Genomic DNA, 288,358 nt, shown 5'->3' with positions numbered 1-288,358 from the left:
GTTTCACATACTAACATTTAACCAAAGCCCTTGCTAAAGCCCTGTCCGTCAACTCTACCCTATTCTGTATCTGGCATCTCCAAGGTTTGAGCATCCTCAGGATTTGATGAGGAAAATTGTCCCTCTTCTGGTCTCTATCTCTTCTGTGAGCAATTTGGTCTATGGTTTTTTCCATCTTGATTAATTGATTCCCAGAATCTTCCAACTGCTTTCCTTTTTCCAAAAAATTTTTTTGAGATATATTTTTTGCTTATGTCCACGTTCTTTTTCAGCCATTTCTGTTATTCCTTTGCTAAGATATTAGAGGAATCTCATAGCTATATTATATCCTAAGTTATAATCCCATACTATGTTATTTATTTTGTTGCTCAGATTGTTCTAGCTCTGATCATTGGAAGCTCTTTCATGTTGGCTCCTGAGTCCAAGATCAGGAACTGGACATGCTAACTGCTACTGGGGTGTCATTGCTTCCAGGATCTCTCTGCAGACAGAGCTAGGTACTATATGTATGTATACTAACCCATGTATACATACATATCTATAGTTGTATTGTGTCTCTCCATTTGTATTTATATTTAGCTAAACATGAGTTCATACTGATGTCTCTGGTTCTAATCCTGTTTTACAGGGTTCATTCTAATTGGGGGCAGTTTTTAGTAGCGCTGAGTCTATTAAACCATTTTACTCAAATCACCTCTAAATTCTAAGAGAACACCAAAATTATTTCTGATTAGCAGTTTAAAATTAGTCATAAATCTATCTTATTACATTGTAGACATTTAATATATTTCCTTTTGTTCTGAGTACTTGATGAGCGCAAAAATGTATTCCTCTTTTCTGGGACCCAGGGCATGTTGACTTATTTACAATTATCATGGAAGTTTATAGTTTGTGGTTGCTTACCTTGTTAATTTAAGTGAGGCACAGATTCTTAACCTTTTTGTTTAAGCAAGGAATATTACAGGATAGTTTTTAAAATCTTCCTGCTTGGAGGAGAAGAGCTAAGTGCCAATAATCCTCTTCTGACTTTACAAAGAAAATTCACATGCGTTTATACCTTCCAGAACACAAGGATGTCGATTACAGTGACGAACTGTCTGGATTTACCTGGGACTGAGAGTTTTCCTGGGAAGTGGGAATTTCAGTGCTAAAACCAGGCAAGTCCTAGGCAAACAGGACAGAATTTGTTTAAATACTAACACCTGGAAAACAAGTTTTTTAGACAATCACAATTATAGATTTATTTTAGATTTTAGAGGTTACTTTTATGGGGCATAGCAATTATCTTCGAAGTCCAGATGTTTCACAAGATTTATTTGTTAGAAATTACATTCATAAGTTCAGTTTTATGTCACAAAACTAAATCTGCCTTTCTGCAACTGTAGAGGAAGAGAGAATAATATTTTCTTCTTCTTACCATTTGAAATTTTTTTTAATTAGAAATTCAAATGGCCTACAGTTTCAAGGCAAAGTGCTAGAATTCCATTAGTAGACATTAGGGGAGAAAAGGCTGGCCTGAGATGCTCAATCATGTGATGTAGCAAGAAATTGGGGCAGACAACACTTTGCATCAGCACCATCCCTTAGTTACCTGCAGCTGGTCATCTATGTGATGATTTCATTCTTCCTTGACAGACAGTGAACACCTAATTGTGATCTTGTTTCTGAGATTACAACTTACTTTTTACAATAATGGCAAATATTGACATGTTGTATATGAAAATAACTATTCAAATTGTATTTTAATTTAAAAATCCTTGATTTGTACCCATCTGGGACACAACAGTGAGGAAACTTGCGAATCATGGTGAAATGATTATCTATCTCTTAGAAGCATGGAGAGAAAAAAACAGGTGTAGGAGAAAGCTGAAGGAATACAGTGTGGGAATGGTGGCCCCATCTTCTCTCCAGAAGCATGTGAGGATGGCACAGTGTCACAGGGTCCTGGTGAGCTGTTGTTTATTTAGTTTTATGTGATACTGTGTTTACTTCCTTGTTTCCCAGAGTCTTTAGTAAAGCCTTGGTGGATGTTTCAGTTTTTTTTCCATTTGTGCTGTTGGTTTTTAATGGTGGTCAATGCTTAAAGCAAGAATGCTCAAAAGGGAATCTTGAGATAAGAGCTGGGACTCTCCGCCCAGGAGGAGATTGCCCCTCTATTAGGAAGCTTGCCGTTGTTGGCTGTTATGTTTTAAAGGAAATAGTAAGCCATCATTCCAGATTGATGTGGGTGAACAGCCTCAGCTTACTTATCTATATGGATGTTCATCTTTACTTCTAATACAATTTACAAATATGAACCGTTAAAAAGAAAATTTTGGTCTTCTGTTGCTATAGAACTACTGTGTTCTTTGAAAAATATTCTTTCATTTCAGCAATAATGAATGGCATATTTTGTGAAATCAGATTCATGTCAAACAGCCAAAGTTACCTTGTAATTAGAGGACAGCTTGGCAGTGATTACCTTGACCTAACTATTCCTTTTCTCCTGCCATACAGTATTTCATAATAAATGGTTCCTACCTAAATCAGAGTATTGTAGAGAACATTATGTGAATTCGTTATCAGTTTCCTTACACAAATTTTTCAAAGTCCTTGACAATAAGAATTAAATAGGAATGAAGTTAAATCAAACTATAACACAAATAGCTTATGTAAAAGATAATATTTAAAAAGAACAAGATCATTGTTATTTTTTAAAATATCTGAATTCAAAACTTGTTTCAAGTAAATATCTAAAACTATCCAAAGGACATAAAAGAAGGGTAACGATTTCAAGGACATATCTAATCTTTAAGTTCCAACTCAAATATCATCTACGTTAGGAGTCCTCTCTCAGTCCCTGTGCTTTATAAATATTTGCCCGTCTCCCAAGAACCATAGAGTACTATCTGTACCCCACATAGCACTTTTTGCTATCTACTCCCTAATGTGGATATATATATAAATGCTATTTCTTCTTAGTAAATCATAAGTTGCTTGAAGATGGGATCTATGGCTTAATCATTTTTGATTCTCCCTTCATATAGCTGGCGCTGAAAAAGAAAATTAAATGATTGATTAAAGAGACCATTCAAATTATCTATTTGGTGGAAGAGAGGTCTTCAGACTTTTCCTATAAAGGGCCAAATAGTAGATGCTTTAGGCTTTGTGAGGCATATGGTCTCCATCTCAACTACTCAACTTTGCTCTTGTAATGTGAATGCAGCCATAGGCAATATGTAAATGAGGGACATGGTGGTGTTTCTATAAAACTTTATTTATAAAAACCGTAGGTGGGTAGGCTATATTTGGCCCTGGGCTATAGTTTTCTGACCCCTGTTGTAGAACATATATCATTGGATCTCCAAATAGGGAACATGTTAACAATTTTATAAAACAGCATAAATTCTATATTTCTGTCCCCCTTAGTTGTTTATTGCAGTAACATTGGTTTATAACATTGTAAAAATTTCAGGTGTACATCATTGTACTTCTATTTCTGCACGGACTACATCATGTTCACCACCAAAACACTAATTACAACCCATCACCACACACATGTACCGAATCATCCCTTTCACCCTCCTCCCTCCCCCCTCCCCCTCTGGTAACCACCAATCCAATCTCTGTCCCTATGTATTTGTTTATTGTTGTTATCATCTACTACTTGATGAAGGAAATCATACGGTATTTGACCTTCTCCCTCTGACTTATTTCACTTTGCATTATACCCTCAATGTCCATCCATGTTGTCACAAATGGCTGGATTTCATCGTTTCTTATGGCTGAGTAGTATTGCATTGTGTATATATACCACAGCTTCTTTATCCATTCGTCCCTTGATGGGCACTTAGGTTGCTTCCAAGTCTTGGCTATTGTGAATAAGGCTGCAATGAACACAGGGGTGCATGTACCTTTGCAAATTGGTGTTTTCAAGTTCTTTGGATAAATACCCAACAGTGGAATAGCTGGATCATATGGTAGTTCTATCGTTGATTTTTTGAGGAATCTCCATACTGTTTTCCATAGTGGCTGCACCAGTTTGCACTCCCACCAGCAGTGTATGAGAGTTCCCTTCTCTCCACATCCTCTCCAACACATGTTGTTTCCTGTCTTGTTAATTATAGCCATTCTGACGTGTCCCCCTTAGTTGTAATGGCACAATTCTCCCTGCCTCTCTCGCAGCTCCCCTCCCACCACACACACACACACACACACACACACATACACACATGCACTTCTCAGATGTCTGGTGATCTTTGGCTGTCTCCTTATATTTAAAGAAGGGGATCTATATAGCTACTTGGAGGCTGGGTGCATGTGGGCAGTGCATGTTGATAGAGCACTTTACTGAGGGAAGACCTGACTGGGCCATTTCATCAGGGAATCTGGGGTGGTATCTTTAGCTTTTTCTCTTGGGCTGGTCAGATTCTCCAGAAAAGAATCTTCTAAATGCTTTCTTATGCAAGGAATAAGGAAACTGTGGTAGAATTCTCAGAATTTGGTGACTTCGTCCTCATTACATGGAGATGAAAGAGGCCATGGACTTATTTTTCTTTACTATGAGACTGTGAACATTTTGCAAACATAAACTATGTCCCCTTTACTGTTGTGACACTGTGTACATAGCATGGCGTCTAACATGGGATAAATGCTCAACAGATGTTTGTTGAATAATTGGATAATGTAAGGATGGGAAGGCTGGGAAGGATTTTTCTCTGTTCCTGATCATAGGAATCTAGACATCTGATCTTCTAATTCTATCATGTTTTCCACATCTTTATTAGTTGTAATTTGACAATAGAATGCTGATCAATCCATTCTTCTTACATGTATATCTTCTTGTGGGACTTGTCAGGAAAGATTACTAACTCGATGAGAAGGAACAGAAATAGGAAAAGAATTATATTCAAGTAAAATGCTGATTTATATTTATTCTTTCATTAATTTTTATTTCTTAAGTACTGTCTTACTTCTTAATCGACTGGTTGTATAGAACTGCTTACAATCATTACTTGGAATTAATTTAGTATATTTTAAATTTACTTAAGCAGTTTCTCTTCTATTACTGAAGATTACTTAATTCGATTAGATTTTAACTATGTGTCACACAAAATGGTAACTTGGCAACCAAATTTGGATATTTCCCAGGCTTTGGTAAGCTGTTACAGGACTAAATCTCCAACTTTCTTGAAATAATAGTAGATTAAGGACAAAAAAAAAACCCTTTTAATTTTACTTAGTACTGTTGATTATTTTATTAATTCATATGAGAGGGGCAAGATATGCTTGTAATCTGATTTTCTGTAACAAATGTTAATTACCTTATTCACTTGACGTCTGTCTAAGGTATTGACTAGATAAAGCAGAGACTGCTAAGGGTCCCCTGTATGTGGTTTCCCCTTCTTCCTTTTAATAATAGAACCCCTGAGTTTTCAACGGGCACATTGCTACCCAGCTAGAGACTATATTTCACAGACTCTTGTAGACAGATGTGGCTAGGCAATAGAGTTCTGGACAAAAAGGTGAGAGCAGCAGCAATATGTGCAACTTCTGGGTCATGGCTCTTAAAAAGGAAATTGCTTGCTTTCCATTTTTTTTTTTCTTCCCTACTTCTTGACATTAGAATGTAGACATGATGCTGGTGAGCCAGTTTTGACTGTGCTGTCAAAGAGAACGCCCTAAGGAATGATGGAGCAACAAGCTAGGAGGAATCTGAATGACTCTGTGGCACTACTATGGGAGAGAGAAATCAACAATCTCATTGAGGCACTTTTTAACAGTGGACTTTCCTATGCCATAACTAATAAACATAAGCACCAAATTTTATATACCTTTTATTTAAGGCAGTATATACGGTAGTTTCAAGCACTTTTTTTTTTTCTTAATGAGGAAGATCAGCCCTGAGCTAACATTCATGCTAATCCTCCTCTTTTTTTTTTTGCTGAGCAAGACCGGCTCTGAGCTAACATCTATTGCCAATCCTCCTCCTTTTTTTTTTTCTTTTTCCCAAAGCCCCAGTAGATAGTTGTATGTCATAGTTGCACATCCTTCTAGTTGCTGTATGTGGGACGCGGCCTCAGCACGGCCGGAGAAGCGGTGCGTCAGTGCGCGCCCGGGGATCTGAACCTCAGGCCGCCAGTAGCGGAGCACGCGCACTTAACTGCTAAGCCCCAGGGCTGGCCCTCAAGCACTTTTAAATTTATGTTACCAGTTACTTGTGTCCACAATGTGCTTTTGAGAATTGGTTTCAATCTTTTATTAAAGAATTTTAAATGTTGTCTTTGTCATTAATCCAAGTAGTTCTAATTAATTAATTCGAAATTTCTTTAAAATATATGATTTAAATTTATGATAAAGCAAGCTAACTTACTTATTCTGATTTAGTGAGATATTTAGTGTACTTACCCAATCATGCTAATATACTTAAATATATTTCTATACCATGCTCTATATCATACACACATACTGTCTTCTGCATTAGGTTAAAAGAGAATAGTATGTATGTATGTATGTATGTATAATTATGTAACTAAGAAGAATGAATGAATCAACACATATATCCATTACAAATAAATTCATCTTTACTGATCTTATATGCTAAGGACTATATAGAGAAATCTGTTCTAATTAGATATTGCTATCCTGTTAAGACTGTATTAGTCATGCCAAATCAAGAAACATCTTTTCAGGAAATACAAATAAACAGCAGATTAACACACTTGGAGACAGGGATAATAGAAAATAAACTTATGAGGTATCTAGGCAGAGTGTGTGACCTCCTGTCCAAGTGAGAATCAAGCCTGCGGCTTTGCCTTATCTTTAACATCTTAGAAAACACGCTATAAATGGATTAATATAAGTTATAAGTGACATTTGGCAGGCTAATTTTAAAATACAAACAAAATAAAAGCTGCACAGAGATACTTTTCTCCTCTAAATTTGATGAAGATCAGAAAGGTTGATAAATAACCCGCTGTTGCTAAGCAGAACAATCAACTGCTATTTTTTCACCTTAATTTTTCTGTTTTTGTTGAGGAAGATTTGCCCTGAGCTAACATCTGTTGCCAATCTTCCTCTTTTTTGCTGAGGGAGACTTGCCCTGAGCTAGCATCTGTGACCAATCTTCCTCTATTTTGTACGTGAGCTGCTGCCACAGCACGGCTGCTAACAAGTGGTGTAGGTCCGTGCCTGGGAACCGAACCTGGGCCACTGAAGCAGAGCTCACCAAACTTAGCCACTAGGCCACCAGGGCTGGCCCTTACCTTAATTTTTAACAGATAATTCTTTGACATGATACATTAGAAAGTCCAAATGGGTATTCAATAAAACATCTAACAACAGTAAAGACATTCCTGTATTAAAAATATGTCTTGTTGTGAGGGACCCAGTGGTTTGAATTAGAAAAGGATTAATTCTCTTGTATATTTGTATATTAGGCACAATTTTAATGGATGGTTTTCCATACCTTTCTGTAGCAGACATTGATAGTTATCTCTCAACATTTTCCCCCTCCTTCCATTGTTACTGATTTATCTAACTGGGCACTATGACTATAAAAATAACGACTCTATTTACCAGCTTCCTCCTCAGCATGGTGTGGCCATATGACCAAATTCTGGCCAATGAGATGTAAGCAGAAGTGTCTTGTGGTGGCTTTGGGCACCTTCTTTAAAAGACAACTACTATATGCCTTCAACCTACACGTCCCCATCCCTCTTCCATCCTGCTGACTGAAACATGGCTGCAGTGGTTGCCATTTTGGTCCTCATGAGTATGACTTCTTCTTACAAAGGCAGAGTGGTGAGCCAAAAGATCTTGGGTTCCTGAGAATTTGGGGAACATAGCCCCATGCCAATTCTTCATTCCTAACTCCACACTTTTAGGTAAGGTAGAAACAAATTTCTATTTGTGCCATTATTTGCATGTCTATAACTTGTGGACAAATCCAATTTCTACTGATAGATTGACCATGACATTTACAAAAATTGCACCTAATAACAGGATAGAGAACACCATGAATACATTAAATACAATGAAAATAGATTCTAAATACATATCTGGGTACATAATGATGACAGATGAAGAGTAATTGGAACTTCCCAGGGGGAAAATGTGACAACATGAGGTGTTAAGACTCTTTCCTCCCAGAGACTCATTATCCAGCCCAAGAAAGAAGAGAAGATCTCTGAACTGCCAAAGGAATGGCGTCCATGTGGTCATAGTGACAGCACTTGTGTGAAAATACCACACTCTAATTAGCAGAAGGTACATTCCCCAGTTCAACGCCCGGGCTACCTCTGGTTCTCCTGCCCTGGGTCCTTGCTTACTGAGGGCCTGGATTCAGAGAGCTGACACATAATCACCTCACTTGGACCTCTCCAAGTCCACTCCAGAGCCTCAGGACTAAGTTCCATTAGCTGGTTTTACTCATTTGACCAGATGCCTGCTTCGGCTCCATTTATCACATCCTTGAGCAAGTTCAGAAGAAGGAGATACAGTGTGCACCCTTTTCATTTTTTTTTTTTTTGTTTGTTTGAGGAAGATTGTCCCTTGGGCTAACATCTGTGCCAATCTTCCTCTATTTTTTGGTTGTGGGACACCACCACAGCATGGCTTGACGAGCTGTGTGTAGGTCCACTCCTGGGATCTGAACTTGTAAACCCTGGGCCGCTGAAGCGGAGAGTGCAAGCTTAACCACTATACCACTGGGCCAGCCCCGAGGTACACCCTTTTATGAGGAAAAGAAAAGCCTTCCTATAACGTCTGGAAGTCTTCCCCTTATGTTTCATTGGACAGAACATTGTGACGTGGCCACCCTTAGCTGCAAAAGGATGTTTTCAAAAGTGAGTATGTTGCTGGGAGCTGGGTTCATTGCTGCCTCAAGAAAACTGGTTTATTTGCAAGGAAGAAGTAGGGGAGGATGCCTGCCACACGGTAGGCAAGGATACAGGGAAGAGTGAGGACAGAGGTGACTGGAGGGTACATGCTCCTTCTGAAGGAAGCTGCCTTTATTCAGTGTTCCCAGATTTTCCAATCTTTTCAGAGAAGCCAGAAATCTAGATATTTATAAGAAATTTCTGATTTCTTGCAAATCAAAACTACAATGAGATATCACCTCACGCCCGTCAGAATGGCTATAATTAACAAGACAGGAAACAACATGTGTTGGAGAGGATGTGGAGAGAAGGAAACTCTCATACACTGCTGGTGGGAGTGCAAACTGGTGCAGCCACTATGGAAAACAGTCTGGAGATTCCTCGAAAAATCAAGGATAGAACTACCATATGATCCAGCTATTCCACTGCTGGGTATTTATCCAAAGAACTTGAAAACACCAATGCGTAAAGATACATGCACCCCTGTGTTCATTGCAGCGTTATTCACAATAGCCAAGACTTGAAAGCAACCTAAGTGCGCATCAAGGGACGAATAGATGAAGAAGATGTGGTATATATACACAATGGAATACTACTCAGCCATAAGAAACGACGAAATCCAGCCATTTGTGACAACATGGATGGACATTGAGGGTATTATGCAAAGTGAAATAAGTCAGAGGGAGAAGGTCAAATACCGTATGACTTCCTTCATTAAGTAGTAGATAATAACAACAATAACCAAACACAGAGGCAGAGATTGGATTGGTGGTTACCAGAGGGGAAGGGGGGAGGGAGGAGGGCGAAAGGGATAATTCGGCACATGTGTGTGGTGATGGGTTGTAATTAGTATTTGGGTGGTGAACATGATGTAAGCTATGCAGAAATAGAAGTATAATGATGTACACCTGAAATTTATACAATGTTGTAAACCAATGTTACTGCAATAAACAAACAAACAAAAAATAAATAAATCCAAAAAAAACAAAGAAATTTCTGATTTCTAAAACATTATGCAGACCGAACAAAATATTTTGCTGGTCAAATGTGACTAGCTTGTGACCTTTGACTTAGGCACTTAGGCTCAGGCGTGTGAATTCACACTGTGAATCCCAGGTCTTCACCCGCAGCACACTCTTTGTAGGACTCTGAAGTTGTCTGCGGCAGCACAGAGGTCCTGGGCATATTGGCTGCACGCATAACATCTAGTGCCCAGCCAGCCTGTCCTGCTTAGAGAGTGGTTTTTCTTTCTGATGCTTACCATCCATCTTGGTGCCATTTCTGTGGCATGCTCTAAAAATAACTGACTTCGGGGCCAACCCGGTGGCACGGTGGTTAAGTGTGCATGCTCTGCTTCGGGGGCCTGGGGTTCACAGGTTCGGATCCCAGGCGCACACTGACGCATCGCTTGTCAAGCCATGCTCTGGCGGCGTCCCATATAAAGTAGAGGAAGATGGGCACAGATGTTAGCCCAGGGCCCATCTTCCTCAGCAAAAAAGAGGAGGATTGGCATTGGATGTTAGCTCAGGGCTAGTCTTCCTTACAAGAAAAAGAAAAAAACTCACTTCTTTTTTCTCAGTCCCAGTACCTGCTAGGATGTGTGGCTACTTTTCTCATATTTCAAGCAGCATTCTTGTTTGAAGTGTGCTTCACCAGTTGTCCCATGGTGGCTGCTGAACCTCTCGAGGGTCTGATCTCTGCAGTTGGAACATGGCAAGGACCTTGAACTAGTCTCAGTTTGTTGTCCATTGAGTTCCTTCTCCTTCCAGAGACCCTAATTTCTTAAGAAATATGATGTCCATGGAAGCTGGGTTACTAATAGGTTACCAGTTTCTTCAGCTTCCTCAGTTTGGTGAACCCATCGAGCAATCTTAGGGTAGTGTCCATGACTTCCCTCCGGCTCCATGTTAATATCTAAGAATGGTCACTTTGTACTTATGTATTCTATAAGTGCAATATTCCTTCTTTCAGAGGTCAAAGATGCTCTCTTTGCACAAATGGGAGATGATAGTTTTGTCTGAGGCCACGTGAGTACTGCACTTTAGGTCCCAAATCTCTAATGGTAGCTTGCTCAATTATAACACAAATAAGGTCAAGTGTTAGACTCACATTCAAAGAAATCTGGCCTTCCATGAAAAAACCATTAAAAATTTTACTACCTCCTCTTGAGAAAACACAAAGCCATTGTTTCATATATTTTATCCATTTTTCTAGTTGTTTGGAAGAGGGATAAATCCAGTCCCAGTTACTTCATCATGGCCAGCAAGAGCGGTCAAAACACAGCCCATCTAAACCTGTTTCCTCCTTTTTAATAGTGATTCCTTTCCTTCCAGAAGTAGCCCTGCTATTTCCTCTCAAAATATCACTAACCGCTCTGCGTTTTTGAATTTTTCTTTCTGCTATGTTGCCCAGTAACTTCACCAGCATAATAAAAACCTAAATATCTGCCAAGATGACACAGGCACCTTTATCTCAGCATGTAAAGAAAGCTGGGCCTGGGGTGGGAAGAACAAGATGGCAGACACACTATTTAGTGTCTTTTTTTTAACCCTTGTTACTCCTATTTCCGTCTATATTACTTGCTTACTCTCTCTCTCCACCACTAGGAGGCTTTAATCTGTATGAGGATAGGGAACATGTCTATTTACTTCTGTGTACTTAAGGAAGGATGTATGTGCTTTGCTCATAGAAAGAATTCAACATATTATTCGAATGAATACATATGATGGGAGAAATGAATTTGTTGCACATGTGAATGGAGCTGAGGCAGAAAACTTTGAGAACCATTTGTTAACGGTTTTTATTTTAGAAGCACTAGACCCACAGACTGAAACTTGTAAGAATATTTCCTGTATTAAAAAAATGTTTGTTGATTGTTAGGGAGTCTGAGGTAATTTCTGCTCTTGTTAAAATTATACAATGCTCCCTGCGTATAGTTTTTATGTTAATCATCTTTGGTAGAAGCATTAACTTGTACCATTTATTTGCTCACTGCAGGAACGATTTTAGAAAAAAATCATAGATTTTGAGACTCTACTGGCCTATAAGGGTGTATAACTTGTAATGTTGGAGTACCTTGGACACAGGAAGAACGAGGCTTATTGTTTGATAATATTAGGAATCGTGTATTTAAACTGACTGTGGAGAAGGAAAATAGAACATATAAGGGAAGAGAATGTTGCTATTTTGATCAAGTAAATTAATCTTGGCAAGGACTTTGATAAATCATTAGCTTTGCAAAAATCTAAAAAAAACCCCTTCCTGTAATGTTTGTAAGATCCTTGGGGGTTTGTTGTTTGCTTGTTTGCTTGTCTTTTGTAGAGGAAAAGAGAAAACTAAGGTTTTTGCTCTGTGTGTGATCAGCACTTTGTGTACACTATTGATCACCACATGGTCCTTCAGATGTTGGTAGAAGAGAGATTCATTTCCAATGCCGAACAATATTTCACATGCTTGGAATATCATAATCAAGCAATCAAATTTGAGTTTCATTAAGAGTGAAGGAGGCACGGTAGAGTAGATGCCACATGCTATAGGAATTGACGTCTTTCTTAAAGAACTTACCCGATTGTTTCCTTTCATACATGAGATGGATGAATGATAAGGCCTCAAACTTGTTAAACAAGTTCGATTTTAAAGATGTTTGAGAATTTGTGACTATTAACATTAAATGCTTCTAATAGCAAGCCTGAGTGTTTTTTTGTGGGTGGTCTTTGTCCCTCCAGCCTTCTGCCCACTGGAGCTGTCCTTCTCCATCCCCAGAAGGGCTGGGTCCATAATGTCTGTCCTGGAAGGGGCTGTCCTTTGTCTCACTCCTCCTTTAAGGGATGTGGCCACCAAGGTCCACAATTCATGGCAGAGGTTGAACTGTGTTCAACCCAAGACAGGTTCCACTTGGAATCACGCTCTGCTTTTCTCTCCCTTGTCCCAGCCGCAACTCAGCATGCGCTTCCAACCAGACACCGAGATCTGTCTGTTTATATCCTACATATGCATAAATTCCATTTTTTCCTACGTTGTTGCTAGTGCCGTTTGATAAAACTGTCATTTCTTACCTGGACTAAGCAAAGAGCTCCTGACCAGCCTTCTTTATTTATTTTTTTAATTTTTTTTATTTTTTAAAGATTTTATTTATTTTATTTTTTCCCCCCAAAGCCCCAGTGGATAGTTGTGTGTCGTAGCTGCACATCCTTCTAGTTGCTGTATGTGGGACTCGGCCTCAGGATGAACGGAGAAGTGGTGCCTCGATGCGCACCCGGGATCCGAACCTGGGCCGCCAGCATCGCAGCGCGCGCACTTAACCACCAAGCCACAGGGCCGGCCCGAGCCTTCTTTATTAAAACCTTTTAGGGTCCAGCCCAGTGGGGTAGTGGTTAAGTTCGTGTGCTCAGCTTCTGTGGCCCAGGTTTCTCAGGTTCAGATCCTGGGTGCAGACCTACTCACCGCTTATCAAGCCACTCTGTGGCAGATGTCCCATATATAAAGTCGAGAAAGATGGGCACAGATGTTAGCCCAGGGCCAGTCTTCCTCAGCAAAAAGAGGAGGATTGACAACGGATGTTAGCTCAGGGCTGATCTTCCTCACAGGAAAAAAAAACCTTTTAGTAGCTCCTATCACCTACAGAACTAAACTGACGCTTCTTACGTGGCCTAAGAGGCCGTGTGTGGTCTGGCCCCACTCACTTCTTCCAGTTAATGTCCTTCACGCTCTCTGAAGCAGCAGTACTAGGCGACTTATGTTTTCTGAATCCATCATGATGCTCTGGCCTCTGAGCTGTGCATTTGCTCTTGATTCCTCCTCATTTGTTTGGCAATTCCTTGTAAATCTTGTAAAACTCCAGTCAGGGTTACTTCTGCTGGGAAGCGTGAGACCCAGGCTTAGCAGCTTTCTTCTTCTGTGAAGTTCTGTACCCACCACAGGCCTGTGATGGCAATCATGATACTGCTATGTGAGCATTTGTTTGTTTTAGGTCTAGGTTTTACCCAGCACACAATGCTGCTTTCCTCATGGTGTAGTGGCTCTTCAATGGTGCCTAGGAAAATGGAATACCACATAATCAGAGCTTTTTTGTGTTCTTTTCCTGAAACGTTGTGTCTTACATAGTGGATATATGTCTTTATATTTCCATGTAGGCCGATTAGGTAACATGAAAATCATGATATGGTCCATAAGTGAGACTTTATTCCAGCTAAGGGCAGAGTTACTTGGTGACAAAGGCTCTGACCACAATAAATTATCATGATGACTCAAGAATGTAGTTGTATTTTTTTAATTTTCTGAGAGAACTGGTGATCAAAGATTAAAATTAGTATAATTCCAAATTAGATGTTTCTGCTGGAAATAAGATATGTGGATAGTAAAGAAGATTGGCCATTAAAATCTATTTAGAAAATGTTATACTTGTTTTAACTTTGGAATTACAATTATAATATGGATGTCATTTAATATAAATGATAGAGATATTTTTGTTTAGTAAATTTGCCAGGATTATATTTAATTTATTATAGGTCACAGTAGTTTGAGCAAACTAACATTTAATTAAGTCGCATAGAGATAAAATAACAGATTTTTGATGCCATCCAATGAAAAAGAACCAGCAGAATTATCATTAGACAGTTTTACAGGCTTATAAGTATAAATTTAATAAATACTCATTTTGGAATTTGAACTAAATTATGCTATACTTCAGAGAAGGTTTTAATATATCAAATAATCCATAGCTGTTAAAAAATATGTTAAATTTTCCAGTAAAATAGTATGACAGACTATCTTTGAAATTTGAAGATATATGTCTCAATTGCTTAAGAGTATGTAAGTATGTGGAAATTCTTTAATGTGGTGTTTATACTTATAGGTAATAACACGTGCTAAATAAATGACATATACTTGAAATACAGTGAGAAAAATTTAAATATTACTCTAGAGAGAAAAAAGTTGAATGGGCTAACTGAACGGCTGAATTAGAATTCTGACAAAAATATAATGTAACATTGTAAAATTTAAAAGAAATGGCTTCCTCAAAAAAAGTTCAACATTGAATTATCATATGACCAAGCAATTCTACTCCTAGGTATATATCCCAAATAACTGAAAACAGGTACCCAAAGAAATAGATGCACATGCATGTCCATTGCAGCACTATTCTTAATAGCCACAAGGTGGAAATAGCCTGAATGTCCATGGATGAATGAATGGATAAACAAATTGTGATATATACATACAATTGAATATTATTCAGCTTTAAAAAGGAAAGAAGTGCTGGTACATGCTAAAATGTGGATGAGTCTTGAAAACATTAGCTTAAGTGAAAGAAGGCAAATGTAAAAGGTCACATATCATATGATTTCGTTTATATAAAATGTCCAAAATAGGTAAGTCCACAGAGACAACGCAGATTAGTGGTTGCCAGGGGCTGGGGGTGGGGGTGGGAGGGGAAACAACTGTTAATGGATCTGGAGTTTTCTTTGGGGATAATTAAAATGTTTTTGGAACTAGATGGACAGAGGTGGTGGTTGTACAACATGGTGAATGCACTATATGCCACTGAATTGTTCATGTTAAAATGGTTAATTTTATTTTATATGAATTTCACCTCAAAAAAAAAAGCATTTCCTAAGCAGTTCAAAAGCGTTAGTGGGAACATAGTTAAAGGACACAAGAAATGTACTTTGGGAAGAAATCTAAGTGACATTTTAAATTTGCTATGCTATTTTTGTAGCTCAACCATTTCCATTTTTTTTTTACTTGTCCTAAGATTGTGTTAGTCGACTTTTGACTAATAAAAATACGTAATTATCTTCAGGACAGTAGTATATTAGCAATCTCACTACTTTATCATGAGTGTTGAAGGGTAGAAAATTAAAAGCTTGTTCTTCTGAATGCTGTGGTCAGAGCTGGCTGTCCTTCTGAATAAGCGACAGTGGTAAATCGCACAGACCCCGGCACAGTGGGCCACCTCACGCCTCCTCTGTAGACGCAGGCTCCTTCCACCACAAGGCAGCATACGCATGTTCAGCATGTAGGAAGGTTCTCATAAAGAGAGGCAAGAGCCAAGCGTGCCTGCTCTGTCTTCAGTTAGTCACTACTCTTCCTCTTAGAATAAGGTCTGAGTGTTGGGGAGAATCCAGGAAACATGAGGATGAAAAAAAAGTGGTTTGCCATGAAGAGTACTTTTCAAGATTGTTTTTTTTTTTTCTTGTCTTTGATATTCCAAGGTTTCACTACAGCTTGTTTGGGTGTGGATTTTTTTCTCTTACTTGGGATTCATGTTTCTTCCGTCTAATGATTCATGAATTTTGTGATTTCTAGAACGTTGTCAGCCATTGTTTCTTTGAATGTTGACTTGTCCTATCTTTATAGTCTGTTCTTTAAGATCTTCTGTCTATCCTCCATGTTTTTGAACCTCTATTTTTAATTTTTCATCTCTCTGAGCCGTCTCCTTGCTATTTTTTGCCTTGTCAGTCACGTTCCTGTTCCAGGGCATTTGCACTGGTGTTTCCTCTTTCTAGAATGATGTTCTAGATATTCTCATGGATCATCATTTTCTTTATTCTCATGGATCATCATTTTCTTTAGGTATTTGCTCAAAAGTCATCTCCTCAGAAATGATTTCCCTAAATCCTATGTAAAATAACATCTACTTTAAGTCTCTAGTTAATTTCTCTTCTTTATTTTTTTTCAAAGACCTTCTATTACCTGACACGATATTGTACACTTATTTTTGTTTATTTGATTAGCTTATTTTCTTCTCTAGATCATAAGATCTACAAGGTCAGGAAAGAGACTTTTCTATTTAGCTCTGTGAGATATCACCAATGCTAAAGACAGTGCCCGGTGTACATTAGCGCTCAAAAAGTCATTGAATGAATAAATCAATGTGCTACATTATGGGGTACTTTTTAGCTCTATTTTCTGATTCACTTATTTTCTCTTCATTTGTGTCCAATATTCTATTTAAACTGTTAACTGAGGTTTTTCAGCACTTTAAAGCTGTTGCTATTTTGTCTTTCAGCTTGCATAGCTGCAGAGGAGAATTCTATCATTCTTATTTCTGTTCCTTTCTACATACTTTCATTTTTTTGTGGCTGCTTTTAAATGTTTCTCATTATTATTAGGTTTTAGCAATTGGATTTTGATGTGCTTTGGTGTAGTTTTATTTATGTTGATTCTGCTTGTAGTTCATTGATCTTCATTCTTTTTTTTTTGGTGAGGAAGATTGGCCCTGGGCTAACATCTATTGCCAATCTTCCTCTTTTTGTGTGAGGAAGATTGTCCCTGAGCTAACATTCGTGCCAATCTTCCTCTATTTTGTATGTGGGATGCCACCACAGCATGGCTGGATGAGTGGTGTGTAGGTCCATGCCTGGCATCTGAACCTGTGAACCCTGGGCTGCTGAAGTGGAGTGCACAAACTTAACCACTACACCACCAGGCTGGCCCTTGATCTTCATTCTTGGAACTGTGGGTTTATAGTTTCCATCAAATTTGAAAAACATTCAACCATTATTTCTTTAAAAATTATTTTCTCATCTCTGGGACTACAATTAGATGTAGGATAGGTCATTTGATGTTATCCCACAGGTCATTGATGCTCTATTGTTTTCAATCCCTTTTTTCTTTGTGTTTTATTCTGTATAGTTTCTATTTCCATATCTTCAGGTTCACTTATCTTTTCTTTTTCATTGTCTACTCTGCTGTTAATCTCATTCAGAATATTTTTTATTTATGACATTGTATATTTCATCTCCAGAAGTTCTAGTTGTGTCTTTTTTATACTTTCATTTTTTTCTTTTTATGCTCATGTTATTTCTCTACCTTTTTGAATATATGGAGTATGTTTATAATAACTACTTTAATGTCCTTGTTTGCTAATTCCATCATCTTTGTCATTTCTGCTTCTGTTTCTTTTGATTGATTTCTTTTTTTCTTGGTTATGGGTTATATGTTCCTACCTTGAATACTTTGCAATTTTTGATTTGGATAGTAGACATTGTAATTTTACTTTGTTAAGTATTGAATTGTGTTGTTTTCTTTCAAGGAATGTTGGGCTTTGTTCTGGCACACAGTTTAGTTACTTGGGATTAGTCTGATTCTTCCAAGGGTTGATTTTAAAATTTGTTAAGGGAGATCCAGAATAGGCTTTAGGGACTAATTTACCAAGGTGATATCCTTCTGAGGATTCTACCTAGTAGCTCATGTGTTGAAAGGTCTCTGCACCTTGGCTGGTGTTAATATGAACTATTTCCAGCCTTGCATGAGCTTTGGGAATTGCTCAGCCTTCTGTTTCCTGGAGTTTCTTTATCAGCATCATAGAGTTTCATTACATTCATGAATGGATAACAATTCAGTCAAAGGTTTGAGTGGACCCCTCTGTGAATCTCTGGAGCTCTCTCTCTGTACAGCTCCAACCTTTATGGCATTATGGCCCACAAATTGTAGCCTAAGTGGGAATGGGGTAGGGTACGTACATGGTTGCACAAAGATGTTGTAATCTTCAGGCTTCTGGCCCAGTTGTCTTTGGACAAGTGTCAAGAGGGAACTGTACTGGAGAGGGAGAGTAAGTTAAAGGGTGTGTCATAAGAGCTTCAATTTAAAACTAAGAGGCCACATAGCAGTACTGCTTTGAGATCTACCATGGACAAGAAAGGCACATGTTAAAGCAGTCCTGAGCAGTTGTTTTGGCACCAAGCTGGCATCCTCAGGGAGCTGGGATCTTATACACATTGGAAGCATCCTGTATCTCAGATACGTTGGGAAAGGTTGCACACTGAGAAACCAGGGGACACATGGAAAGGATGAAGAAGACAATAATATATGACTTCTACCAGGGATGATTCTTCTTGCTTTGAGTAGGAGAAAGGATTTATATGGGTCTGAGTTACCTGAATTCTATGCAAGGGGACTGAGTCAGAGAAATATTGCTCTGTTACTTTTTGGTATACTCTGGTGGTCTGTGAAATACAATTTGATCCATGAGATTCCCACTGGTTAGAGCATGGGCCAAAAATTAGAGACTAACAATGACTTAGATGCTACCACATTAAAAGTTGAACTCTGCTAACCATATGTCAGAAGGAAGAAGAGTTACTCCAAGGAAATATTGAATTAGCATGACTATGGAGTGTTGGGAAAGGAGTTGTAGGGTAGCCTATTTCACAATTGATGACAATTTCAATTTACTTGTAGCATCAATTGTTGCTTATGATTGTCCACAAGGGAAAAAAAAATGGAAGTCCAAAAATATGTAAAATAAATGGTTATTTTTAAAAATTACATCTACATTGGGTCCTAGCAAATGTTACTGGACTGAGTGATCTCAAGCAGCATGTTCTGATCAGGACAGACTTTTCTTTGCCATAATCTTTGGATTATGTGGTTTTATTCTATTGTTTGCATCTGAATGGTATTTCTGAGTACAAAAAATGGATTGAATTTGGAGGATTGAATGTAATCTAGAATACCTGCTTATCGTATATGTGTTTGCATAATGGCCATATAAATTACAAATATTGAGAACTAATACTGCAGAGGTAATTTAGGAAGCAACAAATTATGTTGTATAAATTATGAGGTTTTTTTCCTGGAAAGCTAAAGCTTTTATTAATTCTTTTTTTTTCTCTTTCCCCTCCATGTCTCCTTTTATAACAGAAGTAAGTGATATTTATCAATCTTACGGTTCTGTGAGGACTATAATTTTAAAGTCTGTGATTTGTGCAAATATAGTAATGTTGTTCAGGGTACTGGAGAAAGTAAATATCAAGTAAACAATTAAAATACTCAACTGATTATAAAATTGTGTTTGAAAAATAAATATTGTTCTCTGACAAGAAGAAAAGAATTGCTGATGTATAAATATAATTGCCTATAAATTTAACTTTTGGTATGAATTTAAACTGTACTTTGAATAGATACTTCTGTTTTTAAAGGTTGTTTTTTCTTTTTTTAACACTTTACTTTGAAAAATATTTGAACTTACAGAATATTTGCCGGAATAGCATAATGAACTCCTATTTTTCACACATACACATACATACATATCACTAGTATTATTTTTATTTTTGCTGAACTGTTTGAGAGTCAGCTGATTTATTGTTCTGATCCAGGATTACATATCTAGGATTGTGTATTGAGTGATATCTAGTGTTCTCCTTTATCTCATTTAATTTGGAACAGCCTTTCTGCTCTTTCATGAGACTGAGATTTTTGAATAGTTCAGGTCCGTTGTCTTATAAAATGTCAATTTAGGGGTCTGTGATGTTCTTCATGACTAGATTCAGGTTACACACGTGATTTTGTCTTTCACATGATGTCAGTTTGTCCCATTTACTGGTGATATTAACTTTATCACTGGTTAAGGTTGTGTCCACCAGGTTTCTCCTTTTTAAGTAACCATTTCTGCAACTATTAAGTAATCTGTGGGGAGAATCCCTTGAAACTGTAAATATTTTGTCCTAATCACACTTTCACCCAATGCATTTTAGCGTCCGTTCTTGGTTCACCCAAGAACCATTTTAGTGATGGTTCTTGCCTGAATCGATTATGATGATGATGATTGTATAATGGTGACTTTCTAATTCTTTCTTTTATATTTATTATAGGAAAGAGCTTTTCCTCCTGTGTTAGTTTGCTAAAGCTGCTGTAACAAAGTATCATAAACTGAGCGGCTTAAACAACAGAAATTTGTTGTCTCACGTGATGGCCAGAAGTCTGAGATCAAGGTGTCTGCAGGGTTCGTTCTTTCTGAGGGCCGTGAGGGAAGGATCTGTTCTAGGCCTCTCTCCTTGGCTTGTAGATACCTGTCTTTTCTCTACATCTCTTCACATTGTCTTCCCTCTATGCGTGTCTCTGTGTCCAAAAATCCCCTTTTTATGAGGACATCAGTTGTGTTGGATTAGGGCCTACGCTAGTGACTTCACTTTAACTTGATTACCTCTGTAAAGATCCTGTCTCCAAATTAGATCACACTTTCAGATACTGGGGGTTAGGACATATGAATTTTTTTTTTGGAGGGGGAACACAATTCGTCCCATAACACTTCCCCTTTATTGATTTAGTATTAGTACAGACTTATTGATTTTTAAAAATTCAATGGGTTATAATCCATTTCTATCATTATTAATTTTAAGGCTCAAATTATCCCAGGTTCAGCCTAGGAGAGCTTCTCCAGTCCAGCTCCTGTATCCTTTGGACACTTAGTCCCACCATTTTTTCAGTACTTCCCTGCTATCTGGTCCAATATGTTCCAGGTTCATCTTGTACTTGCCCTGCCGCAGTCCTGACATCAGCCATTTCTCCAGAAACTCTTGGTTCTTTTTAGGGGTAAGCCCCATTTTCTTTAATTCAGACTTGGTTAGAAAACAACATGGGAGTTTGAGACTATAAGCACTAACTAGCAGTTTGCTGAAGAATCTTGTTTGTTTTATAAATGTTGACTTACGACTTGGAGACTAAAGATGCTTGTTGGGGGTACCTACATTTATTAAAATGCTTGTTGTAGAAAATTTACTTGTTCACGTAAATTTCTAAACTTTATTTTTCATAATTCATTGATTTTACCCATTATGAAACTACTATGATGTCTCAATCTGTCTCTAATTAACCAGTATAAAAGTTACTGTGTAGATTCTCTTAAAACTAGGCACATAAAGTATTTATTTTTTGTAAACATTTATTTTACCAAGCATAATAAGTGACTCTAACAGATCCACCTTAAATCTCCATTTGCTATGACTCCGCACCTATATCAATCCTTATGTCCCTCCTCACTGTCTCAGAGGAACATGTGTCCTTCCTCATAAGGTAAATTCATTGACTGGTGCATTGGTTTCATTCTTTCCTATCTCCTCAAGGACCTTGTTCCATTAATTATCTCTATTGTATCTTAAATTTGTTCATCTCCATTGCATCCTCCTCGGTCTATAAGCACTATAAACACCACCTATAATTACTACTTTCTCATTATTTTTAGTCCCCCTCCTCATCCAGATTAAAGTCCCAGGACCATTGCTTGAGCCACACTTTTGCTGGAATCCTCAACTCTCCTAATTTGCTATCCTTTCATCACATCCACAAAACTCTAACCCAGACGAACACAACTGCTTGCCCTCTGCTGCCTGCATTTGGGCTGTCGGTAAAGGTTACACACATAGATTGATGCCACCGTAAATTCATGCCAACAACCTCAACAAGGATGTCGAGTTGCAGAACAACCCCACTGCATTCCCTCGTCAGCTCTCTCTCATTCTTCACACGGCTGCTTCCCACGTCTCTGCTCTTCTTAAATCTGCCCACACTTCTCTCTTCCCAGTACTCTTGGCAGGTGACCTTTCCTCCTGCTTTGTACAGAGAATCGTTACCAGTGAATCCACAAACTTATTGCTCTATCGCCACGCCCTCCCCTGACAATGCCCCTCCTCTTATCCAAGGATCTTCCATCCACCCTGCTCAGGAAAGCCTTCTCTTCTCCCTTTCCACCTCAACTCCAGCATACCACCTCTCTCCTAAATCTCAACACATTTCTCTGTGTACAGCCTTTTCCCATCATTTAAAAACTGTCCAACTCTTTCATATGTTAAAAAAAAAGTCCTCCTTGAGCCCATGTGTCCCTCTCCAGCTACTGCAGTTCTCCATATCCAAATTTCTCCTCCCTTCACCTCTCATTACTTCTCAAGTCATTGCCCTCTCAAGTCACCAAGACAGGAAAAACCTCGCGCCAACAAATACTCTGACACTCAGTCCACGTGCTTTATCCTTTTTAACTTTCCAGTTGGCAACATTCTATACCTTGCTTACTCTCTTTGTGAAGTCCTTGCTTCCCTTGCTCTCCAGAACTCCACCCCACTCCAGTTTTTTGTTAGTTTTCTTTTTTTCTTTGTGTGAGGAAGATTAGCCCTGAGCTAACATCCGATGCCAATCCCCCTCTACTTTATATGGGACGCTGCCACAGCATGGCTTGACAAGCGGTGCATCCATGTGTGCACTTAACCACTACACCACCGGGCCAGCCCCTTTTGTTAATTTTCTTTAGGGCCACGTCTCAGTCTCCTTTGTGAGCTCCTCTTTCTGACCATCCCTGTAACGCTGGTGTTCCTTTCTTAGCCCTTTACCCCCCCACTACACAGTCTCCCCCTTTCATTACACTCCCTCCACAGCTTCCACTGCTATCTCTATGCCAGAGCTCCTCCACTCCTGTTTCTGGCCTTGACCTCTCTTCTGAGCTACAGACCCACATGTAACTGGCCCAATCTCTGTGTGTCCAGATCTGAATTTGTCTTTTACTCCAAATCTCTTCTCCTTTCTTTAATTCCCCAGTTTAGTGACTTTGCTGTCCATTCCTCTGCCTACATCCAACAAATTATCAAGTCTGGGAGATTCCAACTATTACAATCTTGAGTTTTCCCACCTCTCTTTATTCTCGCTGCAAATACTATTATTTCGGCTCAACGTTGTCTTTCATCTAGAATACCTCAAGCTCCCAAGTGCTTTTCCTGCCTTACTGCCATTTAATCTATCTATTCCCTGCACTGCCACCAGAGGGAGCCTTCTACAATGGGAATCTGATCATGCAAAAAGATTAAAGCTGTTGGCTTCCATTGTCTTACTAATTGTCCTGTGGATTACAAGGTCCTTCATGACATAGTCTCTGCTAAGTAGTCCAGACTTCTCTTTACTGCTTACTCCTTTGCACTTTATATTCCTGCCAGACTAAAATTAATTCAGTTGCTTAAATAAAGTATGTGCATTCTCTTCCAAGCCTATCTAAGAATAAATGAGTGAATAAATCCCATTTTTCTCAATTGGTTGATAAATGCACTGCATTTTCTTCTCATGCGGGGAAAATTTGTTAACATTTGCTTATGATATCATGTATGTGATAAAGTAAAAGTCTTGTGCATATCTCCTTTAAAATGTACCTATGTTCAGAGTTCTAGGAACCAAAGTTTAGGTAACCTAATAACATTAAAATAAAGTAGTTTGTTTGGGTCATTCTGACTAAGGTGAGAGAACTGTCATGGCATTTATGCCGTCACTTCCCCATTCTGATAGATATTGCTAATCCACCATGGCACTCTTTTCTGAAGAGCCCAGACTTGACTTCACAAACCTCATCATAACCCTCCGGGAAGTCACTGCCAGCAGGAGTGGCTCCTAAGATGAAACCTCTTTGCCACTTGTGTGCTTGGGTATGGTAAGCAATTTTGCACTGAGAACTTGAGGATAAATGAGCCCAGGGAAGTGAATTCTGACTTGAATTTGATTTCTGTCTCATTTCTTTCAATGAGGACATCATAACTTGCTGCATATATATTTTTTTCAACCTTAGGGGACTCCCAGCCCAGATACCTTTAAATAGGGTATGCATACTCCTGAGGGGACTTGAAGACTTTCTAGGGGTACACGGCTTGGGCAGCTGTAAGGAAATTATTTTATAGATGCTTGACTTCCATTGTTTCCCTTCCCAAAACTGATCTGTCTGAGATCCAGTCCTAGAGTCAGTTTTTCTCCTTTCCTACCTCCCTTTTCGCAGTTGGCTATCTCCTACTTTACAAAAGAAATGTGCCCCTCTTGCCCATCTGAATCTTATTATGACGCATTTCCCAGGGTACAAGAAACTTAGGGGCACTAAACAAAGGGATGCTTGAAAATGTAGACCCCCTGAATGAGAGTCCCTAGATTTGGTAAAACAAACAAACAAACAAACAAAAGGGAAGATAGCAATGCTTTTTTCATTCAGGTCACAAATTCATGGAAGGACTCTATGCTCACCTTGTCTCTGTCTATGTGTGTTAGAATTAAGATTCAAGAATAAAAGTGTTGCTATGGAGCACATAGTGACATTTTTACTTAAGTTGAAAGGTGAAGTTCGAATTTTTATGGCAAAAAGAAAGTCTGATTTGACTAATTGGTTTGACCACAAGGACTGGTTTTGTCAGGGAGGTTTTATATTGCAGATACGTTTCATTTTGAATGGGCTAAATCTGCAACTCCAAGTATATTTTAAAATATATTTAAATATCACACATAATATACAATATGCTAGAAATTACATCTTTGTAACTATTACATTTGAGATAAAAATTTAGATTCAACTTAAAAATATATGAGGAAGTACATAATTTTTCAAAATTGTGGTGTCAAGTTGACAATATTTTAGATACATTGTAAAGCAAAGCTTCAAGTTTATTTTCCTATAGTAATTTAAAGACAACAAAGTTATGCATTGAACAATAGGGCTTGAACACTTTCAGAGACCATAACCACTCCTGCAACTTAATGATGAGAAAACTAGGGTACAGAAAAGTCAGTGAGCAGCCCACACCCATATTCTAAGATAAGGGCAGATCTCATCTATTTCTCTAATTTGTCAGAATATTGCCCGTTATACTCCTTATAAAAGGCTGATAAAATTGGCAGTGACATTCCACAAACTCCGATTATACAAGGAAGCATGAATGTACTAAAAAGTGCAAGAAGCACACACGCATATCATCCTACTGTGCTATAATTTTAGCCTAATAATGATATAATATGTATAACAAACATTAATTGTACGTTTAATTAACAGCCATTTTTCTTACCTTATTAATATTTAGAGGGGCTTTTAGAAGTTATTTTTATAGTACAGATCTTTTAAAATGCCATCCAGGGAGCTATGGATCGATTTTTCTTTTCCTTTCAATAACTTTCCCTTTGGCAAATAAAGGCACTCCAAGCTCTTACAAATATAATTAATTTACTAATCTGTCATCATAACACCTTGTAGAAGAAAGAGCACTAGTCTCAGGAAATGGGAGTCCTGGACTCTAGTCCCAGATCTACCACTAATTTGTTTTGTGACCTTAGACTTCTGTGTGTGTGTGTGTGTTTAATAGATTTCACTCTGAGGTGAGGACCAGCTCTAACTGATGGCAGTTTCCTGGAGTTTTGCATAAAGAATGATTCTAAGGCTTCTTCTGGCGTTTGTGGGAAAGGATGCTATGACTGGTTTAGAATATCTGTTATGGACATAGATGAAGAATGCTGTGTATTTATCAACCCATATGATAAAAAGAATTATGTTGTCAGTATCTGGTCTTCTGGTACATGGGGTGTGTGTATGTGTGTTTCCTCCTTCTAAATAGCGGTTCATTAAAGAAAATAAGTCAAGAGCAGTCGTATTCCTTTAATTAGTGTTGGAGTGGTTGCCATTTAAGAGTTTTTAAAAATAACTGGCAAGATCACCTCACCATTCCCCTAGATTTACAGCTCACAAGAGAACTACTGATGAGAATTAGAAATGCACTTATAGGAGTTTGAAGGAAGGCCATTGAGGGGACAATTCAACTGTAGGTAGAGCCTCTCAGAAAAAGCATCTAGCATGAGTCACCATTTTCTATTGTTTGTCCCATTCCCGTGCTTGGTTAAAACAGAGATTATTGTTTCTTGATGACAGACTCAGTGCTATTAAATTCACATGCATCTCAAGCAAAATAACATTATATTCAATTTATGCTGGGTGACAGACCTTTCATGAATGCCCTATCCAAGATATGCACTTCCTGGTATCAAAGAATCTGGAAAGTGAGCTTATTACTGATTAAGATGAGCATGGAATCATAGTCCTGGAAGTAGAGTGTGTTGCAGTAGCATTAAAAAGGCTCAGTGGTGTACTGGGCGCTTGGCTGAAGGGGCAATGTTCTGTAATATGTAGGGGACTTCTTTTCCATCTTATCTTAGAATGTTGTATAGCACATTTATATGACTGTGTTTTTGATTAAATCATAGTCCCATGAGTCATGATTTTGGTGTTTGTAGAAGTTAAGGAGAATAATATCTGGGCTGAAAATATTGCCAATGCCCAGATCCATCTGGAGACTGTGCCTGGAGGTAATGGGTGGGTACTTTGTGACACAGAATTCCAAGAATTTCAACATAAAGAAAAGGTAATAAGGGCAATATTCAAGTACAAACATTCCAAAATGGAAGCAATAAACTCACATGCTAGTTTGTTTCCTTCTTTCCACTTTTTATGGGATGTGAAATATTATGGTGAATGGGAGGCTGAGATGGGACTGTGTAATGAGTGAGGGTTGTAATCTATGTAAGCTCATCAAAGGTGAGTCTTTGGGTCTGTATTTGAGATGCAACATTGCATACTCTGCTCTGCAGACTCTTAGGAACCCGAGTTAAAACAAGGAATCAGAACAATGGAGTAACAGTGGGCTGGGATTCTGGAAATCCCCATGTGGCAGAGGCTACTGATTGCTCTTCACTAACCATTTTCCCCTTTCTTTTTGGTAATAGAATCCCTCTCCAGCCAGTTTTAGTGGAGCAGGGGGTTACCAGCTGGAGAACACATTTGAATCAAGGTGTGGCCATGTAAATAAGTTTAAGCCAAAGGGATTTGAACAGAAATGTGTGTAATGTCTAGGTAATCTCCTTAGAGAGCTTGTTTGCCTTGGGTTGTCTCTTCCTCCCTGTCTGCTGGCTGGAGAATGATGATGGCTAGAGCACCCTTGAAGGCCCTGTGTCACCAATGGTAGAGCCACTCTGTGAGCTCTAGACTGCCTTGTGGGAAAGTGGTGAACTTCATTCTTATGATAAGCCACTCTGTTTTGGCTTCTTTTGTTATAGCAGCTAACTAATACAGGAAGTGGTACCCAGAAGTGAGGTCTTACATAACAAGTAAAACTATGCTTAGCAGTCTGGCAGTGGGTTGCAAACAATAGATACTGCAGGTTCTCATGCTGCTGACTGTAGTTTGTTGAAAAATATTTGGTAAAATTTAGTCTTCAATAACTTAGAAGACAGACTACATGCTTACTGAGTCTGTTGGTCTAGGGTAACTACGTGGAAAAACTCAAATGTTTGATGCTTATTAGCTCCTTCTTGCTGGTTTTTATAGAAGAGAGATGAAAGCACACAAGATGAGCCTGTTTTGGAAGCAGAGATGGAAAGGAATATAGATCTGCTGAAGGAAAGTCCCTCTGTCTATGACCTGCAGGTTAAATTTGGGGAATCACAGGGTTGGAAAAGTCAACTCTTCCATAGCAAACTTCTGAAGATAAAATAGTCATTTGGAGCTTTTCTCACAAACCTGTTAAGACACCACATCCAGACCGGGAAGCAACTCATTGGCAAAGATCTGCTTAAGGGCATTGCTTTTCCTCCCAAGCTTATTGTTTTGAAAGGCCTCAGGGTAGCAGTCAAGAAATTGAGGGAATATACAGGTCAGTAAATAAAGGGAAGAGTAACTCAGCTTGAGAACTATGCCTGGAAGAGGACATTAAGAATGGTTATTTCACTTGGAACTTGGCAGAAGTGAGCCCACAAGAGCTTACCACAATTTTGAGGGAGTTGTTTTGCTGAAGAAACCACAAGTCTGGCCTACAAAAGCTTACGATTGTTCTACAGCACTCTTTCTTCCCCTGCCTGTACCAGCAGAAAGTTGAAGTATGTGTCAACAACCACTTCTTTGGTTACTGGGCCACTATGATGGTGAACAAGAGAAAACCATCCAGCGAGCAATGCCAGTGGCCACAGAGAATAATTGACAAGGAGGTTCCTCCTGGTGAGCAGAACCATGTTCCAACCAAGAGAACTCCTATACTTCCAGGACAGGAGGTCTCCGTAAAGCCTAGCAACAGGATTCATTGTTGATGCAGACCATTTATGCTGCGCCTGTGCCCTTCTTGTCTTTTATGAATAGGAGATTTTATGGCAGCTCTTCCGTTCCTTCTCTATCATTGCAAGTGTGCGTGTGTGTGTGTGAGAAAGAGAGAGAGAGAGCACTTGCATATTAATCTATAGGTCACTGAAATGTGAGGAGCCTCATTTGGACCTGATGGAAAGGAATTTGCGTCACTCAGAGACTCAGGGCTTTGAGCTGGATGAAATGCAGGGGAGGGTGTGAGTGTGTTCTATATGGGCTATGCATGAATACTTGGATGACCAGGGGATTGGACTGTGACAGAGACTCATACCTTCCTCCTAGTATCCTTTCTCCTCTTCTTTCTAGTAGGAAAACCCTCCCAGTCAGCTAGGAATGGCATTTCCTTATCTTCCTTGCAGCTAATTACTGATCAACGGGGTGCGAGCAGAAGGGATATGCGTGATTCCTGGGTCATCTCCTTCAAGATTAATTCACTTCTCCTTGACACTCTTTTTTGCCTAATACTGACTGGGGAATGGTGAGAACAGGGGCAACCCTGAGGGCCACATGTAGGGGATGGTAGAGTTGGCTCTACCAGGCCTGGGTTGTTCACATCCACGCTGCTCTGGGAGAGAGAAAGAACCTTCCATCTTAATCAGGCCACTATATTTTGGGGTTGTTTGAGATACTTTGTTGGAGTAGACTAACTTCTTTCTCTTCGTATTACTCAAGTAATCCTGGTATACTACTGGTAGTAATAACAGAATGGCTTGCTGGGATGTTTCTGCTAAGCTCTGAGAAAGTATGATAACATGTTACCAGACTCCAATGGAGAATATCTCTCTAGTGATGGAGCTGCTTTTGTCTGTCTTGAACATGCTAGATAAACAGTGACATGGTTTGTTTTTCTGAATCTGGTATTATTAGCTTGATTGCCTTTTTTTCTGCTGCCACTTTCATTAAATGTGATTATGTAAGTGATTATGTCCTTATAGGGCTAGAGGACATTCTGTGCAATCTCAATATGTATGTATGTAATTAGTCCAACCCCCAGCATTCTTGGAGAACCTTACTGTAACAAGATAAATTAATGGATTAGTACAAGATGACCTTTAATGAATAGCATCAACAAAAATGGAACGAGATCCACCAAATAATGGATGCTGTATGGATTCTACACTAATAATATCACTCAAGTAAGGTTATAGAAAGTAATTTTACATTTGGAATAAATGGAAAATGTACATTAATGCTATTCTTTAAATAAATTATAGTTTTATAATACTGGGGCTGAAAATAGAACCTAGCTCCCTTGGACACCTATAAGATGACCCATTGCCACGTTTATACTGGGAAAGGAGAGAGATAGACTCAAGAGAGTCACATTATACCATTCTAACTTAGTCAAAATTGTGGTGGTCCGACTAGGTTTTAGTGAGGCAAGGGTCTGTCATAGTTATTAATTATTAACTGATTTTGGGTTTTTTGCATTGAAATATATCACACATATAAGGAAACTTGTTTATATAAGTATGATGCACAGTGGGGGATATGCACATTCTTATACCCACAAACACATTGATATTCCCAAGACTATACTGTAGTAGGCAGTCTTCATAGGTACATTAAAAGATGGATTAATAATATTTATAAGAATGAACCCAAAAAGGTATTATAAAATTGGCACTCCAAGATGTTTTGGAATAGGTCAATAATTAATACGTGTCTGTGGGGGAGATACAATAAAATATTAAAATAAAGATATTTTTCTTGGTATTAGGACACTTTCCCAGCCTGAATAACTGATCTCCAAGAGCTCAGATTTATAATCATGATCCATACAGGAACTTTGAATATTGGTTATGACGCCATGCAATTTAAAATATCACCATGCTCTGCTTTTTATATAAAAAGAGCATGATGGTGTCTGACCCATTGCTCGTAGAGAGGGTTCGCTGAATTGTCGTTAGCAGTCATTGCAATGGTTGTGTTCCTCTGTCCAGCCCCTCTCCTCCTTATCTCTGATGATGAGGGGCGCATGTTTACAAGACAACTGATGGTAGCTAAAGGGAAATTGAGTGGTTTTAGTGTTAGATTTGAACTTCTAACGTTAGGTTTATAAATTCAGGTTCTAACCCACTGAGTTAGCGTATCAGTCTAGACACTAAATAGTTATTATTCATTTGAATCTGGCACATATTGTTTTTATGTATAAGTATCTAGTTAATCTGGCTAATCAAACACAGCAGGAATACATCACTTTGTTTATAGCTCTGCCCTGGAATCTTTCAAAGTAATTTAAAGACCCCAAAAAGTAAAGTTTTACTTAAAACATTTTCCTGCGGTGGCAGGTATATATATTATTTATTTTAATGCCCTGAAATTTAGGAAGATCATTTCAACAGTGAGAGAAGAGCCTCTCTCATTTTGTTTATTCTAGGTCATTGGCGTTTAATGGTCTCAGCGCTCCCATAAAAACAGAGAATAAACACTTCTCTTTCCTAGTCCAATTTTCTTTCCACTTCCTTGTAACTTTTGGTGAACTACTTGGCCAGTATCCAAGGCATGCTCATGTGGTTTTATGTAAAGATATTTCAAGGGGCAGAGTCAGTTAGAAGTTCTGCAATCTACAACGCTTGTCTTAGGTCACATCGTTAAATATAACTCAGCTGCAAATAAAGTTTTTTGCATGAAGTTTCTATTTTTGTTTATTTGTAGCAGATAATGGTCTTAATAAAACTTCTAGGCTTATAGTTCTACAGGCTGACATGCTGAATAACTAAACTGTGACAATTCAAGCTTTCTTTCTGCCAAAATGTGTCAGGATGAGCCAGAAAGAATGCTAGAGATGTTGAACTTGACGTTTTCTCTCCCTCGACACATTTGGTGTCAGGAATTGCCTTGGCTTCGGTAGTGAGATTATTTTATATCCCTGTATCCATGGAAATTGATGTTAGAGGAGACCTATTGTGATGGAGCGATGGGGCTATTTTGGCCAATGCTCTACTTAGGTTAATACTTATAGGGTCACAGAATTTAAAAATGCAAAGATCTTAGAGATGATTAAATCTCTCACTTTTTAGGATGGGTTAAGTTGAGCTCGCGTCTCAGCCTGCTGGTGGTGGTTTTTGTCCCAGTGTTTAAGAAAGATTGGAGCAGTGTATGGGTCAAAATCTGGTCGTGTTACCTGAGAAGTTCAGGCCCTGTTCTCTCTCCCGGTGTCTAGTTTGTCATCTCTATGTGGCCTCCTCCATCTCATCATCGATGCACACCTGTCTTCAGGCCACCCTAAGGAGAAGTCTTGCAAACAGAGTGCTTCCCTTAGGCATTCCACGTACCTAGTGTCCACACCATCAAGGCCTCATTACCATCTGCACCACCTTTTTCATTTCTGTCTTTTCTCTCTTAGAAATGTGTTAAGAATAGAGAAGAGAAGGAAAAGGAAGGGAAAGAATTATCTTGCAATGACAACTTTCCATCTCAAGGAGACACATCATTTCTCCTTCCTTTGCCCCCCTCCCATCTGAGTAAAACCTCTCCACACTCCAGCACTGTGGACACTCTGGTTTGTGTCCCTCCACTCCACAGAAACTGGCCTAGAATAGGTCACCAGTCACTCTTTGATCACCAAATGCAATGGACATGTTTCCAGGCCTTTGCTGACTTGACTTCTACACATTGACATATTTTAAAACTTTCTCCTTGAAGTTGTTCCTCCTTTGGCTTCTGTAACATGACTGACTTCCTCCTCACCTTCCTACTCCTTAAATATTTATGGTCCTGCTCCATATGCACCCCTCACAAGGCTGTACCATTAATTGGGAGGTGGGATAATGTAGTGCCTAGAAGCTTGAATTCTGGAGCCAGATCGCCTGGGCTCAATCCCTGGCTGTGCCACTTGGATCCGTTACATAATTTCTTGGTGCCTATGTTTTGTCATCTGAAAATGGGGATATCACTAGTACTATCTCATATTGTTGTTGTGAAAACTAAATTATTTAATATAGAGAAAGTGCTAAGAGTATTGTCTGGCAAAGGGTACATGTTTATAAGTCTTTGAGACTTACAAAAGAGAGAGAAAGAGAGAGAGGGAGAGAGAGAGACCATTCTTTGGTTAAGGATATTTGGTTAAGGATATTGTCTGTCATCCCCTACTGGGACTCCTGAACAAGGCCTCAAGATCCATGCTTAAGAGACACAGGAAACATAACTCACATACACATTTATTTTTCCTTTCAAATTTTGAAGTTCTGATATTGAGTCTGGCTGCTTTTTAATAACTTCCCCAGCAGAACATCTGTAATCAAATAAACCACAGAGTCTTGGTCACTGCGTTCATTATGGATCACGGGTCTGCATCAACCCTACCCTGGCTACCTGCTTACATTCCCCAACTGAGTGTCAAGCCAGCCTTTTCTGCCCTCCCCAAATTTGGAACTTCCAACTCACTATACTAAAGCTAACCTCAAATAAAAGTGATGGGATAAAAATTGTCAACATGGAGTCTACAACCTTCTCTCACCACTATAGAAATGAAGATGACGGAGGAGGTGTTTGTCACAATTATCACAAGAAAAAACATTGGGAAAAGAAGACAAATGATGCTGCCTAGAAATCTGGGTGTAGGCGGCTGTTGGTGGTGGTGGTGCAGTGGAGGATGTGTTCTCAGATGCTTAGACCTCCAACTTTGTGGTGGGAGAGAAGGGTGACATACTTAGGGGCTATTTCTAGCCAGAGTAGGTAATTCCCAGATGAACAAGAAATATTATCCAGGACCGCTGTTGATGTGGTGGAAGTGTTGGGGTAGGGAGGTGAATAGAAAGGAGAAATTTGAACAAAGTTTTTCTTTGGTCTGCATATACCCCTCATGGTGTTCAATAAATGCAAGTAAAGAATGCAAGATACTTTTGAAATGGTATTTGGCTGCTGTGCTATACTTCTTTGTTGCACCCCTGAGACCCAACCATGTTTTTCCTAGCCTCATGGGTGTTGTATAAACCAGTGTCTTCTCAAAACATGAGGCAATCTTTTCCTTCATCATTGAACCATACTCTTCTGTTTGTGTATCTCAAGATCTCCTTTCTGCTTTGCAATTTAGTTGTCAACAACCCTCCCACTCTGGCCCTTAGCACTTATTGAAGACACCCTACAGCTTCATGTTTGTGGTATGATTCTTATCACTGAGAGGAATTCACCATTCATTCATCAATATGCATTTTTAAAATCCACTTAAAAATTATAAAGTTCTTATGGATAGGGAAAATGTTTGATATATTCTTTGCCTCTCTGCACATTTTATATAATTTATTTTTGTATTTTCCTTAGTGACTTTAAGACATGTTTCACATTTATTATCTTAGTAAATCCTCAACAAATCCCTTCATGTAATAAAGAGGGATGGTCCTCACCCCATTTGATAGATGGAGAAAATGAGTCTCAATGAGATGAAGTGAGCTACCCAAGGTCATGTGGCTGAGAAGTGGCAACAATACTCTGTTTTTGAATCTAGTGACCGGCTCTACTCAGCTATATTATGAGAGGTTGGACCAGACTTTTGTGGGTTTGTCTTTTCTCATTTGATACTAAGAGGACTAAAAAAAGAAAAAAGAAAACTCTCAGTCAACACTTTACAATTCTGTGAGTGAATAGTGTCTGGATGTTATTTTAGAATCTCTGGAAACAGAACCTGATTTCTGCCCTTTCATTATGCTTCCATCTCACATCACACTGAGGATGAATCTCTAGGCAACTTCTCAGTATTTTGCAAATCTCTGTGTGTGTGTGGGGGAATTACTGCACATGACAGAGGGGAATAAATCATATGAAACTCATGGGGAAGTTTAATATTTTGGGTTTCTAAAGAGATAGACATCAAGTTGTTGGGTTTTGGGGAAACATTGACAGTAAGAAATTGATGCTGACACTTGAATTAGGAAGACTGTGATTGTAATGGGAATTTAAAAAGGAAATTTACATAGTTTCAACACAACCTGTAGTATTACAGCAAACTGGCTTTCCAGAAAAGCTGTGGCAGTTTGGCTGACACTTTGATGATCCGTTGGGCTTAATTGAACACTTCTTGTGATTAGCCTCAGAATCACAGTGTAATGAAGGACTGGGCAATTAATGATAAGTATATGGGCTGTGTCAGTTATAAATATTAGAGTCACATGACATGATAAGGACCTCAGTTCACTTGTTACTGAATGAGTCACCTAGCACTTATGCCTGCCGTAATGATTTAACTTCAGCAAAGAGCACTTACTGCTTTTAAAGCTCTTTTTCAGATGATGCGAGGGCTTACAAGTGTAAGTGACACAAAATTGCTGTCTTCTAGCACCTCACTATTTAGTGGAGGAACAGGACTCATACAAAATTCATTAAAATAGAAGGCCCTGAGTGTTGTATCAAAATAGCTATATAAGCAAAATGAATCCAGATCATGTGTTTATGCAGTCTATTCTGTTGTCTACATATTCAACTCTTTCGACAACAATTTCTGTAATGTTCAATTGGAATTTAAGAGCCTTCCTAGATTTTGGGGACTCCCGGGTGTATAAGATACACACCCTGCTTTCATGATAGGGAGAAAGAGATGCGAACAAACACAGGTAGGATGAGCTGTAATGGAGTCTGTGTAGATATAGAGGAGACACAGTGGAATGAGCGACCAGCTACTCCTGGGCTTGAGGGAGAGAAAGGAGGAAAAGAAGAGCTTTGGCTGGTGTAAGAGGAGCTCCCCGGTGGGCAAGGACTAGAGAGAATTCTGGATGGAGGGAACAGTGGTGCCTTCTAAGTTATATCCACCTTAAGCTGGAGCTTGCATGTCAATGCAATGTTAATCAATGTCATTTTACATTTAGATTTTCCTCCAAAAACATAGTTAATCAATGTCATTTTACATTTAGAGTTTCCTCCAAAAATATAGTCTTGATTCAATTACTCAGTTTTCTACAATTGTGGAAGCAAAATTATTTCACTCTCGTTCCAGTGTGAAAACAGAGTTACATAGGCACTGAATGACCATGAAAAAGAACTGAAATAATGTTTCCGGTAACATCTAGATAATACACAACTTTGGGTACCACCATTGCTTTTTCATTTCTGATGGCTTTATCAGTGCTGAAGTTTTTGATACATATGATGTACGAGGTGTGACATTAAGTTAGAGAATCAAATTTTATGAATGTTCAGAAGTCTCATTTCAGAGTCAAACCTTTATTAGAAACTGTACTTTTCCTTTCTTCTCATTGCAATCTTTTACACATTGTAAAATTTTCTGGAAATACTCATTAAATGGCACAGTAAATCACTATCACTTATTCTTATTTTTCTTCTGGAAAGATATACTCCTTTTAAAAAAGAAGAACTAAGACCTGCTAAAATATTTGTAATCTGAAAATGTGGTTGTGATATACTTTTTGAAATAGAGGATTGGTTCTGAGTTTGGAAATGTAAGCCATGGCAAGGAAAAAAACACACAAGTGATAGTATACAATATAATATTTAATTATTTTTAAAATGTTCAGCTTTACCTTCATTTCTTAAAAAAAGAGCAAGAGAGAAATCAAACGAATGTATTCATTGTGTGGCCTTTCTTATTATTTCTAAGATTATTCATAATAGATAGCATTTACTGAGTGCTTACTCTGTGCCAGCCTAAACAAATTGCTTTAGGTACTATTATTATACTCATTTTACAGTTGAGGCAACTGAGACCCAGAGATGTTAAGCCACATGCCCAAGATCACTCAGCTAGCATGTGAAAGAATTGAAATTTGAGCCCAGCTTGTCCAGGGGTGCAGGCTAATGGAGGCTCTGCCATCTTGCAGCTGCACCATCTGGAACATGCAGACTCCTCAGTCTACACAACAGGGGAGGAGAGCCAGAGGATCACATTCTAGCTCTTAAGTGCTTCCTCCTGGCAGTGACAAAAGCCACTTCTGCTTGCAGCCTATTGTCCAGAGCTAGTCGTGTGGCCCCTCTCAACTGCAAGAGGGTGGGACATATGAGAGAGCAAAGAGTACTTGATGAGTGGCCAATGTCTCTGCTGTAGCTACTCTCACTACAAACTTCTGTAAAAGTTTTAAACAACAAAAAAATTGAATAATATGAATTTTAAACATTAACCAGGAGAGAACCTGTATTAGATATTCAGAATTTCTAGGCAACCTCAGCCCACCCAACCTCTTCACCTCGCCTGCTCCCCCTGGTGGGGTGTTCCTTTCTCTGGGTGGTTGTGTAAGACTGTGGGTTATGCTTATTTCTCGATTCAGTTTTCTGGCACTTTCTGGACTCCATTGTGTATGTGGAATCGTAGGATGACTGAGATTCTCTCTCAGCTTTGCCTTCTCCAGAGGCTACTCTCTTCCCACTAGGTTTGGTCCTGCCTTGCAGAAGACTGACTCTCATGGTAAGTGCTTGCCTTTTTGCCCAATTCCCTGAATACATACAACACAAAACCATCTCCAAAACTGGCAGAGGGAATAAAGAATGCTACTTATTTCATTTATGTCCCTCGATTGCCTTCCCTACCCCCTCCCATTATGTTATATGACAATTGGTTCTCTCAGGGGTGCTTTTATACACCCATTGATCCATCCATCCATCCATCCAAAAAATATTTGTAAAGTTCTTTCCTAGTATCTTTCTGTTGATGAGTTTCCTTGGCATTGCTTTTTGAGCCTTACTTTCATTATAGACTTTTCTTCTGGAAATGAGCTTACAGCATTGTTTCAGCCCCAGCCACTTCCCGAGGGAGCAAACAGCTTGCCCTGTGGTTGATGCCAGTGTGCCCAGTCCATCGGTTCTCCCTCAGGAACTTGGCCATGGTAAATACTTGATGGACATTGAGTGCCTAGAAATGCAGAGAGAAGAAAATGTCATATGACTCCCCAGTATTATTCTTTTTTTTTTTGGCGGGGAAGATTGGCTCTGAGCTAACATCCGCTGCCATTCTTCCTCTTTTTGCTTGAGAAAGATTTTCGCTGAAATAACATCTGTGCCAATCTTCCTCTATTTTGTATGTGGGTCACCGCCACAGCATGGCTTGATGAGCAGTGTGTAGGTCTGTGCCCAGGGTCCCAATCTGCGAACTCAGGGCAGCCCTCTGAAGTGGAGCATGCAAACTTAACCACTATGCCATCGGGCTGGCCTCTCTCTGGTATTCTTTTGAGGTAGCAAATACGAAGCAGAATGCTTGATTTAAAAAATCTCATCATTATGTAACCAAAGTAGGACAAGTAAAAATCACAGTCACAAAACTCATCTCCTGAAATTTGAGAGGTACAAAGGAGGTTAGACTAGACACTTATACTGGAAAGTTTTTTATGTGAAAGTTACACACAGCTAGAATAAATGCCATGATATAAACATATCTAATGCTTCAGTTGTAGTTTTGTCGACACTGTGCTGCTCTTGTCAGCTAAAACGAGCGTTCCGACCAGAAAGGCCTTGGGCACACCTGTGATTTTTGATTCTTGGCCAGGGTTTTTAGTGTCCTCTGCAGCATCAAAATGGTATAACGGGACTTTAGGCAGCCCTCAGGGTGGGAATTATTGGTGCTCTGAACCTAACTGTGTGGGAAGGAGGATGGATTTGACAGACAGATGGAGACCTTGTGCATGAGACAGCCTTTGTGCTCTAATGTGTGTGGAGAAAATCCTCTTTCCCAAGATGCTCCCTGCCCCTCCCACACTGCCAACAGTAGACACATTCACTTGTCACAGCAATGGAAATTCCACTAATTAGGGATTCACTTATGTTAACAAGAATCTTTTTTAAGATGCAATTACTTCAGCATGGCTAATTCACAAATTCATGCAAATTTTCTTAATCAGATGGCTTTTCTGCTTAACACCTAACTGAGATTAGTGTCTCTAAAAGAAATGGAAGGAGAATTTGGAATTTGGTGGTGTTGAGGGGTGAAGGTGGGCAGACGGCAGAGACAGGAGGAGAAAAGGTAATTAAAAACGTGTTTTTCTAATCATGGAAATCCTTCGTGCAGTTCAGTGGAGTGCTTAAGAGTGTGGACTCTGGAGCCAGATTGCTCTGCCAGCCCCGTGACTGGGCAAGTGGCTCCCCTCTCACTTACCTCAGTAATAAGAGGATATACTAACACTTACATCGGAGGGTTTTGTTGTTGTTGTTGTTAGATTAAGTGAATTCATTCGTGTAAAGAGTTTCGTATATAGGAAACACTCAAGAAATATTAGCTATGTTGAATAATTTCGAAAATACAAAAGAAAATGTGTTGCCCAAAGTTCTATAGCATATCTCCAGACTGTCATACCTTAAAATGGGCACTGTTAATACTATGGCCTAATTCTTTTCAGTATGTTTATATACCATGTACAAATACACAAAGAAATTGGGATTATATTTAGTTATGTCTTCGTTCTCTGATTTTTCTTCAGGTAATATTAGCTTATGAGCACTTTCAGGATGGCTTCATGGACGGGGTGGCCAGTAAATGTATGCACATTTCCACAGTTGGAATTGAAAGGAGTTTCGAGTCTAGTGTTACAGTATAAAGCAAAGCGTAAGGCAGGAGGCCCAGGAAGAAGTGAGGACACCAGTGTGGGGCAAGAGGGCTCAGGAGGTGAGGCAGCCGAAGGGGATTATGGGGCAACAAGAGCTCTTACTCTTTAGGCACTGATAGAGGGTTGGGGTGGAGGTAGGTTTAGGGAGACTAGTTAGGAGTCACTTGTAGTAATCCAGGGCAAAAGGGGTGAAGGACTAAAATTGGGCCTGAACTATTCCTATTGGAATAAATAGAAAGCTACGGATATGAGAGGCAATGGAGAAAGAATTGAAAAATGTACTAACTGATTGGATGAGGGGCTGTTGGAGGAACAGGGAAGAGATAAAGATGTCTCTGAGAATTTGAGGAAGTATGATTAGGAGGGTGCTATATTATTCAGACCTTTGAGAGAAGGCTTTTAGAAGATTAATGAAGAGCAGTAAATAGAAACCAGATTACAGGGTTAATAGCACATGGCTAGGAAGTTCAGGAAATGTGTATAGACAAATTTTTTTTTTTTTTTTTTTGGTGAGGAAGATTAGCCCTGAGCTAACATCTGTTGCCAATCCTCCTCTTTTTGCTGATGAAGATTGGGCCTGGGCTAAGATCTGTGCCCATCTTCCTCTGCTTTATATGTGGGATGCCTGCCACAGCATGGCTTGATAAGCAGCGTGTAGGTCCGCGCCCAGGATCCAAACCCGCAAACCCTGGGCCTCCAAAGTGGAGCATGCGAATTTCACCACTATGCTACCAGGCCAGCTCTTTTAAGGGCTTGATGTCAAAGAAGAGGTAATATGGAATAGTAATGTGAAGGAGGAATAAAACAGAGATAAGTCTTTTGTTTTGTTCATTTGCTTCTGGTTTATTATTATCGTTTTTATTTCTTAGGGATAAGGAAGGCTTCCATCCCATGGGAAAGGAACAGATGAAGATGAAGCAGAAAGAGCAGACAGGGAGTATGGAAAGGAATGGAACCCCAGAAGAAAGAGTCTACCTTGGAAAGGAAGGGGTGCTTGCCCTCTTCTGAGAGGAGAGATGAAGAGAAGTTGGGGGTGGTGGTTTGGAGACGTAGTGCCATGGGGGGAACTGAAGGAGATCAGGTCATTGGCTGAGGATAGAGGCAAGTGTGGGACTGGAGATTTTCATAGAATGGAGAAGATTCTGAATAACTGTTGGGAAAAGATGGGTTGAAGTTAAGAATTAAAAAAAAAAAGATATGCAAGAGCTTTGAGGCTTATCTTATTTAATTAGAGAAGCACATATACCAATTTTGTACCAGACTTAAAATGGTAGCAATATGCTGTACAAATGCTTTAGTTATATAAACCTAATAATAGTTGAAGACGTCTTCTTTCATTGCAGCAGCAAGCAAAAATAGAAATCTTCATTAAAGTTATATGTTAATTAAGTTCTCCTTAAAATTCTTGCTTGGATGAGGGGTAAAGGAAGTAGAGTAGCTTTATGTCTCTCTTGGGAATCGATCATAATGAGTCCTTCCATTTGTCCAGTGCTTCTCAGCTTAGGAAATATGTTCACTCAAATGAGCTCACATGCTGAAAGCACTGGAAGAGATAAAACCCTTGAATGTAAATCACACGGGAAAAATATTTCCAAAGAAAGGGAAGAGTCTCTTCATGCTGAGTAACTGCCATTTCCAGAAAAGGTATGTAGAAAAGAGCATTAACACTCAAGGGAAGCCCAGAGTTCTTCCAAGACCTTGTTAAAGAAGCCTTCTCCAGGTTAGGCACACATTCTTGGGGTTTGATACTTTGCTGGTAGATATCATATTTCCTTCTCCTTAAATTTACGTAGGCTGCCCAGAAAGCTCTGAGCTTCTTGAATTTCAGTTAGGGCTTTCAGATAGTACAGCAGTAATTATTTCTTAAACAGCTTTGAGCCATTTTCCAGGAATGGCAATGAGTTTTTAATAGATTAGGCCAAATTTCTGTGTAAGCATTTTGAAACATCTGTTTGACATATAGTGTAGGCTATTGGTCCATTGGACAAGTCAGAATCACTAATCACTCATAGAGTTCCGAAGGATTGGCTTTGGCCTTGACATGATTATCAGATACTGAGTTAACATCACCATGCAAGGCTGGTTAGGGCCTTCTGCACTAGTTTCTAGTGCTACTCTTTCACATTTCAAACTTGGGAATGTGGCTTTTTGGATTTTCCATATATAAAAGTGTTGTTTATAATAATCACTTTTTGTTTTATATCATTTACAGTTTTGTACACTCCATTTGCTCCTCACAAATCCCTATGAAGTGTGTAGGGCAAGGCAGTGCTATTTTTTCAACAAGAAAATAAACCTGCAGTGAAGATGATTTGCCCAAGGTCTCACTGCTTGTCGGCATGGAAGCCAGGATTTGAACCCACATCCTGTGATATCTGTTTTTAATCCTTTAACCTGATATTTTAATGCCTATTTATCATGGGACTTGATTGAAGAATAATAATGGAAACTAATTTTATTTATATTAAGTGGAATCACATACAATTTCCATTTTTCTATGTCTAACGTGGTTGACTATTGGCAATATCATGTGGTTCCCCCAATATAGGTAGCTAAGTCCTGTGTGAGAGAGTGTAGACTTTAGGGTCAGAGTCGCCTAGGCTAGAAGCCCAGTTCTGCCCCAAGTCGGAAGTGTTACCTCTATAACATTAGTTAACCTCTCCAAGACTTAGTTTCTTCATGTTTAAAAAACATTGACAGTGCTACCTACACTAGAGGTCCTTATGAAGATCACCTAGAACAATGTTTGCAAGAACTTGTCTCAGTTCATGGTACGTCCTAAGTTCTAAATAGGTCACCACAATTGCTATTGTCAATAAGGGTTAACAAACACTGGAAAATAAAATGAGCATTTTAATTGTTTATTGTATGTTTAGCCCTGTGCTTTGAGATCAGAAATAATTCATCATTCTTCTTTTAGTACTGGTGTGCTATCTTTTAATTCATAGATTATTTGGGTGTGTGTTTGGGGAAGGAGAGCATTATTGATTATTTTACTTTTTTTCATTTACATATCTGTTTTCTTATTCTCTATAATAAGCAAATTGTGCTTTTATAGTGGGTATGAAGTTATAAAATAAAAACTGGTTTAAGCACTAAATGATAAAATGTCAAGAATATGAAAAAGGAACAGCTTCCTGAAAAATAAACAGCCTTTAGGTGGACAGAAGTGTTTGACGTTTAAAGCAAAAGTCCATCTTCCTCTTCCTTCTGCTCACTTGCACTCATTTACTCATTTATACATTTGTTCATTCATTTAACAAATACTTAAGTGCCCACCCTGTTCCGTGAACTGTAAGGAGATAAAAAGATGGAATTCTTAATGCATGACTGGTTCTTGGTGACTTATCTTTTCACCAGAATGTGGAAATACCAAGAAGACCCCTGTCTTGGGCAGATGTGTACACTCTGTATGCATATGTGAGCTCACTAGGATGGACCAGGGCATAGAAACTCAGCTTCAGGAAAAGAATCAATTATGCCTATCAATGGCAACTGGTAGACTAATTTATAGAGATAAGTAGTATATTTGCCATTGAAAATCTTACAAAAGATGCTAAGAATAGGTATTAACTATCATTAAAAGCCCTATGCAATTATTAAAGAAACTAAGAATAAAGAGAACTCACAAAAGGAAGAATAAAATAAGATTATGCATTTTTTTGAAAAGAATGTTTACCTTGGGATAGCGAAACCTATAACTGAAATTTAAGGAATCCTTTAAATGATCAACAGCTATTGCTCTGAGTTCTGCACTGTGCTTAGCAAAGGCCCCCAAAATGTTTCTCCTTCTTCCATGATGTAGGTCAAAGTAAAAACATTTTCTGGTTCAATGTTTTAAGGTTTAGTTAATTGGCATGAATAGTTATTGATTTATTTTTAATATTGTAACTAGAAAAAAAAATATATTTTCAGATGGTGCCTGCAACATAACAGGCAGCTGAGTGTGACTCTTGTTTCTGCCCTAATTAGTTGTATAATCTGAAGCAGGACACTGAACAATTCTGAGCTTCAGTTTTCTCATCTATTAATTAGACACAATGGTTTCTAAGACACAGGATGGTTGTGAGGATTAAATGAAGAAGATAAGGAACACGCCTAGGATAGTATCCAGGACGCAGAAGAGATTTAAAAATGTTAGCCCTTTCATTCAAAAAATGTTTGATGAATGGAATGTGTGATTTTCAAAGATTTGCTATGACTTGAATTCCACTTTTAATAATTTCTTAAAATAAATATTTTTTCTCCTGTGGAAATATATAACCAAGTTTATATAAAAGTCAAATGGTTAATATGATTTAATTTCTTAAATTTACTTTTTTCAGCTGGCATTTTAGGAAAATGTCTTTTATTTTAAAAAGAGGTAGTGTTGCATGTTTGTAAACATTTCCGCATGCCACAGGGAGATAGCAGGACCAACTGTTTCTTCATCTAGCAAGTATTTCTTGAGTACCTGCTACGCTCCAGGCACAATTCTGGGACCGTGTACACAGCAGTGAATAAGACAGACATGGTCTCTGCTCTAATAAAGCTCACAGAGTGATAAGTGCCATAAAATACAATGAGAAGATGCTGTGATAGAAAATAACAGGGAAGAGCATCTCTACATTGGTGGGCAGGGAAGTCCTCCCCGAGGAGGGGACATGTCAGTCAAGAGTGAAGGAAGAGAGAGAGCCAGCAGTGAGAAAAGTGAAGAACTGTAAGTCAAATGCCCTGTGGTTGGAAAGGTGTCTACAAGGAAGTGATATAGGCCAGTGTGGCTGGAGCACAGGAAATTTGGGGAGAGTGGTGTGCAATAGCAAAGGGCTGGCCATGGACCCAGCTGTGCAAGGCCTTGTAGATCATGGTAAAGTGTGTGGATTTTACTTTTAGAGTATAGGGCAGCCATTGAGGGAAACTCGAAATTGTAAAAGACCTGGGCCCTGTGTTGTAATTTAGGTTAGAGATGGTCATGGACTAGGTTGGTGGCATAAGAGGCACAGAGAAGCAAATAGATTAGTCACCTGTTCTGAAGATAGAAAGTACAGGGTTTTTGTTTGTTTGCTTGCTTTTGAATGGAATGGATGGAGAGACAAAGAAGATAGATGAATCTAAGATAATTTGCAAGATTCTGGCTGGAATAATTGGAGTTTGTGGTACCACTTACTAAAGTGGGGAAAAATGGAGAAGTAACAGGATGATTTTTTTTTTATTTTGTTGGGAGGAAGGTTAAGAGCTCTGTTTTGAACATGTTAAGTTTGAGATATTTGTGAGACATTCAAGTAGAGATATCAAGTAGACAGCTAGATCAGACCATATCATTCACTTTCTGAAAACCCTCCACTGGCTTCCCATCTTGGTTAGAATAAAGACTCAAGTTTTTGTTTTTGTTTTTTTGGTGAGGAAGATCAGCCCTGAGCTAACATCTGTTGCCAATCCTCCTCTTTTTGCTGAGGAAAATTGGCCCTGGACTAACACCCGTGCCCATCTTCCTCTATTTTACATGTGGGACGCCTTCCACAGCGTGGCTTAATGAGCAGTGTGTAGGTCTGCACCTGGGATCCAAACCTGTGAACCCTAGGGCTCCGAAGTGGAGTGTGCAAACTTAACCACTAAGCCACTGGGCTGAAAAGGTCTTGTTTTGGCTTCTGCTTACTTCTCTGATCCCATCTTCCTCCTTTCTTTCCCTTACTCACTGTTCCAGTCACTCTTGTTTTCTTGCTCTTTGTAGAAACTCCCCATGTCATTCATACCTCAGGGCACTCACCCCACTTTGTGCCTGGAAAATCTCTTGCTATACATCTTTGCCTGTCTCTTACCCCTACTCCATTCAGGTATCTGAACAAATTTCACCTCCTCATAGATTCTTCCCTGACCACACTACCTAGAATGGTATAGGACTTTAATACTGTCTCCCTGTATCCTGATTAATTTTTCTCCCTAGCAGTTATTGCTTCTAACACATAAATATTTCACTTGTCTATTGTGTTTATAACATATTTCTCCACTAGAAGATAAGCTTCATGAAAGCACAGATGTTGTTAAGTTCGCCACTGTATCCCTCAACCCATGTTAATACCTGGCACATCATGGCCACTCACTAACTCAATAAATATTTACTGAGTGAATGACTACGTGAGTCAAAGTGCAAAGGAGTGGTTGACAGTGGAATATACATTTGGGAGCTATTAGCAAATAGATGGCATGGAAAGCTCCAGGAGTGACCGAGATGATCCAGGGGAGAGTATGGAGTGTGCAAAGAAGAGGGCCAAGACTTAGTGCTGACACTAGCAACATTTAGAGGTTGGATTGAGGAGGCTGGGGGAGAGTCAAAGCCAATGGAGATGGAGTGGTAATAATCAGAGAAGACTGGAAGATCTGGAAGGAAATCAGAGGAACGTAGAGACATGATTCCAAAAAGTGAGTTAATTGGAAGGCAAAGGCAATCCCTTCTTGTTTGATCTTTTCTCCAACAAAGTGATTTTTCAGCTCTCACGTTATTGCTCAAAGTTAATTTCTCTACATAACTAAAACTTAGCCACATTGAGACTATTCATTATAAGTTGAGAGAAAGTACTTAAATAATTAATCTGCTATTGTGTATCATAATTACAATCCTTTCATCAATCTCTTTTCCCATTACTGTTTATTGAGATAGCTATTTACCAAATACTTAGAAATACCTTCATTTTTAAATTGCTCCATAAGATTATTTTTGTTCCTGCAGCCTGTTCTTTTGTCTTTGTGCAGATAGAGCCATGTAGTTGTGATCACAGCTGGGTTGGTGGTGGGGTGGGTGGATGAGTGAAATCAAGGTAGCCTCAGAAGAGCTGGGCCATTAAAGGAAATAGTATTATTTATCATTGATCACTTATATACCACTATCCTAAAAGTTACAAATATGGTACAAAGAGATTCTAAAAGTTGCTTGAAAAATAGTGGGATGGATATCAATATTTGATCTAGTCAACTAATACAGATTTAATAAATCAACTTTTCAGGCTGGGTGCTACTTAAACAAGGCTAAGTTTGATGTGATTTTCCAAAACATTATCAGAAAATTAATTTTCCCTCATTGTTGATGTTGCCAAATAATTTCCTTGGTTTTGAACTGCTTCGGGGAAGTCTTAAACAAATAGAGCCAAACATGCATTTTCATAGTTGATTTTATCTGTCCTCTAATATCCTGACTTATTTCGTTATTTAAAGATGTATTTGAAGCCACAGTCACCTTGGCCACTGGTAAAATACATGTTATTTGCTTCTTTCAGAAGAAACTGTTCTTTCAGTTTAGGTGCCACGTGTTGCAACAGTGTTCTCTTGGACCGTGGAGAAAATACTGCACTCTCTGGTATTTTGGCAAATCGTGTACAATTACAGAAGGCAGCTTTCTCTTGAAATTACTTCTTACTGGTCCAGATAGTGTTTATTGTTGCATATGGAATACTATAGTTTTAATTAAAACTATAATACCAATTTTTTATTAGCTTTAACATACAGCAAAATGGTGTCTCCTATAATTATTGCTTCTGATATAAGCAGGACAAAGTGTTCTGAATTTGTACCTTCATGTTAATTTCAGTTTGAAAATGTAAGGAATTGAGGCTTAAAAACCTGGGTCTTATCATCATACCTGGAAACTAATCTCTCTGTCTCTCTCTTGTGCCTCCCTCCCTACTTTGCCCTCTTTCCTTTGTCTCTTTCTCTTCTGTTTCACAAAGTTTTAAAGTGGCAAACAAAGATATAAAGAATAAGTTGAAACAAATATAAGACCAGCAAGAAATATGAGGCAAAAGAAAAAAAAAATGGATAGGAAAGTAAAAGGGAGTTAGGAATGAGGTTAAGTGCCCAAATTCTAGCCACAAATTCCCATGTACCTGTGAAAGGTAGGCTATGAGTGTGAGACTAAGACTTCTAACTGGCAATATGAGGAAGGGAATCCAATAAGTTTTTCCAAAAGGAAAAATAAACCAGTTACCTAGGATAATCACCATTTTTCCTGACAATAAGACCAGAAAGACATTGTTTCTACCCTTAGCTCTCACAGAGGGGACTCTATGTAGTGTAATGAACGGTCTTCAACATTCTCAAAAATTAACATGGGATCATTCTCATAGGGTGTTATGGTATTAAGCCAAAGTACAACTCAGTAAAAGCAATTCAGGTCCATGGGGGTGGGGGAGAGGGGCTTATATAATGCGGTCAAAGTGAGATACTCCCTAATGATCTACTCTCATTTGGATTATATAATATTTAGATGAATGGTAAGTTTCATGCCCTTTAGGGCATTGATTTTCAAACTAGAGTTTGCATCTGTTAGTGGGTGGTAAAATTAATTCAGTAGGTTGCAACCAACTTTTTAAAAGGAAAAGAAAAACAGTATTACAGTGAGAAATAGAAAAATCAGAGTGTCTTGAGAAACACTTCATGGTTTCTTTCAAATGCATGGACTGGGTCATGATGTAAAATGTATTTCTTACTGTAAGTCTGGCTAAAATGTTTGAAAAACTCTGCATTGAGACAATTTTCATAGACTATCTTCCTTGTCTAAATTTTGTGGAAGGTATTGCTTGGCAATAACTCTAAGATTATAGCCCTGGGCAAGCACCATGAGAGCTGCAATTCTAAGTTCAGTCATTGCAGCTGGGAGTTGGGAGTGGGGGCTCAGCGGCAGAGGGTGGAGAGAGAAGCATTGAAATATACTTGGAAAAATGGAGGTCACTGACAAGTCCTCCACACTGCTACATGATGGTGAACCAAGACAGTACATACCAGGGGGCCAAGAGTCTCTCTGGAAGCAAAAGGAAAGTCTGTATAACTAAATGCATAGCTTAGTATGGAGCCTCAGCCATAACCCAGTTAAATATTGGCAGTCACCCACCCAAAATAATAGTTTTGGTCCTTTTTGCAGGCCATAAGTATACTCCAGCTCCAATGATAATTAATGTTGACTGCATAATTGTGATACAATCACATCATTTACAACGAAAGAATAACCTATAAAAAAGTATTCTTGGTTTCCTGATGCTAAAGACTATTTCAACTCTTTAAAGTTTGATTAGATTTCACCAACTTTACACCTTAGAAAATTCAACCCATTTTACTCTCACAAACTTCAAAAGTCATTTCCTCTGTGTTGAAGTGCCACAATTAGAAATGTCTCAGAAAATATGACTTCATACATGATAATTCCTGCATTCCATTTGCCCCATAAATAAACCCAAAAAGAATCACAGAAGGGAAGGTTATAACAGAGCATGTCTTAGGAGGTCGTCTTCTACTTTTTAAAAAGGATGGACTTGGTTATTGTGAATTGTCTTTTCATAGGCCTTGCCTTATCCACCATCCCTGAGGTCAGGGACAATGTTACATACTTTTAAAAAGAGAATGGGGGGCTGGCCCCATTGCCTAGTGGTTAAATTTGGCGTGCTGTGTTTCAGCGGCCCAGGTTCGGTTCCCAGGCATGGACCTACACCACTCATTGGAGGCCATGCTGTGGAGGCGACCCACGTACAAAATAGAGGAAGATTGACACAGATGCTAGCTCAGGGCGAATCTTCCTCAAGCAAAAAGAGGAAGATTGGCAACAGATGTTAGCTCAGGGAAAACTTCCTCAGCAACAACAACAACAACAACAAGAACAACTACAACAACAAAAGAGAGTGAGTTTACTGATGTATAATTTATGTACAATAGAATTCACTCTTTTTGTGTGTACAGTTCTAATGAATTTTGACGCATGCATTCTGTGTTGTGTAACCACCATGGAAACCAAGGGTTAGAATTTTTCCATCACCACAAAAGTGTTCCTTGTGTCCCTTTCTGGTTATTCCTCTTTTTGCCGCTCCCAGACCTTGGCAATCACTGATCCATTTTGGTCCATATTATAGTTTTACCTCTTTCAAAATGTCATTTAAGTGGAATCATACAGTATGTAGTGTTTGAGTCTGTCTTCTTTTACTTAGCATAATGCTTTGAGATTCATCCATGTTGTTGTATGTATCAGCAGTTTCTTCCTTTTTAATGCTGAGTTGTATTTCATATGCAACTTATTTATTCAGTCACAAGTTGAGGACATTTGTGTTTTTTCCAGTTTTTAGTGGTAATAATGAAAGATACTCTAAATATTTATGTACAGGTGTTTGCATTAACATACATCTTCTTTTTTCTTGGGCAAGTTCCTATTTGGGGGATCGCTGGGTCATATGGTGAATGTATATTTAACTTCATAAGAGCAAGCTCTTCTTGGCTACAGTCATTCATCAATCATTTTTGGCCAAGGATGATTGCTGATATGGAAGAAATTGGGTACACGGAAATGAAAAACCACCAATCAGCCATTAAACCCAATGAAATTGTTTCCAGAAAAAGGAAAATTGACTGAATTTGCCTTCTACCTTCTTAGTTACCCTTGGTTACTCTGAATTAGCTGCTAACAAACAATGAAAGGGCTGAAAGGCAGCAGAAAACAAGGGAGAGAAGCAACTAAAAGTGTGTTAACTCCATAAACTAGAGCAAAGGGTCTAGAAAAGTTAGGATTAGCTGTACTTATAAATCATGCAGAGTGCTTGCTTTTATCGTCTTCACATTTTCAGCTAGAAATTTAATAAAATTTTTAAAGATTCTCACTTTAAGTTTAAGGAGTTGAACTTACATTCAAGTAACACAAAGGTGACCTAGATTATTTCTTTTGAAAATGTGAACTAAAAAACCAATTTTGTATTTGTTGTGCTATTTTAGCCACTTGAATGGAGACATGTCAACAAATGCTGTCAGACTGAAATGCTGCTTGATCTTCAAGTGTTTCATTGTATTGTTATAAATAAGAAAACAGCCACAATGAGAAATTCACATTTTAATCAAGGACTTTCTGTCTGAATTTCCAATATGTCTTTCCTTGTGATTTTGTATCTGTAAGATCTCAATTAATTATTTTGACTAAGGCTCAAAACTACATCAATTCAGTGAAAAGTCATTTTATGTCTTTAGTGTTTAGATGAGTTCTTCTACCTGGGCCAATTGTCAGAAGCCAGTCTGAAGAAGTATTGTTCACTGTAGGAATTAGAATTCATAAATGCAAAGATTATGTGGATGATAATTAGCTTTATTATCATTTAACAATCAATGTGTTGTGGGGATTTACTCACGTGGAAAGCTCTCCCTTTTTCTTCTTAACTTTTTGAAATGATGTGCTTTTCAAATCATGCATTAAACATGCACTGTAGACTATATACTTATTCATGGCCACTGGTGTTTGCAAGACAGATTCTGGGGTCATGGAAGAGGAAGTCAGATCACACTCGGAAGACAATACTAAATTATCATACACAGAGTCACTGAATGGTGCTTAGACGGGCCAGCACATGGATCATTAAAGCCTAACTTAGCTACACAGATGTCTTTCTCCCTCTGAAGTCATCTACATAGTAGGACCATTTGGAGCTTCAGCCAGTACTTTGGAGTGTATACCCTGACACTGCCTCTTGAAATTCTCCTGGCTGTCTGGTGCCTGAATTTTACTTTTTCATATTTCTATATTTTTGATTGAGGTTTTCATTCCTATTAAAATGTGAAAAGCAACATTGTCTCTTACATTTATCCTTTACACTATAGTATGAAAGAATGGCAGAATAGGTCCTACTAGATAGGACCCAAGGAAACTGTAAGAGGAAAGGGAAATGCCATAGGCTAGGAAAACAAAGTTCATGCTCTAGACCCGAACTGAACTAGCTTTTACCCTGGAAATATAATCACTGTGCTTGCTGACTCACAATCCCCCCTAGATTTGGCCCAGCCACACCCGGGCTCAGCACTTAACCTACACGGGACTGGAGCCCCCCAGGGAGAAATGATAGTGTCTTGGACCAGAGTTGATAGCAGTAGAGAGGAGGAGAACGACTAGGTTGATTAAAGGTCAGATTTGCTAATTGATTGTCGGGCTGTGGGTGGGGGGAGGGAAAAGGCATGAAGCAAAGATGAGGCAACAGATCCCAAAGATGAGGCAATGTGGGGCAACCTTGTTACCACACAAAATTGGGGTTCTCTTGCCCGATGTACGTAAACAGCCAATTAATTATGGCACACAGCTTTTGGGGGAGAAGGCTCGCAGCCTTATTCTGCGAGATTGATATGCAGCGAGACTGGGAGTGTGTGCCCTCAGATCTGTCTCCCTGATTCAGGATTCGGGGTGAAATTTAAGAGGTTAGAGAGAACAGGCTGGTATGCGGAAACGCTGGTGAGACAGGTTTTGATTGATGGGCTTCAAGCACTTACGGTAAGATTTTAAGCATTTATGACAGGGTTCTAAACATTTACGATGAGGTTCTAAACTTTTAAGATAGGGTTCTAAACATTTCTGATGAGGTGGGGAAGGAATTTTAACACCCTATCTTCCTGAATGAGGGATCCCTTGCTTCTGATAAGAGTCTGACTTGTAAGTTTTGGTCACGTCCCGGTCCTTTTATTCTGTGGGGAGGAGGATCTTTGGTTCCACAGTCATTTCGGATCAAGATTTCTTCTTCTGCACAAGCTCTGCCTATGTGACTTTGCACATTTTCTGAAAGAAAAATTTTAATCCCCCTGTTGATAAGAGATGGGGTCAGTTGAACTGGTCCCAGAGGGCCTGCGGTTACAAACTGAGGGAGGATCACATTTTGGGAAAAAAAGGAGAGGTGCATTTTGACCAGATTAATTCTGAGATGTCTATTAGACATCAAATAAAGATGTCAAGTGGGCAATTGATACACAAGTCAAAAGATCAGAGAATAGTTTGGGGCCAGCTGTGTAAACTTGGAAGTCATCAGCATATGAATGTTATTTATTCACCTGGGGGGTGGGGAGAGGAAGAGAGAGAGTTATGAGATGAGGAGACAGCTCTGGACAAAGCAGTGGAGAAGCCTTACATTTTGAATAGGAGAGAGAGAAGAGAAAGGACTAGAGATCAGATGGAGAATGAGGATCTGGGCAAAGAATTGATGAGGAGCTGTCAATGAGGTAAGAGGAAAACTGGGGGCGTATACTGTCACAAAGACAAGAGAGAGAGTATTTCAGGTCAGGAGGGCTTAACCATCTTAAGTGCTACTGAGAGGATGAATAGAGAATTGGCCACTAGATTTGGCAACATGGTGGTGTTGATGACTCTGACAGATCATCGTGGGTTCAGGGGGTCAGAAGACAGAATGTTTGATTTGGAGGAGTGAACAGAAGCTGAGGCAGTGGACACTTCTGAGAGGTTCAACTGTGAAGAGAAGTAGAGAAATGGAAATGAAGTGCAATGTGGGGCCAATGGAAGGAGATTTGTTTCCTTTCTTTTAAAAACAAACACTAGAGAATGTTTTTAGGCTGATGGGCACAGCCCAGTGGAAATGGAGCATTGATGATATGGGAGGGAGAGAGGATAATGCCAGAGTGAAGATCTTGAGAGGGCCAGAGAGACAGGATCCACAAAATCAAGGTTTGAACTCGAATAACAGGGAAGACATGTTTTCCATTTGAAGAAGAGGGAAGGAGTAGAAAGTGGGTGCTGAGGCAGGAAAGTTTATCTATTTGGTAATAGGAAGGAGTTTCATGGCTCTTATTTGCTCTATGAAACCTGAAGTGAGGTAACCAAACGAGGAGGATGAGAAAAAATTAAAGAGTGAGAAAAAGGCGTAAAATAATCATCTTGGAGAGTGCCAAAGCAAAGGGGAAACGCAGTCAGATTGCTGGCATTTTTAGGGCCCTTTGGGGTTTGCAGCCATGAGTGTTGTGTGAAGTCAGTCAACTTATCTGTGTTTTTCTTCATCAATCCGCAGCTATTTGGTTAACCATGTCAAATACTGGCATTAGCCAGGGATTTTATTTACCGGTACTTATATTTAGAGAGAGGGGGCAAAGAAGATGAGCTGATAGTGAGAAAATAGTGGAGGCCCTGGAATGGAGGTCTTGACAAGGTTCAACAATTTTGTCAGGGGGAGGTATTGAACAATTGAACTAGAAGGATTGGAAGTGGCGATTGCAGAATGAAATGCTTGAAGTTGAGATTTTGCAGGTGGAGCAATTTCTGCTGATAAAACAGAGGCTGTAATCACAGTGTGGGTGGCTGGGGTAGAGTGGAGGAAGGCACATTAGAGATGGCGTTCCTAAGAAAACTAGAGTCCCAGGTGGATAGTCTTGTGATTGTTGAAGTCATTATGAATGATGACAGTAGTTTCATGGAAAGAAAGACCATACATAGAGAAAGGGGGATGACAAAAGACTCTTGTAGATGACAGCAAACAGGAGAAAAATGAGGTGATATATTCAGGTGGCCTAAACATCAAAGGAGCAGGATGTGTGCTCCCCCCTCACCTTCTCTTCTCACCTCCCCCGCCCCCCCAAAAAGGACATCTGCACTACCCACTGAGAAATAAATTCAAGCTCCTTAACTCTTGTAATGGCCTACAAGGCTCTGCGTGATCTGCCCCTCCTCATCCACCTCTCCAATCGTTTCTGGTGTATTTCTGAATATTACCCACATTCCAGTCACAATGGCCTTCTTTCTGTTCCTTGAGGAGGCCAAACTCTTCTCTCTCAGGGCCTTGGCAGATGCTATCTCCTGTGCCTTGAACTCTTTTCATGTGAATGGCCCCTTTTCAGCCTCAGCTTAGATATCATTTCTCCTCCCTGATCTCACAAATTAAGTGTTCCCTCTTATAATACTTTGTTCCTTTTCTTTGTGATATTTATCAAAAGTTGAAAGTATATATTTAATAATTGGTTTACTTTTTTATTGTTTATGTTAGCTCCATGACAGTAGGATTTTGTCCCCTTGCTATTGTATTTACAGAAGCTGGCAGAGTGCTAGGTTCATGGTAGGCAGGTCGGCAGAGGAGTACAGCCTGTTGGTTAGGTGTACAGGCTCTGGGGTTGGATAGCCTGAGTTCAAATCCCAGCTCTACCAATACTATTTATGTGCAATAAATAATATGTGCAATTGGAATACCTACCACAGAGTAAGTGCTCAATAATTGTTTGCTAAAGGATGCTGTAAACAAGCATTCATTGATTCAACTTTCTGTTGTGTATAGATTTGTTATAGAAAAAGCTCTCTTAGTTGCACAACCATATTGTCTCTAACATTAAGTAATCAAACCTCTCTAATGTTCAGTTTCTTCAACTATAAGATAAGGAAGCTGGATATTTTGATCACTATGGTTTTTTCTGGTTCTAAAATCCTCAATTATGTGACTATGGAATAGGTTTTGTTTTCCTCCTTTGACTTATAAAAATAGTCATCACCAATTACTTAAAACAGTGAGGTGTTTTTTTTTGTTTGCTTGTTTGTTTTAGCAAGAGTTGGGGGCTAATGGAATCATCCAGAAAGCTTTTTCAAATTATAGACACTTCCCCTCTTCCTTTGCCTCTGATTCTGGCACAAGTGAGGAGGGAATGTTGTGCTTTCAAAACCTCCCCAGCTAAATCTATCTCCTCCTTTTGGCGTCCCCCACTGACGCTGCTCCCTGCCCTGCTGAGAACCATTGCTTCGAGAAAGATTAGGAGAGAAGAGATGCTTAGCATCACTGCATGTGTATGAGCTCAACATAACAGGTTTTCTTCTTTGGACAACGTGATGACTACAACCACGGACCATTTATTCTCCCCAATTGGAATTGCTAGGAATGTCACTGTTCTGAAAATGATTCTGTCCACAGCACTGTGCAACTACATCTCTCCAGTCCTTAGAACTTCTGTATCAGGTGGCATTTTATTATCACAAATCTCTCTAAAAAAAATTATACTGCAATAACGATCTGAAAGGATTTAGTCACTTGAATTTCCTTGTATTCTATTTCAGTGAAATTCTATTTAGATTTTAAAAGGCATGGAAATTGGAGTCAAGATGGCGGCGTAGGTAGACTCTGAACTCACCTCCTCCCGTGGACACAGCCAATTTACAACTACTCGTGGAAAAATTACCCCTGAGACAGAACTGAAAACTGGATGAGAGGAACTCCTGCAACAACGGACAATCCTAACTGGGGTAGAAGAGGCAGAGACTCCCTTCTGGAGAGGAAAAACGCCGCCTTCACAAGCCACCAGCGTCACGGCCGCCGGGAGCAGCTCACAGGTACGCAGCCTCCCTGGAGGCGCGGGGCCCTGAGCCGGGGAGCGCCCCCGCTGTGGGCATTTTGTGGACCCAGCACAATCGACACCAGTGGCATAATATCTGACTTTGCCTGCTACTAAAGCATTGGGGAGCACCCCCAGAAAACCCGGTTCACAAAGAAACTAAAACTGGCTCTTAAAGGGCCCGCACACAAACTCACCCGTTCCAGAAAGCATCCTAAAATCACCAGAAAGAAAGGTGCACACTGCTTTGGTGACAAGAGACTCACCTAATAGGCCCTGAGTGCATCTCGGTGAGGGGTGAGACCTCTCCAGGGACTGGGACATTGGCGGCGGCCATTGTTGTGGCCTGGTGTGAGCGTGCTGACACAGACGCCATTGGAGTTTTCCCTGAGACCTGCTAGCCCAGGGTCTGCTCCACCCGCTAGAGCACCGATTTAATCCAGCTCAGCCAGGGCAGGCAGCCCACCCTAGAGACTGGCCCCACCTAACAACAAGCCCTCAGGCAACTTGTGGGCCTGCATAGATTGGTGACTGGATTCTCTGCAGCCTGGCAACTGAGCTGACTTGAGCGGGGCAGGGTGTGCACAAGGAGCGGGTGGAGAGTGTGGGGTGGTGGCGGAGTGTGTGGGGCTCCCGCCGTGGAGAGACTGGGTCCGCTTGGGGAGGTCGGGGCGCTCACACGGGGCAGGACTGTGTTGACTGTGTGTGTGGACCTCTGGGCGGCAGGGCTTGTCAGCTGCAGAAGACTTGTGCTTCTCAAAGACCCACATAGGAGGTTTGCCCCACCTTCCAAAGCCTGAAACAATTGGGTGCTCCTGTGCCTGAGGCCAGCCCCACCCAGCTGCAATCCTCAGAGAGCTGACAAGAGACCTAATAGGCTAGAGGTTTACAGCAATTCTAAGGCCCTGAGCCTAACAACCTGCCACACTGGGGGCCTACTCACTTAAAAGAAATACTGCAACACAAATGTGGTATTAGAACTTACAGCCAACTGTGCTGGGGCTCCCCACACCTGATAAAGAGACTGAAGGGCCCACAACAACTACAAGCAGCTGAGCATTACAACAGCTGGCCAGGAGCGTAACTCAGCCTCCCTGGGCACCTATAGGGAGAGCTAACAGGCCGCAATAGAAGGACACACGTAGCCCACATAGGGGCCACCCCTGGAACATTGAGAACTGAGGGAAGCACACTGGAAGCCTCCTAAGGCATCACTTACATAAGGTCACCTATCCAAGAGCAGGAGACGTAGCTGACCTACCTAATACGTAGACACAAGCACAGGGAAAGAGGCAAAGAGGAGGCAAAAGAATACATTCCAAGTAAGGGAACAGGACAAAACCCCAGAAAAGGAACTAAGTGAAACAGAAATGAGCAACCTACCTGACAGAGAGTTCAAACTAAGAGTGTTAAGGATGCTCACTGATCTGGGGAGAAGAATAGATGAACTCAGTGAGAATGTCAACAAAGAAATGGAAGATATAAAAAAGAACCAATCAGAAATGAAGAATACAATACTGGAAATGAAAAACTCATTAGAGGGACTCAAAAGCAGAGTAGAGGATACAGAAGAACGGATCAGTGAGCTGGAAGAAAGACTAGAAGAAATTACCCAAGGTGAACAGGTAAAAGAGAAAAGAATTAAAAAGAGTAAGGACAGTCTAAGGGACCTCTGGGACAACATCAAGCGCACTAACATCCGTGTTATAGGTGTCCCGGAAGGAGAAGAGTGAGACAAGGGGGCAGAGAATCTATTTCAAGAAATAATAGATGAAAACTTCCCTAACCTAAGGAAGGAAACAGACATCCAGGTACAGGAGGCACAGAGAGCCCCAAACAAGATAAACCCAAAGAGGCTCACACCAAGACACATCATAATCAAAATGTCCAGAATTAAAGATAAAGAGAGAATCCTAAAAGCCGCAAGAGAATGTCAAGTTACATACAAAGGAAACCCCATAAGGCTATCAGCTGACTTCTCAGCAGAAACCTTACAGGCTAGAAGAGAATGGCACGATATATTTAAAGTGCTAAAAGGAAAAAACTTACAGCCAAGAATACTCTACCCGGCAAGGTTATCGTTCAAAATGGAAGGAGAGATCAAAATTTTCCCAGATAAGCAAAAATTAAAGGAGTTTGTCACCAAGAAACCAGTGTTACAAGAAATGTTAAAGGGACTGATTTAAGGGGAAAAGAGAAGACCACAAATAGGAAAAATTATCTATTTCCACGATTAGAACGTAATGGATACAAATGCACAAAAAAGAGGTTAGATATGATATCAAAAACATAAAAGGAGGGAGGAGGATAGTTAAAGAGTACAGCTTTCAGACAGAGGTCAAACTAAAGTGACCATCAATTCTGTATAGAAGAAGTAAGGAACAGAGAAGGACTACTTAAACATTGAGGAAAAAAAAAAAAGTTAAAAAATGGCAGTAAGTACATACTTATCAATAGCTACTTTAAACGTCAATGGACTAAATGCCCCAATTAAAAGGCATAGGGTGGCTGACTGGATAAAAAAACAAGACCCATATATATGCTGCATACAAGAGACACACTTCAGACCTAAAGACACTCACAAACTGAAAGTGAAAGGATGGAAAAAGATACTCCACGCAAATGGCAATGAAAAGAAAGCTGGGGTAGCAGTACTCATATCAGACAAAATAGACTTTAAAACAAAAACTGTAAAAAGAGACAAAGAAGGGCATTACATAATGATCAAGGGAACAATCCAACAAGAGGATATAACACTTGTAAATATCTACGCACTCCAATGTAGGTCCACCTAAATATATAAAGCAATTATTAACAGACATAAAAACAGAAATAGACAGTAACACAATAATAGTAGGGGACTTTAACACTCCACTTACACCAACAGATAGATCATCCAAACAGAAGATCAATAAGGAAACATTGGCCTTAAACGACACCTTAGGACAGATGGACCTAGTAGATATATACAGAGCATTCCATCCAAAAACCGAAGAATACACGTTCTTTTCAAATGCACATGGAACATTCTCCAAGATTGATCACATATTAGGCCACAAAACAAGTCTCCATAAATTTAAGAAGATTGAAATAATACCAAGCATCTTTTCTGACCACAACGGTATGAAACTAGAAATCAACTATAGGAAGAAAATCAGAAAAGCCACAAATACATGGAGGTTAAACAAAATGCTACTGAACAACGACTGGGTTAACGAAGAAATCAAAGAAGAAATCAAAAAATACCTGGAGACAAATGAAAATGAAAATACGACATGCCAGAATTTATGGGATACAGCAAAAGCAGTTCTAAGAGGGAAGTTTATAGCGATACAGGCCTATCTCAACAAACAAGAAAAATCTCAAATAAACAATCTAAAAATGCACCTAAAGGAACTGGAAAAAGAAGAACAAACAAAGCCCAAAATCAGTAGAAGAAGGGAAATAATAAAAATCAGAGCAGAAATTAATGAAATAGAGACCAAAAAAACAATAAAAATTAATAAAACCAAGAGCTGGTTCTTTGAAAAGATCAACAAAATAGACAAACCTTTAGCTAGACTCACCAAGAAAAAAAGAGAGAAGGCACAAATAAGTAAAATCAGAAATGAAAGAGGAGAGGTTACAACAGACACCTCAGAAATACAAAAGATTATAAGAGAATACTATGAAAAACTATATGCCAACCAATTTGACAATCTGGAAGAAATGGATAAATTCTTAGAATCATACAACCTTCCAAAACTGGATCAAGAAGAAGTGGAGAATTTGAATAGACCAATCACCAGTAAGGAGATTGAAACAGTAATCAAAAACCTCCCCAAAAATAAAAGTCCAGGACCAGACGGCTTCCCTGGTGAATTCTACCAAACATTCAAAGAAGACTTAATACCTATCCTTCTCAAACTCTTCCAAAAAATTGAGGAGTGGGGGAAGCTCCCTAACTCATTCTACGAAGCTGACATTACCCTGATACCAAAACCAGACAAGGACAACACAAAAAAAGAAAATTACAGGCCAATATCACTGATGAACATCGATGCGAAAATCCTCAACAAAATACTAGCAAATCGCATACAACAATACGTTAAAAAGATTATACACCATGATCAAGTGGGATTTATTCCAGGGATGCAGGGATGGTTTAACATTCGCAAATCAATCAACGTAATACACCACATTAATAAAATGAAGAACAAAAATCACATGATCATCTCAATAGATGCAGAGAAAGCATTTGACAAGATCCAGCATCCATTTATGATAAAAACTCTGAATAAAATGGGTATAGAAGGAAAGTACCTCAACATAATAAAGACCATATATGAGAAACCCACAGCTAATATCATCCTCAATGGTGAAAAACTGAAAGCTATCCCTCTAAGAACAGGAACCAGACAAGGATGCCCACTCTCACCACTCCTATTTAACATAGTATTGGAAGTCCTAGCCAGAGCAATCAGGCAAGAGAAAGAAATAAAAGGGATCCAAATTGGAAAGGAAGAAGTGAAACTGTCACTATTTGCAGATGACATGATTTTATATATAGAAAACCCTAAAGAATCCACCAGAAAACTTTTAGAAGTAATAAACGAATATGGTAAAGTTGCAGGATACAAAATCAACATACAAAAATCAGTTGCATTTCTGTACACTAACAACGAAGTAGCAGAAAGAGAAATTAAGAATACCATCCCATTTACAATTGCAACAAAAAGAATAAAATACCTAGGAATAAATTTAACCAAAGAGGTGAAAGATCTGTACACCGAAAACTATAAAACATTTCTGAAAGAAATTGAAGAAGACACAAAGAAATGGAAAGATATTCCGTGCTCTTGGATTGGAAGAATTAACATAGTTAAGATGTCCATACTTCCTAAAGCCATCTATAGATTCAATGCAATCCCTATCAAAGTTCCAACAACATTTTTCACAGAGATAGAACAAAGAATCCTAAAATTCATATGGAACAACAAAAGACCCCGAATAGCTAAAGGAATCCTGAGAGAAAAGAACAAAGCTGGAGGTATCACACTCCCTGATATCAAAATATACTACAAAGCTATAGTAACCAAAACAGCATGGTACTGGCACAAAAACAGACACACAGATCAATGGAATAGAATCGAAAGCCCAGAAATAAACCCACACATCTATGGACAGCTAATCTTTGACAAAGGAGCCAAGAACATACAATGGGGAAAAGAAAGTCTCTTCAACAAATGGTGTTGGGAAAACTGGATAGCCATATGCAAAAAAATGAAAGTAGATCCTTACCTACACCATACACAAAAATTAACTCCAAATGGATTAAAGACTTGAATGTAAGACCTGAAACTGTGAAAGTTCTAGAAGAAAACATAGGCAGTACGCTCTTCGACATCGGTCTTAGCAACATATTTTCAAACACCACATCTGACCGGGCAAGAGAAACAATAGAAAAAATAAACAAATGGGACTACATCAAACTAAAAAGCTTCTGCACAGCAAAGGAAACCATCAACAAAACGAAAAGACAACCTAACAATTGGGAGAAGATATTTGCAAACCATACATCTGATAAGGGCTTAATCTCCAAAATATATAAAGAACTCATGCATCTCAACAACAAAAAAACTACCAGCCCAATTAAAAAATGGGCAAAAGACCTGAACAGACATTTCTCCAAAGAAGATATACAGATGGCCAACAGACACATGAAAAGATGTTCAAAATCACTAACTATCAGGGAAATGCAAATCAAAACTACAATGAGATATCACTTCACTCCCGTCAGAATGGCTATAATTAACAAGACAGGAAACAACAAGTGTTGGAGAGGATGTGGAGAGAAGGGAACTCTCATACACTGCTGGTGGGAGTGCAAACTGGTGCAGCCACTATGGAAAACAGTATGGAGATTCCTCAAAAAATCAAGGATAGAACTACCATATGATCCAGCTATTCCACTGTTGGGTATTTATCCAAAGAACTTGAAAACACCAATTTGCAAAGGTACATGCACCCCTGTGTTCATTGCAGCCTTATTCACAATAGCCAAGACTTGGAAGCAACCTAAGTGCCCATCAAGGGACGAATGGATAAAGAAGCTGTGGTATATATACACAATGGAATACTACTCAGCCATAAGAAACGACGAAATCCAACCATTTGTGACAACATGGATGGACATTGAGGGTATAATGCAAAGTGAAATAAGTCAGAGGGAGAAGGCCAAATACCGTATGATTTCCTTCATTAAGTAGTAGATAATAACAACAATAAACAAACACATAGGGACAGAGATTGGATTGGTGGTTACCAGAGGGGAAGGGGGGAGGGTGGAGGGTGAAAGGGATAATTCGGTACATGTGTGTGGTGATGGGTTGTAATTAGTATTTTGGTGGTGAACATGATGTAGTCCATGCAGAAATAGAAGTACAATGATGTACACCTGAAATTTTTGCAATGTTATAAACCAATGTTACTGCAATAAACAAATAAGCTAAAAAGACAAAAAAAAAAAAATAAAAGGCATTATATGTTTGAAATATGTTGCAATCAAATCCCAGTGAAAAATCACAATAAATCTATTCAAAATCTAAATTTTGAATAAATGTTTTATTCTGCTTCTTGTCCTCTTTAACTCTTTTCACTCACTTTCAAACCAAATGGAGGAAAGGGGGAGGCAGATTCACAAACAACAGGGGGCATGGGTGTTGGGTCAGATGTGGGATGCTTGACCCCAGTAACCACCAAGCTTTGGTGCCTGGAAAGTCTGAGGTGGATTTTGGCTTCCCTGACCACTGACCTGGCTCACTTCATGGCACTTTGTCTGCGTTGCATAGATATCCTCTGAGGCCCTGGCTCTCTACAGTTGCAGCGAGGGAATTTTCTATGACTTGAGAAGTCTGCTCTTCCAAAACCAGCGTAAAGAGAAACATTCAGTAGAAAACTCTGAAGCCTAGTCTTACTTGTATTTCATTTTTCTTCTTGCAGTCTTAAATTTTTCAGGTATAATCAATTTTGTTGTGTGAAATTTCCATTTCAGTCAGCACCTGTCCAAAAAAGCTTTCTAAATTGTTTCTAATTCATATCTGCTAAAGCCACCTCCTGTTCTGCCAGGCATTCAGATGGGAAACTTCTTTCTAGATTGAGAATCTTTTCGCAAATTCCTGTTTACATTCGCTGTTGCAGATGTAACCGAAGCTCTAAATATCTCATTATTTCAACATTCTCTTAAAAACCTCCCAGTGTTTCTGATATTATTGAACATTTGAAATAGAAAAAAATAACTTTGAAGGGAAAAACCAGACAGTTTGTCCATTCCTTAGTGCTGAAAAAACTCGGGCAAGTTACTTGGTGCAGGCTTGGTGAGAACACTTCAGAAGAGAGCTTGTGTACCTGGGTGTATCTTGGAAAATTCTGACCCCAAGAAAGGTTTGTGTTTCACTCTGTTCTTAGGAGAGTAAAGTCAATTGCCTTTTAGTTCCAAAACATAGAAGCATGAGGGAATTGCTTCTCCATTCCAGACGTCTTTTCTGAACTTAAGAAAAAATGTTCAATACATAGCTACTTGTGAGAATACTATCAGAGCATACAAGTGTGAGAGAAAGCGTTTAACCTCCCAGAGACCCCTGAGGGAGAGCTCACTTTTGAGTATGGGTTATAAGCACACTTTGATTCAATTCCACAATATTTAATATGTGCCTACTATGTGCAAGGCATTGTGGGAGCTAAGCATGAATAAGACAAAGACCTGGTTTTCTGGGAGTTCACAGTCTAATGGGGGAGATGAGATTTGTGCACCTGACTTAGACTGGGGAGACCATGAGAAGTGATGTGTTAGGGATATGCAGGAGGGGCTTTGGTTACATGGGGAGGAACTAGGGAATCTTGGAAAGCTTTTGAGCTAGGCCTGGAAACGTGTAGCTGGCAAAGTAGTTTCTGAAATGCTTTCCATTTCCATTAAGTATCACATATCCTTAGAAATAAATTAACTCTACCATTTTTTTTTTTTTAAAGATTTTATTTATTCATTTTTTTCCCCCCAAAGCCCCAGCAGATAGTTGTATGTCATAGGTTCACATCCTTCTAGTTGCTGTACGTGGGACTCGGCCTCGCGCTGGACGGAGAAGTGGTGCCTTGGGGCACGCCCGGGATCCGAACCCGGGCCGCCAGCATCAGAGCGCGCGCACTTAACCGCTAAGCCACGGAGCCGGCCCTAACTCTACCATTTAATCATTTATTTATGCATTCAACAATGTTGAGGACTGACTGTGGGCCAGTTACTGGGCCTTCTTGGATTTATTCAATATGCATTCATTCAATATATATTATTTGAGCATTTACCACATGCCAGTCACTTTCTAGACTCCTTACCATATTCTCTCCCTAGGACTATAATTGTGGCAGGTTCTGAAGATGGTCAGCCATGGGAAACGGTTATGTCCATGGAGTCCAATTCAAACTTTTTCATTCTCCCAATAATTCACAACCAACGCAACATTGTTCACCTTACTACACACGACTGTAGTTTTTCCAAGGCAGGAGCCTTGGAATTAAATTTAATTTATGTCATAGGTCCAAAAAAAGAATGGATTAGGAGACAAAAACTTGAGTTCTACCCCTGGACTCACCACTTATCCTCTCCATCTTGAGTAAGCCAGTATCTCCCTGTCTGCTCTGCACTTTTAAGATGAGGGTCATAATCTTGACTTTTTAATATTAGAGTGGGTAGTTGTGAGGATTGAATGAGAAAGGGTACCTGAAAGCCCCTCATAAGCTATTAAGCCATAGAAAAATGGTTTATTGATTAGCAATTAGCTTAGCACAACAGGCACTAGGCATTTGCAAAATACTTGATGATGACACTGAAGTTGATGGTTGATGCCTGTTGATGTTGAATACTATCAACACACATAACAAGTGATATAGGAAATGAGTCTGTTATAACATGAATTGTGTTCCCCCAGAATTTATAAGCTGAAGCCCTAACCCTCAATGTAGCTGTATTAGGAGATAGGGCCTTTAAAGAGGTAATTAAGGTTAAATGAGTTCATAGGGATGGGGCCCTAATCCAGTACACCTGACGTCCTTATAGGAAGAGGAAGACATAGGGAGTGTGCATACAGAGGAAAGGAAGGCCATGTGAGGACACAGCAAGAAGGCAGCCACCAGCAAGGCAAGGAGAGAGGCCTCATGAAAAACCAACCCTGCCAGCATGTTGATCTTGGACTTCCAGCCTCCAGAACTTTGGGAAAATATATTTCTGGTGTTTAAGCTACCCAGTCTGTGATATGGAAGCCCTAGTAAACTAAAACAGGATCCCTATATAAACTTCAGTGATTTTTCACTTTTTTAATGTTTTATGCATGCCACAACTAAAATGATTATTAAAATAGAGAAACCATGGAATAAGTCTCACCTAGAGTTTTAGAATGGAGTCACTTAAAAGCTGTAACAACAGATTCAGAGGATTATGAGATGTTTCATTGCTACAAGTTTAATAAAGGAGTTATGATATTCTACCTGATTCAATCATTTCTTGTTGAAATTTCACCTCTAAGTTTTTGGATTATACTCAGCAAATTTTATGCCAAGTAATGTTAATATTTGTTGTTAAGACGCACAGATATGTAGTTTAATGTCCATCTTTAAATCTTTATTTAATGTCCATTGAAGAAGTGAAATGCCAGGAGTCTGCAGTTCTTCACTGGGTTCATTTTATTGCCCATTTTCATGCCTCTAAATAAGACACACTCACCAATCAGTCAATGACCAGGGTTGTGCAAACACTTCCATTTGACTGTGCAATGAATTCTTGACCATATTTGTCTTCCCCCAAATGATTTTACACAGTGGAGGAAGGTAGTGTTACAAAACCACTTACTGTTTTCTTTGTTTTGTGGTGGTTCTCCAGGAAAGGGAGAGAAGAAAAGAAGAATCCAGATGGTTAAAACACTTTCTCCCACCCTGGAGGTGAGTCAGCCTGCTTCTCTCCCACCATCTTGCCCAGCTTGTTATAAAGAACGTGGCTGCTCTAGCCTCTCTTACCATGTTTTCCTGAAGGTAGAGCTTTTCCAAGGGGCTTCAAGCCAGGCAGGCTGGCTGGAAGTGAGTCTGTCCTGTCTGGAGGCTGCTAGTTATTCTTTGGATGGCACCTACCTCTCCCAGGGCAAAGATCCGTGAGCACTGCAGACTCTCCTAAATTCTGCAGTCTTATTCATGACCAGCCCGTGGAGCCTCCAGTGCATTGCAATATATTTTGACTTAATTATTTGTGGTTATAAAGAAAATCATTTTTAGATAATTTATTGACACATCTCTTAAATGTTTTCAATCCCAAATCCACATTTGCTTATGATATTCTCTTTACTTGCAGTGGCTTTTTTCTTCCTTTACCAAAAAGTTGCACATCATTCACTGTAGACTGTCTCAATTACTCAATGAGCTTCTCTTGGATGCTCCATCTCTTATCAGTTTTCTCTTCCTTAACTCCTACAGTACTAACATTTATACACAAGGAGACATATTGGTGAGGTAGTATAACCACGGGCCCTCTAGGACCAGTTCACTGACCCCATCTTATCAAAAGAGTAAGAGTGGTTTTTCAGGAACTGAGAAAGGACTCCTTGTCCAGTTCAGGCTGGTTGAGACCACCAACCCATCAACTGGGCCTGTGCAAATGCCCTATAAGTGACCCTTTTGACGTCAAAGGGCTGAAAACTCCACCCTCAGGTCACATTAACACCACCATTTTGTGAATGTGCATCCTATGGAGAGCCATGTAGCTTGACTACTCTTGCACAGATCCTCAATTACCTCACTTCTCCCCACCTCCAATCATCTATCTCTACACTTCAGACCACCCTGCCCTTCATCCTATAAATTTTGCCCCCAGCCCTGGATCCAGGAGACAGTCTGAGAGCATATGCCTCCTGTCTCCTTGCAGTTAAATCTTGCAAATAAAGCTACTTTTCTCTTCTCAAAGGCTGATGCTGTAATAATTGGCTCTTTACGTGCATCAGGTGGTGAGCCCTTGCTCAGTAATAGTAATAAGAGAAAGAGCATCTTTTAGAGTCAAAAGATCTGGATTTTTAATTCCACTTACTAGTGACTTTGGGCAAGGTATTTAACATTGCTGAGCCTCAGTTTCCCCATATGAACAAGGGAATAATAATATCTACTAGTATTTGGAGACTCACATGAGATCACATATATAAGGAAGCTAGCACAGCATATGAAACACAGCAGGTGTCCAATAAATCATAGTTTTTGTTATTATTGCTACTATTACTACCATGTATTATAATTTAACTGTTCCATGTGTATAAGTTTCTAACTACCTTATAAACAAAGAAAGAAAGATAATATTTGACTTGTTCTTTTTACTGAGGTAACATTAGTTTATAACATTATGTAAATTTCAGGTGTACATCATTGTATTTCAACCTCTGTGCATACTACATTGTGTTCACCAACAAAAGTCTAGTTTCCATCCGTCACCATACAAATGTCCCCATTTACCCATTTCACCCTCCCACCACCCTCCTTCCTCTCTAGTAACCACCAATCTATTCTCTGTATCTATGTGTTTGTTGTTTTATCTTTTGAATATGAGTGAAATCATACAGTATTTGATTCCCTCTATCTGACTTATTTAGCTTAGCATAATACCCTCAAGTTTCAGCCATGTTGTCGCAAGCGCCAAGATTTCATCTTTTTATGGCTGAGTAGTATTTCATTACATAATATACACACAATGTATATACCACATCTTTTTTATCTATTCATCTGTTGATGGGTACTTGGGTTGTTTTCAAGTCTTGACTGTTGTAAATAATGCTGCAATGAACATAAGGGTGCATATATATTTTCCAATTAATGTTTTCATGTTCTTTGGTTAAATACCCAAAAGTGGAATAGCTGGATCATATGACAGTTTTATTTTTAATTTTTTTGAGGAATCTCCATACTGTTTTCCATAGTGGATGCATCAATTTACCTCCCATCAGCAGTGTACGAGGGTGCCCTTTTCTCCACATCCTCTCCAACACTTGTTATTTCTTGTCTTTTTAATAATAACCATTCTGATGGGCATGATACCTCATTGCAGTTTCGATATGCATTTCCCTAATAATTAGTGATGTTGAACATCTTTTCATGTGCCTGTTGGTGATCTGTATATCTTCTTTGGTAAAATGTGTGTTCATATCCTCCACCAAGTTTTTGATAGGGTTTTTCATTTTTTTTGTTGTTGAGTTGTATGAATTCTTTGTATACTTTGGATATTAGCCTCTTATTGAATATATGATTTGCAAATATTTTCTCCCAGTTGGTGGGTTGTCTTTTCATTTTGTTGATAGTTTCCTTTGCTGTGCAGAAGGTTTTCAGTTGATATAGTCCCATTTGTATATTTTTTCTTTTGTTTCCCTTGCCTGAGAGACATATTCAAAAAGATACTGCTAAGACTGATGTCATAGAACGTACTGCCTATGTTTTCTTCCGGGAGTTTTATGGTTTCATGTCTTGCATTCAAGTCTTTAATCCATTTTGAGTTAATTTTTTATGTATGTGTAAGATAGTGTTGACTCTGTTTTTGAATTCCCTTCAGTCCTTGAAATGGTGCAGGTCTTTGGACAAAGGTCTAAAAGTTCCACTTGAAGATGAAATATGAAACCCAAGAATAAGTTAAAGAAGTTCTTCCTTCAGAGTGGGGAGCTGATACAGACACAGACATGAAACTCAGGATACCAGCTGCAGCTGCATTGCCGCAATAATGCTCTATAGATTCTTGGGACATGCATAAAAGGGGGAAAGAAAGGCTTGAGTTGAAATTAGGTCAGAAAACATTGCTAGCTATAGCCTCCTCCTAACTAATGACTAACATTAAAGCCTTGCTGTAAAGAAACCTGTTTAACTTAGTTTAACCAAGTGTTTTCCAAATGTTTTGACTGAAATATGTGTTTCAACTAACATCTATGCACATTAGACTTCTGACTGGTGTAAGAACCCATTAGCATGACCTACAGAGACAGCTGATCTTTCTTCTATTTTCAGCAGCCCTGTGTTCCAGGCTGTGTTAACCTAGAGAGGGCGGGGCTGTGTCTGTATTTCTCTAGATTTTTCTATACCGTACTCTCTTCTGATATTCTGTTGTGATGAGTTGCACTTGGCTCAGATAAGGAAGTCCCCAGGACATGTCTAGACTAGTCCGTTAGCAGAACTGCTCCAGCCATATGTATATAAATATAAATATATCTATTAAAGTCTTGCATTTAAGCTTGATTAGGAGGAGGGCAATTGAGCCTCACTCACTGGATGCTCAGGCAGTGAGAATTAGGTTTCTATGAGACTATAGCTCCATCTGGCCAGGAAAATATTGCTGATGTCTTTAATGCATCTTCTTACTGACTTCCTTCTCTATCCTTTAGATAAATAAAACTCATTTGTGATGTATGTGCCTGGTCTTTCTATCAATCTAAACCTACTCTTGGCATTTTTCAATATTGGGGTCATACAATCCAGTAAACATCAGAAATATTTCCCCAGAAATAACCTAATCCTCCATTTTGATTTAGAATCCGTTTTATATCTTTCTATGTTTTCAATAGCTATCATTGTCAAATGTAGCAGATAAAAAACCACATTTTAAATTTAGAAATTATATTATAAAATTGTAGTCTTTTAACCAACTGGCATTAAACCAACTTGCCAGATTAACTGTGCTCTCCATTGAGTTGTATGCTTACCCAAAGTAGGTTGTGCTTGATGTCACACCTGTTTATGTTGGTTGTACTTTTTATTACACTTTCATAATTTAATTAGATATTACATATCCAATGACAAGAATGCAGAAAAGAAGATTGTTGTTGAATGCTTTGTATAAAAAACTAGATAAAAAGCAAGTTGTCAAAAAAAAAAAAAAAAAGTAGGCCAGCCCTGATGGCTCATTGGTTAAAGTTTGGCATGTCCACTTTGGCAGCCCAGGTTCAGTTCCTGGGTGCAGAGCCACACCACTTTTCTGTCAGTAGCCATGCTGTGGTGGTGGCTCACATAGAAGAACTAGAAAGACCTACAACAAAAATATACAACTATGCCCTGGGGCTTTGGGGAGGGACAAAAAAGAGGAAGATTGGCAACAGATGTTAGCTCAGGGAGAATCTTTCTCAGCCAAAAAAAAAAAAAAAAAAAAGAAAGAAAGAAAAAGAGAAAAAAAAAAGAAAATAAAAAGTAAGTTGTCAAAACATTATTGCTGTAAAATTAGGTATGGGCAAAACAATTTTAAAAGTTAGGGGAGAGGAAGTCATAAAAATCTGGAAGTGCCTTTAAATTCTTGGTTTATTTTATTAAAACTAGGCATCATAGATAATATATTATCAATTATGAAAAGACAATGCAGAATTCCAATCAGTGAATCCATACGATAATGAAAAGTCTGGTTCTAAAACCAAAATCTTGGTCAATTAATGTGTTCTTGTGTGTTTTAGTCAAAATGAATTATATATGGCATGTGTCATGCATCCTTTTTTATGATCTTTTGATCTATCTTTCTCAGTTAACCAACCAACTTGTAGGTCCAGTCCTGTTATACGGGATAAGAGGATTCTGTTATGTGAATGTTGTGATAAACGAATCATCAGATGGCCCCTGTAATTTCAGCTCTCCTCCCTCACCTAGCTATAATGTAGACATAACTAAAGCCACAGAACCCTGTGCTCCCTTTAACTGCAGGTGCTGCATCCACCTCTCGGTGCTTTTCTGCTCAACAGCCTGGAGGACAAGCATAAAGGATGATGATGAAGAGCTTCTCTCCCTGCTTCTGGATCTGGCTTATTCCTTCTATCAGCTATTAAACTGTTGTCTTATTCTTTTTGAATTCCTAAAGTTCAGATGTTTCCTTGCCTTAGTCCCTGAAACCTCGTTTGCCTTTCTTAACATTGCATTCACTTCTTTAAACTGGTGACTTGCTTTGATAGCTGACAGCTCAGATTCTCTGACCTTTGTTGTCACCTCCTGGCTCATGAGTCTCTCACCTGTCCTGCTCAGACTTTCTGTGGCCTCATTCATCTCTGAGTTGATCCTCTGGTTCACAGTCCCTTATCTTGGTCTTCACCTGGCGCCTTTGGTGCCTTGGGCACAGTCTTCATCTTCCAGAGTTTAACCCCCTAACTAGAGAGTAAAATGATTTTGCGCTTTTTTCTGTGTTTTGCAACAGAGGCAGAAGACTGGAACGTAACTGCAAAGGCAGCTGTACTTTGTATGTACTGCTCTCAGTTCTGCTCTTTACGCTACTTTGAACTGAATCTAGGGGCAAAGATAAAACTGGGGAGACTAATATCTTATAATTATGTAGCTTGTTCACAGGCATCTATAGTGACCATCCACCAGATCATCTCAAGATCTCAATTTAGCTCTGGATTATTAATTATACATACCTTTATCATAGATTTGGATTTTAGGAACCAAGGCTAGGAGTTCAACCCAACCACAGAAGGCTAGTGGGCTTTGCCAATAAACAGATAAAGAGGAGCAAGGTGGGGTGGTGGTGGTAGTTAATGGCTGGTCCTTATCGTAAAGATATGCTGTATTCTTGGGTCATGGTAGAGAATAAACTCAATGATGTTATTATGAATACAAAGGCTGAAAAGGAATAAGAAAATAATGTTTGTGTTTAAAATACTTTGTGGGAATTAAGTTTGGAGTTTAAAGTTTAAAGAAGGAACTAGAGTAGTTTAAAACATATTTTAGACTTAATATTATTATAGAAACAGAATGAGAATGAGAAGATGCTCCGCCCATGTAGTTCTGGTCCTCACACCACTCCCCTCAAATACCCTTGTGTGATGCCAAATCAGGGCTGTCCAGTGATATAGCAAATAACATTCCGTATGAACAACTATAAAGATCAATATGCCTATACCAATTATTAACCTGAGTCGAATCACCAATATAACCATCTATTTCCAAATAGACTTGCAGCTGTAATTATATGGTTTTACAGCTCCTTCAGAATTGAGACTTCTAATTCTTCTGTTTGGAATTTATCAATTAGATTTAGATAGCACATGCATTGGAAGTACTAATAAATGTGACTCAGTTTTAACTAAAATATATGGTCATTCTATCTCTAGTATCTTTCAGTTCCTGATTAGAAAGGCAAAAGCTTAGGGATATGATTCAGTGATACAGAAAATAAACACAGAGTATACTGTATAGTATGCTAAAAAACCAAACAAACCTTAGTTTCCTGGGCAAAGGTATAGGAGTAATTCCCACAATAGAAAAAGACACAGTGTCTTTAGGTAAAATAATAGTGGTAGTGCAGGTTTCTTATTTTGTACAGTAATGTGCAATAGCCGAACAGTGAAAATTGTGCTCTCCAGACAACTTTAGTAGAAGGACACCATCCTGTGCCATTCAGCCAATACTTACAGGCACAAGGTTTACAAACAATAAAGAATCCCATTGACATTAGTAGGCCATTTTTGGCCACTTCTACTTGATACAATGAGGGGTGATAATTCAAACAGAAGGGATTTAAATGGATTTTCATGGTGATTACTAGCAAATGCCAAGTAGCAGTAATTTAAATTACACTCATTTTTGGATACATTGTTTGGTAATATTGTGCAAAGATTTTAAAGCACACATCAAAAGTTCCTTCGCTGATATATACAAAATCCTATACATAAAAATTTCTTCCACATAATAAGCCACATTGCAAGATCAATTTGTGCTCTCTGTGCTAAAAGTATAAGATAAAAACACAATTCCAAAGATCTCAGCAGAGTGTGGATTTTTTGACAGAAAAAAATATAACAATGTTGAGGCGTATCTGGGAGTACTCATGAGGTCTGCTTCCTGCTTCCTGTTTCCTGTCCTAAACAAGGGCTTGCTCTTAGGACACCTTACGAAGGACCTTTCTGGGTTATATTAGCAGCAGGCAAAGTGCACTGACACCTAGGAAGTTACATTTATATAATCATGTCTAAGGCAGTGATTCAGCTCCGAGCAAATGCTCTAAATCTTTTATTATGTAGCATCTTTAATACTGAGCCGCCGTGCACCTGTGCCATAGCCTTGCCTCATCCTTGGATGGCAATCAGAACCAAGTTGTCTACTCTTACTAAACGTCTCCACTCCTACCACATCATTATCTCTTTCAGCAACGCACGTGTAACCAGTATACCGAACGAGCTGGGTAAAATTTTTTTTCTTTGTAATCACTCCATTTAAACTTGGTTTCTGGTTTTGTTCTTCCACACTTCTGGATAAAAAAACCCCAAGGCAAGTCCTAGAATTCTGGGGACTCTGAAACAAAGAACAAGCTCATTTCAAAAGTTAAAATGTCCAGTTGAGTGTAACAGTCAGAACTCCAAACCTCATTTGATTGGTATCTCCTCTTCTCCCCTGGCTTGGGCCTGACTCAGGCTGGTAGCAGCAATGGGGGAGGCCATGTGATTCGCTTCTCTCTCCGGTTCACTGCCTCCCTTCCTTAATTGTTAGATGAGGTTTCTGACCTCTCTGGGCTTGAGCCAAGGGGGAGAGGGAATTAACAAGAGGCATGGTTTGTACAGTTTAGGTGAGGTCGTAAGGTTCTAATGTTGCCCTGATTTCTTCTGGATGTGGTAGAGGCACTTTGGCTAGCTCTTTCTCCAGTGGTGTGTGTGTGTATGTGTGTGTCCAGAGTGGGTGCATGACATCACCTTTAAACCCAGGCATGAGGGGCCCCTGCCCTGGCCTCTGCTCTGTAGAGTGCCCTCCTGCAGCTTTGCACCTCTTCAAAGAGTGAAGACTCCACAAACCCAAGGAGACTAGAAGCCGACCCTTTCAGATCCCTTCTCAGTTCCTGGGGCCCTGGGATTCCTTTTCCAAGTGACCTGGACCTTGCTTTTCAGTTCCTGCTCAGGTCTCTTCCTCAGGTCTATCTTCCAGGAGCAAGCCATACCCGCTTTATACACTCCTAAGCCCGAGGGATGATCAAGGGTGACTTTTTGCTGGGAATGGTAAGTGGGCAGAGCTTGTTGGTTTGGGTTTGGGTGTTCATATGCATGCACACAGATCTCCTTGCACTGGGGGGAGGGGTCAGGATGAGGGATCTAGGCTGGAGACTGGGGGCTGCAACCCCCTAAGAGCCTGCCTCGTTCTGCCATGGAACTCAGAGGCGTCTAAAAATTGTAAATATGAACCTGGTCTTCCAGATCATTCTGAGTTATATTTTTAAGGTAGGCAGATGAAACATATATTATTCAACAATTTATTAGTTTCATTTAAACTTTTAAGTATTTAGATAATGGTAGCTGTGCCTCCAATACTATTCTTGCCGTAGGCCCCTCAAATGTGTGTGTGTGTATATGTGTGTGTGTGTGAGATCTACTTCCTAGGGACCTCTGATTATAGTGACATTGCTGTAGTCAATGCCTATTTTTCATACTTATATCAAAACTTTTCCTAGCTCAACCACTGGATTTCTGATGGACCATCCCAAACAAATGATCTCTGTTGGGTCCCTTCACTCCTTCAGGCAGAGGGAGGTACCTTTTAAAATAAATAAAGCCTGACTTCCTGTCACAGATCCATTTGGCCACGAGAAATCGCAGGCATCCCTTCCCATCATCAGAGGAAGTGAACTTCACTCCCAGAGAAGCTCTTTCTCCTTAGTGCTAGGCAGGTGGTTCCAGCTGCAGCCTCTCTCTTTGTTTTCTACCGGCAAGAGTCAGTCTCCATCCCCTCAAATGACAGGGAACATGTGACAAGTTCTCCCAGTGGTCCTTTTAAAGTACTCTCACTTGGTCTGAAATCATGGGGAAAGATCTCTCTTGCGTGCTCCATGGGGGTGTGAGGTTCTGTGCAGTCTACTGACAACCCTCTAGAACAGTCCTTCCTCCCTGGCATCTCTGACATCACTCCCATTATGCAGAAAGTGGGTAAGCATTAATGCTGGCAGAACTGATTCCCACTCTCTTAGCTTGCCCAGCAAAGGTACTCTAGGACCTCCCTTTAGGGAGTCGTTGACAGACATTGTTTTTATGGACCTTTGGGGTCTCTGCCAAAATTCCTCAACATCAGAAAAGCCAAATTTAACATCCTGTTACATTCACGTTTGAAGGAGGCCAAAACCCCCTGTCTTTATTTCCCCCACTATGGGCAGGAGTGGGGGTAGGGAGGACTCACAGAAAGAACCTCAAAAAGTGTGTAAGAAAGATAAATGTTTAGATCCCCAAACAAAGGGAAAATAAAAGATATGAAGATGGTAAAATTCAGCAAGTAATACTAGAATTACGTGCAGAAAAGGAAAGGGACCAATTTAAGAAGCAGGTTGGAATGTTAAAAGTCAGCTGAGCATATCTCAAAGGAGTGGGGGCACAGCAGAGGAAAACGAAACACTAGAAATAGTTTCTGCTACTGCCGAGAAAGATACAATGGCATTGATGTTCTGCAATCGTGGAAAATTCAAGAGCTAAAGATTTCAAGATTTTTGGGCAATATGTGTCAGAAAACCTATTGATTCACACTCAACCCTCAAAAGCACAGTCTTTAAAAGCGTCGGGAGGAGCTTCAGCACAGGAGACAGCCAAGGCTGATTATCCTGCTGAGACAGCTGTGGCGACGGGGGAGCAACCTGCTCTATGAAGATTTCCTAGGCCTAAGACGTTCAAGAGAAAGAGGCACTGGCAACAGCCACTGTGTCTTAGAGAAAGCACGTCTTCAGACCTTGCCATAGATGAGAAAATGCAGACGGGAGCAGGAGACAGGACTGTGGAGGACGCAACGCTGCTACCATGCAGGATGCTCCGATTTTGAAGTAAGGGAAGCAGTGTCTCTATTCCCCAGGCTCCTAGACAGATCCCATGCTCAGTACAGCATTTGGAGTACCAGGAAGGAAGGGCTTCAAGAGGAAATGAAAATTAAGAGTTTTTAAACAAATGAGATGGGGAATAAGACAGCCTTAAATAAGACATTATGGCTAGGGGTGTCACCACAGGGTAATTTTCTAAATTTTGCAGGAAGACTAGAATGTCTTAAATGCCACTATCTGAAGGAGAAGGCACTGGTGGAATTCCACCACCTCTTCTCTTCGCCATGGCCCACGCCCACAGAGGGCCATCATCAACCCCTTGAGGTGAGATTTCTCCTGACGCACTTTGGGTCACAGGTCCTGGACTTGAGATGCCTGGCAAAGATACACCACATCCCCTGAGCCTGGAAACTCTCTTCTCGTGTTTCCTCTGATGACCCTCCTTCTCTCAGATTCCATCCAGTCTCTGCTTCATGGTAACTACCTCCAGAAGCTGCTGCAGGAACCCCATTCATTCTGGGAGCAAGCCCAGGGTTCACTGCTGCAGGAACTCCAACTCTACCGATAAACTGGACCGAGCGAAGCTCTTGGCTGCAAGTGAGCTGAATGAGACATTCTGGAGGGAAGAATTTTGGACTTTTATTTCTTTGGTTTTTTTGTTTGTTTGTTTGTTTTGTGAGGAAGATCAGCCCTGAGCTAACATCCGTGCTAATCCTCCTCTTTTTGCTGAGGAAGACTGGCCCTGAGCTAACATCTATTGCCAATCCTCCTCCTTTTTCTCCCCAAAGCCCCAGTAGATAGTTGTATGTCATAGCTGCACATCCTTCTAGTTGCTGTATGTGGGACGCGACCTCAGCATGGCCAGAGAAGCAGTGCGTTGGTGCGCGCCGGGGATCCGAACCCGGGCCGCCAGTAGCGGAGCGCAAGCACTTAACCACTAAGCCACAGGGCCGGCCCCTATTTCTTTGGTTTTTAACTCACAAGGTGTGGAATTTTGGACTTTAATTTTCATCTAGAAATTTATTAATGGAAGAGGTTATATTGTTCACATTTGAGACCCTGTTTCTACTCTGTTGATTTTTTTCCCTTATTATTTGTGTTTATTGAACCTCCATGTGCTATTTAGACAGTACGGCTGGATGTAATTTGAGACGGAAGATAGAATGGAGGGTAAATTTCTAGCTTCAGGTAAAACATGGTCATGGAGTTAATTTAAAAGTCCCAACCCGTTATGGAGTTCTCTGAGGACAGAAACTTAAAATGCCGCCATCAATCCAAGAAGAATAAACAAAGAAGCAATACTAAGCGGAAGCAGCCACGTGAAGGAGGAGGTAGGACTGTTCTGGTAAACTGCTCTTCTTCCCCTGCTAGGAGTCCGCCACACCCTGGCTGACCACAGCTGGGTTGGCAAGCCAGATGGCTTAAGAGAACACATGGTTAGAAAATGTAAGGGAGGGACCATAAAATAGGAGCTTTCACCCTGTAGGAAATGTTGGGGCTTAGCCTTTGTCCCCTTTTCCATCCCTTCCAGCCACTCCTTCCTCCCGCTCTGTGAGGGTACCAGACCCAGGCTCGGCCCCAGGGCAGGGAGAGCTGCCGTTTCTCAGCGGCTCAGCCTTAGAGCGATTAGATTCATTTTGAGGGGAAGAAGAGAAGTCTGAGTTAGGCTGCTGGTCAAAGCCATGCTCTTCAACATAATTTTACCAGCAAAATATGACATTCTGCTGCCCATTTGATCCTCTGTTTATTTCTCATTTTGTCCAGAACCTGTAAGGGTGTGATCATCACTCTCAGAAACCCTAATCCTCCTGACCCTCGTCGAAGGCTGAAGCTTTAAACACAGTCTCCTGGTCGCAGATGCAGACTTCTGCCCACCTCTTGGTCATCCCAACCCTCAGCCCCTTGTTCTTCTTGGAAGCAGAATGACATGAAACACATGGGATGGTGATCTGCAGGAGGAATGTCAAAAGAACGATTGGCAATTATAACTTTGTTAGCATTTCTCCAGGAAAGGGGATGCTCTGATTCTACATGACTGGTTACATTATTGGCACTAAAATACAAAGGAGAACTTCTGAGCAAGTATAAGAATTTGACATAAGTATCCCTGGAAAGCAAAAAACTCTACTTGCTTTAGGTCTGTGTTCATTCATTCATTTCACTTTTATTCTTCTTGGGGTCTATTGACTGGAATTTATCACTATCTTTCCTTCCAGCCTTTTACGTTCATTCTGTTCAGGGGATAACTTACCGCCACTCTTAGAGACTGGTTTCTGCTACTAAAATCAATCATAAAATACTGACTGGGTAAAACACATTAACTCAACGTGTTGTTTGATCCTAATTGCTACCTAGGCTCATTGCTTCAATTCTCATGCTAATGCCTAGGGTTCTTGCCAAGGTTTTTTCTTTTGCCTGAACCATAAATCCCTTTGTCTGGGTAGCTGCCCTGAGTTCGTGCTCTGTCGGGCGCTGATCTTCAAGTACTGACTGCTCTGTCCCTTAGCTTAGTCGGATAACTGGGATCCATGACTTAATGTCTGCTTTGAATTTTGTGCTGGAGTGTGTGTGCCTTTGGGTACTAAGTTAATAAGATCGGATGGGTCAGTGGTCCACCTTTCTGTCCTCAAAATAAGGACAGTTTTGGTGTGTGTTTATAGTCGTGTGGATTTCTCATGGACAAGGCTCTGAATACTCTTAAGCCTGGATGTTAGCAGTTTTACACTGCCTTTTATTCCAAAGGGTTATGCAACAACTTACAAATATGCAAAAACAACAACAACAACAACAAAAACCCAAACAAAAAACAAAAGGAAAAAAATAGAGTAAATAGGAAAAAAAAGAAGAAAAATAGGATTGGAAAAATAAGATGAAACCAGGGATGAGGTTAGCACACAAAATGTGTGCTAAGGTCTGCCTGCCACACTTGCTACACTTGAGCCATAGATTTGCCTTTGAGTTTTCTAGTAGCCGATGCAGAGAGAGAAACATAAAAATATACAATTTTCTGTGCATATAATAAAAACACATTTTCTCAAAAGAAGGACAACTATTCTTGATGGTTATTCTTGCGGGGATGCTTTTTGTGTTTTTGTAAAGACCATTCATGAAATTTAATGAACCAGGTCATCAGTAATGTCCTCATGGTGAGACAGCAGTGACTGTCCCAGGGTTGTTTCTCTTAGCATCCTCGATGGGCATGGCTGACATAATTATTAAGCACAGTCCATTCAGTGAGAGCAGTTCTACAGGAACCAGACAATGTGGTCAAGCTACACAGCTCTCAGAGTTTCAACTAGATTCAGGACAAATTGAAATTTTTGACTTATGGACCACATATCCAAAATTTAGGCAATTCTCAAATAGGCTTTTCTCATTGGAATTTTGATAGCTACTGGGAGGCAGCGGGTATGAAGTTATGGTTACTTTATAAATTTCTAGAGTGCAGACAGTCCATATTATTGGTTAAATTCAAAATTTTATTCCTTAACTGTCAGGTGGGCTGGAAAGTAGGATTGACATTCTCTTTTCAGATTTGAAGATCCTAATAAGGATCTCATTTCTAATAGAAGTGAGCCCAGGCAATTCACAAACTCAAGATAGTATATCTGCTTTCCTCAAGCACAGTGAAAAATTAATGATGCAAGCAACAAAGTTCTATCCCTTAGAGCCTAACTGCAGTAATTTTAGCCTGGAAATTTTCTGAAGTGGGTGTTGGAAAAAAGTAACTCAACCATAAAAAAATAACTCAGTAAACATCTATGAAATATCTAGCTTTAAACATACAATTTCTTGGTGAACTTTCCAAAGAAAACACATTGCAAAATGTACCCTAAAAATCCCAAATTTTGTGAAATCTGACCTGCTCCTGTAAGGCTGTAAGACATGTCAGTTCAATTTTGGTGATGTCCACTCAAAAACAAAGAAATCGGCTTTTGCAAAATTGACATCTCACCAGTCTTCTTGGCAGTAATTAGATTGTGGCACACTTTCTCACCATATTTTACTTTCGTCTTGTAATTGATTGCACTAATTCTGTATTTTTACTGAGTTATTCTAATCAAACATCTCTACTTAACGGCATTTGTTCCTCCTACATGACTTAAAATATTATGTAAATTCTGTCTCCTCATTTCCCTACCGTTCCCATATGAGTTATTCACTTGGAGATACTTTGTGAATCCTTTTTATCAGGAAGATAAATCTTTCCTGGAGCCTCTGTGGAAGACTTTGGCTGATATTTCAACCAGAACTGTGTTATATGACCACTCTTAGCTGCAATGGAGACTGGGGAAGTGAGCATTCAGCTTTTCCAGTCTCTAGAGTGGAGGTGTTACTCCGGCCTCTGGCCCCAGAAGACATTACCCACAACCCTGCTCAGAACAAGCCTAACATGTTCTCGTTAGCTTACAGGAAACCACAACAAGAGGAAGGATGAGACAGCTGAGACATATAGTGGAAACCAGTTAAGACCAGGTGAAGGCAACATGGCAGTCTGAGTTGACCTGGCATAGTCCCTGGAGTTGATTATACGTTCATTGTAATACATTACCCTGCTATATAACACACCCACCAGTGCCATGACAGTTTACAATTGCCATGGCAATGGCAGGATATGACTAGACAAGGGAAGAAAAGAGGTGGCACCCTTGTTCCCCCAAAAAGCCTGCACTGTTCCCTGAATACTATGAATATTCCTCTCCTTCCTTACCCAGACCCCTTATAACAGCTGCCTAATCACCCCAGGAGCTGAGAAGTTGATTTGTGAACATAGTTCCCACTTCTCCATTCTTAGGCCATTGAATAATAGCTTGTGCTGTTGAATGCTCAGCTTTGGTTTCATTTCAAATATGCGACACCAAACAGGAAAGAACCCTCTGAGGAAGGGATGGATTGTGGGTATTAGGCCCACCCATGGGCTCCTCCTTGGAGCTCCTCCGAATGTGGGTTGGAGTCTCACCGGAGTGAGGTGAAATTGGTAACAGAGGCACGCCAGGAAGCCTGGGAATGGGTGTTTGGTTACCAGCTGACAATATTTTCTACAACAGCTGTCTACTGCATAATAAGAAAGGTGGTGGTGGAAGTAGGATTTAGTAGGATTAGTAGAAGTAGGACTCCCCCATACCTAAATTTAGGTATTTGCATTAGCAAATGGATGGGGGGCACACAGGCACTCATTTGACAGAGTTAAAGCGAAGTCAGGAGGTTCAAGGCAATAGTCATAACCTAGAAAGTTCTAAATCTTCTCTTTGTCTTTTAATGTAGCAAGTTGCTGTGCACTTCTTGATATCAGGCTAATATATCCTTTTGAAGAATTCTTTCATCTGGAGGCATTTCTGTGGCCCTTTTGTTTGAGAATTGAGAAGAAAGGCCTCAAATTTGGTATCCTGCCTCTGAATGAGGTATTCAATAAAAAATATTTTGGGAAATAAAAACACACTGCAAAGAAAAAGTGGTAAAACTATTATGTAAAATGGATAAATAGGTAAAATAGTCACATCTCTTCTCTTCCATTTTATATTAGAGATTTAATCAAACAATATTTTTTGAGATATTTATTGCATAAAAAGCATACTGGGAAAGAGAAAAATAGTTATATTTTCAGCATTTGAAACACAACTGTTTCTATCTTGGAAAGACATCAGGTAGAATGTTTTCAGCAGCAAACAAATGCGTCATCCCTAATGACTTAAAAAATAAGGAGATTTATTTAACTACCTTAATAAGTGCCTAGGCAGGGCAGGCAGTCATGTTACCTCTGCCCTCCTCAGAAGCCCTTGGCTCCACACTCTTCTGTGTGTTGGTGCCATCTGCAGGCTGGTAGCAAAATTACCCCAGTTCCAGACGTACAAAACAAGTTTCCTCAGAAGAGCTGACTCTCGACAGCTACGAGTTCTCCAAGCGTGGTTCCAGACTGGCTTCACTGGAATCACCTGGGAATTTGTTAGGCATGAACTTCACAGGCCCCACTCCAGGCATCCTGAATCAGAAAACCTGCGGTTTACCAAGACCTCCTGGTGACTCTTGGCTCACTAAAGTTTGAAACCACTGGCTCAGACCAGTCCTTCTAAATCCTGGCTGTACATTAGAATCACCCGTGGAGCTTTAAAGATACCAGATGCCTGAGCTCTACCCCAGAACTGTCAAAATCAGAGGGAGAGGAGTGTAGAAGGAGCAGGGAGGGAAGAGGGGGAGGGAGCTGGGCGTTGTTCTTCAAAAGCCTCCCTGGACTAAGAGCCTCTGGCTTCACCTAACGGTGACCCGTCTCCTGGCTGGGAATGGCCTGGGCCCAGACTTCCCTGAACACATGGCCTTGTGGAGAAGGTAGATATCTGCACAAGATCATGGTCTTATAGGAAGCAGGATGGCTGTTGGGAAGGGCACCTGGAGCACCTTCCTCACATGTTCCATAGTTATAATCGCAGCACAGATTCCAATTCATCCTCCTTTCCCCTCTAACATTATAAAGTATTTTCATATTGTTACATAGTTTTATTTCATAATTATTCCCTTAGTGTCTACACAATGAATTGGATCATTTTGAAGTTGAAGTGTATGTAATTTTCACTAACTTAAGAAACGTTCGTAAAGACTATGAGGAGCTGATGTTATATAAGCTTAAAATTGCCATAGAAACAGACTCTGCAAAGCTATGCTATCAGAGGTGTAGCAGATGTGTGTGTGTGTGAGGATGTGTCAAACATGAGGAAAATGCTGCTTTTGGGAGCTGGGCTGTGTGTTTTTCTACCTTCCCTGGTGACAGAACTTGTATGGAGATAATTGCAAGCAAAAAAATGTGCAAAAGATTTTCTCAGCTGTACTCTGTAATTAGTAGAATCCTAGTTCTTTTAGGTATGAGATGGAACTACCACGATTCATGCCGATAGCTCAATATTCGGGAGTGCCAGGTACTTCCTAACTTTTTCTGACAATGTTCACATAAAATGGAGAGAAGACCAATTGACAAACCAAACAAAGGATGCCTAATAGGTACCGAAACAAAGGATACCTATTAGACATCTATAAGACATATCTACAAGACAGCATGCTAGAGACTATGCAAGAGAAGGAAGAAGAGGAAAAGGTGATCCCTGCTCTTGAGGCGCTTACATTATTGCTGAGAGATGAGTCAATGCACATGAGAGGGTAGCTAATTCAAGGAGCCAAACGAATAACTAGTAAGAGACGGTGCATTTATCAAATGGCTACGATCAACCATAAGATTAATAGGTGTTTAGTGGAAGGATTTGGATTAGGATGATGTGGGACAGAAAAATAGAGGAATGATTGCAGCAGAATTCCAGAAGATGGGCAACATGTAGATCTACACAGGGAGGATAGCAGGGCAGCATAGTGAGGTGGCAGAAAGCCACGTGCACAGGTGTAGAGGCTTTGAGGGTGAAAGAGTAGCCAAATGGTGTGAAAGTTGAGATAAAGTCCATTCTTATTGTGTTTCTGGTTAAAACATCTGGTGTTTTTGCACGCTAACTATGAGCTGGAGATACAGGTGTCGGCTAGACCACGAAGGTGTTTGTGATTCATGTTATGGTCTTAAGCTTTCCTGAGCCTCAGTTTCCTCATCTATAAAATGGGACTAATAATATATACTTCAAAAGGTTTTTATGAGGACTAATGAATTAATACAAGTGCGTGGCAGACAGTAATTTCTCATGGGACTCAGTAAATGTTTTCTATTATAAGTAGTATTAGTATTATTGCCTTATTAGCAATGGCAGACCCTTAAAAAATATGAACAGAAGATACAAATTATCCAATTTGCATTTTAAAAAACTTTCCCTGGCTGTAGTGTGGAGAATGGATTGATGGCAGAGGAAAGGATAGATGGACTAGTGAAGTGAGGAGGAAATTGCAATAATCTGGTTGTGAGAGGGTGGGGACCTGATTAGCCGGGGGGAATGCGTTGGATTGGTATCTGTAGTACTTGACTGGCTATTTCTTCCAACTATCAAACTAATAATGATTGAACTCTTACCGTGTGCCAGGTACAGTCTCATTGCAGGGCAACAATGGTGAGCAGAGAGGCAAGGTTCTTTTCCATTGAGAGCTTAGATTGCAGTAGGGCAGATAGATAAACACATGCAAATTAATAGGTGAAAGACCTATCAACTGGGATAAGATTTATGAAGGGAACAAATAAACAAGGGGCTAAGAAAATAACAAGTCAAGAGTGGGGGTGGGGCTTCTTTTAGGAGAGGCTACTCCAAAGTGGCTTTGAAGCTGAAAACTAAAGAATGAGAAAAAGCTGTCCCAGGGAAGCAGGGTCCAGGCACTGGAAAGGCACTCACAGGATAGAGCCAGCGTGGCTGGAGCCCTGGGAGCAAGAGGAGGAGCCGTGTGAATGGCAGTGGGAGAGGTGGTGGATGGCAGCGGGAGAGACATGTGAATGGCAGTGGGACAGGTGTGCAGGAGCCTAGTTATGCGGCGTCTCCCCAGCTTGAACAGGAGTTTGGATCTGACTTTGTAATGGAGAGCCTTTGAAGAGTTTCAAGTAGGAGGATGAGACAGATTTATGCTTTGTGGTGATGCTGTGATGTTGAAGAGACTGAGTTGTTAAATGAAACAATAAACAAATGAGGACAAGTCATGAAAAAGTTATAAACAAAATGCTCTGTCACTCAAAGGAAGGCATTGCGGTAAATTTGTCCATTTTAGATAGAGAAGCCCGGGCGTATGGAATTATACTTGCTAATGCAGTAGGCCAGCTTCTGAGGAGATCTCTCTTCTATTTGACCAATATGCTAAAGGACCTTTAATGTTAAAAGCAATAGTTAATGTCTCTTTTTTTATACCTATAATGATAGGTTTTTCTATTCTTTTTGTTTAGGAAAAAATGGTAGATATTTTCATATGTACCTAATTTAAAAAATGCCTTTCTGAAATTTCAGCTAGTTTTAGTTTGTTTCTTCTGCTCTTAAAATATTTCTTTTATTATCATACATTTCAGAAACCGTTCTCGACAGACAAGTTCAGTAAAGTTAACAGATCACTGAATCTTAGAACCCTAGAGTCCCAGAAGTGTAAGGACAGCTGGGTGTCATCTTGCCCAAATTTCTACCTCAGGGCAGGGTTCTTTCTACAAAGCCCCCAACTCTGCACTGAGCAGCTCATCTCTGGGCTGGTCCACCACTCCGACACCCAGACTGACCCACAAGCAGGCAATACTCATTCTTCTTCCTTAAATTGAATCTTATATTGATATGATACCTGCTTTCTTTGAATTCCACACATTGGTTCTACTTTTACCTTCTGAGTTAACAGAGAAGACAGCAACATCCTCTTGTAAAATATTTCCTAATGGTGGACTGAGTTCCTACATGCCTTCACAAGTATATCTTTTTTTAAGTCAAACATGTTCTATTCCCTCAAGCATTTTTTTAATAAAAAATCTTTGTCAGATTACCTCATGAATATGGTTATCCTCTTCTACTCTAGTATTTAGTGGTCCTCTGACCTCTAAAACTTAACAAAGTAGTTATGAGTAACTGGACTTGCACTGTGGTTCATGTAGAACTGTAAGTAACTAACACCCCTAATTTTCACTTGATTTAAGGAAATTTTCTTCTAGCCTGCATTTGTGTCTGGAACTTTTTTGAACAAAAGTTTAGGATTTTGCAATTATCTTTGTTTAAATTTTATTCTTGCACTTCTAGATATCATCCAAGTATTTTGAAAAAACTGAATATTTATTCAGTCAGCCATTGTATTAAATATGTTCTAAGTTGTGTTCAAAAAACATTTAGTGACCATTATCACGCCGTCTTTGTCTTTATCCATTCGCTGGAAAAATGAAAGTCATAGGAAAGAACATAGTTCTAGGATGTAACTCATGTTACTTTTCAATAGTTTGATATCAATCCATTAATTTACACACTAAAGATAACTAATTGCATATCAAGTGCAAGATGCTTAATAATTGCATTGCATACATTATTTAATATGATACAACAATCCTATAGAGATGGTACTACATTATTATTTCATTTTTATAGTTGACAAAAATTGAAGCTTAAAAACAAAGTAACCTCCCAGGGTCACGTGCTGAAGAGCTATGGAGCTAAGATTTTATTCTGGACAACCTGGGACACAGCCCACGCTCAACCACAAAATAGTCTTCTATTTGAGCCATTTAATTATATTATCATCCAACATTTTTCATCCTGGTCTCAAGGATGTCACCAAGTATTTTGTCCAATAATACCCTAAAATCCATTTTTAAAACATTTATTTCTCTGGTTTATTAGTATTTTGCCTCAATTAAAAAAAGAAAAGAAATTAATCTATGTGGGTAACATTAGAGTTTCTTTATTTTAAGGAGTTTGCCTTTAATATGACATAAATACATTTAGAGTCCATTTGAGTCATTTATTCATCAATATGAATGAGACTGGCTTTGGAAGAAGATAAATCATCATCATACTTTATGTTCCAATCAGAAATGGTGTTGGGGCATAAAGTAAACCACACCCAAGTTAGAGTACAAACAGAAGTTATTTAAGGGATGCAATTTTAAAAAACCTCACAATATTTAAGGAACAATTAAAAAAATCCAAAACTTAATTTTTGGAGGAATATTGTCAAATGATAAGAGGGAAGAAATTAAGGCACCCATAATTCTACCATTTGGAGAAATCCCTCTTAGCACAAATGTGTATATTCTAGAACTTTTTCTATGTTTTTCTTTTTACCTTTTTTAAAATTAATAAACTTTACTTTTTAGAGTGGTTTTATGTTCTCAGCAAAATTGAGTCGAAAGCACAGAGAGGTCCCATATATCCCTTGCCCCCACACATGCCCAACCTCTCCCACTATGGATATCCTGCACCAGAGTGGTACATTTGTTACAATAGATGAACCTATATTGACTTACCCAAAGTCTGTAGTTTACATTAGGGTTCACTCTTGCTGTTGTACATTCTATGGGTTTGGATAAATGTATAGTGACATGTATCCAATTATAGTATCATACAGAGTAGTTTCACTGCCCTAAAAATCCTCGGTGCTCTGCCTATTTGTCCCTCCCCCTAACTTCTGGCAACCACTGATCTTTTTACTGTCTTCATAGTTTTGCCTTTTCCAGAAGGTCATATAGTTGGAATCATATAGTATGTAGCCTTTTCAGATTGGCTTCTTTCACTTAGTAATATGCATTTAAATTCCCTCTATATCTTTTCATGGGTTGGTAGTTCATTCCTTTTTAGCATCTAATAATGTTCCACCATCTGAATATACCACAGTTTATTTATCTGTTCAGCTAGTGAAGGACATCTTCGTTGCTTCCAAGTTTTGGCAATTATGAATAAAGCTGCTCCAAACATCCATGTGCGGGTTTTTGTGTGGACATAGGTTTCCATTCCTTTAGGTAAATACAAAGGAGCACAATTGCTGGATCATATGGTAAGAGTATATCTAGTTTCGTAATCGAGGAACACGTTTTAAGTACAACTGAGCCACATAGAGGTTTGAATTGCAAAGTTAGGTTTCTCGAGGACTCATAGTGTCTACTCCCTCTTTTTGTTTTTTTTTAATTTTTTGTTTATTGCAGTAACATTGGTTTATAACATTGTAAAAATTTCAGGTGTACATCATTATACTTCTATTTCTGCATAGATTACATCATGTTCACCACCAAAATACTAATTACAACCCATCACCACACACATGTACCGAATTATCCCCTTCACCCTCCTCCCTCCCCCCTTCCCCTCTGGTAACCACCAATCCAATCTCTGTCTCTATGTGTTTGTTTATTGTTGTTACTATCTACTACTTAATGAAGGAAATCATACCGTATTTGACCTTCTCCTTCTGACTTATTTCACTTTAATACCAATGCATAAAGATACATGCACCCCTGTGTTCATTGCAGCATTATTCACAATAGCCAAGACTTGGAAGCAACCTAAGTGCCCATCAAGGGACGAATGGATAAAGAAGATGTGGTATATATACACAATGGAATACTACTCAGCCATAAGAAACGATGAAATCCAGGCATTTGTGACAACGTGGATGGACATTGAGGGTATAATGCAAAGTGACTACTCTCTCTTTCTCTCTTATTTTTGACTTTCCTCTCCAGCCTGACTTTTTCTGTTCTGTTGCTCTCTTGTTCTTTTGGCTGGTACGTGCTGCTGATCCAGCAAGGACTCCACACATCACCTTCCTGTTCAGTGTACATCATCCTCTGGGGGTCTCTGCTCCAATTCAGGAAGGCAGGAGTCTGACTGGCTCAGCCTAGCCTGTAGGATTGATTGGTTTCCTCCAGCTTTGGTGTCCAGTCAGCTGGGGCCAAGGGACAAGACCAAAGTCCTGCCCTTCAGGAGAGGCTGTGGGTATGTGGGGGAGGGGGCTAATGTAAAATCAGGGAGTTTAAACTAGGAGGTTATGCTGGCTAGGTCTGTACCGTTAGGGACTACCAATCTCAGTTACCAGCTTCTCTGGCCTAATTATTAACAATAGTACTCCCTTTCAGTTTCAAAACTGTCTCTTTGGGATGATAAATTATGCAGACCCTAAGAACAACCTACTTAAAAGTTTGCCTGGGATTATCTGTGGTTATCAGGGACGTGGTAGGGAGGTATTCTAAAAATCCCCTCTCCTGGAGACTTCTGTGTATGTTTAGGGGGAAGCAAATTGCATAGAATGAGAAAAAAAGAAGAAAGGAAAGCAAACTAGGCCTCAAGTTATAATCTACAGGCGTTCAATTTACCTTTTGTTTCAGACTAAATAAATATTAGTTCTTAAAAAAAAAAAAGAAAACATGAGGGGCCCGCCTGGAGGTGTAGCCGTTAAGTTGGCGCGCCCTGCCTCGTTGGCCCCGGGGTTCGGACTGTTCGAATCCCTGTGGCACACCGATGCACCGCTAGTCAGGCCATGCTGTGGCAGCGTCCCATATAAAGTGGAGGAAGATGGGCACAGACGTTAGCCCAGGGCCAATCAATCTTCCTCAGCAAAAAGAGGAGGATTGGCAACGGATGTTAGCTCAGGGCTAATCTTCCTCACAAAAAAAAACAAACAAACATGAAACAGTTCAGAAATATTCTGAAGTTGACCCCCTTCTTTCATTAATTTATTTTAGTTAAATGCAAATGAACATCAAAGTAAATGTCTTGTTGGTCCAGTTTACCTGTTAATTAAATTGCTCTTATATTTTTCATCCCTCCACTATTTGAGCAAACCAGACATTTAATGACAATAGGTCTATCATATAAATTCAATTGTTCTTCCCAAAAGGTAATTAACGTAAATAATTGGCTTTCAACCCATTTAACCAAAGAGTGCTTTCTTTTTTTTTCTTTCTTAAACTTTCTTTCTCTGGCATGCTTTTCTTTTAACATCCTTTAAAGGATCCCAAGCAATCCTGGCATTAAAAACATTGTTTTAGCTTTTTAGGATTACTTTAAATTTACATTAGCTTTAAGTTTAGTAATACTGAAAAAGAGGGAAAAAAAGGAGTGGGTTCTATAAACTGTGTTTGTTCTTGTCACAGGCAACAAACATTTGTCAAGATACAACTAGAGCAGTACATGGGAGGTGATACCAGTTCTGCTGTTTTCAAGGATAAACATTTGAATGGTAAACATGAATCCTTTCCCATTATTCTTTTTTGTTTCTTTCATTGCATCTTTAAATAAGTCATAGAGGATTGTATGTAGGGAATGAAATGAAGATCAAATCAGAACTTGATTGTTAGAAGTTTGGAAGATGGTTGTTCGATTTTATCTCTGTGCTCTGGTATTATTTCAAAATCCTCTTAGGAAAAAGTCTATAAAGACAGCTCTGAGGATATGAGTATTGTAAACAATAATTTTGACAATCTGCTTGACACCAGCCAAATGATGAAAGGGACAAGTGTTCCAAAGTGGAAGGATAAAGAAAGTTCTGGAAAAGTGCTAGTTTCCAAGTGTGATCAGCCCTGCAGATAGAATCACCAATTTATCAAATACCATTATGACATCCAATTCAACATAATGGGGCTTGTTCCATAGTCTGGCCTACAGCCCATGCCAGCATTGCTTTTCTTATGTGGATACAAAGAAATCTATTACACTGAAAACTTACATAATAGAAATGGATGTTGATTGCAAATCTCTGCTGCCCAGTCAGCAGACCACTACTAAATGGAGACATGGTCGCTTTGAAAAGGAACTGGTTACAGTAACTCCTGGTATACAATGGGAGATACTCTCAATGCATTTTGACATGTTTCGTAGTTCCCGCTCTTCTTCCAGTGCTGCAAAGGCTGATGTCTAAGACAGAGCTCAGTGCCAGACCCGGTCCCACTGTGGTTGATATTGTTTATGTCTCACAGGGCAAGCACAAATTGTATCTCCTTAAGGATGATTTCTCTGACCATCCCGCCACTGCCAGCTAACTTGAGGACACCCCACCCTTTTATCACTTCTTGACTTAATGTGGGCACCGTAAGCAGCAATTCGTCAGGAATTACTCTTGAGCTGCTTCACATGTGTATATGTACCACCACCTTGTCAAGGACCATGTGTTTCCGTAATTCGTATTCTTTAAATGTCAAATATTCTATTGAACTCGTGGAAATCACTTATGGAATGCTGAATAAGGAAAGCTAGAAGCCATGTGGCCTTTAAATTTTTTTTTCCATTTTACTACTTCAATGCAGCTATTCAGAGATGGATTTAACATGAAGCCAATCAAATTTAAGCTTTAGGGCCTCTTCTTTGCAGAGTCCCTTTAAGGCACGGGAGTGGCCTCAGCATGTGTTCACATGGTCATACGATTTTGTAAAATTTGCAATTGTCATCACTCTAACCTTAATTAGTTAGCATAGTTGTCTCCTTCCACTTAGCCTTGTCAGGCTTCCTCCCATGTTGAGTGGTATTGGAGTGGCTGCAGGCATTTTGGGATCCAGCTAAGGGGAATTTGATTTAGTTTGGGGTCAGTGGGATGTATTTATATGGTTTGCAGTCATTTCTGACTCTAGATTAGCTACTGTTACCTGTTCTGGTGTAGAAAAAGCTTCCAGGAGTATGGCCACCAGTCTTTGTGGTGAATCACAAAGGGGCAGGGCTGAAGTTTGTATCATAGTGTCCTAGAGTGCCCAGCTCTGGATGTATGCTGAGAGGAGATGAGAAATAAGATTTGAAATGTATAGAATCAGAAGGTAATATATGAGAGACTCTTCCAAGTATTAGACCTTATATTTGAAGAACACATACACTTACACACACACAGAGACCACTACCACCACCACTGCCTACAACAAAAACCTTAATGGAAGTTTTCCAAATCAGACAGCATTTCTAACAAATTTGTGTGACTTGATTGATTGTGAGCTATGGAACAGATGAAATATTTTTCAAAGTACTAATAATCAAAGAATATAAAGCTACAAATTGTAGGAACCATCTCAAATAAGGGGAAGATGAAGCCTAGCTAGTCAGATAGCCACCTTCTTGAGACAAGAAAAATAAACCATTTAGGTGGGCAACCTTCAAATGTATTAAATGTACAGGATTTGCATTAAATTTAAACACTCAAAACTATTAGGGACGAAATCTTCCTTTTATTATCCTAGAATCTAACCGTATTAGCTATTACATGAAATAAATCATCCATGGTTGTGTTCTGGAAACCACTTTACTGTTCCTTTACTGGACTCAACCTGTCACCATGTGCCAAATGCCCTTCCTTCTCTGGTCAGTTGGCTTATTTGTCATTCCCCAGCATGTGTGCATCTGTCTCCCTGTAATGTGCTTGCTCAAGTTAGTGTCTTTACTCAATATATGTCTTTAAACTGTTTCCGCTTAGTCAAATTCTATCTTCCCTCAATATGCAGATGAAATTGACTCCCACCTTCTGGCAAACAGAGCAATTGCCCTCCAAATGCTACTGCACCAGCTTCTCAAAACCATCTTGTGACATCCCTTGTATTCTTATCTTTGTTGGCATTTAATTTTTTGTGTCTCAGTCTTATTTCCCCTATTAAATTCAAATGTTCTTAGGGGCTTTTGTTAGTCCTACTATATTTATTTGAGGGCCTAGAGCTGTAGGGATTCAATACATATTTTTGAATTAATACTTCATGAATGGCTACTTTTAAGACTGAGTATAAGATCTGAAGCTAGTGAGGTCAGTTTGCAAGTGTGGGGAAGGGTCGCCTTGCTGAGATTAGACCCTAAATATTTGTTTTATTTTGTTTTGATGGAAGTCTGAACAACTTAATATTTAAGTTTCTAAAGTTGTTTTTGTTTGTTTGTTTGTTTTGTTTTCTGTGTCTTTAGAGGTAGAGACTTGAGTTCACATTTAAGGGCCCTTGACCTGTTTGTTTTGGACTCTCCTCCTCCTCGTCCTTCTTCTTCTTGTGAAAAATGATGCAATAAATATTTTTATGGTTATTCATACACACAAATATCCTTTCATAAATATACTCCAGGTTATCCCATCTTAAAAAAATCCTCTCATATATCCCCATCCAACTACGGTTTCATTTCTTTGCTCTTCATTCACAGTGTAATTTCTCATAAAGTCAATATTTACAATTTCTACATTCTGTTTTCTCCTTTATCTACTCTAATTGAGCTTCTGCTCCCTTTACTCCATTACAACTACTCTTGTCAAGGTCACAAATTATTTCCATGTTGCCAAAGTCAGTGGTCATGTCTCTATCCTGGCAACACTCCCATCCATATTTATAGAATTCCACCCCAAGGAGAACCTTTCAAACGGTGTGGACATAGTCAAAATGACAATGAAGGCAGGTTGACAACAGCCCTGGAATATACAAAAAGAAAAAGGATGAATGAACCAGGATTTACTATTAAAACAGTAAAGAAACCAGTGACCATTGTGGATCATCTTCATTAGATACTTTAGACAGTGCGGTGGCCAGAGAAATTCATGTTTCTGGGCCACTCTGCAATACTATAGACAGATATAGTCTAAAATTTTTCTTCCTCTAAGGACTTATTTCTATAAATCTAGGTTTCATATACACTGTATTGAAGAAGCTGTACAAAATCCTGACAGTCTGGTTTATGAATATGGTGAAATTCTCACTTCCTCAGTTTTACGTGATGATTAGGGTCAACAGGCAGAGTCAATCACAGCCATCAAGAACTTAATGCTAAAAACACCAAAGACTATGATGAACTCCAATAATTTCATCCCTTCAGCTAATGGGGATTTTCAAAGTTAGTAACAACAGAGTATCTTAATTTCAGTAAGATGAGATCTTATTTTAAAGAAAAAATTCTAAAACTTCTGTTCATAGACACACATTTCCCTGTGTTGCAAGTCCATGGGTTGCAAGTCCATGTTTTGTCATTAGTGGTTCTGCCTTGAAGCCAGGAGTTGCTAATTCTGATTATGCCATTTACATTTGTCGTCACTCAGGATATTTTGTACTTACCTGAAGCAGACAACATCTCTGTTTGGAGTTCGACAAAACACTGGCTAATTATGTTAAGTGGTAAGAGAAATATAAAATCCAAAGTCCCAGGAAAATCTAAGCAATTCTTGGCTGTTCTCAGGGCCATTTTCCCATCCACATATAGGCCTGTGGCGAACCTCAGCACCGACTGAGTAACACAGAGTCATACACTTCAAGGGGCCAAAGGAACAAATGGAAGGAGAGGGCTTAAGAGAGGAGAAAAGACCTGGGGCAGAAAAGAAGAGAGAGCCTGAGTCTGAAATAGAGGGAAGGTAGGATGGTGCTGTGAGCTGGGGCCTTATGGCAGGGTGTCAGAGAGCTGACAGCTTGTTGAGGGCCAAGAGGAGGGGGAGGACGGGGCAGGAGTCACTCCTACTCATCATCCACTCCTCTGTGCTTTAGTTCAATGGCAAAGCTATATAGAATTCCTGGTTCAAGGGCTACTAGAAATGTCTTAGTATCTGTAGTTGTGTAAAATATTACAGCATCAAGAAAAGGGAGGCTAATTAACCTGTCTTGGTACATATTAAGTGAATTTTACATAGATGACAAATGCATACAGAAACAATAATAAATTATTCTAACGTTCATCAAGGATGTCTAAGGAACACATAAAGGTTTAACTAAAGCACAAATAAAAGAAGACTGTAGAACCACTCTTGGGGGAAATGACTGGCCAAGGGACCATAATGTTAGACACAAAGAGGGGGAAAACCTCAGCTGTGCAATTTGTTAACTGTTGCTATATGGTCTTTCTTTTTATGTTGATAGTGGCTTTGTAGGAGAATCTGAGAGCAATTTTCAAGGAAGCACTAAATGATTCCATTTTGTGTCAGCAACATGAGGGAGGAAGCAGATGAGTGGGTAAGATAAATACAATAAAACCCCGATTTCCTTTTTTGTCTCAGTCTTGGCATAGATTTGAAGTACATCTCTTCATCTTCCATGCTATGTATAGCAGTCCTCTTAAAGACAAATATGGAAAGATAGGTTTTTCTAGAGACTAGCAAAATAAGAACCAAAGACATATCACAAGCACAGCTTTATTTTGAACCAGGTAACAATGAGTTTTAAGTTCTTCAGCTCTTGAAATGTTACTTGGGTTAGAGATGTGGAGGTTAGAGCTCAAATCAGTCAAAGGAGTTTTGGTGTGGTTTCTCAGCTCCCGGCTCGGTGGACTTCCAACTCTGTCTATCTTCTGAGGAGCTTACAGGTTTTTTGTTTTTGTCTTTTTTCCGTTGTCTGATTGCATGACTACATTTGTTAAACATAATATTTGGGGGAAAAAAAGCCTTGAGGCTCTTTTGTCTAAGGGGAAATTGCTTTCCCAACTCAACCTTTAAGACCTTCAAATGGAGTCTTCAGCCTGGGTCTCCATTCAATTGCTGCTCAGTATTGGTTATATGGTTTTTCCTTACAATCCCCTCTGTGACATGTTAAATAGTGACTTCTTTTCTCTCCAGAGATCTGATTTTCTTTTTCTTTTGGTGAGGAAGATTGGCCCTGAGCTAACATCTGTGCCAGTCTCCCTCTGTTTTGTATATGGGATGCTGCTACAGCATGGTTTGATGAGCAGTGTGTAGGTCCGCACCTGGGATCCAAACGCACAAACCCAGGGCCGCTGAAGTGGAGCATGCAAATTTAACAACTATGCCACCATGCCGGGCCCACCAGGGCTCTGATTTTTAAAAGGGCAACCCAGGGACCATTTTGTAGGACAGGCTGCATTGTAGCTATTGGGATGATCTTCAAGTAATTATGGATCTCAGACGCTCCATTTGCTTTCATGGTGGATGGACCCACAAGAGACGTGGAGTTTTAGATCTGTTTCCTTCTCCACTCGGAAGAACAGAAAGCTTTGCTGAAACTTTGAATTTCATGAAGGGGAACTGCACAAATCTTGGGGCCAGGCCACGCAGATGATGCCCTGCCCTGACATGATTTCATCCCTTTCATGTTTCCTGCTGGAATTCATTTGGAACTGCATCGAGAGGGAAAGCTCTCTTCCGTTTGGGACTGGCCCTGCTAATTAATGATCAACCTGACTTATACCCGTCTGTTTTTGGAATCATTTTTCCCCATTGAGGCCTCTCTCTAGGCTGAGTGCTGCTCTCCCATCTGACTCTATGTCTTCTCCTTGATGATGGTCCTGGAGAACTTTTCTTCGGCTGTCGCAGAGAGACTCGCACTCTGCTACATGACTCCTCTAGACCACCTGCCTCCAGCAGCCAGTGTCAGCTCAGCTCGCATGGCAGGAGATCTATTCCTTGGGTTTTTGTTGAGGTGCAGAGCAAGCTGTTTGTTCTCCTCCCAAAGGCATGCAGTGCCTTTGGCTGCAGGGATTTGCTTTTAACGATTTTTTTACAAACTTTATTCTCCATACCCTCTGGTAGAATTAATCCTTTTGGGGGGGCCTGAGAGGAGCCCATGTGGAGCTACTGAGCCATAGGAGGATTACATCCCCATAGGGCATGTGTTGAAGGGTAGCTGTATTAATGTAAATGGGAAAATTCTCAGCTAATTCACAAAAAGAACTTGGTGGGATTGAGTGGTAGTTTTTAATTATAAAGACAGAACATTTCAGTGAATAATTCCTATTGAATTCATTATAGATGTTCATATTCGGGTTTCCTCCATTCTCTTTCTAACACGCTATAAAAGCATATAAAGTGAAATGCAATGATTATTGAAAATTGTTATTGCAAATTTCTTTGTATAACAAAACAGCTTTTGTATTCCATACCATTTGGCAGACAGCAGAACTTCAGAACTTCATAAGGAACACAAAAGAAGCATTTCCCACATGCCGTGATAAAATTTAAGTTGTCTTTTGTATTTGAAGCTTCGTTATTGATGAGAAGACAGACTGTTCCAGGATGTAGCTGAAGGCTTTACCATCACCTTAAGACACAGACAGGAGGTAAATGTTTCAATAAATGAGATAACCAGTGGAGGTGCTTCCTGAGGGACTATGAGAAATCCCCATGGAGGTCCTCAGGAGGATAGCCAGCTCAGGCCAGGTGTTTTTCTTCTGTGACTGGTCACACTGGAGAGTGGTCTAAAATAATTTATATTGAGAGCCGGCATGTCAGTCTGGTTTTTTTTTTGGTGAGGAAGATTGGCTCTGAGCTAACATCTGTAGCCAATCTTCCTCTTTTTGCTGAGGAAGATTAGCACTGAGCTAACATCTGTGCTAATCCTCCTCCAATTTTTTTTTTTTTGTGTGAGGAAGACCAGCCCTGAGCTAACATCCGATGCCAATCCTCCTCTTTTTTGCTGAGGAAGACTGGCCCTGGGCTAACATCCATGCCCGTCTTCCTCTATCTTATGTGGGACGCCACCACAGCATGGCTTAACAAGTGGTGCATCGGTAGCGCGCCCGGGATCCGAACCGGCGAACCCCGGGCCACCTCAGTGGAGTGTGCGCACTTAACTGCTTGCGCTACCGGGCAGACCCCCATCCTCCTCCATTTTGTATGTGGGATGCCGCCACATGTGGCTTGATGAGCGGTACATAGGTCCGCACCCAGGGTTCGAACCTGTGAACCCTGGGCTGCCAAAGCACACAAACTTAATCACTACAACACAGGGCCAACCCACATGTCAGTCTTTTGAAAGGCAGTGTCAACCCAAAGGTCCCCAATGACTGAAGGTTCTGGGAGCTCAAGAACTATGTATGTTTCATTTCTTTGATTTAGCTGTGTTTGTAATGAATAAGCAGACAGAAAGAAAGTGGTACCATCCTAGGAGGGATTAAGAAATATAAATAATAATAAGCTATTACCAAATTACCAATATGCATTTTGTTTACTGAGTAACAATCTCAAGATTGTTAACATTGTTCATGAGCTATGGATTTCTCCTACAGAAAGTATCATTTTGTAAATAAGGAAATGAATGCATGAGTAGCTGTCAGTCAAGAAAATTATTTCCTTGATACTGGGCCAAGTACTGCACAGTTTTATAGCCACCTACAGAAAACACTCAGAGAACTGAATATTTTTTAAATTTGTGGAGAGTGAACAGAAATACCTGCTCTTCAGCCCTTCTGCATGTGTGAGCAATGCCATGGCTTCATTGGGGTCTATTTCCTAGGGTCTGTACTCTTAGGTCTCTAGTTGCATCTACGTTCCTGGTTACTGCCTCGCAGGGGGTTGGGGGAGTAGTTTAAGAGGAGAGGGGAAAATTGGAAGAGATGGAGCAGGTACATCTTGTAGCTCACCCCATCTCATCTTTAGCAGCAACATGGTACAACGGCACAAGCCTAGATTTTGAAGTCACTCAAGCCTGGTCTCCAGCATTTCCCTGCCAATCACTGGCTATAGGACCTTGGAAATGTTATTTAATGTCCCGAGCCTCAGTTTTACCTTCTGTAAAATGGGAATACTACAACTGCTCCTAATAGCTGTCTTAAGAGATAGATGTGAGAACTAAATGAGATAAAGCATGTCAAGTGCCTAGCACAACCTCTAGTATATGGCAAGCCCTCAATAAATGCTAGTTTTACTTTCTCACTCCCCTTTGTATGTTCCTCAATCCAGCTTTTTTCTTTCAGCTTCCTGCTCTGGGAGAAAATTGTGAGCAAGACTAGGTTACTGCAGAATTGTAGTACTTTAGTTCCTTGTCTATGCCATTGAAATGGCTCCTGAGGTCCAACTGTTGAACCTAGTGGACACATGGCAGCCCTTATCTTACTTGATCTTTGTAGCATTTAACTTTGAGAATAAAAAAGTCCCCATATTCCTAGGAAAAGTCTGGTTCTTCTATAGCCATGGCAACAACCACCAGAACAGGTTTTAAACTTTTTAATTAGTCAATGACAGTTCTACGACTGTGTTAACAAGCAAACTGCAGAACTGGTTTTAAACATCTCTAATTGGTCGGTGACAACTCACTTCACTGAACATGCCTCTGAAGGCCAACTAGTCGGTGACAGATTAATGCTCAGAAAGTCAGACAGTCAGCAGTATACTTGTTCCAGAGAACATTTTTCTAAGGCTGATGTCAACCCACTTTTATCTCTGTGATGCACTCAAACCCAAACAAATGCATTCCCACAAAAATCTATGTAAGATTAGCAATTTGCTTTCCTCTCTCAGACTGTGCCTGACCAGTATAGCTCTCCTGTACTCAAGAAAGCAATAAATACAGCTTTGTTTTTTGTTTCCGATTTTCTCTGATGGTTTTATCTTTGGATAATTTTACACGTAAGGCTAGGGCTCAGCCAGGATAAACTGAGTCAGACTTTCTAACTGCCCAGCCCTAGTGCTCTTCTCAGTCTTTGCTTGCTCCTCACTGTGCCTCTGTCTTCTTAAATCTTGGAATTCCCTCTTGTTCCCTGCCCCTCTAGTCCCCCATGCTCTTTGGGTCATCTCTTCCACTCTAGCAGTTTTGGCTGCGATCTTAATGAATTCCAAACCCATATCCATAGATACAAATGTTTTTACTTATAAGTTCATCTGACCACTGAATATTTCCACATGGTGTTGCACAGATACCTCAGATTTGACATTTCTCAAACTGAAATTCACCTTCACATTCAAATCTGCTGTTTCTATATCTTGCAGCCCAGTCACCTTAGCCAAAACCTAAAATGTCTGTCCCACACTCTTCCTACAGCAAAGTTAAAGAAATTTTACCTCCTGCATATCTATGTAACTGTCCTCTCTGTTCAGGGCCCATTCTCATCTTTCACTTGTATTATTGCACGAGGTCCTGAAATAGTCTCTCTGACTTCAGTCTTGTCCCTTTTCAAATCCCTACTCTGGTCAGGGTGATCTATATAACACTGTATCAAGTTTGAATGTTTTGTTCAGCTGCAAATACGAGAAAACACAACTAGTGTTGATTTAAATAATACAGCATTGGTTTTCTCACATCTGAGCATTTGTCTGGAGGCTTCAGTCCAGGGCTGGTGCAGTGGTTCCATGATATCATCAAGGACCTTTGTTCTTTATTTCTGCTTTACTATTATTCACTGTTGGCTTTTTGGCCTCATGCTTGAGGCCTCATGGTTGCAAAATGGCAACTACCACACTATGCAGTATGTTTTACTTCAAAGCCTTCATATTTCAAAGCCTTGTGAACTTCTGTTCTTTTTTTTAGGAAGACAAAACTTTCACAGAATGTCCCTGATAAATTTCCCCTCACGGTTCATTGATTAGGGTTGAGTCACATAGCCCTCTTTGATATAAGGTGGGTTAGCAAGTGAATGTCTCATTTTTTTCAACCTTCACAGTGGGAGGTGGGCAAGGAGGAAAGAGGACGGGAATAGATGTTGAGGTGGCTCACTAGTGATGTCTTCCCCAAACTTAGAAACTAATCTCCTGCCTAAAGTTTCTCAAATGTATTCCTGTTGCCTGTAGAGTGATGCCCAAGTTTCTTAGCGTGGCACGTAGACTCCTCATCAGCTGGCCCCTCTAATATTTTATTTCTTGATCTTTCTCTTTTATCCACCCTCCACTTTTGTGGAGCAGGGAGTATAAAGTTTTATGAAACTTCATGCCCATTGATTGATTTCCCCCTCCCCACAGCCCCTTTAACTGTTTTATTAATCGTAAGTTTTGCCCCTAGACAAATATATGCACTCACAGGCACCTTCATGCTTTTGTAGAGCTGGCTTATCACAACCATAGGTGAGTTTTCTGGAGAGGTCACCTATGGCGGTCAGAGATATGGGGCACAGTTTTGACTATAGTGTCAAAGAACCACTTTTGGGTTCAATGTTCACACCTATTTTTCTCTTTGTATAAAAATTTTGATGATCTTGAGTACCAACACCTTTAGTCTTGATAAATGACCCAATATCTTATTACTTACACCTTAGTACAGCAAAGTTTCAGGGCACATCCTGTCTACTTGCTGCATTAGTAGAATTCAGCGCACTTCTCGGTGGAAGAATGTCCTTCCATATGCAGCCTTGTTGACAAGTCCTTTTTCTAACGGTCCCATCCTTTGACAACTCTCCACGCATTTAAACTTACACCTAATTACAGACTGTTTCCACTTTCTTTCCTCATTGATCTCTTTACCTAAACTTAATTATCTAGTTTTCTATTACAACATCCACTAAAAATTAAATTGAGCTCTTTATCATATCCTTATAATCAAGTGAGTGTTATTTTGAATGGTACTAATAAATTTATATTAATATGTCATTAATAAAATTACTTTTAATTTCAGAGGTCAAGTGCTGAATATATATTACCTACTAATATAAACTGGTTTTCTTTTTTTTTTAAATAGAAGTTCTCTTTTGTACCCTGTGTTTGTTTTATATGTAACCTAGAAGATATCGGGCATGAAGCCAAGTTCTAAGCTACTGCTGCCTGAGGAAGTTGAATGGTATTATGCAGGACGTATAAAGCATTGTGCAAGTGGAAATCGACTTTCAGTTTGACCTGACGCTAGAGGAGACTTTACTCACCAAATAGGCTTTAGAGTTTCTCTTCTGTCATCACAGCGCAATAAAAAAACTGGTTCTACAAAAGATGCAGCTACCAGAGAGACTCAGAAACGGAGTGCAACTAGAGAGACAGAGCTACATTACAAAACCACTGCTGGGGTTAATAAAAAAAGAGCAAGGATTGTCCATGATCAGGAATGTCAACACAGACCTCCCAGCTCAGACGGTGAGGGACACAGAGAAGAGGATCCATTCTGAGACAGACCTCGTGTCCTGGACACTGTTGAGAACTTATCTCCAAATCCTTAGTGAGGAGGAAGCAAAGAAGGTCTCAGAATCCTGGATACATTAGTTTCACAATGTTTGTATAGTAACCTACATACGTATTCAACTAGAAAGTATAGGCTTAGATATCTAAAAGTATTTTGAGAAAAAAATAGAAAAATAAGTCAGAAAAGTACAATGTTATAAACATATGTATTCTCATCACTCCAAATTGATAAAATCACTTTCAATAAATTCTTTTATCATTGTCAAAACCCCCATAAATTAGGAACACTCGGGAATCATTGCATGTAAACATTTGGGCCCTACCTTTTCCTAGAGACAAGCTTCTGTTCCTTATAAGGGGTGAAACCAGGTAAGCAGCCTTCACTAACAGAATGATGCCTTGAGTTAACAAGGTTTATTTCTTTCTAGTTATGACTGGGCTCTGGGCTTAGGAGTTAGGAAGGGAAAAATCAGTGATGCCATCTTTACGTGTTGTACAGTGGGAAAAACAACTCTTTTAGGTAGGCATTTGGGATGACAGAAGTTGAAACCCCTGAAAGGTAGAGGAAGCCGGAGTACTAGAGGTGATTCCTACTCACCCTGCATGGTCTTGTCTTCTGTCTTCTCTGGAAGGAGTCCAGGATTTATTGCAGTTTCACACATCAAGAAGATTTGTACTGTTAATAAGAGTTTCATAATGCCTTTCTATAGATTCTAAGCAAACAAACCAATATAAAGCTTTAGTTGCTTTTGTTCCATTTTTGTCCTTTGGGTCATGTATTATTAGTTTGCGGGGCTTGCATAACAAAGTAACATAGACTGAGTGGCTTAAACGACAGAAATGTATTGTCTCACAGTTGTGGAGGCTGGAAGTCTGAGATCAAGGCATCGGCAGGGTTGGTTTCCTCTGAGGCCTCCCTTCTTGGCATGTAGATGGCGGTCTTTCCGTGTCTTCAGATAGTCTTCTCACTCTGTCTGTGTCCTAATCTCCTCTTCTTATAAAGACATCAGTTATATTGAATTAGGGCCCACCTCAATGACCTCATTTTAACCTAATTACCTCTTTAAGGACCCTATCTCCAAACACAGTCACATTCGGGGGTACCGGGGGTTAGAACTTCAGCATATGGATCTTGGGGGGACACGATTCATTCCATAACAGATCATGACTCGGGCTTAGATTGTCTTTCCAACTCAAATTTTGTGAACTATTCCTTCCTACTGCTTTCGTCACACTGCCAATGGTGGTGTCTGACAACTCTGGGAGACTAATGAGAACATTAGCTGCAGGTGATTGGCGGAGCTAGTGTCCACACCATTCTCATCACCTAGAGGAAGAACGCAAATGGATAATTGTGATGGTAAATTTTTCAAAAGGGGCTATAATGAGCAGGGGAGGAGAGGAAAGTTTTGGTCATTTGTTCTCTGCTTTGTTTGTGAGCAGCCATCTCATCTGGTTTATTAATAAAACCATTGACTTGGGCATCATCTACTATGGTAAGTTCTTGCAAATGCACAAAGGACAATACCCCAAATGTTTCAAAATAAGAGACAGAGGTACACAAATGATGGAGATTTTTTTCTTCTCCAGGAAACACATCTGATGAATAAGACTGCACCATTGCGCTGTGCTTCCTGGGAATGCTGAATGAGGAATGTGTGATGCAGTGTCTGGGTCTGCTTTCACACCGGCATTAACAATATGAGCAAAGTTCTTCGGGTGAAAAACAACAGACAATACATAAGAGGGAAAATGGATTAGCTCCTTGTTTTTTCCTGTGTTACTTTGTTATTCAAACCTGGCCAAACAGTGAGGATATTTTAGATCCTGAAACCAGCATATTTAATGGCAATAAAAGGAATGATGAAAAAAAATTGAATGAATAGTTATTTATTTAGTGTCTACTTATGTGCCAAATACCACGCTAAGTATGTAAAGGATACAGGGAAATTTAAGTGTCTGTTTCCCTGCTATTTCTCAGACTCAACACTTATATTCTGGCTGGGGAAATTTAAATAACAGTAACAGCTGAACCACAGCAGATAAGATAATAATTATTGCTGAATGAGTGGAATAAACACTAAAGTGGAAAAATTATGTGGAAGAAAAGGTCCTTTCCAGCTGGGTGGGTGAAAGAGGGCTTTAGGAGGGGGAAGAAATTTGAGCTAAACGTACAAGGAAAAAAAAAGAAATGTTTGGAAGAAGGAAAAATTGATTTTTTTTTTAAATAATTTTTATTTATTTATTTATTTTTCCCCCAAAGCCCCAGTAGATAGTTGTATGTCACAGTTGCACATCCTTCTAGTTGCTGTATGTGGGACGTGGCCTCAGCATGGCCAGAGAAGCAGTGCGTGGGTGCGCGCCCGGGATCCGAACCCGGGCCACCAGTAGCAGAGCGCACACACTTAACCGCTAAGCCACGGGGCCGGCCCGGAAAAATTGATTTTTGATGGAGGTTATCGAGAGAAAAACTGAGGTTCAAGCCAAGTTCGAGCAGAATTTAAGTAGAGGTAAACACGTTAGGCTATACTAGGAATTTATCTTGGCATTGAGAAGTCATTGGAGTTTTGGGACAAGAATACAATGTGGTGAAATTGCTGTTTTAGGAATGGTTTAAACATTGTTATAATAGCTTATGTGTAGAGTGACTAAGAATCTGAAATATGCAAGGTGGCATAGAAAAAGAAGGGTGGAATGGAGAGAAACTGCGAATCAAGAACGGAATGGGCTTGGAGAGCATTATGATGACATGAGGGAGAGAGGAGAACAAAAGGTGATGTCTGTTGATAGACCTGGAGGAGCCTGGGTGACCCAGAGGAGAGTAATGACATCAGTGATTAGTGATGACATTAGGGACTCGGGGAGTAAGGAGAGGACACTTTTTCTCTGAGAGGATGAACAATTTCACAGATGGGGCCAGCTGGAAGTTCAAGGAGGAGAAAGCTGTGGGCAGTGGAAAATGTAGGTTTGGGAGGCTGGAAAGCAGCTAAGGATAGAAAGACATAGTAAAGGGTCATCCTCCTAGAAGTAAAAGGTAAAACAGGGGATCTAACAGAAACAGGCTAGAAAAAGTAAAATTTGAGCATAGAAACAAATTACATTTTAGTTATTAGCAGCAGGATTTTTCCTGTATCTCAGTATGTAAGTAAAAGTAGAAATATTTTCTTGGTTGCAAATAAAGGCAATCTGGGATCCGACACATATGATGTTAAGAGGAAATGATGTATGCTGATATATGTCTCTGAAGAGCATAAGAATAGCTATAATTTTTATGGATTAAGTAGTCATATTTTGGGAGGGAGATGGGAGTATGATAAACAGATATGTGATGCATCTATGAATTTAGATAAAATAGACATGATACCACTATGAGCATTGTCAGTGCGATGGCTGTTATTACAATGGGTCAAGTACTCAATTACACATGACACTGTTATGTCCCGCTAAAGAATAATTTATCAAAAAACCAAGCCTCTGTTCATAAATCTAAGACATGGGATATTGTGACTTTTAGTTTGTTTAGAATTTGATGATTTGGAATTAAACACAATCCACTTTAACAAATGCTTTCTGAGCATATGCATGACACTGGTGAGGTCATGGAAGTCTACAAAAATAAATTAGACACTGCCTCCCTCCGAGAGTAAGGAAACAGTACACGTTCATTAAGTATCTGCTTAACATGCTCAGTCCATGCTAGGCCTTCATCATATGTGTTATCTTATAGTCCAGTGGGGGAGCAGACACATATCCCAATGACTTTAACATCAGCTGAGCCTTGATAAGTAAAATAATAGAGGTTTTCATATGAAACAAGGAGAATAACTGTAGCTGGCTAGACACAGGATAACTCCTCGTACAAGGTAATGTTTAAGCTGGACTTTGATGCATGAGCAGGAAAATGAATATTTTTAACAGGACCATCCAAGTACCATGAAGGCAAAATCAGTTGCTAGAATAAGTTTTCAGGCTGTTAATATCAGATGCTTATGGGCAAAATCACTGAGAAGCTGTTTTATTTAGTTCCTCAGTTCTAAATAAAAGGCTAAATGCACTGACATCTTGGATGAAACACTCCAAAAGAATTTATGTGCAGATATGAAATAAAACTGAGTTTTGCAGTATTGAACGCATTCAGAAGAGATTCTTTGATCAGTGGTTGGCTGTCTGTAGTTTGTAAGTGTGATGGTTAAATTTTGTGTCAACTTGACTAGGATATGGTGCCCAGTTGTTTGGTCAAATACTAATCTAGATGTTGCTGTGAGGATATTTTGTAGGTGTGGTTAACATCTACAATCAGTTATAGACCAGTTGGAGATTACCCTCAAGTAAAGTGGGTGGAGGCCGGCCCCATGGCTTAGCGGTTAAGTGCGCGGCTCCGCTACTGGTGGCCCGGGTTCGGATCCCTGGCGCGCACCGACGCACTGCTTCTCCGGCCATGCTGAGGCCGTGTCCCACATACAGCAACTAGAAGGATGTGCAACTATGACATACAACTATCTACTGGGGCTTTGGGGAAAAAAAAGGAGGAGGATTGGCAATAGATGTTAGCTAAGAGCTGGTCTTCCTCAGCAAAAAGAGGAAGATTAGCATGGATGTTAGCTCAGGGCTGATCTTCCTCACACATACCCACACAAAAAGTGGGTGGGACTCATCCAATCAGTTGAAGGCCTTAAGAGCAAAATCTGAGGCTTCTCTAAGAAGAAAGAATTCTGCCTTAAGAATATAACGTACTCCCTCAGTTTCTAGTTTGCTGCACCTGCCAGCCTCACAATTGCATGAGCCAATTCCTTAAAATAAATTTCTTCATGTGTGTATATATACATATTCTGTTTCTCTGGAAAATCCTGACTAATACATGAGTATGTGGGAGAGTTTGAGACCCTCAAGTGTCAGTGGATGTTTATTATACTCATTCTATCAGAGAAGAGAAGGCAGACCCCTGGACTAGGCAGACCCTCTGTTTACTCAGCACTTTTGTTGTGATAGGAATCTCTCTCTCTCTCTCTCTTTTTCTCTCTGTCTGTCTTGGATCTCCTTGTGCTCAAACACAGTGACTCTTACCCTCCTAGTCTCCATTCAGCCAACCACTCCGGGAACCTCTCCAACAAGAGGAGTCATCTTACTCTTCATGTATCCTCCCATGATTGAACGACCGCTTCAGGGCTATGAAGTTCTCAAGGCTCAGATTCTAGTAGGAAGCTAAGAGGCTTTCATTTGATCTTGGTTTGGAGGTGGAACTTTAGAATGCAAGTTTACCAAGGACCTCTATGTTTTGGTAGTTATGAAATAAAACTATTAATTTGTTTCTTATTCAGCTCCTTTGTCTATTCTCTACCAGTTAGAACTTGGGCATGTGGTGTACATCAGTGGTGATTGATTTCAACATTAACTCCAAAACAGTGTGGACCTCAACTTATCATTGCTGTGAGGAATCTGGTGCTCACTTTTTTTTATCTTTTCTAAATTTTCTATATAATATATTTCTTTTATAATCAGAAAAAAACCATAAAACTTAATTTTGCATAGTGTAGGCAAGCCAGATGTGTCAGTTTTCTATTGCTGCCCTAACAAATTACAGCAAACTTAAAGGCTTGAAAACAACAGAAACTTACTATCTCACAGTTCTGTAGGTCAGAAGTCTGCCTTGGCTCCGATAGTCTCTCTTCTCCTGGTTTCACAAGGCTGAAATCGTGGTGTGGGCAGGGCTGCATTCCTTTTTGGAGGCTCTTGGGAAGAATTCATTCCCAAGCTCATTCAGCCTGTTGATGGAATTCAGTTCCTTGTGGTTGTACGACTGAAGCCCCTGTTTCCTTGCTGGCTGTTGGCCAGAGGTCTATCTCAGATTCTACACCACCCACATTCCTTGGTTTGTGGCCTCCACCTCCATCTTCAAAGCCAGTAACATTGGGTTGAGTCCTTCTCAGGCTCTGAGTCTCCCTTACCTCCCCTTCTGCCTCATCTCTCCGTTGACTTCTCTGCCTTCATCTTTGGCTTTTAAGGGCTCATGTATTATATTAGGCCCACCTAGATAATCCAAGATAATCTCTTTATTTTAAGGTCAGCTGATTAGTAACCTGGTTCCATCTGCAAAATCTCTCCACAGCAGTACTAGATTAGTGTTTGATTGAATACCCAGGGGGAAGAATCCTGGGGGACATCTTTAGATTTAGAATTCTGCCTATCACATCAGGGTACCAGCACTTGCTTCTTGCTGGAACCTGAAGAGTTCTGATCCTGTTAGAATTTCGCACAGGTTACCCTGGAACTTACCATGATTAGTAATTGCAAAGTAGTGGTTTCAGGCAAGCATCCTGAAGGCACAAAGAGAGTTTTACTCCTTCAGTTTGCTGAGCAAGGCTTCTTGATTGAAGAAAAGAATTTGTTTCAAATTAGACATTCTCCAATATTTTCACACTTATCTGAATCAGAACTGTCTTTCAAAGATCATAACTTAGTCTGCTGCTGTCACTCTCCCCTCGGACCCCTCTACTACCGTTTGGTCTTATCATCAGTTACTGTTCTTCTTCTATCTGGATGTCATGTCACTGCCAAACATTGATGCTTTCCCATCTGAGCTGTTGGCACCTCCAGAATCTCCTTCATTGGCTCCTTCTCCTCTGACACATGGGATATTTCCCAAGACCCCTTTGTCCTCAGCCTCTTTCTGTTCTTTCGATAACACTATTCTCCCAAAGACTTCGTCTGATCTCAGGATGTTCCTCCCTCACGTCAACTTGGATGACTTCCTGTGCCCATGTTCTCTTCCTCTGTGTGCTGTACCAGCTCAGCATAAGGGGCTTGCACTTTTGGGGGCAGTGTGTACACTGTAGACTGTAGCACAGAATGTGCCTAAGATGGGACCTAAATGGGAAAGATGAATTCAGGGCAGGAAGGGGCAGACAAGGGACCTCACTGAAGAACCTGGGGCAGAAAAACCCAGTGGTTGCAGGGATATAATTCCTTTAATCTGATTTCTAATACTGATTCTAATACAGTATTCTACTCTGCCTGTGAACTATGTGTGCACGGTGGACGACATAGCCTGGCTTTGGATTCAGGTGATCCTTGTGGGTACAGGAAATTCAGTGATGCTTAGCTTCCTTTTCTTGTTGGTCCTATCCTTGCATTCTGAGCGTTTTCCCAACATCTCTAAGCGTTTACTAAGTATGTTGATATTGCAGGGATTTTGTAAATCGATTCATTCATCTAAAATTATATAAAAGGTTTTATCTCACATTATATTTTTTTCCCATAATATTTTAAAAACAATGTTATGGTTTCTTTCTAAGATTTCGTTTCTGATACCTCTCATAAATTTAATAACATTCACAACATCAAATTCTGACATCAAATTAGCAGTGAAGATTACCAATAGAGATATTTAATGGGGTCCTATACAGCAATGTTCACTTGTGTGGCCAATTTACATGGTTGGCAAAGGAACCCTAGACACTAATGCTCATTTGTGGACGGATATTTATTTACTCATTAGTTCATTCAACAAATATTTATTGAGTACTCCTCTGTGAAGTCACTGATCCAGGGGTTAGGGATCCATTACTGAGCAAGAAAGAGTAGTCCCTGTTCTCAAGGAGTTAATAATATGGTGAGGGAAATAAGCATCAGGTGACTAATTACACAAGTAATTATTTAACCCATTTGTGATATGTGCTATGAAGGAGAAATCTAGTGAGTCCTGGGAGTGTGTAATTGGTGGACTTAACCCTTACTGACTCTTCAAGGAAGCCATCCTTCAGTGAGAAAACTTTGTGCTGGGCCTGAAGGATCCTGAGAGCAATTTATCTTGGCAAGTTAGGGCATAGGGGAGAAGACTCTGTCTGGAGGCTGTACATGTGTGAAGGCCCTGAGATAGGCAGTAACAGAGTTAGTTTAAAGAAAAACTAAGAGCACTACACACCTATTGGAATGACCCAAATCCAGAACACTGACAACACCAAATGCTGACAAGGATGTGGAGCAACAGGAAGCTTCATACTTTGCTGGTGGGAATGCAAAATGGCACAGCCACTTTGTAAGACAGTTTGGCAGTTTCTTACAAAACTAAACGTATTTTCACCATATGATCCAGCAATTGTATTCCTTGATATTTACCCAAAGGAGATGAAAATTTATGTCTACACAAAAACCTGCACAAAGATGTTTATAGCAGCTTTATTTGTAATTGCCCAAACTTGGAAGGAACTGAGATCTCCTTCAGTAGGTGAATGGATAAACTGTGGTTCATCCAGACAATGGAATATTATTCAGCATGGAAAAGAAACGGGTTATCAAGACGTGAAAAGACATGGAGGAACATTAAGTGCATATTCCTAAGTGAAAGAAGCCAGTCTGGAAAGGCTAATACTATATGATTCCAACTATACGACATTCTGGAAAAGGCAAATCTATGGAGACAGTAAAAAGGATCAGTGGTTGCCAGAGGTTAGGGGAGAAGGAAGGATGAATAGGCAGAGCACAGAGGATTTTTAGGGCAGTAAAACTGTTCTGTATGACACTGTAATGTTAGATACATGTCATTAGACATTTATCCAAACCCATAGAATATACAACACCAAGAGTGAACCCTAATGTAAACTACGGACTCTGAATGATTATGATATATCAATGTAGGTTCATCAATTGTACCAGATGTACCAGTGTGGTGGGGGAGGTTGATAAAGGGGGAGGCTGTGCATGTGTGGGAGCAGGGGGTATAGGGGGAATCTCTGTACCTTCCACTTGATTTTGCTGTGAACCTAAAACTGTTCTGAAAAAGAAAGACTATTAAAACAAAACAAAAACTAGGAGAAGTTCCAGTGAAGTCAGAGTGCCTAGAGTAAGTTGCAATGCAGCATGAATGTGATTTGTGAACTTGGAGTGCCACGGTCACAGAGCAGCATTAAAACACACAAACGTGACCCTAGCATTCACACTGTTCTGTTCTCATTTCCCATTTTTTCAGTGGCTCTTCTTTCCACCCTCTCCTGAATAGGGTTTAAGATAGAAACAGTTTGTGACTACAACATACAAATAGCTGGTAGTAAGAAACTTGAGTGAGGAAACAATGAGAATCATTTAAACAAGCATTTTAAAAGACCAGGCATCTTATTCTTTTCTTCCAAGTGCTAAGATTACATTTTATTTTACAAGACCAGGTTCATTCTGTTGGAATTCGGTGCAGAATATTTGGAACAACAAAAAACAAGTGCTAAAATGCATCATAGAAGACTGTCAGGGAACATGGATGTAAGCCCCACGAAAGTGTTGAACAACACAAAGTAATAATTGTGTGATCCTCCTAAGCTCCTTTAGAAATCAATCTTTGCTTATAAATGGAAACACACTGTCTAACGTGTCTAGTCCAATTTCATCTGGAAAGAGAAAGAATCTGCCTGTCACTCTGGAGCCTTTACTCGGAGGCTCAAATGAGAGTGTCGAAGCCTGGAACCCTGTTCCTTGCTCATTGTAGTCTTTATGTGATTGCTCATAGCAAATGGCAGAGTTGAAAAGTCACCGTATGATTTCAAAGTATTTTGACGACATGTGAAATACCACTTAACGTTAAAAATTAAGAGTGCAGGATACGAAACTGCATGTACTATACAATATCTATTTTGTAATATGTTTGTGGGCTGAGTTTCTCCAGGCTTCACTAGTCTAGCCTATGAGTGCAAATGAGGTCTCCTCAATGTCTGTGTCACAAATTTCACTGTACATTCTCTGCATAATTCCATCTTACCAGCTGTGCCTAGGACGCCCTGAAGCTGTCTTATATGAGCTTGCAAGGAGTTCTGTTTCCTTTACTTCAGGTCCCTTTATTGGTCTCCAGGGCCTACAAAGTCCAGGGCAGTCGGTTTAGATTTAGGCAGGGACTGTGCACATATAAATCCAGATTCACACAGGAAAAGGACTAGAAGAAAATATACCAAATGTTTTCTCCATGTGGTGAGATTATGGATAAATTTTGGTGCTTATTTGTATTTTCCAAATTGTTTTCATGCTTTTAAAGAAAAACTAGATTTAAAAAAAAGGAGAAAAAAGAGAGAGAGGGAGGAAGGGAGTGGTGGGGAAGGAGCGAGAAAGAAAGAGAGAGAGACAGAAAAAAAGGCAGAAAGTGAAGTTACCTATTGGATCAAGGAAATGATTTTATGAATTATGCTAAAAATGTGGCATAGTCATAGGCTCTTTCCACATTGGAGCTTACCAGTTGCAGAACTACCGAGCTGCTTGGAAACTGAGTGACTTGGCGGAAAGCTGGAGAACTAACAATTTCTGCATATCATTCTACAACTCTGAGGAACAAGCAAGTCATTTTGCTCCCGTGGGTCTAACTTGCCCATCTATCTGTAAAACAGAAGGCTTGAGCCTGATCTAATAGATTTCTTGCAGTTCAGTCATGTGATACCATAATTCTTGTAGCAGCAACATTCACTGAAGTCCCATAGAGATGGCGTGTGGTATATGGTGCCTGAGAATCCGAAATATTCTAGATAGAGTGGGAGTCTGGTTTGAGCAAACACAGTGACAGTGCATGTAAAATGAATGTTGTGGGTTTCCTGGAGGATGGCTGGAGATATGTAGGGCCAATAAGAGCAGGTGAAGCTTAGCAGTGTGTAAAAAAAGAGAGAGGTGAGTGAGCAGACCACTAGAGCAGTGGGAGGTTGGTATGCTTACATGCTTCTGGCCAGTCTGCTATCTTTCTTGTTCAGCTCAGGAAAGATCTGGCAAAATGAGTACAGATGGAGGATCCCCAGGCTGCCCCTTGTAAAGGAGCATTTATTGTATATTAGCATTTTCTAATTCTCATGGTCCCCATAGTCTTTCTTCATTTTTCTAAGAAGCCTGATAACAACTTCACCCAAAAAATAAAAGAATTTGAAGTCTACTATCTCTTGCAGTATTAAATACTGCCCTTCTAAACCTGGCTTTCTGTAGACTGGGAGGTGCCAGTACAACCTACAGAAGGATTGTGCTGGCCCGGGGCTTAACATGTCTAAGCCGTCAGCTCCCGAAATATTGATGTCTCAATATTTTTCCATTTCTGAGTCTAAGAACTTTATTTCTGTTGTGGGTTGGTGTTTTCTCCCCGGAGAGTAATTGTGCATAATCTTTGACTCTAGTTTTCCTTTTTTTAATTTAACGAATGAAATTAAATATTTCATTTGAAACTTTAGACAATTTTTCAAAAGCTAATCCCACTATCCCCTGCAAATTCAATTTCCTTGAGAAATATGCATCTTGCATAGCTTTACTGGCTGCAGCAGTTCTTAACTCTTCTGGAAGTTGACGACATTTTGTAGCTCTGTAGACAGGATGAATATCTGGGCATGTCTTCCTCTCCATATGTTCTATGGGTCATCCATCCAGCTCAGCTTTCTCCAACCCCGGGGGTCACTTACAACAAAAATCAAGAAGGTGAATAGAAAGAATCTGAGTTAATTTCAACATTAAAAAACATATATATAATATAAAATAGTGCTTTATTATTTACCATTTATTCACATATAGTATTTCATTCGAGCAGTTTATATGTGCTCTACCGGATGAGAAAATTTTGCTGATCTGTGCTTAGCTGTTTTTTTCGATCCACACTCTTCACGTCTTGTATGTCCCCCTCATTTCCACAATCATTTATCAATGTTATTTCTTTCATATATATATATATATATATATATATATATATATATATATATAATGATACAGTTACTAGGCACTGTGCTAGGTGCTGTGGATACAACAGTGAAAAAATAGAGACAGACTCTGTCTACAGGGATTTATAATCAAGTGTAAAAGATGTCGATGCAAATAATCCATAATCAATCTATAAATCAAAATTGGTGTGAGTTTTTTATGAGCCAGGTCTGAGGACTAGCCCAGGGCCTTCCTTCCCCAAAGAACAAAGGAAGGGCACCAAAGAAGTGGGGTGTACAGAGTGGTTATATACCATCTTAGAACAAAGAGCATAATTACATATGATAGGAATATCTCTTTTACTACTGTCACGGGATGCTTAGCTGGCACAGCAGGTCAATGATCAGCAGGTCAGTGGTCACAAGGTGAGCACAGCAGGTCAGTAATTAATCCTTAGTTTCCAGGAAGAGATGCTTATCCTTAAAGAAATACCAACATGGGGGGAAGCTACATCCCTATCTTTAAGGGCATCATTTTTGTCTTTGTGACGTAGTAAATGTTTAAAGCATATGTACAATGCATGCTCAACAGGCCACATCAGACCCTTTTGGAAAAACAGGTTCAGGCTGAATTAGTTTTACATCAAATGGCTTCCTCATATGCTCCAATATATCCCATTGCTTTTCATTTATTTATCAAGGGTAAACTATGAACAAGTTCCTCCATACATGAGGTTGGAGAATGTTAATCTTAGAGAAAATAAAGAGTGTTTGGGAGCATAAAACAATGGGTCAGGGATGGTGTATCAGTCAAGGTCCCACCAGAATTCCATTCAAAAATGAGGCAATTTACAGAGGTCTCAACAGGCTTACGTGAACCAGCAGAGGATGTTGAGTCATTTAGGGACTAGCAGTCATGGGGAAGCCATTGTATACTCACCTGGTGAGAACTAGTGCCATTGAGAAGAAGGCACGGTCACTCCTAGAACCCAGGGCCAAAGCAGGGAGAGAGCAAGGGAAATATCTGGAGCTCTCTCTCTTCTTGCCTCTGCCCTCCTGCTGGCCATTCTAGTCAGAACCAGAAGCAAGGGAGCCTCTGCGAGGCAGTTAGTGTGTCTCAGCATTCTGGAACACAAAGCAGGGTTGGAAAGAAGAGAGAAGGGACTGGGAAGGGGGGAGAAGAAATGGAGAATCACCATTACAGAGAGCCTCCCTAAGAAAGAAATGATTTAAGTTGAAATCTGAAGGACAAACAGGAATTAGCTATGCAAGGAATGGGAAAGAAGAAGGTTCCAAACATTGGGAATGGCATGTTTGAATGTCCTGACATGAGGAAGCAGGGCACACTCAAGGAACTGACAGCACGGCATAAGGCTGGTGTGAAAAGAGCCAGAAAAACTATGGCAAGAAATGAAATATCTTAATGATTCAGGATTTTATCTTGAAGATGAGGGGAAACCACAGAAGGCTTTGAGTAGAAAATGACTTGAATCTATTTTTACATTTTAAATGATTATTCTGTCTCCTATGAAGAGAATGGTTTGGAGGGACTAAAAACAGATGCAGGGATATCAGCTAGGAAAGTGTAAGCAAGAAATGGAGGTGATTAAGGGATAAAAAGAGGTGGACATATTTGAGAAATTAAGCAGGAATATCATCAGGACTTGGGGATTAAGTAGGAATGCATGGTGTGTGATGGGGAGTCGTCCAAGATGACTCCCAGGTGTATGGTTGAGAAGTTGTATGCATGATAATGCCATTTACTGAAATAGAAAACACTGAGAAGCAGCTTTGGGAGTTGAAGATGAGTTGGTGTCACTCATGAGTGGAGATATCCAGTAGAAAATTGAGGATGTGACTGGACCTCAGAGACTGGCGTCTGGGCTAGAGAAACTGATTTGGGAGTCATTGGCACATAGATGAAAATCACAGTCAAGAGCATGAATGAGATTCCCCAGGAACAGAAGGTCACTTAAGACGTAAGAATAGAGCCCTAAGGAATGGGCAGTTTTAAAGGATCTGTTGAGAATCACTGAGTTTGGGAGGTTGAGAAGCAGCAAAGGAGAAGCAAAACCAAGTGCACATAGTGTGGCAACCAAGGAAACAGAGTGCTTGGAAGAAGGAGGCGGCCAGCTGTGTTGCACTCGGGTTCTGATTATCTTGTGACGGAACAATTGCAATAAACTCTTCTGACTTTCCCATTTCTGGAGTCCTCTTCTTTGGCCCTGACAGACACAGAAATGCGGGAATCATCTTTTGCACATTTTGTTTTTATTCCATACTTTCCCTTCTCAGAAACTTTTAAGTACTTTGAGACACAAAGAGAAACTCTTCAAGATCTTAAAGTTTTCCACTAATTAATTTTCCTCACTTCGGCTGCCCTAGAATAAGTATAATAATAATAAGTATAAAATAAATACAATAAGTATGGAATAAAATAATAAGTATAGAATAAAAATACAGTAGGTGTTTTTATTGTCTTTACTATAGGAATACACCACAGTGAGCAGCATACAACTAAAAGCCAGCTGTGAAATCCAGAGCCACTCTTTGGTTTTATAAAAAGATACTATTACCTTCTGAACAAGAGGGTGAAGAGACCTGAGAACCAAGATCAGAACTTAATAGTCAGAGTGACTGAACTTCAAAAATGATTAACCTTCCACCCGAGGCAGATTGTTTAAGCCAAAGGTAGAGCCTTGGTTGGGAAGATCAGGGACCTTGACATGGAGGGTAGAGACAATCAGGGGGTGCTCCCAAATGTTTTGATTTCTCAGACTCCTAGAACTATCCAAGCCTGCAGAAGTGGCCCACATCTCCCTACTAAAAGCCAACACAGTGTCGCACTGGAGGACAAGAAGAGGCCTCTTCCTCACAAGGCAGCAGGTGCCCATCTCAGGATTTGCTCCCTCCTCCCATTCTGTCCACTACTCTTATAGCTAGGGTTAATTCACAGCATAATCCAGTGAGGGCTATGCTGGCCCTGGAGACAGAGTAGAGAATATACCCCAAAGGAGCTGCAAGATCTAGATAGCATGTTCTGGCAGGAGCTAGGTGTATGTGTGTGAGATTGGATTTTGAGGGTGCTTGATCAAGAAGACCAGAAGATAAGATCTGATAAGCTAACATTCTCCCAAGATACAGAATTTGACATTTTGGCAAGGAGCTCAGGAGATGATGCAAATTCATTATTAGGGTGGGGACCTAGAAGCATGGAAAAAATCACAGATTACAACTAAACAAAGTTGAAGTGCAGAATTGCTATAGGGGAGCATGGAGGAAGGGATTAGGAGGCTTCGGGATATGGATATGCTGGAGTTGATACATAGGTTCCATGAGAAGGTCCAGAGGACACACCGTTTACCAAGGCCATACAAGTGCACTAGTGAGAGGGGCACCAGCATTGCTAAAAATTCCAGCAGTAGGTGTCCTCTACAGGCCAGGGCTGACAGTAGGTGAGGTTGTCCCTGAATGTGGCATGCTGCTAAAAATGGAGATGACAGAACTCTGAAATGACAAAGGCCAGGTGGTGGCACTTAACTGCCAGAAACCAGGGGGTTGCAATTATCATAGCAATTGGCAAGAATGGAATGGCAGCCAAGGAAGCCTGACCTGCAGAGAATCATGGAGATGATTAATAGTACACAGTGTCTCTATATGGGCAGCCAATAAGACTATCACTCAGTCTGTATGAGGAGAAGAAATCATGGATGAATCACCTAAATTGATTATAAAAAGTCACAATCTCATTTATAGTTTCCAGATCTGGGCCAGTTTTCAGATCTAAAACCCATTGACTAAAGAGTCAGGAACTGTGAGATGACATAAAAGTCATAATGCCATGTGAGTACAGAAACAATCCTTTGAAAGATGGAGATGGTGCAACTGGGACCAATAGGCATCAGCAAGCTTCAGGAGCAGAGAGCCTAGGCCCCCAAGCACCTACCACTATTGCACATCACCCTTTTTTTTGTTCACACCTATGGCTGTATTGGGGATTCCAATCAAACACCTGAAGGAGGAGGGAAAAGCTTGAGCTTGGTTTATGGGCAAGTAAGCTTGATATATGGGATCAAGCTGAAAATGGAGAACAGCTACACTAAAGCCCATTCAGAGGTAGGCTTGGAAGGTGAAGGGAAACTTCTTCCAATGGGCAGGATTTCAGATGGTGTACTTGTCCTGGTCACCTACTATTTGTGGTAAGAGAAATAGCCTGAATTAGAAAATATATGGACTCATGGACAGTGGTAAACGGCCTAACTGGGAGCAAAAAGATTAGAAGATTGGTGCCAAGGACTCTGGGTTAGAGAAACGTGGATGGACATATGGAGTGGATATGAAGTATGGAGATCTCTGTATCACATATTACTCACCAGAGAGCATCCACCCTGGAAGAGGCACTAGACTGAGAAGTATACAAAATGATTTGGATAGTGGATGTCAGCCAGCCTCCATCATTGACCACCACTGTTGTCACAATGGGCAAATGAAGAGAATGGCCATGGCAGCAGAGATGGAGGTTTGGTATGGGCCCAACAGCCTGGACTCATACTTACTGATCTAGGTTCTCCTGCCTCTAAATATCCGACCAGTGGGAGAGAAGTCAAGATGGCAGTGTAAGCAGACTCTGAACTCACCTCCTCCCAAGGACACAGCCAATTTACCACTACTCGTGGAAAAATTACCCCTGAGAGAGAACTGAAAACTGGATACGAGGAACTCCTGCAACAAACGACAATTCTAATTGAGGTGGAAGAGGCAGAAACTCCCTTCTGGAGAGAAAAAACACCACCTTCACAAGCTGCAGTGCTTCACAGCCACCCGGGAGCAGCCCAAAGGTCTGCAGCCCTCCCTGGAGGAGCAGGGCCTGAGCCAGGGAGCGCCTCCGCTGGAGGCATTTTGTGGACCCAGCAAAATCAAGACGAGTGGCATAATATCGGACTTTGCCTGCTACTAAAACATTGGGGAGCACCCCCACAAAAGCTGGTTCACAAAGAAATTAAAACCAGCTCTTAAAGGTCCCATGCACAAACTCACCCCTTTCAGAAAGCAACCTAAAATCACCAGAAAGAAAGGTGCACAGTGCTTTGGTGAAAAGAGACTCACCTGATAGGCTCTGAGTGCATCTCAGTGAGGGGTGAGACCTCTCCAGGGACTGGGACATTGGTGGTGGCCATTGTTGTGGCCTGGTGTGAGCATGCTGACACAGACGCTGGCAGTCGCCATTGGATTTCTCCATGGGCCCTGCTAGCCCAGGGTCTGCCCCACCCACTAGAGCACCAATTTAATGCAGCTCAGCCAGAGCAGGCAGCCCACCCTAGGAACTGGCCCCACCCAACAACAAGCCCTAAGGCAACTTGTGGGCCTGCATAGATTGGTGACTGTATTCTCTCCAGCCTGCTGACTGGGCCCACTTCAGTGGGGCAGGGCATGCACAAGGAGAGGGTGGAGAGTGTGGGGCAGCGATGGAGTGTGTGGGGCTCCTGCCGTGGAGAGATTGGGTCCACATCGGGAGGTCAGGGCACACACATGGGGCAGGACTGTGTTGACTGTGTGTGTGGACCTGTGGGCGGCAGGGCTTGTCAGCTGCAGAAGACTTGTGCTTCTCAAAGACTCACATAGGGGGTTTGCCCCACCTTCCAAAGCCTGAAACAATAGGGTGCTCCTGTGCCTGAGGCCAGCCCCACCCAGCTACAATCCTCAGAGAGCTGACAAGAGACCTAAAGTCGGGAGGCTTATAGCAATTGTAAGCCCCTGAGCCTAACAACCTTCCACGCTGGGGACCTACTCACTTAAAAGAAATACTGCAACACAAATGTGCTGTTAGAACTCACAGCCAACTGTGCTGGGGTTCCCCACAAGCGATAAAGAGACTGAAGGGCCCACAACAACTACAAGAAGATGAGCATTACAACAGCTGGCCAGCAGCATAGCTCAGCCACCCTGGGCACCTACAGGGAAAGCAAACACACCATAACAGAAGGACACACGTAGCCCACATAGGGGTCACTCCTGGAACATTCAGAACTGAGGGAAGCACACTGCGGGCCTCATAAGGCATCACTTATATAGGGTCACCTATCCAAGAGCAGGAGACGTAGCTGACCTACCTAATACATAGACACAAGCACAGGGAAAGAGGCAAATGAGGAGGCAAAGGAATACATTCCAAGTAAGGGAATAGGACAAAACCCCAGAAAAGGAACTAAGTGAAACAGAAATGAGCAACCTACTAGACAGAGAGTTCAAACAAAGTGTTAAGGATGCTCACAGATCTTGGGAGAAGAATGGATGAACTCAGTGAGAACATCAACAAAGAAATGGAAGATATAAAAAAGAACCAATCAGAAATGAAGAATACAATACTGGAAGTGAAAAATTCACCAGAGGGACTCAAAAGCAGAGTAGAGGATACAGAAGAATGGATCTGCGAGCTGGATGAAAGACTAGAAGAAATCAACCAAGCTGAACAGGTAAAGGAAAAAAGAATTAAAAAGAGTGAGGACAGTCTAAGGGACATCTGGGACAATATCAAGCACACTAACATCCATGTTATAGGTGTCCCAGAAGGAGAAGAGTGAGACAAAAGGGCAGAGAATCTATTTGAAGAAATAATAGATGAAACTTCCCTAACCTAAAGAAGGAAACAGACATCCAGGTACAGGAAGCACAGAGAGCACGGAACAAGATAAACCCAAAGAGGCCCACACCAAGACACATCATAATTAAATGTCCAGAATTAAAGATAAAGAGAGATTCCTAAAAGCTGCAAGAGAAAGACAAGTTTCATACAAAGGAAACCCCATAAGGCTATCAGCTGACTTCTCAGCAGAAACCTCACAGGCTAGAAGACAGCGGCACAATATATTTAAAGTGCTAAAAGAATAAAATTTACAGCCAAGAATACTCTACCCAGCAAGGTTATCACTCAAAATGGAAGGAGAGATTAAAAGTTTCCCAGACAAGCAAAAATTAAAGGAGTTTGTCACCAAGAAACCAGTACTACAAGAAATGCTAAAGGGACTTATTTAAGGAGAAAAGAGAAGACCACAAATAGGAAAAATTATCTATTTCCATGATAAGAGGGTAATGGATACAAATGCACAAAAAAGAGGTTAGATATGATATCAAAAACATAAAATGTGGGAGGAAGGGAGTTAAAGAGTAGAGCTTTCAGACAGAGGTCAAAGTAAAGAGACCATCAATTCTGTATATGGACCCCATGGTAATCACAAACCAGAAACCTATAATAAATACACAAAAAACTAAGAGAAAGGAACCCAAACATAATACTAAAGAAGGCCATCAAATCACAAGGGAAGAGAGCAAGAGAAGAAGAAAGGAACAGAGAAGGACTACTAAAACACTGAGAAAAAAAAAGTTAAAAAATGGCAGTAAGTACACACTTATCAATAGCTACTTTAAATGTCAGTGGACTAAATGCTCCAATTAAAAGGCATAGGGTGGCTGATTGGATAAAAAAAACAAAACCCATATATATGCTGCATACAAGAGACACACTTCAGAACTAAAGACACTCACAAACTGAAAGTGAAAGGATGGAAAAAGATACTCCACGCAAATGGCAATGAAAAGAAAGCCGGGGTAGCAGTACTCATATCAGACAAAACAGACTTTAAAACAAAAACTGTAAAAAGAGACAAAGAAGGGCATTACATAACGATCAAGGGAACAATTCAACAAGAGGATATAACACTTGTAAATATCTATGCACCCAATGTAGGAGCACCTAAATATATAAAGCAATTATTAACAGACATAAAAAGAGAAATAGACAGTAACACAACAATAGTAGGGGACTTTAACACTACACTTACACCAACGGATAGATCATCCAAACAGAAGATCAATGAGGAAATATTGGCCTTAAATGACACACTAGAACAGATGGACCTAGTAGATATATACAGAACATTCTATCCAAAAACTGAAGAATACACATTCTTTTCAAATACACGTGGAACATTCTCCAGGACTGATCACGTATTAGGCCACAAAACAAGTCTACGTAAACTTAAGAAGATTGAAATAATACCAAGCATCTTTTCTGACCACAACGATATGAAACTAGAAATCAACTATAGGAAGAAATTCAGAAAAGCCACAAATATGTGGAGATTAAACAAAATGCTATGGAACAACAATTGGGTCAATGAAGAAATCAAAGAAGAAATCAAAAAATAGCTGGAGACAAATGAAAATGAAAATACAACATGCCAGAATGTACGGGATACAGCAAAAGCGGTTCTAAGAGGGAAGTTTATAGCAATACAGGTCTACCTCAACAAACAAGAAAAATCTCAAATAAACAATCTAACAATGCACCTAACGGAACTGGAAAAAGAAGAACAAACAAAGCCCAAAATCAGTAGAAGAAGGGAAATAATAAAAATCAGAGCAGAAAAAAATGAAATAGAGACTAAAAAAAAAATAGAAAAAATTAATAAAACCAAGGGATTGTTCTTTGAAAAGATAAAAAAAATTGACAAACTGGCTCAGATAAGTAAAATCAGCAATGAAAGAGGAGAAATTACAATGGACATCTCAGAAATACAAAAGATTATAAGAGAATACTATGAAAAGCTATACACTAACAAATTCGACAATCTGGAAGAAATGGATAAATTCCTAGAATCATACAACCTTCCAAAACAGGATCAAGAAGAAGTAGAGAATTTGAATAGACCAATCACCAGTAAGGAGATTGAAACAGTAATCAAAAACCTCCCCAAAAATAAAAGTCCAGGACCAGACAGCTTCTCTGGTGAATTCTACCAAACATTCAAAGACTTCATACCTATCCTTCTCAAACTCTTCCAAAAAATTGAGGAGTGGGGGAAGCTCCCTAACTCATTCTACTAAGCCGACATTACCCTGATACCAAAACCAGACAAGGACAACACAAAAAAAGAAAACTACAGGCCAATATCACTGATGAACATCGATGCAAAAATGCTGAACAAAATATTAGCAAATTGCATACAATACATTTAAAAGATTATACACCATGACCAAGTGGGATTTATTCCAGGGATGCAGGGATGGTTCAACATTTGCAAATCAATCAACGTGATACACCACTTTAACAAAATGAAGAATAAAAATCACAGATCATCTAAACAGGTGCAGAGAAAGCATTTGACAAGATACAGCATCCATTTATGAAAAAACTCTGAATAAAATGGGTATAGAAGGAAAGTACCTCAACATAATAAAGGCCATATATGACAAACCCAGAGCTAATATCATCCTCAATGGTGAAAAACTGAAAGATATACCTCTAAGAACAGGAACCAGACAAGGATACCCACTCTCACCACTCCTATTTAACATAGTACTAGAAGTCCTAGCCAGAGCAATCAGGCAAGAAAAAGAAATAAAAGGGATCTAAACTGGAAAGGAAGAAGTGAAACTGTCACTATTTGCAGATGACATAATTTTATATTAGAGAACCCTAAAGAATCCACCAAAAAACTTTTAGAACTAATAAACGAATATGGTGAAGTTGCAGGACACAAAATCAACATACAAAAATCAGTTGCATTTCTACACACTAACAAGGAAGTAGCAGAAATAGAAATTAAGAATACAATGTCACTTACGATAGCAACAAAAAGATTAAAATACCTAGGAATAAACTTAACCAAAGAGGTGAAAGATCTGTACACTGAAAACTATAAAACATTTCTGAAAGAAATTGAAGAAGACACAAAGAAATGGAAAGATATTCTCTGCTCCTGGATTGGAAGAATTAACATAATTAAGATGTCCATACTTCCTAAAGCAATCTATAGATTCAATGCAATCCCTATCAAAGTTCCAATAACACTTTTCACAGAGATAGAGCAAAGAATCCTAAAATTTATATGGAACAACAAAAGACCCCGAATAGCTAAAAGAATCCTGAGAATAAAGAACAAAGCTGGAGGTATCACACTCCCTGATTGCAAAATATACTACAAAGCTATAGTAACCAAAACAGCATGGTACTGGCACAAAAACAGACACACAGATCAATGGAATAGAATCAAAAGCCCAGAAATAAACCCACACATCTATGGACAGCTAATCTTCCACAAAGGAGCCAAGAACATACAACGGAGAAAAGAAAGTCTCTTCAACAAATGATGTTGGGAAAACTGGACAGCCACATGCAAAAAAATGAATGTAGACCATCACCTTACACTATACACAAAACTTAACTCCAAATGGATTAAAGACTTGAATGTAAGACCTGAAACTGAAACTTCTAGAAGAAAACATAGGCAATACGCTCTTCGACATTGCTCTTAGCAACATATTTTCAAGCACCATGTCTGACTGGGTAAGAGAAGCAATTGAAAAAATAAACAAATGGGACTACATCAAACTAAAAAGCTTCTGCACAGCAAAGGAAACCATCAACAAAACGAAAAGACAACCTAACAATTGGGAGAAGATATTTGCAAACCATACATCCGATAAAGGGTTAATCTCCAAAATATATAAAGAACTCATGCATCTCAACAACAAAAAAACTAACAACCCAATTGAAAAATGGGCAAAAGACCTGAACAGACATTTCTCCAACGAAGATACACAGATGGCCAACAGACACATGAAAAGATGTTCAACATCATTAACTATCAGGGAAATGCGAATCAAAACTACAATGAGATATCACTTCACTCCCGTCAGAATGGCTATAATTAACAAGACAGGAAACAACAAGTGTTGGAGAGGATGTGGAGAGAAGGGAACTCTCATACACTGCTGGTGGGAGTGCAAACTGGTGCAGCCACTGTGGAAAACAGTCTGGAGATTCCCTGAAAAATTAAGGATAGAACTACCATATGATTCAGCCATTCCACTGCTAGGTATTTATCCAAAGAACTTGAAAACACCGATGTGTAAAGATACATGCACCCCTGTGTTCATTGCAGCGTTATTCACAATAGCCAAGAATTGGAAGCAACCTAAGTGCCCATCAAGGGACGAATGGATGAAGAAGATGTGGTATATATACACAATAGAATGCTACTCAGCCATAAGAAACGATGAAATCCAGCCATTTGTGACAACATAGATGGATGTTAAGGGTATTATGCAAAGTGAAATAAGTCCGAGGGAGAAGGTCAAATATCGTATGATCTCACTCATTAAGTAGTAGATAATAACAACAACAAACAAACACATAGAGACAGAGATTGGATTGGTGGTTACCAGAGGGGAAGGGGGGAGGGAGGAGGGCAAAAGAGATAATTAGGCACATGTGTGTGGTGATGGATTGTAATTAGTATTGGGGTGGTGAACATGAGAACATGATGTAATCCATGCAGAAATAGAAGTATAATGATGTACACCTGAAATTTATACAATGTTATAAACCAATGTTACTGCAAAAACAAAAAATTAAAAAAAATAAAAAATGAAAATGTCCAATCAGAAACATAAAACAATGCTGAGACCCTTATCTGACGCCATTCCTTTATGTGGTACTGGGTTTCAGGACCAGAAGTAGAAGCAGTAGTGCCTGCATTTACTATACTCCCCATGATTCACTGGAGGACTCTATGTTTCCTATCGTACACCTCTGGGCCTTGCAGGGATAAAAGCCTTGTTTCCAACAATGGAACGCTCAAGCCAGGGAACCCAGCAAGAGTCTCATTGAATTCTAAGCTGTGGATGTTGCCAGGGTACTTTGTGTTCCTCATGTCCCGAGACTAGCAGGCAAGAAAAGTCAGTGTCTCAATAGGAGTAATTGATGCTGATCATTAGGGGGAAATAAAAGGGACCTGGAGGAAAATCTGTAGAATTCAGGTGATCTATTTGGGTGCCTCTTGGCACCCTTTAACCAACTGTGGCTATAAATTGCAGCAAACCTGGAATAAGTAATCATGGAGACCTCTGAAGGTCTGGGTCACACCATCCAGTAAGCCATCAAGCCAGCAGAGGTGGCTCTTGAAGGTAAAAAGAACCTAGAATGGATAGTGAAGGAGGGGGACAATGTGTGAATTGTGGCCCTGAGATCAGCTGCAGCAGTGGGGCTTGCGGTTAGTCCCTCTTCTAAGATTCCCGCAAAAAGAGAGGTCCATCAAAATTCTGGAGCAGCTGCTCCCTGAACATATGGAGAAGCGGAGCTGAGTGGGGCAAGGAGTGAGCTGTGGTGGACATGGATATGTGCCACCAAGTTCACCCTTCAAGGAAAGATTTGCTGCCCAGATCTACGGAGTGTGGCCAGCAGACAGCCTCCAGCTGGCGGCTCCTTCAGGGTCTGTCTCAGGTCAGGTCCTCCCCAGGGTATCTTACAACCAGCAACACAGCAAGGCTGGAGTACAAAGGCATGTCCGGTTTGGCCTGCATGATGCAGGACAACTCCGATGGGCAACTGTTGAGATTCAGAGCTCCTTAACTGACTGGTTAAGTCTCTGTCAGGCTTGCCATTTGGCTTCTCCCTCTGTCCAATCTGCTTCCTCCCCTTCCTTTCACAGGTGGTGTGATCCCCATCTCATCCCTAATACACATCTCATCCCTAATCCAATTTAAGCATCTACTTTGAGAACCCAACCTGTGACGAGAAAGTTCTTGTTCAGGGCTAACATAGAAGATCCCAAGTAGATAAAATGTCCAATTGTATGTAAAGGTTGTGTATTGTCTGGCTCAAATAATTCACAGTGCTTTTAGAGCCTACCTCAGTCTTATTCCAGGATTTTATTCATCACGATTCTTTTTTCTCTAATGCTATGTTGTAATGGAATAAAATATCAGCCCGTAATTTGGGGTGATTTTTTTTAGACCAAGTTTTTGCTAGAATATTTTTCTTTTGTTACCCTTGCCCTTTATTTTGAAGGCTTTCTGTAAGGCGTTTACTTAATAGTGACTCGTTCACGCTTGACTTTAGAAGAAGGAGTAATGTGAAGATCCCGAGGTATTGCTGTTGAGAGTGCAGACTTTCGTGATAAGGTAATTGGAAAGTCGGTGTTTAGATCAACAAAAATCTGAAATGAAGCCTCTTTTAAAATTTATTCATGGTACTATTTTCATTTCGAAGAGCTCTGTTGTTGCCTCAATAATTTTTGCTACATCTTCTAACAGTCTAATGATTACAGTGTACAGTGCTATTTTTCTTAACTTTTTATTTAGAAATAATTTCACACTCGTTGAAAAGTTCCAAGAATAAAAATAGCACAAAGCACACTTGTATACCTTTTACTCAGATTCATCTATTGCTAATATTTTACTCTATTTGCTTTATCACCGGCTTCTGTGACCCCCTTACACACACACACACACACACACTTGCACATAATTTTTCTGAACAATTTAGGAGTAAGTTGCATGCTTCATAGTCATTTTCCCCTAAATACATCTGTGTTATTTCCTAAGAACAAAAATATCCCTTCACATAAAAACAATGTAGTTTCCAACTTCAGGAATATCAACATTTGTACAATACTTTTACAAAATCTATCTTCCACATTTCAACTTTGTCATTTGAGCTAATAATGTCTTTATAGTATTTCCCCCAGTATAGAATCCAGCTTAGGATCCTGTGTGGCATTAATTATCATGTCTCTCAGGCTCTTTTAAACCAGGATATTTCCATAGCCTTTCTGTGTCTTTAATGGTATTGACATTTTTGAAAAGTACAGTATTTTTTTAATAGAATGTTCCTCACTTTGGCTTTGTCTGATGTTTTCTCACGCGTATATTCGGGTTGTGCAGTCCTGGCTGGAGTATCGCATAAGTGAGGTTGTGTCCTCATCATGGCATTGCATCTTGAAGCACATGATGCCCATCTGTCCCTTAATGGTGATGTTAATTTTGAACACAGTCAAGACGTTGTCCAATTCTCCACTGTATAGTCACTTTCTCATTGTAATGAATAAGCAATCTGGGGAGACACTTTAAGACAATCCAAATTTAATAAAAATTTCCCCCTAGATTTAGTGTCTGTTGATGGTGCTCACCTGAACCAACCTTTACTATGATGGTTGCAAAATGGTTATTTGCCAGCTCCAGCACTCCTTCCACATTTTCCTGTCTGCACTTTGCATTTTACTCTAAGCAAGAACCTGGAATCCAATTTTTTCCATGATTTCTAACTCACTACTCTCCTAATGATTTTAGTGCTCAAATTATCACAGATCTGACCAGTGGAAACCCCAGAAGGTTTGTGTCTGTGTTTTTAACATGCCCCATCATTTGCTGAGGTACTTCCTTACTTTCTGGCATAAGATATTCCAAGTTCTTCTTGTAATCTACATTGTCCAAGTTCTGGAATCGCCATTTCTGTGAGGAGCCCTGGTGTTTTTGTCAGTGGGGAGTGGTATTAGAGATCAAGGTCTGGTGCTAGGTGTGCTCATTGCTGCTGGGATGTCTGTGCTTCTAGTCCCTAGTGGGCAGATCTAGGAAATATAAGTTTGTGTATACACATAGAAACACACAAACCTAAATACACACACGCATACACAAGTATACACATGTACATATATAGGCATATAAACGTACATATACATATTTTAGAAATCATAATTCACACCAATACCACCAATTCCAATTCCTCCCAGGAGGGGTTCTTTTTTGCTGCTTCTTGTTCCATGCTTGTATGCCTCTTCTTCTACAGTGAGAATCTTGGGTCTCAAAAACATCAATGTATTTACTCACTTGTTCATTCCTATAATGCATCTCAAATAGTTTCAGAATTGCTTTGTCCACTTTATTACAAAAATAAAACCTATAAAAATAGTTTAGGATTTGTTTTTGGCTATTCCCGTCTCTACTCTATCTCTCCTAGGACTGAGAGTGTATGGTCAAATACTGTGATCGTGTTACGTGGATTAGTATTTTTTCTGCCACCCCCTGAGCTGTGGTTACGTTATTCATTTGAAATGTTGGTCATTTCTTTCAGTTTGATTTCAGCTTTAGGTTTTTTCTCTTTTCCATTCTTGTTGGTTTAATTCTATCTTTAAATATAGAGAACATTAACACGTTCCCCAAAGTCAAAAGTAGGCGAGGTATTCTCAGAGGAGTGTCTCTCCCTCCTGTATTCCTTCCACTTCATTCCTTCTGCCTTTATATGTAACCAAGTTCGTTGTTGTAATAGACTGAATAATGGCCTTCCAAAAGATATCCACATCCTAATCCCTAGAAAATGTGAATGTTGTATGGCAAAAAAAGTGATCTTCTCAGATGTAATTAAATTATGTATTTGCAGATGGGAAGATTATTCTGGATTATCCAGGTAAGCCTTAAATGCAATCACAAGTGTTTTTATAAAAGAAAAGCAGGAGGAGATTTTACAGAAATACAGAATAGGAGATGGCAATGTGACCACAGAGGCAGAGATGGGAGTAATGCGGCCACAGGCCAAGGAGTACCAGCAGCCACCAGAAGCTGGAAGAGGTGAGGAACAGATTCTCCACGAGAACCTCTGGAGGGAGGGTTGGCCCTGCTGGAACCTTGATTTCGGCTCAGTGAATCTGAGTTTGGATTTCTGGCCTCCAGAACTGTTAAGAGAATGAATGTGTATTGTTTTAAGCTGCCAGGTTTGTGGCAATTTGTTACAGCAGCCACAGGAAACTAATACAATTTTTTTCTAGTTATCTTTGCACTGAGAGGAGACTCTGAGCACAGTCTTAATTTTCTTCCTGTGCCACATCCTTCAGCTCACTTCCACAAGTGTTAGTTGAACTTTCACTATGTGTGAGAAGCTGCCCAGATGTTGGACTCGTAAACATTCATACAACGTGGGTCCTTCCACTAAGTGTGCAAAGTATGTGGTGGTGCCAAGGTGGACATCCATCTGCTTGGGGACTAGAAGGCCGAGAGACCGGGAATCCAGGGAGAAATCCAGACGAGGTGGTTACCTGCCAGGCATGAGTTCTGCCTTCTGCTGTACCACTCTCTATGGCAGGCTCAGCCCCTGCCCCTGGCCCCTTCCTGCTTTCCCTCCTGCCACCTTCTGGGATTTGATGCATCCTCTTCCCCTCGGCTACCTACTCATAGCCTGGCTCCTCGGGAACCCCATCTTGCTGACCTGCCTCAGTGGTAATCCCTTCCTCTCTGTTTGACAGGATCCTGAGACACTCACATCCTGCTTCTTCTGGAACTCGGGTGGTACCTGGATCAGACTCACCTGGGCCTCAGGAGGGACTTCGACTTTGGCTTCCTGTGAAGCCTTCTTTTCTCTTACAGATACAGCTGTCAGTACTTTGCAGACTCTCAGCTCCCATAGATCTTACATTTTACCTTTTGATGGTACTAAATATTTTCTGACTTAAAGTGATTAGAGTATCTTCAGAAAAGATTGTGCGGTTTTCCATGCCTTCAAGAGAGCAAGCTTTTTCTACATTTTATTCTATACAGCATCTAGCATGAACATATTGCATATAGTAACCCTCTGAAAACTGTTTTGTACTGACTTAAGAAACCATTTGCTGGAGAATCAAAGTCCACAATCCAGTGGACTGACTGCTGTAGCCACAGTCGGCCTGCTCCCCAACCTGGCTGCGTAGGATGAGGAATGGCTCTCCCAGAGGCCCAGCCAGGATGAAGCAGAGCATTTCAAGAGAGATGTAGGAAAACAAGCAAGATAAACACGGGCTGGGAACAAAGATTGAAAAACCGTGCCTTAGAGGCAAAATCACTGGGTATATTTATTTCAAAGAAAAATAGCAATGTGGTGATGATTGATTGATGAGATGGTTTAGTATTTATGATCTCTGTTCTAAAGTGACTTACATCTCTGGCTGTCAGTTTGGGGGTTGGGAGGGAGTCAACTTGAGGATGGTAGGGTCTGAAATTCTGATTTCTGACTTCTAGGTTATGGGCAACTACAAAACAGAAGGAATGCAAACTCGGGAAAGGTGCTGGAGGCACATGGTCACTCGGAACAAACCTGCACCCTGAATGAGATACTTGTGTCCTTGAACATTTATTTCTCTCAAAAGGGCACCCCTAGAGTCCTAAAAGAGCAATGAGAATGGTAAACACAAAAGAGAAGGGGAGATGAAGGGTTTGTATTTACTTGACGTGGAAGAAAGAGCCCTGAAATTTTTTTTTTTTTTTTTGGTGAGGGAGATTGACCATGAGCTAACATCTGTGCCCATCTTCCTCTAGTTTATATATGGGATGCCACTGCAGCGTGGCTTGGTGAGCTGTGCATAGGTCCACACCCGGGATCTGAACCTGTGAACTCCGGGCCGCTGAAACAGAATGTGCAAACTTAACCACTAAGCCACTGGGCTGGCCCCTGAATATTTTTAATAGGATGAAAATTTTAAGTCCACAACTTTTCAGAAGTGATATGCCAAATGTCCAAACTCATGTTTTCTATTTCTGTTTTCTAGGGGAGAGGGATGGGATACAAAGAGTGGAAAGAAAGTGCTCCTGGAAGCCCACTCTTGTGTTTGTTGAAGAGGTAGTGATATATCCCATCATCCCGTGGCTCTCATAACCTACCTGTGAACTTTATGCAATTTGGGGGAAAGAGGAGTAAGAGAGCAACTAACTCAGGCCTCAGGAAATGGTCTACATACTGCTTTGCCCTCCCATCTTCTTCTCTTTCTCAGCAGATGGCAATTATTTTCTTCCAGATGCTCAGGCCAAAAACTTTAGAGTTATTCCTAACATTTCTTATATCCTGTATACAATTGATCAGCAAATCCTGTTGGACTTGTCTTAAAAATATGTCTGGAGTTTAATCACCACTCATCAGTTCCACCCCTGGGACCCAGGGCCAGGCAGCCCTGATCTCTTGCCTGGATTGCACATCAGCCTCCTTACTGTTCTTGCTTCTAACTTGCTCCTTACAGTCTATTCTTAAAACAGTAGCCAGAGGGATCCTGGTAAAAAGACAAATCATATCCTGCCTCTGCTCTGCTTGAAGCCCTGCAATGGCTTCCATTTGGCTCACTATATGAGATAGTTTTCTTCCAGTGGCCGACAAGGGCCCTCAGGTTCTGGCCCTACTCTATTGCCTAGTCCTCTCCCTGCTGTTCCTTTTTTTTTTTTTTTTTGTGAAGAAAAGCATACGATTTATTAACCCAAAATTCAGAAGAGTAATTATCTCTAGAGAGAAGATGGGAGGACATAAAAGAACACACAGAGACTCTAAGAGTTAGTGTTACTATTCCATTTCTTAAACAAGGTGGTGGAGACATGTTTTAATAGTTATTCTTTAAACTGTTCCTTAAACTCACTAAATATGTTGCTGCTTTAAAGCCTTTGCTGTTTCTTTTGTCTGTCACATTCCTCCTTCAGATATTTTTATTGTTTACTTCTCATGTCAAAGCTCTATGGATTCAAATATCAACTTATCAGTGAAGTATTTCTTGGCCACCCTTTACAAAACATCAAATACCCCTCCCTAGAGTCTCTATCCCTCTTTCCCTACTTTATTTATTTCCAGAGTACTTAGCATCTGGCATACTACTCATTTATTTTGTGTTGTCTGTTTCCCTATTAAATATAAGATCCTTTAGAACTCTTTGTTTGTTTTGTTTATCATTATATCCTCAGCACTTGAAAGAATGCCTGGCATGTTTTCAGTACTCAACTAAATAATGGAGTAAATAATTGCCCATGAAAATGATTGAGTTAGGGACCTATAAAACTAAATTCTGGTACAAGAAATTAAGCAAAGGAATAAGGAAGAGAATTTCCTGTTAATGAAAGGTGTTCAATAAATTGGAACATGCTAAGAAATACCAAGGAATCTCTACCAGTCTTTAAAAGGATCAATGATTGTTTTTAAAGTTTCATGACCTACTGTTCAGAAATTATCCCAACATAAAATTTTAATTCTGCAAATTTTAGCGGGTTTTCTTCATAAATCTGGAATTCTTAGGTGATGATGAGTCCAGACTAGGGAATTAGGGATCAGGATCTCCATAATTAAATAAGATGGCCTTCAAGTCTTGTTGAGCAGCAGTTACATTTTTCATAACGAGTCTGAGCGGATCAATGTTGATGGTAAAACCATCAATACTCGAACGAATGATGTGCATGTTGCCTCTGCAGCAGCTTACGGTTGAGTGAAGGGCACGTGGCACAGATATAAGGAAAATGAGGATGATGAGGGCTCTGTTTTCACCAATTAGTACAGTTGGAAAGGGAATCTGGTTCCACTAATTTCTTGATTTTCCGCAGTTTCCACAGAGTTCCAGACCACAGATATCTGGAAATAGGAGGTCAATATGAATAAACAATTTAGAAATTCCAAACACGTGCACTTTAAAAGGTTATTTGTTCATAGGTCTTGTTGAAATGGTGGAATGACTTGCTGTACTCAAAAAGCACTCTCTGTCTTTTTTTAATTTAATTTTAATGTGGAAATTTTCAAACATACAATTAGAGAGAATATGATAACGAGCCACCATGAACTAGTCATCCAGCTTCAACACTTTGCCATTCTCAGAACCCACTTAAGACATCTACACTTTGCGCTTAATAAGACTCTGCATTCCTGTGTGAATAGTAGATGATTACATCCTGACAAAACAAAGGCACCATGGCCGATTGAAAAGTCAACTGCATAAAAAATGATTACATCACTCATTGTGACACATATTTGCTTTCTTTAAAAACAGTTTTCCTAGTTATAAACGAGGTATCAGTCATAGGTTCACATCCAAAGAACTACAGCTTGGTGGCTTGTTTTGCTGACTACAAGAGAAGAGGATGGAAGGTGAATCCTCAGACGAATTAGATGCAGGAGAGACTAAGAAACCTTAAAAAAATCATTGTAGTTTATATAGATGGATTATTTATGATAATGAATGTATAAAGTATGACCATTTCAATCGGAAAAAATGTGAGTTTTTAAATGACAAATAGAGAATTTAAAGGATTAAAGAAGTTGCCCTGGAAGGTCCTGGGCCAGAACATACTTAGTGTAACTCCCAGCTGTGGGCTGAACAGTGTGATGACACGGTGTCTAGGCTGGTCATAAAACTGTCAGCATGCTTCCTTACACAGCTGGTTCTGGGTCTGGGTCTGATGGAGTCAGAGAATAGCAGTAAGTCAAAGGTCAGAGATGGTGTGGTTGCTTTTTATGAACAGATCTTGGAGCAATGGCTTTTGTCTGTATTCTATTTGCTCTGCTTGGTATCTTTAAAGGGGAGGCGATCTTATGGCAGTATAGTAGCTTGTGAAGCAGTTATAGAACTGATTCACTTTTAAGTAAGGCCAGGTTGTTGAATAGCTTTTCAGCATTTCCAGGCTTATATAGTCAAAGAATAAGTTATTACTCTATAACAATCAGCCAAGATTTAATACAGTTTTACGGAATTGTAAATTGGCATAAAAGCAGACCTATTTTCAGATAACCAGAGGGATATTCATTTTATTAAGTCCTAATAGTTGGCACAGAAAATATATTTTGTTATAACTTACAAATACTGTTTATACAATTAGGTAAAGATTTTTTTAAACTAAAAAATTCAAAGTGAAAGAGGGAAACGTTTATCACAAAATGTTCACATTTGACTATCTGCAAGATTTTTAATATAAAAGAAAATATGTAATAAGACGCAATTCGTCTGTTATAACGAGAGCATGGGAAGCTGTGATGAAGATGGGACATATATTAACAAAGGTTGAAATGTTAATTAAACAATATAAATGATATTATATCTCAGTAAGATTTTTAAGCTACAAAACTATACAAGGAACTTCATTATAGCAAGAAATTTCTCAGAATTAAAGTAGGAAAAGTTTTAATGAAACAAAAACCCAAAGATTTTCCAGTGGGGCTTGAAGCTTAATGATGAGGCTCATAATCCTTCCAGCAACAACCTTCTTTGACTTAGGGAGTCTAGATGTATAGACTGCCTGTCGGCATGTGGTACTGTTGGAAACTCAGTGGGCTGGAGTGAGCACATCCGGGTTCTAGCCCCTGCTGTGCAACTTATTGTGGGAACTTGGTTGGGCCTTGATTGTATAAGATCTAACGATTTTTAAAATTCTGTTTGATTTCTAAGAAATTTTGAGCTCTCCGAACGGAATTTTCTCTGCTACATTCCTCGTTGCTTTCCTTCTGCTACATCCTCACTTTTTGTCATGCCTTCTGACTGTCACTACTTAGGGCCTTAATGAAAGGTTTGGGGGAGCTATTAAGTGATTTTTGGCTGGGGACCCAGAATGTCCAAATTCTGCTGTCCAAACACCCCTTCTTTCTGTGGATTTCTCAAGGGAAAATTATAAAAGGAAATTGAATACTTAAAAAAAATATCGAAGATGCTTATCTCCCAAACTCTAATGTAGTGCCCTTAGATTCCCTGAACATGGCTTAGATCTGAAATCTTTTCCTCCACTTAAACCCAGACCTTAAATCTAGCTCCAATTAAGTACATGAAGATGAAACAATGGAAGTGTCTAAATGCTCCTGATAAAAAGAGAAGAGGAAAAAAGTAAAGTGATTAGGTTTTTCTACTTGTGGAATTTATCATCAACTCAGTTTAAAGAGTCATGATGACTTTTGAACAAATAACAACCTTGGTCACAAGTGAATGCAGTTTGATCAGTGTTCTGGAATCTGACCCCATCGGATTGGAGATTCTGTTTCTTGGAAAAGGTGGGAGTCGTCTAGATATCTTTGCACCCCTTACCATTAATCCTGCCCAAATCCAGTGGAGAGTATACTTAAATATAATTAGTGGTCTATGTGCTTCTGGGAGGGCTGAGAAAGCTTCTACAAGACTGGCCCTCACAGATAACTATAAACTCTGGGAAAAATACAGAGATAACCACACAAAGACACTGGAGAACAAACAAAGCAGGCAGATTCTGGAGGGAAGTTAGCATCTGGGCAAAAGCAGTGATACAAGAAGTTTCCTGAATTTTATGGATTGTAGGCTGAGGGCAGCCTCCAGTCGCTGCTGCATGAAGTGACTAAAACTCTTACAGAAAACTTGCAGTCCTGTTGTCTAGAAGACAGATTTCAGGGCAACCAAAAGCCATTGGAAAGTGAGGGGGGAACTGCTGCAAGGAGAGAACCAGAGAGGGAGGAAACACAAATTCTGTGTGTAAACTTTGCCCAAACCTCTGGCTGATCCCCGAATCCTGCATGTGCCTGGTAAACTGCAGGCAGCCCACTTAAGGATTAAAAAACTGAACAAGATTTGAGCTGCTTCTCAAGACATAGAATTTATAACTTTAGTCCAACCAAGTTAATTGACTTCTAAACCAAAAAATCAATACTCATTGGAGGAGTATAACAGAACTCAGTCTCCACAACTTAACATTCACAATGTCAGGCTACAATTCAAAAGTTGTTGTCAAAGAACAAGAAAATGTGTACCATTCCCAAAAGAAAAGACCATCAATGGACGCTGACCCTGATGTTGAAAATAGCAAATAAGGATTTTAAAGTAGCTCTTATAACTATATTCAAAGACATAATGGAAACTATGCTTGAAATGATTGAAGAGAGAGAAATTATCAGCAGAGAAATAAAAATTTTTACTAAGAACCAAATGGAAATTCCAAAACTGAAATATACAATATCAGAATTAAAAAATTAAGCAGGACAGAGATGACAGAAGAAAGAGTTGGTGAATTTGAAGATAAATTAGTAGAAAGATTAATGTCTGTACACTTAATTACTCACAGAATTTACTAGAATCTTATATCTTCATCTCCAAACCATGACTTAAAAATCATCGCAGAACTAATATTAACTTCACTGCCTTAACTGGAGAACGTGCCTTGTCATTCACTTGTAAAGAGAACTGTAGTGATTCAAGAGAAACTTAGTGTAGTCAGCATATACCAATCAGCCAGTTAACTAGAGGTTAATATCTATTTCTCCTTATGGTAAAATCATTTGAGTCCTTTTAGGATTTTAATAATTAACTGCTTTAATTGTCATGGATGTTCATAAAATCCAAGCATTTTCCCATTAAAACCCCCTATAATACTTAACTTTTAGCTCTTGGGGTATTTTACAGTAATTAATCCCAGGTAATAACAATAGCTGAACTTTTTTGAGCACTTATGTGCAAGGTTCTGTGCTTGGAATTTACATCATGTACGCCTCTTAAGAAGTAGGTGTCATTTTAATGCTATTCTTAGACACGAAGAAACTGAGGCTTTGTAATGTTGCTTTGCATATGTTGTCACATAGCTAGTAAATGGTGATGTTGGGATTTAAACCCAAGCTCTTTGAAGTCAAAGGCCATGTGTTTAACCCTTGTGTTACAGTGCCTCCCCAGGTCTTATGTCTTTTGTAATCAGAGCAGTCACAGTAGCAATAACAAGACTCTACAACTTTTAATACCCATGAATTAAAGCTGTGTGTCTTTAATTATAAATGAGTCTAACCTTTGTCAGTTATTTAAATTTAGTCTACACCAGTGCCTTCCAAAAGCTAAACATTTAATGAAGTGTGGCTAATGACTATAAAAAGTACTTGTCTTCATAATGTTTATACATTGTCTCAGTGTGAACCTGGTTCAGGATAAACAGAGATTCTTGCACACTTTATCATCTCCAGGTTATCTGCAACAATGCTTCTTCTGATCTCAGGGCTACAAAATACATTAGTTATGATGATTAATCCACAGTGTATTCTGAAAATATAAAGTAACTAATAAGGATTTCATGTTCTAATAAATTTTAATTAAATATACGTAATGGGGCCCTTATATGCTCTTGTGAAAAGAACTCTGAGACTACTTTGGTTTATTTGTTTAAAAATATTTTAATTTTCTGTTAAAATAATCTGTGGCATGTTTTAAAAAGTCAATAGTCTTTAAAATGTAATAAATACCAGTAGTATCATGTCCCTTTTCTTCCCACCTCTCAGCCCATTTTCTAGAAGTCAATTCTTTTAACTCTTTTAGCTATTTTCCCTGGCACTTATTTATTATTCTGAATAATAATGATATTTTGCTATTTTTTGAATTTGTTGAAAACATCTTCTATTGAACTTATCCCGTCAATGGAGAAGAGCTATCTGTGTGTGGCTGTTTGGGGTGAGATAATAAATTTCTAAAAAGACAGATCATGTTGGTAAGGATATGGAGGAACGGGAACTCTCATACACTGCTGGTGGGAATGTAAAATAGTACAACTGCTTTGGAAAAGAATTTGGCAGTTACTTGAAAAGTTAAACGTATATCTACCATGTGGTCTCTCCATTCCGTGCCTAGATATTCACCCAAGAGAAATGAAAGTGTATGTTCATATGAAGATTTGTACATGAATGTTCATAGCAGCTTTATATGTAATATTCCCCAACTGGAAACAGCCCAAATGCCCACCAATAGGTGAACAGAAACAAACTATGGTGTATCTACACAAAGAAATAGTACTCAGCAATAAAAAGAAATGAACTCCTGATACATACTACAACATGGTGGACTCTCAAAGTATCTATGTTGAGTGAAAAGATCTAGACAAAAAAGAGAACATACTTTAGGATTCCATTTATATAGAATTCCAGGAAATGCAAACTAATTTATAGTTGACAGAAAGAAAATCATTGGTTGCCTGGGGATTAGGAGGAGGAATAGGAGGGAGGAATTCCAAAGGGACATTAGAAAATTTGGGAGGATGATGGATATGTTCATTATTTTGATTGTGGAATTGGTTTCGTGGGTGCATACATATGTTAAAACTTACCAAACTGTACACTTTAAATATGTGAAATTTAGTGTATGTCAATTATAACTCAATAAAGCTGTCAAAAATAATTTCAAAAGCTGTAAATTTATCTTTAATTGCATGCAACCTGAAAAATCTGCACTAGCTGTGTCCATCCATAATTAGTAATTTTCACTTTTCCTGAACCATTTTCATCTCAGTCATTTTTTTTTAGTTGAGGTCATATTAGCTTATAACATTGTGTGAATTTCAGGTGTACATTATTATATTTCAGTTTCTGTATAAACTGCATCATGTTCACCACCAATAGTCTAGTTTTTATCTGTCACCATACACGTATGCCCCTTTATCCCTTTCACCCTCCCCTCATCTGCTTCTCCTCTGGTAACCACTAATCTGTTCTCCTTGTCTATGTGTTAGCTTCCATATGTGAGTGAAATCATACGATATTTGCCTTTTTCTGTTTAACTCATTTAGCTTAACGTATTACCCTCAAGGTCTATCTGTTGTTGCAAATTGCAGGATTTTGTCTTTTTTATGGCTGAGTAGTATTCCATTGCATGTATCTACAACATTGTCTTGATCCATTCATCCCTTGATGGGCACTTGGGTTGCTTCCATGTCTTGGCTATTGTGAATAATGCTGTGATGAACATAGGGACGCATAAATCTCTTTGAATTGTTGATTTCATATTCTTTGGATATATACCCAGTAATGGGACAGCTGGATCATATGTTATTTCTATTTTTAATTTTTTGATAAATCTCCATACTGTTTTCTATAGTAGCTGCCCTAGTTTGCATTCCCACCAGCAGTGTATGAGGGTTCCCTTTTCTTCACATTGTCTCCAACATTTGTTATTTTTTGTCTTGTTAATTATAGCCATTCTGTTGAGTGTGAGGTGATATCTCATTGTAGATTTGATTTGCATTTCCCTAATAATTAGTGATATTGAACATCTTTTCCATGTGCCTGTTGGCCACCTGTATATCTTCTTTGGAAAAATGTCTGTTCACATCCTCTACCCATTTTTTGATCCGGTTGTTCATTTTTTTGTTGTTGAGTTATATAAGTTCTTTATACATTTTGGAAATTAACCCTTTGTCAGATACATGATTTGCAAATATTTTCTCCCACTTGGTGGGTTGTGTTTTCATTTTGTTGATAATTTCCTTTGTTGTGCAGAAGCTTTCTAGTCTGTAGTCCCATTTGTTTTTCTTTTGTTTCCCTTGCCTGAGTAGACAGGGTATTCAAAAAGATACTGCAAAGACCGATGTCAAAAAGTGTACTGCCTATATTTTCTTCTAAGAGTTTTATGGTTTCAGGTCTTACATTCAAGTCTTTAATCCATTTTGAGTTAATTTTTGTGTATGGTGTAAGATAATGGTCTACTTTCATTCTTTTGCATGTGGCTGTCCAGTTTTCCCAGCATCATTTATTAGAGACTTTCTTTTTTCTATTATATATTCTTGACTCCTTTGTTAACGATCAGCTGTCTATAGATGTGTGATTTTATTTCTGAGCTCTCAATTCTGTTCCATTGATCTGTGTGTCTATTTTTCTACCAGTATCATGCTGTTTTGATTACTATAGATTGTAGTATATTATGAATTCCAGGAGTGTGATACCTCCAACTTTGTTCTTTTTTTCTCAGAATTGTTTTGCCTATTCGAGATCTTTTGTTGTTTCGTATAAATTTTAGGATTCTTTGTTCTGTTTCCATGAAAAATGTCATTGAGATTCTGACTGGGATTGCATTGAATCAGTAGATTGCTTTAGGTTATGGACATTTTTAAAAAAATTTTTTATTTACTGCAGTAACATTGGCTTATAACATTGTATAAATTTCAGGTGTACATAATTATACTTTTCTTTCTGTGTAGATTACATCATGTTCACCACCCAGATACTAATTACAACCCATCACCACACACATGTGCCGAATTATCCTTTTTGCTCTCCTCCCTCCCCCCTCCCCTCTGGTAACCACCAATCCAATCTCTGTCTATATGTGTTTGTTTGTTGTTGTTATAATTCCACCCTCTGATTTATTTCATTTTGCATAATACCATCAATGTCCATCCATGTTGTCACAAATGGCTGGATTTCAGTGTTTCTTACAGCTGAGTAGTCTTCCATTGTGTATATATACCACATCTTCTTTATCCATTCGTCCCTTGGTGGGCACTTAGGTTGCTTTCAAGTCTTGGCTATTGTGAATAACACTGCAATGAACACAAGGGTGCATGTATCTTTACGCATTGGTGTTTTCAAGTTCTTTGGATAAATACCCAGCAGTGGAACAGCTGGATCATATGGTAGTTCTATCCTTAATTTTTCAGGGAATCTCCATACTGTTTTCCATAGTGGCTGCACCAGTTTGCACTCCCACCAGCAGTGTATGAGAGTTCCCTTCTCTCCACATCCTCTCCAACACTTGTTGTTTCCTGTCTTGTTAATTATAGCCATTCTGACGGGCGTGAGGTGATATCTCATTGTAGTTTTGATTTGCATTTGCCTGATAGTTAATGATGTTGAACTTCTTTTCATGTGTCTGTTGGCCATCTGTATATCTTCTTTGGAGAAATGTCTGTTCAGGTCTTTTGCCCATTTTTTAATTGGGTTGGTAGTTTTTTTGTTGTTGAGATGCATGCGTTCTTTATATATTTTGGAGATTAACCCCTTATCAGATGTATGGTTTGCAAATACATTCTCCCAATTGTTAGGTTGTCTTTTCGTTTTGTTGATGGTTTCCTTTGCTGTGCAGAAGCTTTTTAGTTTGATGTAGTCCCATTTGTTTATTTTTTCTTTTGTTTCTCTTGACCAGTCAGACATGGTGCTTGAAAATATGTTGCTAAGACCGATGTGGAAGAGCGTACTGCCTATGTTTTCTTCTAGATGTTTCATAGTTTCAGGTCTTACATTCAAGTCTTTAATCCATTTGGAATTAATTTTTGTGTATGGTGTAAGGTAAGGGTCTACTTTCATTTTTTTGCATGTGGCTGTCCCGTTTTCCCAACACCATTTGTTGGAGACTTTCTTTTCTCCATTGTGTGTTCTTGGCTCCTTTGTTGAAGATTAGCTGTCCATAGATGTGTGGGTTTATTTCTGGGCTTTCGATTCTATTCCATTGATCTGTGTGTCTGTTTTTGTGCCAGTACCATGCTGTTTTGGTTACTATAGCTTTGTAGTATATTTTGCAATCAGGGAGTGTGATACCTCCAGCTTTGTTCTTTTTTCTCAGGATTCCTTTAGCTATTCGGGGTCTTTTGTTGTTCCATGTAAATTTTAGGATTCTTTGTTCTATTTCTGTGAAAAGTGTTGTTGGAACTTTGATAGGGATTGCATTGAATCTATAGATTGCTTTAGGAAGTATGGACATCTTAACTATGTTAATTCTTCCAATCCAAGAGCACAGAATATTTTTCCATTTCTTGTGTCTCCTTCAATTTCTTTCAGCAATGTTTTATAGTTTTCGGTGTACAGATCTTTCACCTCCTTGGTTAAATTTGTTCCTAGGTATTTTATTCTTTTTGTTGCAATTGTAAGTAGGACTGTATTCTTGACTTAACTTTCTGCTAGTTTGTTATTAGTGTATAGAAATGCAACTGATTTTTGTATATTGATTGGTACCCTGCACCTTTATAGTTGTTGATTATTTCTAGTAGTTTTTTGATGGATTCTGTAGAATTTTTTATATATAGTATCATGTCACCCACAAATAGTGACAGTTGCACTTCTTCTTTTCCAGTTTGGATCCTTTTTACTTCTCCTTCTTGCCTTATTTCTCTGGCTAAAACTTCCAGTACTATGTTGAATTAAAGTGGGGAGAATGGGCACCCTTGTCTTGTTCCTGTTCTCAGAAGAATGGCTTTCAGTTTTTCTCTGTTGAGTATGATGTTGGCTGTGGGTTTGTCATATACGGCCTTTATTTTGTTGAGGTACTTTCCTTCTATACCCATTGTATTGAGAGGTTTTGTCATAAATGGATGTTGGATCTTGTCGAATGCTTTCTCAGCATCTATTGAGATGACCATGTGATTTTTATTCCTCATTTCATTAATGTGGTGTATCACAGTGATTGATTTGCAGATGTTGAACTGTCATGGTATTCCTGGAATAAATCCTACTTGATCATGGTATATGACCCTTTTAATGCGTTGTTGTATTTGATTTGCTAATATTTTGTTGAGTATTTTTATGTGTGTGTGTGTGAGGAAGATCAGCCCTGAGCTAACATCCATGCTCATCCTCCTCTTTTTGCTGAGGAAGACTGGCTCTGAGCTAACATCTATTGCCAATCCTCCTCCTTTTTTTTTTCCCCCAAAGCCCCGTAGATAGTTGTATGTCATAGTCGCACATCCTTCTAGTTGCTGTATGTGGGATGCGGCCTCAGCATGGCCGGAGAAGCGGTGCGTCCTTGAGTGCCCGAGATCCGAACCCTGGCCGCCAGTAGCAGAGCACGCGCACTTAACCGCTAAGCCACAGGGCCGGTCCCGTTGAGTATTTTTACATGTATGTTCATCAGCGATATTGCGTTGTAGTTTTTTTGTGTGTGTGTTGTCCTTGTCTGGTTTTGGTATCAGGGTAATGTTGGTCTCATAGAATGAGTTAGGAAGCTTCTCCTCCTCTTCAATTTTTTGGAAGAGTTTGAGAAGGATAGGTATTAAATCTTCTTTGAATGTTTGGTAGAATTCACTAGAGAAGCCATCTGGTCTTGGACTTTTGTTTTTCAGGAGGTTTTAATTACTGTTTCAATCTCCTTACTGGTGACTGGTCTATTCAGATTCTCTCTTTCTTCTAGATTCAGTTTTGGGAAGTTGTATGATTCTAAGAATTTATCCATTTCTTCTAGGTTATCCAGTTTGTTGGCATGTAGCTTTTCATAGTATTCTCTTATAATCTTTTGTATTTCTGTGGAGTCCATTGTAATTTCTCCTCTTTCATTTCTGATTTTATTCATTTGAGTTTTCTCTCTTTTTTTCTTAGTGAGACTGGCTAAGTGTTGGTCAATGTTTATCTTTTCAAAGAACCAGCTCTTAGTTTCATTGATCCTTTCTATTTTTTTTAGTCTCTATTTCATTTATTTCTGCTCTGATTTTTATTATTCATTCTTAGTCATTATCACACTTTCTGAATTATATTCAAATGCAAGCTAACATTCAATTAATTTATTGAGCCTTTACTCTATGCCAGGCACTATGCTTGGGTGTTTTCACTTACATTATATTATTTATATATGTGAGAATATGTACATTTAACTTCGCCCCTTCCTTTTTAATGGTCGGGTAGCACTGTACCATTAAGTGTCCCATTCATGCCTTTCATTCCTGCTTCCAGATCTGTGCTCAAGTTCTCTCTGCATAGAAATTCCTCTCCATCCTGGTTTCTGGTCCTTTTTAGTAATATTTTATTAAAAACCTAGTGGAAGTTCCTTACTCCTCTAAGGAGCATAATCACACCACTCTCATAATTAATCTCTTCTTTCCCTACTTGGCACAGTCTGCCTAGTGTTAGTGTCATTTATGTGTCTATATAAAGTTCTGTATCCTGTTACACTATGAATACTGGAGAGAAGGACTGTTCTCATTGGTCTTCGTATTTCCAACCAGTCCTTGCACATGGGGGACACTAAACACATATTTGTTGAATTGAAATTCTATTTTTTTTTTTAAATTTATTTTTTTGGTAAGGAAGTTTGGCTCTGAGCTAACATCTGCTACCAATCTTCCTTCTTTTGCTGAGGAAGATTAGCCCTGAGCTAACATCCGTGCACGTCTTCTTCTATTTTGTATGTGGGTCACCACCACACATGGCTTGATGAGTGGTGCCTAGGTCCGTGCCTGGGATTTGATCCTGTGAACCCTGGGCTGCCATGCGAAGTGGAACGAGTGAACTTAACCACTATGCCACCAGGCTGGCCCCTTGAAATTCTTTTTTTAATGGACTTCTTACAGTGTCTATCTACTGCAACCTACCCACAAGGATCCCACACCCTTCTAATACTGTGTCCCATGGCATTTAAAGTAAAAAGAAAATTTTAAAATGCTGGGACATAGTTTTTTTTACATTAGTTTCTTGATCTCACCTTCTCCTTTCTCCAATTTTTTAAAAAACCCTGAAAATGTGAGGATGATTTTTCAGTTGTTAAGGAACTGTGAGGCATAAGACGTACATTTTACACGTAAAATATTTCTTCAACAATCCTCTGTGGGCAGGAGAGATGCACAGACAGAGTTTTTGTGCACTGCTATCGCACTATCTGAAACGTTGCTCTCACATCTTGACGCCATCATGCAGGTCTTCTCAAAATCAGGGATTTGCCAAGGTGTCCTTCCAACTTTTGTTCTACAAAGTGTTTCTTTCAAATTCATTTCTCCCCTGACCCTTTGGCTAGTCTTGCTGTTCAAATAAGATAATGGACTATGGGGAAGAATAGGAGCTTCACATGTTGCAGGAGCTGAATAAATGTTTATGTCATGAACGGATGACAGGGGTTTCTGTGGGCAGAAAGCCGTTACCATCTAGAGAAATTTCACTTGCTGCCCAGAATGTCAAGGTGAGAGAATCAAATCAAAATCAAGTCAAACTATGTTTTGGGATATGTTTTTAGTTAAGATCCAGAAATAGAGAATCTGTTTTCAAGGCTTCCAGCAAAATTCACCTTCTTACGCAGTGTCTCTATCAGAAATGTGCTAATATCCTGGGTGAATGTTTTATTAGTTCTGAATAGATAATTAGATCAGAAATTAAAAGGAAATCTCTAGCCTCCTCTCTCCCAAAGTCTAGATGTATATATCCAACTTCCTACTCACATATTCTCTTGGATGTCTAAAAGACACTTCAAACTTTCTGTGCTCAAAACTGAACTCCTAATCTTTTCCCCACAAACGTGTTCCTCCCAATTTTCCCATCTCAATTGATGACAACTTCATCCTTCTAGTCTCTCAGGCCACTAGCCTCGGGGTCTTCTTTTTATCTCACCCTCACACCCTTCTCACTCCCACCCTCCCCCATGTGACTGCCCACATCCAAGCTGTCATGATCTTGCCTCGATTATGGCTCTTGCCTTCTAACAGGGTCTTCCTGCTTGTCTCCCTTAGCCCCCTATAGTCTACTCCCTTTACTGCAGACAGTATGGTCCTTTTAAAATGTGTGTCATACCAGAGCATTCCTCTGATCAAAACCCTGCAATGGCTCCCATCTCACTCAAGTAAGAGCCAAAGTCTTCTCCACGGCCCACGGGCCCTTCATCATCTCACCTGCCCCCAGCACTCCTTCTGACCTCCTCTCCCATTACTCATGCCAGTCTCTCTGCTCCAGACTGGCCTTTTTGCTTTCCTCCAACATGCCAGGCATCCACTACCCTAGGACCTGTTCAGTTGCTTCCTCTGCCCAGAACATTCCTTTCCCCAGATGTCTGCTTGGTTGATTTCCTCACCTGTTTCAAGCATCTTCCCCACACTCCCAACACAGCTTGTCCTGCTCTACTCTTTCTTTTTCCTTAGCCTTCACTATGTTTATTGTTTATTGTCTATCTTTCCCTACGAGAATATAAGAGCCACAGAACAGGGATCTTTGTTTTATTAACAGATGTACCCAAAGTTCCCAGAGTAGTGTGCGACACATAGTGGGTGCACAACAAATATTTGTTGAAAGAATGAATTGAGAACATTATCTTAGAAAAAAATACACAGTATAAAATATCAATGTTTGTCCATCTTTTCTGAGGATAGCGCAAAAAAATGGTAGCTAAATCAGCATAAGGGAGTTAAGTTAGATCTAACCAGTGTTCCAGAATAAATGTAATAAATATAATGCCAGGACATGGTAAGAGCAGGCAAAAGGTAATCAGGCAAAGTTAGGACTTGTGCTCCACTTGGGAAAGCTCAATATTTTGCCAGATATTTCAGGTATTCCAGAAGTCCAAATCTACTATGCAATACATTCTCTTTATCCCAATTTCCTCTTGGTGTGTCATAAACCTGGGCCTTTTGGGACAATCATCTGCATGCAGAGCAGGCAAGTATGTCTGTTCTACAATTTGCCATTGTTTTTACTCATCACTTTATGGAGTAACTTTCCAAGAATAACACAGAATTGTTTTATTGATCTTTCCTTAGCTTTTGACTCTGTTAATAGGAACAGATTACGGAATACCCTGCATGCGTTAATTGTAGCCCTCAGTTTAGTGTCATATATGGAATCCATACCGTAATTTCACTGCAAGGGTCAGGAAAGGCAGGAAAATTTGTTAATCAGATGTGTGTTGAAGGTCCCACTAGGAAAATCTTCATTTAAGGAAATCGCACTAATTTCAGCATGTCAAAGTACACTTAATCTCAAAGCAAAGACCATTTTGTCGCTACTCATTTTTATCTTTGCTATTCTGTGTGGGCAGTCTTTGATACATAGATGTGTTACCAGGAGAGTCAAGGTCTGTGGTGACTCATTCATTCTACTTGTTTGAGGTGGAATGGAGCAAACTTTGTGTGTTCCTGAGTCCCCAGGTCATGAATATCATATCAGAATCACTAAAATGCCAGCATCATTTCTTCCAACTCATGCAATAGGTCTATAACATCCAGGAAATAAAAGGGCTCCCTCTCTGTTGGAATTCTATTATTTAATAATATTGCAAATGTTGGGGGTACTTTATAGAATATTTGATATTTTATGTGCTGGATTTTAATTGTTAACCGATCTTCCAAGTTAACAAATGACCTCAAGGAAGAGAGCAAGTGTTTGTTCTGCATTTCCTAAAGCTTTGTTATTAGGCACACCCCAGATAAAATATCTGGATATATGGATAAAATAAAATATCTGGATAAAATATCTGGATATATCATGGATATATAGATTTAGAAATTACTCAGTTAAATTTAAACCTTTTAATTTGTTATAAAATTTAATAGACTCTTCAAGCCCCAGTGAATCTTAAAAAGGTAGAATATAGATGGCAAAACTCCTTACACTTGTTTGACTGGAGAAGCATCCTTTGAAAAAATAATTGGCAATGTGTTAAAAATAGACATTTTGTTTTTACTATAAATGCTATCTCTTTCTGAAAAAAAAGAACAAAACACATTTTGAAGAAAAACTTAAATAATTTTATGATCTAAAGATGTTTAGAATTCACATATATTTCATACCATACCGTTTTTAAAGAGTATTTTTAATACTCTGAGGTAAATCTATATTTTTAAATAAGATTCAGTAATCTCAATATTAATATAGATAATAATTGTGCTATGTATGTGGTGGTTAGTAAGAAGAAATAGTATGCCCAAAACGTGTGGGTAAACTATTGGTCAGTAACTCATATTGAGGGAAAATTCCAAGTGACTAGCATAGCTTGGACTACAGTTTGGGAAACAATTTATTAGATGATTGATCTGAGACACTAATGCCTTACATTTCTTATTGAAAGGAAACAAAAACATCACTATGAAAATGGATGATAGCAAAAACTCTAGTGACTGATAGAGCAAGACACTGGCCAATTAGGATAGACACTAGTCTTCTATCATATCAACCTGCTGTCCATCCCTGATGTCTCTGAGAAAAAGATCCCAGGACTGGGGTTTATTGATCTTTCACTTCAAAAACAAAGAAAAAGGAAAAAAGAGGAAGGATCTCCAAACAATGGAAATCAACAGTGACTCTGATTGGTCAGCATTCAAATCAATGCCCTGAAATGGGAGATCGTAATGGGAATACATCCTACAGGAGCACTTGATAGTTAAGGACATGTGACATATGAACACTTTGTTTTTCACATACATAAGTTAGGGATGATCATTTGAGACAGAAAAGAGTTGATTTATCAAATAATTCTAATGGAGTTCTTTTATGCAATAATCGTCCCTAATACATTGAACATACATTTTAATTTTAAAAACCTGATTTCCACACCACTATTAAGGAATTAATCATTTGTGCAAAGTGTGGTATACCTTTGTCTAAAAACTTGAATTGGGAAGTAAAGAAAACAAAGGCGTTGGAGAGTGCTCCAAAATTTACTGGGGGGAACAACTTTGGGTGAGAGGCTGGTTTGCCAAGATGTTGCAGTTTGCGACTAAGGAAGATATGACTCCTTGGGTTTAATGAGGCTTCAGAGGCAATAGTTTTGAGATTCTCTTGCAATGTCTCTGGGGCCCCCGCTGCGAAAATGGCAGGACAATACGGAAACTGGAAAGTCCAAGTACTCATAACTGTAAAGAACAGACCCCAGCAGCTGGTAAAGGCTATTAGATTTTAGAGCAACGCATTCATTTGGCAACAGAGGCAGAATGGGAAACAAGAGAAGTTCTTTATTTGCTGGCAGTCACTGAGTAACAGGGTGTACATTTCCAGTCACTCTGAGAAGGATGAGCCTTGCCAGCACCATTGGGAGGGCCCACCAGATGCTAAGTAGCCACCAAGGAAAAGTGAAACCTAAGTGACCAAAAAAAACCCCATTTGTTGAAAGACACCTTTTAGACACTCAATCTCAATTGACAACACAAAGGGAGGAAGAAATGTCAGAATCCACTATTGATGCCAGTCTCTGAAGCACTGATCTTTAGTCCTGGCATAAAGTAGAAAAAGAAAAAGTACCCAGATTTTTTTTCAAACATGATTTTCATAAATATGCATTTGTCATTACTTTGTAACTAACAAAAAAGAAAGTTCAGTGAATGACTTACCCTTTAAATTTGGATTTTTATGATCAAAGGAGCACCCATGAAAGCTTGTTCAATCACAGGGTGGTTTTTGTCTTGGCTGGGGTGTGGATAATCACGGCTGAGAGACGCTAATTCAAGAGAGGAGATGAGTGCAAGTGAGAAATACGTTCAATTATACTCATGATTATTATTAAGACCCGAAACTGTTTTTTCACTTATCATAAGATAAATAGTGCCAAGAAGCACACTGCATGTGAATATTTACATAGAAGAGGGTTTGATTAAGAACAGTGATCAACCATAACTTAAATAATGATTGTAAGAGAGTAAAGGATAGACAAGTTTCTTAGTCACAAATAAAGAATATGAAGCTGGATTTTACCTTTCTTCAATGAGAAAGATCATTATTTCTAATGACGTTTCTTTTTTTCTTTTCAATTATTTAGAGCTCAGGAGATGTTTCTTGATTCCGTTCTCCTAACGAACCAAGGGCTGCCTTTCTACTTTACCTCTTTGAAGTCTTTTCTTCTTTTTGAACGGGCTTCATAGTCTTGCCGTTTCTGATTCTTCTTCTCTCTGGAGAATTTGTTCCAGAACCTGCTGGACTTTCTCACATCCCTCATTTCTTTCAAAGTTGTTTTTGTCTTTCCATTTAAATTGACATTCTGTGCCCTTCCACTTAGATAAATGTCCAGTCTCAAGTTCATGGTGATCAAACAGCCCATATTCCAGCCCTTAAAGCTTCTTATAGGGAACTTTTCTCAAGTTCTCATAGGGAAAAGTTCTCACCGCCAACCTGGTGGTGTAGTGGTTAAGTTCGCACACTCCGCTTTGGCGGCCCGGGGTTTGCAGGTTCAGATCCTGGGCGTGGACCTACGCACTGCTTATCAAGCCATGCTGTGGCAGGCATCCCACATATAAAGTAGAGGAAGATGGGCACGGATGGTAGCCCAGGGCCAATCTTCCTCAGCAAAACAAGGGAGATTGGCAACAGATTTAGCTCAGGGCTAATCTTCCTCACCAAAAAAAAAAAAAAAAGTTCTCATAGGATAGAACTGGATAAAAAAAGGGACAAGCTGATACAATTAATTTTTAAGGACACTTTCATGACATGGTCTTCGTTCATGTAATGAATTAAACTAGTATTTATTTGAAGGTAGTGGTGTGTTGGCAAATATTTAACTAGTGGCCCTCCAGTGGGGTAGGGGTGGAATGAGTGATCCATAAGCAGATCAGTGCAGGGACTAGTGTGAGACTCTTGTGTGACTGTGAAAGTGAGTGTCTCCTTCAAATTTTGTGCCTCCTCCAGGCCCTGATGTGCATAGATTCTTATGTTAAGTTTATTAAAGATTTAACTGATATAAAGAATGTGCAGCACACAATTTACAAATAATAATATATTATACAATGTTTTTATTATAAATTTCAAATAGCCAATGAATTCTTACATGATGTTTTTGTTGAGTTTTTTAAGTAAAAATTTTATTTTGAAATAATTTTAGACTCACTAGAAGTTGCAAAAATACAGTGAGTTCTTCCCCCAGTGATCTTTTGATGCTGTTGAATGTGAAACCCCAGTACAGCCCAAGACTGAGGAGAACCCTTTTGGGAAGGCAGGCCTGCACCTGGGTGGCTGACCTGGTGACTGTTGTCTTGGCTACAGACCTGGAAACTGCTCTGTACCTCTGATGACTTCACTACAGCCCCGTTTGGCATTGGTAATGTCACCAGCACTATACACCAAGGGACCTGGGAGGAGTCATGCCCACCCATGTGTCAGGCAATAGACATACAGACCTCAGTCCTGGCTGTGGACCCTGAAGTGGCCCCTGAACCAGCCCCAGCCCCTCTCGGCCATGGTTGGGGAGCCCCTGCAGGTGAGCCCCACAAACTCTGTCAGACAGTAGATTCTGAAAGGGCCTTGTAACTGGCCTCTAGACCATCCCAGCCACAGTCTGCAAGTAGTCCTGCTGGCACAGGGACCCAGTGGAAGACACATCTCTTCCTTAGGATATCCTAAAATGTCCCTATACTCAGCTCCAGCCTCACCAGCCATGGTCAGGGAGCAGTTGAGCCCACCCAGGGAACTGGCAGGAGACATGCCCATTTGTGCCTCCAGAGCCAGGGCTGCAGACTTCAATCTTGGCTGTGAAACCTGAAACAGACTTGGGGCTCAGTTCCAGCCCCTCTCAGCCATGATCCAGGCCAGTCTTGCAACCCAGGGGCCCATCCATTGACCAGGCAGGAACTCTCCCAGGGACCTGGCAGGAGCCACACCCGTCCTACACTAACACAAAACATTTAGCTTTTCGAAGTAAATATATATGCACCCAACATAAGAGCACCTAAATATTTAAAGCAAATACTAACAAAACTGAAGGGAGAAATAGACAACAATATAATAATAGTAAGGGACTTCAATACCACCCTTTCAACAATGGATAGATCATCTAGGGAGAAAATTAAAGACATAGTGCACCTGAATAACACTACAGACTAAATGGACCTAACAGACATATGCAGAACATTCCATCCAACAGCACCAGAATACACTTTCTTCTCAAGTGCACACAGAATATTCTCTGGGATATCATATGTAGGGCCACCAAGCAAGCCTTAACAAACATAAGAAGACTGAAATCACATCAAGTATCTTTTCTGACCACAATGGTATGAAACTAGAAATCAATAACAGGAGGAAAACTGGAGAATTCATAACTATGTGGAATTTAAACAACACACTCCTGAACAACCAGTGGGTCAAAGAAGAAATCAAAAGAGAAATCAGAAAATATCTTGAGATAAATAAAAATGAAAACACATCATACCAAAACTTATGGAATGCAGCAAAAGCAACTCTAAGAGGGAAGGGTATAACAATAAATTCCCACATTAAGAAGAAAGAAAGATCTCAAGTAAACAACCTAACTTCACAACTTAAGGAATTAGAAAAAGAAGAACACACTAAGCCCAAGGTTAGAAGAAGGAAGGAAATAACAAAGATCAGAGCAGAAATAAATGAAGTAGAAATTAGAAAGGCAAAAGAAAAAAATTGACAAAACTAAGAGTAGTTTTTTTTAAAAGATAAACAAAATTGATGAAACTTTAGCTAGGCTAACCAAGAAAAGCAGAGAGAAGACTCAAATAAATAAAATTATAAATGAAAGAGGAGACATTACAACTAATACCACAGAAATACAAAGGGAAATAAGAGACTACTATGATCAACTAATCACCAACAAATTGGATAACCTAGAATAAATGTATAAATTCCCAGAAACATACAACCTACCAAGATTGAATTATGAAGAAACAGAAAATTGAACAGGTCAATAAAGACTAAGGAGATTGAATCAATAACTAAAAACCTCCCAACAAAGAGAAGTACAGGACTAGATGGCTTCACTGATGAATTCTGCCAAACACTTAAGAACTAATGTCAATCCTTCTCAAACCCTTCCAAAAAATAGAAGAGGAGGGAGTACTTCCAAACTCATTTTATGAGGCCAGCATCATCTGATACCAAAGCAAGACAAGGGCACCATGAAAATAAAAACTATAGGCCAATAGCCCTGATGAATATAGATGCAAAAATTCTCAATAAAGTAATGGCAAACCAAATTTAAAATCTCATTAAAAAGAATCATATACCGTGATCAAGTGGAATTTATCCCGGGGATGCAAATGTTGTTCAATATATGCAAATCAATAAATGTGAGACACCACATTAATAGAATGAAGGATAAAAATTATATGATTCTTTCAATAGAAGCAGAAAAAATGTTTGACAAAATTCAACACCCTTTCGTGAAAAAAGCTCTCAAAAATTTGGTATAGAAGAAATATACCTCAACACAATAAAGGCTGTATACGACACTGCTAATATCATACTCAATGGTGAAAAGCTGAAAGCTTTTGCCCTAAAATCAAAAACAAGACAACAATACCCACTCCCACCACTCTTATTCAACGTAGTACTGGAAGTCCTAGCCAGAGAAATTAGGCAAGAAAAAGAAATAAAATGCATCCAAAAGAAAAGGAAGAAGTAAAATTGTCTCTGTTTGCAGATGACATGATCTTATATATAGAAAACTCTAAAAACTCCACCAAAAACTGTTAGAAATAATAAATAAAATCAGTAAGATTGTAGGGTACAGAATCAACATACATAAATAAGTTGTGCTTCTATACACTAACAATGAGATATCTGAAAGAGAAATAAAGAAAATAATGCCGTTTATAATAGCATCAAAAACAATATAATACTTAGGAATAAATTTAACCAAGGAGAAGAAAGATCTGTATACTGAAAACTATGAGACTTTGATGAAAGAAATTGAAGAAGACACAAATAAACGGAAAGATATTCCATGTTTATGGGTTGGAAGAATTAATATTGTTACAATTTCCATTCTACCCAAAGAGATCTACAGATTCAGTGCAATCCCTATCAAAATTCCAATGGCATTTTTCACAGATAGAAAAAACAATCCTAAAATTCATATGGAACCACAAAAGACCCCAAACAGCCAAAGAAAGCAATCTTGAGAAAGAAAAACAAAGCTGGAAGCATCATGCTGCTTGCTTTCAAACCACACTACCAAGCTCTAGTAATCAAAACAATATTATACTGGCATAAAAACAGACTCCTAGACCAATGGAATAGAATCAAGAGCCTGAAAATAAACCCATGCATATACGGTCAACAAATATTTGACAAGGAGTCAAGAATACTTGAGGAGGAAAATATTGCCTTTTCAATAAAGGGTGTTGGGAAAACTGCATGTTCACATGTAAAAGAATGAAATTGGACCCTTATCTTACACTACTCACAAATATTAACTCAAAATTGACTAAAGACTTAAATGTAAGACCTGAAACCATAAAACTCCTAGAAGAAAACATAGGGAAAATCTCCTTGACATTGGTTTTGGCAGTTTTTTGGATGTGACACCAAAAGCGCAAGCAACAAAAACAAAAATCAACAAGTGGGACTACATCAAACTAAAAAGCTCTACACAGTAAAGGAAACAATCAACGAAATGAAGAGGCATCCTATGAAATGGGACAAAATATTCACAAACCGTATATCTGATAAGGGGTTGTTAGCCAAAATATATAAGGAACTCATGCAACTCAATAGACGAAAACAAAACAAAAAAAAAAAAAAACAACAAACTAATCTGATTAAAAGAATAGACAGAGGACTTCTTTTCCAAAGAAGATATACAAAAGGCCCACAGGTAGAGGAAAAGTTGCTCAACATCACTAATCATCAGGGAAATGCAAATCAAAACCACAATGAGATATCACCTCACAAAAAGGTGTCTTATCTTGTCTTATCAAAAAGACAAGAGATAACTAGTATTGGCGAGGATGTTGAGAAAAGGGAACGCTTGTACACTGTTGGTGGGAATGTAAACTGGTACAGCCACTATGGAAAATGGTACGGAAGTTCCTCAAAAAAATAAAAAATACAACTACCACATGTTCTATGACAGCAATCCCACCTCTGGGTATATATCTGAAGGAAATAAAACCACTGTCTCAAAGAGATATCTGTCCGCCTGTTAACTGCAGCATTAGTCACAACAGCTAAGACGTGGAAACAAGCTAAGTGTCCATTGATGGATGATTGGACAAAAAAAAAAATTTTTTTTATATATGTATAAAATGTGATATTATCCAACTATAAAAGAGAAGGAAATCCTGCCATTTGGACAACATGGATTGACCTCGAGGGCGTTATGCTAACTGAAATAAGTCAGACAAAGAAAGACAAATACTGTATGATCTCACTTACATATGGAATCTTAAAAATCCAAGCTCATGGAAACAGAGAGTAGGATGGTGGTTTCCAGGGGCTAGTGGTGGGGGAAATGGGGTCATGTTGATCAAAAGTTATGAACTTCTAGTTATAAGATGCATAAGTTCTGGGTATCTAATATATAGCATGGTGTCTATAGTTAACAATACTGTAGCATATACTTGAAAGTTGCTAAAAGAGTGAATTTTAAATGTTTTCATCACACACACAAAAAATTCTAATTATGTGAGGTGATAGATGTGTTAACTAACCTTATTGTGGTAATCGTTTCTCAATATATATAGGTATCAAATCATCAGATTGTAAACCTTAAACTTACACAATGTTGTACGTAAATTACACCTCAATAAAGCTGGAAAAAGAAAAAGAAAAAGAAAGTTAGTGCTTGTTGTATCCTGTTTAAGAAGTCTTTGTCAACTCAAGGTCATAAAGATATTATCCTATACTAACATCTAGAAACTTCATTGCTTTATCTTTTACATTTAAATCTATAATCCTTCTGTATTGGATTTTTGTGTGTGGTGTGAGGAATCATTAGATCATCAATTTTTTCCGTATGGTTATCCAATTGATCCAGCACTACTTATCAGGCCGCCCTTCTCAACTGCAGTGTGCTGGCACCTGTATTGTAAATTGTATATGCATGGATTTGTTACTTGATTCTCTATTTTGTAATAGTCCTCTATTCTTAAACAAATATCACTTGGTTTTAATTACTTTAATTTTATTACAAGCCTTGGTGTCTGGATAGTATGTCTTCCAATGTTCTTCAAGATGCTTTAGCTAATTTTGGCCCATTAAAATTCTAATTTTAGAATTCTCTTGTCAAATTTCTAAAAAAAGAAATGCTGCTTGGACTTTCATTTTGATTGTATTATCTCTAATGATCAAATGGGGAGAATTGGTATTTTTACGACAGTTAGTCTTATACTATCTGAACATGACCTATCACTTCTTTTATTTAGGTCTTCAATTTTGTTTAGTGACATTTTTAAATTTTCTGTGTAGATATCTTGCACATCTTTCATTAGGTTTAAACCTAGGTATTTAATTTTTTGATGCTTGTTGTAGTGTAATCCATGACAGTTGGCTTTTCTTTTTTGTAATGCAAGTGTCTGACTTCAGCTTTTATTGCAGAGGCATCCACTTCAAAGAGGGCTATCTCGAATAATCGAATAATCGCATTGCCAGCCCCAGGACTAGATAAAGAACCAGGCCATCCCCCACCCCCAACCCTTTGTTTTAGAGATCTTCGTTGATTTTGAGATAACTGACCATTTGGGCCACCTGTTTTTTCTTTTCCTGTGCTTTAAATTCCCACTCTTTATGTTCTAAATTCACCAATAAAGAGTGAGCTGGCAAAATCCTAGGTCCCCACCCTTGACTCCAATAAAAGGAGAACCCCAGGCCTGTGCATGCTCTCTCTCTCTCTCATTCTACCTGTGACCTCTACCCTTCTACGGTTCTTCTTCTCTCATTCTTGCTGTGCCCCAGCTGTGACGTGTGCTTTCCAGGACCTGTGAGCACTAAATCTTTTTTTTTTTCCCAAAGTTTCCTGATGTTTGTTGTTGAAGGGCATCTTGCAATCATAATAAGAACCACATGGGCTGGTCCAGCCACAACATTGGTTATTGATAGGCTGAGACTGGCACAGAACATTTGTAAATGAAATATTTTTTAAAATTTCATTTCCAAATATTTGTTCTAAACATACAGGTATACAATTAATTTTTATATATTGACCCAAAGATATTACTAAAGTTCTTTTATCTAAAGATTCCTTTCAATTTGCAATATGTCACGTGTGAATAATGACAGTTTTATTTATTATTTTTTAATCTTTATAATTTTATTTCTTTTCTTGCCTTATTGTATTGGCTAGAACTTCCAGGACAATATTAAAAAGAAGTGGTGATAACAAAGATTATCTCATACTTATTCTCAAGAGGGAAACTTTCAACATTCATTGAAGGAGATTGTGTTTGTTTGTTTTTTAAATATGCTTCCATTTCTATTTGCTAAGAGATTCTTTTTTGAAGATCATGAGTGGGTTTTGACTTTGTCAAATGCTTTTCTTAATCTAATTTCATGATTATATGCTTTTCTCATTTATTCTGTTAATTCTAATAATAGTCTGTTAATTTCTCTCATTCTGTAATGGGAATTAGATTGATTTTTTTATATCCATTTTATTGAGGAACTATTTACATATTATAAAATATATTCATTTTCAGTGTACATTTCTATGAGTTCTGACAGATTTATACCCCCATGTAACCAACACCATAATAAAAATATGTAATGTTTCTTTCACTCCTTTTCCCTGTCAATTTCCCCCAACCTGAGCCTCAAGCAATCACTGATCTGTTTTCTGTCACTATAGAGTAGATTTATCCTTTCTAGAGTTTCATATAATGGAATTATATATGTACTCTTGTGTCTGGAATCTTTTTCTCAGCATAATGTTTTTGAGATTCATCTTTTTTGTTGGCTGTATCAGCAGTTCATTCTCTTTTTATTGCTGGATGATAGTGCATTGTATAAATATAGTACAGTTTGTTTATCTGTTCACCTGTTGATGAATATTTGCAGTTTTGAGCTATTATGAACAAGAATAGAAAGGACTTAAAAAAATTATGGTTTCCAAGGCAACAGTAATTCAACATTCCTATGCTTACAGAACTACCAATAATATAAAAATGTTTCTCAATATACTTTCTTTCAAAGTACAGAAAATTACTCTAGAACGATTACTGCTAGAATAGAAGTTTCATGAGGACAGGGACTGCAGTCTGTTCTGTTCACTGCTGTATATTAAGTGCTTATAACACAATAGGGGTTCATTAGATATTGAATGAATTAATGAAATTACTTTGAAGAATTTTGAATTTGTTTTCTTGTCTCAAATTCATATTCTATCTCAAAGTTAAATCAGTGCATTTTATTTTATAGTTTTAAAAGAAAAAATATAAAAGGAAGAGTGTTTAGAATTGCATATATAACCCACTCTACCTTAAATTTATTTTATTTTATTTTATTTTTATGGAAGGGCCAGGGATGAGAATTTTTAATTTCAATATTCCTAGGTTAAAACTTTTCCTGAGTGATTAACTTTCTGAATATTATTGATTTATTGAAATTAATTTTATTCATTTATTATTGTCAATGCAATCTCTCTAGGCCAGAGTAATTTTAAGTCCACGTGTATTTATCTTCTTAGGCATGCCATCTTTTTTTACTATTATGCATATTTAAATCTGGGAAAATATCAAAAATCTCAGCTTATAGCAAACATATTCAAAGTTTCCAAAGGTATAAAGATAAAAATCAAGAACAAGAATAGAAAGAGGAGAGAGAGTCTATTCAATTTATCTTTAGCCATTGTCTGATTTCTTCATGCCTTCTAGGCTCTGGGTGTACAAAATAGAGTTTTAAACAGATATGTTCATATGAGATATAATGATTTTCCTCAGGTGATGCAAATTGATTGGAAATGCAATTTTTTTTTTCATAATGTGTCCATGAGTGTGTGTGTGTGTTGTGGCCTTAGGAAAATGACTAAATGAGGTTTCTTTCTTTAGATTCGATTCAATTGAATGAATAAATTTCCATTGAATTTTTTAAATTAAATTTTTAATTTTGAGATAATTGTAGATTCATATGTGGTTGTAAGAAATAACAAAGATCCTGTGTACCCTTACCAAGTTTCCCCCAATAGTAACATCTTGAAAAACCATAATAAAGTATCACAACCAGGATACTGACATCGATACAGTCAAGACACAGAACATTTACATCACCACCAAGATCCTTCATGTCACTTTTTTGTAGCCACATCCACTTGCCTTCTACTCCCACCCACACCTTAACCCTAGCAACCACTAATCCGTTCTCTATTACTATAGTCTTGTCATTTCAAGAATGTTATATGAATGAAATCACAAAGTATGTAACCTTTTGGGACTGACTTTTTTCACTCAGCATAATTCTCTAGAGATTCACCCAAGTTGTTGCATGTATCAATAGTTCATTCCTTTTTATTGCCAAGTAGAATTATATGATATGATTGTACAACAGTTTGTTTAACTGTTCAACCATTGAAGAACATCTAGATTATTTCAGTTTTTGGTTATTATAAATAAAACTGCAATAAACATTTGTATACAGGTTTTGCTTGAACATTAAGTCTTCATTTCTCTGGGATAAATGCCCAGAAGTGCAATTGCTGGGTCATATGGTAGTTGCACGTTTAGTTTTTAAAGAAATTGCCAAACCATTTGCCGGAGAAGCTGTACTATTTTACATTTCCACCAGAAATGTATGAATGATCCAATTTCTCTACAACCTCACTAACACTGATGTCACACTTTCTTATTTTAGCCATTATAAAAAGTGAGTAATAGTATCTCATTGTGGTTTTAATTTGCTGTTCCTTAGTTGCTAGTGATTTGAACAACTTTTCACGTGCTTATTTGTTATCTTTGTATCTTCTTCGATGAAATGTCTCTTCATATCTTTTGCCCGTGTCTAATTGGATTGTTTCCTTTTTCCCCACTTTTTGAGTTTTGCAAGTTTGTTCATTTCAAATTCCTCTTTTTTTTGATGGTATATTGAGTTTTGTATATTAACCTTGTATCTTGTGACTTTGCAATAGTTACTAGTTAGATCTAGGAGTTTGGTTTTGTTTTTTGGCAGGAGAGTCTATGTGATTTTCCATGTAAAAAAACAGGTCATCTGCAAGCAGACAGTTTTATTTCTTCCTTCTCAATATATAATACATTTTATTTCCTTATTCTTGTCTTATTATGTTAGGTTAGGACTTTCAGTGTGATGTAGAATAGGAGTGGTGAGAGGGACCATTCTTGCCTTGTTAATGACCTCAGGGAGAAAGAGTCCAGTTTCTCACCCTTATGTATGATAGCTGTAGACTTTTTATGCTCTTTATGCATAAAATGTTCTTTATCAAGTTGAGGAATTCCATTCCCCCATTCCTAGCTGTCTAACAGGTTTTTTTTGTTGTTGTTGTTGTTTTTAATTATGAATGGGTGTTGGATTTTACCATATGCTTTTCTGCATCAATTGATATGACCATATGATTTTGCTTCTTTAGCCTCTTGATGTGGTGGATTACATGAATTGATTTTTGAATGCTGAATCAGCCTCGAATATTTGGAATAAATACCACTTGGTTGTGCTGTATAATTCTTTTTAAACATTGTTGGATTTTATTAGCTACAGTTTTGATGAGGATTTTGCATTTTTGTTCATGAGAGATATTGGTCTGTAGTTTTCCTTTCCTGTAATATCTTTAACAAATTTTAGTATTAGGGTAATACTGGCACTATAGAATGAGTTAAGAAGTGTTCCTTCTGCTTCTATTTTTTTTGGAAGAGATTATGGAGAATTTATATCACTTATTCTTTAAACGTTTTGTAGAATTTACCAGTGAAATCAAAGAGTGGTGCTTTATTTTTTGAAAAGTGATTAATTATTGATTCAATTTCTTTGTTAGATATAATCTTATTCAGATTGTCTCTCTCCTTTGTAAGTTTTGGTAGTCTGTGTCTTTCAAGGAATTAGTCCATTTCATCTGAGTTACCAAGTTTGTGGGCATAGAGTTGTTCATAATATTCCTTTATTATCCTTTTAATGTCTTTATTAGATCGGAAGTGATGACCTCTCTTTTTCTTTTAAAAAGAGTCTCTCTCTCTCTTTTTTTTTTTGCAGGAAAAGAGTCACCCTGAGCTAACATTTGTTGCCAATTTTCCTCTTTTTTCTTTTTCCTCCCCAAAGCCCCAGTGCATGGTTGTATGAAAACATGGACACTGAAATTAAAAATACAATACTATTTACATTTGCTCAAAAGAAAACAAAAGAAACATTTAGGTGTAAATCTAACAAAACCCATACAGGACTCGCCTGCTGATAGCCACAACAGACAGTGTTACATTTTTATTCCAACTGTCAAACACAATTTTAAAAACTGAAGAAAAGAAAAAAATCTATTGTAGTTACCTATATTTTTCTACCATGTTTTTTCTTTCCTCCTGATGTTCCAATCTTCCTTATTTTATTGTTTCCTTTCTGTTTATAGAACTTCCTTTTACCATGCTTTTCTCGTTGAAGCTTCTGAGACCACCTTGATTTCTCTTTCATTTCTTTAGGATGTTTTGCTAGGTGTAGGATTCTGGGTTGACTGTTCTTTTTTTCAGCACTTGAATAATATTGCACCACTTCCTTTTGGCCTTCATGGTCTCTGATAAGAAATCTGCTAACATGCAAATTGTTTTTCCCCTATAGATAAGATATTATTTTCCTCGGGCTATCAAGATTTTTTTCTTTGTCTTTAGTTTTCAGAAGTTTAATTGTGATGTGTTCTGGGAGTTGTTTACTTTGAGTTTATCCTGTTCAGGATTTTCTCAGCTTCTCAAATCCATATATTTGTATCTCTTGCCAAATTTTAGAATTTTTTAGCAATTATTTCTTCGAGTACTTTTTCAGTTTCTCTTTTTTCTCCTCTCCTTCTGGGTCTCCAATGATACAAATATTATATCTTCTGTTATAGTCCCACAGGTGCCTGACACTCTATTCATTTTTTTTAGTCTATTTTTCTCTGTTGTTCTGATTGGGTAATTTCTATTGTTCTAATGTCTGGTTCATTGATTCTTTCTTGTGTACTCTCCAGAGCCCATCTGCTGTTGAGCCCTTCCACTGCACTTTTCATTTCACTTATTTTATTTTTGAATTCTAAAATTTCCATTTGATTCTTTTTTCTATCTTCTTTTTTCCCTCACCCCAGCTGTACTGAAATATAATTGACTTACAACTATCTTCTCTTTCTTTACTGAGATTTTCTATATCCTTGCTGAAGCTTCCTATTTTTTAATTTGTTTCAAATGTGTTTGTAACTGCTCATTGAAACATTTATATCATGGCTACTATAAAATCTTTGTCAGATAATTCTAATACCTGTGTCATTTTGGTGTTGGCATCTATTGATTGCCTTTTTCATTCAGTTTGAGATCTTCCTTGTTCTTGGTATAATGATTGATTTTTTCTTGAAACCTGAACTGTTCTGCTATCATGTTACGAGGTATGGATCTTAATTAAACCTTTTGTTTTAGCTAGGTGTTTTTGATACTATCCTGGCAGGGGAAGATGGATGCTATTTTGTTACTGTCAGGTGGAAGTAGAAGTACATCCTTACTGCTGGGTGGGATTGTGAGATCCCTACGTATCCTCACTGACAGTGCAGTAGGGGATGATTTCATTACTATGTACCAAGGTGAAAGCCGTGACACACCATTAGGCCTCCTCTGACACCTCACCAACAGGAATGGGGGTGTCTTGTTACTGCTGAAAGGTGGGGTGTGGAAGTGCTGGCTCTCTCTTGGCCTTCTCTGATACTCTCCTGGTGGGAATGTTGAGATGTTTTGTTATAGCCTTGCAAAGGTGGAAATCTAGGCTTCTCACTTGGCTTTTGCTGGTGTGAGTGGGGATGGAGCCACAATTTATTCTGTAGTGTTTAGCTGGCAGTTATTTAAAAGGCTTCTCGGGGCTGACCCAGTGGCACAAGCAGTTAAGTGCGTGTGCTCTGCTGTGGCGACCCGGGGTTCACTGGTTCGGATCCCGGGCGCACACGGATGCACCGCTTGTTGAGCCATGCTGTGGCGGCTTCCCACATAAAGTGGAGGAAGATGGGCATGGATGTTAGCCCAGGGCCAGTCTTCCTCAGCAAAAAGAGGAGGATTGGCAGATGTTAGCTCAGGGCCGATCTTCCTCACAAAAAAATAAGTAAATAAATAAAAGGCTTCTCTGTAGCTAAGCTGTCCCTTCCCTTTGGACTAGAGAGAGCAGCCTTTTGTTGGGGATTTTTGATCTGCATTTCTGGGTTTTTAGCTTCTGTGGCTCCATGTCTGGGATATATGAGCCAAAAAGAAAACAGCGAATTCACTACCATGTTGTTCCTAAGATCCTGAGGTCCCTAGTGGTCTGCCTTCTTCTCTCCACCTTTCAGAGTGTTCTTATGTTTGTTTTGTATATATGTCCAAGGTTTCTACTTGTACTTATTGAGAGGAATAGGGAGAAAATGTCTACTCCATCTTGCTGGGAGCAGAAGTCTCCATTAAATTTTGATTCTGTGAAAATCGTTGGTGCTTAGGAATTACAGAAATGAAATAAAATATGGTTCTTGTGCACAAAGACTTTGCTGTCTTGTTGGGAGACTACCTTATAAACATCTAGGTGTCATTCATGACAAATTACAGTCAATACTATAACAGAAGTCTGGAAGATGTAGGATCAAAGGTAATATTTCATAAAATTGAAAGCCTTTGGCTAAAATAGAGGAATCCCAGGAAGGGCTGTCCCTACATTGTGTGAGGCCTTGGAGAAATACTTTTTGTGGAACCTTTGTCTATACAAATCATTTGATATAAAATGTATTATAAAATTCATTGGTATTTGTAATATATAGTGATTTATCAATAAAGATTTAGAAATATGTATAGAGAAGAAGTACTTGGATATTTCTTTATTGTTTAATCAGTGCACATAAATATTCTTTATAGTGTCCAGGTCCTGTATTTTCCAGTTCAAGTCCAGGGAATATTTCATGTTCTTTATTATCAAATACTTCATTCCTGACTAATTTCTTATCTTCTCACCTCAAGAAAAAGTAAACAATAATTTGTTTTTGTTCATGATAAATTTTTCCATTTGGAATTTTATTGTGCAAACGCAGAACACATCTTCCAACTCTGTCTTCTCTTGAACTGTTTAAGCTGTAATCACTAAATGTTTAGAATGTGATCTATTTAAGTGTTGATCATACTGCTGCCTTCCAAACACTACCAGTGAGGAAGATAGGTGGGGATCCTGTGGGTAGAGCGAGAAGAGCATCTTCATTTGCACAAGAAATATTAGTCTCAGCCTGCCATCGCCATATTGATTGGTGGCAAAAAAGGACATCAATTGGAAAGATCTATAGGCTTTGCAGAGCAATGGATTTGAAAGTCCTCAAAGGAGATAGGAGCAGTCACCCCCAAGGACTGGCTGATTCGTGGTTTGGAGCCTGTGGACGGGATGGGGTGACTACCTTGGGTGCCAGTGACAGGAGGTGCACAGTGTAATGATCGCCTCCTGCTACCGCTGCCACCCTCAAGTACTATAGACAAGAGGCAGCACTGTGGTTGGAACATGAACAAGCAATAGTCAAAACACGGGTCCACACACATGGCTCAATCCAAAGGGTCAGTAGTGGACTATTTACGGACCAGAACTCTGAACTTATCCTGTGTCTACTGTGGGTGTTATCCAAATCATCATGCCAGGCCCATTCTGATACCTATTTTTGCATAATCTTGCAAAAGAACCATGCTGGACAGTAAGAGCAATCTACTTATCAGACTTCTTCCTGGAACTGGATCCCAGCCACATGGGCCTGGAACAACCCCACAGGCTCAAGCCCCAGAGCTCCACAGAACATCTGCTTGATGCTCTGTGTAGAGTAGAGGGATAGAGAGAGCCTCAGAGATGAGACAGGGTGATGGGGCCCATGTGCTTCCCAGTCCAGGATCAGGATGCCTTTCTCACCCTGCATTGTTGGTCAGTCCCAGGCACTAGAGAGAACTTAGAACATTTTGAAGAAGGCACTCTAAAGAGTGGGGATCCCCTGAGGTGCTTTCCTGCATCTAAGGGCAGAGCTGATCCCTGGTTTCAGTCCTGCTTCACTCTTGACTGGCTGTGTCTTTGTCAGTGAATATCACTAGATCTCCGTCTCACCATCAGTAAGGTGAACTGATTGACTCAACATCAGTCATGTATTCCAAAGTCTCTATAATCCTATAAGTTTATGGTGAAGTAGATATAATAAAGTCGAAGCAAAAGTCTAGGCATGAAGACATTTTCAGAAAGAAAAATTGTGAGTTAACTATAAATGTCCCAACCTTCTTGGCACTTACTATCAAATTGAGTCTTGCTTCCAGGTAGTCAGTTCTAGTCTTCTGCTCGTCACCCCTGTGCTGAGTGGAGGTGAGGACAAGGTCATCATGAATCTGTGGGATGAACACTCCAGAAGCTGAGTTTAGGAGATTCCTTCCTTCCACAGATGAAGTTGTACACAAGCAGAACTTGCTGTTGGCAGATTATACATCTTCTTTTGTGCTGATTATTAAGCACAGGGTCAAAGGGAAGGACCCCGACTTACTCGGTGTTCACCTAAAGTAGAGAACAAAGCCCTAAGGCTTAAATTACAAAGTGCGTAGAGAGAGAATAAAATTTAAGTATTCCGGTTTCCATAGGCAATGCCATCCTTACTGTGAGATGGATAATTTGAACCTCCTAAGTCTGCTGCCTTGACTTCAATTAACTCCCCCTATTTGGACTCAAAGTTCAGAAACAACTTTCTGATTAGGATTTGGCTCCCTTTGTTGATCTGGCCTTGGGGTAGATCCTGTGACAGTGTATTCCTCATTGTAATTTAACAAATTGGCTTTCTGGTTCTATGCTTCAGTCTCGGAGAAATTGGTTAATGTGTGGCAGCCCCTGAGAGACAGTATTACACTGAGAATGTTGACAGATTCAGCTTACAAGCTTCCAAGTCTCAAGTTCCATGCCTGAATCATAGTAAATTCATTAAGATTATGAATGCTAACCAGTGTAGCCTCTCAGAACCAGCATGCTAGATTCTCCCAGCAAGCAGACAACCTCTCTGCATTGCCAGGGGGTCCAGCCACTTCATTCCGGTGCTCATTTCTACACTGGCCAGCTAGATTTTGATGCTACTAACCTTAGCCCCCAAATATGCAACTCTCCAGTAGGACATTTCCAAGAAGTGTATGAAATAGTAAATACATACCTCAACTGTTTCTAATCTTTTTTTTTTTTTTTTTGGTGAGGAAGATTGGCCTGAGCTAACATCAGTTGCCAATCCTCCTCTTGTTGATGAGGGAGATTGGCCCTGGGCTAACATCCATACCCATCTTCCTGTACTTTATATGTGGGACGCCTGTCACAGCATGGCTTGATGAGCGGTGCGCAGGTCCATGTCCGGGACCCGAACCTGTGAACCCTGGGCTGCCAAAGCAGAGTGCAGGAACCTAACCACTATGCCCCTGGGCTGGTGATTCCAGACACATGAGCACTAGCTTTGGAGAGGAGGTATCACAGGATTCAGGCTGCTGAGAATCTGGTCTTCCTTTTCCCGGGGAGAAAGCATGGCCAATGAACTCTGGTCTGTGAATCTTGAGACCTGGCTCTGCCAATAACTAATGGTATTATCTTGGGGAAATTATTTACCCCATAAATCTCATTTTCCTCACTTACGAAATAAAGAGGTGGGAGTAGATGGTGTAATAAAGTCTTTGTGTCTGTTAGTTCCTAATAATCTCCATTAAACCCATAAACAGGAGGAAGAAAAAAGGAAGTGTACGTGTTTAAGTTCCTAGAGGGTTATTATCGGCATTGACACAGTTCTGAGTATGAAGGATCATTACATCATATCTTTAAAATTTCTATTTCTATACTCCTCTATTCTATGGATCCTGACCCTTGATTGTAGAGACAAATTTCAGATGGTCTGTGAGTCTCTTGATTTTAGAGCAAAGTTTTTTTTTTTCTTTATTGTGAAATTTTTGTTGTACATTATTGTTTGTCAGTCACCATATAAATGCCTCTCTTCACCCCTTGTGCCCAGCCCCCATCCCCCTTGCCTCTGGTAACCACCAAACAATTCTCTCTGTCCATGTGTTGGTTTATCTTCCACTTATGAGTGAAATCAAGTGGTGTTTGTCTTTCTCTTTCTGGCTTATTTCACTTGACATAATACCCTCCAGGTCCATCCATGTTGTTGCAAATGGGATGATTTTGTCTTTGTTTATGGCTGAGTAGTATTCTGTTGTGTGTGTGTGTGTGTGTATATATATATATATATATATATATATATCTCACATCTTCTTTATCCAATCATCAGTCGAGGGACACTTGGACACGTGTCTTGGCTATAGCGTATAATGCTGCAATGAACATAGGGGTGCATAAGCCTCTTTGGATTGTTAATTTCAAGTTTGTTGGCTAGATACCCAGTAGTGGGATAGCTGGATCATAAGGTATTTCTATTTTTAATTTTTTGAGGAATCTCCATACTGTTTTCCACAGAGGTTGCGCCACTTTACATTCCCACCAGTAGTGAATTAGGGTTCCCGTTTCTCCACAGCCTCTCCAGCATTTGTGGGGTTTTGTCTTGGTGATTATAGCCATTCTAATGGGTGTAAAGTGATATCTTAGTGTGGTTTTGCTTTGCATTTCCCTGGTGATTAGTGATGTTGAATATGTTTTCATGTGCTTATTGGCCATCTGTATATCTTCTTTGGAGAAGTGTCTGTTCATTTCCTCTGCCCATGTTTTGATCCGGTTGTTTGTTTTTTTGTTGCTCAGTTGTGTGAGTTCTTTATATATTATAGAGATTCATCCCTTGTCAGATATATGGTTTGCAAACATTTTTTCCCATCTGGTAGGTTGCCTATTCATTTTGATCCTGGTTTCATTTGCCTTCTAGAAGCTCTTTGATCTGATGAAGTCCCACTTGTTTATTTTCCCTTTTGTTTCCATTGTCTGAGTAGACATGGTATTTGAAAATATCCTTTTATGGCCAATGACGAATAGTGTACTGCCTATATTTTCCTCCAGGAGTTTTATAGTTTCAGGTCTCACCTTCAGGTCTTTGATCCATTTTGAGTTAATTTTTGTGTATGGCGAAAGAAGATGGTCTACTTTCATTCTTTTGCAAGTGGCTGTCCAGTTTTCCCATAACCATTTATTGAAGAGACTTTCCTTTCTACGTTGTATGTTCTTAGCTCCTTTGTAGAAGGTTAGCTGCCCGTAGATGTGAGGTCTTATTTCTGGGCTTTCAATTCTGTTCCATTTATCTATTGGAGCAAAGTTTTCAGTGTATGTGCACATGTTTCCTCCAGAGAGGGCTAGCAGTTTTTATCAGGCCTCAACCTTTTTATATATATAACCCCTGTGTATACAAAGCCTATTAAAGGTGTGATAGGAACTATTTCCCTGGATTGAATCCCATCAACTTGGCATTCCCATTAATTTCTAAATCTTTAGATACAAATGATTCCAATTAAGAAAGAGCAATTATATGCCTAAGTGAATCTTCTTCCCATCTAGGTATGGAAAAAAAAATGTCATGATAATTCTGTTATAATTATATTATCATTAATAACTAGTAAGCTATTATCAAGCTAACTTTTAATTTCATAAAAGTCTATATAAAGAAAGCAGTCAAGTAGAAACAGTCATTTCATGTAAGTGTATATTATATTTGTTTTTGAATAGTGAGAAGTGAAAAGAACTTGAAAGAATTTTCTTTGGAAAAAATATTATGTTTCACAAAATGATTTTTAAGCATATGAATTCAAATCAGCTGAGATTTAAAGAACAAAGGAACATAAATCTAAAGAAAAGAAGAGATTACAAAATAATTAACAAACCACTCTGCTGTTTAATTGCCATAAGATACCATACCTCATATGATGAAAGTCTCTATTATTTGAAACAAACTTGAGCATAACAGAGGACAGATTTTAAAGCATCAAAATTCATTTCAAGAGACAAGACTTTAGGGTTTAGAAATAAAAATTGATTTGAAAGATAATTCTGTATCATTATAAGATCACAATGTGTCAAACCTGTGAATTTCAGAGGAGTGTCCTTTAAGAGAGGATTAATGGAGAATTAAAAGTAGAACAGGGGTCAACCCCGTGGCGCGTAGCGGTTAAGTTTTCGCCTTCCGCTTTGGTTGCCCAGGGTTTGCTGGTTCGGATTCTGGGCATGGACCTACTCACCCCTCATCAAGCCCTGTGGAAGCAGCATCCCACACAGAAGAACTAGAAGGACCTACAACTAGGATATACAACTGGGGCTTTGGGGAGAAAAAAGAATAAAGGGAAGATTGGCAACAGATGTTACCTCAGGACCAATCTTCCCCAGAAAAACAAAAACAACAACAAATAATAAAAAAAATAAAAGGGAAAGCATGTGATTAAAGAAAAAAGTAGAAAAATTACCTTCTTTCTAGCACAGTATCATTTTGGGGGCAAGCATGAGGAACCATTGCTAAGGGTTCAGATTACTGAAATTGCTATTCTTATCATGTTCATATAAAGGCAAAGAGTTTCTCTACAATAATTTAGCCAAGCCCACATATCCTTAACACCACTAATTTTACCAACAAAAATCAATTTATAACATCTATGATACCAATTGACAAAATCTATGTTGTTCATTGGAGATTTGAAAAATAGGTAAAACATCTACAGTAGCTACCTCTGGTGTGTGGCCTTTTCATTAAATATTGGCTGACCACCCCTGTAGAGCATATTCCCAATTAGGGTAACTGAACACCACTATGGTATAGATTAAAACTGACTGATAGACATATACAAATCACACTGTCTGAGCTGAAGTTATTTAAGGAAAATTACAAACAATATAAACTTCTACCCTTAAATATTTTTGAGGGCTTTTCTAAAAAGTAAGATTGTCATCTTACATGGCCAAAGTAATAGCATTGCATGGAATAAAATTAATAATACGTTCATAATAACATCTGATACCATTCCATATTTGTATTTTCCCCAATTGTTCTTACCAAAATTCCCTTGAAGCTGACTTGTCAAATTCAATCCAGGATCACATTTTGAATCTCGTTTTTTGTGTCTTAAGTGTCTTTCATGTTTAATAGCATTTTTCATGCTGCCACTCTGGCGGTTGAAGTTTCATGTCATTTATCTTGTAGAATGTCTTAATTTTTGGATTTGCACGAGTGCTTTATTTGTGGTGTCATTTAGCTCATCACTGTTGGAAGTCAAATCTAAAGACTTGTTTAGGTACAAGTTAAACATTTAAAAAAATACATTTTAGGTAATTTGTACTTGTTTTCACTTTTGAGTATCATATAGACTCAGATTTTAAAATATGTTCATTATATTTTACTCTCCCCAATATGATGCCCAAATTATTACAACTTTGGCCAGTAGGAACTTGTTTCTGAGTCCTTTTTTTTTTTTTAATTTTTGTTTATTGCAGTAACATTGGTTTATAACATTGTATAAATTTCAGGTGTACCTCATTATACTTCTATTTCTGTATAGATTACATCATGTTCACCACCCAAATACTAATTACAACCCATCACCACACATATGTGCCGAATTATCCCTTTGGCCCTCCTCCCTTCCCCGTTCCCCTCTGGTAACCACCAATCCAATCTCTGTCTCTATGTGTTTGTTCGTTGTTGTTATTAGGTACTACTTAATGAGGGAAATCATACGGTATTTGACCTTCTCTCTCTGACTTATTTCACTTTGCATGATACCCTCAATGTCCATCCATGTTGTCACAAATGGCTGGATTTCATCGTTTCTTATGCCTGAGTGGTATTCCATTGTGTATACTTACCACATCTTCTTTATCCCTTCGTCCCTTGATGGGCACTTAGGTTGCTTCCAAGTCTTGGCTATTGTGAATAACGCTGCAATGAACAGAGGGGTGCATGTATCTTTACGCATTGGTGTTTTCAAGTTCTTTGGATAAATACCCAGCAGTGGAATAGCTGGATGGTATGGTAGTTCTATCCTTAATTTTTTGAGGAATCTCCAGACTGTTTTCCATAGTGGCTGCACCAGTTTGCACTCCCACCAGCAGTGTATGAGAGTTCCCTTCTTTCCAAATCCTCTCCAACACGTGTTCTTTCCTGTCTTGTTAGTTATATTCATTCTGACGGGCGTGAGGTGATACCCCATTGTAGTTTTGATTTGCATTTCCCTGATAGCTTAATGATTTTGAACATCTTTTCATGTGCCTGTTGGCCATCTGTATATCTTCTTTGGAGAAATGTCTGTTCAGGTCTTTTGCCCATTTTTTAATTGGTTTGGTAGTTTTTTTGTTGTTGAGATGCATGAGTTCTTTATATATTTTGGAGATTAAGCCCTTATCAGATGTATGGTTTGCAAATATCTTCTCCCAATTGTTAGGTTGTCTTTTTGTTTTGTTGATGGTTTCCTTTCCTGTGCAGAAGCTTTTTAGTTTGATGTAGTCCCATTTGTTTATTTTTTCTATTGTTTCTCTTGCCCGGTCAGACATGGTGCTTGAAAATATGTTGCTAAGACCGATGTTGAAGAGCGTACTGCCTATGTTTTCTTCTAGATGTTTCATAGTTTCAGGTCTTACATTCAAGTCTTTAATCCATTTGGAGTTAATTTTTGTGTATGGTGTAAGGTAAGGGTCTACTTTCATTTTTTTGCATATGGCTATCCAGTTTTCCCAACACCATTTGTTGAAGAGACTTTCTTTTCTCCATTGTATGTTCTTGGTTCCTTTGTCGAAGATTAGCTGTCCATAGATGTGTGGGTTTATTTCTGGGCTTTTGATTCTAGTCCATTGATCTGTGTGTCCGTTTTTGTGCCAGTACCATGCTGTTTTGGTTACTATAGCTTTGTAGTATATTTTGCAATCAGGGAGTGTGATACCTCCAGCTTTGTTCTTTGTTCTCAGGATTCCTTTAGCTGTTCAGGGTCTTTTGTTGTTCCATATAAATTTTAGGATTCTTTGTTCTATTTCTGTGAAAAGTGTTGTTGGAACTTTGATAGAGATTGCATTGAATCTATAGATTGCTTTAGGAAGTATGGACATCTTAACTACGTTAATTTTTCCAATCCAAGAACATGGAATATCTCTCCATTTCTTTGTGTCTTCTTCAATTTCTTTCAGCAATGTTTTATAGTTTTCAGTGTACAGATCTTTCACCTCTTTGGTTAAGTTTATTCCTAGGTATTTTATTCTTTTTGTTGCAATTGTGAATGGGATTGTATTCTTAATTTCTCTTTCTGCTACTTTGTTGTTAGTGTATAGAAATGCAAATGATTTTTGTATGTTGATTTTGTATCCTGCAACTTTACCATATTCGTTTATTACTTCTAAAAGTTTTTTGGTGGATTCTTTAGGGTTTTCTATATATAAAATCATGTCATCTGCAAATAGTGAGAGTTTCACTTCTTCCTTTCCAATTTGGATTCCTTTTATTTCTTTTTCTTTCCTAATTGCTCTGGCTAAAACTTCCAGTACTATGTTAAATATGAGTGGTGAGAGTGGGCATCCTTGTCTGGTTCCTGTTCTTAAATAATGCCCAAATTGTTACAACTTTGGCCAGTAGGAACTTGTTTCTGAGTCCTTTTGAAATAACATTTTGACATTGATTTTTGAAAGGTTCTTTGTTTTCTGGAACAAAAAGTTATTTCAGACTCAGCTTGTACCATCTCTCCTTCAGACAGGGAATCAATCATATCTCTTGGGAGCCCTGGTTCCTTTTAGTGGAAAATAGTATTAGAGATCAAAGTTAAAGTGTTATGGGTGCATAGCATGTTTGAGCACCAGGGATAACACTATGTCTAGACTATTTCAGTGGTTGCAGCTTGTCTTAGTCAGTTTGGGCTGCTGTAACAAAAATACCATAGATTGGGTGGCTTAAACAACAACATGTATTTCTTACAGTTCTGGAGGCTGGACAAAAACAGATGAAGACATTGCCAAATAGGGTGTCTGGTGAGAGATAACTGCCTGGCTTGTTGACAGCTGCCTTCTTGCTGTGTCCCCAAAGGACTGAGAGAGAGAGAGAGAGAGAGAGAGAGAGAGAAAGAGAGAGGTCGTCTTTCTCATGTCCTTTATAAGGGCACTAATACCGTTCATGAGGGCTCCATCCTCATGACCTAATTACCTCCCAAAGGCCCCAAATCCAAATGCCATCACATTGGAGATTTAGGCTTCAACATATGAATTTTGGGAGGACACAAATATTTAGTCCCTAGCACAGCTAATAGAGACATATAGTATTTTCTAAAAAGCTTGGGTTCATATGGACATCTCTAACTAAATACTAGTATTTCATTATTTTGACTTAACTTCTTTGTACCTATTGTTGTACTTCCTTTTCTCTTATGCCAAAGATTTGCATCTGATAACATTAACATAATCACTCTTATTATGTTATGTAAATAATAAATTATTAATGTAATTGTTCTTTTATCTAACAATACAAAAGTTTTAAAATAACAATGTTTCTAGTAACACTAGAAACACTGAAATATTCAGTGCAGTTCAAACATTTATTTTCATTATTAGAATGCATTATTCTACTACGTATGAGCAAAGTTCTATATCCTAGAGCTACTTGAAATAATTGGTTTCTGAGTGAGGTTGTATAAGTATTTATATAATGTTCAAGTTGATTCACTTGTTTCATTTTATTTTAAATTTGGGGGTGTCACATGACTCTTCTAAGGTTGTGGAAGAAAATATCTTTTAGCTACTATGAACCTTTCTTTAGCAAAGATATTCAATATGGGAAGATTTTGATTGGGGGTGAGTTTTGCCAGTCTACATTGGGAAAGCTTAACTGTGATTTCTAGAGCTCTTTATGAGAGTTTTGTTTCACCATAGTCTGGCTCACCAAAAATTACTAATTGCTTAGTTGTAAGTGAAGATTTCATAAGTACAAATTTTGCCGAGCAAACCAATTCTGCCTTTTATTATCCAATATTAGTCACATCAGATGTTGTGTATTTTTGTGATTCAAGTCAATTTTAATTATTTTATTTCGAAAAATATTACAGATTCACATGCAGTTGTAAGAAATAACACAGAGATCCCCTGTATCCTTTACCACTTTCCCCCAGTGGTGACACCTTGCAAAGTTATAGTATCACAACTAGGATACTGACATCAAAACAGTTGAGCTACAGAACATTTCTATCAACACAAGGATCCCTCAGGGTGCCGCTTTTATAGCCACATCCACTTCCCTCCCATCCCACCACCTCCTTAATCCGTGGCAACTACTAATCTATTCTCCATTTCTACAATCTTGGCATTTCACGAATGTTGTGTAAATGGAAACTTTTGGGATTGTCTTTTTCACTTAGCATAGCATAATTCTCTGGTGGTTCATCCAGGTTGTTGTATTTATCAACTCTTTGACTCTTTCTATTGCTGAGGAATATTCCATTCCATGGGAGACCACAGTTTGTTTACTCATTCACCTGTTAAAAGACATCTGGGGGCCAGCCTGGCGGCTTAGCGGTTAAGTGCGTGCACTCAGCTACTGGCGGCCAGGGTTCAGATCCCGGGAGCACACCAACGCACCGCTTCTCCGGCCATGCTGAGGCCGCGTCCCACATACAGCAACTAGAAGGATGTGCAACTATGACATACAACTATCTCCTGGTGCTTTGGGGGGAAAAAAAAGAAGGAGGATTGGCAATAGATGTTAGCTCAGAGCCGGTCTTCTTCAGGAAAAAAGAGGAGGATTAGCACGGATGTTAGCTCAGGGCTGATTTTCCTCACAAAAAAAAAAAAAAAAGAAAGAAAGAAAGAAAAAGGACATCTGGATTTTTTCCAGTCTGGGGACATTACAAATAAAGCTGCTATACACAATCACGTACAGGCTTTCGTGTGAACATAAGCATTCATTTCTCTAGGATAAATGCATAGGAGTGCAATGACTGGGTAGTTACATGTTTAGCTTTTAAGAAACTGCCGAACTATTTTCTAGAATGGCTGTACCATTTACATTCCCACCAGCAATGTATAAATGATCCAGTTTCCATGCATCCTTACTAGAGCTTGGTGTTGTCACCATTTTTCAAGTACAGCAATTCTGATAGATATGTAGTGATTCTGATTTGTGATTTTAATTAGCATTTCCCTAGTGACTAATAATACTGAATATCTTTTCATGTGTTTATTTGTCATATGTATGTCCTCTTCAATGAACTCTCTTCATGTCTTTTGCCTATTGTCCAATTAGGTTGTTTGTTTTCTCACCATTGAGTTTTGAGAATTCTTTGTGTATTCTAGATACTAGTCCTTTGTCGGATATGTGCTTGCAAATGTTTTCTCTCTCTAACATGTCTTTTTTCATGCTCTTAATAGTTTCATTAGCAGAGCAAGTCTTTAATTTTGATGAAGTCCAATTTACCCATTTTTCCTTTTATGGATCATGCGTTTGGCATCTAAGAGCTCTTTGCATAGCCCTAGATCTTGAAGATTTTCTCCTACATTTTAAAATAAAAGTTGTATGGTTTCACATTTACATTTTAGTCCATGATCCATTTGAGTTAATTTTTATGTATGGTGTGAGATTTTAAGTTCAGCTTCTTTTTGTTTTTTCTGCCTATGGATGGCCAGTTACTCCAGCACCATTTATTGAAAAGGCTATCTTTCCTCCATTGAATTGCTTTTATGCTTTTGTCAAAAATCAGTTGGGCATATTGACGTGGGTCTATTTCTGAGTTCTCTGTTCTGTTGTATTATCTGCCTTTTGTGGGATTCTTAAAGATTTTTAGAATTCTGCTTTGATTCTTCTATAATATGTTTGAATGTATCTCTTTGTATAGCTTTTTTAGTGGTTGCTGTAGGTGTTATGTCATATATACATAACATCACAGTCTACTTGCATCATCATTTTAAGCAGTTAAAATAAATTGTAGACACCTTAACACCATTTCTGTCCTGTTATCTCTCCCTACTTATAATTGTTAAAATATCTGCTCTATGTACATTTAGAACTGCATTAGACAGTGTTATAATTTTTGTTTCAACCATGAAACATAATTTTGGAACGTCAAGAGGTGCAGGAAATATCTATTGTATTTACCCTTATTTTTGCTTTCTGTGTTTATTCTTCCTTCCTGATGTTCCAAGGTTCCTTCTCCAATGTTTTCTTTATGTTTGGAGAACTTCCTTCAGTCATTCTTTTAGAGTAGATATACTTAACGAATATCGTTAGTTCTCCTTCATTTGAGAAATCTTGGTTTCCCCTTCATTCTTTTTTTTTTTTTTTTTTTTTTTTTTAAAGATTTTATTTATTCATTTTTTTTCCCCCCAAAGCCCCAGTAGATAGTTGTATGTCATAGGTTCACATCCTTCTAGTTGCTGTACGTGGGACTCGGCCTCGCGTTGGACGGAGAAGTGGTGCCTTGGGGCGTGCCCGGGATCCGAACCCGGGCCGCCAGCATCAGAGCGCGCCCACTTAACCGCCAAGCCACGGAGCCGGCCCATCCCCTTCATTCTTGAAGATATTTTCACTAATACAAGGATTAGGGGTTGACAGTTCTTTTCTTTCAGCATGTGAAAAATACTGTGCCTCTCCATTCTTCATGGCTCCTGATAAGAAATTTGCTGTTATTTGAATTGTTTTCCCACTATAGGTAAGATGTCATTTCTCTCTCACTACTTTCAAGGTTTTTCCTTTGTGTTCCCTTTTCAGAAGTTTGACTATGCTGTGTTTTGGCATGGACTTCTTTGAGTTTATCCTGTTTGGGTTTGCTCACCTTCTCGAATCTGTAGGTTTATGTCTCCTGCCAAATTTGAGAAGCATAAAGCCCTTATTTCTCTAGTACTTTTTCAGCCCGCCCTCTTTCTCCTCTCTTTACTGGGACTCTGATGATATGAACATTAGATCTTTTGTTATAATCCCACAAGTCCCTGAAACTCTGTTCATTTTTTTTTTCAGCTTATTTTCTCTGTTATTTAGACTGGATAATTTCTATTGTTCTAATTTCCAGTTCATGGATTCCTTCCTCTGTCTCCTACATTCTGCTATTGAACTCATCCATTGGCTTTTTATTGCAGTTATTCTAATTTTCAGTTTTAAAATTTCCATTTGGTTCTTCCTAATATCTTCTATTTCTTTGCTTAGGTTTTCTGTTTTTTTCATTTGTTTTAAGAACATCCATAATTGCTCATTTAAATATTTTTATCATGGCTGCTTTAAAATCTTTGTCAGATAATTCTAACACCTCTGTCATCTCAGTGTTGGCAACTCTGTAGTGAAGAATTAACCTTACCCAAAGAGAAGGCTGGCCTTTCCCTCAGCTACTGGGAAGTGAACTCAAGGACTTTGGAATAGCCCTGTCTGGCAGGTGTGCCTTTGCTTGGGGGCTTCAACCATGGGGTAGTCTAACAATGTGATTTGTTAGAACTTTGGACTATGTGGTATCAGTTCTACTTCTGAAAGGGCCAGAGATTAAATGTCAGCCATATACACAGTATGTGATTGAGCACCAATAAAAATTCTGTACCCCAAAGACTCAGATAAGCTTCCCTGGTAGGCAATGCTCTGTGCATGTTGTCATACATCAATGCCAGAGGAGTAATGCTGTCCTGACTCCACAGGGAGAGGACAATGGAAGTTCTGCACTTGGTACTTTTCCTGGACTCTGCCCTATGCGCTCCTTCCATTGGCTGTGTTTAATCTGTCTTCTTTCCCTGTAATAAATCATAACCATGAGTATAACAATTTTCATGAGTTGTGTGAGTCCTTCTAATGAATTATCAAAACTGAGGGTAGTTTTGGTAACTCCAGAACATGCAATTGGTGTCAGAAGGAAGGATAGTCTTGTGTGGACTCTGACCTCTAACTTTGCAGTTGGTAAAACTCTTGCAGCATCTAATCTGTTGATCATCTTTTTTCATTAAATTTGAGATATTCCTGGCTCTTTGTATGATGAATCTTTTTTGACTGCAACCTGGACATTTTGAGTTTATGTTATGAGACACTGGATCTTATTTAAAACTTCTGTTTTAGATGGCTTCCTCTTACCAAACTTTGGTGGGGGAACAGGATGCACTGCTTTTCTTGTTACTGTGACGTAGAGGTAGAAGTCCAGGTTCCCACTGTGCCTCTGTTGACGCTCAAACTGGTGGGGAAGCCCCTCATCACTGCTAGAGGGAGGGGAATTCCAGCCCCCCTGTGGCCTCCATGGACACTGCCATGGTGGGAGAGTGGCTTTGTTACCACTGGATGGTGGTGAAAGTATTGATTCTCCTCTAGGCCCTTCTCCTAGGAGGGTGGGAGAAGGGAAGAGAGGCTCCCCCTGTGATATCACTGATAAGTACGGCAGGTAGGGTCCTTGTTACCACCTGACTCTCGACGTCACCTCTCCGATGCCTCTCCAGCAGGGGAGAGTTGTGGCATCTCTTCACAGCCTTGCCAGGAGGAAGTCAAATCTTCCCTCTCTACCTTTGCTGGTGTGGGTGGGGGGTAAGGCCACAGTTTTTTTCTGTGATGTTTGGCTGGAGTAGAACAGTTATTGCCTAAAAAGATTTCTGTTTTTCTAGGTTGCTCCCTTCCTAGTTCTTAGGCTAGACAGAGCAGACTTTTAATGTTTTTGTTTGTTTGTTTTTGTTTTTTTTCTGCCTGTGCTCTGTGGCATTTCTGGTTTTCTGGCTTCTTCAGCTCCACCTCTGTGATACATGAGGCCAAAAAAACCCCAGGGAACCAGGGAACTCACCATCATGTTGTTCCTCAGGTCCTGAGGTCCCTAGACAGTCTGCCTTCTTCTGTCCACATTTCAGCTTTCTTGTATTAGTTTTACATCTAATCTCCAGGAGTTTTAGTTGTGCTTAGTGGAAGGAATGTGAGATAAATATATCTACTCTGTCTTTCTGGAAGCAGAAGTCCTAGTCAATTCAATGCTTAACCCTGCTATTTTGTCTGATGATAAAATTTCTTAACTTGTCTTGCTTCCTTTTCTGAGTTATATCTTTTTTCCATATCATGTTCAAGATTCTCTTACCAGCTTAATGTATTATGGTAGCATTCTCCTAGTTTGTATTATTTTGACCCAGTTTCAGTTATAAGGTCTTTAGTATTCCTCCAGAAGCACCGAAGAGAAAACTATTATCTTGGAATTACATATGCTTTGCAATGAACTCTTGAGGATTTGTTTGAGGTCGTCTTTTAGGTCATGGATCAAAATGGAAACCTCACTTCACATATGCGTTACTAACATCCTGATTTTAATTTTAGGCAATATAGCAAGAAAACTGCAGAGTCTCCGAGTCCTTTGGATAAATACAAATATACGTTAATCCAATGTTATAAAAATCTACCTCTTTGGTTGATTTATAACAAGGGTCTTTCTATTTGCATATGTTAAAGTGTTAAAGTGACAAGGTTTTTTGTTTGTTGAGCTTAAGACTGTGATGAAAAAGAGAATTTAAAAACGGCGTTACATATGAGACACTTTTAGCATGCAAACATGCTCATAGATTACCAAGTCTTTTTGGCCAAACGTACATACAAACAGGTCAATAAGGCTCAAGCAATTGTCCTTTATATTCTTACCAGTAAAAGATTTAATTTTTTAATCAATAATTTAAAGTTGTTTCTTCATAGTTTACTTTTTTAATAAGTTGAAACTTCATGATATCACTCAACTGGTTTGGTATCTTTCCAAATACATAATCTATTTTGAGACCTGGAAATATGTGAACACCATTTTAAAAATCTACATGCATATATGATTTATGACACTTTACTATAGATAAACAAACATCTTTGTAAAACATAGGTTATCTCACATGTTAGCTGGAAAATTTTAATAGCTAGACACAGTTTTCATTTTCTATTTAATGCCTTTTTCTAGATTAGGTTCCTTTATTTCGAATGAAACCACACATTTCTGTCCTATGGACTAACATTCCCCTGGATTTCAAGTAAAGAGTTATTCATACTATTTAAGTTCTAGCCACTCAAATATACTCTCTATGATAGATAAGCTAAATGCTACTATTTTTGAAAAGGCTATAGAGAAGGTCACCTTTGCTTTTAGGATTATTTATTTTAATTTATTGATTTATGAATCAAATCTCTATTTTGTTATTACACTTTTAAGTTCAACTTACAAATCTTTTTATTCCATTTGTAAATCTAGCAATTTTTAAAAATCGCTCTGGAGCTTTTATTTAATACTTGGTCCTTTTTACAAATGTATTCAATCTAACATATACAAACAAATCATACCACGTTTACAAATTTAAAAAATATTTGATTTGCCTCTCAAATACTGTAATTGTCTGACAATAAACACAAACATCCTGAATATGAACCACAACCGGCAGCTTTTCTTCAGAAACACTGTCATTACGTCATGAGGCCAGAAATTGTCCTCCCCTGGCCTGTATCTCGGCAAGAAATTGATACTCCCTCCCTCTTATTTTTTTGCTAAAGCTGATAGAGGTGGGCTAATTTGTGACACACCAAATCATCTGAGAGTTTTCTCCTTTCTTTTATGTTTGGTGAGGAAGATTGGCCCTGAGCTAACATCTGTTGCCAATCTCCCTCTTTTTGCTTGAGGAAGATTGGCCCTGAGCTAATCTTCCTCTATTTCGTATGTGGGATGCCACCACAGCGTGGCTGGATGAGCGGTGTGTAGGTCCGCGCCCGGAAACTGGGCCTGTGAACCCCAGTCCGCCAAAGCAGAGCATAAGAACTTAACCACTACACTGCCAGGCTGGCCCTGAGGTTTCTCCTTGCTTAATGAGGCCATTGAACCGAGCCAAACACCTCTCGCCTTTCTCTGTACAAATTCTTTTTTGATGGATTTTAACTTGTGTGTAAACTGCATCTAAGCTCAACTTCTTCACTCAGTGGCTTCATTTCTCTGTCAAACGCCTGTGATTACTAATTTCTGAATTGTCAGTGATCTGCTCTCACTTGTCTCAGTCCTCCCAGAAGTAAGTCACCTTGATGGGCTTAAAAGGAGACAGCTCTCTTTCATCTGTTAATCACTTGGACTAATTTTACTTCCTGCAATTTTTATATTTTTCCAAATATTGATGATAAGCATCCTGTCACTAGCCATGGCAACAAATTTTTCTCTATTTTATTTTCTACAATATATGTGCTGAGTCAAACATTAAGTAGGAGAGGTAATGCTCCCCGTCTCAGTTCAGGCCACCTTGCTGCTCCTGCTGTTCTTATAATTTTCCCCCAGTGGAGCACCATGATCTGTTTTGAAATAGCCCCCAGGATTCCTTCTGTCTTTTTGGACACAACATCTGCATTTAGACAAACATGGGGATAAGTCCATACTGTTTTCTCACATTCAGATTCTGCCTTCTAGAAAAGATGTTTGTTTCCTGCTTTTATGTAAAAATCCATGTAAATTCCACCTCGCTACCTGGACCAGATTTTACAACTGATCTGAGCCAATTTGGCTGTCTATAGTTATTTGGGTTTTTTGGCCTCATAGAAGTAGGTGAGAGCTATAGGGCTTCTCTTACAACTCCCCACCCCTGACCCAGGTGACAATGAAGTCAGAACTCAGACAAAATTTTGCCACATATGCAAGCATTTCTTATCATCTAGGTCCAAAAACAGTCATAGAAACCACTGTGAGCTCTCTTTCCTTTTAGATGATCCAACCAGACCTTGCATAAAAGGTTTACTCACAGTAAAGGAAAACGCTTGGATTCTGCTAGCTTTGTAACATCAGGCATCAGAACTCTTTGAACTGGAGATGGATACAGCACCCTTTGGGATCAAGCCTCAAATGCCACTCTGAAGAGAATAAGACTTCTGGGCTTATCATATTTCTATACCCTGTTATTAAAAAACAAGCAATGTTGCTAAAATAATTCTAGCCAATTCATATATTTTACTAATGAAAAACCTTGGCTAACATCTATTAGGCTAATAAACAAAACCTCTGTTACTGGACAGAAATCAAGAGAGCTGAGCCGTGGAGATTTTTAATTAAATTCTACATAACCTTTCCTGGAGTGTGTTTTCCCAGTTAGGACAATAACTATTACCGGAGTATGGATTAAAACCTCTCTCTCTCTCTTCCTCTCTCTCACACAAACACACACACACACAGCATTATTGATCAGCAGACATTGGGTCCTGTCCAAATATCCAGAAGACATTTGGTTCACACCAAAAGGTCCTTGATATTTAGTGCCATCGAAAATGTCCATAAGACATTTGGTCTACGCCAAAAGGTCCTTGAGATTTGGTCCTGTCCAAAACGTCTATCAGACATTTGGTCCTTGCCAAAAGGTCTGTGATATCTGGTCATATTTGATCCTGTCCAAAACGTCCATGGAGACGTTGGCATGGACCAAATATGCTTATGGACATTTTGGACAGGACCAAATGTCAAGGACCTTTTGGCACAGACCAAATGTCTGATGGACCAAATGTCTTACAGACATTTTGGACAGGACCAAATATCCTGCAAGGGCGTTATCTCTATGTTGAAGTATTTAAAAGTAAATGTTGATCTTTAAATAAACAAAAGGAAAGGAGAAATATTAGTGAAGGCTCAGCAAGGCAAATCAAAGATTTTAAAGGTATTTAAGAGGAGGCAGTGAGGACATGGGACTTCTGATTCAAGAGTTGGAGGAACAGAGCTGGTGAGACGAGGTCCAGCTGGATTCTGGTAGACATGGAGAATCAGATTGAAGAGTCTGGACTTGACCTGGAAAGGCACCTGTTCTTCCAAGAACCTAGATTGAGTGATGATTCATCCATTCAACCAACAGTTATTGAGCATTGCCCGTAAATCAGGAACAATATTGGGCTCAGAGAATTCACAAAATAAGTACACTCTTTGTGGGGGAGGAAAGAGACAGGAATTAACAACAATTGGGCTCTTACTATGTGCTTATCTGTGTGCTAAATGCTGACTATATTACCTTATCTAGTTATTACAAAAACACCATGAGGTTTGATTTATTATTGTTGCCACTTTACAATTATCTGAAATTGAAATTCAGATAGGTGAAGTGACTTGCTCTAAGTTCTAGTTATTCAGTAGTAGTGTAGGCATTTGAATGCAAGTCTGAGTCCAAATATCTGACCATATACCAAATAAATGTGAAATGGTTTAAAAAGACAAAAAACAAAACAAAAACAAAAGCTGAAGGTCAATTAATTTGTGCAAATATCTACGACAATATTCCACTAGCAAGAATGACATAATTCAATCCTCCAGTGTTTGACTCTTAAGGACGAGCAGCCAAAGGGCTATAGCAAATCTGAACAGGTAAGAAAATGTTCAGTGTCATTCTCACAGAGAACAGAGAAATATAATTTTGCCAAGTGGTTTTATCTAATAATCATCATCATATGTGTTTGTCACTTTAAAATTTAAAGACCGTTTTCGTTTGCGTTACATCTTTTAACTTTCACAAAAATCCTGATCAGTATATATGTGCCTATATATCTTTGCGTGTGTGAATGTGTGTGTGTATATATATGTGTATATGTATGTATGTATGTATATATGTGTGTGTATGTGTGTGTGTGTATATGTATATGATTTTACAGATGAGGAAGTTGAAATATAGAGAAATTGAGTCACACAGCTATCAGGCCTATCAGGACATAGAGTCTGACCAGCCAGTTCTGATTTTAAGCCTAATGATGTTTCTACTCTACCACAGCTGTACCATTCTATGCTTTAAGACATTTCCAAAGTTATATTTAGCTCTCTATCTTAATCAAATTAACTAGGCCATATTGAATCCTATCTTAAATTATGTAATCACCTGAATTTTCAATAACTCTTGGGTAAAAGTCCCAAAAGTTTCCACTGAGGGCTTTAATGGCTGATATCCTCTGAAATATTTCTTTAGTCAGCGGTTAATTTCACTGCTTAGATAACTTAGAAAGTACTTCACTTTTGTTAACTCAGATCATAATTCACATAAATTACCATTTCAAATATCCATAATACCCCAAATCCCATTCCTTTATTGCTGGAATTTTCACTACATAATAATATTCCATCTTCTCATCTGAATATTTGCATGTCAGAGCTTGCTTCCTCATTGTCTCTTCCAATTGAACTTGAAAACTACCCTAATCACATTCTTGCTAACTGTGTTTTCTTAAAAAAATATCACATTCTTGTTAAACATTTAAAAAAAAATAAATTTGATAACATCAACATTAATAATTTTTAGCTCTTTAAACGAGTGATGCTTATGTTAGCTGAAAACACTTTTCATAAAGCAACCTCTCATCTAGATTCAGTCTGACAAACAGAGTTGAATGATACAAATAAAACGCAAAACCAGAAATAATTGAAGTGTCTCAGACTTAAGTTCAATGATATTTTTTTCTCTTCCTTTCCATGGAAAAGCTATTCTGAATGAAAATTCATCTACACTGTAAAGTATTTATAAAAATATTTAGTGCTCAAATACATAGTAGGCATTTGATAAATATTTGTTTGTCATTGTTTTTAACATTTTCAACAACAGATTCATCTCCTAAAATCTAAGTAAACAGTTTCCTTTAGTAAGATAAGATTCCCTTGAAGTTGGGATCCTCCATTTAGATAACAATGGAGTCCACTAATGTTTTTGAAAAGCTGTTTTCTTAGCTAAATTAAGAATATGCTCTTGAAATCTGTTTAAGGATTAGTAACTTTATTCTTCATTGAAAAAGTAATGACATTTTAGCCTGGTCTAGCTTGAATATTTTCAAATTCTAAATTAGTGGAATCTGATTATTAAAAAAATAGAATATTTTATTCTCCCGTACAATGCAGTTTAAATAAGCTTTTTTTTTAACTTCTTTTTTCCCCCAAAGCGCCAGTAGATAGTTGTACGTCATAGTTGCACATCCTTCTAGTTGCTGTATGTGGGACGTGGCCTCAGCATGGCCGGAGAAGCAGTGTGTCGGTGCGCGCCCGGGATCCGAACCCAGGCCGCCAGCAGCAGAGCGCGAGCATTTAACCGCTAAGCCACGGGGCTGGCCTTAAATAAGCTTTTTTAAAAGTGTGATTTACAGAGTCCTTTGGAAAAATAAAGGTTCTGTTATGAAACATGTTTGTGAAATTCTCAACTAAAAGATATTAAACAGATTTTCAGATCTTCATAGAATCTTTGATACTGTGTTAACGTACATTGTGAATCTCTGAAAGAGGGTTACAGTATGAAGTATTTTTTTAATGTATTTGCCTACAAGTCTTTCATGTGGAGAATGTTTCAGGAATGGTGTGCTCTTCCCAGGGCCCTGCCGCCATTACCCCACAGGATTCCTTTGAGCCCATGTTGGTGATGTTCCTTCTTCCTTTGTCTTAATTCCAAAATTGTATCTTATTGTATCCATTCCCATTGTGAGTAGAAGTGAAGTATATCACTTCTGGGCCAGAGTATTTAATTCTCACGAGAGACTACAATATTCTCTCTTTTCCATCTGGCATGAAGACAAGGAACATTTAAGATGGTAGCTGTTCCATCAGCCTGGGTGCCTGAATGACTAGGATGAGCAGAGCAGCCTATTGATCTGAAAGAAAGCAATACGTCTTTGTTGTTTTAAATCTCTGAAATTTTATGTTTTGAAGTTGTTATTGGTACTGAGCATTACCTAGCTTATACTGACTGATACACCTGAATTGCTTGAATCTGAGTCTATTTTCTAATGCTAATAAATATGAAACTGGAATGATTTATCTTTTTTTTTTTTTTTTTGGCCAAGGTTTAAGGACCATTATAGAAAATAATGGAAATAATCTTCCCTAAAGATAGATCACCATTGTCCTTTTGCTCGTGAAGTGAAGGAGAATTTTTAAGCAAAACAAGTGCTTAATTTCAGAGATGAAGTATTTGTTTTGGGCACACAAATTCAGTCTCTCTAAGTAATGTCACCATGGTTATGTCAGATAGGTCATTAATCTGTTTCATAATAAGACTAAAATATTGAGATGGTAATTTTATATTTCATTTCTCATCTTTGTTCTTCAATGATTATCATAATCTGTAATAAATATATGCAATTTAGATGTAATTATGTAGGATGACATCTTTGGGCATTTTACTCTGTAGATAAATCAAAATAAACAAAAAAGGACTGACATAAAAAACTTCAACCTGTTTATTGTTTTTAATTTTTATTGTTTTGTGAGGAAGATTAGCCCTGAGCTAACATCCACTGCCAATCCTCCTCTTTTTGCTGAGGAAGATTGGCCCTGGGCTAACATCCGTGCCTGTCTTCCTTTTATATGGGACACCACCACAGCATGGCTTGACAAGTGGTGCATATGTCTGGGCCTGGGATCTGAACCTGCGAACCCTGGGCTGCCAAAGTGGAGTGTGGGAACTTAACCACTACAGTACCGGGCCGTCCACTCCCCCAACCTGTTTATTAATGAAAAGAACAAACGTTTTTTGTCTTACTGATGATGACTACTAGACTAGTAATGATTTTTAGGGTGGATAATTAAAAATAGGGGCTTTAGAGTCAGAGAGAACTGGACTCTAATCCTGACTCCCCATGGTACCATGAGCAAGTTAGCTGAACTCTTTCAACCATGGTTTCTTTATCTGTAAAATGGGCATAACAATAACTAAAGCAGAGGTTTGCTGTGAGAATTCAGTTAGTTGAGGTATGTGGAGCACTTAGCATAGACTCTGGTACGTAGAAAGCTCTGAGAAAATATAAGATGGATTTATTTCATCATAGATTCAGTTTTTATTTGTCTCCTACAATCTCATTACTTTATTGAAATACATTTGAGCTCTTTGAACTGTTTTACCTATTAACACCCAAATAGATACAGAGAAAAAATTGCATATTTGATGATACTCCAAAGGAAAAGGCAACTTGAGTCTAGGTCACAAACACCCAGGCCAGTGCACCAATTGTTGTCTGTCTGGGGGCAGAAAACGCCTGGCTCCGGCCCTTTAAAGGACTTCTCTCAACATTGCTCAATGAATGACTAGTAGATTGGGATTAGAGGCTAAATTTCAACTTCTAGTACACTGTGAGTTTAATAATCTTTATTTCTTTCTGAAGGATGGGAATTTAATCAGTATATCCAAGGCTGAGGAAGTCATGTACTTCATCATTTATATAGGCCCCTACCATGTAGAAACTGCCTTAGGTTCTTAAGTATCTTCCTCTGAAAACAAATGCACTATCTAGGCTCCACAGCATTGCAAACCCTGGGAAATGTCACTGCTCTGTTATCTGGGAGTGAGGTCGCCTATAGGAACTTAGAAATGGGTGAGAAGAAGGCTGGCCCCGTGTGGTGGCTGAAGCTGCAGCTTTCACTTGCTGTCAAATGACTGACAGCCTAAGGAGTCCCTTGGGTCTACCTATCAGACATTTCTCCTGCACAAGCTTCTTTACAGACCAGACATCCATTATTGACCTTACTCCCAAAGATCCTTTTGGAGATACGGACATTTCACCTGGTCTTGGGCATTATCTTGCCTTAAAGGTGAAACAGATTAACTGGCCTTGTATTTTACCTGAATCAACCAACTCATAATTATCCACTGGAGCTAAGCGCTCTAAGACATTGAGATACAGGAGAGGGAGAAGAAAGCAGAAAGCGGTTGGGAGCTTTAGTCAGGTCCGATGCAGGCAATCAGTGTTGCACATCCTTGCAGAGCAGCAGAGGGGATGCACGTCGTGGGAAGGAGGGTAGAAAGGCAAGAGCACCGGAGCAGGACAGCTTGAGACACAAGTCTAGCTGCAATGGACCGTGGCTATGACCCCCTGCCTGCTTGTCTCGGTATTGCCATTGCAGAGCTATGAGCAGAGTCAGACTGTGTCCAGGGCTGGCTTTCTCCAAACTAGCGGGATCTGGACTGTGAGCGCTCACTACATGTGAGTGTGCCAAAAGCAACATGCTCCCTCCCACCCAGCCTTAGGACACATCAGGCATAATTAATTGGCTTCGTGTTTTTCCATAAAGGTCTCTACTCCTCACTCCTTTATGTTTCCAGACAAATGTTTGAATTTGTTTGGTACAGACTTGTCTTAATGTACCACTATTCTAGAACTCGTTCTCAGAAGATGAACAACAAAACAAAAACAGAAAACCGAAGACAAAATACTTTTCTAATATGAACAGCCTGCTGTCCTTTCACTCACATAGCTTTTGGTGTAATAACCTTGCTTTCTACAAAAATCCAGAGGTCTGTGCATACAATGAAATGAGAAGGAAAATACAACAGTTTTATTCCAACTTCAGTGAGTTTTTACTTTATCTTAGGGACTGAGTAGTAGATTTTATTCTAACCAAAATTATCTACTTGTTGTCAGAACAAAGACTCTCCTTACAGAGCATGAGTCCTTTCTCCCCTCTGGTTTCCAATTTTTGCAGATCTCAGAAAACAACCCCAATTATCTCTTGGCCCTTCTCTTCTGAACTGCCCATTTTCTCTAGAAGCTCTTCTAAGTCCTTTCCTTCACCTCAACCTCCCTGTTTGGTTTCAGTTTACTAATTGGTCTTGAAGGCTTTGTGATAATGTGGCTGTCACAGCAGGGGCTACGGGGCACTGTAAGTGCCACCACTGGCTTATGCAAACTCACCCTTCTCTATTTCACACGTCAGGCCTCTTTTTGCCTTGCATACTTCAGAGGAAAATGCCTAATTTCACTTGCTGTTGGGCTATTTTTTTGGTCATAGGTGGCAGGGTCTAATACCTACATGGAAACATTTCAGATGACTAAAGACACTGAGAAATTTTTATTACCAGTCCTCAGGATGATTCTCCTGCTCGAGCCTCACTGATCGGCTTCTACCACATTTTTTCCAGGTTTGGCAGAGGTGACCTAACCCCCAGAAAGTCTGCCCTTGTTATTGCTACTGCATTCTGCTTAGGAAGATATTTCTGAAGCTGTTCCATTAAAAACATATTTCTCTAAACACTAAAAACATGGGGTGCCTGAGTTCCTGCAGGGAGTCTGCAATTCACCTTCAGCAGGTGAAAGGTTAAACAAACTTTGGTACATTCATACATGCAATACTACTCAACAATCAATGTTGATATATGCAACAACCTGGGTGAATCTCCAGAGAATTATGCTGAGAGGAAAAAGCCAATCTCAAAAGGTTACATACCATGTCATTCCATTTATATAACATTCTTGAAATGACAAAATTACAGAAATGGAGAAGAGATTAGTGGTTGCCAGGGGAGAGAATGAGGGTGGGAGGGAAGAAGATGTGGCCACAAAAGGGCAGCCCGAGGGATCGCTGTGTTAATGGAAATATTCTGTATCTTGACAGTTTCAATGTCAATATCCTAGTTGTGATATTGTACTATAGTTTTTCTTGGGGAAAACTGGATCAAGGATACAAGGCATCTCTCTGTACTACTTCTTACAACTGTATGTGAGTCTACAATTATCTCAAAATAAAAAGTTTAATTAAAAAAAAGATATGATGCATCATCAGACAAAAAAAGCAATAATGGACAATCCGCATTAAACATTTATTCTGGCAAGATACTCTGTATGTTTTTCAAACTCGCGTGTGCATACACACATACATGCACACACACACACACACACACACAAATATGATACTGGTTCCCTGGGAGTGGGTTTTATTTACCATCTGAGGTTTTCTGTGAGTCTCTGACAAACTTCCATTTGACTTTCTATATTCATTGAGATAGTCAAAATAAAAGCAAACTTGTTGTCTGCCCTTAGATTCCACATGTCTTCTTTCCTTGGTAACGATTCCTGCAATCTTTTGATCAAAGGAACCTGAAAATTGAGAAAAGGAGTATTTATTTTTAGAGACAAATCTGAACTATTTGCACTCGGGGAGGGAAAGCAGGAGAGCTGTGCTACTATTTGCACTTCCAGCCCATCTTAGCATCTAACCTAAAACACTGATTTGCATCTATGTGAAACTCTCCAGCCCAGTGGGGAGGGGCGTTCTTAAACACCCTATAAATCCCATCCCATCAGTGCTGGGCCAACTCCCAGGCATCGGCTCCCAGAGGCCTGCAGACAGGTTACAGCCTGCGCGTCTCAGCCGGCCTCTATGTCCTCAGTTGTCGGCTGTCGCAGAGGCTGATTTCAGCAGATGAGACTTCAGGTTCTTTTCAGTCCTGCATGTTCACGATTTGGTGAGAGCAGCTGCTATGCTTTCTTCTCTTTTCCTCAATTGCTGTGGCCCGCCAGCACGCTGGAAGCTTAAATTTTAACTTCTCAGTAATGACCTTAATTTGTCCAGTTTTATGATCGGAGGTGGCCTGACCTGGGTTCTATTCCTGCCATCGCCATGTGTTCAATGTACTATGTGACTCGAGCAAAGCACATACTCTCCCTGGGCTCAGATTCTTTCTTTATAAACTAGTGATAATAATAAAATTAATGCCCACTCTGTCAACCTCATGGCATAGTGGTGCAAATCATATCAGATAATACATGTGTAAGCTCAAGGCAGACATTAGCCATTATATAACATCAGGTCTAGAATTTAGAACTAAGCCACCCCTGAGTCACAGCAAACTGAGCATGAGGACCCCAAATCCTGCCCTTTGGCAGCCAAACATGCCACATCTCAGTATCATGTGAAGTGGAGAGAGCACCAGGAGAGAGAGACTAGCAGCGATCCAGAGTTACACTAACTTCTTCAAGGTGCTTGGGAAGCTGATTTTTGTATCCGCTCCCTGAAAGATCACTGCCTCCCAGCTGCTCCTGTGGTTTAATGTGCAAGCCGCCTGATGCAGGAGAACAACGCTGGCTCTGGATTCTGATGTCTAAACCTCAGACGGAATCCAGGCCGTCACTCACTGCCTGCAATACTTTAAACAGTCCATTTAACCTCCCTGGACCTTAGTTTACTCTTCTGGAGAAAGGATATTATAATGCCTTTCTCAATTTCTGTTTTGACAAATAAAATGTGTATAAAGTATATATCTAGCTCAGTAACTTGCACAAATAGGAATCCTATATTACCTCAATCTCGTTTTTATAAAAAATTGGTAAGCAAAGGGATTATACCCAATGTGGCTTTTTTCCCCCAGGGTTGGAAAATGAGTAGGAAAGCAGGTGTTTTCTACCTGGAACAGAAGATGATCTCAAGCTTCCCCGCCTTTGCACATTCTGCTGCCGACACAGCAGCGGGAACCTACTCCCATCCAACTCTACCTGACTAATTCCAAATCCCTTTATAACATTCCAGCATGTCATGCTCTCCTCTTTCCAAGAAGTCTTCCTGGACCCCTCTGAGGAGGCCCAGATATGCCTCCCATGTGCTTCCTCATCTGCTAGCCTCTTTATTTATTTAGAAAAATAAATTTACACTATGCCCTTCATATTTGGGCATATTGATGAAACTGTCCTTCCGTCTTGCAGTTAATAGTGCACAATATATAGAAGGCACACAATAAATGGGTATTGGCAAAAATAACCATAAAAATTCTAATGTAAGAAGACTCTCGCCTTTTACCAGTTCCCCCAGCTAGAATCAAAATTTAGAGTTATTTTTGTTATTTGTATATGAATGTCAAACTGGAGGGAAACGTGTTCCAAAGAGTGAGGGACTGTCTTGCCTCGTGGACTTTTAGTTTAATTTGCTAGACAGACACAGCCATATCGTTTAGTAAGAAGAGGTTGAGGGCTTGAGGGCATTAAAAGAACTTAGAGCAGGGAAGATAAACCAGAAGCAAAGGGAAGGCAAACACTAGGAGAGAAACTCCACAATGTCAGAGATGGTCAGTCAGAGATTTAGCGAGGGCCACTGTGGAGAAAGTGTGTCTTTCAGCTCTCTGGAAGGTCAGCCAAGATGTAATGGCCAGTTTATGAGTCATATATATCTCATCTCATCTTGGGCAAATGGCCAAGGTCTTGCCTACGTTCTATCTAACTAAAGAAGCATTAGATTCTGAAGCTTGAAAGAGTCATTCATTTACAGTGACCCCCCAATTTAGACACTTACTGTTATTGGTTTATCTCTTCTATTATTTTTTAATTGGGGTATAATTCTTGATTATAAATGTCATAAGCAAAATATTTTTAACATATTCATATTACAGACACCCAATACTAACCATACAGAGAACTGACGTTCAAGCAGAATTGGGGTGATTTTAGAATCTGCTTGCTTTCTTCTTTCTCTTGTTCTAACTGGGGTTCAGACATTCTTTCCCAAAGCTCAGAAGTGTGGTGTTAAATTATGGATTGTTATGTTTTCCTGTTTTTTTTTCAATTTTCTTATTGATAATATTTTATGGTCCTCCTAATAGAAAACTAATTTCCCCCTGTTTGGTTTAGAACATCCATGTAATTTAATGTTTTTGAAGTATGGATGTTGAAAATTGAGAAAGTAAGTAGGGATTAAAATATGATGGCACATTGGGACATCTGAACAATTGGAGACCTTAGTCGTTTCATAGCCTTAATTAGTCAGCATATGAAAGAAGAAGATAAGACCTTGAAAACAACAAGCTTCAATGGTGACTTCTAGGCTTCTATTGTTAATGTCATTTCTTATGGGATGTGTATTATCTGGGTAATGAAAGTGGAAGTGGTGGCTTTGAATTAGGAAGGGTGAACTATGTTCATAAGACTGGTTTGGTTAAAACATTATTTTTCTTTGGAATATTGTAAAATAGTCTTTGGAATAGTATCCACGGCTTATTTAATCTTCAATTTTCGATTGAGTATTTATTGAAGCTTTACTCTGTACCCAGCACTATTAGAATTTCAAAAACAAAATAGCAAGACTTCTACATCTAAAAATTTATGGTTTCTCAAAGAGACACACCACAAAGAGGCCATGTGAAGTGTGATGTGGTCAAGGCTCCAGTGGAGGCATGTGCAGGGAAGACCTCTGAGATAGGATACTCACATCCTACTGGGACCAAATAAAAGGCTTCACAGGGAAGCTGGCTTTCTGTTGCGATGTCTTTAGTTTTAATTGTAAGAGTATATTTCCCTAATCTATCATTTGTTCATCGATAAATTCCACAAACATTTATAAGGTGTCTGCCATGATGTGGGCCAGGCCCTGGAGATTCGAAAATGATTAAGGCACATCCATGCCTGCAAGGAGGTTTTAGTCAAGTGTAGCAGACAGACAAGCAACAGGTCACTGCAGTTCAGGATGTGTGGGGTGGTGTGGGAGCACGTAGAGGTGACTAGTGCAGCCCGTGGGTAGAGAGGCTTTTTGGGGAGAGATGACATCTGAGTGCAGTCTGGAAAAAGCCCTGGCATTATCCAGGTGAAGAGGGATGAGAGGGGTGTTTCAGGCAAAGGGAACAACTGTATGTGCAAAGTCCCATAGGCAAGGGAGAGTAGAGCATATTTGAGGGAATGATACATAGATGAAGTTGAAATATTAGCAGAAGCCTGACTTTATTCCAAAGGCAAAATTAGCAAATCTGATCACTCTATTATCTTGCTTAAAATCCTTCCATTGCTTCTTGTTGCCTACGCCCCAACTGAAGAGTTTGCAAGTACAGGCATACCTTGTTTTATTGCACTTTACTTCATTGTGCTTCACAGATATTGTGTTTTTTGTAAATTGAAGGTTTGTAGTAACCTTGCATGGAGCAGTCTATTGGCACCGTTTTTCAACAGCATTTGCTCACTTTGTGTCTCTGTATCACATTTTGATAATTCTCACAATATTTCAAAATTTTCCATTATTATATTTGTTATGGTGATCTGTGATCAGTGATGTTTGACGTTACTATTGTTATTGTTTTGGGGTGCCAGGAACTGCACCCTTATGACAGTGAACTTAATTGATAAATGTTTGTGTTCTGACTGCTCCACCTACCGGCCACTCCCCCATCTCTCTTCCTTTCCTCAGGCCTGCCTATTCCCTGAGACAAAACAATACTGAAATTATGCCAATTAATAACCCTACAATGACCTCTAAGTGTTCAAGTAAAAGGAAGGGTCACATGTCTCTCACTTTAAATCAAAAGCCAGAAATGATTAAGCTGAGTGAGGAAGGCCTGACGAAAGCTGGGACAGGCTGAAAGCTATGCCTCCTGCGCCAGTTAGCCAAGTTGTGAATGCAAAGGAAAAGCTCTTGAAGGAAATTAAAAGTGCTACCCCAGTGAACACACAAATGACAAGAAAGCAAAACAGTCTTATTGCTGATATGGAGAAAGTTTTAGTGGTCTGGATAGAAGATCATATCAGCCACAACTCTCCCTTAAGCCCAAGCCTAATCCAGAGCAATTCTATGAAGGTTGAGAGAGGTGAGGAAGCTGCAGAAGAAAAATCTGAAGCTAGCAGAGGTTGGTTCATGAGATTTAAAGAAAGAAGCTGTCTTCACAACATACAAGTGCAAGATGAAGCAGCAAGTGCTGAGGTAGAAGCTGCAGCAAGTTATCCAGAAGATCGAGCTAAGATAATTAATGAAGGTGGCTACAGTAAACAACAGATTTTCAATGTAGATGAAACAGCCTTATATTGGAAGAAAGTGCCATCTAGGCCTTTCATAGCTGGAGAGGAGAAGTCAATGCCTGGCTTCAAAGCTGCAAAGGACAGGCTTACTCTCTTGTTAGGGGCTACTGCAGCTGGTGACTTTAAGTTGAAGCCAATGCTCATTTACCATTTGGAAAATCCTAGATCCCTTAAGAATTATGCTAAATGGGCCGGCCCCGTGGCTTGGTGGTTAAGTGAGCGCGCTCCACTGCTGGCGACCCGGGTTCGGATCCCGGGCTCGCACCGGCGCGCTGCTTCTCCGGCCATGCTGAGGCCGCGTCCCACATGCAGCAACTAGAGGGATGTGCAGCTATGGCACACAACTATCTACTGGGGCTTTGGGGGGGAAAAATAAATAAATAAAATCTTTAAAAAAAAAAAAAAAGAATTATGCTAAATGTACTCTGCCTACACTCTATAAATGTGATAACAAAGCCTGGATGACAGCACATCTGTTTACAACATGGTTTACTGAATATTGTAAGCCCACTGTTGAGACCTACCGCTCAGAAAAAGATTCCTTTCAAACTAGCACTGCTGGTGGACAATGCACCTAGTCGCCTAAGAGCTCTGATGGAGATGAACAATGAGAATAATGTTGTTTTTATGCTTTTTAATACAACATCCAATCTGCAGCCCATGGATCAAGGAGTAATTTTGACTTTCAGGTCTTATTATTATTATTTTTTTGTGTGTGAGGAAGATCAGCCCTGAGCTAACATCCATACCAATCCTCTTCTTTATGCTGAGGAAGACTGGCCCTGAGCTAACACCTGAGCTGATCTTCCTCCACTTTATGTGGGATGCCGCCATAGCATGGCCTGACAAGAGGTGCGTTGGTGCGCACTGGGATCCGAACCCGGGCCGCCAGCAGTGGAGCATGTGCATTTAACCCTACGCCATGGGGTCGGCCCCACAGGTCTTATTATTTAAGAAATACATTTTGTAAGGCTATAGCTGCCATAGATAGTGATTCCTCTGATGGATCTGAGCAAATGAAATTGATAAACTTCTGGAAAGGATTCATCAATCTAGACAACATTAAGAACATTCGTGATTCATAGGAAGAGGTCAAAATATCAACATTAACAGGAGTTTGGAAGAAGTTGATTCCAGCCCTCATGGATGACTTTGAGGGGTTCAAGACTTCAGTGGAGGAAGTAAGTGAATATATGGTGGAAATAGTAAGAGAACTAGAATTAAAAGTGGAGCCTGAAGATGTGACTGAATTGCTGCAATCTCATGACAAAGCTTTAGTGAATGAGGAGTTGCTTCTTAAGGATGAGAAAGAAAGTGGTTTTTTGAGACAGAATCTATTTCTGGTGAAAACGCTGTGAAGATTGTTGAAATGACAACAAAGGATTAGAATACTACATAAACTTAGTTGATAAAGCAGTGGCAGGGTTTGAAAGGATTGCTTCCATTTTTGAAACAAGTTCTACTGTAGGTAAAATGCCATCAAATAACATTGCATGCTATAAAGGAATCATTGGTGAAAGGAAGAGTCAATTGATGTGGTAAACTTCCTTGCTGTCTTATTTTAAGAAATTGCTGCAGTTCCCCCAACCTTCAGCAACCACCACCCTGATCAGTCAGCAGCCATCAATATCGAGGCAAGATGCTCCACCAGCAAAAAGATGAAGACACACCAATGTCTCAGTTGATGGTTAGTATTTTTTTAGCAATAAAGTATTTTTTAATGAAGGTATGTACATTGTTTTTTTAGACATAATGCTATCGCACAGTTAATAGACTACAGTATAGTGTAAACATAACTTTTATACACACTAGGAAACCAAAAAATTTGTGTGACTCACTTTATTGCAATACTCACTTTATTGTGGTGGTCTGGAACCAAACTCGAACCCGCACTATCTCCGAGGTATGCCTAGAGGTGTATGTCTGTGTATTTGTCTGTCTGTATGTATGCAAGAGTGTGTGTATTAATAATATTTTTTATTTTCTATATTTTATGATGCTTTGACATCTTGAGGGGCTTGTGGAGCCCAGGAGGGACTGCCCCTCCCAGCGTTAGCTAACTCCTAGAGATAGCAAACAACAAGCACACCTTTGATATGTAAACCAGCCAATCCAGAGCTCACATACCCCCCACCTCCTTTATCAAACTCTCACACACCAAGCCAATATTCTCCCTACCCTAAGTCACCCCAAGGCTAGGTATCAGACAACTGGGGACCACTCCTAGAGCCCAGAGCCACCTGAAATTATTCAAACTTGCCAATCATAAGCTTACTTAGTGTACCTGTCCTGCCTTGCCCATTCCTTCCTGCAAAAACCCCAATAAGGGCTCTGGCCCACGCTTTCCCTCACCCTCTTCTATCTCCTGACCAACTCTGGTGCCTCCTTTGTGGCCCTGCATGGTGTGGCATCCCCCTTCCTCTTGGGAACTGAGTGACAAACTATCTTTTCAATAGCAGTCATCTCTTGATCTGTTGGCCTCACCATACCTGATTAAAACAAATCCAGGGTACATTTTAATACAATATGGGGCACAGAAGGGGACTGGTGTAGTTAGATTTGTGCTACCAGAAGATCACTCTGGTGTCAGTGTGCAGAACAGATTATGGTGGCGTGGAAAGTGGAAGCAGAAAGGCAGTCAAGAGTCTGCTGCGGTAATGCAGGTGAGAGATGGCAAAGCGTGTGCAGAGGCACTGGCTGTAGGAGTAGAGAAGTGCTAGAGGACAGCTCCTTTGTAAGGACATAGGCCAGAGGGAACATGGTGATTGACTGGGTGTGGGTGATGAGGGACTAGGAAGATTTGCAGATGGTTCCCTGTTTGGACACCTGGGTGGATGTGGTGCTATTTGTTGAGTTAAACACTTTGGGAAGAGCAGGTCTGGGAACAAGGGGTGGAAGGATGACATGCTCAGTTTTAGATATGTTGTTTTAATGGACCCGTGGGACAGACCAAATGGAAAATTAGAGAAACGTGTCTGGAGCTCAGGAGAGAAACCTGGTGTTGAACTAGAGCTTCAGCACCATCAGTGTAAAGAACAAAACTAAAACCATGGAAATAATGGGGTCCTCCAAGGAAAGTGAGGGAGAGGCAAGGACAGAAATCTAGAGAGCAGTAAGGTTTGAAGGAGGGACAGAGGAAAAGTAGCCTCTACAAGAGCTTGGGAGGAAACAACGGAGGAGGTGGGAGGCCAACAGGAAGGACTTTGGAAAAGGTGAAGCATCCTGCAATGTCAATGGTACCGGAGACAGGCAGGGCCAGGAAGGTCAAAGACGTCCAAGGCAAGGTGACAGGTCAGGAGACATGCTTGAGAAGCTGCTTGTGACTTGTCTTTATGGAACATCCTTTATACGCAGACCTCCAAATTCAGCCTGGTGAGAGTGGGAGCCGAGGCAGGCACAAGAGAGGCAAGAATATTCTCTTAAATGTACCATTTACAAAGCCAAGGTCTAAGCAGAAGGTGAATGTGACAGTGTTTTAAATCTTAAGTTCTATTGATTCTCCCTTAAGGCCACACCAACTGCTGCTCCCATGAAGGAGGGGAACTGCTGACTTTGTGAATATCCACCCTATCTTTTCTTAAAAACTGCAAAAAAATGCAGAGAGGTGATAAGAGTCAGTTTATAAACAGTGCATTCACTGTCTCAGTGATCCTACGGTGTGCTCTAAATGTAAACATCACCACCTTCTGGCAACAAGGTGGCCGCCTCATTCTAGTTTCTCTAGTGCCCAGAGACTGCGAGATAGACAGCATGCAGTCCTGGTGGTAGTTGGGGGGACTGTTCATGTAGAAGGTTGTTTAACACTAGATTTCCTTTCTTTTTTTCTTTCTAGAAAATGGACTTGACTTTTCTAAAGACTTTATAAAACTTATCTGGCTAAGGTCAGGGTGGATTGTGAGAAAAGGACCAACAGACCTGGGAAGGGGATCACAGTGCCTGCCGTATAGTTAGGACTGAGTTAATGTTTGTGGAATGAAGGAATGAGTGAATGAATGAATGGAGTGTGCCCAGCATGTTGTAGGCATGCAGTGGATGGGAGCCTCATTATTGCTTTTGTTACTTGCTGATCCCCTTCTCCTCTCCTCTCTTCCTTCTATAATGCTCAGTTCTCTTGGCAATTTTAATCATCTTTTTCTCCACCAAGAACCTTTTAAATTAAAGAGAAGAAGCTTCCAAAATCAGTATTTTCCTTTACAAGAAGGAATGAGGGATGGCTTTACATGGATAACCTATTTTTTTCTTCTTTTTTCTATTTTTTTTTTTCTTTTTGCTAGATCATAGTGATAGAGAAGAAAAATATCACATCAAATGACAGTGTTAGGGCAGAGAGGGCATAGCACAAAGTGGAAGGAGTAAACAAAACAGTAGAGGACCATGGAATGACGGATTTAAAACAACTGTGAAAACAGAGAAGAGACTTATCAATCTAAATCTTCTGTCTCTAAATCAAAAGATAAATAAGAAAAAAATGGGAAGAAAATTTCTCCATGTCATAAATGGACAAAATTGCATTGCAGGGGGTTAAGCAGAAGCCCAGTCCTACTATCCAGGGCTAACACGGGAGAGGAGTAAGAAACAGTGGCAGGGAGTGGGGAGCTGTGAGGCACAGGGTCAGCAATATTGCCCCCACTCTTGATTGGACTCCAGTTCTCCTGGACATCCCAGTCCATCCTGACACACATGGTCAGGTATTCCTGGCTCCATGTTGCCTCAACATCTGGTTATAAGTATGACCATCACATAGAGATTCCAACTACTCTACCCCAATGGTGAGACCAGATCTTTGGAGACCCCACCACTGGAAGTAAACCAGTGGTCACCACTCCCCTCGGACACCATAGTATAGAATGCTGGTGAGCCCAGCCCAGTCAAGACCCACTGGGTTCCTCCCCTAACCCCTGTCCCCCTATTCCCAGCTCCCTCCTATGTGCTCACCAACCCCATTCCTGAGCTTCAGATGTAACTTCTGTCCGTGTCGAAGGGGTTATGAGCGTTCAGAAGCAGATTGTGTCTTGAGACAATACACAATTCTATTATGGAACAATTTTGTTTGATCTTTTTTTATGTAACTTGATAGTCTGTGATTGGCAACCATGAGGAACTCTGCTAAAAATAGGAAAAATGTTGTGAGTCAGAAAAAGTACCTGTTCTTAGGATCTGATGAAGAGTTACTGGCTGATATCCAGTTCTGAAAAATGGCACTGCGCTTTGGGAAAAGGAAAAGACATGGTTGTATATTAAACAGTAGTTCAACAATGGAACTATATTCAGCACAACTTCCACCTGTTGCTTTTCGTAACATCAATATTTGTACCTCAGAACCAGGAAGAAGAGATTAATATCACTTTATAAAACCCTTCTTGAAGATGAAATGTGTAAGCAAGTAATTTTAGGTCCATGTGTCTAGACTCATATTATTCACCTCTATGAGACCGGGACTGCCACCTGGAGTTGTACAACTTGTTACTGATTCTGATTTCTACTAGAATACAAATGAGGAAAAACTAGTTTTGCTTAAGGGGTAAAGAAAGAGAGGCAGATCAGGGAAAATTATAGGCAAGTGACATTAAGCATTTCCTTGAAAGGTAAGTCGTAGTTCATTAGACTTCATGCTCCATGAAAACAGGCTGTCGATTTTGTTCACCTTTATATCTCCAAACAATATCTGGCACATAGAGAAAAGGGCAACAGAATTCCAAGCAGAAGAAACACATTAACAGAGGTAAGAGAAATGAGAGTGACTAATGCATATTAGTTAAGGCATTGGTGGCTGTTATAACAAATAAACCCCAAAGATTTGGTGACATCAGACACTATAAACTTATTTCTCATTCAGGTAAATGCCCACTGTGGATGTTCTTGGTTGGTTGGTGGCTTTCCTCCACATGGTAATTCAGGGACCCAGGCTTCTCACATCCTGTGGCTGTACTATCACCCAGGGCCTCAGTGTGCTGTATCCAGCTGAAGGATGAGAAAAAGAAGATGGAGAAGGCACACCTACTTATCTGGCATTACCACTCAACTTCCTTGAGCCTAAATGACACACAGCACTTGTCCTCATATTCCGGAGATGAGAACTTGCCATGTTTCTCCACCTAGAAACAAAGGCAACTGGGAAATGTTATTCTTGGTTGGGCAGCCACTTCCCAGAAACCACTCTACAATGTGGAAGCAGTGAACAAATTGGTGGGCAGTTAGCTATCTGTGCCATAGGAATAATGAGAAGTTCATGAAGCAAAAGGCAGAGAGGTAAGAACGGGAAGGTAAGCAGCCTGGGCAACATCGTGTCCACACTTAGGAGCTTACATGCAAGAAAAATTCCAGAGGCAATGTAAAATAATTTCCTGAAAAGGAAGAACTTTAGCTGTAGGAAGCTTAAGATGTGGAGAAGAAACTGAAAGTAAGAGACTTCTCATGTGCCATTCTTTTCAAGACCCGATGCTCCAAGGCTCTTAATTGTTTCCATATTCCCGCAACATGTTTCTATTTCTCTCAAGAACTTCTTTAAGTGATGAGGACCTCAGGTATGTCTCTCAGATGGAAACATGCGTCCTCTTCTGCTTCAGCAGGAGCCCTCTCCAGTTGAAATCTCCTCGGTTATAGTCTAAAATTCTCCCTTTTAGTTTAACAGAAAGCCAGAATTTCCATTTATTGTTGCCAAAGATGCCAGTTAAAACCCCTCAGCTATGCTTGTTTTCAGTGGGTGAAAATTAGATGGGGCTAAAACATTTCAGCTGACATAAATCAAATTCTCACCAGCTGTGAGGTTGGGTTCTGTATAGAATTATAACAACTGGAGGCTGGTGCTACCCCAGGACTTAGACTTCACACAGTCTGTGTAAAGGCTGCATTTTAAATTCAAGTTTTAGAAAAATCTTCAAACGGTATCTTGGCACAAGCTCCTCCGACATTCAGGATTTTTGAACAGAAGCTCATGCTCTTTTTCCTTCCAGACAATGCTTTGAGGATTTAATTAACTTTTGACCAAGCTGGTCTACATTTTCAAAGGACTCAGTGGTTGCTTCTATGATGGACATTTGTTTTAAAAAAAATCTAAATCTAGAAAATGTTTATTGGTTTAGCAGTTTGTAATTCACATTGACTCTGATCTTCAAAAGCCATCCATCCACCTTTCCAGGCATGTTCTGAGTGGGAAACCCTGTTTTATGTGGACATGAAAACACCAAGGTAGGGGAGGCATGGCGTCAGGCTTGAAGCCTTTTCCTCATCTTTCTACCAGCTCTCATTTACTTCCTTCACTGCACTGCCATTGTGTGTACAAGCGTAACAAGGGGGTGAGGTTTTCTTAGGGGTCCTGAGACCGTCATAATTTTGTCAGAGTCACAATCTTGACACCCTGATTCCAGTAAATAAAGTGCTGGGAACACAGACAGCTTCTCACATCCTTGGCTTTACCTGTATAGACATTGGATCTCCTCAGTTCTCTCCCATCTCTCCCTCAAGTCTGCTACCAAACATGAAGGATCTCACCTCGAGACCTGCTCAAGCAGGGGCAACCTCTCTCAAAAACCTGGTGATGACTGTTTCAAACGTCTGCCACCCCTTCTCCATCCCCTCCCTCTCAGCGGGTCTCCTTATCTAGTAACTTACTGCGACCCAGGCTCTGTGGTGAGAGCTTCTTCACAGCCGAGCTTCTCCGTCCTGCCTCTCCTCCTTCCTGCCTGTCCCACAGAAGCAATGACCCCTCCGCCAGGGTGTCGAGTTCATTTCCTCCTTCCTCCTCTAGGACTTCATTTCATCAATATTCTGTTTTCTCTCTTGTAACTTTCATTTGCAATCTGTTTTTCATACATAGATACAAAGCAATCAGGTCCTTTGTATTTTTAAATATTTTCTTAGCCCTGCTCTTTTAGCTACTCTTAGGTCTTCTCTTTCTTCTTCCCCTTCTTTTTCCTTCTTTTCTCTCCAAACTTCTTTATACTTGTTTTCCTCACTTCTCCTCTGTGACCGTCCCCACCTTGGAAGGCAGATGACTTCCAACCCCAGCTATGTCACTGGTTCTCTTCCTAAACTCTAAAGACACTTTCCCTGTCTCTTTTACAGGCCCTTTTTTCTCTTCTATCCTTTGATATGAGCATTCACCTAGGATCTATCCACGGCTTTCACTTCTAGAACTACTTTCTGTCGTTTAGTTATCACTTTTGTTTCTTGAGCTTCAATTATAACTTTTATGCAAATGGCCCAAGTAGGAAGGAACTCTTTTTTTTTATTGAGGTATCATTGGTTTATAACATTATATAAATTCCAGGTGTACATCATTATATTTTGATTTCTGTGTAGACCACACCATGTTCACTACCCAAAGTCTAATTACCATTCATCACTGTACACATGTGCCTTGTCACCTCTTTCACCCTCTCACCTCCCCTCTTCCCCTCTGGTAACCATCAATGTATTCTCTGTGTCTGTGTGTTTGTTGTTGTTGTTGTTGTTTTTATCTTCCACATATGAGTGAAGTCATATGGTATTTGGTGTTCTCCATCTGACTTATTTCACTTAGCATAATGCCCTCAAGGTCTATTCATGTTGTTGCAAATGGCAGGATTTCATCTTTTTTATGGATGAGTAGTATTCCATTCCAGTATATATATACCACATCTTCTTTATCCATTCATCCAATGATGGGCACTTAAGTTGTTTCCAAGTCTTGGCTGTCATAAATAATGCTGCAATGAACATATGAGTGCATATATCTTTTTGAATTAGTGTTTTCATGTTCTTTGGATAAATACCCAGAAGTGGTATAGCTGGATCATATGGTATTTCTATTTTTAATTTTTTGAGAAATCTCCATACTGTTTCCCATAGTGGCTACACCAATTTACATTCCCACCAGCAGTGTATGAGAGTTCCCTTTCTCCACATCGTCTCCAATGTTCATTATTTCTTGTCTTTTTAATAATAGCCATTCTGAAGGATGTAAGGTGATATCTCATTGTAGTTTTGACTTGCATTTCCCTAATACTTAGTGATGTTGAACATCTTTTCATGTGCCTGTTGGCCATCTATATGTCTTCTTTGAAAAAATGTCTGTTCAGATTTTCTGCCCATTTCTTAATTAGGTTGTTTGCTTTTTTTGTTGTTGAGTTGTATGAGCTCTTTATATATTCTAGGTATTAACCCTTTATCAGATAAATGATTTGCAAATATCTTCTCCTCATTGTTAGGGTGTCTTTTCATTTTGTTGATGGTTTCCTTTGCTGTGCAGAAGCTTCTTAGTTTGATGTTGTCCCATTTGTTTATTTTTTCTTTTGTTTCCCTTGCCGGAGGAACTCTTCTCCTGATCCATTTAGCCATATTGTAATAAAAGTGCTACAACTTAAAAAGCTATAATTCAGAATATGATTGAGTGATAATTCCATGGGAGGCATAATACAATGCAAGAAATGCTTGTTTGGAAGCCCAGAGAAATGGCTAGTATTCTGACTATGTTTCTGAACCTTAATTTTGTCATATGAAAATAAAAAGGTTGGACAAGACAATATCTAAGTTTCTTTCACCTCACAAAGTCAATGATTTGTGTAGAATGTTTTTTAAAAAGAATTTTATTGCCCCAGTGTCTTAACCTCTATCACCAAAAAAGAAAAAGCTAGCCAACTAGAAAAAGAGATTATTTTGCTTTAAGATTCTTCTATAATATTTCTTCATAAAAGTTATTTAAGGAAATTAAAAACTCAATATTATTTTATATTAATTTTAGGAGGGGCATGAGAGGAGAAGATTCAATTGACAGTTTGAGAAGAATTGACTTGCTATTACCTAGAATTCAGAGTTGAGTCTACCATAATAAGAGCTAGACTTTTTATTAATTCTAAAAATTAATTCCTGTATCCTAGATACCTAGGTATAAAAAATGCTCATAAATCTGGCTTCAATTCACTTCTTCAGAGGGAAGTTGTTACATTTCACTTGTCACAGGTCATTGAAAAATACACTTATCACTAAATGCTAAAGCCTTCAATCAAAAACCTACAAGATCTGACAATTTGAGTGTTAAAAATAAACTCCCTTCTCAGGGCTGGCCCTGTGGCGCAAGCGGTTAAGTGTGCGCACTCTGCTGCGGCGGCCTGGGGTTCGCTGGTTTGGATCCCGGGCGTGCACTGACGCACCACTTGTCAAGCCATGCTGTGGCGGCGTCCCATATAAAGTGGAGGAAGATGGGCACAGATGTTAGCCCAGGGCCAGTCTTCCTCAGCAAAAAAACAGAGGATTGGCATCGGATGTTAACTCAGGACTGGTCTTCCTCACAAAAAAATAAATAAACAAAAAATAAATAAATAAATAAACTTCCTTCCCTTTTTAATAGGATGTCTCAATAAAACTTTTAAATGTGTTACTGACCTGAGACCATTTCCCATGTCACCTTAATTCTTGCCCATAAGCACAGTTGTGAGCAGGAATTTGCAGATGTAATACTGCCCTGGCCAGTGCTAAAGGTCCAGCACTTAAAGCCTCTTGTGTTTCCTCCTCATTCAAGACGCTGTGAGGTCAGCAGTCTGATGCTTTGTAAGATCAACTAGAGGCCAAAGATATTGTAGGCTGAGTTTAAAAAGAAGTAATTTGATTAAAAAAACTTCTCATGTAGTAAGTACTCAGTTACACATTTTAAATAACAACCAAATTGTCTATTAAGTTATGTTCTACAATACAAGAGGCCAGATATACACAAATATTGCTATTCAGTGAATTAAAAAAAATTTAAATTCCTTTTCTTGAATTTCACAGTTTTTATTATTTAAAAGACACTAATGGATAATTCAAAATAGTATATCATAAAAAATTAAAATTATCTCTAGATCTCTCAACTATTACATGGTTCTTGTGTAGGAAAGACTTTTTAAGCCCTGCTTGCAACTACTTTCCCTCAGTTCTGCCAGATGGGCTTTCCCTTTCCTGTGTTCTTCTCTTCTCCCTGGTCCCATCACTAGGGACCTTCTTCCACTCTCATTGTCAATTCATAGCACACCTCAGGGAGGAGTCTTTACTGGCTGGAATGACGGTGAAGTCCAAAGTTTCATCAAATCTTTCTGGTCATGAGTCTAATCATTCCCTGTTCACTCTCACTCTCAAGATCGTCCCTGTCCCAGATCCCACCTTTCTCAAGTGCTCTGACTCTTCACTCCAGCCCCAGTGATAATGTGTCCAGGTAAATAATGATTGTTCCACTGCAATGCAGTCCAGTCTTTCTTTTGACAATTGACCCTACTACAAATGTTTAGCTCTGAGTATTGTTTACAGAGATACACAGGGAGCCAATATATTTGGCTTTGTCTTACAGGCTGTATTTAATTTGGCAATTTGTTTCTATATACATAGTTGTTTATGGCTATATCTGATATGGGAAGTGTTTTCAAGCATAAAATGAAAGTGCATTATGAAAGTCAGAATTCTTGATCAGTTTTTCCTATTAATGAACTCAATACTAAAAAAGAGAGCATTAACCATGAGAAATTCAAAGCCCCAACTAGCAAAATGACACTAACGAAAACCCATAGTAGTGGAGTGACGTCACCGAGATGGCAAAATAGGAGGCTCCTGACTACTTCCTCCAATGAGCACGCTGAATATACAGCTACACGCGGATCAGTTCCGTCTGAGAGATATCCCGAGTCACTAGTTAAGTGACTCTTACATTGGGCAACTGATTAAATATCCACATCAAAGTGGTGAGGAAAGGCTGAGACACACTCACACCTTAAACTCTACCCCTGGCATAGAGTCTTATATTTGGGAGTGAACCCTCAACTCCCAGCTTTTCCCCGAGGAGGGAGGGTTTGGACCACACATCCAACACCCCAATTTTTAAGGTTGCCACATAAGGGATGAACCCCAATCACCCAGCTCTGAGAGCCAATGGGGCTTGCATTCATCAGTTCCACAAGACCGTAGCAAACAAAGAAGCAGTCGATAAACTGGCACATGAGCACTTCCCGTATCTATTCCTCCCCGGGCTCGGCACAGAGGGAGCAGGCAAAAACGCCCATCTCCCAGTTTCTCCCTGGAAGGGATTTTCTTAGCTGTTGCCTGAGGTTCCAGCTTCTAATCAGCCTGCATGAGGGAGCTGACAGATCCTCCTGGGAACCTGAAAGAGCTGGTGGGCATATCCTTTGCTGTCTCCTTTCCAGCTCACTCCAACAGTAAAATCAAGCCTCCAGCTTCTCCCTGGAAGGAGCTTGTCCACATGTCTAGCATTTATGGCTGCCACCTAAGAGACTGATTCTCAAATCACCTAGTTCTGGGAACTGATAGGGCCCAGCATTCACGAGTTCCCCAGGATCACACAAAACAAAGAAGTGGTTCTATTTCGGCATATAAGCACTCCCAGCACCTATTCCCTCGGGCTCAGCACAGAGTGAGTAGGCAAAAACACCCAGGTCCCCTGTTTCTCCCTGATAGGGGCTAGGCTGCATATCCAATGTCCTGACTTTCCCAGCTTTTGTTGCTTGAAGGTTAGGCTTCCAATTAGTCTGCATCAGAGAACTGAGGGGGCAGGCACTTAGTAGTCCTCTGGGAGCCTGCACAGGTGTGTGGGCATTTCCCATGTCTTTGGGACACTGACAGGTCTTGGCGTATGCTAATCTATTGGGAGCCATTAAGAACAGAGATGGCAGCTTGGACAATCGCAAAGGTTTGAGAGGCCGCCAGGAGCTCACGCCAGACTGATTGACAAGGTTCATCTCCTACATGAGCCCAGTCTGCAAGACTGGGAGAGGTGCTGTTTTATCTAATGTGCAGAAACCAACAGAAAGAGTCAATGAAAATGAAGAAGCAAGGGAATATGTTCCAAACAAAAGAACAAGATAAAACTCCAGAAATCAATGTCAATGAAATTGAACCCTTATCTTACATCATTCACAAAAATTAACTCAAAATAGATTAAAGTCTTGAACATGAGAACTGAAACTGTAAAAATCTTAGAAGAAAACATAGGGGATGACTTCTTTGAAAGTGGTCTTGGCAATGATAGTTTGGATTTGACACAAAAGGAACAAAAGCAAAAATAAACAAGTGCAACTACATAAAACTAAAAAGTTTCCACACAGCAAAGGAAACCAGAAAAAATGAAAAGGCAACCTACTGAATGGGAGAAAATATTTGCAAAGCACATATCCAAGTAGGAGTTAATATCCAAAATACATAAAGAATTCATATAACTCAATAGCAAAGAAACAAATAACCCAATTAAAAAATGGGCAATGGACTTGAATAGGCATTTTTCTGAAGAAGACATATAGATGGCCAACAGGTACATGAAAAGGTGCTCAGCATCACTAATCATCAGGGAAATGCAAATCAAAACCACAATGAGATATCACCTCACACCTGTTAGAATCACTATTATCAAAAAGACAAGATATAAAAAAAATGCTGTCAAGAATGTGGAGAAAAGGGAACACTTGTACACTGTTGGTGAAAATGTAAATTGTGCAGCCATTATGGAAAACAGTATGGAGATTCCTCAAGAAATTAAAAGTAGAACTATCATATGATCCAGCAATCCCACTTCTGGGTATATGTCCAAAGGAAATAAAAACATGATCTCAAAGACATATGTGTACTTCTATGTTCATTGCAGCATTATTCATGATAGCCAAGATAGGGAAACAATCTAAGTGTCAGTCAATGGATAAATGGATAAAGAAAATGTGATCTAAATGTGTGTATATATATATATATATATATATATATATAAATTTTATTCAGCCTTGAAAAAGAAGGAAATCCTGCCATTTGTGACAACATGGATTAAACTTGAGGGCATTATGCTAAGTGAAATAAGCCAGACAGAAAAGACAAATACTGCATGGTATCACTTATATGTGGAATCCGAAAAAAAATTGAACTCAAAGAAACAGAGAGTACAGTGATGGTTTCTAGGGCCTGGGGGATGGGGAAAATGGGGAGAGGTTGGTAAAAGGGTGCAAACTTTTAATTATAAGAAGAATAATTTCTGAGGATCTAATGTATAGCATAGTGACTATAGTTGATAATGGTGTATTGTGTAATTGAAATTTGCTAAGAGAGTAGATCTTAAGCTTTCTCACCAAAAAAAAGAAAAAGGTAACTACATGATGTGATAGATGTGTTAATTAACTTGATTGTGGTCATCATTTCACAAAGTATATGTATATTAAATCGTGTTGTATACTTTAAACATAATACAAGTTAATTTGTCAATTATAAATATGTCAATTTGTCTCAACAAAACTGGAAAAATTTTAAAAAATAATAAGAAAAAAAGAAAGAAAAACCATAGTAGAGTGTTTGAATTTCAGAGGACATTTCACCTGGTCTGAAAACTGCATAAGAGTCAAGGGCAAATAGCCAGAGTTTGGGGTATCAAAAATAAGATACCGAACGGTAGAGAAGCTACTTGTCAATAAATTCTAAAGCAGATTTTGCCATATCTAAGCCAAAATATCTCCAATTTCTCAGGATATGATCATTTACTTTATGTAAAAATCCTGATGCAAAAAACTCAACATGAAGATTAGCAAATATAATAATATGCACTTATTTTTTAGTGGAGAATTCTTATTGTCAAATAAAAGAAATTATTTCCAATTAAATGAATTAGAGCTATGAGCAGAGAACCTTACCATTACCTAAAGGCACCACATTTCCAACTGTCTACGAGGAAGGAGGAGAAATATAGGTCAAGGGTGAAAGAAGTCCATGTTCATCTCTGGAGTTGCTGAGGAGTCAGTCCTGAGGCTGCAGGCACAGGCTGAGCTCAACTCTGAGGGCTTGCTCTTTCTAAATTGTTCAAAGGCTGGGTATTTCATTTTTTTCTTAAAGTAAACTGCAAAGCCCAGAGATAGACATCATGCCTCAAGAACTATGAGCTAAAAATAGAAAAAACTGCGACGGATTACAACTTTACCATACGGTCTCCTTAGCTAAAGATGCTGCAAATGTCTCTTCGCTTCTCCTCAGCTTAACTCCTGTTTACAAGGCCACCAGGGCATAACTATTTGGTTAAATGCAGTGTCCTTCTCCTTAGCTTGATGATACCATGGAGTTTAAAAAATAAAACTCCTACTACCAGATTGGTTAAGAATGTAACAGCACCAATACTCATTAAATGCCTTGTTCAGTATTTTTTGTCTGTTTTTGTTTGCCTGTTGAAGAAGGAAGGCTGAGGACTGAGAGGCAGTGAGTCAGTGCTTTTTCTCCTGGTGAGGCAGCCCTGGCCTATTTGCTCCTCAAGTCAGACAATAGCTGACTCTGGATGAGGATCAGGTTTGAGGATTCTTAAAATCCAGCTCATGGATTTGAAAGGTGAGCTTACTAGTATTTTTATTGTTAATATGATGCTGCTTGTGGAACGCGTACCTTGTGGTAGAAATACCACAAGAGACTGCTGCTTTTTATTTTTGTTTTTATTTGCTTATTTTAAAAAGTTTTTTTCTTATCCTTGCTTGTTCCCTCTTACTAATAGAAATTGTTTTGGAGTCCACATCACTCTTTTGTAAACCTTTATGTGCAGCATGATAGCTCCTGTGTTCATATCTAAGATTTATTTAGTAACTGCCTAACAAAAAAAAAATTTTGAATTAAGGTGCAACTTGCTATTCAAAATCAATTCTGGCTCGTGACAGTGCTTTACTGAATGAAATACAGTCATGTGCCACATGATGACATTTTGGTCAATGATGGACTGCATAGCCGAAGGTGGTCCCCTAAGATTAGCACCATACAGCCTAGGTGTGTAGTAGGCTATACCATCTAGGTGTGTATGAGTATGCTCTATGACATTCGCACGACAACGAAATTGCCTAACGATGCATTTCTCAAGATGTATCCCCTTGTTAAGCAACACATGACCATATGATTCTTAAACTGTGACATGATTTAATCAAAAGAGGTTTAGCTGTAACTTTAACAAAAGGCAAGATGACCATTTTCAGGAATTACTGTGGGGACTAATATGGGCCTCTATGAACTGGCCCTTCCCTCAGGGAGAGTCAACAGCAAAGAGGCAGAATCAGGGGACTAAGGTTCAAATCCCCGAGTATTCAGTGCCACCTCTGAAACTTCCAAGATGTCCCTGGTAGAAGATGCTTCCAATAAAGCAGCAAGGTCAGAGAGCAGCACTGTCCCTTTAACGCTAAAAGGACTGCTCAGTAGGAGTGAGCTCAGCTGCAAAGTGAGAAAAATGTCAGAGGTTCCCCACACAATCAGGAGCCTCTTTTTAAAGGATAAATCTAAATAAAAAAGAAAAGAAATGCAAAATCATGACTCTCACACAAGCATAAAATGACCAGTGTCAAACATTTTATTTAACTTAGTTAATGAGGGAACAAGTAAGATGTTATAATCAATTCAAAGGAGAATTCTAAGAACTATGCATATATAGAGAATAAGGAATTTTGAAATGAATTTACATTCATGCAAAATTGGTCTATCCAAAGGGAAATAATAAATTGCATTTCACCAGATACACATTTTTCTGGACTACAATCATTTGTATTATTATTTTCTACATCTTATAGATTTGTAAAATAGCTCAAAGATAATAAAAGGCAGGGATAGACTGGATGGATGACCTAGACAAGATACCCATTAATATATTTTTTCCCATTTCAAAGTCTTTCTCAATTTTTCTGGATGCCTTGTAGTCAAGGGCCCCTCTAGACACCTGGCCCTGAAGACCCTCAGACAATGAGCTCTGCCTCTGGATCTGTCCTTGTTCCCAGACTCCCTCTGATTCAGCCTGCTGACTTAATAATGCCTTGCTAATAATGTTTTATCCTCTGTGACCCAACCAGTGACTCCAAGACACCATAATTCCCTACAAGCACCATGAACAGGTTGTCTCAGACAGGGTATATGCTAAGCATTTTACATACATTGTTTACTTAGCCTCGCAATGACTTAAGATTATTCTTATTATCCCTTTTCACAAACTCAGAAAGCAAGGCTCAAAGACCTTTTGTAAATTGTCCAAAATCTTATGGTTAACAAGGGCAGAGGTGGAATTTAAATCTATCAACTTTTAATGTTTTTAACTAAGACACAAGAGCAGTCAGGGACCCCTCTGACTCCTTCATCATTACTGTTAATGTCTTTACCAGTAAGCATATGAACTGTTCAGTGTCTCAAAGCTTTCCCATCACAGGCCTAGAACTGACCCAAGGCAAGATTTTCTGGACTAGGGTGACAAGTGTGCACGTGAAACTTCCCACATTTACGCTGAGGAAAGTGGCTTTCCAAGCCCTACAGAAGCAACACAAAGAGAGAAGGAATGCAGAATGGGCTTCGCCTTGTGGCTCCAGTGTCTTGGTCTACACTTCGATGACGGCACCTAACACATTGTCTTATATCATATGCGTTTATCTGCTAATAGCTAAGATGTGTTGAATATGCATTATGTGTCTTGTATTTTACATTCAATATCTCATTTAACTCTCATAGGACACCCAGGAACTGGGTGCTACTACAATACCTATTTAAACATCAGGAAACTGAGATTTAGAAAAATAAGTACCTTGCCCAAGGTCACAGAGAGAGGAAGTGATAGTGAGAGATGCCCACTCCATCCACTGTTGGGTCTTGAGGCACCTTGACTATGGACTCCTCTCCTCTTGAAAAAGGTCTTGTGAGGTTCTGGCTGAGGAAGACTACTTGTCCCAGATGAGCATACATTCAAATGGAGAAGACCCTGAAGTGAATGGAGGTCCCACTTCCCTTCTCTATACCTTGGTCTATTAAGACTCATGTGGCTATACAGGATTAAGAGGGAAGTCACCCGAGTTCAAGTAAAAATGGGAATTTATTGGTCCAAATTGTTAGGAAGTCTCAGGTGGGCATGGCTTCAGGCCCAGCTGGATTCAGAGGATCAATGTCCTCTGTGCTCTCTCCTTTTTTCCCTCTCTCTTTCTTCAGTACTGCTTCTCTTTAGGTGTTTGTCTCATCTTTCCTATTGCAGATTCTTCTTCTATGTGGCTTGGAAGGAAAGTGGAAACATCTATGGCTTTTATTATGTTTATGGTTCGAGACACTAGAGAAAGAAGGCTCTCTTTCCTAGCACCAAGGGGCAAATATTTTAAAAAACATTCCTTCATCCAATTTGAGTCACTGTAAGGAGAGATGTAGATACTCTGGCCAGCCAGGGTCCAGTGACCACTTCTGTGTCAGAGGATGTGGGAGGGAGACTATGATAGCAGCAATCGAGGACCAGATGGAGGCATGGTCCCTCAAGGGAAAAGAGGGATGCTATTGTCAAACAAAGGAGGGAAGAATGCTGGGCAGGTAAAAACAACAGATGTCCAAGGTGCGGATTTTCCTAGAGTATATTTATATTATGAATACAATTTTTCTTCCAATTTATTATACAACTTTTGACTCAATAAAATAGAGTAGTTTGTGATTAGTTCTAACACTACAGGTTATTCTTTACATGTGCATAATTCAGTATTCTTCTCATTTCCTTTTAAAAAGATACAAAAACTCTGAAAAACAAAACATTAGAGCTGTTTTAGAACTTCGCCTCTGTTTGAGCCTAAATATTTGTGCAGATCTTATGATGATTTGAGAAAATTAGATATAGAACAGAGAAGAATGAAGTAGACTTAAAAACTAAGCCGGAAATAAAGAACATGCCTCTACTTAAGTAATGAGAACTCCTTGGAAGGAGATTTGCAACCTGAACAATCTTCGCAATGAATAAATGATAAAAATGTTATTAAACAGGTACTGTGTGCATACTGTTCTTAATTTTAATGAAACAGGAACTTAATCACATTTTTCTTTTCAAATAAATAGAATAAGGTTAATTGAACTTTTTAATGGTGACTGTAGATTAATTGGAGGGCTAATATGCTAGGAAAAACCCTATTTTCAGATATCCCCAATTATGACGAGATTATTTACCAAATGTTCATCTGTAAGTCAGTTTCGGGGAACATGAAACATATTTCCAATAGAAATAACGTTCTATTTGCTGATTGGGTGGCTCAAGATGGCCCGTGAAAACCTACCTGGTCCAGCATATATGTGATTTGTAATATTATAAAAAGCATCTGTAATAAGGTTTCCATGGGAAAACATGTTCAGTGGGGCTCTGATTTGGGATTCTGGAGGCACAGTTTCCTTGTCATCCTCCCACCTCATCTTCCCTGAGCGTGAGAGTGAAGACTTTCTTAGCTCTACATCTTTAACATCTATTTTTAGCTTATGGGCAAGGAGGGATTAAGAATGAAGGACAAAAGCATTGTGAGGAGGCCTGAGCAAGGGTCAGAAAGGGGATGGTGCAGGACAGGATTTGGAAAGCCAGCAAAAAAAATCCCAGGCTCCTGAAAGCTTAACCAGAGGCGTGGGCTGGTTTGGTGAATAAGTGGCTGCTGAACTGAATGAAGGGTTGACAAGAGGATTTTTACTAGGGGCTGAGGCCAAGGGCTGTCCAGACAAAATTCACAGGGCAAGCTCAAGGCAAGCTGACTTTTACGGTGGCTGTCCTTAGAGAGCAAAGTACTGAGATCAAGAAGGAAGGTTCCTCTCTCTGGTTGGGAGTCACTGCCCAGGAAACCAAAACCACAGTGGGGAGAGTAGCTGCTAGAGGAAGAGACTGTAAGCCAAATGAAAAAGACAAAGAGGTGAATCAAAGAAGCTAGATTGGGCCATTGATGCAAAGAAATTTAAGGGATAGGGGAGACCAACTGTTTCTTTGCAATATTCTTGAGTTTTAAAGATCAGAGTTAAGCTATGTGATTCACACGCCATTGCAGAAAGCATGGCCCTTCCTGGCTGGATCTTAGGGATGATTGTGGAAGACAGGGATCTGGGAGGAGGAATTTGTGAGAGAGGAGATGATGGCAGGGAGCAGTTGGTAAATACATTTCAAACACCCAGCCTGACTTCTCGGTCATCCTTTTTATTTTCTTCTTCTGGCCCCTGTGTGGCTGCATTCCAACAAAAATTCTCTGTGTTACTTTTTTATTTTATTTTGTAGTAGTTGTCCTACTCCCTACTCTTCTTCTGTATTTTCATTAATTAAAGAAACAGACCTCTCAGCTGAAATATTCCCTCTGTTCTCCTTGTTTGCAATAGACAGGCAGTCCTTTTGAAGTTTCTAAGGGTCTTTGCTACTTGTATGGGTAGACAAATAGGATGGGGTAAAAAATATTTCTCCTAAGATTTCTTCCTCTATTCCTCATTTTTCCTGTAGTTCCCATAAAGAAATCAAAAGCTCCATGTACATGCCAGGGGTCTTTGGACACAAAAAACTGAAGGGAGATTTTCTTCATTGTTTTAGAGAAAATCCAGGAGATAGTTACCTAGATGTTTCCTCCCAGGAGCCAGGGCAGTCATGATGGCTCAGGGGAGAGAAGCAGACTGGGCAGGGGCAGCTAATTCTTCTTGGAAATGTGTATGGAAGGGGGGAGAATCCAATGGCAGGGACGTTAGTATAAGCAATGCCCACGCAAAGGCTTGAGATAATACAATGCAGACTCTGTGCACAAATGATGTTGCTCACTCATAGTCTGTTCACATTTTATACTTGTCTCCACGCAGGCAACATCATAAAAAGCACATTATCAAAGATCATCTATCCGAAATTGAAGTTACATTCTAGAGAAAACTTGAAGGCATAGGACTGACATGACACCGTGTGAATACACTAGGTTTCAGTGGAACATAAATTAATTTTGTCTTGTGGGAAGAAGTCAATCATTATTTTATACTACAGGTATTTTGAAGTACCTACTGGCCTATTGATATGAATCGAATCTAATCACAAGCTATGTGAAAAAGAGATGGCTTATTTTTTTCCAGGTTTATTTTGAAGCATCTAAAATATTTAAATCACAGAATATAACATTAAGCTGAAGAAAGTTCCATTTTAATCACTAAAAACAAACACCACCATTATTCTTTGCTACCTTAAGGTTAAATATCCTCTGGTGAATTTTCTTCTCAGTGCGGCAGGCCAAATGTATGCTTGTAAATCCCTCTATAGTAATTTTACAAAGATGGAAGCAGCCCACAACATTGTGAAACACTTTCTTCTTTTTCTGGGCCCTAAAATTGTATGTACCACCAGAGTCTACCTAACTGCTAATGTCATGTCACAGGCTTGTGCAATTCAGTCATTTCCTTTTCTGTATCTGCTTAGCATCTGACAGCTTAGAGGACGAAAATACAAAATTAGTCATAATGTAGTTCATGTGTTCTTTAAGGTCATATACTTGTATTTTATTATGACAAATCATATGACATCACCTTCAATATACCTTCTGGAATACTGTAGTAGCTCCTGCTATTCAAAGACTTGTTAAGGAAAGTGGCCATGCTCTGACTAAATACAGTCAAGAAAATTGATTCTCTCACTCTGAATACAGTAAAGGTCATCCTGCTTTTAATATCAGAGTATACACTTTAAAATCAGCTACCGAAAAGTGGTGGTTTCAACTCTTTAGATATAGAACAAAGCAATTATAAACTCCCTTAAAACTATAAGTTAATAAGGTGATAATCATTATTTTATTATGCCACTATATTTATTATTGAAGAATGTTTTCTTTTATTAAAGATTTCTAGTAAAATGGGGAAAAAACCCCCCACAGAGATATGTAAGAGGAGGGAGAGTCTTAACTATTCCCCCTGGCTCAAGAGCAGAAGCTGGCCCGAAAGCGAAATGATTTAAAAAGCGAATGGCAGCCCTATTGTCACTTCACTCATAATTTTCAGGAGCATCTTCCAGCAGGATCATGGTGATGCCTTAGTTGTAAATCTTCCCCTTCTCCTTGAGGAAACTATACAGAGACACACAATAAAAACAAAACAACAAAATGTACAAATTGAAAATTTAGTAAAAATTGAAGAGAGACAAAAACCCCAAATTCCGACATACATGTTTGTGTGACCAAAAGCACCTGAGACCAGCAGAACCTGAATGGGCAGCAGCAGATACACCAGTTGCTCTGTTGTTTTGCCTTTCCATCCTGTACACTTCGGAAGGGAGTTACTATGCACAGCCCGCGCCTACGGAGAAGGGAGCTATGCTCCACTTCTTTGACAGGAGAGTATCTACATAAATTCTTTGGAATTCATCTTCGTGGAAGATTTGTCTATTACCCCCATTTATTTACTACTTCAATCAATAATTTCTTTATATTATTATGGATTCATGGACATTTATTTTACATTTTAGGTTACAATTTAATACTATCTTATGCATTTTGTTGCTCACATTCTTCCAGCTTTGGCCATTGGGAGCTCTTTCTGTTGGCTCCTGTGTCCCTTTGACATAGCCCCATTGTTGTGTTGCCTTCCTCCTAAAAACCCATAACCTCAATCTGATTATGAGAAATTAGACAAATCCCAACTGGGGACATTCTACAAAATACCTGGCCAGTACTCCACAAAAATGTCAAGGTCATCAGGGCCGGCCCGGTGGCGCAACAGTTAAGTGCACATGCTCTACTTCGACGGCCCAAGGTTCGCAGGTTCGGTTCCTGGGCGCACACCAACATACCACTTGTCAGGCCATGCTGTGGTGGCATCCCATATAAAGTAGAGAAAGATGGGCATGGATGTTAGCCCAGGGCCAATTTTCCTCAGCAAAAAGAGGAGAATTGGCATGGGATGTTAGCTCAGGGCTAATCTTCCTCACCAAAAAAAAAAAAAGTCAACATGATCAAAAACAAGGAAAGTCTGAGAAATTGTCAGTCTAGAGGAGCCTAAGGAGACATGATGAGTGAAAGTAATGTGATATCCTGGATGCGATTCTGGAACAGGAAAAGGAAATTAGATAAAAATCAAGGAAATCTGAATACCATATGGACTTTAGAAAATAATAACATATCAATATTTGTTTATTAGTTGTGACAAATATACCATACTAAAGTAGGATGTTAACAACAAAGGAAAATGGATATGGGGTTTGGAAATTGTGTTATCTTTTCAACTTTTCTGTAAACCTAAAACTATTTTAAAATAAAAACTTTATTGGATAAGAAAAAAATATAGCCAAAACAACCCTAGAAAAAAGAGAGATTAAAGACATTGAAGACTTTGTGGATGATGAAGAAATTTAAATTTACTTAGTAGAAAACAAGAAAAAATAAGATGCTAATAATTCAATTCAAGAAATTGGAAAAAGCATAAGGAAATAAAGATAGGTAAAATAAAAGGGAGAGATTTGTTTTAAAAAGCAGAAAATAAATAAATAATGATCAAAAGGAGACAATTTATGAAAACAGAAGCTGTTTCCTTAAAAATGTCAATAAAATAGAAATAAAATTCTGAGAAGCCTAGTCAAGGAAAAAAAAAAAAGAACAATAGACAAAACACAAATAATAAATAATAGAGATGAGAAAGGGAACATAACTACATATATGATGTGGAATAAAAATTGTAAGAATATTCAGTATTTTTCCATCATAAGAGTATTCTATACATAAGCAGAGTATTTACTGAATAGAAATAATCAGAAAAACAGAAGACTGGTAACAACAGAGGTCAGTCAGAGGAAAATGGAATAATCTCTTCAAGGTGCTGAGGTAAAATAATTTCCAACATAGAATTCTCCACTTAGTGAAATTATCGTTCAAGATTGAGGGTAAAATCAGATTTCAGACAAAAATAGGAAGATAGAAAATGAACAAAAGAGTAGACATTAGAAAATGGAAAAAAGAAAATAATAAAGATGAGAGCAGAAATTAGTTAATTAGAAAACAAAGAAAAAATAGAGACAAGAGGCTGGAAAACTATGACCCATGGGCCAAATCGAGCCTGCAGTCTGTGTTTGTAAGGCCCAGGAGCTAAGAATGGCTTTTGCATTGCCAAATGTTAGATGAAAAAAAAAACTGAAAGAAAATATACAAAACAGGCTGTATGTGGTCCAAGAAGCCTAAATTATTTACTATCTGTCCCTTTATAGAAAAGTTTGCTGACCCCTGAACTAAACCAAAAGCTGATTATTTAAACAGATCAATAAAAAGATTTACCTCAGAGCAACAATGACCAAGAAAAAGGAGATAAGTCACACATATAAGGAATGAAACAGAGTGTATAATCATAAGTAAAATAGAAAGCATTTACGTCTTCCATTAATTCTGAAAAATTTCAATAATATCTTTACAAGTAGTATCTTTCTTCCATTCTCTCTATCCTCCTTTTAGAACTCCTAATATATATATGTTGAATTTTCTTGTTCTGTCCTTCATGTCTTTTAAGTTTCCTTTTTATATTTTTGATATTTTTATTACTGTATTGTTTATATTTCAGCTATATCTTCCAGTTTGCTAATTTTCTTTTTATGTTTGTCTAATCTGTGACTTAATCTAGCCTCTGAGATTTAAAAAATTTCAATAACTATAATTTTCATTTTTAGCTCTGTTTCTTCTTCAAACTTGTCTTTCTTCACAGTGTCTGATCTGTCTTTAATCATTTTAAAACACAATTTCATATTTTCTGTCAAATTATTCTTCAAATACTACAAGATTTTCAGTCCCTAATCCTAATCCTATTTGTGTCTGCTGACTCTCCTTTGTGGTGCGTGATTTTACCATGTGTTTTTTAATTTGGGGGAGAGGCTGGTAGTTTTTAGCAGGGTTTGATTTTTCTGACGGAATCCTGTTTATTACCATTAAGTATGATGTTAACAAGAGGTTTTTGTAGATTGTCCTTCATCTTGAAGTTGTGTTCTATGATTCCTAGTTTGCTAATTATTTTGAAACTCATGAGTATGAATAAGTATTGAAACATGGCAAATAGTTTTTCTACAACTGCTGAGAAAACCATATGTTCTTTCTCCTTTATTCTCTTAATATGATGAACTACACTGATTGATTTTCAAATGCTAAACAAGTCTTGCATTTCTGGGATAAATCCTACTTGATCATGATGTATTTTCCATTTTCTGTATTGTTGGGTTTGATTTGATAAGCTTTTTAAAAGAATGTTTGTGTTATATTCACGAGAGTTAATGACTTGTCGTTTTCTTTTTTTGTAATAGTCTTGTCAGATTTTAGGATTAGGAACAAGCTGGCCTCTTAAAATGAGTTTTTCACTATTCCTGCCTCTTCCATTTTCTGAAAATGTTTGTATAAAATAGTTATGACTTCTTCCTTGAATGTTTGTTATAATCCACCAGTGAAAACTTCTGGGCCTAGAGTTCTCAATAGGTTTTTGATAATGAATCCATTTCTTTAATAGATATAAGGTTATTCAGATTTTCTCTTTCTTGGTCAATTTTAACTAGTTGTGTTTTTAAAATAAATTTTTCCATTTCATCTAAGTTGTTGAATTTGTTGGAATAAAGTTGTTCTTAGTATTTGCTTGTCTATCTAATGTCTATCAGATCTGGGGTAATCATCTCCTTTTCATTCCTGATATTAGTGATTAGTATTGTCTCTTTTTCTTAATCAATTTAGCTAGGGATTTTCCAATTTTTAAAAAATGTTTTCCGGGAACTACCTTTGGCCTTACTAATTTTCTCTATTGTCTGTCTGGTTTTTTTTAATTGTTTTCTTTTCTTTATTATTTTCTTTCTTTGAATTACTTCACATTTATTTTGCTCTTCTTTTTCTAGCTTCTTAAGGTAGAACCTTGGGTCGTTGGTTTTATATCTTTTCCTTTATAATATAAATATTTAAAGCTATAAATTTCCCTGTAAGCACTGCTTTAGCTGGATCCCAAATTCTCCATATCTTGTATTTCTGTTATCATTTATTTCAAAATATTTTCCAAATGTTTTTGTGATTTTTATCTTTGATTTATTTATCAATGTGATATTTCCAGATATTGGAGATTTCCTTAGGTATTATATTGTTATTAATTTATCAGTTTGATGTTCTCTACTATTTCTAATTTGATAATGTTTTTATTTTAGTTGAAATAAAACAGAGTGTGTTCTCTGACCACAAAATAGTGAAATCTTTTAAAATTTATTGATACTTGCTTTCTGGACCAGATTATGGTCTAGCTTGGTGATTGTACCATTTGCACTTCAAAAAAATGTGCACTCTACAATTGATGGATTTAGCATTCTATAAATGTCAGTTAGATTAACGTGGTCAATAGTGTTGTTCAGATCTATATCTCTGCTAAACTTTTTTTTGGTCTGATTGTTCTATCAACTGCAAAGAGAGGTATTAAGTCTCCTGCTATGATTTTGGAATTATTTATTTCTCCCTTTAACATTTAAATTTTTTTCTTCATGTATTTTGACACTCTTTCATTAGGTTCATACACATTTACAAGTTTTATATCTTTTTGATAGATTGTCACTATTATCATTATGAAATGTTCCTCTGTGTCACTGGTAATACTTTCTCTTATAGTCTATTTTATCTGATATTAATATAGCCACCCATTCTTATGCTTACTGTTTGCATGGAATATCTTTTTTCATCCATTTACTTTCAACTGTCTGTCTTTATATTTAAAGTGCGTCTTTCTTAGTCATATAGCTAGTTTTGATTTTTTTTAAATCTATTCTTTCAATATCTGCCCCTTAATGGAGTGTATACAACATTGACCTTTAATGTGATTATTGATATGGCTGCATTCATATCTACCTTTTCATTATTTGTTTTCTATTTCTGTCCTCTGACTTTTTTTCCTTTGTTCTCCCTTTCCTGCCTGTTTTTGAGTTATTTGAAAATCTTAATATTCCGTTTCAATTTTTCAATTGGCTTACTGAGTTTATTGTTATTATTTTAGGAGTTGCTCTAGGTATTACAACAGATGTATGTATCATTTTCTGAGAGGATTACAGTTTATGTTATACCACTTCATTAAAAACTTCAAAACTTTGTAATCATATAGGTCCTTTATCACCCCCATTTTTTAATGATATGATTTTCATATTCATTACATCTACATGTATTGAAAACCCAAAAGTTTACAACTTTTGCTTTAAACAGTCATACATATTTTAGAGATGTTAAAATTGTTCATGTAACTACCATATACGATGATCTTCCTTCATTCGAGAAGATCCAAATTTCACTCCTGGTATCATGTCCCTTCTGCCTAAAGAACCTCCTTGATCATTTCCTGTAGACCAGGTCAGCTGGCAGCAAATACTCTTATTTTTTCTTTATCTGAAAAGTCTTTATTTCACCTTCATTCCTGAAATGTATTTACTGGATGTCAAATTCTGGGTTACAGTTTTTTTCTTTAAGCATTTTAAAGATGTTGTCTTTTAGTGTCCATGATTTCTGATGAGAAACCCATGATCATACGGATCGTATTCTCTTGTATGCAATGTGTCTTTTTTCTCTAGCTGTACCCAAGACTTTCTCAGTTTTGAATTTCTTCAGTTTGATTATCATGTATCTAGGAAAGCTTTTCTTTAAATTTATTCTGTCTGGTATTCACTGAACTTTTCAAATTTGTAAATTTATGTATTTCATCAAATTGGGAACTTTTCAGACATTATTTCTTCAAATATATTTTTTTCTGCTCCAATCTCTTTTTCCTCTTCTTCTGGGACCCAATTACGTGTACATTTAACCCTTTGGATTTTTCCACACGTTTTTGAGAATTAGTGATTTTTATTTTAATCTTTTTTCTCTCTGTTTTTCAAATTGAGTAATTTCTATTGAACTATCTTCAACCTCACTGACACTTTCACTATTATCTCTACCTACTATTGAGCCAAACCAGTGAATCTTTTGTTTCAAAAATTACATATATTAGTGCTAAAATTTCCATTTTATGTGGTTTCTATTACTTAGCTGAGATATCTTTTCATTAATTTCAAGTATGTTCTGTCTTTTATCTCATGGAGCATAGTTATAATTGGTGCTTTCAAGTTTTGTCTAATAATTCCAGCATCTGGGTCATCTAAGGATTAGAATATGGTGATTGTATTATCCCTTGAGAATTAATCATATTTTCCTGGTTCTTTGCATGTGTGTGGATTTTAAATTATATCCTCAACATTTTGAATATTAAGTTATGTAGAATCTGTGTGTTACTGTAATAACCTGGTGAAAGTGAATACTTTTCTTTTAGTAGGCAATTCACATCGTTAGATTCAGACTCTAAGTTATGTCCTGCCTTCTCTGGGCAGTGTTTCAAGTTCAGTTCAGTTTCAAAGCCTTTGCTTTCCTGGTTTGGGTCTGTCTCACTCATGTGTGGTTCAGGGGTTAGGCTGAGATTTGTGCAGGTGGCTCAAATCTCAATTCAATTCCCTGAGTACTTTGCTGGTTTGAGTTGGCCCTCACAGGTGTGGTTTAAGAGTTAGCCTGAGACTTGTGTGGCTCCTTACACTAAATTTCAACTCCAGTCCCTCTGGGATTTCTGCTTCACTCTCTGGCCTACTGGGGCTCCTTTCCAAAGTTGCTCTGTCTGCTGATGAGATGACAGGGTTTCTATCAGATCTTCAGCTGTCTCACTCCATGACTGAAGTCGACCCTTAGGGAAAATCCACTGGCGAAAGGAGAGAGTAAATACGAAAGTCACTTCCAATCCACTGGAGAAAGGAGAGAGTAAATGGGAAAGTCACCTCCACGCAGGTCACTTCTCCAAGGTTTGCCTCCCCTCCACGATCGGCCAGCTTTTGTTTACTGTTCGGGGTCCTCCAGTAGTTGGGGCTTTGGATTTTTTTTATAGTTAATAGTTGTTATCAGCAGGAAGGATGAGCTACCAGGGGCTGGCACGACCACAGCAGTATCAGAACTTCCTCCAGCATTGTTTCTTAAAGAAAAAACAGTATACAACATAAACACTCATAGAAGGAAAATTGCTTTAAAAAATATGGAAATCCCTTAAAGGATAATTATTGAAGTCAGTGTAGCCCTATTCTTGACATTCAATATAGCCAAGAGAAAATGTTAAATGTATAAGTCACAGACCTATGAATCACTTTAAGAGAATACACATACATAAACATGAACACATGTAAATGTATCACAGAACTTCTGGTAAAGAACACACCAGTTGAGAGTGGTTATTTCTGGTGTGGTAAGTGGATTTAGACGGGAGATGTATAGATGTATTCATTGTCGTTAGGTGTATTATTACGTTGTGTAACGTTTTTAAAGTAGCACGTATCTCACTCCTAAAAATTAAAAAAACGAAGTCATCAAAAATACATTTAAAGTGCAATTTAAAATAGATAAAACAAAAATTTCAAATATATAAAATGTTTTAGATTATTTATAAAGTTCTTTAAAATCTGACATTCTATAAGTTTAATACCTACTCAGTAAAGTTTTTTTTTTTTTATGTGAGATCAGCCCTATGCTAACATCTGCCAATCCTCCTCTTTTTTCTTTTTGCTGAGGAAGACTGGCCCTGGGCTAATATCCGTGCCCATCTTCCTCCACTTCATATGGGATGCTGCCACAGCATGGCTTGCCAAGCAGTGCGTCGGTGCGCGCCCGGGATCCGAACCGGTGCAGCAGAGCGCACGCACTTAACCGCTTGCGCCACCGGGCCGGCCCCAAGTTTTTTTAAATTAAATAATCCGGAGAGACTGTTTTTGTAAAGCATGGGTCTGGAATTTAAAAGACTTGTGTTCTAGCCCTGGCCCTGCTACCAATTAGAAGGTCAGGCTTGACCAACTCGCTTAGACAATCTTGAACATCAGTTTTCTTACCTGTAAATTGAGATTCTGAGTTTTCCTGATATCCTTAGGTATCTTCTGGCTCCAAGATTTTATTGAACTCTATATAATAGCAGGAGATGCTTGGGCATAGAGAAATAAGGAGAAGGTCCTGAGAGGAGCTCTCATCCTGTGGCAGAGCCAACCTGGAGTCATGATCTATGCGTCACCAGTCTGTGAACAGCAGACCAGCCAACTGAACTGACAACGCTGGTCGTGGATCAGTGCTCCATAGAAGACAAACTTGTCACTGCCTTCTCTAAACAGAAAGTGACTCTCAGTAATCAAGCTGTTGTGTTAGTACCCAGGTAAATAATGATTTATTTTTCTAGTTAGGAAAAGTTCAGAAGGGTCGGGAGGGGGAGATGAGGCGTGGGTACGTGAATGGGAGGATTTTGCATTTGTTGGATGCAATGTAGTTGACTTTTCTTTCTTATTATTAAATCATCTGTTTTGGTTAATCCCTACATTTATAATAAGTGGCTAGAGGAATTAGCTGGATATGATTGTACATAAAACAAAGAAGTTTACATCACATTATAGTCATCTGTATTCTAGTCCCTTTTGTTCACAGCTAAGATTCATTATACTTTCTCCTAATGAAGTAATTTAGTGGAAAGAGCACAGCCTTTAATCAACAAAGATCTGGGTTTTCGATCTTGGTCTTTCATTTACACACAATATGACTTTGAGCTAATCATTTATTCTCTTTGGGTCTTAGTTTATTTTGTTTATCCAATTCTAAAGTGTTCATGAAAGTGCTTGATCTGCCTATCTCACTTGTTGTGAGGCACAAATGAGATTACATACGTGAAAAACCCTTGGCTAGGTTTGGCAGGTGTCATGAAGTGACACTAAAATAGTGTCTGTGAACCTCATCAGCATGTAGGGAGATATGATACACAGGGCGCATAGGTGACCCATTCAGGCTTCTTGAGGGCAAGGTTGTACATCTCTTTCTTACCTTCCTGCGCCCGGTGCAAGTCCCAGCCCATAGTACGGTAAAGTGCAGCCCCTGGACCTGCAGTGTCAGCATCACTTGGAAACTTGTTAGAAACGCACAATTTTGTGCCCCATTCAAGACCCACTGAAGCAGAAACTCTGGGTGTAGAACCTTGCCCTGCAAGGGTTTGAAAAAGCCTGCCAGATGATTCTGATACACGCTAAAGCTTGTGAACCACCCCTGTAAGGAATCTTCTCAACTGATTCCGGGAGAGACATTCTGGATGTTGGGGGAGAGCTTACTCATTTCATCTGAGTGGATATTGCACTCAACTTCCCCGACATCTCATTTGCCTCTGGAGGCTCACAGCAGTCTTTTTCTTTTTTTAAAATTGTAGGCTTTATGCACATTTTTTTCTATCTCCAGAGACATTTCATTTCATCCTATTTTCAGACTTCTTAACATTTCTATCATCAAAGAAATTTGTTTTTCTTCACTTCCACCTGCCTTGCTGCATATTGAGAAGAAAAGTATAATTGGCAAGGTCCTCAGAGTGCGCGATATCTTGAACGAATGTGGCTGAGTATGTTTGGCATGTATGTGAGCCTAGATCCTGTCTGTGTCTGAGATCAGACAAGGATACCTGCTATTTTAGATATCTTAGCTGTCTGTGTCAGAGACAAAAAGAAAGTCCTAGCGAGGAGCTAAGGGTAAGCCACTGAATAACTGCTTACACGTGTCTTTGGGGCCTAGTTCTTTGCAGTTTGCTTTTGAATGAAGATGAAGTCTCTTCACTAATACAAAGGTGTGTGCGCACGTGTGTGTGTGTGTGTGTGTGTGTGTGTGTTTTGGGAGTGGGAGATGGGCTTGCAGAGAGGGAGGGCAGGAATTGGAGGGAGAAACAACACCTGACAATCCAGCCTTTACCATGTGAGCGCAGGTCCTCAGCATCTCATTCACTCATTTTCATTGGTTTTTCCACTGCTGCTTGGCCTCCTACCATTATTTTGCACTCAGATTCCTGACAGTTTATATAATAAGGATGTTGTGCTTTTTAACTTCCTTTTGCTTATTGTGCTGGAGAGGACCCAAAACCTCACTATATTTGATGGTAATTCTCCTCTTTAAAGCTCTTTTCAACAAAGGAAGAGGTAATGTCCTGAAAACGAATTTAGCTGCCCTAGCTGGGTTGGAATAACCCAGGGAGCAAGGACTGAGCCAAAACTGCCCAGTAGGAGCACTTCATATTAGTTGGTGCTTAACCAATCTCGATGCTTGGGGGGGAGATTGAAGATGAGAATGAGACAGCAGTAGACCTGCAAAACACACACAGCATAGAGAGAAAGATGAGCTATCAGAGCAGGTAGAGCTAAAATGCAGCTACTAGTCTATTAAAAATAAACTTCCGTCTCCCAAAGTTACCCGAGCTTGTCTCTGTCTGACCCTTGCAATATACAAAGCAAGATGAACACATAAATGTTATCTCATTTTTTGATATGTAATGACTATACAGAATTTTAAAATTTACAAAGTGATTTCAAATACCACATCTCATTTTATTCTAAAAAACTTCATAGGGTTAAGTATTTTACCATGATCTCCAATTTTTAGATCTATGTTTTTCAAAATGTGGGATGTGTCCATGTCCTATTGATGATCTTGGGCTAACTTTGGGTGGTTCCCTTACATGGCGTTAAATATCACTGAACCTATGAAAGGGATGTCTTATTTCCAATTCTCTTTCAATATCTTACATAAGGAGAAAATTTTAGTTTGGTGTTGATATGTCCTTAAACCTTAGAACACATCTCCATTTTAATAAAAACAGGGCAGACCTTAGACTCAGAACCTTTGCCAGGCATTAGTATCCAGGCAAAATTTATGTTGTTTTATAGTTACTATGATAAACTTTAATTACCATCCTATTTTTGGCAACTATTATGATCAGATATTGAGAGTGATCAGGTATCTGGGGTGGGGGATTCTTGCTAAACTGAATTAGCATTGTTCTTGCTAAAACTGGAATTTATAAGGAAGTGCACAGATGGGCCTAGAAAAAGGTTCAGGAGACTGACTAAAATTTCATCAAGCAAAGAATCTTTGTCAGCACACAGGGCATTAGTGACAGACCTTGGACCAGAACCAATCTCCTGACCCCTAGTCCTGTGATATTTAGGCTTTGAAATGGCTTTTCTTATGGTTTATTAAAAAGTCTTAGTGTCTTCCTACCCCAGCCCCCAGCCCCATTATGTGAGAAGCTAGGGACCAATACAGGCATTTGAATTTTCTGCTGATTTTAAAACCATAATGCTAACAATAATATATTTATTCAATTTTTACTGTAAGCCCGTGTACTATTTTATATATTTTATACATATTATACTTAGTAATACATTCACTTATTATACTTACATGCTTAGTATTATATTTATTCTACTTATTAATTCATTTAATCTTCACACTACATTCTACAAGAGGGGTTTCTCATATGGTTTTTCAAGAATACATCCCTCCAACCTCATCCCTATTGGTTACTCTTCTGGAATCAGTAACCTGACAGCAGGTTAAAAGGTATGATTCTCACTTTGTTCCGTTCCTAATGTTATAGGAAAAAACAGATTTCAATTTTTATTTATTAGATAATTTTCAAGTGTTCCGTTACATTTAACACTAACTGAACAAATATTTATCAGCACAACAATATGTAGCAGATATGATGATGGTCACTTAAGATAGCACTGATGGTCAGAAAGAAAAGTGAAGACTGCCCAGGCAGAGCTTATAGCTTGGTGGGGGAGACCTATTCAAACAAACATATACTACCTCTAACTGTGCAACTATCATAATCAGTATGAAATAAATATACAAAGACCATTAGAATGTGACTCAGTTTAAACGGAGGCCAAGAGTTCTAGAGAAGAGTTTCCTGGGAAATTGACACATTGGCTGAGATCTGAAGGATGAGCAAGAGCTGACTATGTGAAGGTGGGAATTCAGGCGAGGGAGGACTATGAAGGCAGAGGCCCCACGGGCACGAAGGAACGTGGTGCTAGATGGATTGAAAGATGGCCAAGGTGACCAACATGGCTTGGGGACAAACTCTGGTGAAGGGAGGAAATTAATGGAATATGAATAGGAGGCTAGAGACATACATAGGGACCATGTGAGGCAAAGCCTTGTACATATATTAAGAATTTTGGTCTTTTAACAATAGTGGGGGACAATAGAGACACTATCAGATTTGCATTTTGAAAAGATGACTTTGGGTAGCTATGTGAGAAATGAAGTTTTCCTTTCTTATTCAAGGTAAGCTTCCTGTTCATCTTCCCAAGTTGCCACAATTCCTATTTTTTTAAATAAGATAAACATTTAATAAGAAGCATTAAGAAAAATCTCTTCTCCTTCCAACGAATGTAACCTATTTTCCTTTATCTTCTTGTTGGTCTTCTATATTAAGAATGTTTTCTCATTTCCTTTTATATCTCCTACAACACAAAACCTAGATCTTATTTTGACTTTCCTAATTTCATGACCCACATCTTACAAAATCATGTGCCTCCATAATTACATCATCTATTTTTAATTTCTTTTTCTATCAGCATATAGTGAAAATCAGACTGACTTCATTTTAGTCAATAGAAGACCCGAGAAATATTAGTAAGTAGGCCAGATCTTGTGTATCCCACCCCTATCTTCCCTGATGGCATTTTTCCCTCCCATTCGTGCCTCTCTGCTTTCGTACTTTCTGCTCTGAGTGTCTCCCTAGATTTGTGTTGCCCTGTTCTTGCATCAGCTAACTTGCCTTCCATGAGGTGCAGAGTCATATTTGCTCTCAATGACTAGAGGACACTGATGTTGAGATGATGCATCACAAAGGCTATATAATCTGGGCTTGAAACTGATGGGACAGGTAAAGATTTGGCAGAGGCTGATTAATTTTTTTGGAAAAACTCATAAATAGATGAGCAAGGCCCTGGAGAAGAGGGAGACAATGTCTGGTCTTGGTTCCTCTAGAACTATGTGACCCCAGGTAAGTCAATGACTCACTGACACTGTTTCAACTCAATGACCCCGTTTCCTCACTTGCTGAACTCTTGGTCCCTTCTCATTACAACCCCTGTGATTATATAATTCTGTTTTGTTGGCTGATGTGATCTCTTTCTGAAGTTTTCACCCACAGAATTATTTAAGTTCTGTGGCTACTATATCTGTATCATCAGGGTTCCTAGTCAGAGTGAAGATATTTGCAAAAGGTCCTAGTAAACCACCCTGGAGAATGGCTATTTTGTGTTAAAATCAGGGAGGGGGGGAGTTTTACATCTAAAACCATTACTCAGTGTCTGGTTTATGTTAGTTTAAAATCAGCCATCCTTGTTATCCCCTCAGGATCACATGTTGTACGCTTTTATTTTTACTGTGTCTTATCTTTGCTGTTGTATTTTTATCCTTTGGCTTCAATGGTGCCCTTCATCAAGACGTGCGAAGACACAAATAGTCCCATCTGGGAACACACAGCGCTACATCCTTCCTGGTAGTGTTTTCAGCAAAAATAGTTTCTCTTGATAAACATTAAGGATAAAAATGTAAAAACCTAACAGCCGGTGGCTGCTTTAACAAAATGAACATAACAACCTTTCTGTGCTGAAAGACTAATGTGTATTGTAAGCTCTGGAGGGGCTGTGTGCGGGTGTATTTGAAAGTCAGCCTCCATTGAAGGCCAAGGGCCTACAGAGGGGAATCATCAATTAAAGGTCCCACATGAGAACAAATATAACTAATTTAGAGTTTTTCTAGATCAGCTTTTTGCTTGCAACATACAGAGAAAATTCTCTCAACTTACCTCAAGTAATGAGAAGGTTTAGCAGATGTCTGTAGACAGGGCAGAAATCAAGAGAGATTCCTCATAGGCATCCAGGAACATAATCACTGCCAAGATGTGGAACCAGGTCCAAGGGACTCCTGGGACCACAGGAATAGAAGTCATGCTAGGCTTCATAATTAATGCCTATTTTTTTTAAATCGCCTACTACCACCAATCACCCTTAACCTCTTCTTTTTCATGGTGTCTGCTTATTTATAGTTTGTGCTTCCCCCGTCTCTGGTCTGCTAAACTCTATATATCTTTCATTTCCTATTTCCACTGATAAATTTCTCATTCTCAACTCATTTTCCCTGTTGAAATTCCCAAGAGAATGAACCAAATTGGCCTGGTTTATCTTTTCTTACAGAGCCATGTCATGGGTTGCTGGCCCAGTCATGGATTGACTGACTTTGGGTCAACTACCCACTTGGTTCAATGAGCTATGACCAGAGGAGGAATCATATGAGTCACATAACTTACAAAATACAATAGCCTAAGGGGTTGCAGGTGGAGGCTGTTCCCCTTAGAAGGAGAGTGAATATGATCGATACCATCATGATTGGCATGTCTAATACAGAGATATTTTGGGGACATAAAATGAGCTCTACTTATCTGCCTCCTGAAATTAAGAAGAGAGCAAAGCCTATAAATAGTACAACAAATAGTAGCTGCTATAAAGAGATGGAGTCAGGCAAAGGAGTGAATTGAAAAAGAAGGTTCAACTGAAGAGAAGCTTCTAGAAACAGTAGTTCAGGGGAAAAGAGGAAAGAAAAGGGAGGGAAAGAAAGAGTCAGGATCAGGACAGGGAGTGGTCCGGGGTCGTGGGAGATAGGGATCAAGATTACAGAGGAGCCAGGGAGGAAGGAAGGGAGAATGTGAGTTTTCTAGAGAAGGCTGAGTGATCTTAGAGGTAAGCATCACGCAGCCCTGCTGCTTACTAGGGCTGTGGTTGTCATAGTCGTTATAACCAGTGCTACTGCCTTTTAAAATTCAAATTACAGTCTGACAGTACTAAATGTTGAGAAAAGTGTAGAGCAATAGGAACTGTGATACATGCTGCCAAGAGTTAAAATGGTATAAATACTTAGCAAAACAGGTTAGCCTGACCTAGTAAAGCTGAAGGGCACATACTCACAGCCCAGCAGTCCCACTTCTATGTGTATAACCCAGATAAACTCGGGCATATATGCACAAGGATACATTTTTCAAGAATGTTTATAGCAGCATTGCTCTTTAATGCCAAGAACTGAAAACAGCGTGTCTATTAGCAGTAGAATGGATAAAATTTTGGTATAGTCACAGTGAATGTAATGAATATAATGAAAATGAATGAACTTCAGTGATGTACAACAATGTGCATGAGGCTTACAAACACAATGTTAGTAAAAGGAGCCAGAGACAAGAGAATACATATGTATAACCTCAATTATAGAAGTCCCAAAATTGTAAAACCAAGCTATCGTGTTTAGGGACATACACTTAAATGATACCAAGAAAAAAAATATATAATTTTATCTTAAAATAAAATTGCCTAGTTATGCCAGAATGTGAAAGAAGATGGTAAAGAGAGTGTACAGTGCATTGGAGAAAGTCTCAGGGGAAGTAAACTTTATTTTTCTTCATTTATAATACTTCCAAATAATGAGTTTGAAAGAGGTAATGAAATGTTTTTAAAAAATGTTGGCAAATTTGATTCAATGTTGGTAGGTTTATTTATAAAATGAAGAAAAGAAGTATGACTTTTTATCAGAAAATGATATGTAGGGGGATATAAAAAGAGTAAAACTAGAACTTAGTTTTCATTCTGTTAAAATAAGAAATTGATTTCTGAGTGTACAGAATGTTCTTCATAAGAAATAGTAGAAATCATTCTGGTTGTCTAATGCATTCGCTCAGCTAAAAATTCCTTATATCACCAAAATAGTTTTAAGGATGAATAAAACACAATCATGGATACTTACAAAGGCTGGCACAATAACCGTCAACAAATTCATTATTTTCTAAAAAACAGTTTTCTCTAGGTTTAAAATACCCTTGTCCATTGGTGACAATCATAACCTGTACTCATAGCACATTCTTATGGAATGAGTTAGAAAACTCCAGAGACTTGCAACGCCCTCATTCTCCAGAATATATTTTTATTTTTCAGGATTAGTGACTGACTCCCTAGAAGTAAGCATGCACCATACCTCAGTGGAGGCCTCCACTGTCCTGCATTCTGAAGCTGATAATTATTAAAGTAAATGAACAAGAGCTACTTGGACTTATTAACAATAGGGCACCTTTGCATTTCACTCACTGGGGACTTGCCTAAAATCCCCAGCTGTAAGCCTGATATCAGAAACTGAGTGTTCTGGAAGAAGCATCAAAAGTGGCTCGGTGCATGACTCTTCTAGGTACTTTCAAGTATTGATGCAGAAGAGAATGGATGCATGAGTGTAGGCTTCCTCAGGTAAGCTGGCATCATTACCATGAATAGAAACTGTTCAGACAGTGAGTGGACTCAAGTCAGAATTTCCAGGACACTTTATTCTTTTTTTTTTTTTTTTTTTTGCTGAGGAAGATTAGCCCTGAGCTGACATCTGTGCCAGTCTTCCTTCACTTTATATGTAGGTCACTGCCACAGGGTGGCTGAGGAGTGGTGTAGGTCCACACCCAGGATCCAAACCTGCAAACCCGGGCCGCCAAGGTGGAACATGTTGAACTTAACCACTACGCCATGGGACGGGCCCTCAGGACACTTTATTCTTGAAGCAAAAGACTTTGTAAAAATGGACTGCTTAACTCCAGATCAGCAAAATAAAATTAATTACCTGCAACTGCAGGAACCTCAAGTAATTTTAGTAAATGTTCTATTCTTTTAATTAGGCATATAAGAAAATCCTTTCTTCCCCCCATTTTAATCTATCTGTAACCCTTAATTTAACAAGCTAGACTTGTACAAACTAGAATAATATACTTTAAAAGTGTTATCTTGTTCCAACTGATGCCTTAAAATTCAGGAAAAAAATTACAGGCACACCTCATTTGGTTGTGCTTTGCTTTATTGCACTTCACAGATGTTGCATTTTTTACAAATTGAAGGTTTGTGGCAACCCTGCATCGAGCAAGTCTATGGGGGCAATTTTTCCAACAGCATTTGCTCACTTGGCATCTCTGTGTCACATTTTGATAATTCTCACAATATTTCACACTTTTTTCTTATTATTACATTTGTTATGGTGAGCTGTGATCAGTAATCTCTGATGTTACTATTGTAATTATTTTGAGGAGTCACAAACCATGCCCATATAAGATGACAAATAATCAATAAATGTGTACATTCTGACTGCTCCACCAACCAGCAGCTCCCCCATCTCTCTCTGTCTCCTCAGGCCTCCCTATTTCCTGAGACACAACAATACAGAAATTAGGCCAATTAATAACCCCACCATGGCCTCTAAGTGTTCAGGTGAAAGGGAGAGTTGCACATCTCTCACTAGATCAAAAGCTAGAAATGATTAAGCTTAGTGAGGGAGGCCTGTTGAAAGCCCAGATAGGCCAAAAGCTAAGCCTCTTTCACCAATTAGTTAGCCAAGTTGTGAATGCAAAGGAAAAGTTCTTAAAGGAAATTAAAAGTGCTACCCTAGTGGCACTAGTGAACACATGAATTATAAGAAAACAGCACAGCCTTACTGCTGATATGGAGAAAGTTTTAGTGGTCTGGATGGAAGATCAAATCAGCCACAACATTCCCTTAAGCCAAAGCCTAATCCAGAGCAAGGCTGTAACTCTCCTCAATTCTGTGAGGCTGAGAGAGGTGAGGAAGCTGCAGAAGCAAAGTTTGAAGCTAGCAGAGGTTGGTTCGTGAGATTTAAGGAAAGAAGCCGTCTCTGTAACAAAAGTGCAGGGTGAAGCAGCAAATGCTAAGGTAGAAGCTGCAGCAAGTTATCCAGAAGATCCAGCTAAGGTGGTGAAAGTGGCTACACTGAGCAACATATTTTCAGTGTAGACAAAACAGCTTTATAGTGGAAGAAGGTGCCATCTAGGACTTTCATAGCTGGAGAGGAGAAGTCGATGCCTGGTTTCAAAGCTGCAAAGGACAGGCTGACTCTCTTGTTAGGGGCTGCTGCAGCTGGTGACTTTAAGTTGAAGCCAATGGTCATTTACCATTTTGAAAATTCTAGGATGCTTCCTTAAGAATTATGCTAAATCTACTCTGCCTGTGCTCTATAAGTGAAACAACAAAGCCTGGATGACAGCACTTCTGTTTACAATATAGTTTACTGAATCTATTAAGCCCACTATTGAGACCTACTGCTCGGAAAAAAAAAGATTCCTTTCAAAATATTATTGCTCACTGGGGCCGGCCCGGTGGCGCAAGCGGTTAGGTGCGCGAGCTCCGCTGCGGCGGCCCAGGGTTCGCTGGTTCGGATCCCGGGCGCGCACCGACGCACTGCTTGGCAAGCCATGCTGTGGCGGCGTCCCATATAAAGTGGAGGAAGATGGGCACAGATGTTAGCCCAGGGCCGTCTTCCTCAGCAAAAAAAAAAAAGAGGAGGATTGGCGGATGTTAGCTCAGGGCTGATCTCCTCACAAAAAAAAAAAAAAAATATTATTGCTCACTGACAACAGTCTTGGTCACCCAAGAGTTTCCATGGAGATTAAAATGAGATTAAAGTTGTTTTCATGCCTTTTAACACGAAATCTAATCTGCAGCCCATGAATCAGGGAGTAATTTTGACTTTCAGGCCTTATTATTTAAGAAATAAATTTTGTAAGGCTATAGCTGCCATAGATAGTGATTCCTTTGATGGGTCTGAGCAGAGTAAACTGAAAACCTTCTGGAAAGAATTCACCATTCTAGACATTAAGAACATTCATGATTCATGGGAAGAGGTCAAAATATCAATATTAACAGGAATCTGGAAGAAGTTGATTCCAGCCCTCATGGATGACTTTGAGGGGTTCAAGACTTCGGTGGAGGAAGTAACTGCAGATGTGTGAAAATAGCAAGAGAACTAAAATTAGAAGTGGAGCCTGAAGATGTGACTGAATTGCTGCAATCTCATGATAAAACTTTAATGGATGAGGAGTTGCTTCTTATGGATGAGCAAAAAAAAGTGGTTTCTTGAGATGGAATCTACTCCTGGTGAAGACACTGTGAAGATTGTTGAAATGACAACAAAGGATTTAGAATATTACATAAACTTAGTTGGTAAAGCAGCGCCAGATTTTTAGAGTATTGACTCAAATTTTGAAAGAAGTTCTACTGTGGGTAAAATGCTGTCAAATGGCATCACATGCTATAGAGAAATCATTCATGAAAGGAAGAGTTGATTGATGTGGCAAACTTCCTTGGTGCCTTATGTTAAGAAATTGCCACAGCCACCCCAACCTTCAGCACCCACCACCCTGATTAGTCAGCAGCCATCAACATCAAGGCAAGACTCTCCACCAGCAAAAAGATTACAACTTGCTGCAGGTTCAGATGATGGTTAGCATTTTTTAGTAATAAAGTATTTTTTAATGAAGATATGCACATTATTTTTTAGACATAATGCTATTGCACAGTTAATGGACCTCAGTATAGTGTAAACATAACTTCTATATGCACTGGGAAACCAAAAAATTCATGTGACTCGCTTTATCGCAATACTCACTTTATTGTGGTGGTCTGGAACCGAACACATATCTTCGAGGTATGCCTGTATATCCAACAAAAATTCCTAATATATATTTGCAAGCTGGCAAATCATCAGACAAAATTACCACATAAAGAATAATGTATGCTGATTTCTCTTGTATACAACACTATTCAGAAAAATGGTTAAATATTTTTAAAATGCCTTTACTGAATTCTTTTATTTTTCATGATCATGTAGTTATTTGCAAAGCTTCAAAAATTTAGATAAACTCAAAATTGTAAAACCATTATGCTAGATATGTCATATTTAAAGACAAATTTCTTTTGATTAGGTTTCAAATCCCACTATTAAGAAATACACTTCACGTGGTAATGGTACACACAAAGTTCTTCCTGCAAGGCAGCCTGAGACTCGCTACCTTGCTTACAGAATCTCAGTTTTACAGGTAGCAAACAGTATTAAACCTGGCACAGGGACATGGACAAACTTGAGGATACCGCTACAATTTTAAGCAGTCCTCATAGAAACTGGGTAGAGGAGAATTGCAAATTAGGGGGTCCTAGCTTTTAAGAAATGAACTGAGTTGATAAGAGTCATGGAAATATGTCTGCCACGTGAAAATGATCAAAAGTATGACCCTAAGGGCTTTACTAAGCTCCCAGACAGGAGTTAACTCTCCATCCTTGGTACCACCTGACTCTAGTTCTGGAAACCATACAATAAGAAGTTCCATGTATGTTAATACCTCTTGTTGCATCTATGTAAATAAAATTGACCGAATAAGGAAAACACCAAATTAATGATACTGAATCAGAAAATAGATTAAAAACAAAATGAAACACAACTTATGTGGCCAAATACACATCCTAGGGGTATAATTTGACCATAAAGAGGGTCTGTAAGACCAAAACTGACACTTAACTCTGGCTTTACTAAGAGTAAAAAATGTGCACATCATGTCCCGGAGTCACAGAAAGAAAAACACTGCACCCTGAGATTACCTGCCCCCTCCCCCCAAAAATCAAAACAAAACCAAACCCCAACAGGTCACTCTGTCTAGTGTCAAAATGACTACAGTCGAGCATTTTAAATGGAGTCAGAGCCGCCTTTCCAGAGAAACCGTATTGCGGTCTTGAACATTGGACTGGGTGGAACCTTTGGGTGGGGCCAAAACAGCAATTGTTTTACAAGCAATTGTTTGCGACATCAGCAGAACAGATGTCCTGATCACAAAGACTGAGGATTCTGGACTTTCTGGAGATAGAATCAATAGTCAATCAATGTTTAGCCAAGACTAGCTCTCTGCCGCCAACTCCAATTAAAATTCTCTGTAATACAACCTCCCTTCTTTGCCTTGAAAAGCCCCTGACTTTTATCCCTAGCGGGACACTATTTGGGTTTCTACCTGAATCTGTGCTCCCGAATTGCAATTCTTGAGACTCCAAATAAACTTTTTGCATCTCTTGCAGTTTATGCCTCTTGTTCATTTATAGTAGTGAGCCATTTTCTGGAAGTTGCTAATTCCCTAATCAAACAGTATCTGTGACTTTCAAATACCGATACATATCTTATAAGAAAATTGTTGTTTTTCACCATGAAGAGACTAAGCATAAACCTGGAAACCTTAATAACTTTGGGTCTTTTCCTTTAAATATCTGATGATTTTTTTTTAAATTTGGTGAGAAAAGTTTGCAAGTAAAAATCCTTTTCTCTTCATAATTTTTCTGTGTCTATGTCTTCCTTTCACAGTTATAACACTAAAAAGAAAAGCAAAAAAGTAATTATCGTAAAAGTCAAGATTACTTTTAGTGAGAGAGTGGGTTGTGTCTAGAAGGAGCCCCTGTAAGTCTGCTCATATCAATATTCTTTTTTTTTTTTTTTGTGAGGAAGATCAGCCCTGAGCTAACATCCGTGCTAATCCTCCTCTTTTTTTGCTGAGGAAGACCGGCTCTGAGCTAACATCTATTGCCAATCCTCCTCCTTTTTCTTTTTCCCCAAAGCCCCAGTAGATAGTTGTATGTCATAGTTGCACATCCTTCTAGTTGCTGTACGTGGGACGCGGCTTCAGCATGGCTGGAGAAGCTATGTGTCTGTGGGCGCCCGGGATCCGAACCCGGGCTGCCAGTAGCGGAGCACGCACACTTAACTGCTAAGCTACAGGATTAGCCTCAGAATAATTGTGTAGAGACAATTGTCTAAGGGTCTTTCACATTTGCATGTCTTGTGAATGGAGGCACTGACAGATTTTGCTCCAGACTCTCTCTTCAAGAATACTCACTAGAGAACTCCTTTGGAATCACATAGAGAACTCCTTTGGATGAGGATAGTGTCTCCCTCTGGAGCACAGGGCAAGTTTGTTTGCTGTCCAGCATAACAGAGATCATATTTCTCTTCAGAACAAAGGACAGGCAAGTAGACTGAGATTCTTAAGTGTTCGTGTTTCTCAGTGTTGATGCAAATGCACTGTGTGGTCATCATGCACTTGGGCCACTCTGTGTCAGCCCTGTGGGATTTCAGTGGAAGGGGAGGTGACAGGAACATGAAGGTGTAACCGCCTGCTGCACCAGAGTAATAAGGTTCTTTGTCTCTGACCCAGGAGTCTCCGACTTCTACCAGCATCTCTGAAACTGAGGCAGACTAACCTGTTAACTTGCAAGTAGGATAAAATCACAGACCTTTCACAGCCCTTGACAATAATTTATTAAATTGTACATTTAATAAATGTATGTTTCCTTTATTCATTGTATTTTATAATACAAAAGGTTTAAAATTCTAGTTAATGGTGAATACAACTCATCTGACTTCCTTTTTATATTTCTAATGGATTTTTGAAATAAAGGCCTAAGAATTCTGAAAGTATTGATGTTTGTGGGAAAATAAATTTGGGTTTGAGAAATTACCTTTAAAACATTGAAGACAATAGTAACTTTGTATAGCTGCCCATTGAAAGAGCAGCCTTCTGCTTTTTATTTCCTTGACCAGCTCCCATGTAATACAAAGGAAATTTTAGTGTCAAAAGAAAATGATCCTAATTGACAGAGAAGGTTTATGAATCGTAATGAATAGAGCAAGAAATTTAATCGCTGGGGATGTGGCCTACTGAACAAAGGGGAAAATTTGTATTTAAAAAAGAGATATGAAGAATAAAATAGATATGAAAACACAAACAACTTGTATGGAGTCCCTGTAGACTTTGCAGGGTCCTGGCCTGTTATGAAGGGTCTAAACTCTGGAATCTTTGCGTGACAAGGCGAATGTCAGGACTATAAAGACGAGAGAAGCAAGTTGATGTGGAAAAACGTTACTTCCTAAACACTATGACCATCTGCCGGCCAAATGGCAAGATACACTTTGTTCCACAGATAGAAACAGTGTGGAATAAAGGTTATGCTGTGAACAGATGCTAGAATTCTCTTCTCGAGGAACTAAAATTCAAGGGCAAAATTAGCCAGAACTAACTTTAAAGTTGAGGCTTAAAAAAGCCAAGATAAAACTCTGTGACCGCTAGCTGGAATGTGGTTAAAATAGCACTTCCAAAAGGTTTCCACTGAAATGACCCTAATCACAGGGGTCCTGACTCATTTATGGCCATGACTAAGGTGAGTGAAACAGGCATTAAGGGAAAATAGAAAATTTGTGATATATATTGTATTATTTTAAAAATAGATGTCATTTTTATGCTCTGTTCATAATATATCTTTTTTCTTTTTCTTTTTTTTTTTTTTTACTATAAATGATGTTTTAAATTATTTACCATCAAGTAGAATTTATGCTCTAATAAGATCATCCAGAAAGTGCTCCATTTTGAACTGGTGGCCCTGGAGATTCTGAGACGTCTGGGGTTGGAGCAAGACCTGGACACCCATTCGCCTCTTCACTGCATTTGGGTTCTGCTTTAAACCTCAGGGAGGATTTTAAATCCTAAACATTCTAGAGGTAGATAAGACCTTAGCTATACTCTATTCAAAATACTCTATTTTAATGGAAAGAAAAATTGAGGTACAATGTTATCTCGTTAAGTTGACCACAAAACCAAAACTAAAGTTAGGTTTCCTAATTCCTATGTCAGGGTATATTCTATTACATCAGTGTCAAGTCCTGACAATTTCCTTGCGTGACAAACCTCATGCTATCATGTGCCTTACCACACTTCTTTGCTCATCACTTGTCCCCAGCTCTTAGCACAGAACCTGGTACGTAGTATGTACACAATGAAGATTTGCGCATGGAATGAATACTCAAGTTAATGTTCTTATGTGCAGAGTTGCTGGCCACAAGAACATGTATTTTGTATGTTTATGGATATTGCCAAGGGTTCCTCCAAAATGATTCTGCTGCTTGCTCCTTCCAACAATGTGTGAAGGTGTCTGGGCACCACCCCTCTCCCCAACAATGACTCTCTTCACAATTTCAAGTTTTGCCGGAGACATTTTAAAAAACCAAAGTAGCTCTTTTTCTGCCAAATGAGTTGCAAATGTTTTTTCCTTTTGTTTTATTTTTATTTTATTATTATAGTAAAATAATTTCTTTTGATACATAAGTTTAAAATTTGTATGTCATCAAATGTATCAATGCTTCTTTTGTGATTTATGGTTTTATATCATATTTGAAAAGGGCTTCCCATTGCAAGATTTTCTTTAAATCAACAATATTTTTCTAACGCTTTTATGATTTAAGTTTGTATATTGATTCCCCAGAAATATATTTTGATAGCAGAGGTATGGATCTAGCTAACCAAATATTTTGGGACTGTTCAATCATTTAAAAGAGCAGTTACCTTGAAAATAGCTATGATTGGGTCAAAGGTGACAACTGAGTTGTGTCCAACGAAGCTTTGTCTTGGGAATTTAAATTTCGTGTTAGTTAGTTCAGATAATGGTATAGGGAACACTTTCCTCCCAACCCCTGACTGTTCTATCTCTTCACAGATCAGTTGCCAAGCTGTGTGTTCTCATTACGCACACATGCTGTTCTGGTTGAACTAAGTCAGGAAGCCTGGGTTCTAATCCAAGATCTGCCTGCTTGTGTGATTTTAGGCGAATATCCTTACTTCTCTGAGTTCCAACTTCTCTTTTTACAAAATGAGGATATTGGATGATGACGTCCAAGATCTTTCCAGAAATAAAATTCTACAACCCTGTAATCTCTTCCAGCTCTGACTTCTCACACTTCACATCTACAGATACTACAGATAGTCCACAACTAGATAGCCTGTTGGCATCTGAAAATCATTCAAACTATACTCATCCCCTCTACTCCTCATTCCCAAAGAGCTTTTGCCTTTGATGTTCCCTCTGCCTGGAGTGTTTTTCTTACAATTATCTGCATGTTTCTTGGCCTTTCTTCTTTCAGATCTCTGATCAAATGCAACTCTGGTTAAGAAGCCTTCACTTACCATCTTAATAAAACAGTAAACTCCACTCCCAAACCATTATTCTTTTTTACTTCACTCTGCTTAATTTTTTTGTATAGAACTTTTACTACCTGACATATTATATATTTTGTTGTATCCCCAAATAGTATGTGTATCAGTCAGTTTTTGCTGCAGCAACAAATGGCCCCAATATTCCAGTGGCTTACAACAACCAACATGTATCTCTTGCTTATGTCACATGATGGCTGTGGGTAGGCTGCAGCTCTTCTCGGTTCTCCTGAGCACCCCCAAGCTCAACTAGGGTTGCTTCCGCTTCAGGACTTGAGTTGAAAAAATATTTCTTCTCTAAGATAAAGTGTTGTAATGGTAAAGAGCAGGAATATAAGGGGGAGGCAGAGCCAAATTAGGAAATCTCATTTAAAAATTCTGCTCAGATGAGACAGTCACATCTGCTCAAGTTCCATTAGTCAAAGTGTATCATATAACCAAGCACGAAGTCAAAAAGTCAAATAGAATATGTACTCCTCTCACAGGGTGAGGGGCATGACAATAAACGGGGATATAATTAGATGCAATAATCCTATTGTTGTGAATAATAATCCAATCTGTCAAGAAATATAAACTCCATGACTGGCTCTCTTTCTGTAATATCCCTATGGCCTAGAACAGTAGGCATTCAGTAAATACTATTTGAATGGATGAAAAAACAATCCTCTCATCCTTCCCACCTCCACTTTTACCGCAAGAACAAACTCCTACTTGGATTCTACCCTCGCAGCCATGCTTTGATGTGGCAGAGATGAGATGGACTGAATAATCTGTTATGGTCCTTGTTGGCCAATGATCATGGGATAATGAAAAACACATTCTGCCTTGTAACGAAATGCCTATACTTTATTGGGTCTTCTTAAACGATGTGTTTTTCTCACAAATTTCAGCATCAGTATTGACACTCTGCTCATTTAATGTTAGGAATATGGTGGCACCTTGGGGCTGCAGCATCATTGCCCTGGCTAACTGTACCATCTCTGCCCTGCACCTCTCCCGCTCGGCACTGACCACTCCTGAGACGGGGTGGAAAGCAGACACTGTCAGGCTGGGAAGACAAAACCTTGCTCTTCTCTCACTCAGTGAGGTAGAAGAGCTTTTTGGATGATGTTATTTCATGGAGGAAGCTCACACCGAAGTATGTGGGACACCTAAACAATTATGTTGCCTTGTCCCTGAGCCACAAGCCTAGATGTCAGTAGTGGCAAGGAGCTTGTGTTCTGGAGTCCAATAGCCTGGGTTTAAATTCCTGGTGCATTTTCTCGCTGGTTGACTTTGGGTTTGTTGCTTCCCTCTCCAAGCCTCAGTTTTTAAATCTATAAATTTATATTAATAGTGGTATCTGCCTCATGGGTCATTATGAGAATTTTAAAAGTGATGTCTAAAAGTGTTTAGCATAAGTTGGCACACAGTAAGCACTTAATAAATGGCATGGGTTATTTCCCAGAGTACTTGAATATGTATTGACTCATTGTAGTCACAATATTACTCCGTCTTACCCAGGGGGAGGAAAAGAGAAGTGAAATAATGTGTTCAGTGCCACACACTCAGGGCTGAGACTCGGGTTTCCTGATAACCGTTCCTCTGTTCTCTGGATACACACAGTAGAACAGGCAAGATTGTGTTAAAACATTGATCCAGTTACTGTTTATTACAGTGTGGTGTGAGGCTTCCATCCTCTACCCATGCTCTGGGGCTATTTCCCAGAGGGGATCCACTGGAACACTGGTTTCTGAGGCTGTTAATAGTTGTTCCAGGAGAAAGGGTCTGTGATCAAATAAGTTTAATGCTGGATTTAAAAGGTTGAGCAGTTTTCATTTTTTGCAGAGCCTTTTGTATGCTAGTGTTCAATTTGACTCTCCAAGAGGGAAATGCAGAATACAGTATTTCTCATTTTTATTTAACCACCACATCCTGTGTCCCCATCCTTGCTCTGCAAGGAGAGAGCCTTCTGCGGGATACTCTCTGGGAAACACTCCAAGGGCAGCTTAACGTGGAAGCTGACACAACACAGATGCAGAAAAACATGGAGGGCACCCCAGTGACTGGATGTGTTAAACACTTGCAAAAACGAAATAAGTAAATAAAAACTCTATCAACTCCGTGGAAAACTAGATTAATGAGGGCACCTTGTAGAGTGGCAAGTTGGGTGATGATATGTATCAGGGGATTGAGTGGAACCATGGAATACTAACTTCATTCCATGTGGCTTTAACATTGGGCAACAATGTCATCCAATTCCCAATGACAAAGAGTGTTTTTCCTAGGTTCACATCCCTCATGTTATTGGTGATAATGATTGTTCATATTTTAAGTCTGGCAGCTTATCTAATTATTCTTTTTCCTAGCCTTCCAATCCTTTTAGCTCCTGGCATTTTGCCCTTAAAATTGAATTAGTTCAATGCTCTGATGTTACAGAAACCAGACTCTATTTGGAGTTCTAGATCTAGTGTCACCGATGTCTTAATGGAGATTCCCCGAGGACACACTTAGTGCCTAATGGAGCATGGGCCTCTATTTACGTGAAAATAAAGCTGCTGCAGATTTCATTCCTTTCCTAGTTTCAGTTTCTTTGATAGAATATTCTCATGTCGTACAGGAAAGAAATTAAGCATTTATAAGTAGCTAGATGCCTAAGTCAAAAATATGACTTTTTAAGTCTATCAATGGCAAAACCTTTTTACTTTTTGAGATTACATTATTTCTCTTGATTCTATCAACATCCAGCTAAGTCATCAGTAAAGGCATTATTAGCCCCATCTGACATTGAGTTTCAGAGAAATAGAGACAGTTCTATGATAATTACATTTTCGGGCTCTCTTCTCCACACGAGTACATGAAAAAGTTATTGTTTTCATTATTAATAAGTGTTTCTTTCAGAATTTATATTGCTAAAAGTATCACAGTCTCACAAAACCCTAAGAAAACTAAGTATGATTGTCACCGTGAGCCAGTCATATGCCATTTTACAACTAAGGAGGGTGAGTTTGCACAGCATTTGCAAGCGGGATGTTTTTAGTGGGTCACAAGCAGAAGTGGTTAACTGACTCTCAAATTATACTGCCAGCCTAGAATCTGTCTCAAACTTCATATCCATTTATTCCATTATTATATAGTCTTGGTTTTGGCATCCACATTGAAGTCTTGCCTTTTCCCTCTTCCTTACCCCAATATCAAGTTAATCACTAATTTTTATTGCTTTTTCTTAAACTTTTCTCCAGTTTCCTCTTGTCCATCTCTTTACTCACTGTTCACATCACGTTTAGCCTCAGTCACTACTTAGATGCTGATCTTGCTGCCTTCCTTCTTGTCCTCTTCCCACACACTAACTGCTCCAGGGACTTTTTAAAAAACAAATCGGATCATATCATTAACCTGTTTAACAAAGTCTTCATTGACTTCTTGTTCACCCCTGATAGGACAAAGTCTCAGCTCCTTAGCATGGCTTATGAGATCCTCTGTGTATGGCTTGACTTGACTCGCATTCCTCCTGCTTCTGCTCCCTGCCCAATAATTATTGTCCCGGCAACCCTGAAATACTTGTACTTTGGTACATATGCCATCTTGTTTCTTACCTTTATGCTAGTCTTTGTTTATGAACTTTTGTCTGCTTGTGACACAACTGCAGTCTCATCTCTTCCTTTCATCTACCTCTTTTTTTTAGGACTCCACCATTTTAAAGATCTATTCAGGCACCGTGAGTTCTAGAAATCTTCCCTGACCTGCCCGCTTCCCCAGTCCACCCAGATCAGATTAGGGTTTTCTCCTGATTACCTGGGAAGGCACATTGCTGTGCTTGCTGCATTATTGAATCGTTATCTAGTGTGTGCCAGGCTCCCCCACTGACCTGGGAGTTCCTTGTAGGTAGGGATTGAGTCTTACATATTTCTGTTTCTCAGCACCTGGCACAGTACTTGGCAGAAGGCAGGTACTCCATGAATATTGCTGAATTGAATAAATATTCAAAGACATCAGTCACGTTTGGAAAATATTTCTGTAAATCTATATGTGAAACCATTTATTGACAACATGACTTATGAAAAATAATGTCTAACTGGAAGACAGATGATACGTGGGTGTATTTGGGAAGGAACCTAGGAATTTATATGATATTGGAAAAGCTCCAGATTTCTGTGATGTGTCTCTCTCTATACGAAACTGGATCCTAATATTTCTACCTCTGCATAGGAAGTTTCTAAGCACTGGTGTAAGACAATTGGTTAATTAGTCTGTGAGTCTGGAATGAGATTGTGAATGTCTGCTTCTCTTTGCCTTAACCAACTTGCGTACCATGTTAAAAAGGAAAAGAAGTCTTAATCTTTTCTACTTTTTTTCTCATTCTCTCTCCCTCACCCTCCCCAGCCCCCAAGTGTTCCTCTTTTGGAAAGGGGGGCAGGGAATTTGTATTTTTCTCACAAGTCCAAGCCATTAAATGTTCTTACCTCTGAATATCCTGGTCATATGTAACTGACAGTTTGGGGACATTTTTCTGGCAAGGAGAGAATAAGATCCTTTTTATGTAAATGTTACTCATGCTCTAAAATGTCATACGGTCCTTTTAATCGTTAACTTCTTTTTTGTCTGTGTGGTTTATTTTCCCCCCGTAAAGGAGCATTTACTGAGTCCCGGCTGTACCGCCAGCCCTGTGGTGGATACAAAGGAAATGCAGGGCTACGCTCTGTCCTCAAGGACCCTGGACACTTTGGATCAGAAGAAGACACAAACAAGCATGCTGATCAAACATGCTGTATACAATCAGCACTTGGGGGCTCTCCTCTGGCCCCTGTCATCAGCACTGCAATCTTTTCCTTCATTCTGCTAAACTGTTGAATCTCAAGTGCTGACCCGTGTTCAAAAAAGAATGAGGAGCAAATTGCTGTTGCTATATTTCTGTTTCTAAATAATAATTATAGAAAATTCTAACTGTTGTGCTCCCCCTCCCCTCCATTTGTCTATCCCAAAGTAAGGCTGCAATTCTCAAAGACATATACGGATGAGTCACAGTCCCATCTTAGAAACACAGTGAGTATTCATTATTCTGCAGCTTCTGATTTAGCTCTGGAGCTGCCTGTTGCCTCTGTCCTATGCTATATCTTTATAACACATTTGTCATTTGCCTTTCAGTCTTCGCACAGCTTACCTATTACTAAGATGCTGCTTCTTTTTTAAAAATTATTACCAGTGGTCATTATGAGAAGTGGGATGTTGGCGTCACCTCCTCTGTGCCTAAGTTCCCGTCTCTCCAATCCATTCTCCACTTCATCCTGTTGACATCTTCTAGATGCATATTGCCTTTCCACCTTGAAGGCCTCCGCATAGATCACCATGTCAAGTCCTCAGTGTGCCTCCACCCAGGCCCCCCTTACCTATCTGTTCCTAAACTCAATGCATTCTCACCCCAACTGTCCTGCAGCTGCTCAGCCCTTTACTGCCGCCCTTACTTTGCGCTTACTGTTCCCTTCCCTAAGCTGGCCTCCCTCTTACCCACAGGAACTATCTTAGTCTCAGTTTTGGCCAAGGCCCTGAGTCAAATGATACCACACCACAAAGTGAGCTGCACAGCCGCCAGGAGGACTTACAAAGGGGTGGTGGTCAAAAAACAGTATTTTTCAACCCGTGGCTGAATACCCACTGTCAGCCTTTAAAAACATTAGGACAATAAAAAAGGCTTTAGGGATAGGAGAGGATTTGTGGAGAGAACTGTTAATGTGCTGTGATTCTCAGTTTCGCCCCCACTCCCTCCCGTAAGCATGAGGATGGAGGACCTATCCCTCACTCTAAGCCTAGGGGAAGAGGATTCAATAGACCCCCTGGACCTTGAGTGACCCAGGGGACTGGTGTCTGACTCACACCTTAAGAAATCTAAAGGGGGCAGGACTCTTGCCGGCCTCTCTGAGCAGGGCAAATGAGTGAGAGAATTGCATTGGTACAACGTAAGCTATCAGAGCTTATTGGAGCCAGACATGTATGAGTGTCTCCATGGGCCGAGAATGCGCCATCGATGGTCTCATAGCAGGTGAGTTTTCTTAGACCTAGTTCAAGATAGCTGCCTTTAGGAGTGAGGAGGCCTGAGCAGGGAGGACCTGGAAGCGTATCACAGGATGCACAGTGCTGAGGAGGGGCATTAGCAACCAGAGCAGAAATGCATTTGTTTAATCAAGGGGGTGGTGGACGAGAGATCTTCAGAAATGTTGTGACCCCAAACTGGAATCCTGAAAGTGCCCTTTGAGATTGAGAGTTGGTTTTAAATACTTGCCAGGCTCAGAGTCTACCCTTCCCAGACAGGACTAGTCTAGTAATATTGTTGACCAATTATTCTCCTCTCTCTCCTTTGCTCCAACCCTTAGGGGCAGAAAGCATGGAGAGTGAGAAGGAGAAAGAGGGGAAAAACGATGGCAGAGAGGGAAAGGAGAAGCAGTTCCTACACTTTACCATTGGAGGTGCCTCCCTGGGGCCAGCATACATTTGTCAGAGGGGAGAAAGTTAACTTTGGAAGAGGACCAAATGTTTCAGTACACTGAGTAGAGAAATTAATGATTGAAGTGAGATAGCTTTTTTCAAGTTTTACTAAAGGTATCAGAGGACTTCTAATTATCTGAGAACTACCAGAAGACTCATGGGATCTGTCTGCATTTTCATCCAAGAGACAAGGAGGAACTGGGCTTCAGGACGGAACAGCAAAGACACCAGCAGAGCTGCTTTTGGATTAAGCACTTGAGCTCCACTTGTAAAATGTTAAGATCACATTTGCTTTATTGAAGATGAATTTTTTCCTCTTTTTTATTCTGTCTTCTTTTTGATGACTTTTGAGGTAAGGGATTGAAATAAAAATGGCTTTACAAACTTTAAGTAGAGAATTCCTAGAACAGTATGTAAAAGAATACTCTGATTAAACATTTCTTTAATTATTTTCAGCAAAGGGAAGGTATAAAAAATTTTGATAAAAGCTCTTGATTTTTTAGGTTAAGAACGAGAGAGATACAGCTATTAATTATCAGTTGAATTATATAAAGAAATAAAAATTAATTTGGCTCTTTTTTATTTTAGAATAGATTTAAATTTACAGAAAATTTCCCTAGATAGTACAGAGAATTCCCATATATATACCCCACACCCAGTTTCATCTATTATTAATATTTTGTATTAGTATGGTACATTAGTCACTATTAATGAACCGTTATTAATGAACCACAATTAATGAATACATTTTTATGAACTGAAGTCATTATTTTTAATATTTTAACCAAAGTCCTCAGTTTTTATCTAATATTCTTTTTCTGTTCCAGGATACCATCCAGGATACCACATTACATTTCATCACCATGTCTCCCTAGGCTCCTCTTGTCTTTGACAGTTTCACAGATTTTCCTTGTTTTTGATGACTTGGACACACTTTTGAGGAACACTGGAAAGGTATTTTATAGAATGTCCCTCATTTGGGATTTTTCTGACATTTTTCTTATGATTGGATTGGTGTCATGAGTTTCTGGGAGGAAGATCACAGAGGCATAGTGCCATTCTCATAATATCATACCCAAGATGTATATTATCAGTATGATTTATCACTGTTGATGTTAACTTTGATCACCTCGCTGGGGTAGTGTTATTCAGCTTTCCCACTTTCAATCATTTTTTCCCCTCTTTCTATATAGTTCTCTTTGGAAGGAAGTCACTATGTGCAGCCCACACTTAAAAGAGTGGGGAGTTATGCTCCACCTCATCGAGGGCAGAGTACCTACATAAATCCCACACTGGAGGTTTTTCTTGTCTCCTCATTTTTTTATGTATTAAACCAATCAGTTATTTATACTGATATAGACTCATGAATATTGATGTTATGCTTTGGGTTACAATCCAATACTTTGTTATTTATTTTGTAAATTGTTCCAGCTTTGAACATTAGGAACTCTTTCAGTTGGATCCCATGTCCCTTTGAAATACTCCCACCATTGTGGGGTTTTTATTTTTGATCACTTCCTTCTTTTCTGGTGCTGCAAGATGCTCCAGGTTCATATTTATATTTCTTGCCCCAGTCCTAGAATCAGCCGTTTCTCCAAGGAGCCCTAGTTCCTTTAATTGGAGAATGTATTAGACACCAGGATCTGGTTACTAGATGTGCTGGTTGCTACTGGCATAATTCGGTTCTTTTTAAAATATATATATTTGACTTTAATTCAGTAAATATTTCTTGAATACTTACTAGTGTGGAATACAGCATTATGCACTGGGGAAGTGGAATTTGAGATTTTCTGACCACTGCCTACACAGCTGGAATTGAAATCAGCACGGCCCATCTATCCAACCCATTCTCATTTTCCAGGGAAAAATTGCTAAGTGATAGGAAGGAAGCTGAGAGGGAAAAAGTAAAAAAATTTTTAGTAAACTCTTTGCCTGCCACAAATACAGGTGGCTTATTATTTACCTTACAAGAAAACAATGTGAAATTATACATATAGTCTTTGTTATAAAACTTATTTACTGTTAACTTAAACATTACCGAGCAATTTTATTAACATACGTGGATAGTATGTTGTGAGTTATTTTAATGGTTCATGTCACAGGCAGCAAATCCTCTCTGAAGATCATCTGTGAAGCACATTAGGTGGGAGAGAAGAGAGTCACCTGAACATTGTGTTCCAGCTACCTGGATCTGCCCATGAATAGGAGTGCTGAGCTTGAGTGGCACTGTATCTTTGTAGAAGAATGTGGAATTAGAGTCCTACATAAACTCTGATAAGCTCCAACTGTAGTTTATGTATGTTGTAATAACGCTTAATAACTAACTTCGTAGGTTAATAACGTGACAAAGAAAAATACTGCTCCCTCTAAACTAGAGTGTAGTTCTCTAGAACACTTTGATGTGCTTGGGTGGAGTAATATGAACCACTAACATGTGTTGAGCACTTTATGTGCCAAGCATATTTTAAGAACTTATCCTCACAACAATCTTGTACAGTAAGTACTCTTGGTATTCCTACTTTACAGTTGAGGAATCTAAGTCATAAAGCAGTTAAAGTAATTTGCTCAAAGTCACATAGATATAAGTGGCAGTGCTGGAACCCACCCTCTGAACCCCCATCCTCTAAACCTGCACCCTCATCTGCCTCTCCATGTAGGTAAATTGACTGGTGTGCACATGGTGGGAAGGGTGCACAGGGAATGTGGCAGTCGATGTTGGCTTGTGTTAGAAAGGGACTTTGCTGCAGTGTCTGCAATATAAACTCTCCTTGATCTCCAGTACAAAATTGTCAGTCAAGTGCATATCACTCACTAAAGTCTGTATGTGAAGAGCATTCTTTTGTGGGATTCAAAGACACATTAAGTTTCACATCTACATTAATGCAGTGAAGCACAGACATGGCATGTGAGGATGCAGGAACCCAGAGCATGAGGGAACCTGAGAAATTTCACCACCAGGAACCTGCCAAAATTTTGGAGAGTCTTAGAAATTCTCAAGGCCATGAACTTGGGACTTTGATACAGTTCAATCTGGATCTCAAGATTCACAGAGATGTGTATAGCCTTCAGTCAGTGGTAAAATAAATCTGTGCCTGTATGTGCCGTGGCTACACACACATCCAATAAAAGGCTTGCTACAGTGGGTAAGTTCATGGCCCTTCAAAGAGGACCTTTTCATAATTTGGGCCTCAGACCAGGTTTTCATAATTACTGGCTTAGGACAGGAGGTGGTGAAAGACTTTGTTCCATCTTTCAAGGAACTTACAGTCCATAGGAGGAGAGAGACAAGCAATGAGCAGTGATTCTCCAGGGTGATAAGAACTATGAGTGTCATGAGCAGAAGAGGTGGTGGGAACACTCAGAGATGTACTCCTCTCAGTCTTGAGATAAGGAACATTTCCTAGAGGAAAAGCTGCCTAACTGAGGATGAAAAGCTCAGCAAGAGTTAGTCTCAAAGGAAAGTTAGTGACAAAGAGGGGAGAGGAGGTGGGGGGGAGGAGAAGAGAGGTAATGCTCCAAAAAGAAATAACAGCATGTGCAAAGGCTCAGAGAGGAGGCAAGTTGTGGGATAGTCAGGGAGCTACAAGCAGTCAGTGTAGCTGGAATTAGAGTATGAGGGAGAATGACGAAGGTCAGACCTTGAAGGGCCTTGCCTAACTTAAGGCATTTGAAATTTGTTCCAACCCAAAAGCTGAGATATTGAAGTATTGAAAAGGACAGTGACCCTATCTGAATTGCAGTCTTGAGGTCTCTCTGGTGCGGTGTTGAGAGTGGGTGGGCAGGAGGCACAAAACTAGAGGTAAAGAAGCCACTAGGAAATTGATGCAGCAATCTGAGCAAGGGGGAGATGGCCTGGACTAACTCAGTCATGATGGGAAGAGGAGAAAAGTGGTGGATTTGGGAGATGTTTTGAATGTAGAATTGACAGAACTTAATTGTAGCTGAGAAGGATGTGAAGAAAGGGAAGAATCAAAGATGATCCCAAGTTTCTGACTTTTTTTTAGGCTGAAATGGAAAAGACAAAATTGTTTCTCATTTACTACTATTTTTGCTTTGGAGCAGATACATTTCTTCTGTTACTTTGTTGATCTGTCCTCTATATATCAAAGAGTAATGGATCATAAGTTATTTTTTAAAAAATCTTATATTAGCATATTGTCTTGGCTAAAGAAAAACTGACTTTTTTTTTAGCAAGGGATGAATGGAAAGAAAAAATAACATTCCTTATGAAAGAATAACAAAACAATCATAAATAAAGGAAATCATCATGCTGATGATATATTTGAATATTGGTATGTTTCAAAGATATATCCATAGGACACAAAATTACTTTTAGAGAAAATGAAAGTGAGAGCGGTGTGTTTTTTCCTACACCTTTGTCTTAAAAGAAAAAGAGAATTTTATAATGCACATCATGAGAAAACTGGAGGATGGGTTCTGAGTGGATTCTTTACTGGTCCCTCGAAATGTGATGCCCTAGAGGCCTCAAGGATGCTGGGCCCTATGAACAGCATTTCTAGGAACATTCCTAATTGTGATATTAGAACCCATGAGCACTCTGAGAGAGAGAGATACTAAATAAATTTTTAATGTATTGATGTAAAAATGAGAAGAAAACACCTGAAGGTAATCATGGTGAGAATATTGATTGATCAGGGTGTGGGAGACCAAAATTGGCCACACTGAAATATATCTCTTTACCTTGATCATTTTCTCTGATGGACATTTGACCTCCCCCAAACTGCCTAAAGAATTTAACATAGAAGACCTGTTTCAGGAAGGAGCCAATACCATATGATGGCTGTAATATAATGTAAAACAGATGGTACAATAGGAAAGGCACCAACAAGCCCATCTTATCAAAAATTCTGTCTCTCCCTGGTCCAGAAAAGAGTTGCCAGACAAACATTTACATTTATAAGGGAAATCTCCATTAGTAAAGGTATGTCTTTCTCTGTAGTGGGAAAAGGGGAAGATGATCTTATCTCTGGAAACTCTTTTCAGTATGGAAGGAGAGGACTTAAATCTGCATACCCTTGATTACTGTGATATCTGTCTCCCTTCTGTCTCCCTTCCCACCCCCAACATCCTCCTTTGTCTTTAGCTGAAGATAGTATTTAAGATGAGAATCTGTCATTTTGTTGAGAAACTCAATTTCCCTGGTTTCTCCCATGTATACATGTTATTAAACTTGGTATTATTTTCTCCTGCTAACCTGTCTTTTAATTATTTGGCCAGCCATAAGAACCTTAAGGGAAAGGGCAGAGGGGGATTCTCCCTCTTCCCCAACAAGGGTTTCCAGGATTGTTTTCTAATTCATCTACCCAAGAATAATAGAAAATGAAGAATCTCAAGGGAGACATTTCAGTGAGAACTTTCAGAGACAAGATAATGTGATTATTGAAGCAAGCAACAAATAGAAGCACGAGAATGATGTGCATAGAAACTGTTCATTGGACTGAATCATGGAATTTTAAACTGAACTAAATTTAGTATGTGAAAATAATTAAATTTGGAACACTGCCAGATGTTGATTAATTCTAGTCAAAGTATTTAAAATTTTCTCTTCTAAATTAAATGAAAAACTCTCATTTGTCCATGTTGAGGGCTGAGCATGTTCAAAACATTAAAGTTAAAAAAAAATGTCTTAAAAGTTACTGGTAAACTTATTTAGGGTCATCTCAGTTAAACATTTTCCATTTAGCAAGATGGTATCCTGGAAAAGGTCCTCTCCCAGGAGTCAGGAGCCTGGAGCTGTGCCTCCATCTAGATCAATCACTCACCTCCCTTGGTTTCCATTTCCTTGTCTATAAGACGAAGAGTTTGGTTGGGGCCATCTCTAAGGTCTTCTCAAGCTCCAAAATTCTGAGGCTAGAGCATCTTTGAATAAATGACCTTTCTGTGTGATGTTCACTCATGAGAGGAAGAGAGGTATGGAGTTAGGAGTCAGGCAGACCCAAATCCTGGCTCTGCCATGTAACAGCTGTTGAGCTTGGGCAAGTGATTTAATTTCCTTTAGCTTCAGTGATTTCCTTTTAAAAACTATCATAATGCTTTTCATAGGGTTGTTAATAAAGATTAAATGAAGTAATGTTTGCAAACCTAGCACAGTTCTTAACGAATATTTGACTTTTATAAATGGAAGTTGTTTTTGTCATCACTGTTATTTCATATGATGATAATGAAAATGGTGACACAGGGGAAAAAGACAGAAGGAAGAAAGAGGATTCACCAGGTTACGTTTAGAAAGTTGGAAGGCATCAACAAATGATTCCTTAGTAATATGGAAGTGTTAAACTGTCTTGAGCCATAGGTCTTTGAGGGGGCTTTGGAGAATCTTCTTTTCTTCTCTCTGGACTTGATGCTTAACTCTGAAAACCCAGTGCACTGGCTAAACCCCATAGAAAAGGAGAGAGGTTTTGTGTGCTCCCTTGAATTCATCCCTTCTACCTGAACAACTCTGCATCTGGGACTTTTTCATTTCTTTCATTGGTAATCTTGGGAAAGAAGTAAGAGAGCCATGACTAACTCTAGATTGCTCTCATCTGCAAAGCTTATTCCTTGCATAAGAGTGATTCCTAACACCCGTAGAACTTGGAGTCCAGTCTGATTTACAGCCTGGCTCACCAGCCTGGCTTAGTGGCTCCTTCCTGGTCATTAACTGAGGCTCCACTAATGAGTTTTCCTCTGCCCAATTTCTTTGGGTATTCTGGCAGGAAAGGGAGATCACTGAACTGTTGAGAAGGACCTTCAAAAAAAACTGATGTTAAAATCTCTTGACAGAGAGCATCTACTCTACATATGTTCTGCCCGTGTGCATGTGCACGTGTGTGTGTGTGTGTGTGTGTGTGTGCATTCACACGATCTGCTGACGCTCCTGGTGATACTCAGTACGAATGGAGAATGAGCAGCTCCTATTTCCTTTACTGACTGTTATCCTCTTGCACAAAAATCTTTCATCAACGCTGGGAAATAACTACCTACATGATGCTTTACTGTGTGTGATCAACTACAGAAGCTTCCCTTCGTTGGTGCAGTCTTCTGTGTCATTCTTGTTCCTGTCCCTCCCAAACCTCTCCTCCCTTTTAGATCCTGGATCTTGCATCTATTACACTGTTTTCATGGTTCCACAGTTTTATTGAAGCTGTGCTTTTCATAGTATTCTGCTTTTAACACTTTTGGAAGGAAAAGAAGTATCAATCACACACACACAGCACGCAAATCTATGAGGGACATCAGGTCCTTCAACACAAGCCTAAGGTTAATTCATTTTCTCAGCACAGAAATGATACACAAAGCTAATTATTGGACTTACTGCAGGAGCAGAAGCTTTGCAAGAGCGAACATTTCCTCTTGTAAAGGGAAACAAGATACAGGAAATTTCAGGTGTGGTGACCTAATTAAGGAAGCTATTAGGGTCCTAATAAACAGCACTGATCATGTTGTCATTCAGGAAGTTAGTGTTTTTTTGTATTTTGGTTTATATAGAAAATGGGACTGTTCTTTGGATGGCACCACTATAATCTAAGCCTGGAGATGTCAAATATAGCTTATTAGAGGAAGAGTAGAAGTAAATTATCATGAAATTTTTTATCATTTATTGCTTTTAATTTGCCTTCTAATATTCAAATATCAATTCATAAAATAGTTGTTAGAAATACTTAATTTATTCATTATATTTGTTAAAGCTATTTCTTTTGAGGCTTTTTAGAGGGAAAGTGGGACTTTGGAAAAGTCCACAATGGGTGAGAACAAAAGATATATTTTGAACTTTATCCATTTACCTTAACAAAATGATAGACACTTCTAAGGAACTCCAGATTTCCTGTTCAAAATATCAGTTTGAGCACGGGTGTCCATCTTCCTCACCCATCTTCCATCTCCTCCTCCAAAATTTCACTGAAATGACAGGAGGATATATTTCTAAAAGAATAAATCCATATTAATACTGTAAAACAGAAAAGATGCCATCAATGGACTAGACATTTTGACACATTTCAGCTGGTATTGGATTGATGAAGAAATCAGAGGAGAGACAATTGTAGCATAAGACACCAGACGTTTTGTGGCAAGAGAAAAAAGCCTACCAGTGCCTGAGTTAACTCCAGACTTCAAAAAGAGAGACAGAAATAAAGCAGGAAAAAAAAGGGGAGGAGAGAAAGACAGAAATAAGCAGCTCCACTCAAGACTAAAATAATAAAGTTCTCCACCTCTAGAGTAAGGCCCTCCCTACTTTGCCAATTGTGGAGATCCCCAGGCTGTCCCTCTGTTGCCCATTATTTATCCTTGAAGAAAATCTGCTCATCAAAATGTCCCAAACCATCACACAAAGCCTATGGTGAGCCCACCTAGTCAAAAGAAGGGTCCGTTAAGAAAATGGATTTATCAGGCTCTGAAAAAACCTTTTCCAGCCATTCATACTGAGTAACAAAGTTATTTATTCAACATGATTTAATGACCAAGGATCTCCAGACATTTAAGGTGCTCCTGAAAAAGGAGCACCAAGATGAACAAATAGAACAACTGGCTGTGCAGAAAGCAAAGGTAATTCAGGTACCAGAAGTGAACATCTTAAAAAGTCTATTCTCTGCAAAATTCAAGAGGCTGTTATAGTCATAAAAACCACTGCTTTAAAAAAAAAAAAAACAAAAAAAGGACAAATGAAGAAAAAAGAAAAAGATCTTGAAAAAATACATATATAATTATTGAATTAAGAAATATCATTGGATTGAATAAATTATTAAATGCACAGATCTGATTACTTATCTGGTAAACTGTGCTCTAGTAATATGGATAATAGAGTGGAGAAAATTCCCCATAACCTAGAACAAGAAGTCTTAGAAGTAGGATTCCTGAGTGACAGCAGAGAGGAAAACGTAATCAAAGAGATAAAAGAAGAAAATGCCTCTGTCTTCAGTTTTGGGTCTTGAGTCTACCAAGTGCCAAACAACATTGGAAAATATTCCTTTGTGGATGTGTCCCATTGAAGAATCATAACCCCAAGGATAAAGAGAAAATCATAAAATCACAGAGGGGAAAAAACAGATTACCTGCAATAGAACCAGATTGACGAGATTTCTCATCACTAATAGCGGATGCTGAAGAAAACTGAGCAATATTTCCAAAATTATTGAGGCAAAAAATTTTGGATCTAAAATTTTGTACCACACATTCTTAAACACATTTTCAACCAAGCAAGAACTCAGAAAGCTTACTATGCATACATCCTACACTTTAAACATTGAATTGGCAAGAAAGGAACACAATCAAACAAAACAAGCATCTCAGGATGAGTGTGGGATATAGTGAGCAATACAGGAAATATTGATAGCTAGTGTGACCCAGAATAGAGAAGAAAGATGGCAATAAATTAAAAAAAAATTCATTAGGCCTTGATTCTTGGAAGTTTCTCCTATGAGAGGCAAAGTTTTATTGATATAGAATTCTCATTTATGGCTTATGCCATAATATTTGATTGTATAGGGAATAATGTTTTCACGTTTATATTGCATATGCCATTTGGGGTTTCATTTTTTAAATTATCCTACAGGAAAATCACAGAAGACTTATATTTATGTAAGAGAATATAGAGATTGACGGAAAGATAGATAGATAGATAGATGATAGACATGGAGATAGCCAGCCCTCGTGGTCTAGTGGTTAAGATTCCACGCTCTCACCACCAAGGCCCAGATTCGTGTCCAGGCAGGGAATCACACCACCCTCTGTCAGTTGTCATAAATGTGGTGGTTGCATATTGCTGTGACGCTGAAAGCTATGCCACCAGTATTTCAAATACCAACAAGGTCACCCGTGGTGGACAGGTTTCAGCAGAGCTTCCAGACTAAGACAGACTAGGAAGAAGGACCTGGCCACACGCTTCCGAAAAAATTGGCCATGAAAACGCTATGAATAGCAGCTGAGCATTGTCTAATATAGCACCAGAAGGTGAGAGGATGGCACAAAAGACAGGGTAGAGTTCCTCTCTGCTGTAGACACGGTTACTAGGAGTCGGAAATCGACTCGATGGCACCTGGAAATGTAAAGTAAAGGTATATGGAAGCGGAAGGAAAATTAATGTGATAACTTCTTCAAGTGTCATTGCAGAAGATCAATAGACAATGTCTAAAGTTTATAAATTCAGAAATAGAAGTATAATGGTAGCAAGAAGAAGAAGCAAATCAGAAGAAAAGGTTAACCAAGATTGCATCTGTGGAGGTGAGCAGAGGGCCTGCCACAGGGAGATAGTAGGAGGAAGTCTTATACTAGAAATTTCATGCCTTCTCTACTCTTTGAAATTTGTTACAGTGTCCATGAGTTACTTCTGTGATTAAAAACTAGTTTATAAAAATAGAAGAAAATATATAAAAAAATGAATTTACAGTTAATACATTTTTTAGCTATAGAGTTCAGTTGTGGAAAAGGGAAAAACTCAATTGATCATCTGCACACATTTTTCAGTGCATTCAAAAACACAAAAGAGCATTAAAAACACTACAACTATTCATAAATGATCTAAAAAACTTAACTTTTACTTTAAATCTGATGTTGAATTAATGAGAAATATAAATAAGCTAATATATTCCGCTACTTGTCAAAAATACAAGAGAAAAGTCTGTTCCTTAGTTATTTAAATCTATTAAAAATAAAATTGTTCAGTTAATTTGTAAGTATTTATTGGATTCCTGCTGTGCACTAACTCTGTGTGAAGGATTGTAGGGAAAACAAAAAGGAAGACAAAGATATTTTCTTATGATAAGTATATGAATGTGTGAAAACCATCATATAATCATATTTTTAAAATGGTTGTCTTTTGATCAAATGTATCCCACTGAAATAAAACCAATATTGATCCTTTTCTTAGTTCTCAGGTCTAATAAACAGACTATTGGTCATTGCCTATGATCCCTAGGAGAAATATTTATATTCTGTATAAAAGAAACTTGCTAACATCCTGAGCACCATATTTGGAAAAAGGGACAGACAAACAGCTTTTCCAAAAGAACTAACCTTCAAAGAGAAAAAAAAAAAATAGTCTATGGAGAAATATGTCATGTGGAAGTATAGTACCTGGGACTGTATTTTACAAAACCTTCCCATAATCCATGGAGGTGTTTGGTAAAGCCAACTACATAAAAGACTAAAAGAGGTTTTGCTTTTTGAAAAAGAAACGGTAATACCAGGTAGAAGAGAAAGCTCTCGTACAGAAATAACTGGTGTTAAGAAGACAACAATGTTTATCCAAGTCAAGGATAAATACATGTTCTTTAGCATCTTTTTGTAGCCAAATTTTCCAAAATTCCAGGATGAGGGAGAAACAAGTAACCAGTTGGAAGATGTAGATAGGCAAACTCCAAGATAAGAATAAGTTTTAATATATAGAGAGTAAAAGTATTTAGAAAATCAATGACTGATAATGTTGGAGTCCAAGGGAAAAATTATTTAAACTGTGCCTAAGAAGTTGCATTTCTTTAAAGCCTGATCTCTCTATTTTTTGACATTCATTTAGCAAATATTTATTGGATGCTTACTATATATCAGGCACTATATTATGTGCTGATGACATATTAATGGATTTGGTTTTTATTTAAACTGTGATGAAGATATAAGTAATAGATATTTTGGTCAATAATGTTACCTCTTTATTTAGTAGAGAATTCCATCTTTATTGAAAGCAAACAATACAGTTGAGTCAGTGTCTGAGATTCAAATGGTATCTCCTAGTGAAATTTTCCTGTAGTTGAAAATGACTGACATCATCATAACTTATGACAGCATTCTTCACCATCCTCCATCCTTCACCTATAAGTTGACACTTACCAGAATTTCAAACACCATGCCTCCAATGTATCATCAACTTGTTTATTATGGAGCTTGACTTGTGAAGCTAAAATGGCACATAGAAGTGAATATTTTTAGAACATAATTCTTAAAGAAGCTGTATGGCATTGTTGTTAAAAACAGACTCTGGCGCCAGTCTCTGGCACTAGAGTGCTAGATTACAATCCTAAGCTCTCTGTTCCTCAGTTTTTTCTTATACAAAATGAAGTAGTAACATTTCCTGGGAATCAAAAGAGTTAAAATTATTATGGTGTCTGCCACATTGTTAGTACTCAACAAATGTTAGCTATTTAATGAGAAATGGAAAGATGTAAGTGCCAAAATGTAAAGACAATATAGGATATAGAAGATCACACTGGAAAAACATTTGTAAGGACCAGGAAGTTCCTAAAGAATAGTACGATTTAGATAACAGTTCTGATAGGCAAAGGCTGAGGGTGGCATTGGAGATTGTGTCCATGAAGGACAGTGCAGGACCGGTCCAATGACACCACCAGCCTCGTCTGCAGTATTGAAATAGGGTGTGATGGTTACATAGGCCTGAGACAGATGTTTTTCGTTTGTTCTTTATCTATCCCACTCCCAACCCATAAGGTTGACAAGTAACCTTCTGGTGAATATCACAGAAAATTGCTGGAAACTGAAAAACAATTATAGAACTTTCTAAAATGTACCTTGTGAATTGAGAGTTAGTGCAAGTCATTTGATATAGCATAACCATCTCACTGGGTCTTCAGGAAGCATTCAGTTAGTTTCATACATGCTTTCTGGCCATTTGTTGGAATATGTCTGTAAATTGGGGAAAAAGAGAATACAGTCATGAGCTGCATAATGAGGTTTCAGTCAACAACAGACCACATATATGACAGTGGTCCCATAAGTTTAGTACCATGTAGCCTAAGCAAGTAGTAGGGTATAAATCTAGGTTTGTGTAAGTACACTCTATAATGTTCGCACAACAACAAAATCTAAGGAATTTCTCTGGGGAGAAACTGAAAACGGCCTCTCTGCATGTCAGTTTGCAGTTTACAAGAAAACATTTGATTAGGTCACTCAAGCACAAGGAACCAAGCCATTTTCACAGGCACAAAAATTATATACCATCTACAATTGCCAATATAAATAGATCACACTGATTCAGAGCTCAGAATTTTGAAATTAAAAAAATTTTAATGTTTAGAATGAAAGAAGAGTTATTCTGTAAGAAATTGTTGAAGGATTGGAATACAATTCTTTAAATGTTTATTGATTAGATTAGTGTGCTCTCACTGGTGCGCTCTGTAAATTTTAAGTAGTTGCATTAACAGATATGACAGCGACATCATTAACTTTTTATTAGTTTGGATGCATCCCTGGTAGCTACTTTAATAACACTAATCAATTTATCATGAATGTAGTTTTGGTTGGACCTTTAAGTCAAATACGATAGATTAAAATGTCGAAGGAGAATACGAGAAAATTTTTAAGTAATTTCTTAAATGTAATTTAGATTTAGGTTATATAAAAAGAGAAACTCTTCATCTGTATGTTCCCTGTGTCTTAAAATGTGGGACATATGGTCCAAAGGAAGCAATGTACAATTTGAAATTCTTATGAGGGGAGAGTTTTCTAACAGCAGGGAGGTTGTCAGAGCTCTTTTCCAAACCATCATCTTCTGCCATGTTTTAGCCAAACCTAGTTTCATTTCTGGTCTGTCTTCTGATGCTGCATCAGCTGGGCACAAGTTCTAGTGACTTTGAATTTTTCATTTCCAAACACCTTTGATTGTGCAAGAGGCAAGACTTGGTTCTGAAAGGCAGGGATTGGCTTCAGCTGGGATGTCAATCAGTCAAGTGAGGCTGCCCCCGGTGGGTGGAGGTGAGGGGCCCAGAGACTGGGAAGGAACTGGGTTAGACCCCTCACCCACACATGGTCTCACCCCCCACCCCATGCAGCTCTCTAGACTGACATCCATGGCTGAGCTCACCCTCCCGTGTCCTACACCCCTCACAAAACCAGTGAGGGCACAAAGAACCTCCTTCAGAGGCCACCAGGCACGCATAAATTCACTCACATATCCTACCTAAATTCAGGCTTAACAATTCAAACCTTTACGAAGACACCCCTGCCAAAGCTGTGTGACTGAGGCTCACCACTTCACAGAATAGGGCCCAGAAGGAAACAAATAAATATGAGTTTAATATGTGAAACAGGAGACATCTCAAATCAAAGAAAACAGGATGGCTTATTCAATAAATGAAGCTGAAATAATTGGCTCTTCATTTGGGAAAAAATAAAGTTGTATTCAAATCATACAGACAAATTCCAGGTAGAATAATTGTCAAAACATAAAAAACAAAATTATATAGTAATAAGTAACAACAGACAAGATATTTTTTTCTAATCTTGGGTTGGGGAAGGCCTTCCTAAACAATACAAAACTCAGAACTGTATAAAAAATGTTTAACAGACGCAGCTGCAAGAATATTGAAAGTATCTGGATGGTAAAAAATACTGTAAAAAAAATTGAAAGACAAGTGACACACAGAGAAAAATATACTTGTAATATGCACAAAGCATAATATATTTTTAAAGGATCTACAAACTAATAAGAAAAAGGATATATCCTAATAGAAAAAAGAGATCAAATATTTTAAATAGAAAGTTCACTGAAGAGGAAACATAAACAACTAATTCAAAAAGTTCCACTTCACTAGTAATCAAAAATTCCAATTAAAACAACAGTGAGATATTTTGTGTTCCATATACAGACAAAAGTATTAACATATTGAAAGTAGCCACTGTTTCTGAGAGTGTGGGGCGACAGGCACTTTTAGTAAATTCCGTCTTGGTGGGAACACATTCACACAACTTTATGGAGGGAGATTTGGTAGTATCTAATAAATTTGTTAAATGTTTATAAGAATTTTACCAACCATTTCAATATCTAGAAATTTGAATCTATTGAAATGCTTAATATGTGCAAATATATGTGTACAAAGATGTTCACTACAACATTCTCTGTAATAACAAGTTGAAATAACCTAAATTTCCATTTATGGGAGTTAGAGGAGAGAGAGAGAAATCCGTATAATTGAATGCAATACAGTCATTGAAAAAAATGGATTAGATGTGGACATGTGAAAAGGAAAAACTGCAATTTGCTGAATCTTATGTATACCATGGTCTCATTTCATAAAATTGTGTGTGTGTATAATTACACAATTTTAGAATTTCACATACATGTAATTTTATGAAATGAGATTATGATGTGTATATATATATATATATATATACACATATACACACACACACATATTTATACTTAATATCATGAAATGAGATCATGGTGTGTATAAGATTCTGCAACTTACATTTTAGAAAAACCTAGGAATGAAAACTTACCAAACTTTAACAATGGTTACCTCTGAAGAGTTGAATTGTTTAATCTTTTTAAATAACAATTATTTAACACAAAAAAGAAAAAGTAATCTTCTTGGAGTCCAAGTTTAGAGTTGGAAGAATATTAAGGAATGACTTAATCTAAGTATCTCATTTGACAGATACGATACCAGAATTTTAGAGCGGTATAACAATTTTCCTGAGATCACATATGAAGGTAATGGCAGAACGAGGATTGGAACCAGAGCTTGTTGTGTTCAATGAGTGCTCAGCATTGATCTAGGTGCTGGGATGGCCTGGTCAGATGATGAGCTGTGGGGTTTTCAGTCTTTTTTCCATTTCACAGGAATGCAACAGTCACTTTAAAGCAATAATTAATGAGAGAAACATTTTTTATTAATATCTACTGTGTGGTAGGCATTAGGCTAGGCATTTTTCAAGCATTCACCACAGATTGAAAACTCGCCCTGTGAAGTAGGCGGCTTCTGTTTTGTAGCTAAGGAGTGCTTACTCCTCTATCCTTGAGACAGTTTAGAAGCATCTTGCACAAACCATGACGCCATTGTTTTCGCTTGGAGTCTGGATCTTTCCGGACTCAGACCACAATAACCACTTCTCCATTTGCCCACCAGTCCCCTTCCTCACTTCTCCAAATGTCCATCACTCCTTTGTTTGTGTCACATCTGCCCTCACCTCTGGTTTGTGAACTCCTTTGAGAGGAGATTCTGCCTCTTGTCCTCTGTTCACCATGGTGCTGAGCACGACGCTTTGCATATATAATTCTTAAAAATGTCATCAAGGTTGATTTTTTAAGAGCAAGATCAGATGGCTTGAGTAGAATGTTTTAAGGGCATGTCCTTTCGGATTCAGAGTAAAGGCAGATTTCCATTTGTTTTAAGTGGACAGATGAGCAGAAACAATGAAGTAGAAATTACTATGATATCTAATTTGCAAATGGAATCTGATTGCAGCTACAAGATGTCTGTAAATGAGAAAGCCGATTTCACTCCTTTGTTGGTGCTAGAAAATGAGAGTTGTGTTATTGAGAGATGAGATGGCTGAGAAGAAGGCCTGAGAGAACTGGACTGGAATAAGGACCAGCTACGTGATTTGCGGGATTCAGCACAGAGCGAGGATACAGAGTCCCTTGCTCAAGAATTATTGAGAATTTCAAGATGGTGACAGAAGAGCGTTAAACTAAGGTCCTTCTGAGTGGGGGCCCCTATGCTACTGCATGGGTCACACATGCGTGAAGCCACCTTAACTGAGATCCCAATTTAAGTATTTTTCTTACAAACAGTGAGAGTGATTACTCTTTCACATCCCTGGTCCACGTTTCTTTCCTCTTCTCTCTCCTCAAATCTCATACCTTTCATCATTCTTTTCTTCCCAGTCTGGTTTACAGCTCAGATTTTAGAAGTCTGCTTCATTCCAACATCAAATGATTTCAATCATAAGGCAAGTACACCTCCTAATTAAGTGTTCTTTCTTGTACTCTGTTGATTGTCATCCATGCAATCAGCTCAGAGTGCAGTTTTTTTGGAGGAGTAGGGAAATATTCTTGGACATCCTTGTATTTTTCTTATATAAGGCAATCTTAGAAAGACAAACCTTACATCTAAAATTTTCTTAAATCTGATGTGGGATAGTGCTTAGAATTGGCATTTTTTGGAAAAAGATATCCTTCTTGGCAGAGTCTTTTCTTTCAGGGAAAGCTTGAAAATATAAAGGTATAGGAGACTGGGAGCCTTCCTGTTACAAAAGCCTGAAAAGCAAATATTGGACAAAAAACAAGAACAGAAGGGGTCTGTTTTTTCTCTTATAGGCCTTCCCAGGATTGGAAATGGCTTATTATTATTTCAGTCAAAAAAAAAATCTATTCTTTATGAAATTGAGATATTTGAGAATTGGACAAGTAAATAATAATATGAAAAGTTAAAGTATACTTTCTTACTGAAATCCAAAAACGTGACAGTTGTATATCTGTCTTAAAATTTCACAAGAAATTTTTTATGTATTGAGTAATACAAGCACATATGCTATTCTCACTTGCTATTGGGAATAACATAGAAATGCTGATTATTTTTTTAAAGCATCTTTTAAAATGTATGAATTCAAGAAGACTTGATAGTGATTCTCCTCCAACAAACAGGAATCAGGATTGTTGACTGGAGATGTACCATAGGCAAACTGAAATGGTTGCTGGGGTGAGAACTCATGAGCACAGGCAAAATCAATAAAATAGTTTCCTTTGTTTAAGGTACACGGTATGCTAGACTTTTAAGTATGTAATGATGAAGTCGTCAAATGAAGCAATAGATTATATATAAATACCTATTTGAGTGTGTGTTTTTATTCTATGCTATAAGTCAGAGAAGATTATTTATATGTTTAGAAATGTATGATGTCTCCTACCATAAGTCCTCAACCCATCCTAAGCCATCTACATGTATTCCACATAAAGTAATAGTGATTGGTTGACTTAAAATGCAGAATACAGGTGCAGGTTTCCTTTCTCTTTGATCTTTAATTCAAAGCCAATCATTGTTAAGCACATTCTCCAAGGATCCAAGATACCTAAAGCCACGGGTAGAGAGAGATGCTGCACTGATGCTGTAGTAGAATAGTCATGGTCAATTTCAGAAACCTAAACATCTGGAATTTGTATTTGCCAGGACCCATTTTGTAAGTAACAGAAACCCAAGTCAAAGTGGCTGAAATATAGAATGAAATGTATTGTTGACATACTGATGAGAAGGGGGACTTTAGTCGTTGCTGTAGCCAAGGGTTTAAATGAGGTCATTAAGATTCATTTTCTCTTTCTTCGTCTTTTGTTTGCTTTCCACAGTGCTGTTTTCAATTTCATATATGCTTTATTCATGGAGATGAAAAGATAAAATCTAGTAGCTTTTGAATTCCATTGTTCTTAGTTTTCCTAATCTCAGAAAAACAAAGAGAAAACCTCATTCTTAAAAGGCATACATAAACCTACTCTTCAAGGACTCTGATTGGCTCTCCTTGAATAACAGTCCAGGCCTATGTCTAAGGGATGAAGTTCTCTGATTGGCTTAGCTGGCCCAGATGCACACATCTGTGGGGAGGGAGTCAGGATCTTTGATTGACAGCCTCACAAGACTCACAAGGAGTGGGAAAGGGGAAGTACCCTCAAACAAGTGAGGAGGAGCAGACACAAATATTTATCAACAACACGATATTCACAAGAGAAAGAGAGAAAAATGAATAAATATTAAAAGTAGAAATAGACATCTAACGAGAAGATAGAGGGTGGGTAAAGTGTGGTAAGGGGGTAGGAAAGGTTTTAAGAAGAGTGAATATTGACCAACTCTCTCCTTTTATTTAAGGAAGCCGTTCCTTTTGTACTGAATGTATCATATAAATCTATACACAAAGGTAAATGTTTTCATAGATAAGTGGGCAAATGAGTCATAATAGATAATTGATGAAGGAGAAATTACAAATGTTAACAAGGTGGAAAGTTTCAAACTTACTAGAAACAAATTGAAAATTAAAACGAGAATAAAATATTTCCACCTCCAGCCATGATGGAGTAACTGGAATCTGATTTACCGTCCCATCTCAATAAACTAGAAAACTGGACAAAATGTATAACCCTTGGGAGAAGGGAAACAAACAAAGTGAGCCTTATGATTATACCAGGTCAGTGGCTGGAGAGTTTCTAGGCTACAGCATAGGGAACAGCAACCCAAACAGATCCTGGTTGTCTTGACCATGTGAGGAGACAAAACTCAACATGTGTTCATGATTTGTTTTTTAAAGTCATCAAATTAGTAATAGAAGGAAATTACTTTAACCTGATTGCCTTCGTTTGGACTGCTATAACAAAATACCATAGACTGAGTGGCTTAAACAGGAAATATTTATTTCTCACAGTTCTTGAGGCAAAGAAGTCCAAGGTTAAGATGCCAGCAGATTCAGTGTCATCTTCCTGGTTTGCAGATGGTCACCTTCTTGCTTTAGCTTCACATGGCAGAGAGAGAGCTCTATTCTCTATTTCTTCTTATAAGAACCCTAATCCCATCATGTGGGCTCCACCCTCTTGACCTCATCTAAACCGAATTACCTCCCAAAGGCCCCATCTCCAACTATTATCATATTGGGGGGCAGAGTTTCAACATGTGAATTTTTGGAAGACACAAACATTCAGTCCATAACATTGATTAAAGACATCTAAAAACAGCCCACAATTAACACTATACTTAATAGTGAGAGATTGAATGGTTTCGCCATAAGATTAGGAATAAGGCAAGAATGTCCACTCTCAAATTCCTATTGAACATAATACTGGAAACCTTAGCTAGTACAATACGGCAAAAAGAAGTAAAAGGCGTACAGATTGTAAAAGAAGTAATAAAATTTTTCTTAATAGCAGATGACATGATTGGCAATTTAGAAAATCCCAAACAATCTAAAAACAAACAAACAAACAAAAGAAGTCCTAGAAGTTATGTGAGTTTATCAAGGCAGCATGATTCAAGGTCAACACACAAAAATTGATCGTATTTCTACATATAAACAATGAACAAATAGAAATAAAAAATTTAAAACCCCAATGCCATTTATGATAGTTCCCGCCAAAATGAAATACTTTGGTATAAATCTAACAAAATATGTGCAGGACTTGTATACTAAACACTACAGAACTCTGATGAAAAATCAAAGAAGAACTAAATAGAGAGACATACCGTGTTCACTTGCAAGACTCAATCTAGTAAAGATGCCAGTTCTCCCCAAAGTGATCTCTAGATTTAACATAATAACAATCAAAATCTTAACTGGAATTTTTCTTAGTATAGACAAGCTCATTCTAAAATGTATCTGGAAGGCAAAGGAACTTGAATAACTAAAAAAATTTTGAAAAAGAAGAGCAATGTTAAAGGAATCACTCTACCAAATTTTAAGACTTATTATCAAGCTACAATAGTCAAGAGCATATGGCATTGGTGCCAAGATAGACACATAGACCAATGGGACAAAATAGAGAGTCCAGATATAGACCCATGCAAATGTAGACATTTGATCTTTTTTACAAAGGTGCAAAAGCAATTCAATAGAAAAGGATAATCTTTTTAACAAAGTGTTGGAGCAATATGCAAAAAAAAAATGAAACTAAATCTAAACCTCATATTTTATATAAAAATTAACTCAAAAATGAATCTGAGATTTAAGTGTAAAACCTAAAACTATAAAACTTTTAGAACTCTCATTCACTGCTATTGGGAGTGTAAAATAGGAGAGTCACTGTAGGAGATAGTTTGGCAGTTTCTTACAGTGAAACATACTCTTACCATACAACCCAGGAATCCTATGTATGTTACTGGGGTGATGGATATATTACTCTATGCATTTGTCAAAACTCATAGGACTGTACAACATAAAATATGAACTTCAACGTATGCATTAAAAACATATCAACTGGAATGTCTGGGGATCCGGGATAGAATGCAGACTACAATAAAAGAATCTATGTGTATTACAAATGCATAACATAACCTCATTGAGGGGATGGGGGGAAATGATCTGCCCTAAGTAGTTTCAGAAAACAGGTTTTGACTACATGCTATAGGGCTAAACACAAAAGGAACTGAATTATACTTGAGTTGGTAAATGTATTTCTCATAGGGATACAGATTAAAATATACACATATACCAGGGTTCAATAAATAAGTAGATAAATTATAGATAATAATGCCCAGTTTTCACACTGTCAAGGAAAGTTGTTACAAATAAGCATGGGGGAGTCTAAGATGCACCCTGTAGTGCTGAGTTAGAGTCTGAGACATCAGTATGAACTTGTTTATTTTAATGTGTATATAAATAGATAGACATAGAAACAATTATAGACGTGTGTATATACAAAGGTTAGTATGCATGCAGGTATATCTCACTGTCTGCTAAGAGGGTCTAGAAGCAGTTACAACCCAGTGGCAATGAGCACACCCAGCATTCAGGTCTTAGCTTCTAAATGCCACTCTCCACTAAAAAGAACCACAGCTCCTTGGAGAAGTGGCTGCTCCTGAGCTGAGGCAGGAAAAATACAAGATGAACTGGAGAATTTGTAGTGCGAGAAAATAAGAAAGTGCTTAAATAAAGTAAAAAGGATGAGGACATGAGGAAAGAACACAGGAGCCACTGAAAGAGCTACCAGTGGACAAAGCAGGAACAATTTGAGCCACAAAATAAACAGTATATTATCGGAGTTTAGCCCAAAGGATAAAATAAATATCCAAGGGTCCATCCAGATATAAACACGTGATTGAACAAATAATTAAATCGAGGAAAAGGCACAGATCTTCTTTAAAAAAGACTTTCAAATAATATATGTAGATATTTCCTCCCCATCTTCCTACCCCAGTTTATGAGTTTAATTTCCCTCACATTGAGAGAGAGCAAGATGTGACCTCCTTTCAAAGAATATAGTATGGAAAGGAAAACTTAGTAACTTCACAGTGAAGAAACCTGAGAGATGCCACGTAAACCAAGGGCTTAAGGTTAACATCACCAGCGACAAGTCATGTGGATAGCATGTATCTCCTGGTAGGAGACAATGAGAAGGGCATCTCACTTCTGTGGTGTTCTTCCCCAGAAGCTATAACCCCAGTCTAATAATGAGAAAACATCAGACAAACCCATATTGAGGAACATTCTACAAAATATCTGACCTTACCAGTACTCTTCAAAACCATCAAGTTTACAAAAAAACAAGGAAAAGCTGAAAAACTGTCATAGATCGGAGAGTGGGAAGACATGACAACCAGATGCTATGTGAACGGTATCCCTTAACATTCTCCTAAAAGTTTGATTAAATCTTTATAAACAGGAAGCAACTTCCTATTAATGATCTTCTGGCACTTGAGTGACAAAAATCACGTTAAGCTTCCTACTTGCCCTGTGAGATGGGGGTAAAAGGAATTATCAGCTGTGCTGTGTGAGGAACAGGGGAAAAAAATAAAGGTTTTTAAAGGTATTTGAGGTCTTAATGCAACCAAAATCTTACATAAGAAAGAGGAAGTTATAATATAGATATTTTAGGAGCAATAATAAATAACCTTTGTGTACCTAATAGATGTAATTAATCTAGGATGATTGGAGAATGGGGAGTTCTGGTTAATTTAGTATTTGTATTAACTGAGTTACACGGGTTTACTGATTATGGATTTCCAATTTTTGAAGGGACTAGGATATGTCAAAGCCCTTCAACCAAAGACCACCAGGACTCCCTGCAGACACCTTGCCCTGAAGGAGGATGTTCACTGTGGGGGAACCCTGAGGCCCCTCAGTAAGAGGTGTTAGAAAGAGGCTATTATAGGATTTAGGCTTTGGTTGGGTAATTTGGGCGAGGGTCTCAGGAAACAGGGGCTCACTTTAGATTGGGCACTGTCAGAAAGCAGGGGCAATTCTGTGACTGAGGATCTGAATAATTCTGCTGTATAAGGAGGACAGATTAAAATGTGGAAAAAACTGGAGTTGGAAAAGAAGTTGCAGTCATTCATTTTAGCGAAGAACAGCGATGTTTGATATTTTGTGGTTCACATGGTGATTTTGTTTAGACTCACTTTATCTTGGTGTCAGAGTAACCTTGTCTGATGTTCTGAGAGTTTGTGTTCAACAAGAGAACAGCATGGCCCACTTGTGAGCGGCAGACCAGTTTCCAGCAGTCAGGGCTGCTTTTCACTTTCTCAGAACCAAATGAAGGAAAACACCTCCTCTTAACATGTCATCTGTGGTTGGACTTGTCTGTTGTGGAGTTTGAAACTGCTCTCCTGTAGGATACTTTTATTTGTTGCCAAAAACAGTGGTCACTGTAGTGGACACCGTCAACCACTTCCTTTTCTCGAAACCCTCTCTCCTCTTGACTTTGTTGATACTGTACTTCTCTGATTTTCCTCTTGAATTTCCTAAGGTTTGCTCCTAAACCCTTTCCTTGTTGCTTCCACACTCCTCCCTAGCTGATCTCATCCATTCCTGTAGCTTTAAACACTCTCTTTATGGTGATAATTTCTAAATTTATGTCTAACTTTGACCTCCAGACTCATATATCTAACAGCTGACTTGATATCTTCGCTTGAAATTTCACTAAAATCGCAAACTTAAGAGGTCTAAAAAGGAATTTATTGACTTTCTGCCCTAATGTCATTCTTCTTCTGGTCTTTGCCTTCTCAGTAAACAGCCCTGCCATCTACTCAGAATCTCAAGCTTGCAACCTGGGAGTCCAACTTGATACGTATGTGCCCTCACTCCCCGCTATCTCCTCCATCAGCAAATCCTGCTGCTCCTGCTCCAAAATGCATCTCAGATCTCTCCACTTCTCGCCTTCTGCCTGGCCCAGCTCTGGTCTAAGCGACCATCATCTCCCTCTCTGCTACAGCAACTTTCTTATTAGTCTCACAGCTTCCACCTTGGATCTTTTTCCCATCTGTTCTCACACAGCCAAAGTCATCTTTTAAAAGCATAAATACGAGTAAATCACTTTCCTCTTACCTTAAAATCCCTCAGTAGCTTCCCAATGCACTTTAAAATAAACCCAAACTCTTTCCCACAGTCTGTGGCCTGCGTGACTACCTACCTATTAGGATTTCCTTACCTATTAGGCTTATCTCATCTTAGACCCCCCTCTCGCTCACTCATCATTCTCCAGTCACATGAATTTTTAAATAATTATCCAAGTTATCAAGCTCTTTCTCACCTCAGATCCTTTGAGCTTGCCCTGAGTATAAAACCACCACCCACCCACCTCCCGAAACATACCTTTCTCTGCCCACACTCCCTTCACATGGAAGGCTTCTGCTCGTCCTTCAGTCTATGCTTCAGTGTTTCCTCCAGAGAAAGTCTTTCCCTGACCTCCTTGTCTAATTAACTCCCCTAATTATAATCTGTCATCAAATCCTTTTCATTTCTTTCTTACCACTTACTAGAATGCATAATTATCTATGTGTTATATAATTTAATATCTATCTCTCCCACAAGACTAAAAGTTCTAACAAGGCAAGGACAACATCTGTTTTGTTTTCCATCTAGTTCTGCGTTTAGCACATAAGCAGTCCTCAGTAAATATTTGTTGAATGGATGGTCATACTAATTAATTGTTGGTTACTACTACCTTTGAATAGATTAGGTTTGTCCTCACCAGCTTCAGAACACTACATGAGTGAAGGAGGGTAGCTAAAAATGTAGAAAACATCAAAGAACATCAAAATGGTCTCTCGTGTCTTCAGGAAACAGAGCATGAAGAGAGGGTAAGGGGACTCACTTAAGCTCTGAGGTGGGCTGAATAATGACCCTCCAAAGAGGTCCATGTCCTAATCCCTGGAGATGTGATTACATTGCCTTACATGGCAAAGAGACTTGGTAGATGTGATTAAGGATCTTGAAATAAGCCTGGGTTATCCAGATGGGCCCAATGTAATCACCAGAGTCCTTATAAGAGGAAAGTAGGAGGGTCAGAGTCAGAGAGCGAGATGTGATGATGGAAACAGGGTAATGAGGGGCCAGGAGTTAAGGAATGCAGGCAGCTTCTAGAGGCTGAAAAAGGGGAGGAAATGGATTTTCTCCTAGAGCCTTCAGAAGGACCACAGCCCTATTGACCCATTTTAGATTTCTGACCTCCACAACTGTAAGAGAATAAATCTGTTTCTTTAGGAAATTAACATAAGCCCTGAGATTCATCTCTACAATCTGTCTTATTACTTTTTATTTTTACCTTTGTTACGTTGTCTCTTCACGCTGAAATATGAGTGGTGTAATAGCAGAGGCTACATCCCTGCTGTCCACTGTTTCATTCCCAAGACCTAGAACAAGGCCTGGCACAGATCAGGTTTTAAATAAATATTTCCTGAATCAATGAGCAGATGAACACAAATTCCTGTCCACTGGGGTTGTTGTGAAGGCCTAATGTGCAACTGTGAATAGAGACTGCAAGAGTGGAGAAAAAGCCATTCTGCCCTTTCTCCCCTGTTATTCTTTCTTTTCCTTTTTTAACTCGTTTATCCCTTCTGTTCCTTCCTGTCTGGTCTCCTTTACTCCTCTCCTCAATTCTTCTCCTCAGTTTGATGCCCTTTTACCCACTTCTTTCCTTAGGTTCTCTACCCTTAATTATGTTCTAACATATATGACTGTCCTGCTTGGAATCCAGGAATGATTGATTATATAAATACAGAGATGGCCACTTCACATTTAAATATATGTCATACATGCAGCCCTGTGCCTTTGATTAAATTTAATATGTAATCATGATGTATTCATTTACCTGAATTTGATTAGACCGTCGTGTCTGACAGAAATCCCCTGTTCTGAAATTGCTTATATTGATCATGAAAATTCACCATTAATATAGCAACTTGGAGCACGTTTTCTTTTCAAGGGACAGCCATGTCACGGGCAGTTTTAATCAACTTGGGCAAAGTAATTCCTCTAGGGAAAGGCAGTGCTGAAAAGCGAGTTTGTGACCCAGCTGTCTTTCTCTCACAGGCCTGCTGGATAACTCAAACACTGTCGTGTGCTCTGGTTCCCCAGGCACTGCCTCTGGGTGTTTCTGGGTTGTAGATTTTAACCAATATTATGCAAAAAGTGTGTGCATGTATGTGTGTGTGAGAGAGAGAGAGAGAGACAGAGAGAGAGAGAGCAAGTGAACAAGCGAGCATACTGGACGTATTATAGGAAAGAATGACAGCAACACAGGAGACTCTACCTTCTTCAGCTTGTAATTAATGGTTTCAAGTATTCAGTATATTTTAGTTGAGATCATGCAGTCTTCCCAAGGAAGATTATTGATTGACAGGGGTCAGTGGTGTGGCTTTACAATGCTGGTTCCTCACAGTTTTTCCCTCAAAATGCAGATGTGGGGGAGGGGTTGGTGAGGGAGGCTGGGAGGAGAGAAGGCTGGTTGTGGAAGCCTTCATTACACAAGGGCTCTGGAAGCCTCCTCTGTGTGAAAATATCTTTTACTCACATTTCAAACAAATATTTATTTGGCTGGACAAACATATTTTAATTTTTTACTACTAAAACATCTTCCTTTCTGGAAGACGGCAGCCTCACTGATGCATTAGTCCAAGCAGATTTGCTTAACACACACACACACACACACACACACACACCCGAGAGCTCCTATCCTCTACTAGACAGAGAGATAATTACAGAAAGTAAAAATTCGGATATTTTTTAAACAATCAAGAGATAAACACTTCTTTTTTTGTGTGTGAGGAAGATTAGCCCTGAGCAAAACATCCATTGCCAATTCTTCTCTTTTTGCTGAGGAAGATTGGCTCTGGGCTAACATTCCACTTTATATGGGACGCTGCCACAGCATGGCTTGACAAGCTGTGCGGTGGTCCACGCCCAGGATCTGAACCTGTGAACCCCGGGGCACCAAAGCAGAGCGTGCAAATTTAACTGCTACACCACTGGGCTGGCCCCAAGAGACAAATACTTCTTGAGTGGTTAATCCTTTTACTCATTTGTGTCCTTATTAACTTCAATTATATAATCAGAGCGACACATCTAAATCAATACACAAGGAATTATTTCCAAGTTTTCTGTATTTTATCATTGACATTGCATCCTTTCATTTCTTCATTCAGCAAACTTTCACTGAGGCTCTATTGCATGCCAAACTCTGTGTTGGTAGCTGGAATTGCAATCATGAAAAAGAAATCTCCCTGCCCTTTTGGAATTCACAGAACAGTGGAGGGAGGAAAATAAAATAGTCATACTGCACAAAATTGTAAGTGTTGTAATTGGTGAAAAAGAGAATAAAATACTAAAGGTAAGAATAAAATGCTAAAGGAACCTAAAGAGAAGACTTTTGAAAATTATCCTAAAGTTTTACTATTGCATTTTTACTTATGTAATTTAGAAAAAGAAATAATATGGTATTAAACTACTTAATTCTTGTATTCTTCGGACACTTTAACTTATGGTTGTCAAAGAATAATTTTTCCATGCATTTAGACAGCAATGTTCAACATCCCAGGGGTTTATTCACAAAATTTCTAGGCAGATCAAAAATCTGCAGTTGACCTATAGAGCAACAAAATGAGATGAAACGGTACTTCTTGGTCTTTCCTACATCATTTACTTTGTCACTGAGGCTGGCCATGAAATCAAAGAATTTCAGGTGTGTGTACGTGTGTGTGTGTGTGTGTGTTGGAGTAGGGGGCCCATGGGTATTATTATTTTTCCCATTTTACAGATGCCAATAATAAAGCCCATAGAGGTTGAATAGCTTTCAAAGATACACAGCTAGTGAGTGGTAAGCTGGGATCTGAGTCTAAGCAATCTAGATCCAGATACATCTACCATAGGCACCTCTCACACTCTGTGAAGTGGAGGAGACTGGAATTAGAAAGCTTAGTAGTTTTAGTTGACTATAAGCTTAGTATGTTGAAAAAAAGTTGAAAAAATAGTCTTTGCTAATAGGATTATAGTATCTATTTGTATTAATTATCACTACACAACAAATTACTCCAAAACAGCGCACAGTCATTATCATTGCACACTTACTATTTCACAGTGTGGGGCAGGAGTCAGGTGCAGCTTTCTGGATCCTCTGACTCAGGGTCTTTCTCAAGGCTGCAATCGAGGTGTCAGCCAGGGCGACAATCAGCTCAAAGCTCGAGTAGCAGAGGATCCCCTTCCCACTCTTTCACATGCTCCTTGGCAGGATTCATTACCTCGAATGCTCTTGAACTGCAGATCTCAGTCCTGGCTCACAGTTGGCCAGAGACATCAATTCCTTGCCACATGGACCTCTCTGTGGAGCTACTAAAAACAGGACAGCTGGTATCCCTCAGAGCAAGAGCTTTGAAAAACAGCAAAGAATAGTGAGAGAAGGTGAGCAAGTGACATCACTTGCTCAGAAGTGACATTTCATCACTTTTACCGTATTCTGTTTGTTAGAAGAAAGCCACTCAGTCCAACCCACGGACAAGGGGATGTGATTATACAAGGTCATGAGTACCAGGAGGAACACATCAGGGGGGATCATTTTATTTTTTATTTTTTTCGATGAGGAAGGCTGGCCCTGAGCTCATATCTGTGCCAGTCCCCCTCCATTCTGTATGTGGGATGCTGCCACAGCATGGCTTACCGAGTGGTGTGTAGGTCCGTGCCCAGGATCCAAAACCGTTATCTGCAGGCCACTGAAGCAGAACGTGTGAACCTAAACCCTATGCCACTGGGCCAGCCCCAGAGGGGATCATTTTATAGGAACTTACCACATTGTTACCACTGCCAGAACCTATGACCCTAAAGTCATGGCTTCTAGACACCTACTAATATATTACACACATAAAAATATACAGAAATAAAAATCAGTGTACGTGCACATATACATAATCACATACAAATAAAAGTAAGAAGCTACAAAAGATAATTTGGTTATAAGATCAAGGACCTTCAGCAATTTCAATTTCCACCTGAAGACTGCCATGTCAAGAAAGTCAGGCATTTTCCTCAAGAAAGCTCTACTCAGAGAGAGAAGCTTCATAAAAATTTTACAGGCCCTCCTCCTGAGTCAATCCCTCACTCATGGTCATGGAACCCTGTAAGCGAATGTATGTGAAAAGTTGTTTATCTTGTCCTGGGACCTACTTCTTGTTGTTCCAAAAAAGCCTTGACCAATGTCCTCCACACCCCATTACATTAATCGAAAATTCTAAATCATCTGCATTTTACATACCAGACAGGAAAATGTATTTTATTCATCTCTCACAATTATATTCTTATTCACAGGATATAATTGATTTTAAACAAAAATATTGTTAATGTTCTAACAAATTATGCACAAGAAAACAGAAGAAACAAAGGTAATAGAAGAAACAAAGAATGACTAAAATATCAGTAATGAAATCTCTGTTTTGAAGAAATAATATCAGATATTGGGGAGGGACAGAGTCTTGAAAGTCTCCTGACCCTTGAATTTTCTTCTAATTCTATTTTAATATTAGATGCCCATGTTATTAATATTAGGCCTCCATTTGCTGATTAATTTTATTCTAAAATACTGCAATGAAGGAAGTAATGATTCTCTTCCTGTCTGCATGGGCAGACCACAACTGTGGCATTGCCCTGTGTGACGGGAACTCCACTGGAAGAGGGTCTTAGTAAACAGAAAGCCATTCAGAAAAGAAAAAAGGTTTGTGAATAAGTTTTTTAATTTTCTTTTTAACTAGGTATTGGCTCAGGGCAACTGTCAAGCTGATTTTGTTTGGCTCCTGTCAAGCACCTTCTAGGACTTTTTCTTACAAATCACCACTGCTTCCTCTCTGTGTATTCACTACGTCCTGTCTCAGCATTCTCCTTCACTGGGCTTTGCACGTACCCAGGACATTAAAGTGAAGTATTCTGATCAGAAAGACAGGCAGACACTGAGCACTGGTGAAGTTTCTCAGGTTGAGCAAAGTGCCTTCTGCTGTTGAAGGAAAGGCCTCCCCAGCCACCAAGAAGATGGATAATGACCAAGCTCTTGGGTTCTAGTGACCTTCAAGGGCTCCCTCACTTGAGAAAAGCACAGCCTGCAGATGTGAACTCCTTTTCCACAGGGATTCTGGCAAAACTAATGGAGGGGGTTTGTTGACTGGGTAGTCTGAGGATTCTGGCTCTACCTGTACTTAAGCAGTCACTGTAGTACAGCCCCTTCATTCTGAGCACCACTGCCTTCTCCCTCTCATCTCTCCCCTTGTCTTCCTTCTCACTACTTCCCAACTCAAACCCTGGGAATTCTTTTCCAGCCCAGGTATTGGGAGTGGGGAAGTCATCATCTTATTCACCATGTTTTCTATGCCATGAATCTTTTTTGCTCTTCTCAGAGCTTATGCTTTTGAAACTCAAAAGCCAGGAAGAGAGCTTTTTCTCTTTGCTTTCTTTTGTCGCATCTCTAATCCGAGGCAAGAAACATTGAACATCTTGGCTATCACATGAGGTGGGGATAGCATGGGGAAAGCAGAGAAATTATTATAAGGAAAGAAATGGTGGCTATTTCAAACATATTACCCTGCCACAGCTTGAAGCCATGCCATATGAGAAACAATTGAAGACAGGAGACATTTTTTTTCAGCCTGGAGAAGAAAAAAGAAATGGGTGGGATAGCTATCTTCTGATTTTGAAGAGCTACCATGTAGAGGAAGAGTATAACTTTGGCCCTCTGATCTTTAGTGTTAGGACCAGTGGGAAGAACCAAGGGAAGGCATATTTTACCTCATGGTAAGAGAACATGGTCTAACAGGCAGAGTTGTCCATATGTGCAATCAGCTGCCCTGGGAACTGGTAGACCAATTATCACAGGGATGGTTCAGGTACAAAGAAGGGGACCACTTGGCAGGACTGTTGATATCTTCTATCAAAGGCTTTTAAAAAGGAGGTGGTGCTCTAACTATATGCCTTTATTTCCCCTGCAGTCTTATTAGTTAGATCTCCTTACACATAGTCTCCCACAACCGTGATCTACAAGTTTGTTGGAAAAGCTGGGATTGATTTGGGAGGCTTCTCAGGCTGAGGGAGAAGGAAGCACCAAACACTGAACAGATATAGGGAGTCCTTTTGCCTCTAAGTCTTCTCTGCACTGGTGATCTGCCCTCTGCTTGGACTGGTGCCCAGTTCCACTTTTCTGCCTCCACACTGTGGACATGACTTCAACCTGGTAACCTAAACTTGACTCAGCTCCTGCAACTGCTACTTAACATTTTGAACCCGAATAACAGTCCCTGCCATTGGAAGATTGTTTTGGTTTTTTGTTTGTTTGCTTTTAGATTAAAGGGTGAAGGCTCAAGTTCTTGCCGCTGACGTTCAGGAAGTGTCTATATGGAAAACTGCTGCATATTTCATCATGATGGCTGATGAAGATTGCTTTTGCCGTACTATATAAATTTAAAGCACCCCTCCTATCATTAGTTTTTAAGAATCATTAAGTGTGTAGTTAAATTTATCTTCATCTTCAGAGAGAAAAGTTCACTGGTCTAGAAATTAAGCTATGCAATTACTTTAATGGGTAATTTTTGTTACTAACCTGTTTGCACAGGGATCCTCTATCATTTGTAGACATGAGAAGCTGTATCTTCCTTCTGAATTACATTTGCATCAATGGTTTGAAATAGAATCAACTGGGTCCTGATTATATACACAAGGCCAAAAGATTACAAGATTTTAGATGTTTTTTAATTAGGCTAGCACTATGGACTGAATATTTGTGCCTCCCCCAAATTTTTATGTTGAAATTCTAACCTCCAAGGTGATGGTCTTAGGAAGTGGGGCCTTTGGGAGGTGATTAGGTCATGAGGGTGGAGCCCTCATGGATGGGATTAGTAACCTTATAAAAGTGGCCTCAGAGAGACTCCTCACCTTTTCTGCCATGTGAGGTTACAGCAAAAGGATAGCCATCTTTGAACCAGGAAGTGGGCTTTCACCAGATGCCAAATCTGCTAGCATCATGACTTGGACTTCCCAGCCTCCAGAATTGTGAGAAATAAATGAATATAAGCCACCCAGTCTATGGTATTTTGTTACAACAGCCAAGACAAAGATGGGTGTATATGCCAGATATCATTGCTCTAGAAAGCCCCATGAGGAGAATCATAGTACAAACTCATACAACAGTGGAGCAAATCCATGCCCTTTTAGGCAAATATCTATTCTCTCTTCGATAGTGAATTGACAGATTCTGGCTTGCTGCTGAGCACCTGACTTTGGGGCAGCAAATGGACTTGAACCTGAACTGTCTTATCACAAACTATATGTTTTTACTGATACATCATCCATAAAGTAGAACATGTTCAGCAACATTCTCTCAAAAGTAGAAGTAGTATATGTAAGATTGGTCTTGAGCAGTCCCAAAGGTTCAGTCCATTGCACCAGCAGCAATCTCACACTCCGAGTGCAGGTACTCCTGTTGCATTTCCACATTTCCCTCATCCTAATTCTGTGTCCGTATAGGGAGTTCCTTATGACATGAAGGGGTCAGGATTGGCCTGTTAGAACTAGCAGTTATTCTGGATATGAATTTACCTTCTCTCTCCCCACCATGGATCTCTCACCAAAACAACGTGATGAATTTCTGAATGTTTTATTCACTCATAGTATTTCGTGTAATATTGCTTCAGATCAAGAAACTCCCTTTTTAGCAAAAGTAACAAGCAATAACCTAATGCTCATGGAACACACTGGAGCAGCTAGCTTTATAGAAATGGAGGCCTTACCATTGAGGACTCAGGCAACAGCTTTGAGGCCTCTGGGTTGGGCAAGTGTAAGATGCTCTCAGTGGTGAGCTGGAGCTCACTCATATCAGCTTGCAAGAGCCAACTGTAAGTGCTCAGAAATTTTACAAGCCATTGTTAAACACAACCATTATTAATAATTAAATTGTATAAATTTAAAATTGAATAAATTATATTAAAAACAAAGATGAATTAATACTCAGAATCTATCACTTCCTAATTATTTTACTGAAGTTTGCTATTACCTACACTCTTGAGGTTATGTTTGTTGTATCTTTATGGTGGAAATACTATATAACAGTGTGCTACATCTCTTCCAAATTCCGGGTCAATGATGTCAGACGTGGTGGGAGTATTTACACCACCCAAATTAGCAAATGTTACAAATCAGGCCTTTTTTTCTTCCAGAGCTACATCTTAAACATATACCAGTACACCACTAGGTGCTTTCTTAGAGGATGCTGTCTTTCCTCTGATCCAGTAAGCAATTTAAGGTGGTGTTTTTTTTCTATAAATGAAATGTATGTCCAGACACCGAGGGAGTAGAAGTGAGAGTGGCTCCACCCACTATTATACTTAATGACCTGCTCACTTCACTTCCCTGCAACCTTGCCCTTTACTTGATTAGATATTTTAGTGTTCAAGGGGGAATGTTTCCATCAGGGATACCTTGCAGTGGAAGTTGGTACTGACACTTAGTCACATTGAGATTTGTAATACCACTGAAAAAATAACAACAAAAAAGGAGGTTAATTAGTTAGAAATGAGGATTTTGAGCATCAAGAGAAAATCATTTTGCTGCTTGAACAGGGGGACAGGGATCATAGGACATGAACACAGAACATCCTCTGGTTGTCTCCTGGTACTGCTGTGCCCAGGGGTAAGGCTAATGGAGACTACGATAACCCTACACAGACAAAACTACCAAGACACACAACTTTCAGAAAGGGAGGCTGGATCACCCCATCAGATAAAGAACCTAAACCAGATAAGGTTCTGGCTGAGGGCAAAAGGAACATGGAATAAAGTGCAGAAAAAAGATTACGAATTCAGGGAGCTCACATTCTGTCTTTAGAAGTTATTTCCACTGTAATTCAGAATACATCAAATACCATCTTTCTGGTTCAAGTATTTCATAGGTAGAAGTAAAATAGCAATACCTGATTACCTTTTGATGGTGCCATGAATAATTATAACTATCATGAATAAAAATTCCTAGGCATTTACTATATGACAGGTAGTTTTCTAAATTTTTTTTTGCATTAGCTTGTGTAATCTTCACAATGACCTTGTAAATTACATACACTTATGCCCATTTTACAGATGAGAAAACTTAGATGAGTCAAAATCATATATGTGAGAGTCTAGAATTTGAATCCAGGAAATCTGGCCCCAGATTCTACACTTTTCATCACTCTGCTTCACTGTAAGTAAAATAAAAAATTATTATATTGTACACCAAAGATCCAAGGAGCAGAGAAATGCATTGAGAGTAGCATGGAGAATATAGCTTCTGATGGCTAGAAGCTATGAAAATGGCATCAGATAATTTTGAATAGATCTTATGGTGAAGTATTACTCTTCCTTTTAAACATTATGTATGTAGGAAATCTAATATTTATTGATTACTAGTGTGTACATATGTTCTCATCTCTATATTAGAAGCTTTGTGTAGGATGTAGGGGTCCTATTAGTATTAGATGTGAATATGATCTCTTTGTTATAAAATAATTTACATTTAGATAGGAGGACAAAATATATACATGTCTAGGACAACAGTAATCTCCTGACAGAGAGCAATCATATTTTTCCTTAAAATCACCTTATTCCCAGTCCAGAATGCCTGGAACTTAATAGATAACAATGTTTGTTGACTGGATAAACATCAGTCACCTTGTAATAATTTTCTGTAAGAATTTATGGATGTAAGAATCTAATAACACTGGAATAACCAAGATTTCAGGAAGAGAGTGGAACGTGGGCCTTAAAGGCTGGGTAAGAATTGGATGAGAAAAAGAAAGAAGGTGGGAGTATCTCAGGGGAAGAAACAAAAGATCTGAAACTGTGGAGGTAGGGTAAGTAACATAATCCTATACAGCAGCTGCTGGGGTATCCTGTTGGCAGCCATTCATTTTTTCAAAGGCTAGCTGGGCAGCTGGATATATGGATATCTATAGGATATTATGATGAGCACATAGTTTTTTAAATTTTCTTTGGAAAAAATCAAGCCAGTTTGAAGCAAGTAACTTTTAAGGCTCATTAACTTTTAGTGGTCAATTTTAGGCTTTCCTGTGAGAGTGTGAGAATTGTGTGAAGAATTATTATTGATGCACTGTCAAGAAGAGCATTATTTACAGTATTGATTTTATTTTATGAAAAGAGAGAGGCTTTCTGGAATATGCTAATAAAAGACAATTGCCCTGTAGTTATTTCCCCCCCAAAGCTATGATGCTGTCAGGGAAATAAATTACTTCAGGAATCTTGATGATTAAACAGCAAGAGAAAATGACTGTGTTAACAGGCTGATTTCGATGCCTGACTATTCAAATATGGATCAGTTGCATTAGTCACATCTAAAACAACGGACTAATTTCAGAAATAATTATGAATTGTCTTCTCAAAGCTTCCTTTCCAAATAATCTTGCTAATGGGCCATACTATTTCGTTACTATGTCAGTTTAATCCACTAACAAATATATCTGATTCTTTTGCTACACTGAAAATACACGTTTTAAATTAAATTTTGGGGGTGGTTGGGGTTGAGTTGAGGATGAAGATTGTGGAGTGACCTGAATATCACCCCTAGCCCTCTTGATGTGGCCACTGGTCCTGCAGAAGGTGCTCTTCCCTTTCCCCAGGAGCCACTTGCACCGCTGTCTCTGTGATGTTGCCATATGTGCTTTCCTCTTTCTTCCCCTTTCCTTCTGATTCCCTCCCTATCTTCCATGCTACTATACTGGATGAGGTTGTTTAAATCATCTACAATATTGGGGTGCCATGAAGAAGAATAATTCACAGTCTTTGTGGGTTCTTAAAGATTCTTTCTCCATTACTCCAACACTTTTACTCTAAGGATACTTCTGGCATTACGTTATTTCCATTTCTTCAAATTTTAACACCAGTGAGCTGTGTCCTCTGGAATCCTCGCATCCCCACTCTACCAAATTTTAACCAGTTTCCTTGATGTTGAAGAAAGGCATATCTTTTCAAGATGAACTGACACGGTAGAGGTGTTGCCTGAAACCATAAACAGAGTATTGTCCATATTAGGGACAATAACCCTTTTTGGTAAAATGAGGCATTTTCAGAATATGCAACTGTATATATGTGAAAGCAGACTATCTATTACTCTTTTAGCAAGTGCTTTATCTCTGATAATAACACTTGGATAGGTATCGATTCACAGGTAAATAGGATGCATTAAAAAATCCTCCTTACACCAAGAAGACATAACACTTATAAATATATATACACCCAACACAGGAGCACCAAAGTATATAAAGCAACTATTAACAAACCTAAAAGGAGATATCAACAACAACACAATAATAGTAGGGGACCTTAACACCCCAATTACATCAATGGATAGATCATCCAGACAGAAAGTCAATAAGGAAATAGTGGACTTAAATGAAAAACTAGACCACATGGACTTAATAGATATATATAGAGCATTCCATCCAAAAAGAACAGATTACACATTCTTCTCAAGCACATGTGAAACATTCTCAAGGATAGACCATATGTTGGGAAACAAGGAAAAATTCTATAAATTTAAGAAGATTAAAATCAAAACAAGCATCTTTTCTGACCATAATGCTATGAAACTAGAAATCAACTACAAGAAAAAAGCTGGGAAAGTGACAAAGATGTGGAGAATAAACAACATGTCACTGAACAACCAATGGATCACTGAAGAAATTAAAGCAGAAATTAAAGAATATCTGGTGACAAATGAAAATGAAAATGCACCATACCAACTCATATGGGATGCAGCAAAAATGGTCCTGAGAGGGAAATTCATAGCAATATAGGCCCACCTTAGCATATAAGAAAAATCCCAAACAGGAAATCTTAAACTGTATCTAACAGAATTAGAAAAAGAAGAACAAACAAAGCTAAAAGTCAGCAGAAGGAGGAAAATAATAAAAATTAGAGCAGAAATAAATGAATTTGAAACCAAAAAAACAGTACAAAAGATCAACGAAACAAAAAGCTGGTTCTTTGAGAAGATAAACAAAATTGACAAACCCTTAGCCAGACTCACCAAGAAAAAAAGAGATAAGGTTCAAGTAATTAAATTAGAAATGAAAGAGGAGAAATCACAACAGATACCACAGAAATACAAAGGATTATAAGAGAATACTATGAAAAACCATATTCCAACAAATTGGACAATCTAGAAGAAAAGGATAAATTCTTAGACTCATACAACCTCCCAAAACTGAATCAAGAAGTAATAGAGAACCTGAATAGACCAACCACAAGTAAAGAGATTGAAAGAGTAATTAAAAAACTCTCCAAAAATAAAAGTCCAGGACCAAATGGCTTCTCTGGAGAATTATACCAAACACTCAAAGAAGATTTAATACCCATCCTTCTCAAACTATTCCAAAAAGTAGAGGAAGATGGAACACTTCCTAACACATTCTATGAGACCAACATCACCCTGATACCAAATCCAGACAAGGACGATACAAAGAAGGAAAGAAGGAAAACTACAGTCCAATATCACTGATGAACATAGATGTAAAAATCCTCAACAAAATATTGGCAAACCGAATACAGCAATTAGAAAGATCATACACCACAATCAAGTAGGATTTATACCAGGGACACAGGGATGGTTCAACATCTGCAAATCAATCAAAGTGATACACCACATTAACAAAATGAGGAATAAAAACCACATGATCATCTCAATAGATGCAGAGAAGGCATTTGACAAGATCCAACATCCATTTATGATAAAAACTCTCAACAAAATGGGTATAGAAAGAAAGTACCTCAAGATGATAAAGGCCATATATGACAAACCCACAACCAACATCATACTCAACAGGGAAAAACTGAAAGTGACCCCTCTGAGAACAGGAACAAGACAAGGGTGCCCACTCTCACCAGTTATTCAACATAGTGTTGGAAGTTCTGGCCAGAGCAATTACACAAGGGAAAGGAATAAAAAGAATCCAAATAGGCAATGAAGAAGTGAAACTCTTGCTGTTTGCAGATGACATGATTTTATATGTAGAAAACCCTAAAGAATCCATCAGAAAACTATTAGAAATAATCAACAGCTACAGCAAAGTTGCACGGTACAAAATAAACTTACAAAAATCAGTTGCATTTCTATACTCTAATGACAAACTAACAGAAAGAGAATTCAAGAATACAATCCCATTTGCAATTGCAACAAAAAGAATAAAATATCTAGGAATAAATTTAACCAAGGAGGTGAAAGATCTATACAATGAAAACTATAAGACATTATTGAAAGAAATTGATGATGACATAAAGAAATGGAAAGATATTCCATGTACATGGATTGGAAGAATAAACATAGTTAAAATGTCCATACTACCTAAAGCAATCTACAGATTTAATGCAATCCCACTCAGAATCCCAATGACATTCTTCACGGAAATAGAACAAAGAATCCTAAAATTCATATGGGGCAACAAAAGACCCCAAATAGCTAAAGCAATCCTGAGAAAAAAGACCAAAGCTGGAGACATCACAACCCCTGACTTCAAAACATACTACAAAGCGATAGTAATCAAAACAGCATAGTACTGGTACAAAAACAGACACACATATCAATGGAACAGAATTGAAACCCCGGAAATAAAACCTCACATCTATGGGCAGCTAATCTTCAACAAATGAGCAAAGAACATACAATGGAGAAAGGAAAGTCTCTTCAATAAATGATGTTGGGAAAACTGGACATCCACTTGCTAAAGAATGAAAGTAGACCATGTGCTTTCTCCATACACAAAAATTAACTAAAAATGGATCAAAGACCTGAAGGTGAGACCTGAAACTATAAAACTCCTGGAAGAAAATGTAGGCAGTACACTATTGGTCATAAAGGGATCTTCTCGAATTCCATGTCTACTTGGACGAGGGAAACAAAAGAAAAAATAAACAAATGGGACTTCATCAGATTAAAGAGCTTCTACAAGGCAAACAAAACCAGGATCAAAATGAAAAGATAACCCACCAGCTGGGAGAAAATATTTGCAAACCATATATCTGACAAGGGGTTAATCTCCATAATATATAAAGAACTCATACATCTGAACAAAAAAAAACAACCCCATCAAAAAATGGGCAGAGGATATGAACAGACATTTTTGCAAGGAAGATATACAGGTGGCCAATAGGCATATGAAAAGATGTTCAATATCACTAATCATCAGGGAAATGCAAACCAAAACTACACTAAGCTATCACCTTACATCCGTGAGAATGGCTAAAATCACCAAGACAAAAAATAACAGATGTTGGAGAGGATGTGGAGAAAAGGGAACCCTCATGTGCCACTGGTGGGAATGCAAACTGGTGCAGCCTCTATGGAAAACAGTATGGAGATACCTGAAAAAATTAAAAATAGAAATACATTATGATCCAGCTATCCCACTTCTGGGTATTTATCCAAAGAACTTGAAATCAACAATCCAAAGAGGCTTATGCACCCCTATGTTTATTGCAGCACTATTCACTACAGCCAAGAAGTGGAAGCAACCCAAGCGTCCATCAACAGATGATTGGATAAAGAAGATGTGGTATATATATACAATGGAATACTAATCAGCCACAAAACAAGACAACATCGTCCCATTTGCAACAATGTGGGTGGACCTGGAGGGTATTATGTTAAGTGAAATAAGCCAGACAGAGAAAGACAAATGCTGCATGACCTCTCTCATATGTGGAATATAATCTAACACATGGACAGAGAGAACATTTTGGTGGTTACCAGGGGGAAGGGAGTTAGGGAGTGGGCACAAGGGGTGAAGGGGTGCATTTATATGGTGACTGACAAATAACAATGTACAACTGGAATCTCACAATGTTGTAAACTATTATGACATCAATAAAAAAAATCCTCCTTATTACAAAGGAACTCAAGTTAATAATCCATAAGATGAAGGATTTGTTAGTTACATATGAAATTGAGAATGAAGGAGCTAAAATCTTCCCTAGATCAAAAACTATGAGATAAGCTTTGTTAACGGCAGCTGTGCATACTTAGCATAATCAACTGTTGTTTAAAATTAAACAGGTCTTTCTGCCCCTATTTAGCATATGAGTGAGCTCTCTTTACCGGGAAATCAAGGTCCAGACATCAAGATCCAGCCTCACAAGGCCAAAAGCAGGCTGAAGACAAAAACTAACCAGAAAAGTCCAGACAGTCAAGAGAAAAGAAATTCAGTCTTCAAGACCAAATGCAGGCTGGTGGGGAGGTGCCAACCAGCAAGGTCACATGCTCTCCCACCCCCACCTAAAACCCCAGATAAAAAACCCATACCTTTTCCCCCTGAGGAGGTGGGTTTGAGTTTTAACACCCATCTCTTCGTCTGGCTGCCTCTTGATAATAAACCTCTTTCCTTGCCATGAGCCTGACTTTTCGGTTATTGGCCCTTCTGTGTGGTGGGTAAATGAACCTGTGTTTGTGTTCAGAACACATAGAGCTTGACGTGAAGAAAGATGATCAGTTGTTCAACATCTCTACTTATGAAAGATCAAGTGAGAGTTATGGTATGTTAAAGCAAGTCGATCCTAGATTATATATCAGAAATAATTTTCCAACGATGAGAGTTGTTATGCTTGATGTGACTGGTGGAATGTTTTTGAGAGAAAGACTTACATGTATTTGTATAGTTTAACTATAATCTTTCATAAAGATTGATTGGTTAATATATACTTAAACATGCAAAAATTGAGGGAGTTTTTAAGAAAATGTACAATAAAACAAGATACAAATAGTAAACACTCAGAATCAAGGAAAGAAAATTAGATTATTGCTCCCACACACTAATAATATTTTTACTGACTTGCAATTGGGAATAAAGCGATCTGTTTATACTGTGGGTCATTATTTAAAAAAAAAAAACAGCTCTATAAAATTCATCATTGGATCAAATTTAAAGAATACTGTCAAGATGGTTGTTTCCTGTAAATGTGGTTTCCAGGACATTCTGGTAAGGATGGGAGCTCTGACAGTCAAGGATTAGTATAACGTTCAATATTCTCATAAAACAACATATTTTAAGCTAAACATACACATCACATTTTACGTTATAGAAAACCTTGCTAGCTTCTGTTAGTTGGGTTGCTATGGCAGCAGGATGTCAATGGTCCTGAGACTACCTGCTGACTATAAACTAATGCCTCACAGCATGCTCACCCATCCTGTCAGTCAGGTTGCAACTGCAACTAAACCTAGCTAGAAGAAATTCGTTGGAACATGACTGAAGATTACAGAGGGATGACAAAATGTATGAGAAGCTGGAGAACCATGCCTGGATACTGGGCCAGATCAGGGCAGCTCCAGGGATGTGGGCATCAGACAGGACAGCACTGGCCAGCAATAGTCTGGTCTGGCTCTACCACTGCCATTGTGATGAATGTGATGTCCCCTTTCTCTGTGTGTCATTGCTTAAGATTTAGAGTGCTGGGAGGAATCATCTGACCCTCTGGATTAGACCATGACCTCATTCCAAATTTTCTTTCTCTCCTGAAGTAAATGGCATCTGTTTGGCTCAGGTGAAAAACCTTGAAGTCATCCTTGACACCTCCCTCTTTCTCACCTCACATCAATGCATCAGCAAATCCTGTAAGCTCTATTTTCAATATCTGTCCAGAATCCAACTACTTCTCAATAGTTGGCACAGTCAAGATTCTACCCATGCACTTATCATTGACTCCATTATATCATGATTCCTGCCATCTTGGCCAGTAATATCATGAGCCCACTAAAAAAGCACTGGACTGGGGCTGGCCCAGTGGCATAGTGGTTAAGTTCACATGCTGCACTTCGGTGGCTTGGGGTTCGGATCCCAGGTGTGGGTCCACGCACTGCTTATCAAGCCATGCTGTGGCAGGCATCCTACATGTAAAGTAGAGGAAGATGGGCACAGATGTTAGCCCAGGGCCAATCTTCCTCAGCAAAAAGAGGAGGATTGGTGACAGTTGTTAGCTCAGGGCTAATCTTCCTCACCAAAAAAAAAGCACTGGGGTGAATGTGGAAAGAAATTGAGTGACTTATTCAGGATGACTTACCTCCTCCACAGTGGGAGATTTTTGCTTTCAGCGTTAACACAGAACACAAGTATTCTTCTACTCTGGGGCCATTTCAAAAGGTCCATCTTACTGCCTCTGCCATACCCTCATATAACAAATTCTCCAATCTTATTTCTCTCACTATGTAGCCGAATTATTAGTCACGACAATGAAATGGTATTAACCAGATCATCTTTTCTTCCAGAACAAGTGGATAATGGACACATTCTCCTTGAAATTCTATCTCTTTTTCCACTACCTCTGGGGATTACCTCTGAGACGGATGTAACAACATGGTAGTCTATTGCCTGCTGGGGCTACCATGTTATGCAGAGTCATTTGTAAATCTTACTTGAATTTTTTTCCCCTTTAATCAACTTCTCCTAGAGAACTCTCTGTGAGATCATGAGTATGGGCTAAAAGAGTGGAAGCAATTTTTTAAAAGTAGGTGCAATGGGAGTTGATTTTATGTCTTCAAGGCTAACGTTGGAATGCTTCTGGACCTATCCAACTCAATGGCTAAATGGATCTGGCAGCATCCAGTTTATGTTGGTTAGCTCAAGTCACATGCTCAGACATTGTGGCTACCAGGATCCAGCAGCAATCCAGGAGCTATTTCTTGAAAGGAGAATAGTTAACTTGCTAAAAATAGGATGGCTTTGCTCCAAAACCCTAGGATTCTTCACTGTGATTCTCTTTGAGGGCCTGCCACATGATCCACACAGCATTCCTAACTGCCAGACACTCTGAAATGTCAACAGGTCTGCGAGGTCATGTGGTCCAAGTGGAGCGGCTGCTAAGGGACACCTGGACTGCTGCCTGAACCATATGACAAATGCTAGAATTTGCCTGTATTTAAAGATCTGGAGATAATGTGAGGTATCGTGACTGAGAAGTAATGGCTTCCTTTGAAAAGCTGCTCTCCCTTAGGTAAGAAAGTTATAAACTTTTCAGTAAAAACAGCCTCATTGGACAAAGGAGTGGGAGTTACTTGGAAAGGAAAGGAAAATTGGGGTAAAAGGTTCAGTGTATTAAGAGTTTTATCAGAAGATACTATCTCCCAGAATCTATCCAGGACCACTCATGAGAACTTATACTTGAGTTGTGAGAGAAAGTAAGAAGATTTTGATGTAAAATTAGAATTTTTAAGATCCTGAAATTAGAAGTTGAATTTTAGTGGTTATCTTGCTAAGTTTTTGAAAATATTTTTCTTTCAAAAAAATGTCATTCTGTATCTCAACTGTGGTGGTAGACACATATGATAAAACTCTACAGAACTAAACATACACACCCACCCACCCACCCACACACACACACACAAATGAGAGCAAGTAAAACTGAGGCAATCTGAATAAGATTGGCAGATTATGTCAATGTCAATATCCCGGTTGTGACACCATACAATAATTTTGTAAGATATTGCCATTGGAGGAAACTGAGTAAAAGGTACATGGGATCTTTCTGTATTATTTCTTACCAGTGCATGTGGATCTACATTTATCTAAAAATTTTCAATGAAAAATGCTGTCACACTAAAATCTTCCATTTTCATTCAACATCCCCTCTCAACACAGTCTATCTGCCGTCCCTCTTAAATTTAGGTCTAGTCTGGCTTCTTCTTCTGACCTCTAGACTCACATAGCCCCCACCTATTTTCATTTTATGTTTATATTTCATAATAATCTCAAAGTTAACATGTTTGAAATTGAACACTGATGTTTCCCTCCAAGTCTGTGCATCCCCCGAACTTCTCCACTTAGCACTAGCAGCACCATCCCATCAATAGCTGAGGCAGGAAAAGGATTTGAACTCATAAAATTCCTTGCACAGTCAACTTTTCCAAGTTTTTTTAAAAATCTGAATTTATGAAAATTTTTAAAGCAATTATTTTGAGAACCAAGAGGTGATAGTTGATTAAACTCATATATCTAATTTCGCT

This window comes from Ceratotherium simum, chromosome 19 (genome assembly GCF_057802395.1).
Source record: "Ceratotherium simum simum isolate JZ-2026a chromosome 19, ASM5780239v1, whole genome shotgun sequence".
Classification (NCBI taxonomy): Eukaryota; Metazoa; Chordata; class Mammalia; order Perissodactyla; family Rhinocerotidae; genus Ceratotherium; species Ceratotherium simum.
Note: the sequence above shows the minus strand (reverse complement) of the source record.